The 211,794-nt window shown below is 40.5% G+C and overlaps 1 protein-coding gene across 4 annotated transcripts; it reads right to left on the reverse strand.

Moving 5' to 3' along the window:
* Positions 1-2,595: 2,595 nt before the first annotated feature.
* BMPR1B (bone morphogenetic protein receptor type 1B) lies at positions 2,596-202,375 on the reverse strand. 4 transcript variants are annotated; one of them, XM_070757998.1, is made up of 13 exons: positions 202,220-202,375; positions 126,343-126,411; positions 77,356-77,553; positions 34,799-34,958; positions 27,501-27,603; positions 25,822-25,921; positions 18,964-19,060; positions 18,014-18,161; positions 16,676-16,868; positions 15,754-16,051; positions 11,921-12,096; positions 8,166-8,296; positions 2,596-3,992 (listed from the first exon to the last, which is right to left on the reverse strand). In XM_070757998.1, exons 3-13 carry the CDS (start codon positions 77,426-77,428, stop codon positions 3,867-3,869), a joined length of 1,605 nt encoding a protein of 534 aa, XP_070614099.1. In that variant the 5' UTR covers positions 77,429-77,553; positions 126,343-126,411; positions 202,220-202,375; the 3' UTR covers positions 2,596-3,866. The 4 variants fall into 4 exon arrangements, with proteins under 4 accessions (XP_070614099.1, XP_070614097.1, XP_070614098.1 ...); XM_070757996.1 differs by lacking the exon at positions 202,220-202,375 and adding an exon at positions 192,784-193,349; XM_070757997.1 differs by lacking the exon at positions 202,220-202,375 and adding an exon at positions 192,131-192,816.
* Between the last annotated feature and the right edge of the window lie 9,419 nt (positions 202,376-211,794).

The following is a 211,794-nucleotide window of genomic DNA, read 5'->3' on the forward strand; positions in this document are numbered from 1 at the left end:
TCAGCTCTAAATAAGTAAGTTTAGTTACAAATGGATGTTTAAAAGCAGAGGAAACCACATTCAATGGGGTAGAGAAATGATCATCCACCACTACTTTTTAAAACTTTCAGAAGAATGATAAACTTTATACTTTTTCCTATCATTGTGTAGCAGCAACTCTATTGTATTTTAAACGTGGTAAGTATAAATTGTGGAACAGGATGAATAACTTTAGTGATAACTACAATTGATACAATTAGTAATCTCCAGTAATCTGTCCAGGAACAAGGAATACACTCCTACTGTAGAATTAGTCTCGTGTTTACAAATGTTTCTCCATCGTTCAATAACTTTTCAACTTGGCTCTCTTATATGGAAGGCAATATTGTTTGATGCATTATAGAGCATTGTGATACTTTCCCCAAAGCATTGTTTTTATAGTTTGCTAATTTATACTTGATGCTGATAAAAGAAACACTAGAGCATTTTGATAAGTTTTCTGACTTATAAATGGGACAATGGCAAAGTTGCAAAGAAGCTATTTGAAAATATCTTTTTTTAATGAGGTATTGAAAACATTTTATTTGGGGAATGTTAAAATGAAATACATTAGGAACAGTCACAACCCAGGCCTGTTCGCTGTTTCTGTTTGTTTTATAATTATAGTATTTACAGGTGGAATAAGGCACTAGTTCTCACAAGAACACAAATCAGTATCATTAAAAAAAGTCACATAACCAACCTTACTTGAACTGTATTAACAAACACATCATTATTCATCTCAAACTTCCTTTCTCCTCAGTGTAACTTGATAGTCATACAACTTTCTGGACTTTTTAAAAAACTTGGTATTCTTTGAAGAAAATTCAAACAATTGTGTCCAGGCATTCTCCCCTTTGGCCTGATATAAATTTGTAGTCATGAAACATATAAAATATCCATTGTGGACAGCATTTTGAATCATTCATACCTGACTCTGTGAATGTGCTTTTGGAGCAAAACAAAGAAAAATTATTGCATCTTTTCATGCCTTTTTTTGTTTTCAGATCACAGTATCACTGTGAAAATTAACTATAGTGTTTTCATAAATCAAAGTTTTATTTGCAGCTGTTATTGGCTATTATATAATACCTGACATTTAATATGCAGGGTGGATTTATTCCAATTCCCAACAGTGTGAGATACAATCACATATATATTTAAATCCACGCACCTGGACAGATGTAAATCACACAAATATTCAACTTGAGGATAATATCACTTGAAGAGCATTTCTTTCAAAAAAACCAGATTTTTAAAAAAATCAGCTTTAAGGTTAACAGTGAAATGATTTACAGATTTTGAGACTTTTAGAAACATTTTTTGAGACCAGGGCATAAAGAAAATTCAAGCATCCGATAGTTTCTTGAAAGCTCCAAGTAGTGTGGACATTTATTCCAAAATTTCTAAATAACACCTGCAAATTCTGGTCATTTGCTAATGAAAAGTAAGTGGTAAATATGCATATGGAAACTACAAAAATAATGCAACTTGACTATAAATATTGTGTAGAGGCCAATACGTTTCCTTAATACTTTTTTCTGCTTTGAAATGGAGTATTTTATACAAGTGATTAATACGTATAAGTTACAGGGAAATGTCCAAATGAAATTGAGGAATTTATACCTATGAGGAATGAAAGGTGTCTTAGAGATCTGGGGTTCAATTGCAGTTTAACCCATGTATGATGTAGTCAGAGCTTAAACTGGTTATATATATATATATTTCTTGCATGAAACCATGTAGAAGATTCTTTATAGCTTTGCATTCTTAGCTTCCATTAAGCTAATACACAATCATGGCTTGGGTAATTTATGGAAGCCAGCTGTCAAGACATCAGTCACCCAGGAGAAAGAAGAGTACAACCTATGAAGAGATTGGTCTTGTGCATGATCAACTGCGCTTTGGAACAGAAGTGTTCGTGTAAAGGCAGCTAATAGCTACAGAAGTCGAATTGCTTTTAGAATAGCATATAAATTACTCTAAATCAATGAGAATCAGCCAGGCTTAACTGAAGGTTGCAATGAGTCCATGCAGGTTTTAAAAGCATGGAGGCTCTATGCTGTATTTAATTAATGAATCTTTCTAGATGGCTTTGTGGGATCTTCTAAAGGACTGAATGCAGAAATTGCTTCCTATTACTAAAAGTGCCATTGTAAAAGGATACACTAATGAATACAATCCCTCCAAATACATCATATTCTCCTCTGAAATTTGGTGTTCCAAATAATTTTAAATTATCATTTATATTTGCTTTCATTCCGATAATTTATGCCAAGATAACTTCACTTACATCCACATATCTTACAAAGAGATGGAAAAATCAATAGTTACCTGTATTCTAACGATTCGAACAATTTCATAGACAGTGGAAGAAAACTGGATTCAAAAATGTCCTATTAACATATTGTTTTTAGAATGAGAAAGTGCATGATGCTTCTCGGTTTTCAACTTCCGTCTTGTGAAAGGCCCAGCAGAAAATCTCAAGTCCTCAAATCTGTATTTTCCCAACCTGTTCTGAAAACAACTATGGTTGTGTCATTTAAAATTACTCCTGTTTTAAAGAGTGCATCAAGATTAATATGACCATGAAAAACGTTTATTAAAATTTATAGGCTTCCACCTCACTGTCCAGAGCAGCTGACAAATATTTGGAGGGGGCATAACATACAAAGATGTATCTTTCCTATTTATCGCTCTTATTATTTCGTGATGAGCAATTCAAATTTAAGATCAAAAAGTAAAAAGTATACAACGTCTGAAACAAGATTTTAAGACAGGCTGAGAACCATGTTCAAAACTATTCCTGCAATATACTGAAACTAGAAAAATTTGTTTAAAAATGCAAAATGGAGAACATTACCTTAATTTTTCTCTTGGAACATTTCTATCAACACCGTTTATTTTAACTCAATTACCTCGAGGCAAAAGATTTTTAATGCAATTTTGGAAACAGATTCATTTACCATTGAAATGCTAGTGAGAATCCAGAAGCTCAACTTTTAACAAACGTTCTATAAGACATTTCTTTCAAAACCCCGAATGTAAAAAGGCCGAAAAAATAGTCAAAAAGACCCCAAAGGCAATAACTTGCATGTCTCATTAAATGAATAACTATATGCTGATATCATTCTCATATTTCCTTGAGCAGAGGATACACCCCGTGAGTGTGACCGAAACCCATGTTTCTACAAGTATGACAATTTAGAATTGGCCCAGAGAAATTTGTTTTGATAACATGCTCCTGCAAGTTTCATGAGTGTAAAATATTAAAAAGTTATGCACTGCATGACAATATCACCTGTATTCAAGGCACTGCTTGGTTGCAAATGCATGGGAGCCTTTTCCCCCCGCAGGTGTAACATGCATCCTGCATAACAAGTTGTACAACGGTGTGTATGTGGGGTGTTTTTTTTTCTATCAGTAGGAAATAATAAGACTTTAAATACAATTTTGTATTTTTTAGCATTAGAAAATAATTCTTTCCTTGGACTTTGCAACTGCAATGGTTCATTCCCATGAAAAATTAAAACTTCAAATATTAATAACAATATTAATAATAAAGGCTTTCACTGAAAGCAGCATTCATAGTCTAGAAACAATTACCGGTATCAATAAATTTTCTTGCATTAATCTCCAAGGAGGCGAGAAGTTGTCTTCTTCTTCTGGTCGGTCATACAGGAACCAAAAATCCCCTGGAAAGATTTCTGTCACAGTGTGCAAAATACTTTACCAAAATCTGTATTCCAGGTTCATGTTCCTGAAGGCGGGTCATTCTTCTTCTTCCTGACTTTGAAACACAGAAGGAAAGTCTTTTTTTTCCTGAGCTTGAGCTTTTGTTAGCTGAATCAAAGCTTAATGTCCTGTGTCTCTGACATTTTCCCAAGTGTTTTCTTTACTCGCAGGGCCGTGAGCCGGGAAGCAGGGTTATGAGCCCAGCATTCGTTCATTAACTTTCTCATTTGTCGAAGGCACTGTGCAAAAGAAATTGGTATACATATATTTACATCTCTATACAAGCATTCTCTCTCTCTCTCTCTCACACACACACACACACATACACACATATGAGTCTGCGGAGAGGGGAGCATACAAATCTAATAAAGAAGAGGAGGAGGAGGAGGAGGAGGAAGAAGAAGAAGAAGAAGAAGAAGAAGAAACAACATAGAAACATAGAAGACTGACGGCAGAAAAAGACCTCCTGGTCCATCTAGTCTGCCCTTATACTATTTTCTGTATTTTATCTTAGGATGGATCTATGTTTATCCCAGGCATGTTTAAATTCAGTGACTGTGGATTTATCTACCACGTCTGCTGGAAGTTTGTTCCAAGCATCTACTACTCTTTCAGTAAAATAATATTTTCTCATGTTGCTTTTGATCTTTCCCCCAACTAACTTCAGATTGTGTCCCCTTGTTTTTGTGTTCACTTTCCTATTAAAAACACCTCCCTCCTGGACCTTATTTAACCCTTTAACATATTTAAATGTTTCGATCATGTCCCCCCTTTTCCTTCTGTCCTCCAGACTATACAGATTGAGTTCATGAAGTCTTTCCTGATACGTTTTATGCTTAAGACCTTCCACCATTCTTGTAGCCCGTCTTTGGACCCGTTCAATTTTGTCAATATCTTTTTGTAGGTGAGGTCTCCAGAACTGAACACAGTATTCCAAATGGGGTCTCACCAGCACTCTATATAAGGGGATCACAATCTTCCTCTTCCTGCTTGTTATACCTCTAGCTATGCAGCCAAGCATCCTACTTGCTTTTCCTACCACCCGACCATACTGCTCACCCATTTTGAGACTGTCAGAAATCACTACCCCTAAATCCTTCTCTTCTGAAGTTTTTGCTAACACAGAACTGCCAATGCAATACTCAGACTGAGGATTCCTTTTCCCCAAGTGCATTATTTTACATTTGGAAACAGTAAACTGCAGTTTCCATTGCTTTGACCATTTATCTAGTAAAGCTAAATCATTTAAGAAGATGATTTATAGGGGTCATTCTTTTTCAAGTGGACCAGGTGTCTACTTGACTCATTTTTGCAGCCTTATTTGAAAAGAAACCATCACAAAAAACAACACATGTGATAGAAAAAAATGTGCTCTTTCTTATGAAATAAAAATGAAGATGATTGAAGGTGAGAAAACAGAGAGCTCTGTTTCCTCACCTTCAGTCATCTCCATTAGAAAGACCAGGTTTTTTCTACCACTCTCTGTTTCCTCACCTTCAATCATCTTCATTTTATTTCACTAGAAAGAGCACTTTTTCCATCATATGTTGCTTTTGTGATGGTTTCTTTTCAAATAAGGCTTCAATTTCACCTGGTCCACTTGACAAAGAATGACCCATAGGCCAATATTATCTATTTGCACTGGTGGCGGGTTGTAAAATTTTTGCAACAGGTTCACGCCACTTCTGGGCATGCGCACAAGTGTCCCAAGCAGGTGGGCGGACCCTCCCGCCACTACCAATTCTAAGAACTTGACCAAACCGGGGGAATCCACCGCTACCTATTTGGCATTATAAACAAAATACTTAAATATTACTGAGAAATCTATTCTAAGTAAAAGAACTTGTGTGAACAAGGAAACTTACATGAAAAAGTCACATTATTTTGCTCTTTGCTCTGATTCTGTAGATGTTTATTTATTATTTATTAATTGGATTTGTATGCCACCCCTCTCCAAGGAGTGTTACTAGAATTATTATTATTATTATTATTATTATTATTATTATTATTATTATTAATTACATTTGTATGCCGCCCCTCCGCAGACTCGGGGCAGCTCACAACAGTGATAAAAACAGTATACAATGACAAATCTAATATTAAAAGTCTATAATAATAAATCTAACATTAAAAGTCTAAAAAAACCCATTGTTTAAAAATCATACATACAACATACCATACATAAAACTTCATAGGCAAGGGGAGATATCTCAGTTCCCCCATGCCTGACGGCAAAGGTGGGTTTTAAGGAGCTTACGAAAGGCAAGGAGGGTGGGGGCAATCCTAATCTCAGGGAGGAGCTGGTTCCAGAGGGTTGGGGCCGCCACAGAGAAGGCTCTTCCTGTGGGTCCCGCCAGCTGACATTGTTTAGTCGAATCCTGCTCTCTTTCAAAATGAGACTAAATCAATGGGATTAATAACATCCAGACAATATATTGTTCTCTCAGCATTTGATGATTATTACTTTTTCTGCATTGGATCTCTGATGATTAGACCCAAAACTTTCTAAGACAACTGTTTTTAGAACAAATATTCTGCTCCAGTTCTCTTCCAACCTGGATTCAATTGCATTGTATCTCTTCAAATGTTGAGGATAGAAAGGTATTTCTGGGGCAGGTGATCTGCAACTTATATAACATAACTCAGTTTCATGCTATTTTGAATCTGAATTTCTGGGTTAAGTTGCTGAAGATTACCAAGAAGTCAGTAAATGTAGTAAGCAAACATCTCTGTGGAATTTCTGCAATTTACTCTTGTTTTCCCCCCACCTTTTTAAGAAGCCCACTTTGCCCGTGCCCCCATCATCAGTCACTCAAGATTGTTTACAACTCTTGCCATTTTTAAGTCTTTTTAAATCTAATTGCAGAATACTTAAGTGAAGACTGCTATTCCCAAATCACAGCTGTCTCCTGCAATAATAGCATTACACTGTACCACTTAACAAGATTAATGACCTCTGCATAGCATCACCATAACTGTCGGCAGTTCTGTCTGCAATACATCAATTACTGGTCTACTGATTCCAAAACACAATTTTGCTTCATTATAAATTCTCAGTGGAAAGTGTACAGACTACTTTCTCCCTCCTCCCCCTAAAAAAAAATATATCGGTGTATCAGCTTCAGAAAAGCAATTTCTCATATTAATTTACAAAAGTGGAAACATGGAGCAGAAAACTCCCAGCAGACCTGCAATGCTCTTTGGCCAGTTTAAAAAATAATTTATATATATATACTGTATATATCCATATTCCATAAAGTCTGCAGAGATTCTCATTCACCCAGCTCATGGTTGTCCCAAAGGTGTTTTTTTCAGGAGGCAACTGGACTGACTTCCTGTTTTTTTCTTTGAAGACGTTTCGCTTCTCATCCAAGATGGTTCATCAGCTCTGACTGGATGATGGGGAATGGAAGGAATTATATTCCTTGCAAACAGCTGGTCATTTACATCCTTTTAGAGGGTTACTGAAACACTTGGAGGTTTATCTGTGTCCTAGGGTCACCTGAATAGTGAGCTATACAATTTGGGATGAACACCCTTTGAATGGTGTGGGAGTAGGAGTGGATTTCCAGTGGAAAAAAAATTGTAGACTACAGGAACCAGGAGCACCACTCAGGTAAACCTACAAGTGCTTCAACAATCTGCTAAAAAGTTGCAAATGACCATCTGCCTGCAAGGAATATAATAATAATAATAATAATAATAATAATAATAATAATAATAATAATAATAATAATAATTTAATAATAATTTATTAGATTTGTATGCCGCCCTCTCCGAAGACTCGGGGTGGCTCAGAACAATAATAAAACAGTGTAACAAATCTAATATTTAAAAGAAAGTATCTAAAACCCCATCATTTAAAAAAACCATACAACAGAAGCATACCATACATAAAACTATATAAGCCTGGAGAGATATCTCAATTCCCCCCTGCCTGGCGATATAGGTGGGTCTTAAATAGTTTGCGAAAGACAAGGCGGGTGGGGGCAGTTCTGATCTTTGGGGGGATTCCAAAGGGACAGAGCTGCCACAGAGAAGGCTCTTCCCCTGGGGCCCGCCAAACGACATTGTTTAGTCGACGGGACCCGGAGAAGGCCAACTCTGTGGGACCTTATCGGCCGCTGGGATTCGTGCGGCAGAAGATGGTTTCGGAGGTATGCTGGTCCGATGCCATGTAGGGCTTTAAAGGTCATTACCAACACTTTGAATTGTGACCGGAAACTGATCGGCAGCCAATGCAGACTGCGGAGTGTTGGAGAGACGTAAAGTAAAGTAAAGTAAGGCTAGTGTTCCAACATTTAGGTATTCCTTTTCTTCATTTTAAGCACATGGTTCAATTAAAGACACAGAGAGAGAGAGAGAGAGATGGGATGAAACAACCTTCCTATTTTTGAAAATGGTCACCTTACCTCGTCACTGCTCCACCTATTGGGAAATGAAGGCCGTAACCTCTTGATACATACTATTTCCCTCATGTCTTCATATGAAGGGTCACTGGAAACGAGGTCATGATAAGGAAGCTGATACTCCTCAAAAATACCTAGCAAGGAAACCATTTGGCAAATATATATAAATCAAGTCCAATTGGACATTCCTGTGGGATTAAGAATTTACAGATTTAACTAAATTCCACACAGATATGGATAGAAGCAGGAAAAAGATCAAGTGTCTTTTATTCTGACCAATGTGGTGAAAGAGAATTTATTTAGAACAGGAGTGTCAATTTTGATTTCATTGAAGGCTGTATCAGGGTTGCACTTGACCTCAGCAGTCAGGGTGGTTGCAGCCTGCTTGACATCACTCATGTCTGGTGGTGGCCCAAGGGCTCTACCAGTGAGTACGGACTCCTGCAACCCTGTGCTAGCAAAAACGGAGATTGGGAGGGCCTCAAACATCTTCCCGAGCTCCATTTTCACAGGCAGAGGCACTGTGGTCCTGCTGTTTCCAGAGTGGCCCCAAAGCCCAGATCTAAGCACCCTAAGGGCTGGATACAGCCCCCCCCCGGGTCTTGATTTTGACACCCCTGCTTGGCTTCAGAAATCAAGAAAGTCACGTACTGATTCTTTGAAGCAGATTTGTTTATCAATATAGACAAAATCTTGCCACACTAAAGCAGACTACCCATACATGGAATACAGTGTTCCCTCGATTTTCGCAGGGGATGCGTTCCGAGACCGCCCGCAAAAGTCACATTTCCGTGAAGTAGAGATGCGGAAGTAAATACACTATTTTTGGCTATGAACAGTATCACAAGCCTTTCTGTTAACACTTTAAACCCCTAAGCTGCAATTTTTCATTCCCTTAGCAACCATTTAGATTATTACTCACCATGTTTATTTATTAAAGTTTATTTAAAAAAATATTTATTAAAGGCGGACAAAAGTTTGGCGATGATGTATGACGTCATCGGGCGGGAAAAACCGTGGTATAGGGAAAAAACAGCAAAGTATTTTTTAATTAATATTTTTGAAAAACCGTGGTATAGCCTTTCCGCGAAGTTCGAACCCGCGAAAATCGAGGAACCACTATATATACTCTGAGAATGTCTTCATCCCTTCAACCCTAATCAAAGCTGATGAGCCCTGGTGTTTAGAATGCAGTATTGCAGGCAAACTCCGCCAACAGTCTGGACTTCAATCCTGATGGGGCTCAAGGTTGACTCAGCCTTCCATCCTTCCGAGGTCAATAAAATGAGGATCCAGATTGTATGGGGCAATATGCTGACATTTGTAAATACCCATGACCCCGAAAATGCTATAGAGCACTGTGGGGCACTATATAAACCAACTAAAGTTGAAGCCCTTTTCCAGTAATGGATTTATAAATCTCATGATGAAAACTAGAAAGAAAATTAGAACCTGATATTTTCCAAGATTAAGCTGCCCTTTGATTTAGTAATAAAAAGTACTGCCAAAATATCCAATTTCCTTTTTTTCATGACGTCAGATTATTAGAATAGATTTCCACGCTATGCGCCTCTAAAAAGTATAGTACAGTATGCCGATTTCACATTACAAACATTTAAACATTAGTCAAAAGACAAAGAATACAATAAAGTTAATAAAAAAAAAAGGTTAGCATTCCAAATCCAGAATTAATTTTCTATCAGGATAATGTGTTCCATCCTGCACACTTGCAAGCCTTCTAAAGCCAAGAAACACCTGTATTTTCTCTCTTAAATCTAACTAATCTCCTTGTTAATCATGGTACCTCAGCAAAACCAACCTCATTGTATTTTTGCTCAAACAGCAGCTGTGCTCTTGTGCTTTAGCAGTAATTTTTATAACCCCAAGAATTCCCATAAATGAACTCCAAATTCCCACTACAATTATGAAATATTGCATCTTTAAAAGAGTCTATTAAAATAGAGAATAAATCTTTATGGGCTAAGACCTTCCAGAAAAAGGAATAATAAGTCCCAGGAGTAGAAAGGGACTTAGTTTAGTGCCACCAATTATTTTTAAAAAGCTATTATAATTGTTTTTTCTCTCTTGTTAAAAGAAATACACAAACATTTTCTGGAGAATAGCTTGGGTTAACGGGTTGCAGCAAAAATAAATTGTATGGCACCTTAAAAACCCAACTCCAGGTATTCCTGTGGTTACAAACCATTTAGTTAACAACTACTCGAAGTTACAAGGACACTGAAAAGTTAATTACGAGTGACCTTTGTACTTATGATCCCCGCAGTCATATAATCAAAATTGGGCTTCTTGGCAGCAGCTGACATGTTATTTATGATGGTTGCGGCATCCTGGGTAGAGGTGGGATTCACATAATTTACCTACCAGTTCACAAAACCATGAATGTGATGCATCCGTGCATGCGCAAAGCCTTCCGTGCATGCGTTTGGCTCACACAGACTGAAAATGCACAGCACCACTCAAAGAGTTACAGTTTTGCAATGAGCTGGGCTGTTGTTTAACTCAGCTGAGGCACAACAATCATTCTCCTGAGCTAATCAGCTGAGCTTTTAAAAAGGGGGGGGACATAGGACAGGGAACGGGCGGGAGATAAGGGCCAACCAGAGGTGGTATTTGCCAGTTCTCTGAACTGTTAAAAATGGCCGCTACCAGTTCACCCAAACCAGTCAGAACCAGCTGATCTTGGGGTCGTACAAATTGCTTTTTTGATCTTCCCAACCAACATCGAACAACTAAGTCAATGTAAGATTGATTGATTGATTGATTAGATTTGTATGCCGCCCCTCTCCGAAGACTCGGAGCGGCTCACAACAATAAAGCATAATACAAATCCAATTATTAAAACAGTTTAAACCCCTTAATGTAAAAACAATCAAACATCCCAAACATACCATGCATAAAACGGACCGACCCAGGGGAATCAATTTCCCCATGCCTGACGGCAGAGGTGGATTTTAAGAAGTTTGCTAAAGGCAAGGAGGGTGGGGGCAATCCTGATCTCCGGGGGAAGTTGATTCCAGGGGGTCGGGGCCGCCACAGAGAAGGCTCTTACCCTGGACCCCGCCAGACGACATTGTTTCGTCGACGGGACCCAGAGAAGGCCAACTCTAAGGGGAAGTAATCGGTCGCTGAGATACGTGCGGCAGAAGGCGGTCCCGGAGATATTCTAAAGTCAGGTGTGACTTGTTTAACAACCTCTTTCTTTAGCTCTGGAAATTCAGTTCCTACCTGCACTCGTAGATCCTGAACAATGCATAATACAGTGGTACCTCTACCTAAGAATGCCTCTACTTACGAACTTTTCTAGATAAGAACTAGATGTTAAATATTTTTTTGCCTCTTCTCAATAACCATTTTCCACTTACAAACCCAAGCCTCCAAAACTGTAACCAGAAAAGGCAAGGAGAAGCCTCTGTAGGGCCTGTCTAGGAATCTCCTGGGAGGAATCACGGCTGGAAAAGGCAGGGAAGAGCCTCCGTGGGGCCTCTCTAGGAATCTCCTGGGGGAAAACAGGGCCTCCACCCTCCCTGTGGTTTCCCCAATTGCACGCATTATTTGTTTTTACATTGATTCCTATGGGAAAAATTGCTTCTTACAAACTTTTCTACTTAATAACCTGGTCACGGAACGAATTAAGTTCGTAAGTAGAGGTGCCACTGTACATTCCAACATGAATTTTGTAGATACTAAAAGATGATAATATAATGTTAAAGGCATGGAGCCATGCCTAAAATATTTACCTCCAGAAACACATCTCCTTGCTATTTCCCAAAGAATGAGCCCAAAGCTGTACATGTCAGCCATAATATATGACTGGAAGTGATTTCGATTCAAACTTTCGTCCAGCACTTCTGGGGGCATGTAACGTTTTGTTCCCACTCTGGTGTTTGGTGGGATATCCACTTCATTTGTATCACTGGAAGATGGGGAGGTGAGGGGGAGGGAAAGAGACATAAAAATTAAGTAGGCAAGCACTTTCTCTTCGAAAACCAAAACTGCTATTAAAAGAGAAACACCCACTCCTTTTTTCAAATTAAAATTATGTCTATGCAAGTCAGAATTAACAGATAATCTCAGTGGAAATTATTCTTACAGAGAAAGCTTGGCAAGTGTTAACCAAATGCTCATTTTTAAACCCAATTCCTACCAGATATTACATTAAGCATTCGATTGCAAAATTCAGAATTCAGTAGAGGATGCTGGAGACTTTTCTGAGAATTTGCTAGCAATAAATTGGAATTCTGAAGCTGAGAATTATAATTATATTACTTTTGCAAGTATCTTAAGACACCTTGGATGCTAAGGTCTTCATGGAGTGTAACAAAACTCCAAAGAATTGCTATTCATGATCTTAAATGGGATATACTGTGGATATAAGATGCTTAGCTAATAAAAATGTTTAGGAAAGGAACCATTTATATTAGTGTCTCTGCATCACCATCATATTTGTTTGTTTATTTATTTGAGTTGGAAGAGACCTTGTAGGTCATCTAGTCCAAACTCCTGCTCAGGCTGGACATACACCATTTTGGACAAATAACAGTCCAGTCTTCCCTTGAAAGTCTCACAACCTCTGCAGGCAAGTTATTTAGAATCAGAATCGAGCTAGAATGGATCTTGGAGGTCTTCTAGTCTAGCCCCTACTCAGGCAGGAGGCCCTATACCAGTGATGGTGAACCTTATTTTCCTCGGGTGCCGAAAGAACGTGGACGTGCACTATCTCAGATGCCCGAGTGCCCACATTCATAATTCGATGCCTGGAGAGGGCAAAAATAAGCTTCTCCCACCCCCCAAAGGCCCTCTGGAGGGTAGAAATGGACTGTTTCCCAATCTCTGGTGCGTCCAGTAGGTTTGTGTTTCGCCCTCCCCAGGCTCCAAAGGCTTCCCTGGAGCAATGGAAGAGTAAAAATGCCCTCCCCCATCCCCTGTAGGCACTTTGGAAGCCAAATATCCCATTACCGCCACTACTGGTGCACTGCATGCGCTTCGGGTCTCTTGCATGTGAATCCATCCCAGTGTGGTTTTGCATATGCGCAGGAAGCAAAATTTTGCATGGGGACGGGCATGAGAGAGATTTCAGTGGGGGTTTTTTGCTGCCGCACATGCGCAAAAGCAAAAAAACTGCCGAAATCTCTCGTATGCACATCCCCTCACAATATTTTGCTTCCTGCGCATGCACAGAAGCAAAAACATGCTGGGACGCGCACACAAGAGACCTGAAGTCCTGTGCGCAGTGCAGCAATCGATACTGGTGTGTCATCCTTTACCGTACTGGTAGCGACCGACTACGGCTCACAAACACGACAAGCCCTCTGTAGTTAAATAAATGTTTCCTTTATTAGGAGCGCCAGCAGCCCTGGCAAAAAGTCAGTCTCTCTCACACAGCAGGCTAATAAGTCTGTTTGCAGGGAGATGAATAGTTGTTTGCCACAGCTATTATCTCCTCCACTCCCTGCCTTTTATCCCAAGAGCTAAGGTGCGGTTTTGCTAGCAGCAGTGGCTCTTCTGTGCCAAGAATCAGCCCATAGATTTCCACTGTTCTCTCCCCTCCTCTCTCCGTGCATCAGCCGTTGGACCCCGCTGTTCTTCCTGTTCCTCATCAGCCACTTCCAGACCTGAGGGCTGTTGACTCTCCATCTGATGGATGGCCCAGGCCCAGGCTCTGCTTCTCTCTCTGTCCCTGACAGCTCCATTCCCTCTTTGCTCTCAGAGCTCTTAGGTTGCTGGTCCTGACTCCCACGCCACCTCATCTAATTTGGCTGTTGGAGGGGATGGCGGCTGATAGACCACAACACTAGCTGTGCTATTCAATTCCTCAAAATTGTTCACTCCTACCATCAGGGGTGGGCAGCAGGCAGGACGGGGTGGAACACAGTTCCACTGGCGGAAATGAAGATTTGTGCACAGTTCCAGCTGATCGGTGGCTGTCATTTCCTGAATTACTGGTCTTGGCTTGGCTCTCCTTTTTTCCCTGCTGCTGCTGCTACTGCGTCTGCGCTCCTTGCTTTTTTCCTCTTTCCTCCTTCCTGGCCTCGGATGAGCTTCCCTCTCTCTTGCCCAGCTCCCTTCAGTCTCACGCAGTCACCTCCTGCCTGAGGTGCAAGCAGGAGGCGTGGGTGGAAACAGTGCTGGCAGCATTTATGCTTTGGGCAGCACCCATTTACCTACCCAGCCTGATGCATGGTGGTGACCCAGGAAGGAGAGCGCGGGAAACGTGAAGCAAATTGTTTATGTTTATGTTTGTTTATGTTTATTTAGATTTGTATGCCGCCCCTCTCCGCAGACTCGGGGCGGCTCACAACAAAGTGAAAAACAATTTACAACAAATCTAAATTTCTACTAAAAACATTTTAAAAACCCCATTTTCTAAACACACATACATACACACATACCATTTATAAATTGTATATGCCCGGGGGAGATGTCTTAGTTCCCCCATGCCTGACGACACAGGTGGGTCTTAAGGAGTTTACGAAAGGCAAGGAGAGTAGGGGCAGTTCTAATCTCCGGGGGGAGTTGGTTCCAGAGGGCCGGGGCCGCCACAGAGAAGGCTCTTCCCCTGGGGCCCGCCAACCGACATTGTTTAGTTGACGGGACCCGGAGAAGGCCGACTCTGTAGGACCTAATCGGTCGCTGGGATTCGTGCGGCAGGAGGCGGTCTCGGAGATATTCTGGTCCAGTGCCATGAAGGGCTTTAAAGGTCATAACCAACACTTTGAATTGTGACCGGAAGTTGATCGGCAACCAATGCAGACTGCGGAGTGTTGGTGAAACATGGACATACCTAGGTAGGCCCATGACTGCACTCGCAGCTGCATTCTGCACGATATGAAGTTTCCGAACACTTTTCAAAGGTAGCCCCATGTAGAGAGCATTACAGTAGTCGAACCTCGAGGTGATGAGGGCATGAGTGACTGTGAGCAGTGAGTCCCAGTCCAGATAGGGCCGCAACTGGTGCACCAGGCGAACCTGGGAAAACGCCCCCCTCGCCACAGCTGAAAGATGGTTCTCTAATGCGAGCTGTGGATCGAGGAGGATGCCCAAGTTGCGGACCCTCTCCAAGGGGGTCAATAGTTCCCCCCCCCAGGGTAATGGAAGGACAGATGGAATTGTCCTTGGGAGGCAAAACCCACAGCCACTCCGTCTTATCCGGGTTGAGTTTGAGTCTGTTGACACCCATCCAGGCCCCAACAGCCTCCAGACACCGGCACATCACTTCCACTGCTTCGTTACCCCAGTGAGTGACACTGGTAAGGTTCTAAGTCGAGGACTTAACAGTTCACTTGAACGATGATGATTGTTCATGCCACTCCCACCTGATCACATGGCCAACAAGCCACTCCTATCAAGTCACATGGCCATTAAGCCACACCTACAGTAAGCCACACTCACAGTGTGGCAGCAAAAATTTTGGCTGCCCATTACTGCTTACCATAACAGATTGGCCACTAGAGAGGACATACAGCATTTCCACCCTATGTTCATTTCAAGGATCTGTATAAGTTTCTTCTCTTTTTCCCCCCTTTAAAAATGTTTGACTCAACTTCATTAAGATATGCACGGTTTTACCCACCTAATGAATTTAACCGCCAGACCAAGATCTGCTACACAGCAAGTTCCATTTTTCTTCACCAGAATATTTTTACTTTTGAGGTCCCGGTGAGCGATTGCTGGTTTGCCTTGGGTGCTGAAGATCTCGGTATGCAAGTGGCACAATCCACTGATGGAGGAATAGGAGAGCTTCAGCATCGCTTTTGTATCCAAGGTAGTAGATTTTAGATAATCATACAGAGATCCATTTTCATGATAGTCGGTGATCAGATAAAGTTGTGTCCAAGATCCAGTACCTTTAATATCTGCAGCAATGAATCCTACAAGAGAAAATTAGTAAAAGTAAAAGTAAAGGTTTCCCTTACGCAATCATGCCTACCTCTAGGAGGCAGCGCTCATCTCAATTTCTTAATTGAGGGAGCCATCAGCGTCCACATACTCCCGCTATTGCAGCTTCCGGCCACCAGAGGAGCTACAGTCTACGCACTGTAGTGGAGACTGTAATGGCGGTGAGACAGCAGCAGACTGTCTGTTGTACTGGACGGTACAAAGCGATGGAAGGGGCCAGCAGGGGACGCCACATTATTACGGTACCGCTATGAACAGCTTTGAATGGTACCGTATGTTTTTCCACCGTACCGTATGTAAACTTGACTACGCCTTATTTTCGAGGGGTGCCTTATATTAGCAAATTCTGCAAAACTTCTGACATGCATTACTTTCGGGGTACGTCTTATTTTCGGGGAAACAGGGTAGCTCTACTATTAAATTACTAAAAATATTTATAATTATGAACCATTAGAATATCAAAAACCGAAGTAAAAAGTAGAGGAAGGCATGTTAACAATAGAGACTTTCAAAAGATCAGAAGGAATGAGGCCAACTTCACCTCAGGAGAGGCAAGATTAGACAATGCAGAGATTGCATTGAGCTGTGCCGCTCACCCAAAATATTTTCATGCCTCATCAGGACAGTCTGATAGATTTCTGTCTCTCGAAACCAGCTGGCTTCCTCGGTGGTGAAGAAAACTTTGACGGCCACTTTTTCCCCTCTCCACTTCCCCATCCAAACTTCCCCGTAGCGACCTTTGCCAATCTGTTTCACCATCTGAATCTGTTTCGCTATAGTTCTCTGTACCTGTTAAGACACATAAGATGTTGGGATTATACCTACTTCAGACTAAACACAGTTTTTTGTAATTTTTCTAAGGTTGGAACCATTTTCAAGAATTGTTATTTCTTCTTGAGCCAACAGTATCAGGTCTTTGATCTAATCTTGCACATCTGCCCTATCTAATCCACGATTCTTTTCTCCCTGTGATCAACAACTATCTTGAGTAGGTCAAAATCAGGACAAAATATACAGTAATCCTTCACTACTTCACGGTTCATTTTTTTGCGGATTCGCTACTTCACAGGTTTTCAAAGGGGGCTTAAATCCATGAAAAAAATTTAAAAATTTAAAATTCATAAAATTCTTCTACATTACTACTGTACTCTATTAAAGAAACTGGTAGGATATCACATGTAGTTCCAGCTGGGAAACATTATAGAATGACTGTTTAATGCAAAGGGTGGGTTTTAAAAGTCCAAATACTCGTTAAATACATAAAAAATATCTTTCCTCTACTTCACAGAAATTCGTTTTTCATGGGTGGTCTTGGAACGCATCCCCAGCGAAAAACGAGGGATCACTGTACTTTCAGTTATATTCACTAACAAATGATGCTCAGATATCTAGTGAACCACTATGATTAAGTAGAGATAAGCAATTGGATTTTCCTGGTCTTAGTCAATTCCTTAACCAGATATTTCTCAACTTTAGCAATCTTTAAACTGTCTGGACTTCAACTCCCAGAATTCCTAGCCTGGACGTCAACTCCCAGAATTCCTAGTCTAAAGTTGTCTACCGAAAGATGAATCTCCGGTGTTTTTATATCAAGTTCACCCGGAATATTCAATTCATTCAGTTGGAAAATGAAGACAAAGTTTACTTACAAGTTTCAAATTATTTCAACTTGTTTTGAAATGAAAATGAAGTTTTAAAATACCAAATGAAGTTTCTGTAGTTTTGAAAATGGTCATAATCTGATCAAAATAATAAAACAAAAAGCAAGAACCTACCAAACTGGGATCTTCTTATCTGTTCACCTGTAGCCTATAGATAACTCATGCTGTTATTTTCTTTAGCTGAGATACAATGCAAACAAATTGTGCAAGTGATGATAATTCTTATAGTACAGATTGACCATTATAATTATGATCTCAGTACTCTTTTCTTACCAATAGAGGGAGCCCTGAACCACTTCCTGAGCTCTGTGACTGCTCAATGAAGTCTTTCAAGGATTCTCCTGGTGGAATGTAAGTCTCATCTTCTTCAAGCCCAATAGTGTAAGGAGGAGGTCGCCGTCTCCTTTCTAGCTTTTTACACCTGCATGGATATATAAGGATAGCTACAGGTGATGCTACCAATGCTGGTTGGTCATGAAAGCAAGCTGAAAAATATGTTCCTACCATTGTTTGCTACCATTTTTCCATCGTTAAATGCTATGAGTAATTTAGCATTTTAACGCCTCGCCATATTGTTTGTCTCTGTAAATTTGTAAATCATCATTATATACATACATTATAACTATCTGATTACATCTAACGATGAGCCAAAATGTATGACCTTTGTAATGAACAGGGACAAGAATGTGGCTGTCATGTCAAACATTAACTCTGCCTCCTATTTGAGGGAAAATAGGCTAAAATTACTCGGTGTTACTAGCAGCCTGGATGAAATCACAACCATCTTTGCAATGAAATTGAAAAACATATGCTGCCATGCAGTTGGAAGAATGGTAAAATATAAGTTCTCTTAGTTTGATCTGAGCCAGAGATAATATTTAGCTGGTTCGTACCGGTTTGGGCAAACCGGTAGTAGCTACCTGCGGTATGCCATCCTATTTCTACACATTTTGCTGGGTAAATTTTTTAAATTTTCTCCAACATAAGATAAACTTCAAACATAACATCAATGCTTATAATCAAACATATACATGTTTTTTTCTTTTTTCTTATAGTTATTTAGTGGAGGCTCTTATATCTCTTTCTTCCTCTAAATAAATAAATAGTGATGACGAACCTATGGCATGGGTGCCACAGGGGGCATGCAGAGCCATATCTGTTGGCACACAAGTTGTAAAGAAACAGTCAAGGAAGAAAGTATAATTTTCTTTTTTCAGACATACCTGAGGTAACAGAATATGATGAGGCACACAAGGAGTATACTACAGACAATGATTGAAATTAACAGAGCCTTCTGGTGAATATTTCCCTTGGAAAAAGCTTAAATGAGAAAAACAAAAGCTTTTATCAATCAGAGATCATTTAAATGCAGTTCGTGTTAAAATTTGTGAGCACCAAGCAGGAAGAAATGATAAAATTAAGAAAGTGAAGACATTAAAAATTGCAGTACCCAGATGTAACTTATAACGTTTCATTCATTCATTCATTCATTCATTCATTCATTCATTCATTCATTCATTCATTCATTCATTTATTGGATTTGTATGCCACCCCTCTCCGTACACTCGGGGCGGCTAACAACAGTGGTAAAAACAACATGCGACAATCCAATACTGAAACAGCTAAAAATCCTTATTATAAAAACCAATCATACATACAAACATACCATACATAAATTGTAGAAGCCTAGTGGGAAAGAATATCTCAGTTCCTCCATGCCTGACGACAGAGGTGGGTTTTAAGGAGCTTACGAAAGGCAAGAAGGGTGGGGGCTATTCTAATCTCTGGGGGGAGTTGGTTCCAGAGGGCCGGGGCCGCCACAGAGAAGGCTTTTCCCCTGGGTCCCGCCAAACGACATTGTTTAGTTGACCCAGAGAAGGCCCACTCTGTGGGACCTAACTGGTTGCTGGGATTCGTGCGGCAGAAGGCGGTCCTGGAGATAATCTGGTCCGATGCCATGAAGATTACCCACTGCTATCCAGAACGGGCGCTGGAACAAAATTACAATGGTTCGAAGAATACGCCTGTCCTAAACTATTTGAATTCAACCAGTTTTACAATAGGCTGAATCACTTTTCAATCCAGATTTTTTGGTAATTACCCCATCCTTCTTTTTAATAGTTTGGTATTGTACAATTATGTGATGGTAGCAAATGCAGAAGTGATAGTTGGTATCCGTGTTAAAATATTTTACAACACGGGTGTCAAACTTTCAGTGTCACGTTACCGTCATGTGACGTATTGGGACATTTTTCCCCTTTGCAAAGCTGCGGTGGGCGTGGCCTGCCTGTGACGCATCCATCTGACACTCTTGCTTTACCATCATTTCCATTGATCTGCAATTGTTATCATCATAATATGGTGCAATTATCAACTAAGTATACTGTGAGATAGGCAATTTATATTTTTTTTTAAATGAAGGGGATGGAGTGGAAGTTAAAATTTATAAATATTCTATTTCTACTTTCAACCACCATTAACATTTGACTCTACATGGATTTAGTGGCACAGAAATAAATTTATTTATTTATTTATCTATTTAGTTATTTAGTTAGTTAGTTAGTTAGTTAGTTAAATTTGTATGCCACCCAAAAAGGCAGTGGTTCTCAATCTTTCTAATGCTGTGACCCCTTAATACAGTTCTTCATGTTGTGGTGAACCCTAACCATAAGTCTAGCTCCAATTCTCCCAACAGAGCTTTAAGCTGATTGGCAAGAAGGTCAAAGGGACAGCCCCACTGTAAACACCTGATTGGTCGGATTGTAAAAATATGTTCCAGGGCACCAGAATAGAAGCTTTAGTTCCTAACACCATGGGAAATTTGTCTTTTCCCATGGTCTAAGGCAACCCCTGTCATTTGACCCCCAAAGGGGGGACGCCAGGTTGACAACCACTGTGCTAAGGACTCTGGAAGCCAACTTAGAAAGAAATGTATGAAAAATATCAGCAGTGGGATTTCCATGGCTGAATATTAGCAGGTTCTGCAAATAACTTCATTACTCCAGAGATAACTAGCACTCATAGAGGACTGGTCAAAACTTAGCTTAAAAATTAGAAGTATGCTTTTATGAAAGTTAAATTTACACTACAAAAGTATCTAAGCCAGCCTCAGAACATCCACACAATAAATCATGACATTTGTAAATGATTCTAGGGCAATTGATATTAGCAACTATGCAAATTCATGCATTTTTATTAGGGAATGTTGGCATATGGGAAAGTTAGAAGAAATAATTTACTGCTCAAATGACACATTCTAGATCTGAATGAATGAATTATTCTCATTGAATACTTTGTTCTGTACAAAGTTGAATGTGCACAACTGCATGTGAAATTGATTGTCAATCAGTGTTGCTTCCTAAGTAAGCACTTTGATTTCACAGAAGTTTGATTTACTTGGAGTTATACTGTGTTGTTTTAAGTGTTCCCTTTATTCTTTTGAGCTGTGTATATTCAATTTAAAAATATACTCCATAAAGAAATGAAATACTGAAATATTTCATACTGAAATGCTGTCTAATTAATATAGCAGCAGAAAAAAAGATTTACTGTGATTTATTTATCTCTAATAGCCACTATCACAAATATGAATAAGACTTTAGAAGATTATAGCATCCATTTCAAGTATACATTTCTTTATCTGTGAATTGAAAACTGATCCAGCCAGCATCTGGCTGTTTTAGAGTAAGAGGATCTCATTTAGTGTCCTATATAGCAAGACAAGATGAAGAGAAATAACACCATAAGCTGCAAGGCCTCTATTCTTATTGATCGGTCCTGGAATACGGCTATTGTATTTCGGATCTACCACCGTGATACAAGGAGGAGGTGCCTAGGGGACTCTTAGCTTTCTTATTAAGAACGTTTACTTCCAAGCTCTGATTCCATCTTCTATTTTGGCCCCAAAACAACATTTCCTTTCTGGTTTGCCTCTGATGGGAGAGGCAGACAAGGAATCTGATCTTCAGTTTGTATCAGGTTTAATGTTTTAATTTTATAGTATCTACTACCAGCGTAGATACCAAACAAGGCGGATGATTTTGAAATTTCTTTTATGAACCCTATGAAAAATACTTATAAATGAATATGCTGCATGAAACAATTAGCCTGCAATCTAGCAGGTGTAAATATTAAGCCCTGATACCAGGATAGCTCATGTATAAAGCATAATGCTTTATTTTGTCTTGAATGTATATATGTATGTATGTATGTATGTATGTATGTATGTATGTATGTATGTATGTATGTTGTAACCCCCTTTGTTGTCACATTTTACTTTCTTCTCTCTTCTCTCTTTTCTTTCTTTCTCTGAATGATGCCTATGCATAAAACTTATGTAATTTCATGCACCCTGAAAATGTTGTATTGTTGTAGTGTTTATACCTAATCATTTTTAATGTAAATAATCAATAAAGTATTTTTTTTTAAAAAAAATACTTTAGTGACCAAAACAAAACAAAAAAGTCACAAAATTGATCACAACTCACTTAACCACTGCTTTATTTAACAAAGAAAATTCTAGTCTCAGCTGTAAATCAAGGTTGTAAGTTGAAGATTACATTCCTATATCTCCTGGAACTCAAACCCATGGAAGACTCCTTTCCTGCAGTAGACTAAAGGTCTTCAACCTTGGCAACTTTAAGACTTGTGAACTTCAACTCCCAGAATTGCTCAGCCAGCTTTGCTGTTCTGGGAATTGAAATGCACAACTCTTAGAGTTGCCAAGGTTGGAGATCTCTATGTTAGACTGTTGTTACACACTGGCCCATTTCTCGCACAATTCAAGCTGCGTGTATATGCGCATCGGCTTGTAGCTCACATGGCCCCAGTTCCAAATAGGTCATGACCCAAAAGCAGCCATTTGGAGCATTTGGAGGGCGTTTTCCCAGGTTTGCCTGGTGCACCAGTTGCGGCCCTATCTGGACCGGGACTCAATGCTCACAGTCACTCATGCCCTCATCACCTCGAGGTTCGACTACTGTAATGCTCTCTACATGGGGCTACCTTTGAAAGTGTTCGGAAACTTCAGATCGTGCAGAATGCAGCTGCGAGAGCAGTCATGGGCTTACCTAGGTATGCCCATGTTTCACCAACACTCTGCAGTCTGCATTGGTTGCCGATCAATTTCCGGTCACAATTCAAAGTGTTGGTTATGACCTTTAAAGCCCTTCATGGCATGGGACCAGAATATCTCCGAGACCGCCTTCTGCCGCACGAATCCCAGCGACCAATTAGGTCCCACAGAGTTGGCCTTCTCCGGGTCCCGTCAACTAAACAATGTCGGTTGGCGGGCCCCAGGGGAAGAGCCTTCTCTGTGGCGGCCCCAACTCTCTGGAACCAACTCCCCCCAGAGATTAGAACTGCCCCTACTCTCCTTGCCTTTCGTAAGCCCCTTAAAACCCACCTCTGTCGTCAGGCATGGGGGAACTGAGACATCTCCCCTGGGCCTATACAATTTATGCATGGTATGTTTGTATGTATGTTTGCATAGTAAATGGGGTTTTTTAAATATTTTAAACTATAATTTAGATTTGTCATGAATTGTTTTATTTTGTTGTGAGCCGCCCCGAGTCTGCGGAGAGGGGCGGCATACAAATCTAAATAAATAAATAAATAAATAAATAAATAAACAAACAAACAAACAAACAAATAAATAAATAAATAAATAAAATGTGTGGATCAACTCGTGTCCCTCTTTTTGTGGAGAGCTTACGAAGAACTAGTCTATTCCCTGGTTTGTTTAGTCTTTGCTACAGTTATCAGCTCTGCTTTCAAGGAGATGGCCTCTATTTGCCATGCCTCTCCTTGAAGTCAGTTTGAGATGCGAGATAGATTCTCTGCCACCTCCTCAAAAATGTATCTAAGGAGACCTCTCTACACTTGCAGCAATGCCAACTAATTTTCTTCATTCATAAACTAGAAGCGTTCAGGTTTACCAACGGTTGCAGACTAAGTCTGCGATGAAAGCCTATCAAACTCAATTCCGTGTCCCCTTGTTTCATCGCCAGCCTGAGAGCCAGACACAGAGGCACCAACATTTCTGTTTGCAAGACCATAAAATCAGTAAAGACATTTTTTAAAAATCTGTTCTGCCTGAAACCTGCTTTTTTCACTTCCAATATTTTTATTCTTTCCAACGTTATAATGGGAATTAACTGTTTTTCCTGCTTGTCTAATAAGCATCCTGCCTAACCATTATAGAGTCTTCTTGTTCTTACAAGAACATTTTATTTTACTGCGTAGGAAAGCTGTTTAAAATGAGGAACATTGAGTGTGGGGGGAATGTTCTGTTTTTATCTTGTTTCCAGAGTAAATTTAAGACTTTTTTTTTACTTCGTATTTGGTTAGCTTTCACTCTGACATAGCCATGTATACACATTTCTTTCACATTTAGAAAGAACATGGAAAAGCCCTTGCAAAGTGCAAGCATCTTTATTTTTCCTACCATCTCTTCTGTATCTGAGTTATTACTTTTCATGTGAAAAGTGTAAAATGGAATAGATTGTTTCCTTTTGAAGAAAAAAACTGAGTTGGAGATTTAAATTCTTGTTTTTCAAAATAATAAATTAGAGGATTTTGGACTGCTGACCATTGAGAAATCAAAACTGTTCAAAAGTTTGGTAAGATTTCCAGCTGTCATTCTAACTTGAGCCATGGTGGCACAGTGGTTAGAATGCAGTACTGCAGGCTACTTCTGCCGGCTGCCTGCAATTTGGCAGTTCGACTCTCACCAGGCTCAACATTGATTCGGCCTTCCATCCTTCCGAGGTGGGTCAAATGAGGACCCAGATGGTTGGGGGCAATTTGCTGACTCTATAAACTGCTTAGAGAGGGCTGTAAAGCACTGTGAAGCAGTATATAGATCTAAGTGCCCTTACCATTACTTGTCACACATTATAGATTTTTTGGGGGGGAAATTACCACTTCATAAAGAGCACAATGAACTAAAGAGTTGTGATATCAATTGTCTACTTCTGTGATTGTGGATAGGTAGAAACCATATAATATTTTCTTTGTTGCTACTTTCGTAGAGACATTTGAACCAAGTTTATCCTCCTTTTAATCAGCAGATATCTTGATTGCTCAGACTCGACTGAGTCGCTTCGAGAAGGGCAACATAGAAGTCTAATTAATCAATAAAATAAAATAAAAGAAATAATAACAAATAAACTCCAAAGCTGCTCAAAAATTAAGTGCCTTTTGCTACAGTGGCTAAATTTTGCACAGCAGCATGTGAGGTCAAGCTGCTTCTACATAGATATATTTTATGTTATTTCAACTATTATTAACTTTTCTGTAATTTTAGATATCATCACTCCACATAAATTTTTATCACTTTTGTAATTCTACACATTGCAAGTAGTCCTCAAGTGAGTCCTACGGGATTGGGCGGCATATACATCAAATAAATTACATTAAAGTATAACCTTTTGTTTAGTGATCATTCTAAGTTATAGTGGCACTGAAAAAAGCAATTAATGACCGTTTTCCACACTTATGACCATTGCATTTCCAGGGGATTAAAATCTGGACAGTTGGCCACTGGTTCCTATTAGTAACAGCTGCAGGGTCCTGGATTCGATCACCTTTTGCGACCTTCTGATAAGCAAAGTCAATGTGGAAGCCAGATTCACTCTAGAACCATTTTGCTCACTTAATAACTGTAGTGACTCACTTATCAACTGTGGGAGAAAGGTTGTAAAATGAACCAAAACTCACTTGCAACTTTGTCACTTACCAACAGAATTTTGAGCTCAAATCTGGTCTTAATCAATAATAATAATAATTTAATAATTCATTAGATTTGTATGCCACCCGTCTCCGAGGACTCAGAGTGGCTCACAACAAGACAATACACAATATACAAATCTAATAGTTAAAAACAATGTTAAAAACTCTTGGAGTTGAAGTCCAGATATCTTTGAGTTGCCAAGGTTGGGAAACACTGATTTAGAAGATCATCTTAGGTTGAATGAAAAAGGGCAGCATACAAAATGCTTACATTGTTGTATCACCCTTGACACACAGTCTTTTTTCAAAAGTAGATCTTTATTAGATATTAGATTAATAATCTTTGCTACCTGGATATTCCAATGGTGGCAGAGTGGGGTGAAGATCTTTATTGCAGAAATCCTGTGTGCAGCATGCAATTAATCTCCTTGGTTGAGACAATGGAGTGTCCTGTAATAATTAGAGATAACTTTTATAGGAAACAGTTCGTGACATTTTTAAACTATAAGGAGATATGTGTCCATGCAAATAGTTCACGGTGCTTATCTTTTTTTAAAAAATTAAAGAGAGCGCTTATTTCAACATGGATGCAATGTATAATTCAGGTTGTTTATCACTATCAAAATCTTTTGGATCTTTTTTATATATAGAATTTATCTTTTTTTATTTTTTTTAGCCAAGTGTGATTGGACACACAAAGAATTTATCTTGGTGCAGATGCTCTCAGCGTACATAAAAGAAAAAGATACATTTGTCAAGAATCATGTGGTGCAACACTTAATGATTGTCATAGGAGTCAAATAAGCAATGAAGAAACAATCGATATTAATAAAAATCTTAGGATACAAGCAACAAGTTACAGTCATACAGTCCTAAGTGGGAGGAAAAGGATGATAGGAATGATGAGAAAAACTAGATTCCGGCCATGCCACTACCATGACAGGATGATGGTTCTTTCATCCCTCTGCCGTGACAGGAAGCGGCAGCAGATCCTAAAAAGCCGCATGTGGCTTCGGAGCCTACTTGAGACTTTCCTGTTAAGAGTGTGTGTGTGTGTGTGTGTTGGACTAGATGACCTAAAATGGTCACCTAACATCAAAAACATCATCAAAAAAGCACAACAAAGAATGTTCTTTCTGCGCCAGCTCAGGAAGCTCAAACTGCCCAAGGAGCTGCTGATACAGTTCTACAGAGGAATCACTGAGTCTGTCATCTGCACCTCTATAACTGTCTGGTTTGGTGCTGCAACCCAACAGGACCGACACAGACTTCAGAGGAGAATCAGAACTGCAGCAAAAACAATGGCTGCCAACCTGCCTTCCATTGAGGACCTGTAGACTGCACGAGTCAAAAAGAGGGCGGGGAAAATATTTACTGACCCCTCACATCCTGGACACAAACTGTGTCAACTCCTACCCTCAAAACGTCGCTACAGAGCACTGCACACCAAGACAACTAGACACAAGAACAGTTTTTTTCCGAACGCCATCACTCTACTAAACAAATAATTCCCTCAACACTGTCAGACTTTCTACTAAATCTGCACTTCTATTCTACTAGTTTTTCTCATTATTCCTATCACCCATTTCCTCCCATGTTGACTGTATGACTGTAACTTGTTGCTTATATCCTAAGATTTTTATTAATATTGCTTCTTCGTTGCTTTTTTGACCCCTATGACAATCATTAAGTGTTGTACCACATGATTCTTGACAAATGTATATTTTATTTTATATATGCTGAGAGCATATGCACCAAGACAAATTCCTTGTGTGTCCAATCACACTTGGCCAATAAAAAATTCTATTCTATTCTATTCTATAAGCTCCTGTCAATCTGTAATCAGACTAATGTACGGTCTTTCCTTAGCATTGTAGGTCAAACACAACATAATATTTCTGCTGTTCATATTAATGGCAATAACATTTTCAATTTGTTTCTTTGACCTTGTAAAACATTAATATCTCAATTCCCGACAATATTCACATCGATTCTGAAAGTTCAAGTGGAGTTCGCAACGTTTTCTTACCCGGCACTGGAAGTCAGAGCCTTCAAAAGCCAGGCAGCCTGTGGTAAAACTCTGTCCTCCCGTCTCTTCATTTTGCACCATTGCAAAACAAAAGCCATCCGTGCTGAATACAAGAAAAAGAGAAAGATGTTTCGCTTATCTTTTAATGTTCATGATTCTCATAAGTGTTATTCATAATTCATGAAGGATCCGAATCTGGAAATAATTCAATTAACTGCAGTAAACATTTGTTTAAAAAGCAAACGGTATGATTCAGTTTGGCTAGCCATTCTTTGCAGAAAATCGTATTTTCTCCAAAAATCTGATAATTATGTTATTTGGGAGCTAATAAGAGTAAGGAAGGCCAAATGTGCGGCATTTGTTGACTTCTAATGATTATTCGCCCACGTTTCTGCAACACTCCGTGGCCTGCACTGGCTGCCGATCGGTATTCAGTCACAATTCAAAGTGTTGGTAATGACCTTTAAAGCCCTACATGGCATTGGACCAGAATATATCCGGAACCACCTGCTACCACACGAATCCCAGCGGCCAATAAGGCCCCACAGAGTTGGCCTTCTCCGGGTGCCGTCGACCAAACAATGTCGTTTGACGGGCCCCAGGGGAAGAGCCTTCTCTGTGGTGGCCCCGGACCTCTGGAATCAACTCCCCCCGGAGATTAGAACGGCCCCCACCCTCCTTGTCTTTAGCAAATTACTCACGACCCACCTTTATCACCAGGCATGGAGGAACTGAGACATCCTCCCCCAGGCTTTTATATTTTATGTTTGGTATGTATGTGTTGTATGGTTTTAAATTGTTGGGGTTTTAGATATGTTTTATTTTAATATTAGATTTGTCTCACTGTTATATTGTTTTTGTATTACTGTTGTGAGCCGCCCCGAGTCTTCGGAGAGGGGCGGCATACAAATCTAATAAATAATAATAATAATAATAATAATAATAATAATAATAATAATATTGCAATATTCAATTATGTTATTATGAGCTTTTTGTTAGTGACTTCTCCTTCCTATTGCTCTGGGGACTGCCAGGAAAACAGATCAGAAAGAGGGAGAAGCAATTCACGATTTGTGTCATGCTATGGTTTGTTCACATCACCCTTAACTTTGGCTGAGAATATTGCAAAAAACCACATCCAATTTAGCAGAGCAAGGAAAATCAGCTTTCCAATCTAGACTGTGGGTTTAATTTGCTAAGGAAGAATTGGCATATTTACAGCTAGAACTGCCCATCACAAAGCAACAGTGATAGATGGAGAGCCAAATGTTTGGGTTTCAATTAGCTGTAGAGCTATGCAAATTACACAGGGCTCTGATATTCATTTTTTAAAACATCTTTTTGGTGGAGGATTTTTTCTCACCCCAGCTTATGTTAAACCTACAGTATGTTTTAGACTACGGTGTTACAATACTATTTCCTGCTTCCAAGTGTGAAGAAGTAGCATCACTGGGTTTTTTTTGGCAAACAGTTTGATTTCTAATATGTTGTTATGACTGTCCTGGAATTCGGGACGAAAGATGCAGCATTTTCATGACATTAGAAAGAAGCTCTAACTGAGTCGATTCAGGTATTATTTATTTATCTATCTATCTATCTATCTATCTATCTATCTATCTATCTATCTATCTATCTATCTATCTATCAGATTTGTATGCCGCCCCTCTCCGGAGACTCGGGGCGGCTAACAGCAATAATAATACAATGTAAACAAATCTAATATTTAAGTTAATTTAAAAAAAACCAATTTAAGAAACCAATCATACATACTGACATACCATGCATAAATTTTATAAGCCTAGGGGGAAGGGAAAGTCTCAATTCCCCCATACCTGACGACAGAGATGGGTTTTAAGGAGCTTACGAAAGGCAAGGAGGGTGGGGGCAACTCTGATATCTGGGGGGAGTTGGTTCCAAAGGGTCGGGGCCGCCACAGAGAAGGCTCTTCCCCTGGTCCCGCCAAACGACATTGTTTAGTTGACAGGACCCGGGGAAGGCCAACTCTGTGGGACCTAACTGGTCGCTGGGATTCATGCGGCAGAAGGCGGTCCCGGAGATATTCTGGTCCGGTGCCATGAAGGGCTTTATAGGTCATAACCAACACTTTGAATTGTGACCAGTAACTGATCGGCAACCAATGCAGACTGCGGAGTGTTGGTGTAACATGGGCGTATTTAGGAAAGCCCATGATAGCTCTCGCAGCTGCATTCTGCACGATCTGAAGTTTCCGAACACATTTCAAATCAGGGATCCATGAGCTGAAAGCAAATACTCGTAAATAAATACCCACCCAGGCACTTCCTTTCCTCAGGAACCCAACTTTTCTGTTGACATTCTAATCTTATTAAAAACTAGGACACTCTACAAAGTCAAAATAAGGAAACTGAGATTTAAAAAGTTTCCGGGGAGGCTTACAACACTGTAAAATTACAAGTAACTATAATAATAAGAAGTTTTTAAAAAATTGAACTAATTTCTAGTTAAAACTTAAAAACAGTTCAACAACACACGTACTAGTCATTCATACCGATTCAAACACATGGACAAGTTCATTTACCATCCCTCCGTATCAAAAGGAGAGAGGATGTCCTCTGATAAAGAAGGGCAAGGGGTAATATCCTGTGCTAACTGAATTTTAGATTAGTTTAAATTGGGTGGGTTTTAGTTGGTTTAACTGGGGTGGGATTTTTTTTTATGATATATGGATGGGGATGAGGAATATTGTTAACTGTTTTAACTTTTATCTTATTAATTTTTTATTTGTTTTTTAACTAAATTATTGGTGGGTTTTTAAGGATGGATGATTGGGACTGGATGGAGGGTATTTATGATATGAATGAGTGTGATGTTATGAATGGGAAGGTCAGCCTACCTGGTGGCATAGACGGGAGGGTTGGGGGGACTATCTCTGGGGTGGTGGAGGGCCAAAAAATTCCGGTGCTGCTGGGGAGAGGGAGATATGGTGGGAGCCATGGGACAGGCCACTCTTCGGGAATGAGGCATCGCTGCTTGAAAGCGATCCCTTGTTCCAGCCGCATGAGCTCAACCCTGGATTTGTATGCCGCCCCGAGTCTACGGAGTCTATGGAGAGGGGCGGCATACAAATCCAATAAATAATAATAATAATAATAATAATAATAATAATAATAATAATAATACTGGTGACGAGTGTAACCTGAGCCCTGGGCTCAGGCTGCTGCTTCTCAATGCCAGGTGGGTTGTAAATAAAGCTCTCCTCATCCGGGATTTGATCCTGGAGGAGGAAGCCGACTGGTATGTGTGACTGAAACCTGGCTGGGCCCAGAGGGAGGAGTTCCTCTCTCTGAAATATGCCCAGCCTGGTTTCAGGTATGGCATCAGCCACGACCTCAGGGAAGGGGGGGAGGAGTGGCTATTATAGCCAAGAGACTTTTAGCCTATGCAGACTCACTCGATTGTGAGTCCCTCTTTGTGAATTTAGACCTAGGGGTTCAGGTGGGCTTGTGGCTCACGTACACCTGCCTCCCAGCAGAATCGGTTTGAGTAGCACAGGAAACTTTGAAACAATAAAATTACTGTCATTTCTATCTATTGAATTTTTTTTCTTTTGTTCTTGCCTTCTCTCTCTCTCTGCCAAATGTTTTTTCTCTTTCTTTTTTCATGCCCCATGCCTTTTCTCTTTTTTTCCCCTCCACCAACTGGTTTTCACTTCAAGCAAAGATTTTCAAAGCAAATTGAAACTTCATCATCCCGGAAACACGTTTTGAAAGCTGTGCAGTCTCTTTTTCATAGGAATTTTTGGAGTTGAATGAGGCAGAATCTAAAGTGGGCAGCTGTTTGCAAGCTACTGAAATTTTAGCCAAGTGCAACAGATACACTACTACAGGCTTTAAATATCATAAATTTCAATATGTACATATTCTTCAAACATACCACATAGCTCCTGGATAGGGTATGATAATTTGTAACTATAAGATGCTAAACACACTTGCTTTAATTTTCAGAAGTACATATATTCCTTCAAGCAAAAGAAGTTTAATTTGTTAGTGATTACATTTAAATGGAACTATGCCCTGCAGAAATGTTTACACCATTTATCTCAGAAGTCTGTGCGTTAAGACCAAATTTCAATTTAAAACTTGTTTTGGATTAGACACAATCCTTCTAAACTAAAAGCCCTTACAACACTACCTACATATTTATTTGGCATGAGGAATTACTCTTTTAAAGCGCAATAAATCTACTAAATCAATACACCCAAGTTAGAATAGTGAAATCTATAGTAAATGGATTTCACTGCTGAAAGGCTTTGTAGCCACTTTGAAGGCTACAAAATCCATATGAAAGAAGCCCACTGTGTCAAAAAATTCCTTGCGTATAAATTAACTTTTGTACCATTTACTAATGGGTCACAAGTCTTCTGCACAGCATAGACAAAGAAGATAAGTTCTTTATTTTGGGCATTTTGGGAACCAGAAAATGGGTTCAAGGTAGAGAAAAAGATTAAATATTTTGGGATTGCATTGATAAATTTAAACGCTAAATTGTTTCAAAATAATTTTGTAGCTGTGTGGAATATATTAAACATGAGATAACTGAATTATCCTCACTGAACTTTTTGTTTCATTCTGTTTGTTTGTTTGTTTGTTTGTTTATTAATTTAAATCAATTTGTATGCTGCCCAACTCCCTAAGGACTCTTTTCTGTTATGTTTTCCTTTTATTTTTCTTATTTATGTCTGATTTTTTAAAATATTGTGATATGGTTTTGTTATTGTGATATGGTTTTGTTCACATAAAGAGTCCCTTTATGTGAAATGGATGGCTGTATAAATTTACTAAATGTACAAAATAGTTAACAACCCCTAACCCCCAACACTTCTCCCTTAGACTCTCCACGATTGATCTCTCCAGGTTCCTTAGAGCAGTGTTTTTCAACCAATGTGCCGTGGCACACTAGTGTGCCGCGAGACATGGTCAGGTGTGCCGCGAAGCTCAGCAAGAGAGAGAGAGAGAGAAAGAAAGAGAGAGAGAGAGAGAAAGAAAGCAAGAGAGAGAGAGAAAGAGAGGGAAGGAAGGAGGGAGAGAGAAAGAGAGCAAAAAAGAGAGGAAGGAAGGAAGAGAGAAAGAGGGATGGAGAGAGAGAGGAAGGAAGAGAGAGAAAGAGGGGAGAAATGGAGCGAAAGGGAGGAAGAGAGAGAAAGAGAGAGAATTATTTTGTCCAAACTTTTTTTAGCCCCCCCCCCCCCGCTCAATGTGCCCCATGATTTTGTATATGTAAAAAATGTGCCGCAGCTCAAAAAAGGTTGAAAATCACTGCCTTAGAGGTCAGTAAGGGGCGTACATAAGTGCACTGGTGTGCCTTTTATCCCCTGTCCAATTGTCTTTCCTTTCTTTCACCTATCTTATATATTCTCTTCCTTTCATATATCCTCTCCTCTAAGTTCACTTTCACCCTCTTTTATATTATCACATGTCTATTTTCTTCCTATGTATTTATGTATTGGACAAATGAATGAATAAATAAATAAAATAACAAGAGTCCAGTTAATTAGCTCAGTATCTGAGGTATCTTTAAGTTGTTTCCAAATATAGTCAGCTCTCTAAAATGATTGTTCACTTGACTGGAATTGTTCAAAATTCATTATATGAGTGTTTTGATAACATTTTTATTACAGAAAGTTCTTCCTTAAAGGGCTAGGAAAATAAATGTGTGTTTGGAACTTCCCAGGCGCAGGACGTTTACATGATGATGGTTAGAGTTTCCAAAGGCTGGAGGTTAACATAACCTTTACAAGCCCGGGTTTAGGAAACGCTTTCAATAGCTTTCACCTCTCCCAGGAAAAGGTTCTTGTTAATCCATCGAACAGACACCTGTGCACTCAGCCATCTCTTCCTGCAGGTAGGTTGACAGTATTTACATATTCTTTGTGGTGATGCAAGGTAACCCTACACCACGGCCTTAAAAAATATTCCAGAGTCTGTGGGTTTCATTCTGAGCCAAAATTAAATGCTTTAAACAAATCTCATCCCTTTCTTGTGAAATTCTCCAAGCAGGATACAAATTGCCAGCTCTCTCTATGTGGCACTTGCACAGTGCATTATGTACTCAAGTAAATATTTGCAGTTAGATGTTTCATGTTTGCATTCTTCACCATGCAGCCCTTATCTGTGTGAAGTTGCACAAAAGGAATAACTGAAGTTACGCTTTCTATGACACAAAGGTCGGCAACTTCTTAAGAAAGCTTAAACAGCATTGTCACGTTCAACAATACAGATATCCCAATGTCTTTTGAAAGAATTGGGGGTTCACATGAATAAACATATATTTTGTAAAAGAAGAGTCAAATATTTCCTTGATTTAATTCTAACAATAGACTTTTTTTTTAAACCCCAAGAATTGGGTGATTTTTTTTTTTAAGTAACCAAAGACTGTACTGTTAAGAAAAGAAGGAAGGACAATTTGAAAGCCATTCAAACCATCAATTTAACTGAATGAAAAATATTAACTACATGCATCTAAAATATACTTGTACATGTTGCCTTCTTATTCTATCAAGTGCCATTTTCCTTAAATCAATGTAAACTCTATGTAGGACTTGAATTTCTCTGAGACTAAGACTTGTAGGAAAATGGGTTGGCACAGAACAAATATACAGTACTTAATATATTTTCATGTATTAATCAAGTATTAACTCCAAATACCAAATACTGTATAACATTAAAAAGATTAACAGAATCAATACCATATGGAAAGATATTTATCTTTCTATATGAACCTGCACAAAGGCCACCATCCAATATGTTAAGGTTTTATATATGTTTTTAATATTAGATTTGTTCCACTGTTATATTGTTTTTATTGCTGTTGTGAGCCGCCCCGAGTCTTCCGAGAGGGGCGGCATACAAATCAATCAATCAATCAATCAATCAATCAATCAATCAATAAACAACTAACTAACTAAATAAATAAATAAGTAAGTAAGTAAGTAAGTAAGTAAGTAAGTAAGTAAGTAAGTAAGTAAGTAAGTAAGTAAGTAAGTAAGTAAGTAAGTAAGCGGGAGCATAATGTAAGTTAAACAACAGTTAGACAAAATTTTCCTTATTACACGATCCCTTTCTTTAGCAACTGATATTTATTGTTCCTAAAATCTCAGTATTTATTTGGGTAGCAATATTAACCATCATTTACAAACCCATTTCTCATGATTTGGTTTAATCCTTTAAAAGCATTCAAGCCAAATGGACATGATACCAATTTAAATCATAGATGCAGGAAATTACATAAATTGCACACTGTGTGAAGATTTCCCTACCAACCTGCAAGTGTTGTTTGTTGAATTGTCAGGACAGTTGTTATGACAGTGACACCACAGCTTCTTCTGGGTAGGAGCAGTTGCTGTGCTTGCCCCATCTTCTTTCCTAGCATCGATGTTTCCTTTCCCAGAATTCCTCAAGGGCCCGCTGTCTAGGAAGTTTGCTGCACAGGAAAAGGAAACAGCAATGCAAATAAGACTAAGAATTTTGTATTTTGTATTTGTATTTATTAGATTTGTATGCCGCCCCTCTCCAAAGACTCGGAGCGGCTAACAACAATATAAAAAGACAATACAAACAAATCTAATATTAAAAATAAATTTAAAAACCCAATTTAAATAACCGCTCATACATACAAGCATACCATGTATAAATTCTATAAGCCTAGGGGGAAGGGAAAATTTCAATTCCCCCATGCCTGACGACAGAGGTGGGTTTTAAGGAGCTTGCGAAAGGCAAGGAGGGTGGGGGCAACTCTGATATCTGGGGGGAGCTGGTTCCAGAGGGTCGGGGCCACCACAGAGAAGGCTCTTCTCCTGGGTACCACCAGACGACATTGCTTAGTCGACGGAACCCGGAGAAGGCCAACTCTGTGGGACCTAACTGGTCGCTGGGATTCGTGCGGCAGAAGGCGGTCCCGGAGATATTCTGGTCCGATGCCATGAAGGGCTTTATAGGTCATAACCAACACTTTGAATTGTGACCGGAAATTGATCGGCATTGATTGGTGTAACATGGGCATACTTTGGGAAGCCCATGATTGCTCTCGCAGCTGCATTCTGCACAATCTGAAGTTTCCGAACACTTTTCAAACACAGTTGGCAATCTAGAGTTCTAGTAGATGTCAAGATTTAGGTCATGAAGGACTCATACTTACTATTGTTTACTATTCACTGTTGAAATATTATTGTAACTTTGTCTAATTCATAGCAACATGAATGTTTATTTTAAATTTTTATTTTTGTCACTATTGATGATATAAAATTTACCACCCATAATTACAACTTATCTATCTGTATTTGAAAAACATTCTTATTACAGATCCCTCTCCACAGTTGACTCTTGCATCCTTGATATTTATGATATTAAATATCAGCTTTTCCATACAGTATTGTGTACACTGTCCAAATTCTAAAAGCTGAATGCAAAGATATTTTCAGTTATGTAGAACAAAAATTCTATATGTTGCAAGAAAGTAAATTACATTTAAATAGTTCTTAAATATGACAAAGGGAACATATATTTAATACTACATATGTCTTGACCGCAGCAAGAATTGTATTTGCACAAGGTTAAAATGAGGAAACTCCTACAAATGAAAATATTTTAAAAATATTACAATTGTGCAGAAATGGATATGTTAACATTAAAATTAAAGGATAAAGAGGATACAGAATAATTTTCAACATGGGATTCGTTTTACCAATAGTTAGATAATAGAGGTAGAAATTAGAAGTTGGAAGAAGTCTACGGAGAGGGGCGGCATACAAATCTAATAATAATAATAATAATAATAATAATAATAATAATAATAATAATAATAATAATAATATACAATTAAACAGCATTATTACTATTACTATGTATAACTAAATTGAGCCAGAATACTTTGTTCTGTACAAAGTTGAATGTGCATAACAGCATGTGAAATTGATTGTCAATCAGTGTTGCTTCCCAAGTGGACAGTTTGCTTCCTAAGTGGACAGAAGTTTGATTTACTTTGAGTTATATTGTAGTGTTTAAGTGTTCCCTTTATTTTTTTGAGCAGTATATATTAACAGTTACAAATTTTGTTTTATATATTGAAAATATTGTTTTATATATTGAAAATATATTTACTTAACAAACGTATATATTGTCTTAACCAGAAAGGTAGGTGGCTTACATATTAGGGTAAATTTCTTATTAGGATAAGTAACTTCAGTTATTTTGGCTAAGAATTTTTTATATAGTACTTCTTTTAGAAAACCTCTCACACACAATAACCCACAATGAATTAATTTCTACATTAAGCCATTTTAAATTCCAACCTACAAGAAGAATTTAACATCAATAGATGTTAGCGTTTTGGGTCAGTGGAACAGAGCCTTTTAAAACTAAAGCTCAATTTTCAGCAAATAAGCACAAAACTGGGATTGTGAATAACATTGTTATTCATGGACAGAAGACTAACTTTTTTACAAATGTTCTAGGCAGACGTTTCAGACATCTGGCAAAGTGAAATTTAAAAAATATTAAAATACCAGTAATAATAATGAAGGATAAAAAAGCCAGCCATATACATGCATTTTAAAGGATGTGAGATTTTAAAGGATGTGAACATTTTCTCATTTTTCTGCTATTCATAGACTAAGCAAATTCTATCTTGTACATAGGTATATCTCACGACACAATCACTACAAACATTTAGAAATACAAACTAATCAAGGTTAGGCATTTTTTAAGTCCTAAAAGATTTAAAGCACTCTTTAGAAAGCGACTTCCCAGAGCAACAATAACTAATCTGAATATTTCCGGGACCGCCTTCTGCCGCATGAATCCCAGCGACCAGTTAGGTCCCACAGTTGGCCTTCTCCGGGTCCCGTCAACTAAACAATGTTGTTTGGCAGGACCCAGGGGAAGAGCCTTCTCTGTGGCGGCCCCGACCCTTTGGAACCAACTCCCCCAGATATCAGAGTTGCCCCCACCCTCCCTGCCTTTCGTAAGCTCCTTAAAACTCACCTCTGTCGTCAGGCATGGGGGAATTGAGACTTTCCCTCCCCCTAGGCTTATAAAATTTATGCATGGTATGTCAATATGTATGATTGGTTTCTAAATTGGGGTTTTAAATTAACTTAAATATTAGATTTGTTTACATTGTATTATTATTGCTGTTAGCCGCCCCGAGTCTGGGGAGAGGGGTGGCATACAAATCTGATTAATAAATAAATAAAATAAATAAATGAATTTAGGAAAGACAGGTCATTGCCTGTAGCAAATAATCTATAATCCACTTTTATAGATTATTTGCTACAGGCATAAATCCAAATCTTCAGATTTGACCACTAAACTAAAATAGCTCTTGCAAAACACAAAGAAATGAAGACATTAGTCACCATCTAAAGTATGTTAGACACCATCTAAAAGTCGAGAAAAAAGTAGCTACTAGAGAAACATATTCCGAGTTTACTTTCTTAAAGCAATTTCTCCAAAGAGTTCCACTGATATTCATCCATCTTTACATTCAGGAGACAGTTATAAGCTTGTATGAATAATTTTCCACATGATTAATTTAATAACAGAACCCTTATTGTGTTAACATTTTTCTGTGTGAGATGTGCTGCACCAATTACGATGGTTTGTTTTAATGCTGTCCCCAGTTTTCTGGTTTGGTTGTATTTGTGAGGATTCCTTTCACAATAGCACAACAGCTATTAATTTCAGCATAAGGAAACAGGATGTGTAATTTTATTGACAAGACAGATAAGCGGGATCAGAAGGAGAGAGCCTAAATCCACCGGCTTAATGTGGAATCTGTTATGATGGCAGAAAATGTTTCCTGCTGCAAATTTTAACGACTACAAGAAACAACAGTGAGCTTTCACCCTACATAAACTGCCAGATTCACTCTCAAATTTCTGCTTTACAGAAAATCAGAGCAGCTGTTAAGTTTGGTTACGCTTCCTAATATTGTAACAGGAATTCAGTGGAATCTCTCTGCTCGTTTGGCAGACAGAAAAGAGGTGGCTGTTAAGAAGAACACTGAAGCCATACAAAAAAATGTGCTGTGTCAACTATCTAGCTCATATTGCAGAAGAGGCGGAGTAACGACACGGACACAAGAGCTGGATTTAAAACTGGGTCATTTTTATTAATTAAATTTGCATAATTTATTCAAATAAATTAGCATAAATTAGCATAATTAACTATAACCCTAAGAAGGACCAGCAGGGTCAAACAATTGCTTCTGGGGTGGAAAATGACATCAGAGAAACTTCCGGGGCAACTTATGGGCGTAGCTCCATGCTGATCCAGGTGAGGGGCCATGCCCTCACCTGAGTCACTGCCATGCACCTGCATGTGGGAGGTCCCACCTTCTAACCCCTACAAGGGGAAGGAAATGGGCGGGACCCAAAGACAGGTTCCCCCCAATTGCTCAGGTCACTTAAACCATGAGCCTTTGGAGAGAACCTGTCAATCATCCCCAAAGATGTCCAACGGAGAACACGCAGTTGCTAAACCACCACCCAGTTTTCCGCCCCTAACCTGCCTACCCAAATGACCAAAGGTAAGCCAATTAGCCTAACAAGGGCAAAGCACCCCCTAACCGCCTATCCGTTGCCGCAGTGTGGAATAGGTGAAAAAACGGTCGCGGAAAATGCCGAGATCGCCAAAAATTCCTATTCGGCCCCCTAAGGGCGACCCTCGTTAGCACACTGAAAGATAGGGAGGGTGGGTGGGTGTTCGCTTTGGAAGTTGTCCAGGGCGAAAAGGAGGCCCTGGAGCCTGTTCAGCCCTTTTATAAGGCTGGCAGGCTCCGCCCTGGACAACGTCATCGGGTAGGCCGAAGCCACCCAAAATTTGCCGAGATCTCGCGAAATTTCACGAGATCTCGGCCTACAAAGATGGCGGCGGTGCTGAGGGCCGTGTCTCCTTGGCCCTGCTGCAAAACGGGCCGGGGATGAAGTCACCGGCCAGGTAATACTTAGCTTTAGACAGAAGGAAAAGAAACATAGGTCAGAGCTTTCCATTTGCTTTCCGATCTATAAAGCCCTGTTTGCACAGTTGTGTGTAAAAGTTTCCTTGAAGAAGGAAATCTTAGAAATTTGAATTAAAATATGAAACAAATGCTTATCTATAAAACAAAGGAATTTAACTGACGCTCTAGGTCACAAGATTCAGGCATAAAGAATCCAAGCACAAAGAAGAAGAAGTGGCTTTTGTAATTTATTCTGCACTTTTCTACACTAGAAGGAGAAAGAAAGAAAACTGGAATCAGATATCTTACGTTTATCTAAACACAGGATCTCATCAATCCTATAAAGAAATCACTGGAGCGACATCAGGTTTCCTGTGCTCTAAGTACTTGGTTTATTTTATTCCTAGAAAACCAGCAGCACTGTTTTTGGCCTGATGGAAACATCAGATTACTGTAAATTAACAATATTTTAGCTTCTTCTGGGGAACCCTGTATAGAAGAGACAAATATTGGAGGCTGATGGACAGAGTACATATAGGTCCGAACATCAGATTTTAGAAAGAATATTGACAAACTAGAACATGTTCAAAGAAGACCGACCAAAGAAATAAATGACCAGGAAAGAAAAACTTATATGAAGGTATGGCTGACTGGGGAATTCCAATAATTGAGGTCCACACATTTTGAAACTGCCAACGTTGAAAAACTCCGATCTAAAGAGCTGGTGCATACAAGGGCATAATAGTCAGACTTGTCCAAGCATTGTAAGGAATACTGCATTTAAATCAGGAGTGTCAAATTCAATTTCAACTGAGGATTAATAATTATCTATTAGTTTTCCTATGCTAACAAATTCCTATCTTGAGCAGAAGGTTGGAAAAGATCATCTAGAGCAGTGTTTCGCAACCTTGGCAACTTGAAGATATTTGGACTTCAACTCCCAGAATTCCACAGCCAGCAAATGCTGGCTGGGGAATTCTAGGAGTTGAAGTCCAGATATCTTCAAGTTGCCAAGGTTGGGAAACACTGATCTAGAGGACTTCTCCCAACTCTTACATACATGAGCAAATGAGGGCAGTTGAAGTACAGTGTTTCCTCGATTTTCACGGCAGATGCGTTCCGAGTCGAAATTCCGCGAAGTAGAGATGCGGAAATAAATACACCATTTTTGGCTATGGACAGTATCACAAGCCATCCCTTAAACCCCTAAATTACCATTTCCCATTCCCTTAACAACCATTTACTCACCATTATTACTGGTACTCACCATTGAATAAGACACTTAGTGATCCTGATATTTATAAACATAATTATTTATTAACAGTAATTATTTTTTTGTTATTTATTTGCAAAAATTATTAGTTTGGCGATGACATATGATGTCATTGGGCAGGAAAAACCGTGGTATAGAAAAACCCCCGCGAAGTATCTTTTAATTAATATTTTTTGAAAAACCGTGGTATAGGCTATTCACGAAGTTCGAACCCGCGAAAATCGAGGGAACACTGTATACCTAAAGCAATGATGGAGATCTAAAGATACTTTAGATGAATGGTAATAATCTTGTGACCGGCTTCTCTCTGTATTTGAAATACTTTAAAAAAAAAAACTGATAAGGGACTTGTACAAATTACCAGTTTGTTTGGAGATGAGTGCTCTTTGCTATACAAAAAGAGTGCTTCGTTTATTTGAATTTTCGGTATAAAGAACATTGTTTTGAATTTTCAAATGTGTGTGTGTCTGAAAGTTGTATCTGTGAATTTTCGGGAGGATTCTACCAGAGAGCTCGACAGAACATGAAGTATGCACTTTTTTTAAAGCGACCTTGCCTTAAGCAGTGTTTCTTTTACATTTAATTGTTCCATTACAGTAAGTTAGAGGTGAAGGGAGTATTCATCACATTCTGTTCTAATAAAGGCAAACAGTGAAACTCCAAAACAGGGACCGCTATTTTAAACTATCCACCTACTGTAGGAAGTTTATCCTGATTTCTTCTGCGTTGCAACCCAACAGATCAGTAGTTATGACTAGCAGAGTCTCAAAGATAATATGTTGGTTTATTTTGCTTTATTTTTTGGCTCAGGAACAATTTTACTGCAGTGTTTTGAAAGCTACCTATCTACATTTTTATAATAAATAGGAGTCATTCTATTCAAATAACTTCCCTCCTGTCATAATATCGCCATGCCTGTCTTTTAATAAAATGCTTCTGACAATCTTTCTCCTTCCTCCATAGTATATTCTGATATGAGCTGATATATCAAGAATATATAATTCTTTTTCTCTAAAACCTCTTCCTGTGTATATTTTTAAGGGAAAAAACTATAGTTTAGACCTTGCGCCTGTTTATATTCATTTTACATTGGCTTGTTACAGCCTTGCCAAATCTCCATCCCCAATGAAAATCACGTGACCAGACAGGAAAACTACTGTACTGCTGCTAAGGGGGTTTCCATTAACAAAACAGAGCACTGTATGTTGGGTTAAGCTTGCACCTGTGATCTATTCACCAGTTAAGAAATGCAGCCCAAGCTTGGGTGCTTAATCCATCTCAGCTGTTTTCTTCCCATCTCTCTTCTCTTTGATAGCACAGTTGGTGAGCAGAAAACCTGTTCAACTAGGCAAAGAGCCACATGTGTGATTTTTACGTTTATTTATTTATTTAAAATGTTGGGCCTCCCATCTTCCCTATAAGGTAAATCTGGACAGCTTACAACTTAGCACTGGGTTCTAAATTAGTTTGCTACCAGTTCGTGTGCGTGCTCACATACGCATAAGCATTGCGGGCAGACCCTCCCGCCACTGTGACCCATTCACAAAACCGGGCCGAACCGGGAGCAACCCACCACTGTTGCAACTGATAAAACTAGTAGAAAAAGAATTCTAAAATATTAAAACTACATATATTAAGATTTTAAAACTATATTGAAATCAGAAATGAGAGACGGTGGGTCAGGGATAAGGTCATCTTACCCACCTCCTCCACCATGGAAAGCTGACTAAATGACAAAAGAAAGATGAAAAAGAATATACAGTGGCAAAATATAGTGTTCAATATGCCTTTGTATATGATTATGCCAGCCACATGATTATGGAAGCTTTCTTGCACAATGCTGGTTCCCTTGGTTAAGAAACATCTCCTAGAGTTGTACATGACTGAAGAGGATTTTTGTAGCTCAAAAAATATATATGTTGTTTTCTAAACCATAGCTGGGGTAACCTTTCTAAATCTTTCATATTTCATGTATCAGTTAAGAGTTTTAAAGTTGTATTTATTTTTCTTTCCTAATGAAATGGAGAGCTTACATTTATTATGGAATCTGTGTAGAACATCTATGCATCATTTGGAAAGCTGTTATACGTTCTAATGTTCACTTACTGCTGACATATTTATAAAATAAAGTACATTGGCAACCTAATTGCAGACATCTGTAAAACAAATAAAACGCACCATGTAGTTAAGTTTAGTAGCATAAATTAAAGGAAACCTCGGAATGAAAACAAGGTTTGCCTAATAGTTGAAAAATATTGTACTTGGTGTGAAACGATTCAAAATGTACAGCAAGCTGCGGTTGGTTCCTCTTGCCACACTTTGGCAGTTCCTGGGAAAGGTATCCTGTATACATACATGCATCTTATGTTTTAGCTAATATTTCTCGAGGGGGCCTTTATTTATGTGCATCACATGTGCCGGGGTGGCGCAGCAGGTAGAGTGCTGTACTGCAGGCCACTGAAGCTGACTGTAGATCTGTAGGTCAGCGGTTCAGATATTATCACCAGCTCAAGGTTGACTCAGCCTTCCATCCTTCCGAGGTGGGTAAAATGAGGACCCGTATTGTGAGGGCAATAGACTGGCTCTATTAAAAAGTGCTATTGCTTACATGTTGTAAGCTGCCCTGAGACTAAGGAGAAGGGCGGCATAAAAATTGAATAAATAAATGAATGAATGAATGAATGAATGAATGTGTAGTTCTATTTGAAGCATTCTATCTATCTATCTATCTATCTATCTATCTATCTATCTATCTATCTATCTATCTATCTATCAGTCTTGATCTGGATATTATTATAGCTAGTCTATAAAAATTTAATGCGGACGTTACAGGCACTGTACTTTTAGAGGTCCAATATTGTTCTATGTACAATCGTTGTTTTATTGATTGCATAAAATATTCTAATTTTCTGAGAAGGTGGATTTGGGGTTTTTTATGAGGTGTACCCCTAATCATCATAATTATGACAAATCACGGCTTGAACTTTTTTGCTTTGCATGTAATGAGTCCCTCTCATATATTGTTTCTCCTTTTAAGTTACATTACTGAAATACATGAACTTTTGTACAATATTCTAATTGTTTGAGTTTCACTATATCAACTGGCTTTCTCAAGATGATCACTGCTTCATTACAACCTCAAACAAGAAATTTATTTATTCATTCGTTCATTCATTCGTTCATTCGTTCATTCATTCATTCATTCATTCATTCATTCATTCATTCATTCATTGGATTTGTATGCTGCCCTTCTCCGTAGACTCATGATTGCTGAAATTATAAGATTGCTGAAATTATATTTCTCCTATTGGTTATGTTCTCAATATCACTTTTTGTAGAAACTCTGAGAGCTGAAATTGCAGTTAATCTGGAATACACACACACACACACACAAACCCCCCAGCCTGGAAAAAGGCTGCAGTATTATCAGTTGAAATAAACCAAATTATAATTCCTATTGCTCCATCAATAAACAAAGAACCCAAAGCTTGCACAAGATCTACTTTCCCATTATAAGTGTCAGGTGTTACTTCTGGCTGGCTAGAAGTGAGAATGCCCAGGTGTGCATTATGTCACTAACTGAAAACAACTCAGGTTGTCTGGAATCTGATCCCCCTACCCACACATTCCTCTGGGCATTACACAATCCTCCCTAAAGGAATATTACACTAATGCTGCCGACGTCTTACAAACATCTTTATAAACCATCTTTCCTCCTTTCTCTAGATTGTGCAAAGCCTGGATATGTGGAGACTGTTCACCCGAAGAGTTTTTATGCTCTTTTTGGTCAGTTCTTCTGGACACACAATGTGCAATTTCTTTTTAAAATATTTCCCTATTGACTCGTTTATTATTTCAATTATCTTTCGATACAGTGTCTTGAAATACACTGGTATATAAATCACAATTGTATCTGAAGTCCTATTGTCTTCTCCCCCCCCCCCCCTATACTGCAAACACACATACAAATGTTTCCCCCAAAATTATATTTTTTTGAACCCAGAAATAAGTGCTTGGCCTTATTGCCATGCACTCCAAAGCCCAACTGGGCTTATTATCAGGGGATGTTTTATTTTGGCAGAAACAGGGTATTTGCTAAAACGACATAAGTGCAATTCTGGCTTGTGAAAGTGGAATCCCTGGCAGTAAATCTCAATTTATTGTCCTTTATGCACATATTAGCTTGTGGCGAATTAAAAAGTGCATGCTAATGCACCCAGAGGGAACTAGGTAGAAAAAAATCTCATCTACAAAATACAAAATATCTGTAAAACCAAGTCCAAAATATTTTTTTAAATGTGCAAGTCACATATCACAAGAGCATATGGGAGAGAAAATCTAAAAATCCTAACCAAGTCATTCTACCAGAGATGGATTCCTCCCAGCTCGCCCAAATCGGTAGCAAGGCGCTGGTGACATCAAAATGATGCCACAGAACCGGTCCATGAATGCCATCTCTGTTTTTTTAAAACAATATTTTATTTTATTTTTAAAAGCAGGTTCTCTCCCCCCCCCCTTCTGCACATGTGCAGAAGTCGGACTTCTGGCACTGCACATGTGTCTCCATCTTATTTTCAGCTCTTCTTTTTGTAATTTTTCTTTTATTTTTCAGCACTATGTATGCAGTGTGAAGTGCATACGCGCCCACAAGCCGCGAACTCACAGCCTTGCGGCACAGGAAAAAAGCAAACCGGCAACGAGGTAAGTTAGAACCCACCCCTGCGCTCTACATATTTTTGTCATTGCACAATCATTTCATTACATCATTTAATGTAATCCACAGATATCTTCTTTTGTGTCTGTTCCATTATTTTCCCCACTTTTAAATGCCTGAGCCATCAACATACGCATAAATCTGAGCCACCAACATACGCATAAATGTGACCCGGGGAAGAGCCTTCTCTGTGGCGGCCCCGACCCTCTGGAACCAACTCCCCCCAGATATTAGAATTGCCCCCACCCTCCTTGCCTTTCGTAAGCTCCTTAAAACCCACCTCTGTCATCGGGCATGGAGGAATTGAGATATTCCCTTCCCACTAGGCTTACAAAATTTATGCATGGTATGTTTGTATGTATGATTGGTTTCTTAAATTGGGGTTTTTAAACTACTTTTAATATTAGATTTGTTTATATTGTTTTTTTTACTGTTGTTAGCAGCCCCGAGTCTACGGAGAGGGGCGGCATACAAATCTGATAGATAGATAGATAGATAGATAGATAGATAGATAGATAGATAGATAGATAGATAGATAGATAGATAGATAGGATTAGATAGATAGATAGATAGATAGATAGATAGATAGATAGATAGATAGATAGATAAGATTAGATAGATAGATAGATAGATAGATAGATAGATAGATAGATAGATAGATAGATAGATAGATAGATAGATAGATAGATAGATAGATAGATAGATAGATAGATAAATGAATGCTGGAGGTAATTTTTTCCCTTGAGCACACAAGGATTTCCTTTTTGTAAGGTGGAAAGTCCTAGTATTGTCTTTCTATTCATGATTTACTCTTTTCTTTTTAATGAATTGAGAAGAAACACGGATTAGTATTAAGTAGCTATAACAAAGCAATGTTAGATGAATGCAGTGATTCACCTACGATGTTCACAAGTAAGATGGTAGGTGGAAAGAAGATAGCCAGATTGAGATCATGCCGTTTAACAAAACCAAGTGTGTACCCTAATAAATTAGTACGCTTAATACCTTCCAACCCATTCTCAGAAGTCCTATTTACATTAACTGTTATTCCTTTAAGCATAGGATAAATAATTGTACTTTAGTGATAATTACAGTTTAGGGATTTTCACCTTCCTTTATGTTTTCTCCTGCAGGGATAAAAATAAACCGTTTTCTTCACACAATACACCTACTTGGCATTACGGCATACCAGTAACATTTTATCTCTCTCTTTATAACTTGTCCCTTGCCATTCTTGTATTGTAGAAGAATATGGTAGCAACAGTTTACACTATTTTACACTCCACTCGAAACAGAATACCCTATGAGTAGACTTTCAATCCTGGGCCTAGAAAGCCTAGAACTAAGACACCTTAAACAAGATCTAGAAGTGGAGACCCTCTGAGAGCTGTATGCAACGAAATTTCATTTTAATGTATGCTAATTGCATACATTCAAAGTGACAATAAAGATATTCGAAGTCGGGGATGGCAAACTCAGGGTCCGCAGGCCACATCTGACCCACAGGATACGTGCAGAATGCAACTGCGAGAGCAATCATGGGCTTCCCCAACACTCCGCAGTCTGCATTGGTTGCCGATCAATTTCCGGTCACAATTCAAAGTGTTGGCTATGACCTTTAAAGCCCTTCATGGCATCGGACCAGAATATCTCCGGGACCACCTTCTGCCGCACGAATCCCAGAGACCAGTTAGGTCCCACAGAGTTGACCTTGTCGGGGTCCTGTCGACTAAACAATGTCATTTGGCGGGACCCAGGGGACGAGCCTTCTCTGTGGTGGCCCCGACCCACCTCTGTCATCAGGCATAGGGGAATTGAAATTTCTCTTCCCCCTAGGCTTATAGAATTTATACATGGTATGCTTGTATGTATGAGTGGTCTCTTAAATTGGGGGTTTTTAGATTATTTTTTAATACTGTATTAGATTTGTTACATTGTCTTCTTTATTGTTGTTAGCCGCCCCGAATCTTCGGAGAGGGGCGGCATACAAATCTAATGAATGAATGAATACTTACATACATACATACATACATACATACATACATACATACATACTTAGATATGGCCGATGGGGCCACCCTGGAAACAGTAAAGGACCAGCCTGTGGTGCCTCTGCCAAGCGCCATTTTCACTGGCAGAGGGTTGGATGCAGGAGGCCGTTGCATTCGGAAACAAAACTCGGGAGCCCGTTTTCACCGGCAGAGTGCTCAAACCACCCTAGGCACCCTCGACACGAATGATGTCAAGCTGCCCACGCCAACCCAGCCCCTGAGGTCAAATACAATCCTGATGCAGCCCTTAATGAAATCCAGTTTGATACTCCTGTGTTGTGGTTAGCTCTGGCCCAGCTCCTGCCCCAAGCAATGTGGAGGTGGATGTGGGGGAGACATCCACATGCCACAGGCCTGTTTTGCTTCCAGTAGAATCTGTCTCCTCTGACCAAGGAAGCGTGAGTGACAGGGAAGAGGGGAGTTTGGCAGACAGCCCATTAGGAGATCAATCATCTGTATCATCCCTGGATTCTGAAGAAGAATTGATGACACATCCATGCATGCGTAGAGTGATTAGATTAGATTAGATTTATTGGATTTATATGCCGCCCCTTTCCGCAAACTCGGGGCGGCTCACAACAATAATAAAAAACAGCACAGTACATAATACCAAATCCAATGCCCACCAATCTAATTACAATTTAAAATTAGTAATCTCATAAAAACAGTATATATAAAAACAGGCACACAGTCAATCAATCAACAAAACAACATGGGCAAGGGGGAGGTGTTTTAGTTCCCCCATGCCTGATGGCAGAGGTGGGTCTTAAGGAGTTTTCGAAAGGCAGGGAGGGTGGGGGCAATCCTAATCTCAGGGGGGAGCTGGTTCCAGAGGGTCGGGGCCCCACAGAGAAGGCTCTTCCACTGGGTCCCGCCAGACGACATTGTTTAGTCGACGGGACCCGGAGAAGGCCAACTCTGTGGGACCTAACCGGTCGCTGGGATTCGTGCGGCAGGAGGCGGTCCCGAAGATATTCTGGTCCGGTGCCATGAAGGGCTTTATAGGTCATAACCAACACTTTGAATTGTGACCGGAAGCTGATCGGCAACCAATGCAGACTGCGGAGTGTTGGAGTGATATGGGCATACTTGGAGAAGCCCATAATTGCTCTCGCAGCTGCATTCTGCACGATCTGAAGTTTCCGAACACTTTTCAAAGGTAGCCCCATGTACAGAGCGTTACAGTAGTCGAGCCTCGAGGTGATGAGGGCATGAGTGACTGTGAGCAATGACTCCCGGTCCAAATAGGGCCGCAACTGGCGCACCAGGCGAACCTGGGCAAACGCCCCCCTCGCCACAGCTGAAAGGTGTTTTTCTAATGTGAGCTGTGGATCGAGGAGGATGCCCAAGTTGCGAACCCTCTCTGAGGGGGTCAACGATTCTCCCCCCAGGGTAATGGACAGACAGATGGAATTGTCCTTGGGAGGCAAGACCCACAGCCACTCCGTCTTGTCTGTGATGCATAGGAGACAACAACTGAAGGATTATTACAAGAGAAAATGAGGCCACCTGTGGTTGGGTGGGGCTGCTGTAATTAGTGCAACAGATAAAAGTGCAGCCTGGTGTGTTAGCATCATGGCAGTTTATCTGATTCATTGTTTCGTCAAGATCGTGGTTTTTTGCTGTTCAGGATTGTGTGTGTGGACTCTCTGGACTTTAGAATTGGACTCAATTTCCCAGTTATTGGGTGAGCAATTGGATTGCATTTCACCTGTGCCTTGTGTGTACCAGAAAATCCCTTTGACATTTAAAAAGGGAGCCGTTTCTGTTTTTCTGTTTATAAAAACTTTTGGGTTTTCCTTTTATCGTGTGGTGTGTGTCTTCCTGGACTAATTAACCTGTAATTACGGGCGGTTGAAACACGCCGGCAGAACTCCCCTGTTTTAAATCTAATTCTAATCTGGTTGTAGGTTGTCAAAAAGCAACAGTTTTGGTGGTTTTGTTTGTTTCTTGGCTTTTTTATTGTCACTTTTGAGACAATATCTGAATACTAGGAATCCCCTAGCATTTTTGGATTCAGCTTGCTCTAAGATGCACACACCTTCCCAGTTAAAATTATGGTTGAGTTTGTCCATGGACTGTGATATTAAGAATTTTTCATCGTGTCTCCTGACTGCTAGTTGATGTTTATGAATACATGATGGTAGTCTTGCCTGTTCATCCTATCATGTAGATTATATCTCATTCAGCCAGAATGAGATATAATCTACAGTGGTCTAAGATTGTACACACAAAACCAGACTTACTTTACCTGTCCAAGCAGAGCTGGGGTAACAGTGATCCCACTATGCATATACAGTAATACCTCATCTTACAAACGCCTCGTCATACAAAATTTTCAAGATACAAACCCAGGGTTTAAGATTTTTTTGCTTCTTCTTACAAACTATTTTCACCTTACAAACCCACCGCCGCCACTGGGATGCCCCACCTCCGGACTTCCGTTGCCAGTGAAGCATCCATTTTTGCGCTGCTGGGATTCCCCTGAGGCTCCCCTCCATGGGAAACCCCCACCTCTGGACTTCTGTGTTTTTGTGATGCTGCAGGGGAATCCCAGCAGGAGAATCCCAGCACCACAAAAACGGGAGTTTCGCTGGCAACGGAAGTCTGGGGGTGGGGTTTCCCAGCGAGGGGAGCCTCAGTGAAATTGCAGCATCGCAAAAACACAGAGGTCCAGAGGTGGGGTTTCGAGGACTTCGGTGTTTTTGCGATGCTGCGATTTCACTGATGCTCCCTTCGCTGGGAAACCCACCTTCAGACTTCAGTTGCCAGTGAAGTGCGAGGTGGGGTTTCCCATGGAGGGGAGCCTCAAGGGAATCCCAGCAGCGCAAAAACGGGCGCTTCGGCTGGCAAAAGGGGTGAATTTTGGGCTTGCACGCATTAATCACTTTTCCATTGATTCCTATGGGAAACATTGTTTCGTCTTACAAACTTTTCACCTTAAGAACCTCGTCCTGGAACCAATTAAGTCTGTAAGACAAGGTATCACTGTATAACCTTCCCAATTAAGAATTAACTCTAATTTGTTCTCAACTCACAATGGATTCAAAACAGTTTGAGGGCATCTGCTACAGGAATACAGGCTCATTATCTGCATCCCACTCTTCATAAACCTACCCCAAGGTAAGCTTTAATAATACAGGGGAAATTGGGGGAAATGAATATTCTGGGGAAAAATATCAATGATTCCAACAGGAAGATCTTTTGTAAAGACTTTGCAGAATATTGGAAGGTAAAAGCAACAAAGAGAAATGCAGATTGGGAGATTTCAAAGGAAGAATAGGACGGAACATGATATTCTCAGGACTCTTTTACGAACTGGCAAAAGACACAAGGGACTTTACCACTGAGTGACTTTCTCTTTGACATCTATTTATGATCATCTAAAAATACAAATGAAAACACATATGCAATCACATGAATAAATGGTGGCTTGGAAAAATTTCAGTTCTTTTAAAATTAGTTTTAAAAAGAATTAGCACATAAGAAGTGAAGACCATGTAAGACTTTGATAGATTTTAATATTAAAGAAGAAACAGGGGGTAAAGAGATAAGTAGACCCATGTAATACTTCAGAAAATATGCTGTAGAACACATTGGCACATGAAGGTAGCAACTGTCTGTGACTCCTTAAAACCACTGCATTTGTTTCCAGTGTTGATGGATATTTTAAGTTCGTTTATTTATTTATTTATTTATTTTTGTCCAATACACAATGAGAGTTTTAGTATGTAAGTATGTATGTGTATACATACACACACACACACAGAGTAAAATACATGATGAAGGTTATAGAAAAGAAGATATAGTAATAGAACATATCAATGAAAGAATAGAAGAAGAGATATAAGAATAGAAGAAAGGTATAGGAGATATAGGAGAGCAATAGGACAGGGGACGGAAGGCACTCTAGTGCACTTGTACTCGCTCCTTACTGACCTCTTAGGAATCTGGATAAGTCAACCATAGATAATCTAAGGGTAAAGTGTTGGGGGTTTGGGGATGACACTATGGAGTCCGGTAATGAGTTCCACGCTTCGACAACTCGGTTACTGAAGTCATATTTTTTACAGTCAAGTTTGGAGCGGTTAATATTAAGTTTAAATCTGTCGTCTGCTCTTGTGTTGTTGTGGTTGAAGCTGAAGTAGTCGCCGACAGGCAGGACGTTGCAGCATATGATCTTGTGGGCAATATGTAGATCTTGTTTAAGGGTATCTAGGCCCAGGATTGAAAGTCTAGTGTCATAGGGTATTCTATTTTGAGTGGAGGAATGAAGGGCTCTTCTGGTGAAGTATCTTTGGACATTTTCAAGGGTGTTAATGTCTGAGATGCGATATGGGTTAATCTACTGCATAGTCCTAAACAATTTTTGGGGGGAATTTTATCTGGAGCATTTCACAGTCCCTGCAGCACCTAGAAACATAGAAGTCTGACGGCAGAAAAAGACCTCATGGTCCATCTAGTCTGCCCTTATACTATTTTCTGTATTTTATCTTACAATGGATATATGTTTATCACAGGCATGTTTAAATTCAGTTACTGTGGATTTATCCACATCTGCTGGAAGTTTGTTCCAAGGATCTACTACTCTTTCAGTAAAATAATATTTTCTCATGTTGCTTTTGATCTTTCCCCCAGCTAACTTCAGATTATGTCCCCTTGTTCTTGTGTTCACTTTCCTATTAAAAAACACTTCCCTCCTGGACCTTATTTAACCCTTTAATATATTTAAATGTTTCGATCATGTCCCCCCTTTTCCTTCTGTCCTCCAGACTCTACAGATTGAGTTCATGAAGTCTTTCCTGATACGTTTTATGCTTAAGACCTTCCACCATTCTTGTAGCCCGTCTTTGGACCCGTTCAATTTTGTCAATATCTTTTTGTAGGTGAGGTCTCCAGAACTGAACACAGTACTCCAAATGTGGTCTCACCAGCGCTCTATATAAGGGGATCACAATCTCCCTCTTCCTGCTTGTTATACCTCTAGCTATACAGCCAAGCATCCTACTTGCTTTCCCTACCGCCTGACTGCACACAAATAATTTCTGTCTATGAACCATACACTTTCAAGCTAATATACTCCCCACAGTAATTATGCAAAGGACTCTGAAAATGAAGTTTAATTGCCTATTAGGTTGTGTGTAGACTAAGTTCAGAAGAAAAAATAATAAGACTATTAAGACAGTTCCTGCAAGTAATATATGCTTTCAATTTTTTTAACATTTTTTTTATTCTTTTAATGAACTCAGTAGAAATGCTATCTGAATGCTAATATTCATTTGCTTCAATAAAAGCAGTGGTATATTCAAATGAACTATGCTAAAGATGAGTATCCCTTAGGTTTATATTACACTGTATTTTACCCAAATGAAAATGTCTTTTATTACAACTGATACTTTCATTTCTATTTTTCTCCTGGCAGAAAGAATGAATGCTAACATCTATACTACATGTCTTTAAAGCATTTGTTAGCAAATGGGCAAATCAGTTACACTCACTAAGATTCATTCTAATTAAGTTTGTGAAATTGAAAACATAAAGCTCCTTTTATAAAATATGTTTGTCTGAGAGTTATGGCATTTCTGGTTGCTATTTGCAATGAAATATTTTCAAGTTTTATACAAACATGCCTGAAATAAGAGTGTGACAATCAAAATAAAATGTGTGGAAAGCACAATTGATCCTTACTGATTGTGTGGAATTCTGGAATCTTTTCAAAAGGGACTGTGATAAACATCGAACTGATCTATAGTGAGAAAAAAATGGCATTTCCACTGGTGACAGGTTTAGAATCAGTATAATTATGAAACTAAGTTTCATGATCATATTTCATCAATTATCAATTATCAGTCAAAGGTGTTGTGGTTAGCTCTGGTCCTGCTCCTGCCCCAAGGACTGTGGATGTGGGGGAGACATCCACATGCTGCAGGCCTGTTTTGCCCCCAGTGGAATCTGCTGATGAAGGCTCCTCTGACCAAGAAGACATCAGTGACAGGGAGGAGGAGAGTGGGGCAGACAGATCAGAAGGAGATCAATTATCTAGCTCCTCCTTGGATTCGGAACAAGAGTTAATGATACAGCCACGCATGCGGAGAGCGATGCACAGGCAACAACTGAGAGATTATTATCAAAGAAAATGAGGCCACCTGTGGTTGGGTGGGGCTGTGGTCATTAGTGAGGCTGCTATAAATAGCAGCCTGTGAGTTTGGCCATTGTGGAGGATTATCTGATCGTTGTGTTTCGTGAATGCTTTACTGAATTTGACTTTTTGTGTGCTGATTTTTCCCCGCTTTGAAACTAAACCAGAGCAAAGTGTGTTTCACTTTGTGAAAGAAGAAGGACTGTGAATTGCCTCACAGCTGCAATCTAAGTATCTCAGAACTGATAAGGGACTTGTACAAATTACCAGTTTGTTTGGAGACGAGTGCTCTTGGCTATACCAAAAGAGGGCTTGGTTTAAGTGAATTTTCATTATAAAGAACATTGTTTTGAATTTTCAAACGTGTGTGTGTGTGAAATTTGTACCTGTGAGTTTTTGGAAGGATTCTACCAGAGAGCTCGACAGAACACAAAAGTAAACTCATTTCAGTCCATGTGCCCAATTTAGAAGAAAATAAATAGCCATAAACAGAGCAAATACAGAATTATCTGATTAGTTTTTAAGGCTATTATAACAACATGCTCCTACCATAGTAAGGTAGCATTTTGAACATACATAAATAAAAGCAAGCTAAGTAGCAACAGAAGACAAAATAATCTGGAAAGACCAAGAACCAACAGAAAACAGAATAATTTCCGATGCTGTTGCTTCCAGCTGAACAAATAAACAAAAATCTTTTATAAAAGCAAATGTATCATCCCCAAAAGAAGCAGAGGGATTGTTATTCTTATTCTTATTGTTATTAAAGCATGTTTCTTTCTTCTCAGCTTCTGGTGGGTGCCATGGTTCAATCCAGCAATCTGAAGAGAAGTAAACTACAGAAGCCCTTGCTGTAAATTTCTTTCCCTGTCTAGATTCCAAAAGCTTTCCTGCACTTTGTTTTGCTTATATTTCAAATATTTCTAACACTCCCACAGAAGAAACACTCAGGAAAGGAAGCTGAATGTTTTAAACTGAAGGGTATTTCTGTTTGATTTATACAAGAGGGAGAAAAAAAACCTCCTGAGATAAATACTATTGGGATTAGGTGTTCCCCACCTCCAAAGAACATATACAGTAAATATAACAAAGACAAAAAGCTCAAGATTTCGCTGTGCTTAAAACAATGCGAGAATAACTTTTGCAGGAATTGTGCCCATTTAAGATAACTGCCACCAAAGTAGATTGTTAATTAATAAATGTCCTTCTCTTTCTGTCCCATACCCAAATAGTTCTTCCGTAAGTGGAGTTTGTTTATTTATTTTAAATTTCTATAACCGAGCAAATGGCATTCGAGACAAAACACAGAAAATATTATACCATTGCTGGAGCATATATCTTCTGTCCGAGAAACAGACAGAGAGGGAAAAAGTCTTAATATACTGATCTTACTTTGGCAAACTAACAGGAGAGTAAATGCACGTGTTGCAGAACATAAGAATGCATTAAGGAAAAAAGAAAAGCCTCCTCCGTTTTCCAACACTTCAAAACTACAGGACATGAAATTGATTTTGACAGTACTAAATTAATTTCCAAAACAGAACACTACAGCAAAAGAATAATCATGGAAGCCATCGAGATAGAAAAACATCCCAAAAATATGAACAAGCGGGATGATACCTCCCGCCTACCAGATAACTGGAAACCAGCCCTCATTAACAATCGTATCCCAGCCATAGAAACTGAAACCAGTCTCAGAACACACATTGCAAAACAATCAAGTAGCCTGCAAGCTCCAACTACTCAGGATATCATGCCTAATCCACAATCATTAACTAATCAACGACCCCAGGTGTTACCCCACTGACTCACCAGGAAGTTTCTACACAGCAGGCAATTGCTGAGCCATCAAACCACACCCAGCCACCAGTATTTATAGAAGGAAGGCAACTCAGGTCTCACTGTGTTCGCCCTAGAACAAGGACAGAAGCACCAGCCTGAAGATGACGAGTGGGACCTCGTCGAAACGTCGCCAGAAATTTCCACATCCTACACGGGAAGAAATCCGAATATGCCAAGACCGTCATACCTGTACCCGTGAAAATCTACGAAAACACACACACACACACACACACACACACACACATATATATGTGTGTGTGTGTGTGTGTGTTTTCGTAGATTTTCAAAATATGAACAAGCGGGATGATACCTCCCGCCTACCAGACATCTGGAAACCAGCCCTCAAACATAACCCAGCCATAAAAACTGAAACTAGACTCAGAACACACATTGCAAAACAATCAAGTAGCCTGCAAGCTCCAACTACTCAGGATATCACGCCTAATCAACAACCATTAACTAATCAGCATACTTCAGCTACATCAACGCCCCCAGATGTTACCCCACTGACTCACCAGGAAGTTTCTACACAGCAGGCAATTGCTGAGCCATCAAACCACACCCAGCCACCAGTATTTATAGAAGGAAGGCAGCTCAGGTCTCGTAGTGTTCGCCTTAGAACAAGGAAAGAAACACCAGCCTGAAGATGACGAGTGGGAACTCGTCGAAAAGTCGCGAGAAATTTCCAAATCCTACACGGGAAGAAACCCGAATATACCAAGACCGTCATATATATATATATGTATGTATGTATGTATGTATGTATGTATGTATGTATGTATGTATCAAATGTTTTTAGCTATATATATATGTCACATGTTTTTTTGCTGAATTTGAAAATTAAGGGAGACTAGGATAGATCTATTTCGGCCTTATTTTGGCCTCATCAGCTAGCCATACCCACTGGGACTTGAACCTGCAACCTTTGCCTTGTAAGGCAGAGAATTATATGGGTAATGGCTAAAAATTAAAAGACAAAGATGGTCTAGAATTAAAGGATCTGGCGTTCCAAATACTATTCATGGCAGATGTGAATTAAACAATACATACTACTTATTCTTTCATCTTCACACTGCTTTTAAACTTCTAGAATTATAAAGTCAAAAAGAAGTATAAACAATTGACACATAAGAGGGAAAACATACCATAGCAACCAATATAACATTACTATTACTTACTTTAACATTAGAACAAGCACATCATCATCAAATGCTATGTCATTAACTTTACCTGCAGCTAATTGTAAAAATCAGTGCTTCAGCATTGGTAAATAATCTAAATATAGATGTATTGTACTTCTTTCCCGTCAATGTTACTATAACATTTTAATATTCATATGGATCAGGATGGGTTCTAGTTTCTCCTGCTACTGGTTTGCTCAGGGGTGTGCTTATGCATGCACAATACTTAAAAAAAGCTTCTTCACATGTGGTTCCAGCGACCCAGGCCAAGTTACTATTGGTCCCATAGAACTGGTCTGAACCAAGAGGAACCCACCTCTGTTATGGATACCTGAAACTTCTAAAAGGTTCCAGATAACCATTAGTAGTTGTTTATATACTTGAGAAACACAGTGTTATATCAGATGTTTGTGACTGTTTGGGCTGCAAATTTCAGTCTGTATCTCCTGGTGATGTCGCTGGAGATGTTGGAGGCCATTTACTTGGGTTTATTAGGGTTTTAATATGCCCACATGTTTTTTCTATCATAGAGGAAAAATATACCTTTTTGCCCACACATGTGCACAAGAACATACAAGCACAAACAGAATTGCATGCAAACAATCCTACTTTGGTTATTCTTTGTTTTTCTATGGATTTTGGTTTTTAGAAGAAATTGTTTCCCAAAACTTCTATCAAATTAAGCTTAAATTTATGTTGATAAGCTGCCTAAGTTGCACATCTACTTAGCAATAGACCTCTTTACCATTTTAATGCATTTAGATTTAGCGCACAAATTTGTAACACAATTATTAGCATGACCAAATAAGTCAACATTAATTGTGCTCCAAGCAGTACTTCAGAAGATGGATATTGTTAATTTGGCTGGCAAAGGCAGTAGATCCTCTACTATCCATATACTCATCCTGTGAGTCACAGGCAAGATAAGAACCTGTGCAATTTAATTTCATTAGAGGTCACTCAAATACATCTTACTTATCACTATCTGAGCGAACATTAGAACATTTTGTTCCTATATTCTCGCAAGAGATGAAATTTAGGTTATTAACTCCCTACTCTCTCAAGGAAGACAGCTAGAAGGCATTATCTCAAAATGCTGCTGGGCAAAATAATGCTAAATCTCTTCCTTCAGCTCAAAAAAAAAAGGTTCCTAAGGAAATAGCCTACCATAGAATTACAATAAGTCCAAGGATTTAAGATGCTGACAATATGTTTAAGCATACACCTGAACTATTCCATTATTCTCAGGACTGCAACAAAATCAACAAGATCATATGCTGCAACGTCCTGCCTGTCGGTGACTACGTCAGCTTCAACCACAACAACACAAGAGCACACAACAGATTTAAACTTAATATTAACCGCTCCAAACTTGACTGTAAAAAATATGAATTCAGTAACCGAGTTGTCGAAGCGTGGAACTCATTACCGGACTCCATAGTGTCATCCCCAAAACCCCAACACTTTACCCTTAGATTATCCATGGTTGACCTCTCCAGATTCCTAAGAGGTCAATAAGGGGCGAGTACAAGTGCACTAGAGTGCCTTCCGTCCCCTGTCCTATTGCTCTCCTATATCTCCTATGCCTTTCTTCTATTCCTATATCTCGTCTTCTATTCTTTCATTGATATGTTCTATTACTATACCTTCTTTTCTATTCTTTCTTAGATATATTTTACTATGAGTATCTCCTCTATAACCTTCATCATGTATTTTACTATGTGTATATACCCACTAAAACCCTCATTGTGTATTGGACAAAATAAATAAATAAATAAATAAATAAAATAAAATTCAGTAAATTCATTTTCTGTGTAGCAGCAAATTGCTACCTTAGTAAATTAGGAACCACTAGCATTTTCTCAGAAATATATATTTTTTAAATGTTTTTGGTTTCTTATTTATTGCATGCAGGTGATCCTGAAATTACGAATACAACTGAGCTCAAAATTTGTGTTGTTAAATGAGACATTTGCTAAGTGTGTTTTGCCCTATTTTATGACTTTTCTTCTTACAGTTGTTAAGTGAATCCCTACGCTGTAGTGGCCGCATTCTTGGTTGAGCGCGCCTCACAGTTCGCAATGCCCATACATCAGTAGTCATCTTTCGCCATTGGTCGGCAAATTCTTGTAACCTGCCCGTAATAGGAATGTGTGACTGCAAGTCACGTCTAAACAGGCAGTTGCTGACCCACGAAAGGGCTCCTAAGCTGAGGCTGACGGTTCCTGTCCCAAAAAGATGACCTGTCCTGAGATCTGTCTTGGTAGTAGGGGGCACTGATACTGATAGGGCTGAGTTGGTGCCACCAAGAGAAGGCAGAAGGTCTCCTCTCTGCCTGCGTATAAGAATGAGGCAAAACCTTCCTTTTGTCCTTCCCCTCCACTAAGATTGGGTATGATGATGATGATGATGATGATGATGTCAATACAACACAGCAAACGAGATCACTATGCTGGATTTCGTATTTCATCACAAGTCGGGCGCTTCCCAAGCACCTAGGACTGCGTGATGTAGCAGCGACTGGCCAATCAGATGAGAAGATAACCATGCTTGGACTCTCCAAGCAACGCACAGGAGAAATGAACCAGTTGCCAAGCATTTGAATTTTGATCAAGTGATCATGGGGATGCTGTAAAAGTTGTAACAGAAAAACAGTCACAAGTCACATTTTTCAATGCATTTTAACTTTGAATGGTCATTAAATGAACTATTGTAAGTCAAGCGATGCCTGTATTTTTCTTTCCTGCCAAGAAATTCAAATAGTTGTTCCAAACAGTAATCTTTTAGCTAAATAGAGAGCTGTAAATGGTTTGTCATAAGACAGTGAACTGATTTGGACCAAAGGCCTGTGTTCAAGCCCAATTTTTTTCCCATCAGATTTTAAGCTCAGATTACTCGTTCATAACTATAAAAAAGAAAACTTGCGTAAGCATTTTTTAAAGATCATTTTAATGAAAGTTTTTAATAATAATAGTATAAGAAAATAAAAATTAAGAAATAATTAAGTTTTAAAAAAGAAAAAAGATATAGAAAAAAGAAGAAAAACTTCTTCGGGACCGTCTCCTGCCTTATGTATCCCAGTGGCCGGTCAGGTCTCACAGAGTTGGCCTTCTCCAGGTCCAGTCAGCTAAGCAATGCTATATGGCGGGACCTAGGGGAACAGCCTTCTCTGTGGCAGCCCCGGCCCTTTGGAATCAACTCCCTCCAGAGAGTCATACCGCCCCCACCCTCCCAGCCTTTCGGAAGGTTTCAAGAATTCACCTAGAAATCCAATTAATTAATTATTAACTAACTAACTAACTAACTAACTAACTAACTAACTAACTAGTGCATATAGTTTACAAACAAACAAACAAACAAATAAAAAACAAACAAACAAATAAACACACACACACACACAGCTTCCAATCTGCATCACAAGTACAAACAGCCCTAATACCTTTAAGGATGGGATTAAGAGATCTATGTAATGTTATAAGTATTAATTAACTACACTTATAACATTACATAGATCTCTTAACCCCATCCTATCCTTCCCCCCAATTTTTTATTTTATCATAATAATTCAAAGTAAAGTTAAAGTGAAAAATATAAATGCATGAAATAGAAGTCATTCTAACCAACATTCTTTAACATAAGCTTTGCTTAAGATTCAGTACTAAACAGGTGAAAATCAGAGAAAACATCATATCCAAAAACCCCCGCAATATGCAGCCTGCATTCATAGAAATATAACTGAAAAGCTTGGTCCTTTTCCAAAGGTAATTTACTGTAGATCTAAATATAAAGTATGTTTCCTTGACACAGGACTGTGTAATGTCTACAAGACAAAACCCAGCGCACATTGTTAGACAGACAAGGGGATGAATAGAAACAACTATTCAGAGCTTTGTTGGCTGCCTGCCATTCTGCAAATGGTACAATTATGAAATATTTGAGATCATGACTTTTTATAAGATTAAATGCTGAGCTGTGTGTGATCAACACACAAGCTTAACAAAGCTTGGATACCAAAATCACGGCCTGAGGATGATAAATTGCACATCCCTGGTGTGCAGAAGGCAGTCGGGCTCTAGGGATAGATAATGCACAGCAATAAACTGCATCCTCTCCCAGAAAGCTGTCATGTCAGAATGAAGCTTGGGGGCTCTTGATTTAAGATAAACTATTTCACCCATGGGAAAAAAATGGATCTGCAGCAGGTGACTTGCTATATCACTCTACGCTGATAAAGAGAAACAGGACACCACAATATCATGATTAGAGTTGGCCTTCTCTGGGTCCCAAAGACGAAACAATGCCGCCTAGAGGGACCCAGGGGAAGAGCCTTCTCTGTGGCGGCCCTGACTCTCTGGAATCAACTCACCCCAGAGATTAGGATTGCCCCCATCCTCCTTGCCTTTCGTAAACTCCTTAAAACCCACCTCTGCCGTCAGACATGGGGAAATTGATTCCCCTGGGCCCTTTCCGCTTTAGGTATGGTTTGTATGAGATGTATGATGTATATGATTGTTTCTTATATTAAGGGTTTTACATTGTTTTAACCATTGGATTTGTACTGTTTTGTTGTTGTGAGTCGCTCCAAGTCTCTGGAGAGGGGTGGCATACAAATCTAATTAATAATAATAATAATAATAATAATAATAATAATAATAATAATCGATCCAAAGTTCAGACTCTGTAAAGAAACAGATGAAACAACCCATCACATACTCAGCTGCTGCAAACAGATTGCACAGACTGACTACAAGCATAGACATGATGCTGTGGCACAGATGATCCACTGGAACTTGTGCCGGAACTACCATTTACCAGTGGCAAAGAACTGGTGGGATCATCTGAGAATCATGTAATCTTTGTATGTGATCTGTCCATTAATAACAGGTCAAAATGTGATATCCATTAACCAACCATTCCCAGTAGACCAATGGAAAATATATTTCTATTTCTTTAAGAAATCAATATCAATACACAATATTTCAACAGTGTTATATTGTATATATATTAACAGTTAATGATAGCATTCATCATATGATAACTTTATTATCTAAAAACCCTATTATCTAAAACATTACAAGGCAATTCATCGTAACAGATTTATGTCTATTTATTTCCAAGATACAGGCAATGAGAAATAGGTTGATACATAGAACCAACATTAATTCTAGAAGAATAAAAAACGTTAAAATATTCCAAACTATCTTTCTCTAATCTTGTGTATTCCTGACACTAAAACCCTCAGAATTTGAGAGGGGACGGGGGTTGTTAATTACAGCAAGCTATATCCTAAAAAAATACTTAGGATACTTAGGTATGGCAAATTGCACACAATTCTAAATTTCAAGAGCATTCCAGTAGAAGAAAAGAGCAAAGCAGACGTGTAGAAAAATTGTACAGCAAATTTTAAAAAAACCTCAAAAATTGCTATTACTATTACCCTTCTCATCTTTCCTATTATCTTCTACTACCCTGTTTTCACCAAAATAAGACATCCCCTGATAATAAGCCCAACTGGTCTTTTGAATGCATGGCAATAAGGCCAAGCGTTAATTTCAGAGTTCAAAAAAATATAAGACAGGGTCTTATTTTCCGGGAAACGTGGCATTGATATCTTATGATTATATTATTTTATTGTTTGTATGTACACTTAGAGTTTATGCACCAGAGACAAATTCCTTGTGTGTCCAATCACACTTGGCCAATAAAGAATATTCTATTGTATATTCTATATACATCTCTCATAACAACAGACTTTTCCATTTCCATATATTCATTTTTTTTCCTAATGTGGGAAAGAAACAAATACTTGCACTTTTAAGCATTTCTAAAATTCTTTGAATAAATTTATTATGGTCTGTGTCAGAAAGAATTTCAGCAACAATAAACCGAACCGACACAGCTTAACAATAATTCTGCATATTTTCAAAGAGGACACTGCATTCAGGATTATTCTTTGGGAAAGACATAGATGATCTTTGACATAAACAACTCATCTCAACTTGGCACTAAGATGCTTGTTGCTGTCTTTGGAAATGTTTTCAAGAACCTTCAACTCTATTTACACCTTTTAATCTTGCATTCTCTCTTCTATCTCAAGTTGCTAACTGTAAAAATCCATGTTACAGATAATTTTAAATTATTATAAAGATATAATAAATGATGGAACAGTGAAATGAGGAGAAGAGGAAAAGAGAAAGGATGGTTACGATTTATTGTGCAGATAAGCAGGATAATTTTAATCCAGATTTCCTTAACTTTGATTTTCTTATGCTAGTGAAATAAAGGGATTTTCCACTTCTGCTGCATATCAGAGCAAGCAATTTTAATATAGTTATGGAATATGCATACACCTAAGAACTTTCAGCTCTACTAATACTCTTCATAGGAATGAAAACAGAAATAGGAAGAAGTAATCCTGAAGTCTCTTATTAAAGGGTGAATTGGAATAAGTGTACATCTTTATAGTATTAAATCCAAGAATTTGTACTGAAATAATTACAGTTATAAGCTAGGTGAAGTCTGATTAGTATAGACAATTTTATAAGTATACTTTTAAAAGATTATATTTTAAAAGATGATATTTACAATGATATTTATAAGACAGCTGGGTCTTATAAGCAATTGTACTGGAGTACTTTCCAGGTATGACCTTTTCAACACCTGTCTACAAGAAGATGATTCCTATCAAAAGTACCAGGTAAAATTGAAAAAATGAATCCTAAAATGTCATTTGTCTCGTCCCCTTCATACCTAAAGAGGTCCGAAAGTTCACACTGAATCTCTCTACAAATTGCCTTTTGATTCTTCAAAAGCAGTCATTAAATTGTAAAATGATAAAAGTCTAAAAAATTATGGAGTCACAGTAATTAGTAATGCATAATATGTCACATTTTAAAGCTACCTACCACTTTTATCCAATTTCTTAATACAGTATATAATCATTGCAATGCTTTTGATTTAATCTCTAAAACAAAGTTTTGGAGCATGTGGGATAACAGGTTTGTAATTGGAAGGCCCAGATATTATATCATCAATTTTTTTTTAATTTGGTCATCAGAAGTCCTGTAGAAATTTCAAAGACTATCCTCTAATAACAGATGTAGAAAATCAATTGCATATGATTAATTATATTAAATTTATGATAACATTTTCAATTGCAATAATATTTAACTGAATGAAATGCAATCTTTTTTTAATGTGCATCCAAGCAGTTCGTCCAAAAACCAAGTTTAAAAAAGAGACTGTGAAGACTTGATGCACATATTAAAAATTGAAACAATCCCATATAGGAGTCAACTGTTGACCAAAAGTGTAAGAAGATATCTCATGTACAATAATGAAAAAATAATTTTTTCAAGAGTTTTGCTTCCTGAAAAACTTCGGATGATAGGTCCCTTCAAACTGAACCCGAAAATAATCTCAGAATGACTGTATCCTATAGGAATCTTGAGAAATAAGGCCAAAAAATCTATAAGATACACCTCAATGTATTCAGGAAGCAAGTTGTTGACCAATTATTAAGGCAACTGCAGTGAGTATTTTGCCCTTCATTTTTTATTCCTTTATTCCTTAGCAAAACCACAGTGACTGTTTTTCAGTATGCTCACCCTTCTATCCACCATATTAGGAGTGAAAGGTAAATCTTGTCATTTTCACTAATAGCCTTGTAAAGACAAAATGTTATATAACAACTGTACCACATCTTTAATTAGCTCTTTAAAGCCCTTCACTTATTGAACATGGGATTTAAAAGCTCAACCACAAAGCCAAAGTGCATATTCATTCAAAAGCTGCAGCTAAGACATATACAGCCAAGTACAAGTTAAATCACAGAATTGCAAAGGAAATTTGCAAGCTCTAGGGGGAAGAGATTTATTTTTTAGAACGTTTGTCAATGCGCACAAGTGTATATTTCTCATAGAAAAATGGAACTAATTATACTTATGCTATTAAAAGGGATAGAATTAATATTGCAATATTAGAATTCAGCTTAAATAATATCTGATAGGCAGAAACAGACTTTAATAACAAAGAGGGAAAATGCTTCCTGGAGTTTTACAAATTAGGAAGGAAGATATACATATAAACTACCTACTTTAACATAACTATAAAATGGAAAAAGTCAAACAAACAGATTAAACAAAGTAATAAAAAGAGCAAAATAATTTTTTACATATGTATTATTCTCCTTACAAGTTATTCATAAGTTGCAAAACAATGTAGCATCCTGCTACTATTAAAATTATGGTTTACTCCCAGTAAAGACAATCTGAACATCTAAACAGCCCACAGCAAGGGTGTCAAACTCCATCCCATTGCAGATTTTGTTTGCCCTGGGGGAGCTAGGATGGGTGTGGCCTTGTTCTCATGGCCAACTTGGTGGCCATGTCCAAGGTAGGCTGGAGCCACATGGGCCAGTCTCTTGCCGTCTCTAGGATGGCCCCATGGGACAACTCCAGGCCCATCGTGGCCCTCATCCAACCTGCAGGCCACTTGTTTGACCCGTCTGCCCCTAGGATAAATGCCTCAAAACTACATTGTTATATTTCAGCTTTGCTCTGCGTTCCCCAAATTTCAGAACTGCAAAGGATGAAGATTTAAAAAAAACAACAGTATTTGATTGGATTAACAATGTTCTTGTTCTCTGCAAGGTGCATTGTTTGTTTGTTTTCAATTTAAAAGAAGTAATCATTTTGATAAGATTAGGATCAAAGACATTCTATTGTTCTAACATTCTCAAATATATTCCCCAAAGGCACTAAAATGGTATCACAGGTAGCCCTTGATTTACAAATGGTTTAAAGTTACAATGGCCCTAAAAATGCGACTGGCAACCCATTCTTAAACTTACAACCACTGCATCAACCCTGTGGTCACACAATAGTGGTTTAGGTGCTTGGCAAGTGGTGCACATTTACATCGATTGTAAATTACAAATGTCCCACTAACATCCAACCAGCAATGGGGAAAGCTGGGTTTGCTTAATGACCATGTGATATGCTTAGCAACTGTAGTGCTGGATCCATTTACTGTAGATTTACCGACCACGTCTGCTGGAAGTTTGTTCCAAGCATCTACTACTCTTTCAGTAAAATAATATTTTCTCACATTACTTCCAATCTTTCCCCCAACTAACCTCACTAACCTGTACAAATGGTTGTAAAACTGAGTCAATAACAACTTGCTGAATGATCACATCACTTAGCAATAAAAATTCCAGGCCCAAGTGGGTCATAAATCCAGGACAACCCATGTTTTCCTGAAAATATGTTTTGTCACAAAAAAAGCCACATCTTATTTGAGGGGGAACGCTGTCCACTGATCCACTTGTGCATGTTGTCCCTAGGCGCCTTTTTACCGTCAGAAGCCTTCAGGAGCTTTTGTGGCCTACAATATTATTATTATTATTGTTGTTGTTGTTGTTGTATTATTATATCTATTGTTTGCTGCAGAGGCCTTTAAGGAAAGCCTTGCTGGCTGCAGAAGAAATGGGCCGGCAAGGCAGGTGTTGCGGTGTGTACGACCTGGCTGTAACTGTCTGAAGATAAGTAATAGGGTAGCATCACTCCCCCACATCCCAAACCTAGCTTAATTTTTACACATGCACCCTGGAGTAACATAGAAACATAGAATATTGACGACAGAAAAAGACCTCACGGTCCATCTAGTTTTCCCTTATACTATTTCCTGTATTTTATCTTACAATGGATACAGTGGAACCCCGACATAAGAGCTGCTCTACTTAAGAGCAACTCGAGATAAGAGCTGGGAGGGGAGAGATATTTTTGTTCTACTTACAAGCCCAAATTCGAGATACAAGCGCCAAGGAGCTGTCTCCTGAAGCCAAATGCTAACTTCCGTGTTCGGCTTCAGGAGACAGCTGCGAAGCGGCGCGTGTTTTAAAAGGTTGCAGCCGGCCTGGGGGGCTCGGGGGGGGTGCTTGCAGCTTTCTTTCTTGCTCTTTTTCTTTCTCTCTTTTACCTTCCCTTCCTCTATTTCTTCTTTTCTTTCTCCTTCCCACCTTCTTCCCTCCCTCCCTCCCTTCACTCATTCCTCTCTTACTCTCCCCTTTCATAAGTTTCCTTGCTTCCTTCCTCTGTTCCTGTCCCTTCCCCCTTTCTTTCTTTCTTTCTTTCTTGCTCTTTTTCTTTCTCTCTTTTACCTTCCCTTCCTCTATTTCTTCTTTTCTTTCTCCTTCCCACCTTCTTCCCTCCCTCCCTCCCTCCCTTCACTCATTCCTCTCTTACTCTCCCCTTTCATAAGTTTCCTTGCTTCCTTCCTCTGTTCCTGTCCCTTCCCCCTTTCTTTCTTGCTTTCTTTCTTGCTCTTTTTCTTTCTCTCTTTTACCTTCCCTTCCTCTATTTCTTCTTTTCTTTCTCCTTCCCACCTTCTTCCCTCCCTCCCTCCCTTCACTCATTCCTCTCTTACTCTCCCCTTTCATAAGTTTCCTTGCTTCCTTCCTCTGTTCCTGTCCCTTCCCTCTTTCCTTCCTTCCTTCCCACCCTCCGTCCATTCATTCACCCATTCCTCTCTTGATCGCTTAAAGCCGGTCCCTGGTGCAAAAAGGGTTGGGGACCTCTGTCCTACAGGATTGGGTGGCAGAGAAGTTGAACATATGTAAATTTAAAAGTTTAAGAAAGTTTACAAGTTAAGTGAAAGAAACTTCATTATTCATTTATATGTACATGTACATTTCTTCATTAAAAACATGTCTTTCTGCATAATTTAGACTAACTTTGTGAGTTTTTTGAGGGCTGGAACCAATTAAAATTATTTACATTAATTCCTATGGGGAAAAGTCGTTCGAGATAAGAGCTGCTCGACTTAAGAGCCCAGGTCCGGAACGAATTAAACTCGTATCTCGAGGTACCACTGTATATGTTTATCCCAGGCATGTTTAAATTCAGTTACTGTGGATTTACCGACCACGTCTGCTGGAAGTTTGTTCCAAGCATCTACTACTCTTTCAGTAAAATAATATTTTCTCACGTTGCTTTTGATCTTTCCCCCAAATAACCTCAGATTGTGCCTCAGATTGAGTAAGTGGAGTCTTAATTAGGGTTTATTTTAGGAATAGGGTTTATACTGGCGCACGTGTGAAAATCATACATACATACATATCAGCTTTATTTGATTAGTCAATCGACCATATCAAAGCAAGGAAAAGGACCACATTGGTCGTCATAAAACTGTGACTGGTTTAAAATACAATAAAATTGGCTAAAATAGAGGGAATTTGAATAAATAAGTTAAAATGCAGTATAATATGCTAAAATTGAGTAGTAAAACATGAGGATATAACTCGTGCAAAGGATTATATTAAACAAATCTAAGGTACTGATATAAAATATTCTTAAGTGAGTTCAGTGAAAATCAAGCTAGGACTTACTTTTGGGGTGGGTCATATATTTGGGGAAATGTCTGTACAGTGTTCCCCCGATTTTCGCGGGTTCGAACTTCGCAAATAGCCTATACCACGGTTTTTCAAAAAATATTAATTAAAAAATACTTTGCGGGTTTTTTCCTATACCACGGTTTTTCCCACCCAATGACGTCATATGTCATCGCCAAACTAATAATTTTTGCAAATAAATAACAAAAAAAAATAATTATTGTTAATAAATAATTATGTTTATAAATATCAGGATCACTAAGTGTCTTATTCAATGGTGAGTACCAGTACTAATGGTGAGTAAATGGTTGTTAAGGGTATGGGAAATGGTAATTTAGGGGTTTAAAGTGTTAAGGGAAGGCTGTTGTGATACTGTCCATAGCCAAAAATGGTGTATTTACTTCCACATTTCTACTTCGCGGAAATTCGACTTTTGCGGGAGGTCTCGGAACGCATCCCCCGCGGAAATCGAGGGAACACTGTATCTGTATTCCATACTGTATTTTTTTCAGAACTAGTTAACATCACATCAAGAAATTGGCCATGAGAAACACCTTCAAGTATATGAAGGAAATAGACATTTTAACCAATGTAGAAGAGTGATTTGAGCCTGCTTGGCTGACATATACAGATGAGCAAAAAGGAAAAGGAAAAAGGATAGTACACAAGGTCCTGATTTCTTTCCTCCCCAATAATCTACTCTCTCAGGAAGCTACATATCACCAAAAAGTACAGCTTGGAGAAACAAAGTTCAGGGGAAAATAATGAATGGAGAGATATCTCAGTCTAGTTCCGCTACCTTGAATTTTGCCCTTCGAATGCTACTGGTTTTCTTCTGTTCCGCTGACCCTAGAACGCTTGGGATTATTGTCTCCATGAGTTGAGATATGCAAAACATATCACAGTTTTAACCTTCTAAATATTTTCTCTACAGGATGTGCAGTATCTGCCAAAGAAGACTGGAAGGACGGACCAAAGTGTTAGCTTCCTTGACCCCAAGAAAGTTAAGTGCTTGCGGTTTTAGGATAATTTACATTCTTTTCAAGTAATACACTAACATGACATCAATCTTACACAAAACAACATATTTATTGGAGCGTTGCGGAACACCACAACCCAGAAAGGAAGATAAGCTTTTTAGATAATATGACAGACCAGCTTCCATTTAACTCTAAATAAATCAGTTTAAATATCCACTTAATACAATCCTTTAGAAGTAATTATAAAAATATTAGTAATAAACTTTGTCAAACATTGCCAGACAGTTAAAATAAGGGAGCCTGGAATAGTAGATTATAGATTTGCATTTAGGGACCTGTTACCTTCATTTTTGTACACTACCCAGTTATGGGCAGTATGTTGTAAGTAATAAACATAATTATTATAAAATATTAATAGCTCTGACCTATTGCAAAATGTGAAAAAGCACACCCTAATTAGGAATTTGTCTTGGAATACAGTGTTTCCTCGATTTCCGTGGGGGATGCGTTCTGAGACCGCCCGCGAAAGTCGAATTTCCGCGAAGTACAGATGCAGAAGTAAATACACCATTTTTGGCTATGGATCACAAGCCATCCCTTAACACTTTAAACCACTAAATTACCATTTCCCATTCCCCTAACAACCATTTACTCACCATTATTACTGGTACTCACCATTGAATAAGACACTTAGTGATCCTGATATTTATAAACATAATTATTTATTAAAATTATTAGTTCGGCGATGACATATGACATCATCGGGTGGGAAAAACCGTGGTATAGGAAAAAAACTGTGAAGTATTTTTTAATTAATATTTTTTGAAAAACCGTGGTATAGGCTATTCGCAAAGTTCAAACCCGCAAAAATCAAGGGAACCCCGTACTACATCCTTTCACAGCAAAAAAGGAAAAGGCAATGCAAAGCATTACTAAGTTTTTGGAAATTTCTCCAAGAAATGATAGATACAGTTGGCAAAATATATCATAAGGAAATGGTGAAGGAGTTCCTGAGAATTTTATTTCACTAGTCATTTCCAACTATAGGGAATGATGTTCATCTCCGTTTTAAGGTCATTGACCCAATGCTGTCCAAAGACATTTATGCAATCATAGGGTCAGGATGATGATATAAGTATTGCCCAAAGATCATATGCTGCAACGTTCTACCTGTCAATGACTACTTCAGCTTCAATCGCAACAACACAAGAGCACGCAACAAATTCAACCTTAATATTAACCACTCCAAATTTGACTGTAAAAAATATGACTTCAGCAACCGAGTTGTCGAAGCGTGAAACTCATTACTTGACTCAGTAGTGTCAACCCCTAACCCCCAACATTTTTCCCTTAGACTATCCACGATTGACCTCTCCAGGTTCCTTAGAGGTCAGTAAGGGGCGTGCATAAGTGCACCAGTGTGCCTTCCGTCCCCTGTCCAATTGTCTCTTCTTATGTCATTTATCTTTTCTTCCTTTCAAATTTGTTCACCTATACTTTTATATCTTTTCTTCTATTCATTTCTTTAGTTATATTACTACATATCTATTCTCTTCAATGTGTATTATGTATTGGACTAACTAACTAACTAACTAACTAACTAACTAAATAAATAAATAAATATGTCACGGAACACTGTTACCTTCCCACTGAAGTGGTACCTATTTATCAACTCAATTAAATTGCATGCTTTCAAACTGCTAGGTTGGCAGGAGGTCACCCCATCATGTGGAACTCAGTTCTCCAGTCAACAAACCCAGCTTCTTAACCACTGAGCCATCACATCGCTTATGCTGAGCATTAAAACTGCTATACTGTGGTACCTCGACATACCAGTTTAATTCGTTCCAGACCCGAGCTCATAAGTCGATCAACTCGCATCTCGAACGAATGCCTTTAGACTTTGTTTTTCGCACCGAGATAACTGGAAGCAAGGAGATTCTTGCGCCACCTAGTGGAAGCTCGGCTCGTATCCCGAATTTGAGCTTGGGTGTCGAACAGAAATTTCGCTCACGTCGCGGCTCGTAACTTGGAATACTTGCATGTGGAGCAGCTTGTATCTAGAGGTACTACTGTATTTACTAAATGTATAGATGAGAATAAAACCAGAAGTGCTATGAAATAAATTTCATATTATATTTTGGGGGATTAGTTTTTAAATGAATAGAACATACCCATTATCTTTCCAAGATAATTTACCAGTTCAAAATGCCCTTTTCAGGATAACCTGTCTGACCAAAATAATGAGATTTCCACTACATTTGCAATTTGATATCTAGGATCATTTTATGCTGAAATGAAGTATTATTAAAGAATGTGCCATAAAGCAACAAATTATTAGTCTGATTTTGGCCTCTGTTTGAAACTTACAGCATCATGAGTAACTAAACTACAATGAGTAGTAAAACAAAACATTCCTCTTTAGCCTCTCCTGTTTTTTTGCTAAATGAATTTTGCCAACAATTTTTAGTTCAATTTGTATAAGGGAAGGATTTCTTGTGGATAAATAAAGGAACTCTAGGTTCATACGAGGATAATAAATCAGATTAATTAGTAAACCCAAGTGGCATATTTTTACTATCCCTTACTTACTTTTTACTACAAAGATTCTTGATTTGGATATAAAAGGGGAAATTTTAATTTAATATACCAAATACAGTACTATATTCTGAAACTCTGAAGCAGAATTTGTTTGGAATATTGTTCCAATCTGATTTTTTCCTCACGATAAACATCCAGAGTTTCAGATCACCTTCCCAAATTTAGTAGCCTTAGTAATATTTGAGTTACACCTCCCAAAATTTTCTACTAGCAGTTCCAATGAATTTGGACAATCACAATATAGAGAACTATCTTTCAAGTTATTAACTAAAAAGTATGTGTTTTTAGTTTGCGGAATTATTGTTTTACATTTCAAATAGAATTATTTAGGAATAGTAAATTTAAGGAAGGAGCAGTTGTACGACACTGGATTGTTTTAACTGATCCCCCACCCTCAAAAAAACCCAGAATAAGATTTTCATAATCCAAATCAAGGCAATTTTAATTTTCCTCTATGTCCACTGAGTTTACCAGGACAAAATTAAGAGTCAAAAATAGTTATTTAAGTAGCTGAATTAGTTTGTGTAATTGTATGCAACAGATTAGAATCAACAGATAGTATTTTAGAACCATTGTAAAAATCTAACTCTTGTTATGGAGATACTTTAAGCTTGCTCATGAACAGAGATAAGCAGTTTCCCTTGGCTTAAGGGCAATACCGAGTTTACATGGCATGATAATAGATACCTTCTAAAATTGAGTGGGTCAAGAACCCAATATGTTAGATATTTTTAAGTCCCCATAAGGAATAGAAAAAACAACTTGGTCACTTGCCAAATCCATGTTGACCCTTACCATCCCCAAATACCAACAATTTTATAATCAATTTAAGGGTATTTTTTCATACCTTACATTTTGTAGTAATTTAATTTTACCAGGTGTACAGCTTTTTCTTATGAATATATATTATATGAATATATGTATTTAACAATAATTACCATCTGTACTTTTAGTTATGTGACCTGTTTGGAAGTGATTTAAAAGATGGCTAAAATAGATATGACCCCTTTACTAACATCAAACCAAACTGTCTTTGCTTTGTAGAAAAGCATCTGGGTAAACAGGAAAAAGTGAGATAAAATACAGCAGTTGTGAACAATAAAACAAATCCAAAAAAGAGTGCTACTCATCACCCCTCCTTCAGAAGTAAGTTTGCACCTAGCTTAAAAAGTACTGAAGCAGTAACCTGTCTCTTAACACTTCTTCAACTTAAGTTCAAAGAGAGGGGGGGGAAACTGATTACATTATATGACTATGTCTTCAACAGCCCAAATGAACTAAATAGCTTATCCACAAGCTGATCATTATATTCTCAGAATCTTTCCCGAGTATTTAAAATTAATTCTGATCTCATAATCCGAAGTTTAGAGTTTTTTCATGCCTAAGGACACTAAGTTGTATTTATACATACTTTTTCTTCAGAATTTGTATTGAAAATGATAGGGAAATAAAAAAAACCAAAGCAACTTTCAAGTAAGGCAAATTCTCATGACGACATAAACTGAAACTGAGCTATCTTTGTTTTATTCCAATATCTCTTATTTTAGCTAACTGCAATATCCATTGATGGTTTCCTTATTCTTCACTTATAAATGAAGGAAGCAGAACCTTTCGAAATAAAATTCTTCATTCTACAATGATTTTCTTTTGCTAAACTACCAAGATGCTGGATATATATGAATAGATCTCCCAAACATTTTAGGTTCAGGAAGACGCTTGAAACATAACTGGATTAGAATCTATTAAACTCTTCCCTCCTCCTTTATTTTTCCAATATAATTAAAACTCAACCAAATTATTTTTTGATTTGTTATGAAAAAGTTACAACTATACGTATTTTCTCTAATGCAGTGGTTCTCAACCTTTCTAATGTCGCGACCCCTTAATACAGTTCCTCATGTTGTGGTGACCCCCAACCATAAGTCTAGTGCCAATTCTCCCAACAGAGCTTTGAACTGATTGGCAGGAAGGTCAAAGGGACATCCCCACTGTAAATGCCTGATTGGTCGGATTGTAAAAATATGTTCCAAGGTGCCAGAAATTTGTCTTTTCCCATGGTCTTAGGCGACGCCTGTAGACCCCCCCAAAGGGGTCCCGCCCCCCCAGGTTGAGAACCACTGCTCCAATGAGACCAACAGAAGATCAGAGATATCAATTTCAGTTGGGGAAATCCTGTGAAGGATAAACATCATAGTCCATCCCATTTCCACTCCGATTCCAAGGAAAACCCATATACATTTAGGTTCTTGTTTAGCTTGGCCTTGAGCAACGTGCAAACCAAGTGATTTTTAATCTTGTTTGAGATAAACAAGATCTTCCAGTCTGAGATGCAAAACAATCTCTGTTTTAGGATGAGATATACAAATAAGTACATTTTTCTGATTAAGTAACATTTCTCTGAAAATGATACAGTCTTACAAACCCCTCGTCATACAAACTTTTCGAGATACAAACTTTTCGAGATACAAACCTGGGGTTTAAGATTTTTTTGCCTCTACTTACAAACTATTTTCACCTTACAAACCCACTGCCACTGCTGGGATGCCCCACCTCTGGACTTCCATTGCCAGCAAAGCACCCGATTTTGAGCTGCTGGGATTCCCCTGAGGCTCCCCTCCATGGGAAACCCCACCTCCAGACTTCCGTGTTTTTGCGATGTTGCAGGGGAATCCCAGCAGCGCAAAAATGGGCGCTTTGCTGGCAACGGAAGTCCGGAGGTGGGGTTTCCCAGCGAGGGGAGCCTTAGTGAAATCGCAGCATCGCAAAAACACAGAGGTCCAGAGGTGAGGTTTCAAGGATTTTGGTGTTTTTGTGATGCTGCGATTTCACTGATGCTCCCCTCGCTGGAAACCCCACCTCCGGACTTCCGTTGACAGCGAACTGCTCATTTTTGCGATGCTGGGATTCCCCTGCTGAGATTCCCCTGCAGCATCGCAAAAACACAGAAGTCCGGAGGTGGGGTTTCCCATGGTGGGGAGCCTCAGAGGAATCCCAGCAGTGCAAAAACGGGCACTTTGGCTGGCAAAAGGGTGAGTTTTGGGCTTGCATGCATTAATCGCTTTTCCATTGATTCCTATGGGAAACATTGTTTCGTCTTACAAACTTTTCACCTTAAGAACCTCGTCCCGGAACCAATTAAGTCCGTAAGACGAGGTATCACTGTAATTTGGCCTTTGCAAGTGACATATTTCTATATGGCATAAAATATCATTTGACTTAACATGCTTCTATTTTTTAAAACCCAGAAATAGTTATCTCCATATAAGAAATGCAGAAATGTCTTACTCTCTGGAAAATCTGAATTATAGATATGAATTCCATAGCCTTACTTCCCTGTAAAGTACATGGATAATATTAATAATTGAAGTACAGATGAAAGTGAGATCTGTATATATGCTTTATGCACATACTCAGGAAAAGGAAAAGGAAAAGAAACCATTTTTAGTTCAGATTCTGTATTCATATTTGTTTTAGTTTTGCTCATGTTTCCCATTTTTAATATTCTAATCAAAAAACAGTATTCAGTTCCTTTGGATGGAAACACTGTCAGTATTAGTCTTTCAGCAGTTCCCTGCAGGTTTCCTGCATAAATCTATCCACACCCTTACAGATGTTCGTATCTCAGCACAGATCTATTTCCCTTGAGAATCAGCCAAACCATTAAGAAGCTGCATTTTAAGGTGGGAAGAACTGCCTGCCATCTGGGAATGGAATATAAACTATCCCAAACCTGTTTAAGTCTTTAATTCCTCAAAAGTCACCCTTGAACTTCCTCAATAACGTGGGAAAACAAGGCTATTTCAGGGGGGGCCCAAGTGAAAAGTATGTAATGGGAGGGCATAGCAAGTGCCATTGGGACCACCAAACATTAAAATGTATTATACTGTACTGCAAATACCATCTTGTTGAAACCAGAAAAAAGCACTTACTGTCCCAAGGCTCACGTTACTCAAGTAATACATTATATTAAGTGTGTAAAAATGCTTATCTTTTTCACCGGAATGGGACCTACACATGGAAGGGAGAGAATTCAGGAGAAAAAAGAAGGTAAGAAGGGGGCCACAGGTAAAAAAAATATGGAGAAACACTGGGGTATATAGGACCAAGAATGGACCAAAATAACTAATTATGAAAACTGGATTTATCTTCCATAAGCAATTCCTTGGATTGTTTTATCTATGTGTGTATACAAAATTCTTTCTGTGTGTAAGATACTTGCAGCCAGATAATGCTACAAGTAAATATAAGAACTGTCACCATATTTCAGGTTTGTGTATAAATAAAGGCAATGTATCCTCAAAGAGCATATAAGGTAAGCCTTTATGAACCCAAGTGGTATATTTAAGATACTGGTTTGTTACCAGGCAACTGTCAGAGCTGGATATGTTCAAATTAATTGATTTCAATTGTTCAAAAAATGTATGCCACTATAAGTTACTTAAAGTTTCAAAAATTAATTTCTCAACTAACAGTTAAGTTTAGTTGAACAATATTATTCAAATTAATAGAAAGAGTTCTATTTTTGATCAGAGTAGTTCCACAGCTGTGCATACAACTGACTTCATGGAAATGTACTAATTGCTAATATAATTTATTTAAATCAGTCTGCTTTCTTCTGTTATATATCTGTTTCTAGATTTTTTTTGAAGCACATCAAACATTTGATCCCAGAAGAGGCCATTAAATTTTCTTTCTTCCTTTTCAGTCATTTTCCAGTGGGGAAAAAAGAGGGGGAAAGTTTGCTGCTCTTCAAGTGTCATTTGCATTAATTAGCTACTGTACCTTAAAGAGCCCAAATTTCTTAATCCTTGCCTTTTTAATTCTTTCCAACAGTTTTTTTTTTTAATGGCAACATTAAGCAGCACTTGCTACTGATTTTGAAAGGGCTCGCTGGAGCCCCCATCATTCCATTTGAAATATTATTCAAAGAACCACGCAGCAGTGTTTTTAAAAGGCAGAAAAACAAAGGAGAGGCCTGGCAAGTTATAACATCCATCTATTTCTAAATTAAGCCTTTCCAGGCGCAACACTATAAACCATTTACCTTGTGGAACCTTGGACACAAATCTTCTTTAAAAAAATAATAATAATAATAGCCCAAGAAGCTCAGAGATAGAAACATAGAAACATAGAAGTCTGACGGCAGAAAAAGACCTCATGGTCCATCTAGTCTGCCCTTATACTATTTCCTGTATTTTATCTTACAATGGATATATGTTTATCCCAGGCATGTTTCAATTCATTTATCTACCACGTCTGCTGGAAGTTTGTTCCAAGGATCTACTACTCTTTCAGTAAAATAATATTTTCTCATGTTGCTTTTGATCTTTCCCCCAACTAACTTCAGATTGTGTCCCCTTGTCCTTGTGTTCACTTTCCTATTAAAAACACTTCCCTCCTGGACCTTATTTAACCCTTTAATATATTTAAATGTTTCGATCATATCCCCCCCCTTTTCCTTCTGTCCTCCAGACTCTACAGATTGAGTTCATGAAGTCTTTCCTGATACGTTTTATACTTAAGACCTTCCACCATTCTTGTAGCCCGTCTTTGGACCCCTTCAATCTTGTCAATATCTTTTTGTAGGTGAGGTCTCCAGAACTGAACACAGTATTCCAAATGTGGTCTTTTTAAGTTGCAAAATATTTTTAGTGCAAGATGTCCCACGCCCTTATCAGAGATACATTGCACAGCATTTTATCTTCTTACCCTTCGTGTGAATGGAGAGCAGCACAAGGAAGGAAATGTGAAGTTGCCAACTCGGTTCATCTAGCCAGTTCATTGCAGCAGGAGCAATAGCAGCAGCAGTTCGGGCAGTTCTCTTCTTTTTCCTTTGCTTAGTTTCTCAGAGAGCTTCCGCGCGCACTCCCGCCTCTCAGCAAGTCAGATGAGTTGTGCCAGCAGAGCCTAAAGAAGAGAAGTTGAAAGACAAGCCTGTTACAAACTGGTTCTGTCACCACATAGTCCTCAACTGATTACTCTTGCAGGAAGGACAACAAAAGGGCAGCAGGACTCCCAAGCAAGGACTGGATTCCTGAGACAGGAGCATGGACTGATTTGCTGCCCACACGGGGAATTCATGTAAACTTAGAAGTTGCAGCAAATCAGGAGACAGAAGACAGAGAGAGAGAGAGAGAATGAGAAACTCAGGCGGAATTGAGAAAGAATCTCAGCTCCCTTGTCAATTTCACACTCACGTTCACAAAACAAAGCCACGCTGCTTCAGAAAACTAACGGGTAGTTTCTAACAAGGTATATTTAATTCTGCCAGGGATTATCCAGAAACAAAAATTTTAATCTATTTTATTCACCTCCACAAATGTAACTGTAATTACACTGGCAATTGCCCTTTCCTAACAGCGCCCCCCAAAAGAAACGTTTATGTTTATGTTTATTAGATGTGTATGCCGCCCCTCTCTGCAGACTCGGAGATGATAAATAGATCAAATCTTATTTACATAGAAACATAGAAGTCTGACGGCAGAAAAAGACCTCATGGTCCATCTCGTCTGCCCTTATACTATTTCCTGTATTTTATCTTAGGATGGATATATGTTTATCCCAGGCATGTTTAAATTCAGTTACTGTGGATTTTATTTATTATTTATTTATTTATTTATTATTTAGATTTGTATGCCGCCCCTCTCCGCAGACTCGTGGTTTATCAACCACATCTGCTGGAAATTTGTTCCAAGGATCTACTACTCTTTCAGTGAAATAATATTTTCTCACGTTGCTTTTGATCTTTCCCCCAACTAACTTCAGATTGTCTCCCCTTGTTCTTGTGCTCACCCTCCTATTAAAAACACTTCCCTCCTGCACCTTATTTAACCCTTTAACATATTTAAATGTTTCTATCATGTCCCCCCTTTTCCTTCTGTCCTCCAGACTATACAGATTGAGTTCATGAAGTCTTTCCTGATGCGTTTTATGCTTAAGACCTTCCACCATTCTTGTAGACCGTCTTTGGACCCGTTCAATTTTATCAATATCTTTGTGTAGGTGAGGTCTCCAGAACTGAACACAGTATTCCAAATGGGGTCTCACCAGTGTTCTATATAAGGGGATCACAATCTCCCTCTTCCTGCTTGCTATACCTCTAGCTATGCAACCAAGCATCCTACTTGCTTTTCCTACTGCCCGACCACACTGCTCACCCATTTTGAGACTGTCAGAAATCACTATCCCTAAATCCTTCTCTTTTGAAGTTTTTGCTAACAGAGAACTGCCAATACAATACTCATTATTCTTTATAAGTTTCTAGGGCAGCTAGAAGCCCCCTGAGGTCAACAGGCTGCTCTCTCCTATGTAAGTAACCCAGTCTCATCACAAAACCCTATATACATGTTTACTTAGAAGCAAATTCCATTCTATCAGTGGGAGTTTATCCTTTGGGAGAGGATCCGTAGTTAAAGTATTGGGATAGGATGGAAAGACCCAGATTCAAATCCCCCCTTATCATCCATGGATACTCAGAGTTCAGTCCCCCTCTCTTGATTAGCCCAACAAAGCCTATATTTATTTATTTTATTTATTCATTTGTCCAATACACAAATACATAGGAAGAAAAATAGACATGTAGTAATATATATAAGGGTAAAAGTGAACTTAGAGGAGAGGATATATAAAAGGAAGAAAATATATATGATAGGTGAAAGAAAGGAAAGACAATTGGACAGAGGACGAAAGGCACACCAGTGCACTTATGTACGCCCCTTACTGGCCTCTTAGGAACCTGGATAGGTCAATCGTGGAGAGTGTAAGGGAGAAATGTTGGGGGTTAGGGGTTGACACTATTGAGTCTGGTAATGAGTTCCACGCTTCGATAACTTGATTGTTGAAATCATATTCTTAACAGTCAAGTTTGCAGCGGTTCGTATTAAGTTTGAATCTGTTGCGTGCTCTTGTGTTGTTGCGGTGGAAGCTGAAGTAGTCATTGACCGGCAGGACATTGCAGCATATGCATAAGTATCTACACCATTTCCCTCCAAGTGAGAAGTACGTGCTATAATACGCTACCTGTATTCTAAGGGCATGAACGCTGCTGTGACGGGCACCCAAGGCGCTTACTGTAGCACACAAATCAACAGAGTCAATGCCGCCCGAGAATTTCTTGACCGTTTCATAATTGAAGGCAAGGCTTTTCTCTTCTGTAGAGACAGGAGGTGAAACTATCACCATACTCCAAAGAGTCCATCAATGCATTGGCGCCATCCCTATTCTCCTTCGGCCAAAAAATTGGAAACTCAGCGAGAAAAATTGGCGAGAAAAATCCATTTGTGCACCCATTGCGCACAAATCTTCACAGCAGCGTCCATGCCCTTAGCATTCAGGGAGTGTATTAACAGTGAGCACTTCACACTTGGAGGGAAATGGAAGGAGGACGCTCATCTCTAACCTTCACCACAATGCCAGTTGATGATCTACTGACCACTGACACTGCTCATTCTCTTCCACTGCCTTCCTACTACATGGAAGTAGTAAGTTCGCCTGGTGCACCAGTTGCGGCCCTATTTGGACCGGGAGTCACTGCTCACAGTCACTCATGCCCTCATCACCTCGAGGTTCAACTACTGTAACGCTCTCTACATGGGGCTACCTTTGAAAAGTGTTCGGAAACTTCAGATCATGCAGAATGCAGCTGCGAGAGCAGTCATGGGCTTTCCCAAATATGCCCATGTCACACCAACACTCCGTAGTCTGTATTGGTTGCCGATCAGTTTCCGGTCACAATTCAAAATGTTGGTCATCACCTATAAAGTCCTTCATGGCACCGGACCAGGGTATCTACGAGACCGCCTTCTGCCGCACGAATCCCAGCGGCTGGTTAGGTCCCACAGAGTTGGTCTCCTCTGGGTCCCGTCGACTAAACAATGTCGTCTGGTGGCCTTCTCTGTGGCGGCTCCGACCCTCTGGAATCAGCTCCCTCCAGAGATTAGAACTGCCCCTACCCTCCTTGCCTTTTGTAAACTCTGTAAAACCCACCTCTGTCGTCAAGCGTGGGGGAACTGAGACATCTCCCCCTGCCTATGTAGTTTTTATGCATGATATGACTGTATGTATGTTTTTTATATTGGGGTTCCTTGCTTTTTAGATTTTTTAAATGTACTATTTTAGATTCTAATTATTAGATTTTATTTATTTATTTATTATTTAGATTTGTATGCCGCCCCTCTCCGCGGACTCGTAATATGTATTGTTTTTGTCACTGTTGTGAGCCGCTTCGAGTCTGGGGAGAGGGGCGGCATACAAATCTAAATAATAATAATAATAATAATAATAATAATAATAATAATAATAATAATAATAATAATTCCAACTTCCCCGCGAACATTCTCCATGAGTTACATGCTTTGTAGCCTTACTTTCCGTATTCTATTCTATTCCATTCTATTCTATTACATTCCATTCCTATGCCAATCATAAACTACTGAATACTATATGATTTTAAGGAAAACCAGGAACAAAATTCTGCAAACATTAATACATATGTTCATTCATTCAAGGGTCAGTTCATATGATCAGGATTCACGTACTCTAAATATGCTAATGAAAATTCACACAACCGACTTTTTTGGAAAGGTTGCATATACTTGATTCTATAAAGTCATGCAAATATTAAATTAAAAACTCTCCTTGTCTTTCGCAAATTACTCAAGACCCACCTATATCGCCAGGCATGGGGGAACTGAGACACCTCCCCCAGGCTTTTATATTTTATGTTTGGTATGTATGTGCTGTATGGTTTTAATTGTTGGGCTTTTATATATATTTTCTTTTAATATTAGATTTGTTTACTGTTATATTGTTTTTATTATGGTTGTGAGCCCCCCCCCCCCGAGTCTTCAGAGAGGGGCGGCATACCAATCTAATAAATTGAATTGAATTGAACTAGAAAAAGTTATACATTGCATACTGTTCCTCATGTTGATCTTTTTTGTTTTTGAAGAGGTGTCATTTTATCTGGAGATATTAGAAAACTGTTTCCCAATCACCTTCCACAAATCTGTGTCCTATCTTACAACATTTTTCATGTCACAAAAGTGATTCTATTACTGTTCTTAATGTATCTTGAACGTGTGTCTGCTTTGTTTCAAAACCACTTCGGGTTTTTTTTTTTTCATAAATACTCGCCATTGTAGAAAGTTTGCAAAAAGGTGGTTTTTATCAACCACTGACATACTTTAAAAGAAAAAAATAGGAAAAGGGCAAGACATCCATATAAATAAAAGCATATGATGCATTTATTTCTACATTTCACCTTACTTAAGTAACTTCCTCTGATAAACTTCAGTTTATACATGGTATGTTTGTGTGTATGCTTGCTTTTAATAATGGGGTTTTTACGGTTTTTTAAATTATTAGATTTGTTCTTACATTGTCTTTGTTATTGTTGTGAGCCACCCCGAGTCTACGGAGAGGGGCAGCATACAAATCTAATAAATAATAATAATAATAATAATGATCTAAAGTTTAAGGCACAACATTGGAAGGAAATCTGATTTAAGGAGGCAACATCTCATGGTTTTAAGCTTCATATTTAACAATTTGCAAAATGACAGCAACGCTACTGAAGAAGATGACTCTAATAAAAATTATTCTAATGTTACATATGACTCCACCATTTATCCAAAATAATATATACAGATGGTTCTGATACAATACCAACAAAATACCTTGCCTCCTTGGCAGGTAAACAAGTCAGCTGAACTGTAAGAAGCTTGAAGAATTCTATTGGGAGGATCCAATTTAATTCAATTTATTTTTTGTTTTCATAGCCCTGAGATAATTAGGAAGTCAGACTTCATCTAAATAACCACTTTAGGCCAGAAGTGAAATCCAGCAGGTTCTGACAGGTTCTGGAAAACCGGTAGCAGAAATTTTGAGTAGTTCAGAGGACTAGCAAACACCACCTCTGGCTGGTCCCAGAGTGGGTAGTAATGGATATTTGGCAATATCCTTCCCCCAGGAGTGGATAGGGAATGGGGATTTTGCAGGATCCTCCCTCTGTCATGCCCACCAAGCCATGCCCATAGAACCGCCAGGGGGGAAACTTGAATTTCCCCCCTGCTTTAGGCCCCTCTATAATCATTGGCAACCTTCAGTCTTGAAAGACTATGGTATCATGTTTATTTATTTATTGTTAGAGTTGAAAGGGACCATGCAGGTCATCAAGTCCAACCCCCTGCCTGAGCAGGAATCCTAAAGCACCCCAGCCAAATGGCAGTCCAATCTCCTCTTGAAAGTGTCCAGAGTTGGGGAGTTCACAACCTCTGCAGGCAGGTTGTTCCACTGGTTGATCGCTCTGACCGTCAGGAAGTTCTTCCTTACTTCTAGGTTGAATCTCTCCTTGGTCAGCTTCCAGCCATTGTTCCTCGTCCAGCCCTCTGGTGCTCTGGAGAATAGAGTGGCCCCCTCCTCTCTGTGGCAACCCCTCATATACCTATATACAGCTATCATGTCCGCTCTGGCCCTCCTTTTCTCTAGGCTATCCATGCCCAGTTCCCGCAATCTCTCTTCGTAAGTCTTGGTTTCAAGTCCCCTAATCAGTTTGGTTGCTCTTTTCTGCACCTTCTCCAGAGTTTCAATGTCTCTTTTGAGGTGTGGTGACCAGAACTGGATGCAGTACTCCAGATGTGGTCTGACCAGGGCGTAGTAGAGTGGTATTAATACTTCCCTGGTCTTGGAGTGTATCCCCCTGTTGATGCAGCTTAGGATTGTGTTGGCTTTTTTGGCCGCTGCTGTACATTGCTGGGTCATGTTTAGTTGATTATCCACCAAGACTCCAAGATCTCTTTCGCAGTCACTACTGCTAAGCGGGGTTTCTCCCAGGCTGTATGTGTGTCTAGGTTTTTTTTTACCAAGGCGAAGGACTTTGCTCTTGTCGATGTTGAACATCATGTTGTTATTGTGGACCCATAGTGTTAATCTGTCTAGATATTTCTGTATTTTGAGCCTGTCCTCTAGGGTGTTGGCTACCCCTGCCAGTTTGGTGTCGCCTGCAAATTTGATTAGTTCCCCTTCTACTTCCTCGTCCAGGTCATTGATGAAAATATTGAAGAGTACAGGGCCCAGGAGTTCCTAGAACAGCATCTACCTTGGCTAAAAAGGCCAATCCAAGAGTGGCAATCCCTTCCACACTGAGCGCAGATCCATTCTGTCCCCTGCCTGGTCCCCGGATTTTGCTGGTTCCGGGACTGCCTCTTTGCCTCAGCCTGCCAAACAAGTGTCTCCTCGAAATGGAGATGGCCATGCTGCATCTTTAGCCTCCAAGCTGACGATTGGAGGTCAAGGTTTCCCAGCTGTGAATGTCCATTACAGATATCTTTATATCGCAGCTGTGGTCTCCCTCTGCGGTGCTTTCCTTGCACTGGTTCACCATATAGGAGATCTTTCGGAATTCGCCCATCATCCATTCTCACAACATGGCCAAGCCAGCGAAGATGTTGCTGTTTCAATAGTGTATACATGCTAGAAATTTCAGCACGTTTCAGGACTGTGCTATTTGGAACTTTGTCATGCCAGGTGATGCCAAGGATACTTCGGAAACAGTACATATGGAAGGTATTCAATTTTCTCTCTTGCAGTGAATAAATGGTCCAAAACTCACTGCAATACAACAGATTGGGTGGGTGGGTGGGTGGGTGGGTGGATGGGGATGGATGGATGGATGGATGGATGGATGGATGGATGGATGGATAGATAGATAGATAGATAGATAGATAGATAGATAGATAGATAGATAGATAGATGCTAGATAGATTATAGATAGGTAGGTAGGTAGGTAGGTAGGTAGGTTAGGTTGGTTGGTTGGTTGGTTGGTTGGTTGGTTGGTTGGTTGGTTGGTCGGTCGGTCGGTCGGTCGGACGGACGGACGGACGGACGGACGGACGGACAGACAGACAGATAGATGAGATAGGTAGGTAGGTAGGTAGGTTAGGTTGGTTAGGTTGGTTGGTTGGTTGGTTGGGTGGGTGGGTGGGTGGGTGGATGGATAGATGAGATAGATAGATAGATAGATAGATAGATAGATAGATAGATAGATAGATAGATAGATAGATAGATAGATAGACAGACAGACAGATAGATAGGACAGACAGGCAGGCAGACAGACAGACAGACAGACAGATAGATAGATTTCCTGTCCTCATCCATGCCTGGTGTTGCTTTAAAATCAGGCAGAGGTGTGATGGAAATAATTCCCCCCTCCCCCTGCAAGATTCATTATGTAGGATCACATAACATCAATATTGAAAAGCTTAGCAAACTGTTGAATTATTAACCAAAACAACAATAAAAACCCACTCAAGATTGGGTTTTTTTCAATGATTCAAAAAGAAAATCCAGTAAGCCCTACTTCAAATGGGGAAAATAATTTTCCCCACTCCGATCCCACTTTTCAGTATTCCATGTCGCTAGCCAGGAACAACCCAAAACCGAAAAACGTTCCTTGAACCTCCCAGTGAAAAGACAAATTCTTCGTTACCAAAAAAAGAAAAAAAGAAAGAAAAAGAAACCCCCCTCCCGTCCCCCCAGATCTGCCTTGAATGAGCAGTATTACATTCCAAGCATGTATTCGCTTTCTTTTCAGACAGAAGTTGGGTCATTCCCTTTCCACCCAGTCTCCCAAGATGGAAGGAGAAAGGGGGGGGTTGGGGGAACCCCCTCACAACCTTTCCAAAGTCTGCAAAAGGATGATTTGTGTTCTCACTTATGGGGTATGACTGTCACTCTTGATCTGCTTTCAGCCCTAGATTACATGGATAAGGGCTGACCTTATTTGAGTATTCACACATTATGCACTCATGAAGAACAAGCAGGGAAACAAAAGTCCTTCAGATGTTTTCTACATCAATCAAGCTCACAGCAGGACAACTGCCAAAGCCTTCTTCCATTTAACTTCGGGAGAGGAAAGAAGAGTCCAAGACAGACTTAATAAAGTTTAAAGCTGTGTCCACGGTAGACTTAGGTCCAATTGTCTAACAATCCCCCCCCTCCCCACCAAAAAAGTGTGTTTTTTCAACAAATTCTCACCATTGCTACTGGCAACAAATGTCTTAAGACAGCTAAGAAAAAGTCAAAGAACAGAATGGCTAAAGACGCTTTAGTACCGTTCTCATGGACTTTCAGGAATATAAGCATCAGTCGGTTTACTTATTTATTTATTTTGTCAAGTACATATTGGTGGTATACAAAGATATAAAAATATTACACGGGGCAAAACCCGAACTCAGAACAATCTACAGATATAAAAATGTTTATATGCATAATATTGGTATTAATAATAGAGAAACATTAGGACAGGGGACGGAAGGCACGCTGGTGCATTTATGCACGCCACTTACTGACCTCTTAGGAATCGGGTGAGGTCAACAGTGGATAGTCTAAGAGTAAAATTTTGAGAGTTTTTTTCCCTTAAAGAAAAAGGTTCTTAAAGTTTTTTTTCTTAAAGTTTTTTTTTTCTTAAAAAATCAAGATAGTTATATCTTGATATAACACAAGAGCACGCAACAGATTCAAACTTAATACGAACCGCTCCAAACTTGACTGTAAAAAATATGATTTCAACAATCGAGTTATCGAAGCGTGGAACTCATTACCGGACTCAATTGTGCCAACCCCTAACCCCCAACATTTCTCCCTTAGACTCTCCACGATAGACCTCTCCAGGTTCCTAAGAGGCCAGTAAGGGGCGTACATAAGTGCACTGGTGTGCCTTTCGTCCCCTGTCCAAATTGTCTTTCCTCTCTTTTACCTATCATATATATTCTCTTCCTTTCATATATCCTCTCCTCTAAGTTCACTTTTACCCTTATATATATTACCACATGTCTATTTTTCTCCCTATGTATTTGTGTATTGGACAAATGAATAAATAAAATAAATAAATATATCTAACTGGGTTGGGGAGAGAGAATTAACACCACTAAGTATTCCACCACTCGAATGCTTTTAAATTTCAGACAAACCAGAGAGTCCTATCCATTCCATTGAGCAACAACAGTAGATCTTTAAAACAGTAAAGCAGGATTTCTGCAATCTGATATCCTCCAGATGTTGTGGGGGCAACACTGAGGGGTGTTTTTTTTTTAAGGCAATCCCACACAAAGCTGGGGAGAAAAAGCCAATTCAGCAATACCCATTCTAGGAATCGAACAACAACTATTTGCATGACTGCAGAAATCTTTTTTTTTTTTAAAATTCCGTAATCCAGATCAAAGGCCACAGCCTTTGCCTCTGTGAGGATTAGCACCCACAATAAGCCATCTAGAGAATCCAAAACTGAACCCAATTATCCGCTGCGTTAATATTCTGAGACAGGGGTTTAGAGAGAGAGAGGAAGGATGAAGGGACCCACTGAGAGAAGCAGGGACATTTAAGGATCTTAGGATACACTAACTAAGAAGATGAAATTTTTCCAATCCAAGGGCTAGTTCTTTGTAAACATATGCATACACAGCAAATAGGCATAGCCAAAGTAAAGTATGGGTGGGTATCTGGACTTTTTCACACATATATCCCCCTCCACACATCTCTTGGGGTTGGAAGTTTCATATTTAAGGGATTTTAACCATTTGCAAAATGATAGCAATGCTACTCTGTTAAAATTATCCCAACGTTACATGTGACTCTACACTTTATCCAGAATAATATATACAGATGGTTCTGACATGGAAGGGGATCGTGGAGGTCTTCTAGTCTAACCCCCTGCTCAATCAGGAGACCCTATATCAGTGATGTCACACTTTTGTTACCTGGGGTGCCGAAAGAGCGTGGGTGCATGCTATCGCATATGCGCGAATGCCCACACCCATAATTCAATGCCTGGGGAGGGCAAAAATAGCTCCCCCCCCCACCCAGAGGTTGAAAATGGCCTGTTTCCCAACTTCTGGTGGCCCAGTAGGCTCACGTTTCGCCCTCCCCAGGCACCAAAGGCTTCCCTGGAGCTGGGAGAAGGTAAAAACATGCTCCCCCATCTCTCCGGAGGCTCTCTGGAAGCCAAAAATGCCCTCCCAGAGCCTCTGTGTGAGCCAATAATAATTATTATTATAACAATAATAATTAATAATAATTTATTAGATTTGTATGCCGCCCCTCTCCAAAGACTCGGGGCGGCTCACAACAATAATAAAAACAATATAACAGTGACATAAGCTGGCTGGCGCACAGATGCACATTGGAGCTGAGCTGTCAAAGGCCCGCGTGCCAGCTGGTATGGTTCCGCGTGCCACCTGTAGCACTCGTGCCATTGGTTCGCCATCACTGCCCTATGCCATTTCAATTATGTGACTGTCCCATTTTTTCTTTAAAACCTCCTGTGATGAAGCACCTACAATTTCTGAATTTCTGCTCCACTGCTTGATTGTCCTCACTGTTAGGAAGTTGTTTCTCTTCTTGATTGGTTTATCTCCACCGTTTCTTATCTTGCCTTCTGGCGCTTTAGAAAATATGTTGACTTCCTCTTCTTTGGGTCAGCCTATCAAATACTATAATATTGATATCATGTCCTTATTTTGCAGTATTTACAGTGTACAGTGATCCCTCGAGTTTCGCGATCTCGAGTTTCGCGAAACGCTATATCGCGAGTTTTCTACCCGGAAGTAACACCACCATCTGCACGCATGCGTAGATGGTGGAGTTTGCATTACCGCCGGGCAGATCAGCTGCTAGGCGGCCAAAGGAACCTTCCCTGGGTCTTCCCGCCGGCATGGGGGGCTTCCTAGCACCCCCCGAACCCCCAACCCGGGTTTGGGGGGGTGCTAGGAAGCCCCCCATGCCGGGGGAGACCTTTTAAAACACCCGTGCCGCTTCCCAGCTGAGTCCTGAAGCCAAGCGCAGAAGTTCGCCTTTGGCGCTTGGCTTCAGGACTCAGCTGGGAAGGGCGCGGCTGTTTGAAAAGGTGGCAGTCGGCCTGGGGGGCTTCCCAGTACCCCCCCCCAACCCTGTCTCCTGCCGCCGGTTTAGCCAGGAGAGGAGCGGCAAAGTGACTTGGAGGAATGGGAAACTCAAACCGCCCAGTTTCAGCTTTCCATTCCTCCACGTCACTTCGCCGCTCCTTCTGGCTGGTGGGGGGGGGGGAGTTAGGAAGGTTCTACTTCTCCCCCCCAGCCAAAAACTCAAAGCCTGTCTCCTGCCACACAGTTTAGCCAGGAGAGCAGCGGCGAAGTGACTTGAAGGAATGGGAAACTCAAACCGCCCGGTTTCAGCTTTCCATTCCTCCACGTCACTTTGCCGGGGGAATCTGGGAGGGAAGATGACGCGCCGGCAGCACAGGGGCGAGGGGTGGGAGGCAAAGCTCTGCGGGTACAGCCCCTTTCGGCCAAGCCTCCCCCCCCCCGCCAAGCAGCCAGGGAAGCCGAGCCGGGCGTGGAACATCGGCGCGGGAGGCAGGAGACGATCGGGCGACCGGAGCAGCAGCGCCGCCGCCGCCACGCCCGGCTCGGCTTCCCTGGCTGCGTGGCCGGGGAGGCTTGGCTGAAAGTGGCTGGAGCCGCAGAGCTTTGCCTCCCCCCCCCCTGTGCCGCCCGCGCGTCATCTTCCCTCCCAGACAAAAAGGCCACCCTTCGGCTCTGCAGTTTCAGTGGGGTTTCCCCGTTGCCCAGGGATTCCTGAACACACCACAGCCACCTCCGTTCGGGCGAAGGAATCCCTGGGCAACGGGGAAACCCCACTGAAACCGGGCGGGTTAAGCCTCCTTCGGCGACTGCGGAACTGCTTGCTGTCAACTTTGCACTGGGCAAAGAACTCTTCACCTCCCGCCAGGCACGGACGAAAGGCGTGGAAGTCTATTGTAGCAGCTGCTACAGCGGAGACATTTTGGGGGGGAGGCAGGAGGCAGGAGATCTGGCCCTTCACTTGCCCTCCCAGCAAAAGGCAAAGCCGCGCAGCTCCCCAGCCGCCAAAGGAGGCTTAACCCCACCCCTCTGTCCCACCCATCGCCCGTGGCCGGCAGAAAAGCGGGGATAGGCAGGAGGAGGTTATGCCGACCACGGGCGATGAGTGGGACAGAGGGGTGGGGTAAAGCCTCCTTTGGCGGCTGGGGAGCTGCGCGGCTTTGCCTTTTGCTGGGAGGGCAAGTGAAGGGCCAGATCTCCTGCCTCCTGCCTCCCCCCCCCCAATGTCTCCGCTGTAGCAGCTGCTACAATAGACTTCCACGCCTTTCGTCCGTGCCTGGCGGGAGGTGAAGAGTTCTTTGCCCAGTGCAAAGTTGACAGCAAGCAGTTCCGCAGTCGCCGAAGGAGGCTTAACCCGCCCGGTTTCAGTGGGGTTTCCCCGTTGCCCAGGGATTCCTGAACACACCACAGCCACCTCCGTTCGGGCGAAGGAATCCCTGGGCAACGGGGAAACCCCACTGAAACCGGGCGGGTTAAGCCTCCTTCGGCGACTGCGGAACTGCTTGCTGTCAACTTTGCACTGGGCAAAGAACTCTTCACCTCCCGCCAGGCACGGACGAAAGGCGTGGAAGTCTATTGTAGCAGCTGCTACAGCGGAGACATTTTGGGGGGGAGGCAGGAGGCAGGAGATCTGGCCCTTCACTTGCCCTCCCAGCAAAAGGCAAAGCCGCGCAGCTCCCCAGCCGCCAAAGGAGGCTTAACCCCACCCCTCTGTCCCACCCATCGCCCGTGGCCGGCAGAAAAGCGGGGATAGGCAGGAGGAGGTTATGCCGACCACGGGCGATGAGTGGGACAGAGGGGTGGGGTAAAGCCTCCTTTGGCGGCTGGGGAGCTGCGCGGCTTTGCCTTTTGCTGGGAGGGCAAGTGAAGGGCCAGATCTCCTGCCTCCTGCCTCCCCCCCCCAATGTCTCCGCTGTAGCAGCTGCTACAATAGACTTCCACGCCTTTCGTCCGTGCCTGGCGGGAGGTGAAGAGTTCTTTGCCCAGTGCAAAGTTGACAGCAAGCAGTTCCGCAGTCGCCGAAGGAGGCTTAACCCGCCCGGTTTCAGTGGGGTTTCCCCGTTGCCCAGGGATTCCTGAACACACCACAGCCACCTCCGTTCGGGCGAAAGAATCCCTGGGCAACGGGGAAACCCCACTGAAACCGGGCGGGTTAAGCCTCCTTCGGCGACTGCGGAACTGCTTGCTGTCAACTTTGCACTGGGCAAAGAACTCTTCACCTCCCGCCAGGCACGGACGAAAGGCGTGGAAGTCTATTGTAGCAGCTGCTACAGCGGAGACATTTTGGGGGGGAGGCAGGAGGCAGGAGATCTGGCCCTTCACTTGCCCTCCCAGCAAAAGGCAAAGCCGCGCAGCTCCCCAGCCGCCAAAGGAGGCTTAACCCCACCCCTCTGTCCCACCCATCGCCCGTGGCCGGCAGAAAAGCGGGGATAGGCAGGAGGAGGTTATGCCGACCACGGGCGATGAGTGGGACAGAGGGGTGGGGTTAAGCCTCCTTTGGCGGCTGGGGAGCTGCGCGGCTTTGCCTTTTGCTGGGAGGGCAAGTGAAGGGCCGGATCTCCTGCCTCCTGCCTCCCCCCCCCCCCCCCAAATGTCTCCGCTGTAGCAGCTGCTACAATAGACTTCCACGCCTTTCGTCCGTGCCTGGCGGGAGGTGAAGAGTTCTTTGCCCAGTGCAAAGTTGACAGCAAGCAGTTCCGCAGTCGCCGAAGGAGGCTTAACCCGCCCGGTTTCAGTGGGGTTTCCCCGTTGCCCAGGGATTCCTGAACACACCACAGCCACCTCCGTTCGGGCGAAGGAATCCCTGGGCAACGGGGAAACCCCACTGAAACCGGGCGGTTTGGACTTTCCATTCCTCCAAGTCACTTCGCCGCTCGTGTCCTGGGTAAACCGGGCGGCAGGATACAGGCTTTGAGTTTTTGGCTGCAGGGGGAGGGAGTTAGGAAAATCCTACTTCTCCCCCCGCAGCCAAAAACTCGCAAGGTAAGGTTCGGGGCGGGGCGGGCGGGGCCCTTTTGTGCCAGTCGGGGAGGCGGCGGCGGCTGCAGCAGAGGCGGGCGGGGGAGGCCGGCCCGCCGGAGGGGCGATGCTGGCGGCGGAGACAGGCGAAGTCCCGCCCGCCCCCCGCCCGCTTGGCCCCGGGGGGCTGAAGGGAGCCAGGCGGGGGAGGGCGGGGGCTACTCGGTTCTTCCTCAGCCGGGGGTAGCCGGAGCGCCGGCCAGGCGGGGGGCGGGCGAGGCGAGGGCTGCGGGGCGTGCCGGGCTCCAAGTTGCCGCGCTGCCTTTGTAAACCTGCCCGAGGGAGGCGAGGGAGCCCCTTTGTTGGCCGGCGGCCTGGCCGGCCCTTGGCGCGCGGTGCCCGCGGGGACTGCTGCGGCGGGGACTGCCCACTGCCTTCGCCCAGACCAGAGGCATCGCTCGGCTGGGTTTGCAGATCCGCGGAGGCATCGCCGAGGGCGGGCTGAGCGGCGCTGTGTTGGGAGCCCGTGCCGTGGGAGCGGGCGGCTTGGCCTCGCTGCGGCGGCGGCGGCTTTGCGGGTCCTCGCTGGCGGCCTCGCCGGGCGGAGGAGGCTGCGGGGCTTTCTAAAGGGAGGAAGAACTTGCTATCGAGCCTGCTAATGAAATCCAACCGGCGGAGGGTCTGAAATTCCACCCGAGGGGAAATGGGGGAAAAAAGCCCAGCCGGGAGCGCGGCGCCAGGCATTGTTCTCCGGACCCCTCCCGCAGCCTGGAGAGGGAAAGGGCCGCTGCGGGTTGGATTTCATTAGCAGGCTCGATAGCAAGTTCGATAGCGGCGGGCGAACGAGGCGAGCGGCGGGCGAACGAGGGGAGTGGGGGGGCGAACGAGGGGAGCGGCGGGCGAACGAGGGGAATGGGGGGAGAACGAGGGGAGCGGCGGGCGAACGGGGCGAGCGGCGGGCGAACGGGGCGAGCGGCGGGCGAACGGGATGTGCGGCCGCCGAACGGGGCGAGCGGCAAACGGCGGGCGGGCATCAGCGAGGATCCGAGGCGGCGGGGAAGACCCAGGGAACGTTCCTTCGGCCGCCCAACAGCTGATCTGCTCGGTAGCGCGGCAGCAGCGAGGAGCCGAAGATGAGGTTTCCCCGTTGCCCAGGCAAAGGGGAAACCCCATCTTCGGCTCCTCGCTGCTGCCGCGCTACCGAGCAGATCAGCTGTTGGGCGGCTGAAGTAACCTTCCCTTGGTCTTCCCCACCGCCCACACGCAAACTTCACCATCTGCGCATGTGCGGCCATGAAAAAATGGCCGCACATGCGCAGATGGTGTTTTTACTTCCGCACCGCTATATCGCGAAAAATCGAGTTTCGCGAGGGGTCTTGGAACGGAACCCTCGCGAAACTCGAGGGATCACTGTAATTACAATTGATTACATTACTAGGCACTGAATGGAATTCTATTTAAGATGGCAATTGTAATCAAATGTAATCTTGAGAAGATACACCCTCATCTCCTCCAAGGTATGACGCATAAATCCTTTATCCTAAGGGTCATTAGTCATGGCTTGCTTTCAAGGATCACAGTTCACTGTGTCCCAGAAGTTTATCTTGTAACAAGCTGGTTGTCCTTCAGATGTTGTAGGTTTCTTAACTGATATTGCTTTTTAAAAACCTAACAAAGCTACAGTATTATTTTCTTAATCAAAAATAGCTTCCCTAGTATTTAAGTGAAATGTTCTTCTAGGATTCCATTAACATGGAATAGGAAATTCAATATAAGAGTTACAAATTTGAGCTTATTCGTTTAGGAAGATGCCTATTTATTTTCTCCACTCCTAATTTAAGGTTGAGACAAGGGCAACCTTAATTGTATAAGTACAATAGCTGAATTTTCCAAAGTTGCTCTTCTCTTTTTTGTGAATGCCACTCAGTAGATTTAATTTTGATCAGATTGTACAATTATACAAAATAGGAAAATCTACATCTTAAATGTACAAAATATCTAAAAATTGGTATTGAATCAAAGAAATCTTTATCAGAGTTACTGAAATGTAAAACCTTTAGAAAAATTGAAAAAATAAGAACTGAAATAGTTCTTAGTTCTGAAGTAGTAGAATGGCATATTTGCAGCTGTATCAAATCTGATGTAAATCTGTAATAAAACATTCTATTTGCAGTTTTCTGTTGCTATAATCATGGAATTAAAAATTCTAAACAAGACTTAGAACTATACGGAAAATTATGATTATCAACTTCTTATTATAAACATTTTGAATATGTTTTGCAAAAAAAATGTGAACTCCATCAAAAGACACATGGCACCAATTCCTAAAGGATTTATTAAGATGGGGAAAATTACAGTTGTCATTGTTGAGAAGAATTTGTGCAGTACAAATGAATGAGTTATTTACAATAATTTTATTTCAGACAATAAGTGCTTTGACAATTGATTGCACTACTTAAATAGTGGCAGCATAACCAGATTTATACAGCAGCAGGGGGGGGGGAGAACCCCAAGGGTTAAAAATAACATTCTCCCAGTTTTAAAGAGAAGAAAAATACTGAACCTACCTGATTTTTAAATTATATTTTGGGTGCTGTTAGGTTGGGATGAAGGAATGGATGTTCTTAGGAGAATTTTAGATTTAGTCAATCATGGTCTGAGATCTGATTAATGATTAAATTAATGATAACCAACAAGGCAATGTTGATATCCTTGCTTGCAAAATTAGATAGATTTGCCACTCAGGACTGCTAAAATATCTAGATAAAATGTGTCACAAAGAGCCTCAGTACTGGTAGTCCTCAACTTACAATGGTTCATTTAGTGACTGTTCAAAGTTACAATGGCACTGAAAAATGTAACTTACAACTGTTTTTCACTGTTGCGACCTTTACAGCATCCCCCTGATTATGTGATCCTAAATCAGATGCTTGGCAACTGACTCATATTTGCAGTGTCCCACGATGTGATCCTCTTTTATGACCTTCTGACAAGCAAGGTCAATGGGCAACCAAGATTGAGTTAACAACCAAGTTATTAACTTATCAACTGCAGTGGTTCAGTTAACCACTGAGCCAAGAAAAGTCACAAAATGGGGCAAAACTCAATTAATATATGTCTCACTTAACAACAGTGTGGACTCAATTGTAGCTGTAAATTGAGGACTATATGTACGGAAAGTATCTGACCTAAAGAAAAGAGGGCAAGCATTAAGATTCCTCATCCCATATTGTCTCCTAAAACCTGCATGAGACACAGTGGTACCTCTATCTACGAATGCTTCTACTTACAAACTTTTCTAGATAAGAACCGGGTGTTCAAGATTTTTTTGCCTCTTCTCAACAACCACTTTCCACTTACAAACCCGAGTCTCCGAAACTGTAACCGGAAAAGGCAGGAAGAAGCCTCCATGGGGCCTCTCTAGGAATCTCATGGGAGGAATCAGGGCCGGAAAAGGCGTGGAGAAGCCTCCATGGGGCCTCTCTAGGAATCTCCTGGGAGGAAACAGGGCCGGAAAAGGCAGGGAGAAGCCTCCGTGGGGCCTCTCTAGGAATTTCCTGGGAGGAAACAGAGCCGGAAAAGGTGGGGAGAAGCCTCCATGGCACCTCTCTAGGAATCTCCTGGGAGGAAACAGGTCCTCCACCCTCCCTGTGGTTTCCCCAATCGCACACATTATTCGCTTTTACATTGATTCCTATGGGAAAAATTGCTTCTTCTTACAAACTTTTCTACTTAAGAACCTGGTCACGGAACGAATTAAGTTCGTAAGTAGAGGTACCACTGTATATGAATCATTTCAACCTTTAAAGAAAACTTTTTACTTTTCCCATCTCCACTCAGAAAACTTAAATAAACAGAAGCCACCAGTAAGAATGGACAACTTTGTAACCAACTATTTATATTCTTGAACTTAAATTTAAGAATTCTGGATCTGCCCACTTTTCTCTTGCTTTCCACCAAACCCAGTATAAGATGACTACTCAAAGAAGCTTTGTTATTTTTTTAAGTATCTATTGATGTTTTTACAAACTTTGAACCCATCTCATCATATTCGGCTTGACTGTTGGTCAAAGCCTCATGTTGGCTACAATGCCATCAGCTGCACTCATCCATTTGAACTCGTTAATAAAGAGACCAAATACAAATCTATTAGCTGGACTTATAAGTCACCTCAAATCAATCATAAAATGTGCTTAAAATTCTATTTGAATCCAATTCTGTAAGCTATTTGGTTTAATTAACATTCTAACATATGCTTACTACTCAAAATCTTTCTGGATAAAAAATAGATTTTTTTGCCTAACACAAAAGAGGTGCAAGAGCTAGAATGTTGTAATCATAGGTTCTTAGGCACTGAACAGTGGGATAGAATATTGCTGAAGGGTGATGTTTTAGCCTTATGGGTACTGTATAAACCTTATTCTTCCTCTATGGAAAGGCAGCAAAGTGGCGTTCGCGGATTGGTTATTCTGTACCACATGTCAGGAAAAGTGAAATACAATAAAAGGAGCGATCTTGATTCAATCGAGGCCGTCTCACAGAGAAAACTTTCTCCGTTGCTTCATTTTGATGTGGCAATTATGGCATCCTGTGCCTTCCTAGAGGTCGGCCCACTGGGGAAGGGCAGTTTCCCTTCACTAGAATCCACAGGACCACATATAGCACATTAAAAAAAGATTATCACCTTTTCATCTACTTTAACTAATTATTGTATCCTAATTATGGAAACCTAACATCTCTAACTTGCTGCCAATCAAGCTAAGTTGGAGTACACCTCCATGTTTCTCAGTCAACTCTGCAAAGAATGTCCACATAGATTTTATAAGCTTTACACATATAATTACCTTGGCTACATAAACAAAAGTGCGCTGGAGCTGAAAACTACTTCACATACATTGCTTTCATTCTTAGACAGAAAGATTTAAAACAATTTTGACATGCATACACTGCCAAGCAGCAATCACAGCCACACTATATAGCACCAAAGTATTACTGTCCCTATTTTTCTAATAAGTGGATTAAGAGAGTGGCACATGAATTCATGTCTGATACGAAACCTGAATTGCAAGCTCCAAGCTCATACCATTAAGGTTAAATTTTGTCCAGTTGTCAAGCCTAAATACTATCACTGCTACACTCCAGGCAATGCACAACCATTAGTTCAGGTTCAAGGGGGCACATGACAAGCCATCAATAACCAGTTTTATTGATATTTTACAACAATGTCATGATTTACACAGCAACGTACAGTACATAGGGCAATTAACAATAAGAGATCATAAAGATTATAAAGCAAGGCTTATTTAAAAAGAAGTTCCCCAATAAAACCCAAAAAATCTATTTGACTTTTTTCAGTTTTTCAGATATGCAATTAGAAAATACTATTGTCCATTTTGGAAATACTGCAAAAAATACAGCTGTTCTATTTAATAAAAATAACAATCTTTCAGTTCATTCAAAAATTGATATAAAATAAACTATAAGAACTGCAGATATTACAGCAATAAATTAAGTTTCATTTTAATGACCTGATATAAAATAATACAGTTCTAATTACAATGGTGTCATTCCAATACTGCTAACCAATATACAGTGGTACCTCTAGATACGAGCTGCTCCACATGCGAGTATTCCAAGTTACGAGCAGCGACACGAGGGGAATTTCTGTTTGACACCCGAGCTCAAATTCGGGATACGAGCTGAGCTTCCACTAGATGGAGCAAGAATCTCCTTGCTCCCAGTTATCTCGGCGCGAAAAACAAAGTCTAAAGGCATTCGTTCCAGATACGACTTGATCGACTTACGAGCTCGGGTCTGGAATGAATTAAACTCGTATGTCAAGGAACCACTGTATGTGATAAAATAAAAACTATAAATGATAAAAATGTGAAATAATTTAAAAAATAAGAAAAATATATCTTAATATCAATCAAATACCCAGTATTAATTTAACTATAATTTATAACATACAAAAGTTACATATTGCTATCTAATGAATTGCTTTCCTTTTTTGGTCATTTTCTGATCAGCTTTTTCTATGTTGTAACACAGAAAGAACTTTGCCTGTTAAAAGGGATTGTAATATCCACAGCATTTGCAAATCTGCAAAATCAGCATGTTCTAGTAGTCTTGACAGCATCAAGGAGATAAAATATGTATGTTTCCATACATCTGGCAATGAAAAAATACCTTCTCCACATTCCTACCTTGATACAAGGCCATCAACATTCCATGTATGGAATCTTACATGTTCTACCACAACAATGTGCAGGGACATATAAAAACCATCTCTACTTGCATATTTCTAATTTTAGCTTTTCAAGAATTAATATTCAACTTCTGTGTTAATATTAATTTTATAAGGGCCCTCATGAGTCTTCCTTTTGGAGGAAATAGATGCATCATTTGTAGCAGTCTTTTTTTCATCTTAGAAAGCTATAAAAACAGATTACTGTTGATTAAATTATTTAAATAACAGTTGAATAGCAGGGGAAAAAATAGAATTACTTTGCTTCCTTTCAAGAACTAGCAGAACACTTGTGAAATGTCTTTCTAGATTACATCTAACTTTTAATAATGTGTAATCCAATGTATAAAAGCAATGGTCAACTGCAGAAAGGTTTTATTGCAGATTGTTTGATCAACAGAATGAAATTCTTATCCCAAATCAATACATGCTGCATTCAGTGAGCTCAGGGGTGATAGAAAATGTTTCTCTATTAATTGCTATGAAACAAATCTTGATCTACACATGTGATGGCGAACCTATGGCACCTGTGACCCCCCCCCACTGGTCAGCTGATTTTCGAGTACCTATATGTGGAGAGTGGGGCGCATGTGGGAGACACACATGCATACTGGAGACATACTGGTGGGGCATGCAGGGCAGGGTGGATATGTAGAGCAGGGTGGGGCATGCAGGGTGTGTGGGGGGGGGTTGCGGCAGCCCCCGGCCCATTTTTTGTACCAGCAGGCTACAGGGGGCCTGCTAGGCCCAAAAAGGGGCATTGGGGGATGTGCCGCCGTCCCCCACCATTCTTTGTCCCAGCAGGTTGCTGGGGGCCTGCTAGGCCCAAAAAGGGGCATTGGGGGATGTGTCCCCCATTCTTGGTCCCAGGAGGCTGCAGGGGGCCTGCTAGGCCCAAAAAGGAGCATTGGGGGATGTGGCGCCCCCTCCCCACCATTCTTGGTCCCAGGAGGCTGCACGAGGCCTGCTAGGCCCAAAAAGGGGCAATGGGGGATGTGGCGCCCCCCCGCCGCCGCCGCCATTCTTGGTCCCAGGAGGCTGCTAGGCCCAAAAAGGGGCATTGGAGGATGTGGCCCCCCTCCCCACCATTCTTGGTCCCAGGAGGCTGCAGGGGGCCTGCTAGGCCCAAAAAGGGGTATTGAGGGATGTGGCGCCCCCCCTGCCATTTTTGCTGCAGGGAGTCCTGCTAGGCCCAAAACGGGGCAGGGAGGTCGCATGCACATGCATGGGGGAACACAGGGGGTCTCGTGCATCCTTTGGAAGTGGGACATGTAGTTGGGTGTCATGCACACATTGTATCAATCAAAACACATAAGGAATCAGGAAAGAATCAACATTAATAAAAATCTTTAGGATACAAGCAACAATTTACAGTCATACAGTCATAATGAGTTTTCAAATAAATTGGATTCTAAATTAAATGTACCCAGCTGTCTGGATTTAGGTAACCTAATTCCATTTTCTTTTAAATAAAACTGGCCTCACGATTTGTACATTTTACAAGATCCATTTCCAAATTATGAACACATGACTAATAAACAAAACACACTCTTCCATTTAAAATTCGCTAGGGATTACACTGTCATCTGTGTATAAATTTCCAGCTTTTCCTACCCACCACACCTGGAACTGGCTCCTCAAATTACATCTTCCCACACCATTTTTTATTTATTTTAATCTCATACCAAGAGGTCACACTGAACTATTTTCTTGATAAGTCCCAGAAGTTCAAGCAATCTCCAAGGACATCTCTGAACGAACATCTTGCTCCTCTTTAAATCATGGGAAAAAACCCTCAGTGAAATAAAAATAGACAGTGAACAGTTAACTATCTCGTTCTTCAGAATGAGATCATAAGTAAATGCAGATACAATATTCCAGGATTAGAAGACAGTTTTATTGTCATATCTTATATACAAGGGAGGACAAGAATATCTGTAATTGTCGCATATCAAATTAGAACACTAATTCGCTTTAAAAAAGACTCAAAACCACTCTCCGGGATTTATTCCTAGCTTTATTTTCACAGCCAAAGCTTTCAATGCAAAACCCTGTATTTGTCCTCCCTATTTATCTCAGTTAATGAAATAAGCCAAATCAAGTGAGATATCGTTGCTTAGGCACTTTGATGCCAGAAATTTATTATTCATTTAGAACAACAATTCACCTTAAATGCATTGGAAATATATTTTTTCTTGTACTTTGCGGGGGAAGAGAAAAAGTAGCAATATTTTTCCGGCTGGATTATAGAGCTCTTGCAATGCATGACGAGACTGATTACATCAAGCAATATATAAATTGATATAGACCAGTGTGGTCTAATGCTTAAGGCACCAGGTAGAAAATGGAAGGCTCTGGGTTCAAGTTATACCTTAGTCATGAAAGGCAGCTGGGTGACTTTGGATCAGTCACTGTCTCTTAACCTACCTAACCCACCTCACAGGATTGCGAGGAAAGGAGGAGCATTACATACAGAGGTGAAATACTACCAGTTCGGACCACTTTGCTTGAACCAGTAGTAAAAAATGCTACTGGATCAGGTAAACCAGTATATCCGATGATCAGCTGTGCCGCACCATCTAAATTAGCTAGAAAGCAGGATTTAATAATAATAATAATAATAATAATAATAATAATAATAATAATAATAATTTATTAGACTTGTATGCCGCCCCTCGCCGAAGACTCGGGACGGCTCACAACAATAATAAAACAATATAGCAGTAAAACAAATCCAATATTAAAAAACATATATAAAACCCCAGCAATTAAAACCATACAGCACATACATATCAAACATAAAATATAAAAGCCTGGGGGAGGATGTCTTAGTTCCCCCATGCCTGGCGATATAGGATATACTTAAGACCCAGATATACTGGGTCTTAAGTAATTTGCGAAAGACAAGGAGGGTGGGGGCTGTTCTAATCTCTGGGGGGAGTTGATTCCAGAGGTCCGGGGCCGCCACAGAGAAGGCTCTTCCCCTGGGACCCGCCAAACGACATTGTTTGGTCGACACGACCCGGAGAAGGCCAACTCTGTGGGACCTTATCGGCCGCTGGGATTTCCTGCTTTCTAGCTAATCTAAACCGTGCGGCACAGCTGATTTGCCCCCTCGCTGTTCTACTTACCTTTGCAGACACTGATGGCTTCAAAATGCTTCTTTATTGAGTTTAAATATTTTTATAAAGATGGAGGGGGAAAGAGGCATTACATAGTAATAAAACAGGTCCTAAGCTATACAGAAAGTAATCAGTATAGTATAGCATCACTATATTATGACCACAATTACAGTACGTAGCAAAAAACATAAAGTACATGTACATAATATGAAATAGAATAGTGAATATATAAAATAGAAAAAGAAATAGAAGATAAGAGGGAAATAGAGGAAGAAAAAGAGAGAAAAAGAAGAAGAAGAAAGGGGATGGCATATTAATGGAGGGAGACTGGGTATAGGGAGAAGGATGGGAGGAATCTGCCAGTAGCAGACGTTTTCAGCATATGCGACATAGGGGTTTGATGAGAAGTATGATATGTTGAAAAGTAAAGTGATCAAGTGTAAAGTTGAGTCCATAGGTCATATTTATCGTGTGAGATTGTAGATCGATTGGTGCTTCAAAATAATTAAAGAATAGATTTTAAAAAATATGTTGCAAGAGTCTGTCTTCAAAATCAAGTTAATTGTACTCAGTATTTGGTCGTGTTCCGCTAGTGATTTGTAATTTCATTTAGAACGGTAGAAGAGGGGAAAATGCTTCTTTTTCAGTGCTACTTCAAAGTATTCCCCCCTGACTATATATGTTAGCTGCCTTGAGTTATTTTTTTTTTAAAAAAACTTAGATAAAAATAAATACATAAATAAATATTGTTTGTCCAGCTGACTGTAATTTCCATGGCTTCCCATACTTCAATCAAATCTCAAAAAAAAATTCAGTTTAGGAAGGAAAAGCAGTCCTAGGGGCTATTGTGCGATTAATCAATCTATTTATCAATTTGTATGCCTAGGTGACTCTAGGATGGTTACCCAACAGGACTGAAACATCAGTAACAATAACAAAGCAGAAATTTAGCTCTACAATAGTTAGCATACCTCAGTGAAGCTAACCAAACATTTCCAGCCAACCACCAGCCTATTTCAAAGAGTCCTACTAGAGTTCTAATCTAAGACTGTGAGGGAGGGGATGGCTGTATACAATCTAGAGTCATGATGGCAAAGGAAGAGGCATGGCCAAAGAATTTGCAACTCAGTGCCTGGACAATCAAATGAGGAGATAACCCATGCTTGGACTCTCCATAGCAGCACACAGGAGAATATGTCCTTCTAAGGTCAGGATCCTTTCATTTAATACAATCCATTATTTTATCCATGTTAGAGCTGTGGCTTGACTACCAATTGGGGAGGGCAAAGGCCTCTTTTTCTTCACTGTCCTGCAGCAATTTTAATTTAATCCTCTGCTTTTCCCCCTGCTAGGTATATTTTGTTACTAATTTAGTTACATTTTCAAAGAAGATTTTTTTCCTAATTTTATTGGCACTACTTGAAATAGAAATAATATTCTTGGTAAATATTCATCTTGACGAATGATAGTTGAATATTTTTCCATCTGTCTAAATCTTTTTTTATTTGTTGTATTATTTAATAATAATAATAATAATAATAATAATAATAATAATAATAATAATAATAATATAGTAATAACAAACATTTTGCCGACAATAGACATTGTAAAATTCAAAGCAGCAGTGCAGAAAACTTTGCATCATGTTTATATTTCCAAGGAAAATGACAAACTGATTGCAAATTTAGTGGTAGGTTCTGCTGTACTTCTATGTCATGTTTGAAATATTAAGCTTCCTTTCATTCAGTTGCTATTTATTTAAATCATACCAATTACAATACCACTTTCAAGCTTTTCCACCTTTGTATTATCTACGTATAGACAGTGTACATTCAAATACTAGATGAACCGTTGTACATACCTGAACGGTCTTCTCGATGCACTGGAAGGAGAGTCCAACATGGGTAATTCACCAATCTTATTGGTAGAGACTGAGTTAATTTAAATATTTAAATATGAGGTAGTCACCGCCCCTTAGCAGCCCCCAATACCTCAGTTTTAAAAACGAAGCCAGTTTAAGGATAACCTGTTTATTGAACAACAACCATATAACCTCATAACAGTGTATTGAATCCCAAACTCCAGCGACTTGGCGAAACAACCATGCCGGGTGGGTTTGGACTCTCCTTCCAGTGCATCGAGAAGACCGTTCAGGTATGTACAACGGTTCTTCTCCACTGCATCTGGAAGGAGAGTCCAACATGGGATATGCCAAAGATTACTACCCATGGGAGGGAAAAGGCTGAGCTACGGTCGCAGGAGTTGAACACACTTGCTGCAAAACCCGTCTCCCAAACGAAGCTTCCGCCGAAGCTACTGAGTCCAGTTTGTAATGGCGTATGAAGGTATTAGGAGACGCCCACGTAGCCGCCCTGCAAATGTCCTCAATGGACGCCTGAGTCCTCCAAGCCACTGAAGTGGCTGCACTTCTAGTGGAATGCGCTGTTACCCCGGTTGGTGGTACCTGAGACCGGGCTTTGTAAGCCTCCTCAATACAGTCTTTCAGCCAGCGACTGATGGATCTAGCCGACACTGCCAGACCCATTGATCGCTGACCAAAGGACACAAACAGCCGCTCCGATTTCCTGAAATGTCCAGTCCGTCTGATGTAGATTTTCAAGGCCCTCCGAACATCTACCTTGTGCCATCTCAGCTCGAGAGGGTGCTGTCCATGTGTGCAAAAGTCTGGCAAGACTAACTCTTGAGCCCTATGAAACCCAGAGTTAATTTTGGGGATAAATGTAGGGTCCAACCTTAAAACTACCCGATCAGGGTGGAATATACATAAATCTGCACGCGTAGACAGGGCCGACAGCTCCGACACTCTGCGTGCCGACGTAATTGCCACTAAAAAGGCAGTCTTTAAGGAGAGCAATCGTACTGGAATCGTCCTCATTGGCTCGAAAGGAGGGGCTGTCAACGCCTTGAGTACTAGGGAAAGGTCCCACGTCGGGAACCTATGCACTGGAGGTGCATGAGTGTTAATCGCGCCCTTAATAAAATCCCTAATCCAAGGATCCTGTGCCAGGGAGCGAGCGTGGGGTACCCGGATGATGGTTGCCAGAGCCGCTAAATGCCTTTTCAAGGTATTTGGGGCTAACCCTTTCTCCACCCCTGACTGTAGGAATCGTAAGATTGACACAACCGAAGCCTCCCCCGGGTTAAGCTGGTGATCCGAACAAAACTTACAGAAGGCCGCCCAAGTGGACTGGTAGAGTCTTACCGTAGATGGGCGACGTGCTGCCTGTATGGTGGATATAACCTCGTCTGGTAAGGCCTGCTGTCTCAGACCCGCCCTTTCAAGTGCCAGGCGGTCAGTTTGAACCACTGAGGGTCCGGATGGCAAACTGACCCCTGAACCAACACTACCTCGGAATCTGGAATCCTCCACGGGGAAGACACCGACAGGGCTACTAGGTCTGCAAACCAAGGCCGTCTCGGCCAATAGGGAGCCACCAAGATCATTTCCACCCCCTCCCGAATTGTCTTGTCTAATATCCGTTGAATAAGACACGTGGGGGGAAAGGCATACAGTAACCCCTGGGGCCATGGTGACCATAGGGCGTTGACCCCCTCCGCCCCTGGAGTCGGAAACCGGGAGAAAAACCTCTGCAATTGGGTGTTTGCTGGGGTTGCGAAGAGGTCCACCAATGGAAGACCAAATCGTAGCACTATCTGCTTGAAGAGTGCAGGGTCCAGCTGCCACTCCGAAGGATCCAGAGTGGACCTGCTCAGCCAGTCCGCCTGCACATTGCTGGTCCCGGCAATATGCTCCGCCGTCAGAGAGGCCAGATGAGATTCGGCCCAATCGAAGAGGTCCGTGGCTTGAGTCATGAGGCGATGAGATCTGGTACCTCCTTGATGGTTCAGGTGGGCTTTTGTGGCCACGTTGTCCGTCAGAACCAGGACATGCCTGTCTTGAACCCAGGGAGCGAAGGCCTGAAGGGCTAAGAAAACCGCTCTGAGTTCGAGAACGTTGATATTGACCTGGGTTAAGTCCTCCTGACACCACAGGCCCTGAGCTATATGAGGCCCCATATGAGCGCCCCAGCCCGACAAGCTCGCGTCTGTTGTGATGATCACACGCTCGTGGCTGCGAAGAGGAGAACCCTGGATCAAAGCTGGGGACAACCACCATGCCAGCGACTGCTTGACCGAAGCTGGGAGTCGCACCTTTCGGTGGGAGTGACTCATCTTGTCCCTCTGGGCCGGGAGGAGAAACCATTGGAGGCCCCTCATATGATGGCGAGCCCAAGGCACAATCCCTATGGCTGAGACCATAGTCCCTAGTACCTTGGACAATGTCGCCAACGGTATTTGCCTTTGTCGACGAAGGCTGGTTACCAATCTCCGTATATTGAGGACCCTCTCTGGTGTTAGCGAGACCGTGTCCTCTGCGGTGTCTATGATGGAGCCGAGGTGTTGGATTGATGTGGTGGGATGAAGATGGCTCTTCTCCACGTTGACCGTGTAGCCGTGCCTCTCCAGAGTTTCCCGTGTGAGCGCCAGATGGTGTTGCGCTTGGACCATAGACTTGGACATAACGATTATGTCGTCCAAGTATGCCATAACTCTTATGGACTGGGCCCTTAGATGTGCTGTCAGAATGTCCATCAGCTTCGTAAATGTACGGGGAGCCGAAGATAGGCCGAACGGCATGGCACGGTACTGGTAGTGGACCCCGTTGAGACAAAACCTGAGATACCGACGATGAGCTGGCCAAACCGGAACATGCAGGTAAGCCTCTTTGAGGTCGATAGATGTGAGAAAATCGTTGTGCCGAACAGAGGCCAAAATTGACTGCAGGGAGTGCATGCGAAATCTGCGATACCGAATGAAGGTATTCAGGAGCTTTAGGTTTAATATCATCCTGAACCCCCCCGAAGACTTCGGCACTAGGAACACAACGGAATAAAATCCCGTGCCCTTGGCATGTTCGGGCACCTTCTCTATTGCTTGTATGTTGAGAAGGTGTGTTATCTCCAGTTGAAGATGACGTCTTTTGAGTGGGTCTCGCGTTAGTGGACAGGTGACAAACCGGTTTGGCGGGGGCTGCAAGAATTCCAGGCGCAGTCCTCTTGATATTGTGGCCCTTGCCCACTTGTCGGTGGAGGTAATTCTCCAGGAGGCACTGAAGCGTTGAAGTTTGCCTCCTATGGGCTGTAATGGAGCCAAGTCATTTTGTGCGCCTGAAGCCACGTTGGTTCCCTCTAAAAGGACGCCGAGACTGCTGGTATCCTCTGGGCCTATCCTGAAAGGCCGCTCGGTCCCCTCTAAAGGTGGGCTGGCCATACTGATTTTGGGTGTATGGCCTATTACCTTGACTCGCCGAGGAAGAGGAATCCCAACGAAAGGGCTGACGGCGAGCGTAAGGATTGGGTCTACGCTCCTGGCGCCGGTATGCTCTAGGGAGGGTCTTACGTTTGTCCTTATCCTCGATGAGGACAGGGTCCAAGGCTTCTCCAAAGAGCTTCTCCCCTTGGTATGGAGATGATGCCAGGTTCCACTTGGACTTCAGGTCCGCTGGCCAACTCCTCAGCCACAGGAGGCGTCTGGATGCAAGTGACGCCGCCATCCCTCTAGCCGAAAACTTTGCGGCATGGAGAGTTGCATCCGCAGAAAACTCCGCAGCAGCCAATAATTTACTGAGGTCCTGACGTAAGCGACCTTCTTCCGGACCTAGGCGGGCCTGTACCTCCTGTAACCACATTATGGAGGCCCTATTGAAAAATGAAGCCGCGGTCGCTGCCCGAAACGCCCAGCTAGCCATATGATGGGATTTCCTCAATAAAATTTCCGCCTTTCTATCCTCCGGCTTCAAGCTGTCACCAGTCTCAGATGGTACTAAGGCCTTAGAGATCAAGGTCATTACTGGCTGATCGATGGGCGGAAATTCTAGCAGCTTTTCCATGTCATCATCCAAGGTATAAAATTTCCTTTCGATGACTGAAGGACCTTGAGCTGCTGCAGGCTGTTGCCATGGGCATTTGATGCTTTGCCTAAATATATCGGAGGATGGCACATGTTCAGTCTCAGGTTGGGGCTCCTTGAATAGCACTGCTGAAGGCTTAGGGTCCTCTGAGGCCTCGGAGGCCTTGGTTGGACCTGGTAAATCTGCCACCTGCTTAGCTTTGTGTAGCAGAATTTTAAAAAGGGGAGCCTTAAAAAGTCCAGCTTGCACAGGAGGATCTGGAGCTGATTCATCATCTGAAAAATCGTATTCTTTTTCCATGTCCTCCAGGGGAGACGGCTCCTCCATCCAGGACCCCATACCCGAGGGGGGCGGTGCAGCCCACAGGTTCTTGGGCTGTGCAGAGCGGGGGTGTTGGGCAGTTTGTTGCACCCCCACAGCCATCCCTTGTGAGTATACATCAGAGATGAGGCCTTGCAAGGCAGGGGACATCTGCTGCCAGGTATCAGGTGCCACACGCAACCCAGCCGCAGTGGGTGTAAAGGTGGCAGATGGGGCACTCCGTAATGAGTGGCTGGCAGACCCTGGTCTCTGTTGCTGAGGCCCAGCAGGAGGAACCACTTGAGGCATGAAGTGCTGCCTCTCTGGAGACCATTCCCTCTCTGATAATGTCTCTGATGGTCTCAAATTACATTGGGCTGGTGGATCCCTGGCCTGCAATAAGGGAGAGGTGGTTCTAGGAGTTAAGAGGGCTGCCTCCAGTCTCTGCTCCAACGCTTTAATGCGCCTCTCTGCCTCCTTCATTGATGAAGATGCTTGGGCCTTAGATTTGTCCTTGGACTTCCCCTTGCCTTTATCCTGAGGCAATACACTGGGGGAAGATGACTTCTCAAGGGTCTTTTCCTCCATACTCACAGTTCACAGTTGTTTTTAAACAGCGAGCTCAAAAGACACTTGACAGACACGACTGTCAATGGCCAAATATCAGCGAAAAATGGCGTCTAGGCAATTTAGAGCATAATGCTGCCCAGTGACAGTTGGTCGCGCCCAGTGATTGGGCGGAGAGCAACATTACCCGCCCAATCATGGCGGGCGCGGGATTCCTTGCATTCAAAAATGGCGTTCCCGCTTTTTCTGCCGCTGACAGGCTCTGGGAGGCTCGCCGGTAAGGGCCCTGCCCCCCCCACGCTCGAAACTGACAGCCGTTTCAAATAGCCGATCCGCGCGGCTTTTCCGGCTCAGCGAGCGGCTTGCGGCGGCGGCGGCGGCGGCTGTCAAAGTAGCCGCCGAACAGCTGAGAGGCGCTGGCTGGGCGCCAAACCCAAGCGCCTTCGTTCCCGGCGAAATTCTCGCCGTCCAAGCTTTCCAGTGAGGGGGGCTGACCCCCTCACCTTCAGCTGGCAGCCGGGTATGGCCACTGAGGCCGGGGACCCAAGGCTGAGTTGCTCCTCGCTGAGCATAGTACCCACTGAGGGAAGGGAAGCTCGAGGAGATTCACGGTGGGGGTGATTCTGCCCGCGGAGGGCAGAGACCCCTTGAAATCCCTTTCCTGATTCACAGCACCTGCAAAAAGAAAGGGGAAAAAAAACCAGAAAAATTAATAATTTATTATTACTATCATTATTAGTATTATTACTATTATTATTATTACTATTATTACTATTATTATTAATGCTTCATCAGAGAAGCCAACTCAACAGTCTCTACACTAAGACTGAGTTTTTAAAACTGAGGTATTGGGGGCTGCTAAGGGGCGGTGACTACCTCATATTTAAATATTTAAATTAACTCAGTCTCTACCAATAAGATTGGTGAATTACCCATGTTGGACTCTCCTTCCAGATGCAGTGGAGAATTGTATTTTCAGAGAAGAAATCTATCACAGAAAAAAAGAGGTCAGATGACAAAATTTAAATTCACTCACAACTCCTCGGAGACCTGTATCTTTTGCCAGTATCAATTCGAAGGGCATCCTCAAGTAGTGCATTTGAGACAGGAAGGTGACTAAAAGGTTATTTGTCCTTTTGATTCTCCAGAAAGGATTTGCCAGTTAAATAGCTTTCAAGGATTTGTAGAGTAAGTTATTGTACCTGGAAACACTGCTAGATTCTGCATCGCCTTAAATATTTATGCTTTTTGCCATTTTCTGTTTTGCTTCTAGTTATGGGCTGATATCAATTCTTATTTGCAATCCAAAAAAGGAAGCAAAAGAAAGAATATTCAAAAGATAGGCCAGGTACATGGAGAATAAAATGATCCATTATCATGGAGAATTCTACATATACTGCTTTATTAAAAAAATAAAGGGAACACTCAAATAACACATCCTAGAGCTGAATGAATGAAATATCGACTACTTCATTCTGTACAAAGTTGAATGTGCACAACAGCATGTGAAATTGATTGTCAATCAGTGTTGCTTCCTAAGTGGACAGTTTGATTTCACAGAAGTTTGATTTACTTGGAGTTATATTGGGTTGTTTAAGTGTTCCCTTTGGAGACCTCACCTACAAAAAGATATTGACAGAATTGAACAGGTCCAAAGACGGGCTACAAGAATGGTGGAAGGTCTTAAGCATAAAACGTATCAGGAAAGACTTCATTAACTCAATCTGTATAGTCTGGAGGACAGAAGGAAAAGGGGGGACATGATCGAAACATTTAAATATATTAAAGGGTTAAATAAGGTCCAGGAGGGAAGTGTTTTTAATAGGACAAGGGGACACAATCTGAAGTTAGTTGGGGGAAAGATCAAAAGCAACGTGAGAAAATATTATTTCACTGAAAGAGTAGTAGATCCTTGGAACAAACTTCCAGTAGACATGGTTGGTAAATCCACAGTAACTGAATTTAAACATGCCTTGGATAAACATATACAGTATCCATTGTAAGATAAAATACAGGAAATAGTATAAGGGCAGACTAGATGGACCATGAGGTCTTTTTCTGCCGTCAGTCTTCTAAGTTTCTATGTTTCTTTATTGAGCAGTGTATATTTCTTCCAACCCAAATTATCTGTAGGAGACTAGCTATTTCAGTTATACACTGTGGGGAGAGAATACTGGTGAATCTTCAGCATCCATCAGTGTAATATATGAAATTAAGGTGTCTTTTGTTTTATATTTTTATATTAAGGTGTTTTTTGTTTTATATTTGTATAAGTTGGGAATGCATGCCAGCTTTTCAAATTTCTTTCTAATTTGCTCAATGACAGGAAGTACATGTCTATTTGCCTACCAAGATTCAGACACCTTTTCTTACTAGAAATAGTCCTTGACTTACAACTGTTCATTTATTGACCATTCAAAATAACTGCACTGAAACAAGAGACATGACTACTAATGAACACTGTAGCATCCCCATGTTCACATAACCAAAATTCGGCAACTAGGCGTTGATTGCTTACCTGAACGCCTCTTCTCGTACGGTGAGCGGGTACAGCAGTCACATGGGTTGCTCATGTCCAATCCGGTGGAACTGAGCCTAGTATTAAAAAAGCTTGCCGGATCCGCCCCTTCCCCAGAATTCGCGAATCCATAGACTAGGCTCAGTTGTGAAGCTCTGTAGTGTTCAACTCTTATTGTTAGAAGAAAAAGGATTATAGAAATGTGAAAAAGACACATACAAGGGCGGGAAGTGACTGCTGTACCCGCTCACCGTACGAGAAGAGGCGTTCAGGTAAGCAATCAACGCCTATTCTCCGTACTGAAGGAGCGGGTCCAGCAGTCACATGGGACATACCCAATAGATGGTCCCTAGGGTGGGATTAGATTGCTATCGTGTGAGATAACGGATTGGAGTACCCTTCTGCCGAAGGCAGCGTCCGCTGAAGCGTAAGAATCAATCTTGTAGTGCCTGATGAAGGAATTTGGCGAGGCCCAAGTGGCTGCTTTGCAGACCTCCTCCAACGGGGCTTGAGTCGCCCAAGCGGCCGAGGTGGCTGCGCTCCTGGTGGAATGCGCTGTGATGTTCCTTGGAACTGAGAGGGAGGCCGACTCATAGGCCTTAGATATAGTCCCTCTGATCCAACGACCTATTACTGTTGAAGACACTTTGGCCCCCATGACTCTGGGATGATAGGCTATGAAAAGTGCTTCTGACCTCCGAAAGGGTCCTGTGCGTTGGATATAGATTCTCAGCGCTCTGATGAGATCCAGGGTGTGCCATCTAATTGCCAAGGGATGGTCTCGTTGGAGGCAGAAGGAAGGTAGGACAATATCCTGAGATCTGTGGAACATGGAACTGACCTTGGGTAAGAAGGTGGGGTCCAGTCGCAAGACTACCTTGTCCTGATGGAATTGACAAAGGTCCTGCCTGATTGAGAGGGCAGCCAGCTCCGAAATGCGTCGGGCAGAGGTAATAGCCACCAGGAATGCTACCTTAAAGGATAGGTACCTGAGGGACGCCGATTTTAGGGGTTCGTATGGTGCCTGCGTGAGGGAATGGAGAACCCGTGGCAAATCCCAGGATGGATACCTGTGGACCTTGGAAGGTCTGAGGTTGGCTATGCCCTTGAGGAATTCCTGAACTTCAGGGAAGGATCGGAGAGGCTGTCTGCGGGGACCCCCTAGGACAGATGAAATGGCTGCCAGATGACGCCGGAGGGTGCTGGTGGAAAGTCCTTTATGGAAGCCTTGCATAAGGAAGGAAATAATTCTGTGTATGGGGATGCACAGAGGGGAGAGACCTTCCTGTAGACACCACTGGTGAAACTTGGACCACGTGTGGTCGTAGATTCGATTGGTCGAACCCCTTCTGGCCTTTAAGATGACCTCCACTGAATCGGGGTCATGGCCACGCAGTTCTAAGTCTCTCCTGATAACAGCCAGGCGGTGAGGTGGAACCACTCCGGGTCTGGGTGGAATGAGGCCCCCTGCCGCAGCATATCCCCCGAAACGGGGAGACGCCAAGGGTCCTGGACGGACAGCTGTTGGAGATCCGCGAACCAGGGCCGGCGGGGCCAATGAGGGGCGATTAAGATTACTCGGGCCCTCTCGGTGAGAACCTTGTGAATCACGTCCGGGAGGATTGGAATTGGAGGAAATGCGTAGAGTAGGCCTGGAGGCCATGGACTCCGGAGGGCATTGATTGCTTCCGCTCCCGGGGATGGAAATCTGGAAAAGAAGCGAGGGAGTTGGGCGTTCGCATTGGTCGCGAAGAGATCCAGGACTGGTAGGCCGAATCTGAGGCTGATTTGATGGAACAGATCCTGATGGAGGTTCCACTCTCCTGGGTCTATCGTTGCTCGAGATAGCCAGTCCGCCTGGACGTTGAGGCTCCCCGAGATGTGGTCGGCTAGGAGCGACCGAAGATGTTTTTCCGCCCAAAGGCCTAACTTGAGGGCCTCCCTCATGAGAGCTTTGGATCTCGTGCCCCCCTGTCTGCAGATATGGCTTTTTGTGGCAATGTTGTCGGTGAGAATGAGAACGTGCCGGTTGGGGATGCGAGGAGAGAAATGCTTCAGAGCCAGGGAAACGGCTCTTAACTCTAGCCAATTGATTGGCCTGGAAGCTTCCTCCGGGGACCACGTGCCTTGGGCTATCATCCCCTGGGCGTGGGCGCCCCATCCCGATAGACTGGCATCTGTAGTGATGACAAATTGATCCGGGCATCTGAACGGGGATCCTTTGTTCATGGCCGGAGACTTCCACCACCTGAAGGATCTGCGAACACTTGGTGGGATGACAATGCGCCGATTTGAGTTGCTGTGCCCCGATCTCTGAAAGGGTAATAAGAGCCACTGGAGTTCCCTAGCATGAAGGCGGGCCCAGGGAATGATGCCTATGCATGACACCATTTTCCCCAAAAGGGAAGACAGAGTTACTATAGATACTGAAGAACTAGATAAAATGTTAGAAATTAACTCCCCTATACTGAGTTTTCTCTCGGGAGAGAGAAAAACCTGGGAAGATTCTGAATTGATAATGGAACCCAGGTGAGAAATGGATGTGGAAGGTTGGAGGTGACTTTTTTCAAAGTTGATGGAAAAACCATGGTCCTGAAGGACTGACATGGTGACAGAAAGGTCTGTTTTCACTTTCTCTAGGGAGTTCCCATGAATCAAAATATCATCAAGATAACATAAAATGTGAATGGGAGACGCCCGGATATAGGCCGCCAGGGACCCCAAGAGCTTTGTAAAGACCCGAGGGGCCGAGGAAAGGCCAAATGGCATCGCCCTATACTGGAAATGCCTGCCTTGAAAGGAAAAACGTAAAAATTTTCTGTGGCATTTGGCTATAGGAATGTGAAGGTAGGCCTCAGTGAGGTCTAAGGAGACCATGAAATCTCCGGAGTGAATGGCGGCCAAAATAGACGATAAGGAGTGCATTTTAAACTTCCTATATTTGATGAATAGGTTTAGCTTCTTTAAATCCAAAATAGCTCTCCAACCTCCGGAGGATTTTGGAACCATAAATAAAATGGAGTAAAAACCTAGGCCCTTCTGACCGGAAGGGACCGGTTGAATGGCTCTGATGGACAATAGATGAGAAATGGCCTCCTCCATACGGTTACAATCTGAGGAGGACCTGGGAGAAGGGCAGGAAATAAAACGTTTGGGGGGAGGAGAAATAAATTCTAACAGAAGGCCAGTTTGAACAGTGTCAATGACCCAGGGGTCTTTGGAGGTGAGACGCCAATTTGAGGCGAAATGAGCTAGGCGACCCCCTATGGGAATAGAGGCAAGATTACCATCTAGGTTTTTTTGAGGCCCTGTTAGAAGAAGCTCCCCTTTGGAAGCGAAAACCTCTACCCCTGGAGTTCCTACTTTGGGAACGAAAGCGGGGGGAATACTGACCTGGAGATCTCTGATAGGAAGCCGCTTGATCTTGCTGGCGCCCCGGGCGACGAAAGGACTGCGTTTTGGTGGCCTTTTTTGTGGTTGGACCCAAAACTTTCTTCTTATCCGTGGTTTCCGTGAGGAGTGGATCCAGAAGATCACCGAAAAGAAGGTCGCGCTTTAAGGGTCCCTGGGATAACTGCCACTTCTGGCGTACTCCCGCTTGCCAAGGGCGAATCCATAGGAGTCTCCTTGCCGTTGTAGAAGCTGCAATAGACTTAGCAGAAAATCTGGTAGATTGCAAGGTGGCATCAGCCACGTACTGGGCAGCTGCAAAGACCTTGTTGAAGTCTTGTTGACCTCTCAAGTCATCGGGAGGAATATGCTGTTGAAGTTGGCGAAGCCACAGCAGCATGGCTCTGGAGAAAAAGGAGGCTGCTGCAGAACTTTTAATGGCCCAGGAATCTGCCGTGAATCCTCTTTTGAGCATTTGTTCAATGCGCTTGTCCTCTGGGCGGAGGACTTCCTCCGCCTCTCCCGGCACAGCCGCTGCCGAATGAAGGATCTTGACAGGTTCATCCGGTTTGGGAAAGGATAGAAGCTCTTCATAGGAAGAGGAAAGTTTGTACAACTTCCTGTCCTTAGTGGAGGGATTAAGACTAGAGGCTGGGAAATCCCACTGTTTGAGTAAGGCATCTTTAAACAATTTAGGCATAGGAATTACCTCGTTATCCTCCTGTTCCTCAGTGAAATAAGGTAAATTCTCCTCCGGGGGATCAGTGGAAGTGGAGGCTTGTTTCTCCTGGGCCGCTAATCCCGTAGAAATCCTAGCTTTGAGGAGGAGAGATTTGAATAATTGAGAAGGAAAAATGGTAATTGGAGAAGGAACCTTTATATGGGATTCCTCATCATCTGATAGCCCTTGGAAAGGGTCCTCATCATCCTCCATATCCTCATATTCGTCCTGAGAGGAATCTGAATCATCCTGAATAGGAGCCCTAACCGCTGGGGAAGAACCCAAGGGGCGGGAGGGACGAGAAGGAGGAGGAGGTAAAGGAAGCTCATTGATGGAAGAGAGTTTGGCATCAATGGCCTTAGACAACACAGCAAAAATAGATTGGAACTCAGGAGGTAAATTAGAAATATCAGCAGGAATGGCAGAAGAATCCCTAAAGGCCTGGGAGGATCCTGGCTGGAGGGAATCTTCAATAATATCTGGTTCCTCTGGCCCTATGCCCCATAGGTTAGGTTGGGGTCTGTCTAGGTTAGGCTCATCCAGAGATAACACAGGGACCCCAGAAGGAGGTAGACTAGAAGCCTCTGGGGGGTCTTGACTACTGAGTACTTGGGCCTGCACTTTTAAACGTTTTGCTGATTTGTCATGGATTCTTTGTAGGGCTAGGTCCCTTCTCTTCTCGGCCCTGGTGACCTTAGTCGAGGGGCGGGCCCCAGGAGAAGAGGAGGAAGAGGCCTGGGGGATACTAGTAATCTCATCGCCTGTAGGCCTGGCCTCTCTGGGACCTTTAGTTGTGCCTCTCTTGGGAAAGGAAGCCATAGTCTGAATAATTAACAGAAGACAAGGCTGAGCCAATAACTGAATAAAAAAGGAGAAGAATTTTAAGGACTTCCCAAGAGGAATGGATCCTGCTTCGAGGCCTCGAAGCTGCTGAGACGTGAGGACAATCTGGGCAAACCCAGAGTTCGTGCCCCCAAATCCAGCGGGGCCAGCCTCCCTAAACTTTTCAATTAAGTAAACCAAGGCACTCTGGTTGGAGGCTTAGCCGGTGGAGAATTTAGCCTGGGACCCCCAAGGCCCGCTCCTGGATCCACGCGGTGGACTGAGGCCTACGCGGCTGGCAGGAGGCCAACACGAGAGGCCTAGATTTAAAAAGGGCGCGAAGGCCTTCGCGCCAAAAAAATCGCTCCGAATATGCCTTAAAGGGAAAGCGATCGACTAAGTCCAGGAGACTAGAAAGCCGTCTCACTCCGCAGGAGGTATTTTTTTAAGCCCTTTAATATATATGCAATAATTTAGAATCAATAAGGCAATCAATTAATACTTGCACTAGAACCTCCAGGCCAAAGGATTAAAAGAATCCACAAGCGGCCGCGGGGATCGTACACGGCAAAACCGCCGGGGGAAAACGAAACCGCAACTTCTCCAAGGAAAAAAGCCGAGCCGCAAACGGCTGGCGCTATTAGTGCAAGTAAAACAAATAAAGATAAACAGTCTTACTATTTTTGAAGGAAAAGATCGAAGGGAAGGTGTTAGAATGTTGAACGAAAGTTGAACGAGCTATCACAATACAACCGCAGGATATGCGAACTGAGCGAATTCTGGGGAAGGGGCGGATCCGGCAAGCTTTTTTAATACTAGGCTCAGTTCCACCGGATTGGACATGAGCAACCCATGTGACTGCTGGACCCGCTCCTTCAGTACGGAGAATGGCATTTATTACAATTGCATTGTCCCGGAGTCGTGTGATCACAACTGGTAATTTTCCCTGTTGGGTTTCCAAAAAGCAAATGGGAAGTCAGATTCACTTAATGAACACATGGTTCACTTCACATTTTCAGTGATTTGCTTAAGAGCTATGGCTCAAAAAAAAAGATGTAAAATAGAAAAGTCCTGCCTTGCTTAGGACTGTTTGAGACTTACCTGTATCAAACTTACTCACTACCACCAAAACTTTATTTTAGAAGCTCTTTTCAGTAGCTTGAGCTACACTAGTGATGGTGAGCCGATGGCATGTGTGCCACAGATGGCATCTGGAGCCATATCTGCTGGCACATGAGCTGTTGCCCTAGCTCAGCTATAGTGCGCATGTGCATATAGGGGTCATTGAATTATGAGTGTGGGCACTTGTGCATGCACAATAGTGCATGCCCGCATGTTTTCGACACCAAAGGGAAAAAAGGTTCGCCATCATTGAGCTACACTTATAGGTGCTATACGTAATGCTACGGAGACAATTAGATTTTTAAATGCACTTTTCCTTTTCCGAAAAATTATGGGATGGAAGCTGGTAACAATGACTGCTGGCAACATGAGGGAGAAGGCAAGCAGTCATTTTATATAGAAGAAAGTTATACAGGGGCTGTTTTGTTTATTATATACTGTTTTATTGTTGTTGTTGTTGTGAGCCGCCCCGAGTCTATGGAGAGGCGTGGCATACAAATCTAATAAATAAATAAATAAATATGAAGACATTGCAGTATCCTAGGATCGCATGATCACCTTTTGCGGCCTTTGGACGAACAAGGTTAATGGAGAAGCCAGATTCATTTAATAACTGTCTTACTAACTTAACACATATGGCAAGAAAGGTAATAAAAGTGAGCAAAACTCACTTAATGTCTCACTTAGCAAGAGAAATTTTGGGCTCAATTGTGTTCATAGGTTGAGGACTACCTGTACAAAAGCTCTACTTCGGAAGCTACTAAAACAAGAGAGGCAATAAAAAAACTCAACATAGAAAAGGAATAGAAACATAGAAACCTAGAAGTCTGACGGCAGAAAAAGACCTGATGGTCCATCTAGTCTGCCCTTATACTATTTCCTGTATTTTCTCTTAGGATGGATCTGTGTTTATCCCAGGCATGTTTAAATTCAGTTACTGTGGATTTACCAACCATGTCTGCTTGAAGTTTGTTCCAAGAATCTACTACTCTTTCAGTAAAATAATATTTTCTCATGTTGCTTTTGATCTTTCCCCCAACTAACTTCAGATTGTGTCCCCTTGTTCTTGTGTTCACTTTCCTATTAAAAACACTTCCCTCATGGATCTTATTTAACCCTTTAACATATTTAAATGTTTCGATCATGTCCCCCCTTTTCCTTCTGTCCTCCAGACTATACAGATTTAGTTCATTCAGTCTTTCCTGATACGTTTCATGCTTAAGACCTTCCACCATTCTTGTAGCCTGTCTTTGGACCCGTTCAATTTTGTCAATATCTTTTTGTAGGTGAGGTCTCCAGAACTGAACACAGTATTCCAACATACTACATTCAGTTTTGATCGCCATTCAGTTTTGATCGCCACGATGCAAGAAAGATGTTGAGACTCTGGAAAAAGTGTAGAGGAGAGCAACAGGGATGGTTGGAGGACTGGAGTCTAAAACATATGAAGAATGGTTGCAGGAACTGGGCATGGCTAGTTTAATGAAAAGAAGGACCAGGGGAAACATGATAACAGTCTTCCAATATCTCAGGGGTTGCCACAAAGAAGGAGTCAACCTATTCTCCAAAGCACCTGAGGGTAAACAAGAAGCAATGGGTGGAAACTAAACAAAGAGACAAGTAACTTAGAATTAACGAGAAATTTCCTGACAGTTAGAACAATTAATCCATGGAACATATTGCCTTCAGAAGTTGTGAATGCTCCAACACTGAAAGTTTTTAAGCAGATGTTGTGTGAAGTAGTGTAGGGTTTCCTACCTAAGCAGGGGTTTGGACTAAAAGACCTCCAAGGTCCCTTCCAACTCTGTTGTTGTTGTTGTTGTTGTTGTTGTTGTTGTTGTTGTTGTTGTTATTATATGTGTATTAGTGTAGTTTTCATAGAAGTTAAGGTTACCCAATGAATTTCCATTGTTTCTATGCCTTCCACACTTTTATTTATTTTTTAATCATGTCCCGATAAGAAAGATTCCCTTTTAAGACCAAAGTAAAAACCACACTCCTCATCTAAATTATGCATATTAGGGAGATGAGTATTTTCGTATAGATTTTAGCGAACAAAGAACGGTAGTGTGTCCCCACTCACTGTGACAATTCCATAATGGGGCTTTAACCTGGGAACTAAACCAACAGTAATAACCTATGGAGGTTTGTGAGCCCACATTTGTTTTAATTAAACAAAGAGATTATACAGATGCTGCTAACAAGGATTATCAAAACAGAATGGCAGCACCTGCCCTCTGCAACCTCACTAATTGGTACTGAATCTGAGGTACCAATTAACAGAAAAAGCAGGGAGGGGTCAGCAAACAGTTCAAGGCCAACCACTTCATGCTGAGCACAAAAGCATTTGCTGCCATTATTTCAGGAGTGGGGCTCCGAACAAAAGTTCCAGGGTTTCAGAGTTTTGAAAGTATCTTTTGTGGCGTGACATATTTCCATTGTCAGTTTTGCCTCCCTTGCTTGCATTCCAGGCAGGACAAAAAAAGAAACTTCTGTGTGGTTTGGGTCAAAAGAAAAGACATTTTCTATAGGCTTCTCAGCTAAAGAAAGGCAGAGAAAATGATCTGCATTGTGCATTTCAACCGGAAGGCAACACTTTCTTCCAGCCTTCGAGTGGCACGATTGAAATTAAGACTGCAAGCACTGGGCAAGAGGAGAATGGAAACTAATTTGTAATGAAAGGTAATTTAAATTTAATTAACAGCATTCACCCAAGGCTATTAACTTCCTCTGCATTTAATAATTTCACCTTCTCCCTTTCTCTTTCTTTTAAGCTACAGGTAGTCCTCAATTTACAAACATGCAGTTAGTGATTGTTCAAGGGAAAACGGACAGTGAAGTATGTCTATTTTTCATACGACTATTTCCTAGGCAAGATCTGTTTAATTTGTAAATATTTTAATCTGGTATTTTATATTTTAAATTGTATGTCCTACAGCAGACCTTATTTTCATTTGTGATGCATCTGGCATTAATAAACAAACCTCCTCCTTCTCCTTCTTCCTCTTCCTCTTCTTCTTCGTCTTCTTCTTTCTTCTTCTTCTTCTTCTTCTTCTTCTTCTTCTTCTTCTTCTTTCTTCTTCTTCTTCGTCTTTCTTCTTCGTCTTCTTCTTCTTCTTCATCTTTCTTCTTCTTCTTCGTCTTCTTCTTCTTCTTCGTCTTTCTTCTTCTTCTTCATCTTCTTCGTTCTTCTTCGTTCTTCTTCTTCTTCTTTCTTCTTTCTTCTGACTGGAATTTAAGCCTTTCCTACCTAGTGTATTAACACTGTGTGTGATTACGTGATAAGCAGATCATATTTGGAAGTGACATGGGATTTTAGAACATTTTCAAATGTATATTGAGATTTGTTGGCATAGATCAGTGATGGCAAACCTATGGCACGGGTGCCACAGGTGGAACATAGACCATATTTTCTGGCACCCGAGCCGTTACTATAGCTCAGCTCCAATGTGCATGTGTGTGCCGGCCACCTAGAGGCTCTAGGAGGGCATTTTCGGCTTTAAGGTGGGAAGGGGGGGGGGCATTTTTGCGTCTGGAGCCTAGAGAAGGCAAAAACGGTCCTACTGGGCCCACCAGGAAACGGGCTATTACAGGCCTCCAGAGGGCCTCTGGGGGAGGCAGGGAGGACATTTTTTGCTGTCCCTGGGCATTGAATTATGGGTGTGGGCACTCGCACACATTCACAATAGCACACACACATGCTTTCGGCACCCAAGGAAAAAAAGGTTCGCCTTCACTGGCATAGACAATATATGCGCAAGTCTTCAGAGAAAAGCGGCATACAAATCTAATTAATATTAATAATAATAATAATAATAATAATAATAATGTGCTAAAGTTACAAAGGATATACAGAGGAACACGTGGAGGTAGCAGCTATCCAGATATCCAACCCAGAGATATGAGTAGTATTATATATAACAAGACCAGATAAGCTTGAGTACATAAATATTATTTACATTTATCAAATATTGTAGTCAGTAACAATCCTAGCCATTCACAAATATATCAACCAGCCTTCTCAATGCATATGGATATACAAACCAACATGAGAACACATAGTTCTTACTACACACAGTAGTTCTTACAATTCTCCCCCAAGAGAGATGCTGCTAGCGCCCTCTTATGGATTACTGCATCACCAGCTCTTAAAGCAACAATGTACTAAATTCTGTAAACATACATTGCTGATTTGCTTTACATATTGTAACACCCAACCAGTTGTGCACATAGCATTAACAGTCCCAACCAGTTGTGCACATAACATTAACACTTAGTACTCACTGAGTGCCTACTAGAAAGATCTTGTCAGTCTGATTGGATAGATCAGACAAGGAACATTATCAGATGAGTTAATTCTTAATTTATTGTAAGGACACATTAACAGATTCTTGCATGTCAGAAATTAAATTCACCTTGAAATTCAATTCACCCTGAGAAATTGGGGAGGATGTTCTCTGAGGCTCTTGCCTCTCCCAGTATCTACCTGTGGACCATGCTGTCTCCCTAGGCAACATCTCTTGGAAGAAAGCATCTTCCAAGGTCATTCCTACATATTATTACATATTCTCCAAACTGCCTACTGATGAGTTCTACCTAATATACACCTGGAAACTTTCTGATGTGTTTGGATTGCATTTCTTAGAATTAGTATTTTTTTAAATCAACCAGTTTGGTTTAAAAGTTAAAGATGCTATACAGTGTTCCCTCGATTTTCGCGGGTTCGAACTTCGCGAATAGCCTATACCACGGTTTTTCAAAAAATATTAATTAAAAATTACTTTGCGGTTTTTTTCCTATACCACGGTTTTTCCCAGCTGATGACGTCATATGTCATCGCCAAATTAATAATTTTTGCAAATAAATAACAAAAAAAATATTTATTGTTAATAAATAATTATGTTTATAAATATCAGGATCACTAAGTGTCATATTCAATGGTGAGTACCAGTAATAATGGTGAGTAAATGGTTGTTAAGGGAATGGGAAATGGTAATTTAGGGGTTTAAAGTGTTAAGGGAAGGCCTGTGATACTGTCCATAGCCAAAAATGGTGTATTTACTTCTGCATCTCTACTTCACGGAAATTCGACTTTCGCAGGCGGTCTCGGAACGCATCCCCCGCGGAAATCGAGGGAACATTGTGCGGTCTCGGCCTGTCTTAGAGACGGAAACCAACTCAATGATTTCGGGCCAATTTAATTTTAGCCCTAGGAAGCCACTTTCCAAATATTTGCCAAGATTTGTCCATGTAGCTATAGTTAGTTTTCTGTATTTAATTAACACAAACTCCAGAAAGAATGACACCAACTCCACCTAAATACCTTCTTTCAATTCTCCACATGCTTGTACCGTACTTCCATTTTTCTTCCTTGCCCCTACCTGTCTTGGGGATTTAGTAACTAAATATTACAGCTACCATATTTCTTAAGTTGGCACCAAGAAAGAGTTTATAAACCACAATTCCTCAAAGGCTCCCTATTAATAATTAGCCAGATTTTTTTTCCATTATAATGAATCTCATTACAAAGTGAAGGAGCCTTCAAAAGCTTCCAACAGAATTCAGGTCACTTTGCTTCTCCAACTTATTTGACTTTGCCAACGTATTTGACTTGCCAAACTCGATTTACTAGCAGAAGAGAAACGTGGAAATCGCATTTCAAAAGATTAGCAAACATCAATGGGCTGGCAAATGATGGAATATGGTCACTTTCTTGCATACAATCATCTTTGCTCATTTGTTACAGTTTGCTAATTAACAAGGTAGTGAAAAGCCAAAAAACCTATGATGGAAAACGAAGAAAGTGATTATACATTGTCACCGGGAACTATGGCATCGTCAGCTAACCAGTACAGAAACTGATATGTAATTTTCCACGTCAAGGCACAGGGACAATGTGCTTGTTAATTAAAAGTCATACTTTATACTTTACACTTCTGGAAGCAGGGAGATATGTAATAAATAACCGCCACTCACTGGTTTATTTCAGTCCTCAACAAAAGCAGGTCCTGCTTCGATGCTTTGGCACTAAGTAAAGGATATGCTGACCTTCAAGGTGGGGAAGAAATTGTTAAACATAAGGGTGTATGGTAACTTGATCTGGACCATAAAGAATATAGAAACATAACTGGATCGCTACTAAATGAAATGGTTATTCTCAAGGGGCGATTTATCTTCACAAATCAAAGTGCCTGTCTCAAAAGGGTATTTGCAGCATCAATTTTTTTTCATCCTCATTTTGGTATGGGTTGGATGTCTCATAAACAGGATAATTTATCCTGCTTTTGCCATATTGAAAGCCCAGTGCAACAATATCGCCAAAAAATCTTCTGGAGTTGTTAACCTGATCCTACGCAGCTTCTGCTCAGGCAATTTCACACCAGTCACAAGAGCGTACAAAACTTTTGCCAGACCCACCCTAGACTACTGCTCATCTGTCTGGAACCCATACTACATCTCAGACATCAACACCCTTGAAAATGTCCAAAGATATTTCACCAGAAGAGCCCTTCACTCCTCCACTCGAAACAGAATACCCTACGAAAATAGACTAACAATCCTGGGCCTAGAAAGCCTAGAACTACGGCGCCTAAAACACGATTTGAGTATTGCCCACAAGATCATATGCTGCAACGTCCTACTGGTCAATGACTACTTCAGCTTCAACCGCAACAACACAAGAGCACGCAACAGATTCAAACTTAATAAGAACCGCTCCAAACTTGATTGTAAAAAATATGATTCCAACAATCGAGTTATCGAAGCGTGGAACTCATTACCGGACTCAATTGTGTCAACCCCTAACCTCCAACATTTCTCCCTTAGACTCTCCACGAATGACCTCTCCAGGTTCCTAAGAGGCCAGTAAGGGGCGTATATAATTGCACTGGTGTGCCTTTCGTCCCCTGTCCAATTGTCTTTCCTTTCTCTCACTTATCATATATATTTTTCTTTCTTTCATATATCCTCTCCTCTAAGTTCACTTTACCCTTATATATATTACTACATGTCTATTTTTCTTCCTATGTATTTGTGTATTGGACAAATGAATAAATAAATAAACAAACAAACAAACAAACAAATAAATAATTAAATAATTAGATAGATAGATAGATAGATAGATAGATAGATAGATAGATAGATAGATAGATAGATAGATAGATAGATAGATAGATAGATAGATAGAAGTTTGGAAATGTTTAAAAATTAAACCTCAAATTAAAGTCCACACACACACACCCTTTTAAATATGCTTCTAAAACCCTACAAATGTCTCAATTTGGAGCTACTAGTCCTCTCTGTTGCTCAACACAAAGGTTGGCTGTACTTAAATCCTTGAGTCTACACAAAATCTCTCTGGTGGGTTCTAATGCTAACAAATTTATTTCAAGATAATTTCTTCCTTCGTACCTTTAGTAAAGTATTTTATTTTATAATGCCGGTGCTGTTCTTTCTTCCAATGGAAGGGAAAATTGATCTTAAAATGAATAAATTGTAATGTTGCTCCCATTTTTTTCAGCTGCTACTGTTTTCTATAAATTGACAGCTCTTACAAAAGAACCCAACCTGCCCCCAAGCATGCAGTATTGAACAAGAAGGATTTAACACCATTAATAGCTGTGACAGAACATTTTAACATGTCATGAATGACAATTTTTCAATCATCAAGGATTGTAACATTTGTATTGTAGTTTTCTGAAATCTCACTTTCTATCGCAGTGATGGCGAACCTGTGGCACGTCAAGACATATCTGCTGGCACACAAGCTGTTGTCCTAGCTCAGCTCTAATGTGCATGTGTGTGCTGACCAGCTGATTTTTGGCTCGCAGAAACTCTGGGAGGCTGTTTTTGGCTTTCAGAAAGCCTGCAGGGGGATGGGGGAGAGAAGCCTTTGGAGCCTGGGGAGGGCAAAACACGAGCCTTCTGAGCCCACCAGAAGTTGGGAAATGGGGCCGTTTTCGGCCTCCAGAGAGCCTCCGGGGGGCAGGTGAAGCTGTATTCACCCTTCCCAGGCATTGAATTTTGGCACCCAAGGAAAAAATGGTTCGCCATCACTGTTCTACAGGATACAAATTTCAACTGCAATTAAAGTTTTAAATCCTGTTCATATTCCAGATATTTTCTTGTCAAGGTGTCATGGAACTTGGTGACGAAATTGCTTGCCATCTCATGACAATAGTAGAGATAGTCTTCTACTGCAAGAGTTCATTCAGTGACCATTCAAAGTTGGTCAAAGTTTTTCAAAGGCACTGAAAAAAGTGACTTATGACCTTTTTTCATAGTTTAGGATCATTGCAGCCTCCCTATGGTCAAATGATCAAAATTCAGATGCTTGGTAACTGGTTCATACTTATGACTGTTGCTGCATCCCAAAGTCATATAACTACCTTGTTACAACCTTCTGACAAGCAAAAGTCAATGGGAAAGTTGCATTCACTTAACAACCCTGCTACTAATGTATCAACTGCAGTGATTCACTCAACAATTTGGCAAGAAAGGTCGCAAAGTTGGGGAAAAGTCACCTAACAAATACTTCACTTAACAGAATTATGATCAACTATGGTCGTAAGTCAAGGACTACCTGTAACTAACAATAATTCACAATGACAGGCTATCCAAATAGATAGGCTAAACATTTGCACAATTAAGAGTTTTTAAATGGCTTTTCTCCCATTGTGAAATGTATACATTGATTTTATTAGCCTTATCTTTTGATATTAGCCTTCCTATAGAATATATATTCCTTGAAACATTCTATAAAATGAAGCCAGGTCCTTTTTTTTCCCTTCCAAAATTACTATAGCTGGACTATTCTTCCAATGCTTTAGGATCAATTTATATTAGCATTATTGACAACACCAGACACAGAAATTATCCAAGACATGCAGACACATTTGTTTAAATTCAATTTAATCTTAATCAAATATAAAGCACGCCAGTTGAGTCAAACAAAAGAAAAATAAGTGCAAGAGAATAATATAGCGCTTCAGTCTTTTCAAGATTTTTTCATTTTGCCTGTCAAGTTCACTGGAATTTAGATGGGGAAAAAATACATCTTGAAAGGAAATAAAGTAGTGGCATTTTGGACATTATCCCCAGCTAATAACATCTGTTGGTTGTTTTTTTTAAAAAACCCTAATATTTGAAAAGAGATTTGGTTACCAGCAAAGAAATTGATATGTGGTTAACTCGCTACAGCACAACTCCCCACAGAACAAGGGTTACACTAATATCAAAGAAATGATGGAACAGAATCATTAAGAAAGGATGCAAAAGGGGGGACAAAATTAAACGTCAATGCCAGAAATGTAAATAATTTCGTAATTATTTTAAATAATTTAAATTGTTGAATTGTGCCCACGTGTGTTGTCTCATATTGAGTTGGCCACAGCAAGTTGCCCCGCAACAAGTTGACTGTGACATACTGTCCCCATTCAAGGGATGTAAAATTCAAGACCCGTGGGCTGAATCCAGCCTGCGGTGTGGTTGTATCTGGTCCGCAGGGTCACCCCGGAAAACAGCAAAGGACTGCCAGTGAAAATGGAGCTCTGGAGGGCCACGTGTTTTTAGCCATGACAGCCTCCTGCAGCCCTCGGCCAGCAAAAACAGAGCTCAGGGCCCCCGTTTTCAGCTGCATCAGCATCCTGCAGCCCTCTGCACAGATACACACACACACAACTCCATTTTCCCTAACAGAAGATTGCAGGAGGCTGGCAAAGCCAAAAAAGTGATATTGAGCTGACCACACCCACCCTAGACACACAGAGACACACATACACAACAAGGTCAAGCAGAATCCTAATGTGGCCTTCAATGAAACCAAGTTTGTCATCCCTGTCCCATTCCATCCTGATGCACCCATGCATATGGAAAAATAATGACAACTGGTTCTTGAAAGCAGAAGCTACAAAACTGTAAGTGTAGGAAAACAGTTTTCAACCAACAGGGTTTTCATACAGTAAAATCCCGTGAATGGAAACAACTGCAGTACACCACAAACCTACAAAGGCAGCTTTGCTCACTCTAAACACTGGCGTGCAATCGCTCCTCGTTGTAGATGAAGAACTGAAAACGAAGAATGCAATAAAAAGCTGTTACATACCTTCACAATCTTTCTTTTAGCCAAGTTCCACTGTGTTGCTAGAAGACTGTTCTCCTTAACCCTTTAAACCTAATAGATGAAAAGAACGCAGGTTTAAGTATAATTAACAGAAGTACAAAGCACTGCTCCAAACCCAAGTTAAAATTAAGTCCCTTGTTGCTGTTGATTCCATTTCTTCACATATGTGTGCGTTTCTCTTCCTTTCCAGTACTGCTACCTATTGGTCTATAATTATTTGCAGGCACTTGTTCATTCCTTCATTTGCACATGAGACTGGTTTGTGTTACTGTATACCTCGGAATGACTCGGTGGCCAAGTCTCTCAGCTGCTCAGACAAAGGCATGAATTGGCTTTCTACCTGTCACTTTCCGCCAGGCTGGAAAATACCTTTTTGCTGCCAGTTTTACAGAGCCTGTAGGCCTTTTCACGAAGACTCAGGTCAAGCATGGAAGACTAATTATAAGACTTCTCTGAAGAAAGAAAATGCTATGAGGGAACAGGGGAGAGGGGGAAAAACAAGAAAGCAGCGGAGGTGGAGGAATCTAGCTGTTCTCCAATTCTCTTCACTATGTCACCTATATGAATACAGTGATCCCTCGTTTTTCGCGGGGGATGCATTCCAAGACCACCCGTGAAAAACAAATTTCCGTGAATGTTCTGCCGGGCTCTCTGATAGGAGCCTCCCGAAAATTCAAGGATACAAATTTCAGACACATACACGTTTGAAAATTCAAAACAATGTTCTTTATCACAAAAGGCAAAATAAACAAAGCGCTCTTTTTGTATGGCAAAGAGCACTCGTCCCAAAACAACCGGGTAGTCTGTACAATTTCCCTTAAGCAGTCATTAAGTACTTAGCTAGCAGCTGTGAAGAAACTTCACACCCATTCTTCTTCCAACGAAGTGTGGTACACACACACACCTTGCTCTGCTTTGTTTTCCAAGGCGTGAAAAAGCAACCAAGTCCAGAAGACACAGGATTCCTGACGAACTCTGATCAGATATTCTTCCACAACCCACATGCTGCTATTTATAGCAGCAGCCCTAATTACTGGAGCCCCACCCAAACACAGGTGGCCTCCCTTATTTCATGTAATATGTTCTTACTTGGTCTCTTCTACACATAATTCTGCGCTTGCGTGGGTCCAAAATGTCATCATCTGAATCAATGGAAGATAAGGGAGGTTGACTGCCTGGGCTGTGTGCCAAGCCCCCCTCTTCCGAGTCACTCCCTCCTTCTTCTTCGTCCGAGGAAACTAAACTCTGAACTGACTCTGTCGGCAATAACACAGGCCTGTGCCATGTTGAAGTTTCCCCTGCATCCACCTCCCCATTCCCTGGGGCAGGAGCTGGGCCAGAGCCAACCACAACAGTGAAGTAGAGGAAAGATACTTTTTTATGTATTTAATGAGTATTTGGACTTTTAAAATCCACCCTTTGCATTAAGCAGTCATTCTACAATGTTTCTCAGCTGGAACTACATGTGATATCCTACCAGTTTCTTTAATGGAGTACAGTAGTACTGTAGAAGAATTTTATGGATTTTTAATGGATTTAAAATTTTCAATGGATTTAAGCCCCCTTTGAAAACCCGTGAAATAGTGAATCTGCGAAAGATGAATTGTGAAGTAGCGAGGGATTACTGTATTATTAATTAGGCTCAAAAATGTATATTGTTAATTAGGCTCATTCTTGACAAATGTATCTTTTTTCTTTTATGTACACTGAGAGCATATGCACCAAGACCAGTTCCTTGTGTGTCCAATCACACTTGGCCAATAAAGAATTCTATATTCTATTCTATTCTCTATATAAAATTGAATGTAGATATAACGCCACTGTTACGGGGCAGGGTGCTACTACTGCTGCGCTGCGTGTGCAGCTTCAGTTGCCTTGTGTGCGCATGAGCTGGAAGCAAAAACATGTTGAAATCTCATGAGGGAACGCACGCACGTGTGATATTTCAGCAAAAATTTTTGCTTCTGCGCATGCACAATTATGATAGATCGCAAAATGGGGCAACACTCACTTAACAACTGTCTCACCTAGTGTTCTGTCGGGCTCTCTGGTAGACTCCTCCCACAAATTCACAGGTACAAATTTCAGACACACACACGTTTGAAAATTCAAAACAATGTTCTTTATAATGAATATTCACTTAACCCAAGCCCTCTTTTGGTATAGCAAAGAGCCCTCGTCTCCAAACAAACTGGTAATTTGTACAAGTCCCTTATCAGTTCTGTGATACTTAGCTTGCAGCTGTGAGGCAATTCACAGTCCTTCTTCTTTCACAAAGTGAAACACACTTTGCTCTGGTTTAGTTTCAAAGCGGGGGAAAATCAGCACACAAAAGGTCAAAGTCAGTAAAGCAGTCACGAAACACAATGATCAGATAATCCTCCACAATGGCCAAACCCACAGGCTGCTCTTTATAGCAGCCTCACTAATGACCACAGCCCCACCCAACCACAGGTGGCCTCATTTTCTTTTATAATAATCTCTCAGTTGTTGCTGCCTATGCATCGCTCTCCGCGTGCATGGCTGTATCATTAACTCTTGTTCTGAATCCAAGGAGGAGCTAGATAATTGATCTTCTTCTGAGCTGTCTGCCCCACTCTCCTCCTCCCTGCCACTCATGTCTTCTTGGTCAGAGGAGCTTTCATCAGCAGATTCCACCGGGGGGGGGGCAAAACAGGCCTGCAGCATGTGGATGTCTCCCCCACATCCACAGTCCTTGGGGCAGGAGCTGGGCCAGAGCTAACCACAACACCTAGCAACAAAAACGGTGGCTGTAAGTAGAGGGCTGCCTATATAAGGGAAGAAAGTTGAAAATTTTATGAATTGTAACTGCTGGAAGAAAAATATTTGTTATGATGTGACAACAGTTGTTAAAAGAACTGAAATGGCATTGTGTAAGAGCAGTCAATTGCACATGTTATAATGTGGAAGGGCGCATTGTGTACATGGGAGGAAATAGTTGAATTCAGCAGGAATGCAGAAGCGCATGTAGTAGAATGAAAAGGGAGAGCGATTCTGCTTGGGAGTGAATGGACGCTGAATCAATGTTGATTGAATAGCAAAGTGAGTCATTACAAAAGCAGCATGTTAAGTGGTCTAGTCATTTAGAGTGAACTGAAGAAAACGGAATTGCAAAACAAGAATATTCAGCTGATGGTTTGAAAAGAAGAGGAAAAACTGGAAAAAGTTGTAGCAGAATGGCGGTACCTCCTGCAAAAAGAGACCGTTGAACAAAAGAACAAAAAGCAATGCATAAACTGTTTATACAGGCATGTGGACGGCAAGGATGTTTTACAAGGACAGAAAGGTGTTTATAACAGCTGAAGCGGGAACCATGGCAACTCACCTCAAGCAGAAACATAAGAGTGAATAAAGTTCCATACAGTAAAAGAAGGATCAACAATTCGCTGGCTCGAAGGAGAGAAGGAGAAAAACAATCTTAAGATTTAAATCCTTGATCTATGTAAAATCTATAGGCCAGTGGTCTCTAACCAGAATACCTTCGGGACCGCCTTCTGCTGCACGAATCCCAGCGACCGGTTAGGTCCCACAGAGTGGGTCTCCTCTGGGTCCCGTCAACTAAACAATGTCGATTGGCGGGACCCAGGGGAAGAGCCTTCTCTGTGGCGGCTCCGACCCTCTGGAATCAGCTCCCTCCAGAGATTAGAACTGCCCCCACCCTCCTTGCCTTTCGTAAACTCCTTAAAACCCACCTCTGCCATCAAGCGTGGGGGGACTGAAACATCTCCCCCTGCCTATGTAGTTTTTTGTGTATGAAAAACAGCCTTCCCCGAGACCAAAAATCAGCTGGCTAGCACACGCATGCACGCTGGAGCTGACGTAGGACAATGCCTCATGTGCCCTCCAATATGGCTTTGCATGCCACTTGGGACATGCGTGCCATAGGTTTGCCATTACAGCCCTATGCCATTTCAGACAAATGCCATCCAATGTCTTCTTAAAAATCCCCAATGATGGAAAATCAGTTTAAAATAATATAAGAATTGTTGAAATTTAAAAACAGAGCCAAATGATGTAATAGTTAAAGACACTGGGTTAGAAAGTAAGAGGCCATAAATTATTATTATTAATAATAATAATAATAATAATAATAATAATAATAATTTATGAGATTTGTATGCCGCCCCTCTCCGAAGACTCGGGGCGGCTCACAACAACGATAACATTATTATAATAATAATGTTGTTGTTGTTGTTATTATTATTATTATTATTATTATTATAACATTATAATAAAATAATATTATAATGGCACAAATCTAATATTAAAAAACTAAAAACCCTATCATAATTAAAACCAAACAGCACATACATACCAAACAAAAATTATAATAAGCCTGGGGTAAACATGTCTGAAATCCCCCATGCCTGGCGGTATAGGTGGGTCTTAAGTAGTTTACAGAAGACAAGGAGGGCGGGAGCAGTTCTAATCTCCGGGGGCAGTTGATTCCAGAGGGCTGGGGCCACCACAGAGAAGGCTCTTCCCCTGGGGCCCGCCAGACATCTAGTCCTGAAAATCAATTGGGTGATCTTTGGCCAGTCTTAACCCTAAGAAGAAGGAAGTATTCCTGTTGTCATCATGTTGGACTTGATGGACCATTACACAAAAGAATAAACGAAAAGGTTTTGGAACATCTCTGATACAATACCACTTGTTGCATTTAATTTCAAAAACAGTTGAAATCCCCACGCAAAATACGTTTTAATATGTCAGATGAACCTGCAGTTCATTAACCTGTAATGCATTGAAGAGATACTCATAATAATATCCTTTTAGAAAATCACAGAACCTGTTCAGTTATTCTGACTCATCATTTTGCCTAGTTAAAAGCCAGGCTTCTATGATCTCAGTGTCAGAAAAGCTGCCACATTCTGTAATATAAAACATCTAACAAGTACATCGCAGCTGTTCATACTTGCTAGAAAAGTATGTTATAGCAATGATGTCATGGAAAAAAATCTGGAATTGATTAAAATGTATCAGACAGTCAAGCTATTCAATCTCTTGAACAATACGTGTTCACATATTCCACCATCTGCATTAAAGCTCAGGGCAATGAAGAATAGTTCCCTTTAAAAAGATTACCATTGGAGAGAAGGCAATTGCCATGCTTTAGTAGTTTCATTTAATAAAACTGCTTGTAACCAGATAGTAATAAATATGCAAAGCTAGAAGTCTCATAACTATTAAACAAGTGGCTTGACATTCATAATCCAATCAAGGGGAGGGACCAACCTTTTAACTTTTAACAACATATGCAATGGTCAAAGCAATGGAAACTGCAGTTTAATGTTTCCAAATGTAAAATAATGCACTTGGGGAAAAGGAATCCTTAATCTGAGTATTGTATTGACAGTTCTGTGTTAGCAAAAACTTCAGAAGAGAAGGATTTAGGGGTAGTGATTTCTGACAGTCTCAAAATGGGTGAGCAGTGTGGTCGGGTGGTAGGAAAAGCAAGTAGGATGCTTGGCTGCATAGCTAGAGGTATAACAAGCAGGAAGAGGGAGATTGTGATCCCCTTATATAGAGCGCTGGTGAGACCACATTTGGAGTACTGTGTTCAGTTCTGGAGACCTCACCTACAAAAAGATATTGACAAAAATTGAACGGGTCCAAAGACGGGCTACAAGAATGGTGGAAGGTCTTAAGCATAAAACGTATCAGGAAAGACTTCATGAACTCAATCTGTATAGTCTGGAGGACAGAAGGAAAAGGGGGGACATGATCGAAACATTTAAATATGTCAAAGGGTTAAATAAGGTTTAGGAGGGAAGTGTTTTTAATAGGAAAGTGAACCCAAGAACAAGGGGACACAATCTGAAGTTAGCTGGGGGAAAGATCAAAAGCAACGTGAGAAAATATTATTTCACTGAAAGAGTAGTAGATCCTTGGAACAAACTTCCAGCAGACGTGGTTGGTAAATCCACAGTAACTGAATTTAAACATGCCTGGAATAAACATATATCCATTGTAAGATAAAATACAGGAAATAGTATAAGGGCAGACTAGATGGACCATGAGGTCTTTTTCTGCCGTCAGTCTTCTATGTTTCTATGTTTCTATGTACTATATGTTTATAGCAATGCATGAAGCTTCTAAGGTTTTAAGTTGAATTATCCATCTCTGTTCCAAAGAAAGCTGGTTAAAAACTGGGAATAAATATGTTTACAATGAGACAGAATTAATTGACTTGCCCAGTTTGAAAATTCTAACCTTTGAATTACTAATCCTGTTTATTTATTATTTAAAAAGTATTGTTTCAATTTATTGCTTTTAAAATACATTTTATTGTTTTAAAATTTTATATACATCTTTATGCATTTGCAAAAGTATTGAAGGCTCTTCACCTTTCCAGTCCCATTTCAGTCTACAGATGTTAAACAAATAAAGAAAATAATGACAAACAAACACATCTGGTGAGCATTAAGGGGGGGAGAGAAATTATTTAAGCATAGGAACTCTGCAAGACTTAAGACTAGATCTGGCTATAAAGAAATTAACCAATTAATAAATTCCCCTGAGCACATTGCAAGAAATCAAGATAGAATTCAACTGCAACTGTATTGATTCCATAAAAGTAATTCTACAAAATCTGTTTTGAGGTGTAATTTAATTCTTTTCTCAAAGTCAGCAAAACTCCTTCCTCTTAATCCATGAGGAAAATCTGTATCAATTATCACATTACAGCTGAGGTTAATATCCAGCAGAGAAGCTATATTTCCCTTAGAGCTTCTTTCAACCATCATACATCAGCCTTAAAGAGACTGGAAATGATAAGTAGATGTAAATAGGATTCCTACTAGAGAATACTCAACTGGGAGTAAATTACCATTAGCAAGATCATTGAAATGATATGACATGCTAAAGAGTAGGAAATCTCTCCAGACTCTTCTTAGGTTAAGAATATTTCTAGTTTCTTTACCATATGTGAGCAAAAGCAATCAATTAGGAAACTGGTTGGTTGGTGTTGTGGTCAAGTAATGTGGAGGTGGATGTGGGGGAGACATCCACATGTCGCAGGCCTGTTTTGCTTCCAGTAGAATCTGTCTCCTCTGACCAAGGAAGCGTGAGTGACAGGGGAGTTTGGCAGACAGCCCAGGAGGAGATCAATCATCTGTATCATCCCTGGATTCTGAACAAGAATTAATTACACATCCACGCATGCGTAGAGTGATGCATAGGAGACAACAACTGAAGGATTATTACAAGAGAAAATGAGGCCGCCTGTGGTTGGGTGGGGATGCTGTAATTAGTACTACAGATAAAAGTGCAGCCTGATGTTTTAGCCTCATGGCAATTTATCTGATTCATTGTTTCGTCAAGATCGTGGTTTTTTGCTGTGTGTGTGGACTCTCTGGACTTTAGAATTGGACTCAATTTCCCAGTTATTGGGTGAGCAATTGGATTGCATTTCACCTGTGCCTTGTGTGTACCAGAAAATCTCTTTGACATTTAAAAAGGGAGCTGTTTCTGTTTTTCTGTTTATAAAAACCTTTGGGTTTTCCTTTTATTGTGTGCCGTGTGTCTTCCTGGACTAATTACCCTGTAATTACCGGCGGTTGAAACACGCCAGCAGAACAGTTAGAGGAAAGAAAGGCGAGCAGATCTAGGAAGTTCAAAAGAGCAACTAATCATTCACTGATTCCTTCCAAGAGGGTGTTTTAAAGTGTGTAATGGTTATAACTCCCAGGATTCCAAATAAATTGCAATTCTAACACATCTAGTGGGTGTCATGAACGGAAAGGATGTTCTGTACGAAATTCATATGACATAGCTATCAGAGTAGACATTTTTGTAAATATGTAATTGTAGTGTGGTACAAAGACAGCCTTGAAAAATAAAATTTTTAAATAATTAATATCTTTACTGCACATAGCAGCACATGCAGGCCATTATATACTGTATATAGTTTACAAGAAAGGCAGATTTTTTTTCTGGATGACGAAAAATGATAAAATCTCATGAGATTGACAGTGACACAGAAGCATGTGTCCATTTTAGCCAATAAAGTAACATTTTTTTTCAGAATTACAAGAAATGTTATGCTCACTCAAACACCACAAGCATTTTCTACAAATTATTTGCAACTGATTATTCGCAAATCTTTAGAAAAACTTCAGAAGAGAAGGATTTAGGGGTAGTGATTTCTGACAGTCTCAAAATGGATGAGCAGTGTGGTCGGGCAGTAGGAAAAGCAAGCAGGATGCTTGGCTGCATAGCTAGAGGTATAACAAGCAGGAAGAGGGAGATTGTGATCCCGCTATAAAGAGCACTGGTGAGACCACATTTGGAATACTGTGTTCAGTTCTGGAGACCTCACCTACAAAAAGATATTGACAAAATTGAATGGGTCCAAAGACGGGTTACGAGAATGGTGGAAAGTCTTAAGCATAAAACGTATCAGAAAAGTCTTAATGAACTCAATCTGTATAGTCTGGAGGACAGAAGGAAAAGGGGGACATGATCGAAACAGTTAAATAAAGTTCAGGAGGTAAGTGTTTTAATAGGAAAGTGAACACAAGAACAAGGGGACACAATCTGAAGTTAGTTGGAGGAAAGATCAAAAGCAACATGAGAAAATATTATTTTACTGAAAGAGCAGTAGATCCTTGGAACAAACAGCAGACGTGGTTGGTAAATCCACAGTAACTGAATTTAAACATGCCTGGTATAAACATATATCCATTGTAAGATAAAATACAGGAAATAGTATAAGGGCAGACTAGATGGACCATGAGGTCTTTTTCTGCCATCAGTCTTCTATGTTTCTAAATAATTTCTCTATAGCAAAATGTTCCTCTGCATTGATTGGCATTTGAGTAATGCAATCTACTAAGCAGGCCCAATTTCCCATACTCTCAAGAATTTACAGGCAATGACCTCTATTTCACAAACTCATTCAGGTTTCTGATGCAATGTTGTCTTATGAAGATATTTATTTTCCAAATGGGAAATTTCAACATTAAAAGCTTAAAATCAATTACCAAAGGATTCCACAGAAATCCTCCATTGCTCTGAGAAATAAGATAGGAAGACACCTGTCTCTTTTGCTGGAAAAGGTTTCAGGAAATTGGAAGTCAAGTTTAAGCACACCGTGAATCAAAGCAGGCTGCAGGATCTTGATTAAGACAGGTGCAGCCAAAGGCTTACAAATGTTTTTGTATCATTATCCTACTTAGACAAAGATCTTGAATGCTTCTATTCTTCACCGAGAGAAAAGCACAGACAACTGTATTACGAAGAATATAGGGAATCAGTGAAACAACCCACATGCAATAAAATCCAACTGCTAGAATTTTGACATGGATTTATAGTAAGTTATGCCATAATCAGCATTACTATACAAGCCATTCAGAAGATCAAACCTGCCTTCATTTATCAGATTAAACTTTTTTTCTTTAAACTAGGTAGAATTCATGCAAATCATTTTTTTTAAAACTGGCGCCTTCCAACACTGACTACACTATTCATGATTCCCAGCTAATATTATCACCAGAGCTTTTACAGCCAAATAGCAATCTGTTCAATTTACACAGCTCCCAATTAAACCCTAATTAAAATCCAATTTAATGCAATAAGTCAAAACAAGCAACTAAATCTACGTCCCTTTAGATCAACTGAGTTGAAAAACTTGAGCTCGTCCGAAGGAAGAGGCGTGGCCAAAGTATTTGCAACTCAGTCCCTGGCCAATCAGCCGAATTGATAACCCATGCTTGGACTCTCCAAGCAACACACAGGAGAATTCATCCTGTCTTCAATAGTATGTTCTAGCTAAATGTCAAAACCATGATATAAAAGAAACGTACGGTTTTCTTTTCTTGGCACCCATAGCATTGCAATTATTAATTTTTAAAAATTAAACACTTGATTTTGGCACTGAAGATCAGTTCTACATCAAAACCGATAGCTTAAACCTTTGCTCAATTACTCTTTTATCCAAAGCATATAAACCTACAAAATTACACTTTCTCTTATGCCAGCTGATTAATGAGGTATGGAACATTATTAAGTACTAAAGCAAGCTCATTCTTTAAAATGTTCGAAATATGGTCTTTATAAACCAAAATGTGCATAAATCACATGAGGTTTCACATTTCAATTTCCATGCCTTAAATAGTAACCGAGCTAGACTTCTTCTATCTGATATAGTTCTAGTAGTTTAGAGGTATAGTATCTCAGAAATCAACATATCATGTTCAGGCCAAGTTAATCAATGTAGTTTGCCATTTTACTTAATTTTTTTTATACTAGTGTTCCAATTTTAACACAGTCTGTTAATTTTACACTAAACTGATTCTCAAGATTTGGAATGATTATATCTTTAGTGCAATTTCAGTGGCCTATATTTTTGCTGCTTATTCTTTCCAGTTGGTGGGACCTGCCCTGAACTGAGAAAATTAATTTTTAAGAAAAAGAGGAATGAGGCTTAAAACATTATTTTAGTAGTCTCTCTATGATTAAGACTTTCAAAAAGATTGTCACTACCAGAAGGAAAATAATTCTTCATTATGATCAATATGTGTGCATCAGATTGAATTTCAAATCACTTTGAATTATGCTTTGTAAATGAGTAACTTGTAGCGAGACTCAAACTATTTGAAAAACATTATCATATATACCCATTTCATTTGCTATGAGCTGAAAAAAACTCTTCTCCAATATGAAAAGTATGGGTTCATTTAGAGTTTGGAGATCATAGACATTTCTTGATTATGACAATTTGTTCATTATACTTACACAAAAATAGTGAGGTTCTTGACCACAACATGCTTATAATGCAATAGCACCATTCACAGCATGTTTGAATCAACAGAAAACCATATATAAAAGAAGCCTTTAAAAACCTTCAACTAAAATTTCTATAAAAAACATTCATCACAAAACCTTTATGCCAAAAATATATATTTGATTAATTTAATGCTAGCAGACTACATCCATGATCACCAACTAGCAGAAGACTGATTAAGAATCCTTAATCTTACAAAACATGATCAGATTTAGCCATAGATTCAACTAGAGTAGACCAAGAATTAGACCAAGCCAAGTATAAAAATGTATAAAATTCCTGGAAGCCTGATACTCAAGACAAGTCGATCAACAGGCACATAGAAATAAACATCTATGTGTTTATTTATTATTCAATAAATCTACATACCATTTAAAAAAGAATATCAAAATTTATTTATTTATTCATTCATTCATTTATTAGATTTGTATGCCGCCCCTCTCCACAGACTCAGGGCGGCTCACAACAAATAATAAATAAGTAAATATATTAGAAATCGTCCTGAATTCCTTAATTTTGTTAAGGTAGAAATATAAAGTATGAATAACCTAGCAAACAAGAAAATTAACCAAGCTGCATGCATATATCATATTGTTCTTTCCATAAAGAAAAGACTGAAGATTACTCAACTTTACAGACCCAATGTAAAGGAACAAATGTCTGCCCTTGTCACAACATTTTTTGCAGCAAGAGCCCTCTTCATATGCTAACAAAAAAATCCTTTGATAGCCAGAGTCCCTGAACCCCAAAGTTGATGCTTTCCATCTTGAATGTCAAATGCTTCAATGAGCAACATTAATATAAGTACCCAAGAAAAGATTTAGGGACATTATAAGCCTTTGTGTAACCAGCGACACAGCATTACAAGGAAGTCAGTCACTTAAAGGTCAAAACTTTCATTTCTTGACAAAGTAATATTTTTAAAAAATGATTTTTTTTAGGTTAAAATCTGGTAACTAAAATGCACAAAATGTACCTGACCAAATTGCTTTTAAAATTACTTTTCAAATTGCTTTAAAATTACTTTGGTTTAACAAACATAACATTCCTTCTGATGTCATAAACTGTAGCAAAGAACTATATATTTCTCTTAGGTTCTAACTTAAACACCTTAATCATGAAAATTTTGAAGGGGTGATATTTATTTTCTTAATTAACAAACAAGAAATTGTCTGGGGAGCGAGGAAGTACTGAACTGCCCCATAGCCCATTCTTCAAAATACCATATCATGAAACAATGGTGGGCTGAAAAGTTTGCTGTTCTTTGTGCGCTGTTATGAGCTAATGGGATAATAAATATGTGCCAATATGATGAAGTCAGTTGTATGGCACTAACCTGATTTTCTTAGCCACCTTTGTTTGTTTGTCTTGTACTGTTTTTTGTTTTCAAAATTATTTATGCTGAAACAGAGGCAATATTACATTATGTATTTAATGAAACTGCTAATTTTGTTCAGAATTAAAGCTTCAAATTAAAACTTTTTTGAGTATTTGTTATCATGGCTTCTGAATTATTAATATTAATCTTACATTTGTTATGAAACATAACAAAGAAACAAATTTCAAATGCATCTATTATTTCTGTAATTGCCTCTATTGATATCCACCCAACTTGGGACCAGACCTAAAATTAGAGCAACACTAGAAAATTCTTCCTAATTTCCCTAACAGGAAAATTGGAAGTCTAATTAAATCAATTTACAAGGGGTCTTAAGATCAAATTTAAAAGGATCTAAAAACAGAACTCATAGCTACAATGTCAGATTACAACTTGTTCTAAACATTTGTCACTTTGCCCTCATGTCTTGCATTTTATACAACTTTGCGGAGTTGTATCCAACTTTACAGAAAACTAGAAAATGTGAAATCTTGCAACAGAGTTTGGTTTCCGCCAATAAATGTTTTTCTCAGTTTTCGTTTTCTTGTCATCAAACATTGCTACATTTGTTTTATATGCAGAATAGTATACAGTAGTACCTCTAGATACGAGCTGCTCCACATGCGAGTATTAAGTTACGAGCCGCGACGCGAGCGAAATTTCTGTTCAACACCCGAGCTCAAATTCAGGATACGAGCCGAGCTTCCACTAGGTGGTGCAAGAATCTCCTTGCTTCCAGTTATCTCGGCGCAAAAAACAAAGTCTAAAGGCATTCGTTCGAGATGCGAGTTGATCGACTTACGAGCTCGGGTCTGGAACAAATTAGACTCGTATGTCGAGGTACCACTGTATCCCTGAATCGGTTGAGAAGGCATAGAAGTCTAATTAATAAATTTTTTATTTATTTTTATTTATTTATTTTCTACTTTCCCAAGACCTAAATATACTTTTCCGTCATGGCCTCTTCTTCTCTGAAACAAACCAACCTTCCATCACATCAGTTACTATATAGTTTAAGTATAGAAAGGACCATGGTAAAGAAAGTTCTTTTCTGATATTCTAATATTCCCCATGTCAGGAACTACATCTTAAACATCTGATGCCAGACATCTAAGAAAATCTCAGGTCTAAACATGTTGCTAAAGAAAAATTGTGTTTTGCAGAAATATGCAGGTGGCCTTTTTTTTCAATTAAGACTCCGGTCTACAATGGATAAGCTCAGTTCAGTTCAAAAGGAAATATATATATTTTCTACTACTAATCAATCATGCATAGATGACTTTTAGCGTTCACTGGTAAATTTCTAAATCTGTACAAAATGTGTCTGGAATTCTCATCAGTAAGCAGTAAAGTTTAACTCATTCTTTGTTTCCAGCTTCTACCAAATATCCAGGATTTCCTTTAAGTTCTTATCATCTTAAATATAAGCCTATATGTATTTCATTTACACTGTACAGGAACCTTCACCTGATTTCAGTGGTGGCCCTAAACCAGGGGTCCCCAACCACCGGGCCGCGGACCAGTACCGGGCTGCGGGGCATGTTGCACCGGTCCGTGGAGTCAGCAGCTGCCGGCCCTCATGCCTCCACCCCCTCCCTCCAGCGCTTCGCCTCCCGCCGGGCAAGAGGCCTCGGGAGGCAGGTTCTGCCGGCCACAGGACGATGGATGGGACAGAGGGGCGGGAAGGACCGAGAGGCTCAAGCCTCTTTTGGCTTCTGCCGCGGGGCGCTTTTGCGTTTTTGGCTGGGGGGAGGCAGGAGGGCCAGCCTGACCCCCTCTCTCCAGCGCTTAGCTCCCGCTGGGCAAGAGGGCTTGGCAGGCAGGTTCTGCCGGCCACAGGACGATGGCGGGAAAGAGGGGCGGGGAGGACCAGCACCCCCATGCTTAATCCTGCCCCCAACCACGCCCCTTTCCGCCCCACTGGGCCATAGAAAAATTGTCTTGCTGAAACTGGTCCCTGGTGGAAAAAACGTTGGGGACCACTGCCCTAAACCACTGATGGCCAATCTTTTTTTTTCTCGGGTGCCGAAAGAGCCTGGGTGAGCACTATCGCACATAATTCAATGCCTGGGGAGGGTGAAAACAGCTATCCCTGCCTCCTGGAGACCCTCTGGAGGCCGGAAATGTCCTCTTTCCCAACTTCTGGTAGGCCCAATAGGCTTATGTTTCATCCTCCCCAGGCTCCAAATGATTCTCTGGAGACGGGGAAGGGTAAAAATGCCCTCCTGCTCCCCCTAGAGGCTCTCTGGAAGCCAAAACCGCCCTCCCAGAGCCTCTGTGCGAGCCAACAATCAGCTGATAAGCACACCCATGCATACTGGAGCTGACCTAGGGCAACAGCTCACATGTTATTTCATTTGGGAAAAGGAAAAAGAAAGTGATGTCCCAAAATCACAATTTTCTCAGTAAATCTACTGGAAGGGGAATGGGTGGGATATCACAAAAAATGGGTTAGAAATTCAACAATGTATAATTTGTAACTAAAATGTATTTGATCAACCAGTGAAATGTTCATTATTGTGATACAATATAATAAAATACAATGTATATTCTCAAAGATTTTGTGTGGATATAACACCCAGCAACTTTTCTGTAAATCACAAAATGTCCTATGGAACAACAGAACAAAACAAGAACAAAATGAAAGCTCTAGGGAAGGGGAAAATAATATTCATAAAGTATCTTAAAATATATAAAATAGAGGAAAAAATTTTTTTATCTATTTTATATATTGTAAGGTACATTATAAATGTGCATTCCATATTATTCTGGGTTCAGAGATTCAGTGTTATATTTTAAATATTCATTCAGAAATACATAGTTAACTACTTAATAATATATATCTGTATCCTTAAAGCTAACAATCTAACATCAGACTCCTGTGTGACACTCAAGAAAATAAATCTCTGCAAAATTTTCTTCTTCTGGGCAGTTGGAGGAATCAAACCACTTCATTCTGGACAATAATAAAAGGTCTTTATTGTTCTCCTTTTGTCCCATTTCAGATGTGATAAACTAAGGTAAAGGGACAAAGAATACATCCTAAAATCTAGTGTGAGATCTTGAATGAATATGTAAACAAACATATGCCGAAGCATCAAAGCATGAATGCCGCTACCATATGGTGTTCATTTGGAGCACCAAATGGGAAGTAATTACTGTTTGTTGTCCAAGCACTTATATACCTCAGTCTGATTTTGAAAAATTGCCTTCCATCCCAATTTCTGATATTTCTCATCTTGAGGTAACAAAATTATTGTTCACCCATTCATCAGCTAATTGCAAAGGCAGCTTTACTTGGAACAGCCTGCTACGATAACTTTAACACCATCACACAACATCATCTACCTAACCCAGAGAAGATCCAAATAGCTGGATAAAAATGCCAAAGGCAGTCTAAACATCTGGCCAACTGACCATGTCACAAATGTTACTATCCATCTCAATGCAGCCAGTTCCCCTTCTAGCAACAACTGGTTTACTGTGCATAAATATTTATACAAGCAGCCAATACTGCTACCCAGAAACTCAATTGTTAAACAAAGTGTTCACTAAGTCAAACTGTGACTGTCTTTATGATATTACTTCAACTTTCCTTTGGTTTAGTTAAAAATTGTAAATGCAAGGATAGGTTGAATTGGCTGTAATGGAGAACAATTGCTGTATGAGACAATGACTAAAGGAGTAATATCTGGTTTAAATTTCATTTCATTGCAAAATTCTATTCTTTTTCATTTACACATCTATATACAGTACAGTAATACCTCGTCTTACGAACTTAATTGGTTCCCGGAGGAGGCTTCTAAGGCGAAAAGTTCGTAAGACGAAACAACGTAAAATGAATTAATGCGTGTAAGAAAAAACCCCCGCAAAAACGCCGCCGCCTGGCTGTCACGTTTTGAAACAGTCAGGCGCTTCTCAGCGTTCTCCCGAATGCCAAACCTGGAAGTTTAGCAAAAATTTGGGTTTGGAAGGACGCCGAGAAGCCCCCCGGCTGTTTCAAAAGGCGACGGGCGGCAGGGCTTCTCGGCGCCAACCCGAACCCGAACTTTTGCTGAACTTCCGGGTTCGGCGTTCGGGCAGCAGGTTCATAAGGCAGAAAAAGTTCGTAAGAAGAGGCAAAATTTTTCCGAACCCCGGGTTCAAATGTTCGTATAGCAAGGGGTTCGTATCACGAGGTACTACTGTATTTATATTTAAAATTACACTTTTCTCTTACTATATTAATTCCAGCGGTTTTTCGGAAGCAACAGGAAACTGCTTTCATCTTACCTTAGAGATAACAGAATGAAAGCAGTGTTGGATCGTTCCCCAGTCTTTTAAGAAATTTCATCTCATAAACTAAGATACCATTATTATGATGCTTCTATGTATAGCTGACATTTAAACCATGTTGGCTGGGGTTGCACATTGCATTGAGCCGAAATATGTTTTTCACAGTTTTGGTTTAAAGGGCCTGCTTTTAAACCATGGTTTATAATTTAAAGTATTACATAAACACAGCCAATAGGATTTGTTCAATAATTCAAGGTTACACGGGTTTTAGAATAATGCCTGAACCAAGACAGGATGATTTTTGCTCTGGAAAAAAAAAAGTCCAGGTTATAATCTCTTAATCTTTGATCTGCAGCAATCCATCCATTTCATTCAAAGTCACATGCCCAGAGGTGAAATGATACTGGTTCAGATGAACTGGTATATTTATTTATTTTATTTATTCATTTGTCCAATACACAAATACTTAGGAAGAAAAATAGACATGTAGTAATATATATAAGGGTAAAGTGAACTTAGAGGAGAGGATATATGAAAGAAAGAAAATATATATAAGTGAGAGAAAGGAAAGACAATTGGACAGGGGACAAAAGGCACACCAGTGCACTTATGTATGCCCCTTACTGGCCGTTTAGGAACCTGGAGAGGTCAATCGTGGAGAGTCTAAGGGAGAAATGTTGGGGGTTACGGGTTGACACAATTGAGTCCGGTAATGAGTTCCATGCTTCGATAACTCGAGTGTTGAAATCATATTTTTTAAAGTCACGTTTGGAGCGGTTCGTATTAAGTTTGAATCTGTTGCGTGCTCCTGTGTTGTTGCGGTTGAAGCTGAAGTAGTCATTGACCGGTAGGACGTTGCAGCATATCCAACTATAAACTATGCAACAATCAGCTGTGCCGCGTGATCTAGATTAGCTAGAAAGCAGGATTTCCTGCTTTCTAGCTAATGTAAATTGTGTGGCACAGCTGATTCCCGTCTCACTGTTCTATTACCTTTTAAGACTGATGGCTTCAAAATGTTCCTTTTTCAGCACTGCACCGTACTGTCTGCAGCCCGCATGCACGTACAATGATGAATTGTTGGGTGGGTGGATGGGTAGTAGGTAGGTAGGTAGGTAGGTAGATGGATGATAGACAGACAGAGTTGGATGACAACTAGGTAAATGGTAGATCACTGATAGATGATCAGAGGGGGGCAGGTCTGTCTAACTGACACTGGTTCACTAATTGGCAGATTAGATAGTAAAAAAGTAGACAGATCTGAGAAAAGTTAATGTGCAGTCAAGGGTTTAAGAAGTGTCTGGATGGCATCACAACTCTTAAAACAAGAAAGGGAGTTCACAGGATTATGAGTCAGCTATAAAGTAATCTGTGAAGAACACCAATATATACATAATGAACACAGAACCTATTGTGTACTCCGTTGCACAACTGCCAGCCAAGCCATAGATCTTTATTTAAATAAACATTAAAGCCAGGTTTTTTTATTCCTTCTTTTTAAAAAAGCAGGTAATCCTTATGGAAGGTAACTAGGGATTTTAAACAGACCAATAAGCATAATATGGGCTTTTATTGAAATTCAATTTAAGAAAAGATAAGGGGTGTAAACAAATCCTTCTTCGCTCAGCCTTTTCTAATAGAGCTATAATACTTGGAATTTCAAAGCACCTGATTAACGGTTATTGGATTAGGACAGAGTGCTCCAAATAAGAAATTGAAGAGATTTCTGATGTGTTAAAGTAAGACCCCACATAAAAGACCTGTGAGATAAAACAATCCTGAACCAGTAGTTGGCCTTCTCCGGGTCCCGTCAACTAAACAATGTCGTTTGGCGGGTCCCAGGGGAAGAGCCTTCTCTGTGGCAGCCCCAACCGTCTGGAACCAGCTCCCCCCTGAGATTAGAACTGCCCCCACCCTCCTTGCCTTTCGTAAACTCCTTAAAACCCACCTCTGCCGTCAGGCATGGGAGAACTGAGATAACTTCCCCAGGCCTATATTGTTTATGTATGGTATGCTGTGTGCATGTTTTTTTAAATTATGGGTTTTTAGTTTTAATTATTACATTTGTATTGTACATTGTTTTTCTATTACTGTTGTGAGCCGCCCCGCGTCTACGGAGAGGGGCGGCATACAAATTAAATAAACAAACAAACAAACAAACAAAACCTATATGAAAAGAGCCGGGGTGGCGCATCAGGTAGAGTGCTGTACTGCAGGCCACTGAGGCTGACTGTAAATCTGTAAGTCAATGGTTCAAATCTCATCACTGGCTCAAGGTTGACTCAGCCTTCCACCCTTCCGAGGTGGGTAAAATAAGGACCCAAATTCTTAGGATAAACATATATCCATCCTAAGCTAAAATACAGGAAATAGTATAAGGGCAGACTAGATGGATCATGAGGTTTTTTTCTGCCATCAATCTTCTACGTTTCTATGTTTCTAAATGCAGGAACCTTTCATGCACTGCGCTCTTTAAGAGACTTCTTTTGAAACTATTTTCTCTGTTGAAGGAACTTCTACTTCTCTAATAGAACAAAGAGGCAGGAGGATTAGTAGCATCACTAACAGAAAAAGTGCAAGTGCTTGAGCTTTCAAGTTGTAACACCAGGAGCAAATTACTTCATTAACCACCTAGGTAGCCTAAATTCCTCCAAATTTCCCTGCAGTCAAATATTAGAGAAGCTCAGGTAAAATCAAACATTCGTAACACCAAAACAATGATTATCAAAGCCTCTTTATTAATCCTGTTCAAAAGCACAGAAGGCAGACAGATAGGTCTTGCAGGGAGTTCTCAGTGAACTTTGGTGTTATTAGAGATCTGCTCCTCACCAAACAACATTTGAAAAGAAAATGCCAGCCTTTAAAACTTAATCCGCTGTGAATAATCCCGCAGAAGCGAAATCAAGGCAACCTAATAAAGCAAATTGGACTTTATCCTGCTACGCCAATTACATGCCCCACCAGACAAATTCGGATAAAGAGGAACACATTGGAATAATTATGGAGGTAGCATTAAGGTAATTAAGGAAATTACTTAAAATCGATAGACTTCAAAAAAAACCATTTGAAATGATAAGAATCTATCATTAAACTTCTGAGAGTGCAGCAAATTACAAGAAAAGTGTTACAAGATGAAGACGGTTCTCCAGGTAGTTTATGAAATGTTTCCCATTACACATCAAAATGAGTAAGAATGTTTGTATCAAAAAGAAGTGCGTGCTATAATACACAGGACACTTGGACAGGGTGTGTGAGTGTGTGTGTGTAGAAGAAAGAAAAGGCACAATGCATGTCTGAAAAACAATGCATTGTTTTTCTTTTCTTTTGTCTAAAAATCAATTTTAAAAAATAAATAAAAGAAGTAAAAATATATCGTTGACAGCAAAAAGTGCCTCCTATAATACTACCTATATTTCTAATGACTATTCTGAGCACAAAGTAGAAAATAATTAGTTACACCCTCTCAACTTTACTGTAATGAGAGAAATATTTAATATTTTTACTAAAATCCCCACATCTATTTTACTAAAATTCCCACATCTTTTGTCTGCTTGAATTCTAAATTCCAGAGCACTTTGGTTTCTTCATTTTTTATCACAGTGTTACTTTGGTACTCATCATTAATTGGTTCCAAGAGTCACAAATGAGTACAAAAAAAGGTAAGTACCAAACTTTTTTTTCCTATAAGGAATAATGTAGCAAGTCCCAAGGCAACCTTTGAAAAGACAAATGTATGTTGAGTACCAAACAAACAATGAGTATTGGAACAAATTTTTCAAGTCTTCGGAGAGGGGCGGCATACATAGCAATATAGAAACATAGAAGACTGACGGCAGAAAAAGACCTCATGGTCCATCTAGTCTGCCCTTATTCTATTTCCTGTATTTTATCTTACAATGGATATATGTTTATCCCAGGCATGTTTAAATTCGGTTACTGTGGATTTACCATACAAATCTAATAAATAATAATAATAATAATTATAATAATAATAATAATAATTATTATTATTATGTCAAAATGCATTGAATACTAAATTTGATGAGTTTCAAAGCAGTTAAGTATTAAGATATCAGTGTAATTGTTCTATTTTGTGGACTAGAGCCAATCGGCAAAGCTAAACCATTTTGCTCATACAGAATTTAGGCATCATTTTAACTATGCCTTCCAGATGGTTTATACCCTGGTAAATACTGGATTGTTTCTACAAAGGCTAGATAAAATGTCATACGATCACATACACAACATGAAGATTTGCAAAAAAATCTCTATTGCATCAAGATTTTGTTCATGAAATAGCAAAAAGGCAAACTACTGGAGAATATTCCCCTGGTCTGCTATTTTTATATAGGGATTCACAAATATTTGAACTGGTTTAAATTAAAAATTATTATCAAGTAGATTTAATTTTAATTATGCTTTCCTTGTCTGACAAATATCAAACTGCAACTTTCTGGTAGTGAAAATCAAACAAAAACACAGTTAGGAATGTAATTAGGAATGGCTGGATTATTTTGGATGTATATTAATAGCTAACTAGTGTTGAATGTTTATGGTGTATTGCTTCAGGTAATAAATTCTATAGTGCTTATATTAAAATGGTTCTGTTGAATGTAACCAATTTACAAAAATCAGAAACTTTGGGGGCACCGTCTGAGTTCTGAACCTCTTCTGGTGTTCCAAAATAAGACATAAATTGTAAATTAAGAAAAAAATTAATGTTTATATTCCTTGTTTACAAAGAGCACAATAACAAAAAATTCAGAGAAAGTAATTCATCCACCAGGCTGGTCATCCATAATGAGAGTTTTTATATTTGTTTTTTATAATATTACTTTTTAATATGCATTTTAAATATTTTTATATCTGTTCTTTTTTATATCTGTGATTTATTTAATTATTGTACACCATTCGGAGATACTTTTGGTGAGCTTGAAAGATATACAAATTTGAAAAGAAATAAAATCCATGCTTCAGTTACAATACCAAGACAGCCATTGATGGAATGATGACAAAAACAGCGCATAAAAACTGAATCTAGCCAAAATGGAGGTTCCATCAGGAAGTATCTCCAAATCTCTAAGTCAGAAGGAGAACCAGACTGAGTTCCTTGATACAGGGTGGTGTCAATAACTAAAAACACAATGAATATATTACCTTTTATAACCAAAGTTAATTCTCCCTTTCATCACATGGCCTTAGACTTTCAGGTATATTTGGATCATATGGATTATCTGAAATTATTTCTATCTTTCAACAAGGATGTGAAATTAAGATGGCATTAGTCACCTTAATTTCACCGGGGTGGATGAGTCTATCACTAGAATCTGTCTGCCAGAAGTACAGTTCCTCTTATGAATCTTGGATGTTTTACCAAGTTTTTATACCATCAACCTTGATAATTTGCTCTACAGAAATGCAGTGGTTCAAATTGTCACATTCGTGAAGTGTTGCCAGTAGCCAAGCTAAATTTCTCGACTTTGACCAATAGTAAGATTTCGGACTTCAACTCCCAGAATTCCCCAGCCAGCAATTCCATCAGTTGAAATCCAGAGATCTGAAAGTTAGAAATGTTGAGAAACTCTGGTCTATAAGTACAACATTATAGAACTATTTGATTTTGATCTTGTTCCTACGGGTTTTGAAGCATTAGAAAAAAGGAAAGAATTAACAAAATGCAATTCCTAAATGAAGTATTCATCTTGCAATGGAAACATAGAAACATAGAAGACTGACGGCAGAAAAAGACCTCATGATCCATCTAGCCTGCTATTATACTATTTTCTGTATTTTATCTTAGGATTGATATATGTTTATCCCAGGCATGTTTAAATTCAGTTACTGTGGATTTATCTACCACGTCTGCTGGAAGTTTGTTCCAAGGATCTACTACTCTTTCAGTAAAATAATATTTTCTCATGTTGCTTTTGATCTTTCCCCCAACTAACTTCAGATGGTGTCCCCTTGTTCTTGTGTTCACTTTCCTATTAAAAACCCTTCCCTCTTGGACCTTATTTAACCCTTTAACATATTTAAATGCTTCGATCATGTCCCCCCTTTTCCTTCTGTCCTCCAGACTATACAGATTGAGTTCATGAAGTCTTTCCTGATACGTTTTATGCTTAAGACCTTCCACCATTCTTGTAGCCCGTCTCTGGACCCGTTCAATTTTGTCAATATCTTTTCGTAGGTGAGGTCTCCAGAACTGAACACAGTATTCCAAATATGGTCTCACCAGCACTCTATATAGCAGGATCATAATATCCCTCTTCCTGCTTGTTATACCTCTAGCTATGGTTTTTTTCCCCAATTCAGCAAATGTAGCAGAATTACCTTATCTCCACTGTCCAAGCATTTTAATAGTAAAGATAAAAGCATAAGTGGTCTGATAATTGCTTACAATATCCACAGTTTAAGATGAGAAAATGCACCTCACTCCTTCATTGTGTTCTTTTAAAAAAAACAATGTATTGTTTTTAAACAAATGTAAAACATGAATTGGCTCTTATGCAAATATTGGCCAAGCCTAATCAATCAGACATCATTGTAGCAATACTAGATAATAAGTCTGCTTCTAGGTTTTTTAAAAAAGTGCAAATATAGATAAGACACTGATTGTTAACACGGCCATATTTCAAAATCTTGTCTCACACGTAACAGTAAGCTAACGAAAACTTTGAGACACTGATTTTGGTAAGGTGTGTTGAAATTAAACAAAGCAGAATGATCTCAATTACACTATTCACAACTACAAGAGATTGAGAAGCACATGATACTTCTATGCTCAGTTTGTATCTGGGGGGCCTTGACTTTGATACCCCTGACCTACAGCAACCACTCCAAATACCCGAACCTACTTACTACATGTGCTTCAAAGTTAATCATTACCGAGTTAATTTTGCTGCCTTCAAAATTTGTTCTGTCTGCTTCGCATAATGTTTTGGAAATGATGCCCAATGGACCGCAGACCACAGGCTTGCCAATTTATTTTCATTTAAAGATGGGGGGGAAAGTTAATTTAATATACTATTTAACAATTGAAGTGTTACAGTTCACTGCAACTAATTTCACCCCATCTTCCTCTTTTAAGAATACTGAAAGATCCTAATGTTATACAGCAGTTGATGTTGTCAAAATGTTACACACCACTTTTCTAAATTCTGTAGCAATCAGAACACACGTAAGGCATCATCATCACAAGAGCCTACAAAACTTTTGCCAGACCCATCCTGGACTACTGCTCATCTGTCTGGAACCCATACCACATCTCAGACATCAACACCCTTGAAAATGTTCACTCCTCCACTCGAAACAGAATATCCTACGAAAATAGACTAACTATCCTGGGTCTTGAAAGCTTAGAACTGCAGCGCCTAAAACACGACTTGAGTATTGCCCACAAGATCATATGCTGCAACGTCCTACCAGTCAATGACTACTTCTGCTTCAACAGCAACAACACAAGAGCACGCAACAGATTCAAACTTAATACGAACCGCTCCAAACTTGACTGTAAAAAATATGATTTCAACAATCGAGTTATCAAAGCGTGGAACTCATTACCGGACTCAATTGTGTCAACCCCTAACCCCCAACATTTCTCCCTTAGACTATCCACGATTGACCTCTCCAGGTTCCTAAGAGGCCAGTAAGGGGCGTGCATAAGTGCACTGGAGTGCCTATCGTCCCCTGTCCAATTGTCTTTCCTTTATCTCACCTATCATATATATTCTCTTCCTGTCATATATCCTCTCCTCTAAGTTCACTTTCACCCTTATATATATATTACTGCATGTCTATTTTTCTTCCTATGTATTTATGTATTGGACAAATGAATAAATAAAAATAAATAAAAAATAAATAAAATTATCAAAGAAAAATAAATTAATCTTAGATTAACAGAGTTGGAAGGAACCTTGCAGGTCTCCTAGTCCAACCCACAGGAATACCCTTTCTATACCACTTTAGACAAATGATTATCCAATCTCTTCTTAAAAACCTCCAGTGTTGGAGCCTTTACAACTTCTGGAGGCAAGTTGTTCCACTGATTAATTGTTCTAACTGTCAGGAAATTTCTCCTTAGTTCTAAATTGCTTTTCTCTTGATCAGTTTCCATCCATTGCTTCTTGCCTTACCCTCAGGTGCTTTGGAGAATTTTGTCTGTTTTGGTACAATGTCCCAAGCAGGCAATGCCAATGAACATTAAGCAAATACCAAAATAGAACCATTGTTTAGGATCATGCAAATATAATATAAAATTAACAACATGACAACTCTTTGTTTCTATGGACAGCATCCCTCCATGTCAAAAATCAATGCTTTTTTTGCTTTTAATCTCCTACTATCAGTATTTTTTCTAAAGTGATTAGGATAAGTTTTCATTTATCCCGGGGATATTTGCTGTACAAGTTGCCAAAGTATATATATATTTAGACTAGCATAATTTCATGTTGTTCTTTCAACTAATCTCCAGGCTACTCAAGATTTAGTCCTCGACTTATGACTACAACTGATACCCAAAATTTCTTTGTTAATCACAATATTTGTTAAGAGAGTTTTCTCCCATTTTAGGACATTTCTTGCCAGTTGTTAAGTGAATTACTGCAGTTGATAAATTAGCACCATGGTTGTTAAGTCAATCTGGCTTCCCCACTGATTTTGCTCATCAAAAGATGATCTTGGGATGCAGCAATGGTCATAAGTATGAATCAGTTGCTAAACATCTGAATTTTGATCACGTGATTATGGGATGATACAAAGGTTGTAATTGGGAAACATGGTCATAGGTCATTATTTTCAGTGCTGTTTTAACTTTTCAAAGTAAGTAAATGAACTGTTATACATTGAGGATTATCTGTACAATGAAATTTAATTTTCCATTTTCATTATGAGCACGTATTTACAATATTTACATCTAAGTAGTAAATGAAATCTAAGTGGGTGTAAATGTCTGTGGAGATTATCAATTATCCAAATCATGTTTGTTTCAAAGTGCTTTTCAAAAGGGTTTTCTTGGGGGGGGGGGGTTCCCCAAGGCACAAGGCAGTAATTCTTTACAACAATTCTATTAATAATCAGCTTTTTCATTTTGATTATTTTTGCATTCCCTACTCATTTAGCAGGTAATACCAAGTTTAAGGTTTAACTTGATAGGTTTAAACAGCTTGCAATTATAAATTAACCTGGTGCAGCCAACAGGCAACAAAACATCATGTAACTTTGTAATTTCCTACCTGTAGGACTGCAGTTCAGAGGTTGTTATTTTTTTTTTTTAAAGGAGATTAATTTATGATGAAGGGATCAGCATTAAATAAAACTATTTAGCAAATTCCTTTTTACCAGTTAAAAACATACTGTAATTTAAAACCAGTTAAATTACCTCTTTTTTTATTATAGATCCATAACAGCAGATATGGAAAGTCATAAATCATACTGATTTACTACTTACACAGATTATTTTCCATGGGACAGTAAAGATGAGCATATTGCTCTATTTATTACTGCATTATTATATCAGAGTTCTCCCAATATTTAATTTTAATTTATGGGCACATTTAGAATTTTGACTGCATGTTTTAGTACAATCACAAAGACATGGATGGTGAGGGATCCAATAAATCACAAAATAGTTAACCAGAGTGGGTAGGGTGAAGCATATATACTTATCGACAGTGCTAAAATGTGAATTGCTAAGGATCCTCTCTTGTAACCTTTTTTGCCCTACCCAGTATTAGTTCTTGGTCTCTGTTGAATTCCAAACCAGACATCCACCAGGCTTTACCTAAGCCAGGAGTGTCAAACTCAAGGCCTGGAAACAGCGAAGGACTGGTCTGTGGTGCCTCTGCTAGTACAGTATTTACTTAATTTATTTATTTATTTTGTCCAATACACAATGAGGGTTTTAGTGGTAATATATATATATACACACAAAGTAAAATACATGATGAAGGTTATAGAAGAGATATTCATAGTAAAATATATCTAAGAAAAAAGAGAAGATATAGGAATAAAACATATCAATGAAAGAATAGAAGAAGACATATAGGAATAGAAGAAAGGTATAGGAGATATAGGAGAGCAATAGGACAGGGGGCGGAAGGCACTCTAGTACACTTGTACTCGCCCCTTACTGACCTCTTAGGAATCTGGATAGGTCAACCGTGGATAATCTAAGGGTAAAGTGTTGGGGGTTTGGGGATGACACTATGGAGTCCGGTAATGAGTTCCACGCTTTGACAACTCGGTTACTGAAGTCATATTTTTTACAGTCAAGTTTGGAGCAGTTAATATTAAGTTTGAATATGTTGTGTGCTCTTGTGCTGTTGTGGTTGAAGCTGAAGTAGTCGCCGACAGGCAGGACGTTGCAGCATGTGATGTTGTGGGCAATACTTAGATCTTGTTTAAGGCGTCTTAGTTCTAAGCTTTCTAGGCCCAGGATTGAAAGTCTAGTCTCGTAGGGTATTCTGTTTCGAGTGGAGGAGTGAAGGGCTCTTCTGGTGAAGTATCTTTGGACATTTTCAAGGGTGTTAATGTAAAAACAGAACTCAGGAGTGCCATGTGTTTTCGCTGGCAGAGGATTGCAGGACCCCATTACAGCTGAAAACAGAGCTCAGGAGGCCACAGGCAGCCCTCCCAAGCTCCATTTTTGCTGGCAGAGGGCTGCAGGAGACTATTGCAATCGAAAATAGAGCTTAGGAGCCAGTTTTCTCTGGCAAAGCCCTCAGGCGACCCTAGGTGCACCTGACACAAGTGACATTGAGATGACCACACCCACCCTAGCCATGCCCACTCCGCCTCCCGAGATAAAATACAACCCTGGTGCAGCCTTCAATGAAATTCAAGTTTGGTACCCCTGACCTAAGCTATCTATTTAATACATTTATATTTGCCCATTTTTCTATACAACGCAACTCTTACAATGCATAAAGATAAAAACATCAAAATTAACAAGAATTAAGAATCAAGAATACAAGTAATCTTTTCCAAAAGTAAAGCACCTTAAGCCAACCAGCAGAGCCAACTTTTAAGATGGCCAACAGTGTAGGGGTGGATCTTACTCCTAGTGGCAAGATGTTCCAAAGGAGAAGGGCCACAGCAGAAAAGGCTTCCTTGACCAGGTGGGTCCTCAAAAGGCCCCTCCATTTCTGTTCAAATAAGTTGGGAGAGTCAATCTCATTAAGCTGAGATGGTTCTAGCAACAATCCTTTTCATTTTTACGAGAATACCTACTAGGTCCATGTTAGGATCAGAGGAAATTTTGGAAATAAAAATCATACAGATTTTGGGGGGAGAGTGGAGAACAATATGCTAGCTTCCCATTTTATTTTTTAAAGTAAAACAGCTTTTAAAAAAAACCAACTTACATCAGTTGATATGGGAAACATAATGAGCATTAAAGGGGTGATACCACTAGTACCATACTGAATTCTTCCCTTGTTGCTGTTGCTCTTCGGTTGCTTTTCTCAGTACAACAGCTTAATATTTTTTAACACCCCTGAGAAGGAAAATGTCATCATTCTCTAAATGAAATGTATCATATGTCAATACTGGCCATGGCTTAAAAAGTGCTTTTTAGCAGGTCGACCTACACGACACATGGGATAATAAATACACAAATTAACCAATGAACATTATTATTTCAATGAGGAGGGTTAAAATGAAGTTTTTACAGGAACTTCCATTAAACAAAATACAATTAACAGTTAAGATAGAGAGCAGAGTCCATAAATTAGGCTTGTTGGTTTCTTCCCATTAATGTTTTGACGTACAATCAATAGTAAAGTCAATAGATGTCATTTATCTCTCTTGTTAACACTAGCCCAGGCACAGTCTATAATTTTTTTTCAATGTACAAACTAGTTGGGAGTGAAGGAATGACAAAATACAAAAGCTGTTAAGAGATGTGCACATGTGAATAGTACATCCCATGTTCAGCCTGAGGATCAAGGACCAATTTGGCCTGGTTCGGGTTTACCGGTAGCAGCGGCCACCGGTGGTCCAGAGAACCAGTAGAGGTGCAGCGCGAGGCTCCGCCCACCTGCTACCATTTTCTTTTTTTTAATTCTCTGCGTATGCGCAAAGGGTGAAAAGGTTTGCACGCTTCCGAACCGACAAGAAAGGCAAGTAGATGTCACTGCTGCTGAGGATGTTATGCAATTCTCTAGCATCCTATTTGCAATTCCATTGTATCCCAAAATGCACCGTTAACATGTAGAAGCAAACTTCATTTTTAAAGAAATGCTCCCATTATGTGGAATATGCATGATTCAGAGATGAGGTGGGGCTCCACTCACTTGGTCTTCCGTAAAGGAATAATAATAATAATAATAATAATAATAATAATAATAATAATAATAATTATTATTATTATTATTATTATTATTATTATTATTATTATTATTATTTATTAGATTTGTATGCCGTCCCCCTTCCTCCCCCCCACATATTTTTTTTATTTTATAAAATAAAATCAATTTTATTTCATATTTTATTCACACACGCACACACACACACACACACACACACACACAAAAGAATTGGCCTGGTCTGGTAATAACTGTTTGAAGTCCAGTGGGAGAAAGAGAGTCCTCACTTCAATTAACAAATAAGCCCACTTTTTCACCTCACCTCTCTCTACTACCCTGTTTCCCCGATAGTAAGACACCCCCGATTGTAAGACGTATCGGGGGTTTCAGGGGGGTCGGCTAATATAAGCCGTACCCCGAATGTAAGACATATGTATTGCCGGGGGGGAGCCCGATGACGTCGCTTCCAAGCTCCCCGCGCGCCCCTCGCCTTCGCCTCGCCGCGGCGCCACCGCCTCTTCCCCTGCCAAGGCTCGGCTGCAAGCGGCCAGCGAGGCCGACCGGCTCCGAGGCGAGCGGCCGGAGCTGCGCCCTCCTTCGCCCGCCTCCTTTCCGGCAGCTCCCCGTGCGCCCTTCGCCTCGCCGCGGCACCACCACCTCTTCCCCGGCTTGGCAAAGCGAAGGACGGCGCTGGTCCGAAGCGAGCCGAGCGGGCGGCGGCTTGCAGCGAAGGCACTCGTCCCAGCAACCGAGTCCTGCCGAGGCTTGGCTGCAAGCGGCCTGCGAGGCCGACCGGCTCCGAGGTGAGCGGCCGGAGCTGCGCCCTCCTTCGCCCGCCTCCTTTCCGGCAGGCAGGTGGGGCTGCCCAACTGCGCAGAGCGGCTCCTCCCCTCCAGACACACGCTTCCCCGACACGCATCTGCGGCTCCACGCGTGCCCTTCTGGACTCTGGGGAGATGCCTTCGGGAACGCGACCCTTTCAATTTTTTTCCAATGTAAGACATACCCCGGAAGTAAGACGTAGTGGGGCTTTTGGGGGTAAAAAGAAAGTAAGACACTGTCTTACTTTCGGGGAAACACGGTAATACTTAAATCTTTGTAAAGAAAACCCTCCTTGATCTTTACATCATATTACAGTGATCCCCCGATTATCGCGAGGGTTCCGTTCCAAGACCCCTCGCGATAATCGATTTTTCGGGATGTAGTGGTGCGGAAATAAAAACACCATCTGCGCATGCGCGCCCCTTTTTCCATGGCCGCGCATGCGCAGATGGTGTTTTTACTTCCGCACCTGGGAAGACCCAGCAGCTGAGGAGCCGCCTGCCCGCCCGCTTGTCCGCCGCTTTTCAGCTTGTCCGCCGCTTGTCCGCTTGTCCGGCCGCCGCTTTTCCGCCCGCCGCTTGTCCGCCGCTTGTCCGCCGCTTGTCCGCTTGTCCGCCGCTTCTCCGCTTGTCCGGCCGCTGCTTGTCCGCCGCTTTTCTGCTTGTCCGGCTGCCGCTTTTCTTGTCCGGCCGCCGCTTGTCCACCGCTTGTCCGCTTGTCCTTTTCCGCTTGTCCGGCCGCCGCTTTTCTTGTCCGCCCGCCGCTTGTCCGCCGCTTGTCCGGCCGCCGCTTGTCCGCCGCTCTGGGAGTTGAAGACCCAGGGAAGGTTCCTTCGGCCGCCCAGCAGCTGATCTGCTCGGCAGCGCAGTAGCAGCGAGGAGCCGAAGATGGGGTTTACCCGTTGCCCACGCAAAGGGGAAACCCCATCTTCGGCTCCTCGCTGCTACTGCGCTGCCGAGCAGATCAGCTGCTGGGCGGCCGAAGGAACCTTCCCTGGGTGCCGCTCGCCGCTCGAGAGCAAGAGGGGGAGAGATAGAGAAAGAGAGAGAAGGAAAGAAAGAGATGAGAGAGGGAGGAAGAGAGTGTGAGAGAGGAAGAAGCAAGATAGAGAAAGAGAGAGAGAAAGAAAGATGAGAAAGGAAGGGAGTGACGTCATCGGGTGGAAAAATCGCGATATAGCGTTTCGCAAAGATCGAGATCGCGAAACTCGGGGGATCACTGAATTATCAAAATGATTTATTTACTGAAGAAGGAACCAAGCAAGGTATTTTCTGATTTTACAGTGTCCTGTTCAAAATACTGAAGAACACTACTGGGCATGGTGATGTTAAACACATGTAAATAAATAACTATAAGTTCAGGGACAAAACCAAATGTACTTGTATCGACCCATTAACTTCCTTTTAGTTCTTTTTATTGTTGTTTTAGTGTACTTTCTTTGCCAAGGCAAGGCTTTAAGACACCTCATCTTTTTCCTATTTGTTTTTGGAATCCGTATAAGAGTAAGAAGAAAGGAAAGGCCAAGTCAACGACAGCTTGATAACTGAACAGGGATTGGAAGCTTGAATATTGTTCCATATCTTATCCTCTATCCCCTGAGCTATAAAATAGGCGTTGATTGCTTACCTGAACGCCTCTTCTCGTACGGTGAGCGGGTACAGCAGTCACATGGGTTGCTCATGTCCAATCCGGTGGAACTGAGCCTAGTATTAAAAAAGCTTGCCGGATCCGCCCCTTCCCCAGAATTCGCGAATCCATAGACTAGGCTCAGTTGTGAAGCTCTGTAGTGTTCAACTCTTATTGTTAGAGGAAAAAGAATTATAGAAAGGTAAAAAAGACACATACAAGGGCGGGAAGTGACTGCTGTACCCGCTCACCGTACGAGAAGAGGCGTTCAGGTAAGCAATCAACGCCTATTCTCCGTACTGAAGGAGCGGGTCCAGCAGTCACATGGGACATACCCAATAGATGGTCCCTAGGGTGGGATTAGATTGCTATCGTGTGAGATAACGGATTGGAGTACCCTTCTGCCGAAGGCAGCGTCCGCTGAAGCGTAAGAATCAATCTTGTAGTGCCTGATGAAGGAATTTGGCGAGGCCCAAGTGGCTGCTTTGCAGACCTCCTCCAACGGGGCTTGAGTCGCCCAAGCGGCCGAGGTGGCTGCGCTCCTGGTGGAATGCGCTGTGATGTTCCTTGGAACTGAGAGGGAGGCCGACTCATAGGCCTTAGATATAGTCCCTCTGATCCAACGGCCTATTACTGTTGAAGACACTTTGGCCCCCATGACTCTGGGATGATAGGCTATGAAAAGTGCTTCTGACCTCCGAAAGGGTCCTGTGCGTTGGATATAGATTCTCAGCGCTCTGATGAGATCCAGGGTGTGCCATCTAATTGCCAAGGGATGGTCTCGTTGGAGGCAGAAGGAAGGTAGGACAATATCCTGAGATCTGTGGAACATGGAACTGACCTTGGGTAAGAAGGTGGGGTCCAGTCGCAAGACTACCTTGTCCTGATGGAATTGACAAAGGTCCTGCCTGATTGAGAGGGCAGCCAGCTCCGAAATGCGTCGGGCAGAGGTAATAGCCACCAGGAAAGCTACCTTAAAGGATAGGTACCTGAGGGACGCCGATTTTAGGGGTTCGTATGGTGCCTGCGTGAGGGAATGGAGAACCCGTGGCAAATCCCAGGATGGATACCTGTGGACCTTGGAAGGTCTGAGGTTGGCTATGCCCTTGAGGAATTCCTGAACTTCAGGGAGGGATCGGAGAGGCTGTCTGCGGGGACCCCCTAGGACAGATGAAATGGCTGCCAGATGACGCCGGAGGGTGCTAGTGGAAAGTCCTTTATGGAAGCCTTGCATAAGGAAGGAGATAATTCTGTGTATGGGGATGCACAGAGGGGAGAGACCTTCCTGTAGACACCACTGGTGAAACTTGGACCACGTGTGGTCGTAGATTCGATTGGTCGAACCCCTTCTGGCCTTTAAAATGACCTCCACTGAATCGGGGTCATGACCACGCAGTTCTAAGTCTCTCCTGATAACAGCCAGGCGGTGAGGTGGAACCACTCCGGGTCTGGATGGAATGAGGCCCCCTGCCGCAGCATATCCCCCGAAACGGGGAGTCGCCAAGGGTCCTGGACGGACAGCTGTTGGAGATCCGCGAACCAGGGCCGGCGGGGCCAATGAGGGGCGATTAAGATTACTCGGGCCCTCTCGGTGAGAACCTTGTGAATCACGTCCGGGAGAATTGGAATTGGAGGAAATGCGTAGAGTAGGCCTGGAGGCCATGGACTCCGGAGGGCATTGATTGCTTCCGCTCCCGGGGATGGAAATCTGGAAAAGAAGCGAGGGAGTTGGGCGTTCGCATTGGTCGCGAAGAGATCCAGGACTGGTAGGCCGAATCTGAGGCTGATTTGATGGAACAGGTCCTGATGGAGGTTCCACTCTCCTGGGTCTATCGTTGCTCGAGATAGCCAGTCCGCCTGGACGTTGAGGCTCCCCGAGATGTGGTCGGCTAGGAGCGACCGAAGATGTTTTTCCGCCCAAAGGCCTAACTTGAGGGCCTCCCTCATGAGAGCTTTGGATCTCGTGCCCCCCTGTCTGCAGATATGGCTTTTTGTGGCAATGTTGTCGGTGAGAATGAGAACGTGCCGGTTGGGAATGCGAGGAGAGAAATGCTTCAGAGCCAGGGAAACGGCTCTTAACTCTAGCCAATTGATTGGCCTGGAAGCTTCCTCCGGGGACCACGTGCCCTGGGCTATCATCCCCTGGGCGTGGGCGCCCCATCCCGATAGACTGGCATCTGTGGTGATGACAAATTGATCCGGGCATCTGAACGGGGATCCTTTGTCCATGGCCGGAGACTTCCACCACTTGAAGGATCTGCGAACACTTGGCGGGATGACAATGCGCCGATTTGAGTTGCTGTGCCCCGATCTCTGAAAGGGTAATAGGAGCCACTGGAGTTCCCTAGCATGAAGGCGAGCCCAGGGAATGATGCCTATGCATGACACCATCTTCCCCAAAAGGGAAGACAGAGTTACTATGGATACTGAAGAATTAGATAAAATGTTAGAAATTAACTCCCCTATACTGAGTTTTCTCTCGGGAGAGAGAAAAACCTGGGAAGATTCTGCATTGATAATGGAACCCAGGTGAGAAATGGATGTGGAAGGTTGGAGGTGACTTTTTTCAAAGTTGATGGAAAAACCATGGTCCTGAAGGACTGACATGGTGACAGAAAGGTCTGTTTTCACTTTCTCTAGGGAGTTCCCATGAATCAAGATATCATCAAGATAACATAAAATGTGAATGGGAGACGCCCGGATATAGGCCGCCAGGGACCCCAAGAGCTTTGTAAAGACCCGAGGGGCCGAGGAAAGGCCAAATGGCATCGCCCTATACTGGAAATGCCTGCCTTGAAAGGAAAAACGTAAAAACTTCCTGTGGCATTTGGCTATAGGAATGTGAAGGTAGGCCTCAGTGAGGTCTAAGGAGACCATGAAATCTCCGGAGTGAATGGCGGCCAAAATAGAAGATAAGGAGTGCATTTTAAACTTCCTATATTTGATGAATAGGTTTAGTTTCTTTAAATCCAAAATAGCTCTCCAACCTCCAGAGGATTTTGGAACCATAAATAAAATGGAGTAAAAACCTAGGCCCTTCTGACCGGAAGGAACCGGTTGAATGGCTCTGATGGACAATAGATGAGAAATGGCCTCCTCCATACGGTTACAATCTGAGGAGGACCTGGGAGAAGGGCAGGAAATAAAACGTTTGGGGGGAGGAGAAATAAATTCTAAAAGAAGGCCAGTTTGAACAGTGTCAATGACCCAGGGGTCCTTGGAGGTGAGACGCCAATTTGAGGCGAAATGAGCTAGGCGACCCCCTATGGGAATAGAGGAAAGGTTACCATCTAGGTTTTTTTGAGGCCCTGTTAGAAGAAGCTCCCCTTTGGAAGCGAAAACCTCTACCCCTGGAGTTCCTACTTTGGGAACGAAAGCGGGGGGAATACTGACCTGGAGATCTCTGATAGGAAGCAGCTTGATCTTGCTGGCGCCCCGGGCGACGAAAGGACTGCGTTTTGGTAGTCTTTTTTGTGGTTGGACCCAAAACTTTCTTCTTATCCGTGGTTTCCGTGAGGAGTGGATCCAGAAGATCACCGAAAAGAAGGTCGCGCTTTAAGGGTCCCTGGGATAACTGCCACTTCTGGCGTACTCCCGCTTGCCAAGGGCGAATCCATAGGAGTCTCCTTGCCGTTGTAGAAGCTGCAATAGACTTAGCAGAAAATCTGGTAGATTGCAAGGTGGCATCAGCCACGTACTGGGCAGCTGCAAAGACCTTGTTGAAGTCTTGTTGACCTCTCAAGTCATCGGGAGGAATATGCTGTTGAAGTTGGCGAAGCCACAGCAGCATGGCTCTGGAGAAAAAGGAGGCTGCTGCAGAACTTTTAATGGCCCAGGAATCTGCCGTGAATCCTCTTTTGAGCATTTGTTCAATGCGCTTGTCCTCTGGGCGGAGGACTTCCTCCGCCTCTCCCGGCACAGCCGCTGCCGAATGAAGGATCTTGACAGGTTCATCCGGTTTGGGAAAGGATAGAAGCTCTTCATAGGAAGAGGAAAGTTTGTACAACTTCCTGTCTTTAGTGGAGGGATTAAGACTAGAGGCTGGGAAATCCCACTGTTTGAGTAAGGCATCTTTAAACAATTTAGGCATAGGAATTACCTCGTTATCCTCCTGTTCCTCAGTGAAATAAGGTAAATTCTCCTCCGGGGGATCAGTGGAAGTGGAGGCTTGTTTCTCCTGGGCCGCTAATCCCGTAGAAATCCTAGCTTTGAGGAGGAGAGATTTGAATAATTGAGAAGGGAAAATGGTAATTGGAGAAGGAACCTTTATTTGGGATTCCTCATCATCTGATAGCCCTTGGAAAGGGTCCTCATCATCCTCCATATCCTCATATTCGTCCTGAGAGGAATCTGAATCATCCTGAATAGGAGCCCTAACCGCTGGGGAAGAACCCAAGGGGCGGGAGGGACGAGAAGGAGGAGGAGGTAAGGGAAGCTCATTGATGGAAGAGAGTTTGGCATCAATGGCCTTAGACAACACAGCAAAAATAGATTGGAACTCAGGAGGTAAATTAGAAATATCAGCAGGAATGGCAGAAGAATCCCTGAAGGCCTGGGAGGATCCTGGCTGGGAGGAATCTTCAATAATATCTGGTTCCTCTGGCCCTATGCCCCATAGGTTAGGTTGGGGTCTGTCTAGGTTAGGCTCATCCAGAGATAACACAGGGACCCCAGAAGGAGGTAGATTAGAAGCCTCTGGGGGGTCTTGACTACTGAGTACTTGGGCCTGCACTTTTAAACGTTTTGCTGATTTGTCATGGATTCTTTGTAGGGCTAGGTCCCTTCTCTTCTCGGCCCTGGTGACCTTAGTCGAGGGGCGGGCCCCAGGAGAAGAGGAGGAAGAGGCCTGGGGGATACTAGTAATCTCATCGCCTGTAGGCCTGGCCTCTCTGGGACCTTTAGTTGTGCCTCTCTTGGGAAAGGAAGCCATAGTCTGAAAATTAACAGAAGACAAGGCTGAGCCAATAACTGAATAGAAAAGGAGAAGAATTTGAAGGACTTCCCAAGAGGAATGGATCCTGCTTCGAGGCCTCGAAGCTGCTGAGACGTGAGGACAATCTGGGCAAACCCAGAGTTCGTGCCCCCAAATCCAGCGGGGCCAGCCTCCCTAAACTTTTTCAATTAAGTAAACCAAGGCACTCTGGTTGGAGGCTTAGCCGGTGGAGAATTTAGCCTGGGACCCCCAAGGCCCGCTCCGGGATCCACGCGGTGGACTGAGGCCTACGCGGCTGGCAGGAGGCCAACACGAGAGGCCTAGATTTAAAAAGGGCGCGAAGGCCTTCGCGCCGAAAAATCGCTCCGAATATGCCTTAAAGGGGAAGCGATCGACTAAGTCCAGGAGACTAGAAAGCCGTCTCACTCCGCAGGAGGTATTTTTTTAAGCCCTTTAATATATGCAATAAAGAATCAATAAGGCAATCAATTAATACTTGCACTAGAACCTCCAGGCCAAAGGATTAAAAGAATCCACAAGCGGCCGCGGGGATCGTACACGGCAAAACCGCCGGGGGAAAACGAAACCGCAACTTCTCCAAGGGAAAAAAGCCGAGCCGCAAACGGCTGGCGCTATTAGTGCAAGTAAAACAAATAAGGATAAACAGTCTTACTATTTTTGAAGGAAAAGATCGAAGGGAAGGTGTTAGAATGTTGAACGAATGTTGAACGAGCTATCACAATACAACCGCAGGATATGCGAACTGAGCGAATTCTGGGGAAGGGGCGGATCCGGCAAGCTTTTTTAATACTAGGCTCAGTTCCACCGGATTGGACATGAGCAACCCATGTGACTGCTGGACCCGCTCCTTCAGTACGGAGAACTCTATTTTCTAAGATGGCAATTTTATCCTTTCCTGATCAAGGAAATGATATCTACCCAAAAACTTTGGAAAAGTTTAAACACTAGCTTTTCAGCAACATGCTAAGATTGCATTCCAAAATAAGGTCATGGTCAACACAAACTGAGTTAACTGCTTAGTGTAAATGCAGCACTGGTCTATAAATGGTGATATATAGCTTAGAATGGTGTACTGTGATATATACATATATATATATATATAGTTTATTATATACTGCTCAAAAAATAAAGGGAACACTTATAATGCCACAATATAACTCCAAGTAAATCAAACTTCTGTAAAATCAAACTGTCCACTTAGGAAGCAACACTGATTGACAATCAATATCACATGCTGTTGTGCACATTCAACTTTGTACAGAACAAAGTATTCAATGAGAATATTTCATATTCATATCCTTGACCTCTGCAGAAAAAGAATGCCTTACAAACGGCTCTCTATCAACCAGTAGAAGAGGCACAAAATACTGTACATGTGGTTCTTACTTAGCCACTGTCTTGTAACAGCAACTACAGCAGTTACAACAGTGATGAAAGTAACTTTATAACCAATCTTCACAAATATTGACCTTCACAGTTCTGTAAACAAAGGACAAAGTATTATCCTAAAGACAGTCAACTTAGTAACTGCTTCATCTAAATAACCAAGTTGCCATCTTACTTTAAGGCTGCTACACCTGTAAGCCTTGCTCATCTTTGCATGAAAGTTAAACTTCTATAGATTATCAAGCAGAGGAAAGCACTCCTTTCAAATCGGGTCAGTGGCCAAGGCACTGATCTGTGACTGTTTCCAGTGATCCAAAAAGGGAAGGCAGCCAGAAGTCAAAAGTACATTTCAAACCTTAACTATGAGCAAACACAATAGAATAATTCTGTAGAATAATGCCGTGTCAAACTGACTTCCCCGCTGCTCTTATAAAGGAGAAATTATGAAGAACGTCCAAGCCCTTATTCATCCCACCTGGAGCTTTCTGCAACAGGACAAACCTCTACCCATTCTAAATCCTCATATATTGTCACTTAAATGATTTAGGGCATCTACTTTTTCTGCCAATGCTAAGGATTCATACTTGCGAATTTCTTCTAATGAAACTCTGCTCTTGGTACCTTGCCCTCGCCTATCTTCAATTTAGCCATTAATTCTGCTTTTTGCCTTTGACCTTTAAGGCTGCCTGAACAGGTCATCTCAGATACTTTGCATATTGACCTTTGCTAACTTTTGTGCACGAACTGACCTTTCCACTTTCTTTCAGAATGCTCTATATTCTGCAAGCTTCATCTTCTCGCTTGCTTTGACTTGTTCCTGGTCTCCAAATCTCAATGTTTCTCCTGTGTCCTGACAGGACGTGCTAACCACCTTCTTCTAGTTGGACAAATCCAATACAGTCTAGTTGGGCAAGTCCAATGCAGAATTAAGTGATTTCATCACTAACACTAATCTGCAAAGCAAAAAATGACTCCCCTTCACGCTTAACAATTGAATATAAAGTATGCTTTGTATTGTACCTTGTGAGCCACCCCCAGTTTTTGGAGAAGGGTGGTATACACATCTAATTATTATTAATAATAATAATAATAATAATAACAACAACAACAACAACAACAACAGTTGGCGGAACAAAGCATTGCATGGACAGTTCTTGGAGAAGATTGAAGGCAAAGTGGATAAAGAAAAGACCTGGTCATGGTTTACAAGTGAAGCACTCAAAAAGGAGACAGAAGGACTAATACTGGCGGCACAAGAACAGGCCATTAGAACAAATGCTGTCAAAGCCAGAATTGAAAAATCAACAGACGATCCAAAGTGCAGACTCTGTAAAGAAACAAATGAAACAATCGATCACGTACTCAGCTGCTGCAAAAAGATCGCACAGACTGACTACAAGCATAGACATGATGCTGTGGCACAGATGATCCACTGGAACTTGTGCCGGAACTACCATTTACCAGTGGCAAAGAACTGGTGGGATCACAAGCCCAAAAAAGTGGTCGAAAATGAGCAAACAAAACTACTTTGGGACGTCCGACTTCAGACTGACCGAATTCTGAAGCATAACACACCAGACATTGTGATCGTGGAGAAAAAGAAAGTATGGATCATTGACATCGCAATCCCAGGAGACAGCAGAATTGAGGAGAAGCAGCTAGAGAAATTAGTGAGATATGAAGATCTAAAAATCGAGCTGCAACGACTCTGGCATAAGCCAGTGAAAGTGGTCCCAGTGGTACTTGGCACGCTGGGCGCAGTATCAAAGGATCTCAGCGGACATTTGAAAACCATCGGAATTGACAAAATCTCCATCTGTCAATTGCAAAAGGCCGCTTTACTGGGATCGGTAAACATAATTCGCCGCTACATCACGCAGTCCTAGGTGCTTGGGAAGCGCCCGACTGGTGATGAAATACGAAATCCAGCATAGTGATCTCGTTCACTGTGTTGTACTGACTAATAATAATAATAATAATAATAATAATAATAATAATAATAATAATAATAATAATGATGGAGAGGAAAATAGGTGATCATTAGTGTACGTATTTTATTTTCTGGAACAGCCACTTGGGTGGTCCAATGAACAGCTTATATATAGGATTACCTCTATCTCAGCCACACTTAGAAACAGATGTGCTCCCAGGTCTGGGAAATTAAAAGGGTATAGTCACAGCTGCCAGAAAAATCACAATATAATATCTCATTGTAAAGAGAATGATTGCCTGCTGGAGCATACAGAACAGTATTCAGAGCTGAAGCACTGTGGATTATACTTGTGAATGCCTCCAGCGAGAGTTCCGTTCTTCACATAAAAGTCTACCCAAGGATCAAAAATGTTTCTTGCTCAATAAGCAAAGGTCAAAGTAAAAACATCTCTTTTAAGGGATGACAGATTTGATTATATCACACTAAACAGCCGTTGATTATTCTCGCACACTGAACAGTCATGCCTGTAATTTGAGGGCAAAGTAGACAAGTCTTAATATGGACTTCTAGGATTCTTCAGCCAGCAATTCTGCTTAAGAAATCAAGCTTTGTACAATCTGCTTCTTTAGTCATGTACAAAAATCAAAAATGGGATAGTCTTTTTTAAAAAAAAAAAATCCATGAACATGTAGCCTGACAGTTGCCATGAAAAAAAAGCATTCATTCTGAAAATGATTGAAAACAAATGACCTAATTTTTGAACTTTGTAACTTCTTGTAATTTCTTCCTCAAACTATATTTCTTAATATGTTGTGTGTGAAGGACTCTAGAGTCAACCCTTATACTCTTTTGTGTCTTCCTAATTTTGGTAATTACCTAATTAGGAATTGAAGCAGCAAAGCAGTCTCCGGGCACAATTCAAGGTGTTGGTTATTACCTATAAAGCCCTACATGGCTCAGAGCCAGACTATCTCCACATACCTCCCAGAGACCAATAAGAGCACACAGAGTTGGCCTCCTCCAGGTCCTGTCGACTAAGCAATGCAGGTTGACAGGAACGCGGGGGAAGGCCTTCTCTGTTGCCACCCCGGCTTTATGGAATCAATTCCCCCCAATGTCCGTACTGCTCCCACTCTACGGGCCTTCCGTAAGGCCACGAAGACCTGGCTTTGCTGGAAGGCCCGGGGCCATGAATTAACAATTATCATGACCAAATCGCATGAATGGTATGCATGCATGTTGTCTTAATTGTTTAATTATGGGTTTTTAATTAATCAGGGTTTTATAGTTTTAGATTGTATATTTGACTTTTTATTGTTTTTGTATTTATATTGTTATTGTAAGCCGCCCTGAGTCCTTCGGGATGGATGGATGGATGGATGGATGGATGAATAGACAGACAGACAGACAGACAAATAGATAGATAGGTAGATAGGTAGGTAGGTAGGTAGATAGATAGGTAGATAGATAGATAGATAGATAGATAGATAGATAGATAGATAGATAGATAGATAGATATCCTATTGAGCCGAGCAAGGAACATAGGTAAATTACAATTCCAAGCCCTGTACTTATCTCAAGCATGTGGATCTTGGATAACCATATGGATAAAGTTCTCCAGGATCATCTTCTCCTTGAATTCAATACTGTATCTATAATTACTGTAATTGAATCTATCTACCCACTTTATTGCTACTTGTCTTTTCTTTCTTTCTTTCTTTCTTTCTTTCCTTCTTTTTCCAGTATTATAGACTTCCTAAGAAAGCTGTGTGTTTGCCTTAATATGTCCAAAACACATTAGTTACAACCTGTTCATTTGTACCTTGAATGACAACACTTCTTGTTTGATGTTCCATTAGTGTGTTGACTGCCCATGGCATTTTCAACATTCTTCAACACTCAAGTTGAAAAGCATCTATCCTGGGTTTTTTTTTAATAACAATTTTCATGTCCCATTGTCACAAAGAAAATAACTGCCTATATAGTTCTGAACTTTATTAGATACAGATGTATCACGGCACCTGAATTTCTTTTCATTGCTACCTTACCAAGAGATTGTCTGTGACTTATTTCTTGGCTGCTGCTTTCTTTATTGTCAATGTTAGTCCTAAAAGGCAGAAGCTATCCACAACTTCATTGTCAATTGTAAGGATTGCTGAAACTGTTGTCATTAATTTGGTCTTTATATGCAATTGTAGTTTCATTTTCTTACGGTGCTCAACTTTTATCATTGGAGCTTGCAGCTCATGTATATTGTCAGTTATCAGAGTAGCTTCAACTGATCAAAGAATAGAAGCTCACCATGCAATTTGTGATGCCTAGCCCTTCCAGTTTTTCGGACTACAGTGGGGCAGCAGTAAGGAGGAAGGAATGGTTTTACACAAGTGCCCATCACTTGTTGCAAATGGAGTTTCACATGCTCTTGTGCTCATCCAACATTTTTGCAGCCCGCTTGACAGAATAAATGATTCATGCTCTAGATAATTAATTACAATGTCAAAGTGATCATAGTGATCGAAACATTTAAATATGTCAAAGGGTTAAATAAGGTTCAGGAGGGAAGTGTTTTTAATAGGAAAGAACAAGGGGACACAATCTGAAGTTAGTTGGGGGAAAGATCAAAGGCAACATGAGAAAATATTATTTTACTGAAAGAGTAGTAGATCCTTGGAACAAACTTCCAGCAGACGTGGTAAATCCACAGTAACTGAATTTAAACATGCCTGGGATAAACATAGATCCATCCTAAGATAAAATACAGAAAATAGGATAAGGGCAGACTAGATGGATCATAAGGTCTTTTTCTGCCGTCAGTCTTCTATGTTTCTATAATGATTTGTTTTCAAATAATACCCTATTGCATCTAGCATCTTACAATTCCATTATTCCATATCCTGATGAGAAATATTGACCTTCTTCTATAGGATATCCTCTTAGATATTTGGAGTACAATCCGTACCTCCCCTTTCTAGCATCTACATTATCCTTATTGTCTTTTCCTGTCTCTAGGACTCTTTAATCTGTTGCAATTTCCAGAAACTGTTCCAATGTCTTAGAATTCTTCTTAAAGCGTGACTTTTATGGATACAGCCTGAAATTTCATTTGCTTTTTTTGTAGTCATATAACAAACCACATGCATTCTTTATCACAAACAGATGAAACTTAACAATAATGGGACTTCATCAGTGGAAGCTCAGAAGAAGTGGTTAAATATAACTAGAGCAATGTTGTATCACTTTTCAAAACTACAAAACTACAGTTTTTTATTCTAAAAAAACTTTCAATTTACATTGAAAAGCAATACAAAAGTTTGAAAACAGCCATTTGTCAGTTCCAATGAACACTCTACAATATTGTAATTTCTTGAAAATGTGCATTTATGATCAACTGACTCCTTTCATTGATCATTAGTCCACTGAGAACAGAGGGAGACAGGGAAGAAATATTAAATGCCCATCCCTTTATTTATTAAGTCTGGATTTCACTTCAATCCTTTCTTTGTGAATTTTGGAAACAGTAAAAATAATAACCAACTGTGTTTTACAATATTCCTAGCATATGTGAGGTAAATGTATAACGATGCCAGAAGAAAACGTGATTATAAACAGCCACAATATTAAGCAAGACCTTTTTTCTCCTGTAGAGAATGGCACCAATTGCCATTCTCAATGGCATGGATTGTTCTTTAGTCAAAATCTACAAATTTGAAACACAAGGCTGTATGTTTATAGTTATATGTTATTGCAAGCAGATCTTTGTAATTTTTCGCCTTTAACTTCTGGATATAATATTTCTTTTTAAAATCTGATATACAGAAGTTGCAATGAAATGATGCATTATAATATTGAAATTTAGCTTTCAATGAATTGAAATTCAGTGTGCCAAGAAAATGATTTCACTTATAATGTAAATGTTATCAATTTTAATATCAGAAAAGTTTAATTTAATATATAGCTAGCAATTCAGATGTGCTGAGGGTTTTTCCTACAGTATAGTACAACTTGATATATCTGATATAACAGATTTTCTACTGGTAAATCAGGTATGCTGTGTCATATTTCTAAGTAGCAATGAAAGCATTAATTGCACCTTTAACATCTTAGCAACTCAAAAACTGCTCTAGAATTGATGATGAAATTCTTTAAAGAATGGTTAAGTCATGTTGCTCTCCTATATCTCCTAAACCTTTCTTCTATTCCTATATCTCTTCTTCTATTCTTTCATTGATATGTTCTATTACTATATCTTATTTTCTATTATTTCTTAGATGTATTTTACTATGAGTATCTCCTCTATAACCTTCATCATGTATTTTACTATGTGTATATAGATATACAGTATACCCACTAAAACCCTCATTGTGTATTGGACAAAATAAATAAATAAATAAAATAAATAAATAAATGTTAACAATTCAGCACCACTGCATATTTCCAAATTAGTTTTATCTCTGAGCTTCCTGTAAGCATAAAAATGTGGGAGAACACAATGGCAATGTTCTTCTGTTCAGAGGAAATTTAAAATGTCACTACACCACCTATAATTAGAAACTAATGGCTTGTTTTATAGCAGTGTATCATTGCAAAACTTGTTTACCTGAAACCAAGGTTATAGTTTATCTGGCTTTGTTTTTCTTTTGTTCTTTATTTGCTGACAAAGGGGAGCTGAATTAGGAAAAACATTCCAAATCCTGGATCAGTTCTACAAGGCAATAATATCAACCTTGCAAAGCCTATTTCCTTAAAACCAATCTGTTTTGGAAGACCCATTGCCACAACGAACCAATCACAAGGCAGATAAGGACGACTACAACGAACCAATCACAAGGCACTGTGGATAGATCATGGTTCAAACAAAATGATAAACCCTCCTTCTCAAAAATGGATTTAATTTATTTATTTTTATTTATTTATTTATTTTGTCCAATACATAATACACATTGAAGAGAAACATTTGTAATAATATAAGTAAAGAAAAGAATAGAAGAAAAGATATAAAAGTATAGGTGAACATATTTGAAAGGAAGAAAAGATAAATGAGATAAGGAGAGACAATTGGACAGGGGACGGAAGGCACACTGGTGCACTTATGCACGCCCCTTACTGACCTCTAAGGAACCTGGAGAGGTCAATCGTGGATAGTCTAAGGGGAAAATGTTGGGTGTTAGGGGTTGACACTACTGAGTCAGGTAATGAGTTCCACACTTCAACAACTTGGTTGCTGAAGTCATATTTTTTACAGTCAAGTTTGGAGCAGTTAATATTAAGTTTGAATCTGTTGCGTGCACTTGTGTTGTTGCGATTGAAGCTGAAGTAGTCATTGACAGGCAGAACATTGCAGCATATGATCTTGTGGGCAATACTTAGATTGTGTTTTAGGCGACGTAGTTCTAAGCTTTCTAGACCTAGGATTGATAGTCTGCTTTCGTAGGGTATTCTGTTTCAAGTGGAGGAGTGAAGGGCTCTTCTGGTGAACTATTTTTTTGCAGATTTCATTTTGGTTAATTAACTGCATGAAAACAGGGCATGAGGGCTTGTCATTAGAACGAGTAATCCTAATTTCTCTCTCGCTTTTCTCACAAGCAGTTGCTTGTTCATTTTTTTAAAAATCCAGTCTTTAAGAAATGAAAGAAATTAAAACCAGATATAGGGGAGGATAACATGTACAGTGTATAATGTTATCACCTAATATATTTCTCAGTAACATGGAAGCAAAATTCTGAGTCCTAATGCAACTAAAAGAGCAATGGTGTCTTGCCAACTCCAGTTCCAGAGATGCATTCCTAAGGAACTGACATTCTCCCCAGATCTAAAGTATTTCATAAATATTTTCATCTTTGCCTTTCTATTCCTTATCTGTACTTAAAAACATCAGTCTGAAGACACTGGGATCAAACATCTCTTAAGAATGTCAAATAAAACAATTTTGTATACTGTTTAAAAATATGCACTTACAGAAACTAACTTTCAAATAGGTTGGTGTGTTGATCTTTTTTTAAAAAAAATACAAGAATAAGAGCAACAAAGGGATACAAACTATACTTTGAGACTGAAGTACAAGGGCAACATGTTAAATAAATCAAACTTCTGTTGAACATGCAGAAGGCTGCCTGACAAGAAGCATATTTTACTTCCTTTAAAGTTTTCCATTGAAATTTCAATTCTCTGATGCTTAAGTTAAAAAAAAAAACATCTTATTCGGTGTCTTTGTTCCCAGAAATATTAAATCTATAAGAGCAAAAAATCCTGTTTCCTCAAATATATTATGCCGTTGGGAATATGTATTCCAATAAATATTTCCGATACAATTTGCAAATGCACTGACAAAACATTAACTAACAGAATACAAAATGACTTTCATAGTAGGCTTAATCCACAATTCCCTTTAAAGCTAGTTAAGACTCACCCCCAAGTACAGAAAATTTAGCAAGGTAGAAAAATAACTAAATTGAGATGATGCTTGATGGCTTTCAAGGAACACTCCTTCATTACAATTAAAAATTTCAACCTGCCAACGGATTTTAGGTTGAGTTTAATGATAACAGACCTCTATTTCACATAGCAAACCACTTCTAGAGCTCAGGAAAAATTTCAGAAGGAACCTATCATCATGACATATTTTTACACTATAATGTTGACAATCATATGTGTCCCAAGATAATGGTGCAGAATCCAATCTGGGTTGGTCACCAAGACAAAGGCTTTGTCTTCCGAAGTTTCAGGCTCATGATGGAGCACATCTTGAAGACAAAACCTATGGTCCCAATGACCGACTCAGACTGGATCTTGCAATATTGACAATCTCAAAGAATAAGTACAAATACATGAATGCTTTTAGAAGCAGCGCCGAATCTTGGCCCTTGAACGTTTCACAGGGGTCACAATGATTGTTAACAATCGCAACATCAACATAGGATTTAGAAGGAATCTTTACATTTAGGAATGTTACATTACATTTAGTCCTAGCACGAAGCCAAAAACACCAGCCTAAAGATGACAAGAGGGACCTCGTCAAAATGTTGCTAAGATACCATCAATCTTTATTTTGTTTCTTTGTTTTTTTGTCTAGTAAATAATGTAGGTATGTGAAGATATAATACAGAGAGGGGCGGCATTTAAGTCCAATGAATGAATGAATGAATGAATGAATGAATGAATGAATGAATGAATGAATAAATAAAATTAATATACATGAATAAAAAGATTAGAAAAACATTAGAAATAATAATATTCATATACATGATGCTACTAAAACATAATGAGACATTACAACGGGGGACAGAAGGTACTCTGGTGCACTTATGCACTTATAAGGGAAAAGACCCAAGATCTACTAACATACATACATACATACATACATACATACATACATACATACATACAGGGTCTTGCCTAATCCATGAGACACAATATTTGATTATAAAGATCATTTTAAAATCAACAACGTAAAAGGTGAGCTTATACAAGGAAAGGAGGCATGAGTCAAGGAAAGGAAAAGTACATTTTTTGTCTTCTCTAAGAAACTTCAGCCAAACACAACAGCTGTTCAAATTTATACATCTGTCTCCTTTTACATATTGTTTTAGTAATTTTTAAATTGTTTAAATAGATATTAAGAGCCTTTCATGAGCAAAAGTAGCTGGTAGGCATTAGATATATGGTTATATGCTTCCACCATATATCACAAGCCCACTGTTGCAAAGAATTATTTTAGAAATATCTTGTCCTTTATTTGAATGAAATTACTGCAATGAAATAGATTTTTCTTGTTCATATTAAGAAATAAGAAGAATATTATACACTGGGATTACAACATCTGATTTTCCTACTTGGGATATCAGAATTTCAGCAAAGATTTTCATTATAAATATTGCCAACCAGATTCTTAAATCAAAAAGGTCAACTTCCAAATACATATAACTATAAACATACAAATCTATTAAATAAATAAAAAGGTGACACTTCAGAAATCATAAAGCTTTTGTCCCATTTAAGGGGGGGGGGGGAAGGCTACATATAAAAGAAGCAGTTCTACTGATTTGTCAAGATACAGAAGACCTGAAGGTCTCTAATCCTCAATTTAAATAGAATTCGTTTATTTCATATTGATGGGATTTTAAAACATGGAATGAAAATCAAGAAGCAAGGTTGCATCTCTTGGGAAGAGACAAAGAATAGCATTTTGCTGCAAAATGAGGATTGTACCATTGACTCATCACAGATGAGACATGACCTTCGTAGCATTCAGTGTCTGTTGCTTCTCCTGGTTTCCAAAGATGTCAGCCCACGTAACACTAACGTACACACAGAGAGAGGCCAATTAATTTGGATGATGCTGAAAACCACATAAGAAGCCATCTATCCTGGAAAAGGATGCTAGCCTTACTAATAAATCAGCATCCTGGCTGGCAGTACCTTTCCTTCTGTCAACAACACAGGCCACCAGCTGCCTTGGTCACATTCCTTGTATACCACCTTTTGCACTGACATGCAAATTTGACCAAAAAAAGTTAAATATGCCAAAAGCAAGTGGTGAAATAAAATGTAAATAGTAATGTCTAACAGTTAAGACACCAAGACAAGAGACATGAGATGTAACAAAGGGTTGAAACCAAAGGTATCCTACAGAGCATAGTTTATGTTCCACTAGCTGTTTTAACATTAATAGTAAAAAGAACATCATGCTATTGAAGGAAGTTTTTCATAAATAATGGTCCAAGCTTTTCTTTTTCAGCAGAAACCACCTTGCTCAGTACTTCATCCACTTCCAAAATAACTGTTCTAATTTAAATCACTTTACATTTTCTATGTCTCCTAATAATAACTTTTACTCTATTAGATTACATATCATTGCATGTTTTTCATTATGTATCCATTTTAGTATATCTTTTGTTCAGAATTTTTGAAGCTATAATTCGATTTCATGCATTTTTTTCACCCACGGTCTCTTTCACTTTATCATTTCTTTTTCATATTTTGAATTGATGTATTTCCACAATCTTCTGTGGCATTCTGGATTATTGTCACTCTATTCTAAGCATCTTTTGTATTCTCTTACCTAGTGTCCATTGGCATTCATATATTCTAATCCATTTTTTATAAAGGATTCATACTTTGTCTTCCTGGATTTTTTGTAAGGGTTTTTTTTTTCCACTTCTCTTCTTCTTCCATATCCATTTTCCCAAGATTGAAACTTCAGAACTTCCTCCTGACTCTTATATCCTTGACAATTCTTTCATCTTATATTAACCTTAATTTGTTACGTGTGCAAATAAATACATAAATCAGGCATTTAAAACTTTTTAAAATTAAATTATTTCCTAAGCGAGCCTTCCTTTATATTCTTGAATCTACAAATGGTTGATCACTTTTTAAATATTATTCCTATCCATCAATCCATTGAAAAAAACCAGAATAACGAAATAACCTATTGAACACATTCAAGTTGCACATTTTTCCCAACATTTATTTTGGGTTCTTCCGTCATCAGAATTTACTGGAGTTGACATGCATAGGTCATCAACCTATAGATTCCTACAGCAACCTAGATTATACCAATTCATATTTCCTAACAAACATTATTCCCTTTTAATTCATAAATAAGCCTACACCTCTATTTCCCTGCATGCATTTATCAGTGGTTGGAAGAAACTTCTTCACTTTTATTATATCATTCCTATGGACAAACTACTTACCCTACGTTTTTCCTGTCGTTCCATTTACTATTTCTTTCATTCAACTTGAAAGATTCCATTTGTTATAATCCTCTGCAAATGAGCCCAAAGGTATTGACTTCCATAGCTAATCTCAGCATTGGACAAAAGAGGCATTTATATGGCTTTTTAATACTACATAAAAGGCTAAACTAGGTTACCAGCCTTAGTCATACCCAGACTCTTGCACTATTTCCTGCTAATGGAATAAATCAAACAGAATTCATTATTGATTCAATGGAAGAAAAAGCATATGCTTAATTTATATGTATTAAAACAATGGGATTTCAATTCCGCTGGATTTGGTCCAGCATCTCTTCATACAAAGTTATTAAGATTTTTTAATGAATGATAAAATACACAAATTAAAAGAGAGAGAAAACCCAAAAAAATAAGGTTTGGCTCATTAAGTTAGGTAGTTGTGGAAAAATACAACACAAATAAAAATAACCCACTAGAATAATAAATTACTTACAATCTTCTGTAATGGATCAAACAAGCTTTTAAAATAAACTCTTAGAATAGCAACATGAATTTGACACACCTTCACTTAAGGAAGTCTCAAACATAATACTTTTTTTAGAAAAAATCCCGAAAGAGAAGATCTGATAGTTAATTGAAAAATGTCACAGTATAAAAGAAGAAAGGAAAAGTATTAACTTTAAAGTTGTATTTGAAGACCTGTTTGATGCTGATATTGCCATGGAATCCAATCTCTTCTAAAAATAACAACTTACAAAAACTGTAATTTTTTTTGTAAAGATTATTTCTTCTCAGAATTGTAGATATATGCATCAACATTATCCATAAAAATACAGCTGGTTGGTTTAATGTGGGTACTGTATTTACCGCAGATTGTATTCACACAAAGCCATAAACTATTTACTTAATAAAACATAGTTATTTATGGATTACTCAAAGTCAAATCTAAACAAATCATAATGTAGCTTATCATATGTGGCGTCAGCCTCAATTTCTAAAACTTGGCATCAAATGAAAGAAAAATGCTCAAATATTGTCTTGCTACATCAAAATTTTCTAGCTAAATATCAAGATAACTTCATAATTTAAGTTTTAGTTCCATGCTGTCTTTATATGTGTGCATTAGTTTGTAAACAAGCTTTATTTTGTAAAAGGGGTTTCTATTGGAAATCGGTAGGGTTTGTTAAATACATTATCAATCAAGATAATTTTCACTGTGTGACCTATGAATGTTTAATTTGTTGGAATGAGAGAGAAAAAGGACTTAAATTACAGAATAACCTTCCAAAATGAAGCTATGAGTCTACCATGTCTAATTCATGTAAGTATCAGATCATTTACCAGCAAATATTTTATTTTATTTTAGTTTAGTTTAGTTTCTCTTATTTACTATTATATATTTTCCCTCATTACAACGTATCGTCAGAGGTGGGTTCCTCCCAGGTCGCACCGGTTCACCCAAACTAGTAGCAAACCACTGATGATGTCATGGAGCCTGCTCAGTCAGTTCCAATCCGTGGATTTTATTTGTTTGTTTGTTTGTTTGATTAATTGTTTGTTTGATTGATTGATTTTTATGCCACCCTTCTCCTTAGACTCAGGGCGGCTTACAACATGTTAGCAATAGCACTTTTTTTAACAGAGCCAGCCTATTGCCCCCACAATCCGGGTCCTCATTTTACCCAGCTCGGAAGGATGGAAGGCTGAGTCAACCTTGAGCCGGTGATAAGATTTGAACCGCTGACCTTCAGATCTACAGTCAGCTTCAGTGGCCTGCAGTGCAGCACTCTACCTGCTACGCCACCCCGGCTCTATTTATTTATTTTTTTAAAAAGATTTGGGGGGAATTGTTGAGTTTTTTCCTCCTGCGTATGCGCAGAAGCCCAATCCCAGCACTGTGCGCCACCATCTTGTTTTTGGCTTTAGGGAGGGGCATTTTTTGAGAATTTTCGGCACTTCACATGTGCATACACTCACATAACTATGGCGACAGGGCGCACAATGTGAGAGGAAGTGAAGTGAACTGGTGACGAGGTAAGTTAGAACCTACCCCTGTATGTGATGGTATTTGAGTTTTCATACTGGAAGATAGCTTATGAACTTTGGTTAATTATACTTTTCTGCTTTCCAAATTCTGGCGTTCCGAACCATAAATATGACCAAATCCTCCCCCCCATAAATTAGAAGATATACATAGTATTGAAAATATGAGATATACTTAAAGTCAATGTAATTTTCAGATAATATACCCATGAACTAGATGAGTGCGTGTAAACTTCACACATAAAACATTTTGAAGACCTTTAATTCAGGAGTTTATGCAAAGCAATTGTTCCCAGTGTGCAGCTAATATCTTACATGAGTCAGCCAGAGCAAAAAAGAGATGTTAACAGCCTCTCCCAATTGCATAAATGTAATACAAATAAAACGCCTTTGCCATCACAAGATCCTGCCTCTACATCTATAGTAGGCCCCGTCTGTCAATTCAAAATCTAATCCTTCTTTCACAAAAGATTCCGTGGAGAATAAACTTCTTTAAACTGTGAAAATGCATCAAGAAGTCATCGTATGAAGTCATCCTCATTTCACCTTTTGAGTATAAAGTCAAAGATCAAGACATGTCTTATGGGAGTATTTCCTTTAAGAAAACAGCAAATAAAGATTCTGAGGTATTGAACTGCTTGAGACAAAGCTTGTGAGGAAAAATTTCCTTGTCTGTGAGAGATATTGACAATCACTGTAATGATTGCACTAGTCTCATTTTACCGTATTTTTCAGAGTATAAGACGCACAGGACTATGAGATGCACATTAGTTTAGAGGAGGAAAACAAGAAAAAAAATAGTTATTTGCTTCCTCGCATCCCATTTTTGCCCTCCCCGGACTCTAGAAGCACTCTCCAGACAGCGCATAGGGCAAAAACGGGATGTGTGGAGGGTTTAGGAATCAAAATCTGGATCATTTTTGGCCTACAGAATGCTTTTAGACACCAGGGAAGGCAAAAACGGGACACACGGAGGCTTTGGGAGGCCAAAAATGGGCCCATATTCATGGTGTAAGACACACACACATTTTCACGCACTTTGGGGGTGCGTCTTATTCTCCCAAAAATACAGTACAGTGGTACCTCTACCTACGAACGCCTCTACTTACGAAAGTTTCTAGGAAAGAACCGGGTGTTCAAGATTTTTTTTGCCTCTTCTCAAGAACCATTTTCCACTTACAAACCTGAGCCTCCGAAACTGTAACCAGAAAAGTCAGGGAGAAGACTCTGTGGAGCCTCTCTAGGAATCTCCTGGGAGGAAACAGTGCCGGAAAAAGCAGGGAGAAGCCTCTGTAGGGCCTCTCTAAGAATCTCCTGGGAGGAAATAGAGCTAAAAAAGGTGGGGAGAAGCCTCTTTGGGGCCTCTCTAGGAATCTCCTGGGAGGAAACAGGACTGGAAAAGGCAGGGAGAAGCCTCTGTAGGGCCTCTCTAAGAATCTCCTGGGAGGAAATAGAGCTGAAAAAGGCAGGGAGAAGACTCTTTGGGGCCTCTCTAGGAATCTCCTGGGAAGAAACAGGACCAGAAAAGGCAGGGAGACACCTCCGTGAGGCCTCTCTAGGAATCTCCTGGGAGGAAACAGGGCCTCCACCCTCCCTGTGGTTTCCCCAATCGTATGCATTATTTGCTTTTACATTTATTCCTATGGGAAAACTTGCTTCTTCTTACAAACTTTTCTACTTAAGAACCTGGTCACAGAACAAATTAAGTTCGTAAGTAGAGGTACCACTGTATATGGATTTTCCATGCAATGTTACCAAATTCTCTGAGGCCTTGCTCCCATATTATTTTTCCAAGATCTTCATTATCTGAACTTCATTCTGTGTTCCCTCTAAAAAAATTTTTTGGGGGGGGGGCGAAAAGTATAGTGTCTGAGCGGCAGTCCCTTCGGGACTGGCCGGCACAGAAATAATAAATAAACAAACAAACAAATAAATAATAGAATAGAATAGAATTTTTATTGGCCAAGTGTGATTGGACACACAAGGAATTTGTCTTGGTGCATATGCTCTCAACGTACATAAAATAAAATATACATTTGTCAAGAATCATGTGATACAACACTTAATGATTGTCATAGGGGTCAAATAAGCAATGAAGAAGCAATATTAATAAAAATCTTAGGATATACACAACAAGTTACAGTCATACAGTCAACATGGGAGGAAATGGGTGATAGGAATGATGAGAAAAACTAGTAGAATAGAAGTGCAGATTTAGTAGAAAGTCTGAGTGTTGAGGGAATTATTTGTTTAGTAGAGTGATGGCGTTCGGGAAAAAACTGTTCTTGTGTCTAGTTGTCTTGGTGTGCAGTACTCCGTAGCGACGTTTTGACGGTAGGAGTTGAAACAATTTGTGTCCAGGATGTGAGGGGGTCAGTAAATATTTTACCCGCCCTCTTTTTGACTCGTGCAGTATACAGGTCCTCAATGGAAGGCAGATTGGCAGCAATTGTTTTTTCTGCAATTCTGATTATCCTCTGAAGTCTGTGTCGGTCCTGTTGGGTTGCAGCACCAAACCAGACAGTTATAGAGGTGCAGATGACAGACTCAATGATTCCTCTGTAGAACTGAATCAGCAGCTCCTTGGGCAGTTTGAGCTTCCTGAGCTGGCGCAGAAAGAACATTCTTTGTTGTGCTTTTTTGATGATGTTTTTGATATTAGGTGACCATTTTAGGTCTTGAGATATGATAGAACCTAGAAATTTGAAGGTCTCTACTGTTGATACTGTGTTGTCTAGTATTGTGAGAGGTGGAAGGGTTTCTCTTAAAGTCTACCACCATTTCTACGGTTTTGAGTGTGTTCAGTTCTAGATTGTTCTGGTCACACCACAAGGATAGTTGTTCAACTTCCCGTCTGTATGCGGATTCATCATTGTCTCGAATGAGTCCGATCACTGTCGTATCATCTGCAAACTTCAGTAGTTTAACAGATGGATCGTATGAGATGCAGTCATTAGTGTATAGAGAGAAGTGGTGAGAGTACACAGCCTTGGGGGGCACCTGTTCTAATTGTACATATATCTGATGTGATTTTTCCTAGCTTCACCTGCTGCTTCCTGTCTGTTAGGAAGCTTGTGATCCACTTACAAGTGTGTTCAGGTACCGCTAGCTGATTTAGTTTGGTTAAGAGAATGTCCGGTACGATGGTATTGAATGCTGAACTGAAGTCCACAAAGAGGACCCTGGCGTAGGTCATTGGAGATTCAAGATGTTGAAGGATGTAGTGTAGAGCCATATTAACAGCATCATCTGTTGATCTATTTGCTCGGTATGCAAATTGCAGGGGGTCTAACAGTGGATAAATAAATAAATAAAAAACCCACCCTGTTTTGCCTCAGAGGATTTCAAAATAAAATACTGTGCTGTGTGTGTATAACAGTGAGCTCATAATAGGGCAACTCTATCAATATCAAAATGCCACTTAAATATTTGAGCTAGTTTCAAACTAGATTTTGATTTTCTTTCTCTCTTCCTTACTCCCATTCTTTTTCTTTCTCTTTTCCTTCCTCTCTTTTTTCTATCTGTTTCTCTCTCTTCCTCTCTTCCTCTCTCTCTCCTTCCCTCTCACTCTTTCCCTCTCGGCTTCTGGGCAGGTTTGGAAAACTCTGAGTTGATGATGATTTTTAAGTGAGCGATTGCTCACTGCTCAGCTTAGAGGGAACTATGACTTCATTATCCTTGATTTTCATTATCCATTTGTCAATTTAGGCTTTGAATGTTAATAGTTTTTGTCATTTATCATTAAATGCTGACCAGGGTGCCTCAGGATGTCTTACACATAAAAATGGCACAATAATAGTTAAAGATACAAGTTATTCTAATCAACACAGTCTAAAGGGCTGAGCTTTGGTCTCCTTGCTTGATAGCACAACACACCTAGAAAAGCTTTAGTTTAGGTTTGTTTGAAAACAAAAAATACACCGTCTGACAACTGTTATGGCTAGTAGTCATAGAAAGAAGGAATAACGTTTGAACTTTACGTATTGATAGTTCATATTTTATAGACCTAGTTGTATTTGCCAAATTTATGCTGGTGTTTCTCATATATGTCCAAACATTTATTACTCGCATTTAATAGTCAGTGCCAGCAATTGTTTCTAGATCATTCTAAGTCTCCCTAAGTGAGGGCAGGTCCATATTTTCCTAAAACACACAATGTATGACTCTTGTAGCCCACACATTTTGATCTCTTTGAAATTTTTAAACAAAAGTCACATTCAAGTCTAATTGCACTATCCAAAAGGTTTTAAGTACGTTCCCACAAATGGATCCAAATATAAGAAGCAAAGTACAAAGCTTGCTTTTAAAAAGTCTCTTTCCTTAGCAATGTACACTCTAAACGTGTATATTTGACCTGGATTATTGAGAAGGAGGATGATGTAATTGTGAAAACCATAGTTGAGGCTATTACAACATTCCAACAAATATTTCCAACAAATATTCCTCCATGAACTCACCCAGACAGTGACTCAATTATTCAAACGGTCTCCTTAGTCATGAAGTAAGCCTAAAATTTTAGGCCTTCACTGTTTATAATTCATAGCATCAGCAATATAATTAAAAACAGAGCAGCTTATTAACCTACCTCAAAAACAATTTGCATGATTCTTCCCCATTAAAACAGCTTGTTGAGCAGCTAAACTAAACAGGAATACTAGAAAGAATCTTGGAAAAACCCCTATATTTTTATTTTTTTCTGAAATTATTATCATGCTAGGTTTTAAGGCACTTTAGTGGGTGCTCCCATTATACTTTCTCTTATTTGTTTATTATTTATTTATTTATTTATTTATTTATTTAATTTGTATGCCGCCTGTCTCCGAGAACTCGGGGAGGCTTATAAGTTACAATTAAATAGCATCTCCAACCTGATACTGACATATCTCATAATGATATTATAGTTAAGGACATGGATGACTTACAATAATGCCAAATAGCTGAGCGATTACAGAAAAGTCTATTAGAAAATGGAAACTCACCAAGAAAAGCACAAATGATGAGAATACACAAAAGCATTTGCATAATTCAATTATTTCCACAACAATGTCAAACCCATGAGCTGTTTGAAGTGTGCCATTTGAGTAGTGCATTACTTTTCTTCTTTCTCCTTCAAAGAGCTACTATCTCTTTTGTATAATAAACAGATTGCTATTTCATTTAGAAATCAATTTGAAGTTTACCAACTCATTAATAGAACAATGAGCTGGGGTGGCGCAGCAGGTAGAGTGCTGTACTGCAGGCCACCGAAGCTGACTGTAGATCTGTAGGTCAGCGGTTCAAATCTCACCCCCGGCTCAAGGCTGACTCAGCCTTCCATCCTTCGAGGTGGGTAAAATGAGGACCCAGATTGTGGGGGCAATATGCTGGCTCTGTTCAACAGTGCTATTGCTAACATGTTGTAAGCCGCCCTGAGTCTAAGGAGAAGGGTGGCATAAAAATAGAATTAATAATAATAATAATAATAATAATGATGATGATGATTATAATAATAATAATAATAATAATAATAATAATAATAATAAATTCAAACCACTGTAAATACAAACTGTTCCTAAATTCTGTCTTACCGACATCAGGACTACAAAGAATTTATTTGAAAATTATCAGGTTCATACATACAGCTATGACATGATTTATTTCACTACTGCCTGGGTTCATACATGCCCTAATCATGAAGTATGGTTTACAGATAACAAAAGCTTAGTTCATAGAAAATAAGTCAAAACAAAACAAGCCACAATATGGAATAGCACAAAAGATAAACCAGTGACATTCCAGATGTGAATCAACTTGCCAAATATCTAGGAAGCATGACCTGTAGTGAAGCATGAGTTGTAGTTCAATATCTTGAATACTACAGTTGGCATAATATGGAATAATCTTTCATATGTCTTAAAGTCAGCTGGAAAATGTTTTGCATGTCACAATGGGACAACTCACCACGCCCAACTTGCCATGGGATAATTCATCAGGGAACAATTCAACAATCCAATTGAATTAATTTAAAATAATTTTATATTATAATTCGTTGCAAAATCAAAACCAGAAGCAAACACAGATGACTGATTCAGCTGGACTGATAAACTTCTTTATAAACATAGTAACTGATGAATTTACAATACCATTAGCAGAGTTCTTCTTCAAGCAGTTACAGACAGCAGAGAACAGTTTCATTTCAACAGTGTTCAGAGCGGAAGAGTAGTGTGTGGATCTGGAGCTACCCTCAGCCTTAAGCTTAAATTCAGTTTTGATTCTCTGCAGAGACTCAGAAGTGGTTATTGGCTGACTTAGTTGCTATGCCTATTTATTGGCTGACCTTGTTAACACTGGTTCTCCCAGTCATGAATATTCTAACATTTAAAAATAATTTTCATTTTTTTTAACACTGCACCATAAATCAATGAAACATAAAACCCCTAAAAACAAATTTGTACCTTCCTCAGAAATACCCAAAATGAATACAAATATAGTATGCAGAACTAAAGAAAATAAACACACAATTCCACATACTAGACATAAATACCTAATATCAGGTCGCTTGATAGCAATAGTCAACAATATGGTTGACAAACTAGGTCTTTACTATTGAAACTGAACTTTTTATATGCTCTAAGCTGATTTGTCTGTTTATTTTTTCTCATTTCTTTCTTTTTTTCTTTGCATGGTTGGTTTATTTTGACTATTTTTATATGTAGAATTTTAATAAAGATTTTTTTTAAAAAAATCATTTTTGACATTCACATTTCACTTTATGCATCCTTTTGCATAGTTTTCTATTTTCCAGCCTATAGGAGATTCCACAGTCGGTGGGTTGACCTCCATCCGTCAAAAAATCAGGACTGAGCCAATACTATAAAAGCTCAAGTTCTGTCAATCAATCCACTTTTTTGCGAAGTTCGAAGCTTGGGTTCAGTGTGGTCAACGTGCATAATGATTGACAGACAATAGACAGTTAAACAATAGCAAAATAATACAAGCACAGAAAAGGGTAAACCTCCTAGGTAAGAGGAGGAATGAGAAGGAAATAGATAACTATATTCTCAAGAAGAGAAGGGAGGGCCCAACTGTGGAATCTTCTATATGAGAGAATCACAGTTCAGACAGAAGGTAAGTTCAACGGTTGATTCTACCATTTCTTCCATATTGATGTAACTCCTGTTCCGCAGAGAGTTGGCTGCAGGGATTTGCCTGCAACAAAATGTCCTAGACCAGTGATGGTAGATCTTTTTTTTGGTTGGGTTCCAAAATGGTGTGTGTATAATAGCATGTGTGCACATGCTTCCACCTGTAATGCAATGGCCACTCCCATGCATGTGCGCACAACCCCCCCCCCACACACACACAGTCCACTGCGCATGTGCACAGGCCTCCGAACTCCTAGTAGCCCCATTATGCCTGTTTTTCACCATCCACAGGCTCCGGAGGCTTTCCTGAAGCCTGGGGTGGGAAAAAACAGCCTATCCCCTTCCACCAGAAGGCTGAAAATTAGCTGGCCAGCTGGAGCTAATTTAGGGCAATGCCTCGTGTGCCCTCAAATATGGCTTTGAGTGCCACCTGTCGCACGTGCCATAGGTTTGCCATCATAGTCCTAGACAAGTGATGGCGAACCTTTTTTTCTCAGGTGCCGAAAGAGGGTGCACAGCACGCTATCGTGTATGCGCAAGTGCCCACACCTATAATTCAATGCCTGGGGAGGACGAAAACAACCTCCCCCACCCCCTGGAGGCCAGAAACGGCCTGTTTCCCAAATTCTGGCGGGCCCAGTAGGCTCGTTTTTCACTCTCCCTAGGGTCCAAAAGCCTCCCTGGAGCTGGGGGAGAGTAAAAACACCCTCCCCCACCCCCTGGAGGCTCTCTGGAAGCCAAAAATGCCCTCCCAGAGCCTCTGTGTGAGCCAAAAATCAGCTGGCAGCCACACACATGCACGTTGGAGCTGAGCTAGGGTTAGGTTCACCATCACTGTCCTAGACCCTTCCATGCTCCCCACCCAATTCTTAAAACCATGATTCAGACATTTCGTTTAAGTAGAGAATCTGTTAAGATGATCATTGATGACAAATGTTCTTCTTATGGCTTGAATTCAAAGGTCCCTCAGATGGAGGATTCCTTTGGAAAGCCTTCTAGAGAACAACCTTTATAAAATAGGATATATAGGTAGTTTCTCAGGGGCTACAAGTTGAACCCAAAAGGAAAACAGATGAATGACAGAAGATACATTGTGTTGGTTAATCCCTTTTAGAAAAGGATTGGAAATTGGAGAAGTCAGGAAAACAGCTGATCACTTAATGCTCATAGAAATAGGGCTTGTGCTACTTGACCCCATAGATTATACTGAAATACATCTGCATTTCCTGTATTAAGAAATACGTGCAAGTTTTCCTTGTTAGGAAGAGATTGTTCCATTTTCTGCTTTTAATTATGCACTGAAAAATGAAAATGAACCAAGCTGTAAGGAAGGAAATAATTCAGAAACAACTGAATTAGTCCCAAAGGCCCATGGAGTCAAAACTACTACAGAGATTTATTTTGCTTATTCAGTTTGCGTCTCGTTTCTTTTCTAATGGTGATTCTAAGGAACAAAATAATAAAATTACAGATGATCTGGACATTCTCAAAGTATTTGGATTTGTGTACAACTGAACATAGTTGTTTCGTGATGTCTTTAATCTATATATAGAGATAGATTAATTTAGAACTAGGTGGCATTAAATTCTGAATAAATAAATCTGGTACTAAACTGTTACAACAAACTGCTATTTGTAGCTGCATCATCTCTTAGTAAAACCCTGTATAATATCAAAATCTTAGGCTGAAGTTAACAAAGCCACTATAATTTGTAAAAACCGAGATTCCAGCTCAACTTTTACCCAGGTATAAATGCACAAAAATCCATTTGTTCTTGTTAAATGGATCAAATATTCATCTGGTAAGATCTAGGATGTTTTCTCCCGTGTTATATAATGTGTTGTAACAAGAACAAATCTACACATACAGTCTTCCCTCGATTTCCACAGGGGATGCGTTCCGAGACCACCCGCGAAAGTCGAATTTCCGCGAAGTAGAGATGCGGAAGTAAATACACCATTTTTTGCTATGGACAGTATCACAAGCCATCCCTTAAGACTTTAAACCCCTAAATTACCATTTCCCATTCCCTTAACAACCATTTACTCACCATTACTGGTACTCACCATTGAATAAGACACTTAGTGATCCTGATATTTATAAACATAATTATTTATTAACAATAATTATTTTGCAAAAATTATTAGTTTGGCAATAACATATGACGTCATCGGGCGGGGGGGAAATGTGGTATAGAAAAAAATCCACGAAGTATTTTTTAATTAATATTTTTTGAAAAAAACGTGGTATAGGCTATTCGCAAAGTTCGGACCCGCGAAAATCGAGGGAACACTGTACTTCCAATATTTTGATTTCAATGTGCATGCTGATTATACACTGTATTATCTCTTGCTGTCTGAAACTGCCAATTTATTTATTTATTTTATTAGATTTGTATGCCGCCCCTCTCCGAAGACTCGAGGCGGCTCACAACAATAAAACAGTACAAATCCAATTGATTAAAACAGTTTAAAAACCCTTACTATAAAAAGCAATCATACATCTCAACACCAGCAGATGACATGTCTCCTCAGATCACTATGAAAACGTCACACTGGACTTCAAGCATCTTGCAGTGTGTACCTCTCCATTCTTGCTCCTACTCTGGGTCCTTGGTTTCCAAATGAGATGCAAGTGGTGTATTCACATAGCCTCCCAATGCAACATAAGCATTCATCTCAGTTAAGGGTGTCAAACTCGATTTCATTGAGGGCTGCATCAGGTTTGTGTTTGACCTTGGGGGGGGATGGGGTGGACATGTCATCGCTTGTCCAGCTGATGTCACTCATCTTGGGGGTGCTGCCTGAGCGCTCTGCCAATGAAAACGGGCTCCCGAGCTTCATTTCTGGCTGCAACGGCCCCCCCTGCAAACTTCTGCCAGCAAAAACATGTGCATGTCCCCCTGGGCTCAGTTTTCAGCTGCAACGGCTTCCTGCAGCCATCTGCCAGCAAAAATTAAGTTCAGGAGGACCAGCTGCAGCCCCAAGCTCCATTTTCACTGGCAGAAGCACCACAGTCCAGTCCTTCGCTGTTTCCAGTCTGGCTCAGATCTAAGCCCCTGAGTTTGACATCCCTGATCTACTTGGATTCCATTTCAGAATTACTCTGGGCCACATTTATAGTTATTTAGAGTTATAGCACTAGCAGTAGAACTATCATTTAGACTTATGCACAGTCCCTAGTGCATTAAACCACTCTATGGCTGGTTTACAAGATCAGCATATTTCCCCCAACTATCTGGGTCTTCATTTTTCTTAACTTGGAAGGATAGGAGGCTGAGTCAACCATCAGGCTGTGGGCAGAGTTAGCCTGGAACACTGCATTCTAACCACGGCCCAACTAGGGCTTAGTGGTATTATATTATATCTATATTTCTCTGAATCTGTGCATCAGAAGTTCAAGTAAATCAATGAGAAACTAGAAATTGGTGAAGCGTAAGATGTCACCAGGTAGGGCATATCCGTGATGGTGAATCTATGGCTCCCGTGCCACAAGTGGCATACAAAGCCATATCCGAGGACACACAAGGTGTTGCCCTATGTCAGCTCCAGCACACCTATGCACGTGCCCAGCTGATTTGTGGCCTGTTGGAGGGTGGGAGGATCCATTTTCACCCTCCCCGAGCTTCAGGAAAGGTTCTGGAGCCTGTGGGTGAAAAATGGACCCAATGTTCAGCCCGTTTTTTACCATCCACAGGCTCTGGAGAATTTCCTGAAGGCTGGAGAGGGCAAAAAAAGGTCCCATGGGCCTACCAAAAGTCTAGAGGCTTCAGTGAAGCCTGACTGCATGCGCAGAGGGTAGCATGGAGATGGGGGTTGTACACGCATGTGTGGTAGGAGGGCATTGCATTATGGGTGGGCACAGGTGAGCACACTTTTGGTACCCAAGCAAAAAAAAGGTTCAACATCACTGGCTTATATGGTGCAATCTTGTGTCATACATAAAAAGGTAATGGCCAATCAAGATTATATCATCTGCCTTTTGTAAGTTCATTTTTCTCCAACTAAAAGAATCAGTAGAATGAAAATATGGCATATTGCATTGGTTGGGCCCAAGATTCATGCATATATTCTGGGTTCTCTACTTATGAGTTCCCAAACAACAGATATGAACAACTTTTTAGAGTGAAAATTATACTGGCTCCTATAGAATCCTTAGACAACCATGCATGCATGCATGCATACATGCATTCATTCATTCATTCTTTCTTTCTTTCTTTCTTTCTTTCTTTCTTTCTTTCTTTCTTTCTTTCTTTCTTTCTTTCTTTCTTTCATTTAGTCCAATACACAATGAGGGTTTTAATGGGTATATATCTATATACACATAGTAAAAAACGTGATAAAGGTTATAGAGAAGATACATATATCTAAGAAAGAATAGAAAAGATAATGGATAATACACAGCAATAATGCATAATGGGATAATACACGGCAACCATTAATACATACTCTCATTCTCCTGTTCCACCAGTCAAACCATTCTTACCATTAGTAAGAAATGTTATTTGCTTCCCCAAAAATCTTCCCTTCCACAATGAACAGCAACACAAAAATAACAATCTTGAGAAGATCAAACTTCAACAAGATTTCTATGTTTATTGCAACATAAACTCTTCAGAAATCAAGCAACGTTTTGTACTTTATACAGAGAAAACATCAAACCATGCATGCTAATCTAATATATATGTTCTAATAGTATGTTAGCTAGACACTTTCTATCAACCTATTAGGTCAACAATGAAAAATAACTTTTCCAGCAATTTCCACAAAAACTGCCACCTTGATACTTTTTCTATGTGTTAGAAAGTGTTCTGGAAAACACATGTGGAATTTAAACAAACAGTAGGACTTTTAAAACATTTAAAAGTAACACTTTTCCCCTTATAAACAAAGAACACCCTTAAAGCACTTTAGAGACCAGATAAATTGGACATGGTGGAGCCATGTTTCACACCACTGTTCTTTAGTGGTGGGTTTTTTCCAGATCCAAATCACATTTTTGCCCTTTTGTTCAGAAACTTTGACAAAGTTGAAATTTCTGTAATTTTGCCAGTGAATCACAGCTCCTCTTTTAAACATCAATAAGCAAACAGATCTACTCCAGGCACACTTCTATCCAAAAATCCTACCACCAGTTTATTTGTAACTATTTATGACAATTTTAAGATCATCTTACAGATTGATTGCTGGGAAATTATGAATATGAAGTCATTCACTCCCTTGTACTCAAAACAATCTTCATTCAAGAACAGCTTAGCTCTCCCAACTGGTGTTTCACCCTAGAAAGAGCAGCCATTGATGTTCCCCTAAAGGCAAAAATGCTTAAAAGGTATCAATTTAAATTTTGTTCTACTGCTTGGACGGGGAAATTAAACAAGGGAAGCACAACGCCTTGGATTTTACAGGTTGGAAAAGTTGTTTTACCAGATGCTGAAAATAACAGAAGGATGAAGGAGAACTCCTGTATCAGCAGATGCAACTACAGTAATATAAAATCTGGATGAAGAATGATCAGTAAAGCATTCCCGACGGTCTATTTCATCTTTCCTAATAAGCTGTGACCAATTTCCTCCCTTCACTTTGCAAAACTTGTGGGTTTCGTGTCATTCCACATACCTGCAAGAGAGCAGCTGTAGTCCGAGTACAGTGTTCCCTCGATTTTCGCAGGGGATGCGTTCCGAGACAGCCCGCGAAAGTCGAATTTCCGCGAAGTAGAGAAGCGGAAGTAAATACACTATTTTTGGCTATGAACAGTGTCACAAGCATTCCCTTAACCCTTTAAACCCCTAAATTGCAATTTCCCATTCCCTTAGCAACCATTTAGATTATTACTCACCATGTTTATTTATTAAAATTTATTTTTTTAAAAATTATTAAAGGCGGACAAAAGTTTGGCGATGACATATGACGTCATCGGGCAGGAAAAACCATGGTATAGGGGGGGAAAACCTTTAATTTATATTTTTTTTAAAACCGTGTCTGAAGTTCGAACCCGCGAAAATCGAGGGAACACTGTACTCTAACCACAAACTTTGAAATGTGGCACCCCTGATTTAACTGCTGTCAAATTGCAAACAGAAAATACTGTGTATTTTCTTTTGTTTTTCTTCTCCTTGCACAAAGCTACACCTACTATGCACAACACAACCTATTACTATCACAGGTCCAACCTACAGGATGCAGGCTTGCTTCTCCTACAACTGCTGAAGCTTAAAAGCATCATAGTTGCCCACTCCCCACGGGCTCCGTGCCTTACCAATCTCAATTCCAAAACAATAAAAGCCATTTTAAGAAATGCACAGACAGCCCATCTCTCAAATCCATGTGACACCCATGCATGCCACGTGAAAGGAGGTAATATTGTTCGTCCGTCCACTGCCAGGGAACAAGAAAAGCAACTTTCTCTGTAAAATATGATTACAAGAAGCTCCAATTTAAACTGCAGAATGGAGAATTATTGTCACTTATTTTTATTTTATTTATTTATTTATCAAACAGGTATAGGAGAGTAGTAGTTTGTATAAAAATAAGTAAAAAGGATAAAGAGGACACCAGGACAAGGGTGTTAGGCACAGTGCTGCGCTTATGCACGCCCCTTACAGACCTCTTAAAAACAGGGAGAGGTCAACTATATACAATCTAAGGTTAACGTTTCTCAGGTTTGGGGAAGAAACCACAGTCAGGTAATGCCTTCCAGGCATTGATCACTCTGTTGCTGAAGTCATACTTTCTGCAGTTGAGTTTGGAGCAGTTTATTGTCCAGGTTTAGCATGGTTTTTCTTCTCTCTCTCTCTTTCTCTGCATGTGATTGGCCACTGAAGTAAAACAACCGCAAAATGTACACTGCTCAAAAAAAATAAAGGAAACACTTAAACACTATATAACTCCAAGTAAATCAAACTTCTGTGTAATCAGATTGTCCACTTAGGAAGCAATACTGATGGACAATCAATTTCACATGCTGTTATGCACATTCAACAAAGCATTCAATGAGAATATTTCATTCATTCATTCAGATCTAGGATGTGTTCTTTATTTTTTTGAGCAGTATATTTTTATCCCAGTACTCTTATTCCAGGTTGGGGGTTTTTTGGAGGGAGGGTTTTCCTGCTATCCAAAGATGCATTTCAATACCAAAGTCCAAAAGTGACACGATTCCTTTCCACCGGTTAAAAAAAGCCCCCCCCCCCCCGCCTTTCTCCAAATTTAAGGCGCTCCATTCGCAAAAGAATAAACCCCGCTCTTTTATTCCAACTAGATATTTCACCTCCGTCTCCACGTGATTCGGGGAACACGTAACTCGCTCCTTAGCAACGTCCACCAAACTTTCCGCGCCGTCTCCCCACCCCTCTTCCTTGCCCCCCTCCCCTTAGTAAGTCCCGTCCTAAGTAGGGCTTTCCACCGCTTCTCGCGCTTTACTCACCGGCCTAAAAACTCTTGCGGTTCTCGACCCCGCGGAGATTCCGGGTCGGCGCAGAAAGGCAGGAGGAGGCTCCTCTCTCTCTCTCTCACCCCCCCCCCCAAAAAAAAACGCTGGAGGGCTGCCTTTCCCCCACAAACCCCAAACTCAAGAGTTTCTGCTCCTCCTCCTCTTCTTCTTCCCCACAACGTGCACTGAGGGAACCCGGGCCTCCCACCCTTTCCCTCAGCTGCCTATTCCAACGCACCCCCTAATGAGATAATTGGGGGGGAGAGCAGCCATTCACACACAAACGCACGAAGGGAACGGGCGCTGGGGCGAGTTTCGTTCCGGCCGGCCACCCTCACCAAAACGCCGAAATTCACTTACAAGTCTGAGGCGCTGATAAAAAGCTTCCCCGCAAACTCCTCACAAACCCCAAACTCAACAGTTTCTTCTCCTCTTCTTCCCCACAACGTGCACTGAGGGAACCCGGGCCTCCCACCCTTTCCCTCAGCTGCCCATGCCAACGTACCCCCTAATGAGATAATTGAGGGCGGGGGAGCAGCCATTCACACACACAAACCCGCGAAGGCGCCGCGAACCGCGCGAAAGGAACGGGCGCTGAGGCGAGTTTCGTCCCGGCCGCCCGCCCTCACCAAAACGCCGAAACTCACTTGCAAGCCTGAGGCGCTGATAAAAAGTTTCCCGGCAGAGCCGAGACGCCGGGTTTGGGGAGGTGGGGTTCCAGCAGAAGAGCGACGGCGGTGGCTTTTTCTTCTTCGTTTTTTCCCGCCCCTTCTCCCAAGCCCTCGAGCACGTCTTTCTCTGCGCCGCTTCTGGGCTTCTCTTTTCCCTCTCACCCGCCCGGCTCTCGCAGCTGCTCACGGGCTCCTCTGGGGCAGAGAGAGAGAGAGAAAGAGGGAGCGCTGCTGGGTTCGGTTTGCAGCTCCCACTAGTGAAGGTCGGGAGCCGAGCGCTTCCCCCCCCCCTTCGAAGGGGAAAAAAATGTCTTAAGGCCGAGCTCGGCTTCTTCTCCCTCCTCCTTCCCCCGCCCCCCTTGAGAACAGGCGGCGGCCTTGATTTAAGGGCCGGTGCACGTGTTGGGGGAATCCGCCGGCCTCCGTGAGAAGCGTCGCTTGAGAGCCCCTCGCCGGGTGGCGCGCTTTGGAGATACGCTTGGTTCTTCTTCTATGGCTTGTGGGCTACTACGGGCTTTTGACCAATGATGGGCTGTTGTCCCAAGGGGGGGGAATGCAGTGAATTTATGCACGATTTATTGAATACTTAATGTTCTGCCGCTGTGTCTCAACCGCCCGTAATTACAGGGTAATTAGTCCAGAGAGACACACACCACAGGATAGAAGGGAAACCAAAAGTCTTTATCAACAGAAAAGCAGGGGGGAAAAGCACAGGTATATACAAGGCACAGATTAAATGCAATCCAATTTCTCATCCAATAACTGGGAAATTGAGTCCAAAGTCCAGAAAGTCCACACACAGTCTTGAACAGCAAAACCGCGATCTTGATCAACTATGAATCAGATAAACTTCCAGAAAGCTAAGCACTAACTACAGCAGCCCCACCCAACCACAGGTGGCCTCACTTATCTCCTGTAATAATCCTTCAGTTGCTCTCTCCTATGCATCACTCTACGCATGCGTGCATCTGTCATACGTTCTTGTTCAGAATCCATGGATGATAAGGATGATTGATCTCCTCCTGGGCTGTCTGCCCTTCCCTGCTACCCACGTTACCTTCATCAGAGGAGACTTCGTCAGGAGATTCTATCGTGAGCAAAACAGACCTGTGGCATGTGGATGTTTCCCCCACATCCACCTCCACATTCCTTGGGGTAGGAGCTGGGCCAGAGTCAACCACAACACTTAATAGTTTTTTTTTAAATTGTCCTTCCTTCTCTACTACCTTAAAAGAATTGCAGAAAAAACAATTGCAGCCAACCTGCCTTCCATTGATGCACCAAGACAAATTCCTTGTGTGTCCAATCACACTTGGCTAATAAATAATTCTATTCTATCTATTCTATTCTAATATCCTTAATTACTTTTAATGATTATCTAGAACTGAACTTTTATAGCAATTAAAGAAAATTGAGCTACATGCCTAATCTGTTATCATACTGAACCTTGTGGGTTCGGTACAAAACCTTAAAATGTGACTTGCTGTCTATCATTTGTCCTTTTTATGGCTGTTCATATAATGTGACTTAATCAACTGAAAAAGAGTCCAAGCACCCATCACTGCTTTTGACACAGGCAGCTTACTAATTATTTTAGTAAACGTTGGATATTAACACACTTTTAACACAGCCAGAAACAGTAACACTCCCATTTCAATTCTTGATGAAAATCTAATTGGGATGCAAAAATACTACAATTTGGAAAAGCAAACTTAAATAAGCTATTTGGAAGAATATCCCAGATAACTAGAGGGCCTAAGAGTAATAACAAGTTTTTTTCAGAAATTACCAAGAGTCAGTTATTACTTTTCACTACACAGGTTTGAATAACAAAGAGGTACAATTTAGGAACAGCTAGGAAACTACAAGTTTCCACTCTCAATTTTAACTGAAATAGCATAAGAGTGATGAACTTTCCACACCTCCTGTCTGGTTGTTTTTAATTTGAAATTAATTACAGCAGAATGCAGCTTTCTGTCCAGATAGAAATGCAACTACGCAGAGTCATGATTAACCCAGTTCTCTGCTGATTTTTCTTTTTCATCCTTTTTTTTTTAAAGGATTCTTTAATGCTAGATCCCCAGCATTCTTAATATGGTACCCACCACAATCAATTTTGGCCACCCCATTTTGTGCTGTGCTGAAGAATTCCTAGATGCTGAACTTTATCCAGGAAATATTTTATTTCCCTCCCTGATCCTCTGGGAGAGATGGGAACTCTTTTTCTAGCTTTCTTTTTAAGCTTGTGAGTATATAATATTTATTTATTTTATTTATTTGTCAATCAAGTATAGGATAGTACCTTATATAAACATAACATAGAAAGTAATGATAAAAGAAGACAATAGCAGAACAGGGACAGTAGGCCCAATAGTGCGTTTATGAAGAGAAGAGAAGATAATTTTTATTGGCCAAGTGTGATTGGACACACAAGAAACAACAGAGTCAGGTAGTGAATTCCAGGCACTATTGCTGAAGTCATATTTTCTACAGCCTAGTTTGGGGCAGTTTAAATTTAGTTTGAATCTATTAAGTTGTTGAGGTTAAAGATGAAGTAGTCATTAACAGGAAGGACATTTTGGTATATTATTTTGTGAACTATGGCTAGATCAGTTCGGAGGCGATGTAGATGTAAGTTGTCTAATTTCAGTATTTCAAGTCTGCTGTCTGTTTGGAGCGAACCGGTCCAAACAGACAACAACCCACCACTGTTGAGTGGAGAAAATATTTCATAGATAACTTATGGCAAAATAACCTTCCAGTTCTGCATTCGTAAGTCTATTCATGGGGGTGATGCTCACTATACATGAAAATTTCTCTTCGTGAGTGCCTGCAGGGCCAGCGCGATTTTGCTTCTGTACCTGTGGAGGTGGCAAAATAGCTCACGGAGCCGCAGGTGCACCAGTGTTTCGCCAAGTTTTTTTGCTTCCATGCATGCCAAACACAGGCGCACCTGCGGCTCCATGCGCAATTTTGCCACCTCCAAAGGTGCAGAAGCAAAATCACACTGGCAAGCACTTATGAGCCGCCGCAGCGAGCACAAATGCACGACTGGCAGCTTAAACCGCCAGCCGAAATTGCTCCAGGAGCAGGGCAACGCTGTAGGCGGCTCCGTTGAGCGAAACAGGAAGTTTGGCTTTTGGCAGCGCGCCAAGCAGGTGCGCTGCTTGCTGGGCCAGGGGGAGGTCCTAGATCGCCCTATTTAAGGGCGATCCAAACTGGACCTCCTCCTTGCTCTGGGAAACTCCGAAGCGAACACCCGCCCGCCCTCCGCTATCAACAGTTTGTCTGAAAGAGGTCGTTTTGGGGCCAAATAGGAATTTTTTGCGGCCTCCCCTTTAGCGGTGGCCGTTTTTTCGCCTATTCCACACTGACGGTAAGGATGGAATGGTTAGGGGGTGCGGCGCACATAGATTTTAGATTTAGGCTTTCCTTTGGTCACTGGGGTTGGCAGGTTAGGGGCGGAAATGGGCAGTAGAAGCGACCGCGCATGCTCCTTTGGGCATCTTTTTAAAAGGTGATGGACCGCCTCTCTCCAGGAACTATAGGTTATCACAACGTAGGGGATTGGAGAGAGGATGTCCATGGGGCTCACCGGATCCAATTTCCCTTGGGCGATTGGAGGGTGAGCTCCTCCCACACGCCAAGGGGCGTGGCTCGGATCCAGGTGAAGGTGGCTACCTTCACCTGGTTCAGCAAGGAGTTATGCCCAATGTTGCCAAGGAAGTTTCTGGCAGGAATTTCCGCCCCGTTAGTTTTTGGCCTCTGCAGGTCCTTTGTTATAGTTGAATTTAAATATTTAAATTTACGTATTTAAAGTTACGTTATTTAAATTTATGTTAATTTAATAAAGTGACCCTATATTTAATCCATACAATGTCTCAGCGTCTTTACTCCGCTTCGGGGGCAATTTAGTGTTCCGGCTAGTAGCCCACCTCTGCATGGGCCATACATTTCCATTTGTGCTTTTCCTTAGTGTCTCAATTAATTCTCAGTGTAAACGCTACCTGGAAAGGATTTTTTTTCTCTCTCAAAAGATTGGCAATTGAAGACTGATTTGAGATTTCATATTCCAACCTAGCTAGCCTTAGACCATTATTGATACGAGTTCGGGTCACGTGATTTTTTTTCTTTCTTTCTTTCTCTGGGATGAAGGAAATTTGAGAAGGAAACAAAGATTTTAGGATACTGAAACAGAGCAAGGAGCGTGCAAACCAGTTCAAAAGCAAACACCGAGAAACAAAAAGTACCTCTACCTGACCTGTCACCCACTTTGAGGACTAAGCCTTTGATTAAGTCCTTGACATGTTCGGTGAAATCTTGTTTGCCTTCTCCTTTCATACACCTTTGAGCTTGTAGGCCTTACCTGTTGGGATCCAAGCCAGGACTGTTCAAAGCGAGCAAAGAAAGTTTAACATCGACTGAGCCTAGAAGCGGAAATACTGGAAGTATGACAAGAAGGGTTGCTGTTGCTTGATTTGTGAGTCTTGTGTTGGCAAAATCGGAGTTCCCACGTTTACCCTCATGCGTTTAGAAGCTCTGGCATCTCCAAGCAGGTGTTCAGCGCCTAGCCTGGATCAATATTAATTCCTGCTACTTAGTGTGACTTTTCATCTCTCTTGTGGAAATGTGTCTTCCAATGGTAATTGCTTGTGTACCTTTGTTAACACAAGAAAATCTTCTTAGAATACTACACCCAGACAAAGATAGTTGTGGCTAGGGAGATAAATTGCCCTGCTTTCTTTCACACTCAGAAAGAAAGTTGATGAATGAAAACATGATTTAGAAATGCCCAAAACAAAAAGAATGTTGAATAAGTTCTAACAAGTAGAATGTGATGTGATGTGTGTGTGTGTGTGAAAATAAAGGTCCCTTTTATCTTTACCATCCTGGGGAAATATATATTCTGCAGCCTCCCTTATTTTCTATATAAAAAATACCATCATATGTCTTTCAACAGAGATGCTTCTGTCTCATTAAAAAATGGGAATGTCTATAGAGATTCTCAGTCTTCCAGGTTATGGTTTGTCCCAAAAATACTTTTTCAAAAGGCAACTAGACTCCCCCCCCCCTTGAAGATCGATCAGAATACAGCTGGAAGGGGCCTTAGAGGTCATTGTAGTCCAACCTCCTTCTCAATCAAGAGTTCCTATACAATTTGAGACAAGTGACTGTCTTAATCCAGGGGTCTGCAACCTTAAACACTCAAAGATCCATTTGGACCTGTTTCCCACAGAAAAGAAAACACCAGGAGCCACAAAACCTGAATGGGCGTGACTAAACAATGCTGTTTGGCGGCCTTTTCTGTGGCGGCCCCGGCCCTCTGGAATCAACTCCCCCCGGAGATTCGAATTGCCCCTACTCTTCCCGCCTTCCGCAAGATGTTGAAGACCTATCTATGTCGCCAGGCATGGGGGGAATAACTGTCTTGTCCCCCCAGCACCTCCTTTTTCTGACTGTAATATATGAGAATGGTGCGATTGTGTAGTAACGATCGTTTTTTAATATTTAATATTTAAATTGTTTTTAAGTTATCTTGGATTTGTACTTTGTATATGGTATTGCTGTTGTTGTGAGTTTTCGGAGAGGAGCGGCATACAAATCTAATAAAACTTATAAACTTATAAATCAACGTCAGTCACTCCTAGCCAATAACATGACCCCCCTCCTAACCACACCTACCCAGCTGGTCATTAGGGCAGAGAACCCATTGAAAAAAATATACAGAATCACAAAATACTTTTGACCGACCTCCATCTCTCTCCTCTCTCTCCTCCATCTCCCACTCTTCGTATCTCTCTCTCTCTCCCTTTCTGCCCCCTCTCTCTGTGTGTCTCTGTCTCTCCTCCCTTCTATCTCCCCCTTCTCTCTGTATCTCTCTGTCTCTCTCTCTGTGTGTCTCTCGATGTCTCTCTCTGGTCGGCTGTGATTGTGAGAGGAGAAGGAGGGGGAGAAGGAGGGTTGCTCGAAAGGAAGCCTCCACCATGGCTTGTTCCTCAGCCAGCCCAGATTTCCCAAAAGTTGCCAAGAAAGAAACGGAGTAGCGAAGAGCCCGAAGGAGAGCTTGCCAGGTTGGCCCACCCTTGCCTTTGTGAGAGAGATACAAAGAGAGACACAGAGAGAGACAGAGAGAGAGAGAGAGACAGACAGACAGACAGGCAGAGACAGAGAGAGACAGAGAGAGAGAGACCGACAGAGAGAGAGAGACAGACAGATAGACAGAGAGACAGAGAGACAGAGAGAGAGAGAGAAGAGAAAGACAGAAAAACTGAGCTTCTGCACATGCTCAGAAACAAAAAACAAGATGGCGGCATCCATGGACTGCCATAGATAGAAGCAACTCTGTGACATCACCACCAGTTTACTAACTAAAGAACCGGTTAGAACCGGTAGCAACCCACTTCTGGTTATGCCAAACCAGAGCAGAAAATAAGAAAAGGCGTTTTGTCCTTGCCTCTCTCCTCATAATAGATTTTATGCTGTTGTTTACTTGCTTCTCCATATACAACTTTCACAGAGCAGTGTGTGTTTTTAAAAGGAACAGCAGAAGTCTCAAGAGATTGTAGTTAAATCTGCAACGAAATGCCTGGGGAGAGTAATAGGTCTTAAATGCCCTGCAAAAAGCAAGCCTGGAAAGAGGTTCACAAATCTAGATGCCATCACATTAGAGCCTAAGAATAGCCCTGTTTTGATCAGGGGAAAGCAGCTTAATCCAGCATTTGGTTTCTCAGTGACCAACCAGATGCTTCCGGAATGCTCCTATACAAATTTGGAGACTTCTCCCAGTGTTTTTTTCTCTGAAAATTGTATTTAGAGAGCTGAGATGGTATTTAGAGTGCAGCATTGCAAGCTACTTCAGCTGATTGCTTGCTGCAGTTTGGCAGTTCAAATCTCACCGGCTCAAGGTTGACTCAGCCTTTCATCCTTCCAAGGTGGGTAAAATGAGGACCTGGATTGTTAGGGGCAAATGGTGACTCTGTAAAGCAGTATGAAGTGGTATATAAGTCTAAGTGCAGGGGTGAAGTTTGGCAGGTTCAAACAGGTTGTGGAAACTGATAGCGAAAATTTTGAGTAGTTCAGAGAACTAAAAAAAAATCACCTCTAGATGGTAAATGGTGTGGTGGGAATGGAGATTTTGCAATATTCTTCCCCTGCCATGCCGAACAAACCACACCTACAGAACCGGTAGGGAAAAAAATTGAATTTCACCTCTATCTAAGTGCTATTGCTATTTAAACTCATGATTCCAGCAAGCCAGAAGTACCTGTTAGTCTTTGAAGCCTTGGTAGATCTGTCATCCAATCCTGCTTTAAAGCTATCCAAGTTAGCTACCATGAACATATCTTCCAGTTATAAATTATGTGAAGCTGTGTTTTCTATAAAATTTGCATTGGATGATTCTTGAACTAGGGCTCTCAGAGATGGAGGAAAGCTAAAACAGAAAGAATCTAGCCTTGTAATGAAACTTTTGGAAATCAACCCCCAAGCTCGGAGAATGAACCATCGCCCTCATACTCTGAGTTTCCACATCGCACACAAAAGAGTTGGACATTTTCTCCAAAATAGGCTGACTCATCTTGATCCACTCCATGATTCTCTAAGGTTGCTAAGGACATAGAACTGGATCTGTGCACAAGCTAACCTAGAATACCACCTTCCAGCAATTTTATACTGGGTTTCTTTAATGTACTGTAGTTTATGCAGTTCTGAACTTTGGAATTATTTATATCTGTATACATCCATCACAATAAAAATCTGGATGATGGAAGAGTGAACACCATATCATGCCATTTCTAAATCATCTCAACCCAGGAAGCCAGAACACAATCTATTTTCCTTCACTAAGCTGGTGCTATAGATCTTCAATGTCACAGTCTCTAACTCGAAAAGATGAAGTGAAAACTTTTGGATTCTTCACTGCAGAAGCCTTCTTCCAGGTTCAAAATAATATTGCATCCATGACAATAAACCTGCACACAAACAAAATGCCTCGGGATAAAAATAGTGTCCTAATGGTCTCAATCTCTCATTAGGCAAACAAATATCCAACCAGTAGGGCCAAAGATGTAGAGTTACACATAGATTTGCTACAGACCAACACATCTGTGCCTAGTAACATTCTCATGAATAAGTTGCTAACAGTCCATAAAGAATTCAATTTTTTAAAATTCTGAGGCTATGTCTTATTTCTCCTTTCTGCCCCATCAATTATTTGGGGCATGCTGTAGGGCAGTGTTTCCCAACCTTGGCAACCAGCTCCCCCCAGATATCAGAGTTGCCCCCACCCTCCTTGCCTTTCGCAAGCTCCTTAAAACCCACCTCTGTCGTCAGGCATGGGGGAATTGAAATTTCCCTTTCCCCTAGGCTTATAGAATTTATACATGGTATGCTTGTATGTATGAGTGGTTCTTTAAATTGGGGTTTTTTAGATTATTTTTAATATTAGATTTGTTTTCATTGTCTTTTCATTGTTGTTAGCCGCCCCGAGTCTTTGGAGAGGGGCGGCATACAAATCAAATCAAATCAAATCAAATCAAATCAAATCAATAAACAAACTTGAAGATATTTGGACTTCAACTCCCAGAATTCCCCAGCCAGCGAAAGTCCGGAGGTGGGGTTTCCCAGCGAGGGAAGCCTCAGCGAAATCGCACCATCGCAAAAACACGGAGGTCCGGAGGTAGGGTTTTGAGGACTTCCATGTTTTTGCGATGGTGCGATTTCGCTGAGGCTTCCCTTGCTGGACTTCCATTGCCAGCGGACCACCCGTTTTTGTGATCCTGGGATTCCCCTCCTGGGATTTTCCTACAGCATCACAAAAACGCGGAAGTCCGGAGGTGGGGTTTCCCATGGAGGGGAGCCTCAGGGGAATCCCAGGATCGCAAAAACGGGCGCTCCGCTGACAACGGATTTGTGTGGCAGAAGGCGGTCTCGTAGGTAATCTGGTCCGATGCCATGTAGGGCTTCCATATCCTAAATATGAATCAGTTGCCAAGTGTTCAAATTTTTATCATGTGACCACCGGGGTGCCTCAATGGTTATAAGTATGAAAAGGACCATAAATCATTTTTTTGTAGTAGTGTTGAAATTTTAAACGGTTACTGAATGAATTGTCAGTTGAGGACTTGGTATGTTATACAGCTCGTCATACAGTCAGAACCATTTTACATCATTGAGTACCATCTATTTTAATCTAATTAAGCTCAAAAGTATTTCTCTTGTTGAGAAAACAAGTAATAAATCAGACTGTCCATTCAGAACGATTATGTCTAGGCTCAAGGAAAGGTTTATGGTATGCAACCCATTTTTCTCTTCTGGACAAAGGGAAACAAAGTCATTTGGGAATCTCTACTGGGAAGAAAAATCCATTAGTCATAGAATGGCATACCGAAATAGGGATTACATAAAAACTCACCTTCGCTGTAGTCTGCATATTTCACATCATTCAAGTAAATGCATGAATTTTATGGCAGATTAGTTGTGCTCTCAGCATCACGAATTCGAAACCGTTTGGATATGGTGTCTCTTTGGAATTTTGTTTCAGGATTAAACCAATAAATATGTGGCTATTCTGCAGAGAGAAAAAAACCCAAATGCCTTTAAAATGAGGAAACAATGGTTTCCAACTTTTGTTACCAAAACAGATAAACAAATTATTATTATTATTATTATTATTATTATTATTATTATTATTATTAATTGGATTTGTATGCCGCCCCTCTCTGCAGACTCGGGGCGGCTAACAACAATGATAAAAAACAACATGTAACAATCCAATTTAAAAACCCTTATTATAAAAACCAAACATATACACAAACATACCATACATAACTTGTAATGGCCTGGGGGAAGGAATATTTATGCATGGTATGTTTGTGTGTGTGTTTGTTAGTAAATGGGGTTCTTTTTAAACTTTTTAAAATATTTTAAATTTATTTAGATTTGTTGTTTCTTGCTGTGAGCCGCCCCGAGTCTGCGGAGAGGAGCGGCATACAAATCTAAATAATAAAATAAATAAAATAAATAAATAAATAGCCTAACTCCTCCATGCTTGGCAACAAAGGTGGGTCTTGAGTAATTTGCGAAAGACAAGGAGGGTGGGGGCCGTTCTAATCTCTGGGGGTAGTTGATTCCAGAGGGCGGGGGCCGCCACAGAGAAGGCTCTTTCCCTGGGGCCCGCCAAATGACATTGTTTGGTCGACGGGACCCAGAGAAGGCCAACTCTGTGGGACCTTATCGGCCGCTGGGATTCATGCGGTTCCGGATGCATTTTGGCCCAATGCCATGTAGGGCTTTAAAGGTCATTACCAATTACAAGAAAGGCAGCTCCATATTACATTTAGATAGTTTTTCTATGAGTCTCACAATGAATGACCTGAAACTGATGAGAAAGATGGTGTGACTCTATATATATTTGCACGTCACACAACATGCATATACTATGTTTATGCTGATGAAGTTTAAATAAAGCCATATTAGTTGTATAGTACTCATAGAACTGCAGAAGAAACTATTACTGCCAACCTGCCTTCCATTGAGGACCTGTATACTGCACAGGTATACAGGTCAAAAAGAGGGCGGGCAAAATATTTACTGACCCTTCGCATCCTGGACACAAACTGTTTCAACTCCTACCCTCAAAACGTCGCTACAGAGCACCACACACAAAGACAACTAGACACAAGAACATTTTTTCCTGAATGCCATCACTCTACTAAACAAATAATTCCCTCAAGACTGTCAATCTTTTTATTAAATCTGCACTTCTATTCTACTAGTTTTTCTCATCATTCCTATCATCCTTTTCCTCCCACTTAGGACTGTATGACTGTAACTTGTTGCTTGTATGATTTTTATTAATATTGATTGTTTCTCCATTGCTTATTTGACCCCATGACAATCATTAATGTTGTACCACATGATTCTTGACAAATGTATCTTTTTCTTTTATGTACACTGAGAGCATCTGCACCAAGACAAATTCCTTGTGTGTCCAATCACATTTGGCCAATAAAATTCTATTCTATTCTATTCTAATTAAAGCTTCACAGAGGATATGAGAGGGCAAACTTATATATTTCAGGATATTTCAGGATAAAACCTGGAATCAATTACGATTGATTCTTTGACCCACCATGTGGCTACTATTATGAAAAGGGGAAAAAAATTGATGTGTCAGCTTCATTAAAAAAGACCATTAAGAATCCAAATCACCAAATTATACTGATCTGTGGCGCATACACATTTACCATAGAAGGCTCTTGTATATTTGTTGAACGTTGACACTTATTACGATTCATCGCACAGTCAGCTAGAGGTTCAGATTGGATTTTGCATTTTCATCCAGCTATCCAGGCCTTCCCCAGAACCTGGGATAAGCTAATATTGATGTTTTGTGTTGTTAGGGATTTTGTTACAGGACATAAGTTGTTCTGAATAAATCTGCCTTTTGCAGTGGACTGATTTGTCAGTGCTGATGTAGTGCATTAGTTCTTTTAGGATTGCACCCAGGGTGCCTGTGATTCCTGGTACTACCTTTGCTTTCTTTTTCCACAGTTGCTATACTTCAGGGGTGTCGAACTCAAGGCCTGGTGGCCAGATGTGGCTCGCAGGCTGCTTAGATCTGGCCCAAGGGGCTGCCCGGGTAACAGCAAAGAACCATCCCGTGGTGCCTCTGCCAGTGAAAACGGATGTCGAGATGGCCACACACAGCCCTCCCAAGCTCCATTTTCACTGGCAGAGGATTGCAGGAGGCTGTCACAGCTGAAAACAGAGTTTGGGAACCAGTTTTTGCTGGCAGAGTGCTCAGGCCGCCCACAGGCACCACGGCACGAGCGATGTCGAGCTGACCACACCCACCCTGACCACACCCACCCTGCCTCTTGAGATCAAACACAACCCTAATGTGGCCCTCAATGAAACTGAGTTTAACACACCTGTTGTATTTCTATTTGGAGGTCTTGGTATTTTGTTATCTTTTCCAGTTCAATTTTAGATACTTTCTTTTAATATTAGATTAAATTGTATACATTGTTATTATTACTGTTGTGAGCCGCCCCGAGTCTGCGGAGAGGGGCAGCATACAAATCTAATAAATTATTATTATTATTATTATTATTATTATTATTATTATTATTATTTCATTTCTATTCTGCTGTCCCTAGGTACCTCAACCTCCACTCTCCAGACTATTATTATAATCATCGTTATTAAAGAACAAATGATCCATTTGCAGAGAACTCTGCCACAGAGTTGAATATACCTCCCTTAAGAAACCAGAGAACATACAGAACATGAAAATATTAGAAGGTAGATATATTAACTTACTCATCTATGGGAGTGGCCCTTCCTTCACCAATGAGTAATCACAATCAACATAGCATCTAAGAGAGGATATAGTGATCTCCAACAAGCTTCAGGCATGATTTGTTCAGGTTAGAGATTAAACCATTAGAAACAGCTCATGATATCATGTATTATGACAACCTTTTAAATCCCTCAAAGCTCTACCTGACAGGTGAACAGGGGGAAAAGAATATATCTTTTTTTTAAGATTAAAGAACAGAGCATTCATTTTCTGCTGACTAAGTCTTAAGGAAAATAAACAATTGCTATTGCTTACATTTAGGCCTAGGTAGATGTCTCTCTTGAGAAAGACTTGGCATAGAACTTTAATCAAATTTTAAATGATAGCTCATGTACGTGTTGACAGCTATTTTCAAGGCCAGCCCAACAGTCATCCCAGTGCGGACAGAAATGTTTAAAACATTTGTTTTAAAAAGAAACATCTATATAAATAAAGGAATGCATTAGCCATTGGGTAGAATGATACCAGGAAAGGAGGAGAGAGTGGTTGGTGTGCTGAAAAAAAAATGTTATTGCTAGCTCAATCTATAATAATGTTTTTTCAAATTTGGCAACATTAAGACTTGAGGATTTCATAATAAAAATATCAATAGAATTTAGACCAGAGCTCTTCCTCTTGGGAATCTTGAAAAATGAATATAAGAAAAGTACCAAATATTTAATATTACACATCACCACCGCATCTAGAATAGTATTTGCACAATTTTGGAAAAATCCCTGCAGAAAATATAATAATAAAATATACAAATGTGCCGAAATGAACAGGTTTATGATAGAATTAAGGAGCCAAAAAGATTCAGTTTATTATGAAACTTGGGAACAATGGTATCAATGGATTGAATATAGAAAAAAAGAAAAGCAAAAATAAGAATTGTAATATGTAAATATGTAAATGTATAGTGATCTCTCGATTATCGCGGGGGTTACGTTCCAAGACTTCCCGCGATAATCGATTTTCCGCAGTATAGTGGTGCGGAAGTAAAAACACCATCTGCGCATGCGCGCCTTTTTCCATGGCCGCGCATGCGCAGATGGTGGAGCCGGGGAGCGATGAAAGTGCGGAAGCCGACAAAGATTGCTTTGAATGTCGGCTGCCCCCGCCCCCCCCAGCGCGTCCGGCGCCCTCGCCACTACCAGGCGAGCGGCCGGAGCTGCGCCCTCCTTCCCCGCCGCCCACGCAAAGGGGAAACCCCGATCTTCGGCTCCTTGCTGCTGCCGCGCTGCCGAGCAGATCAGCTGCTGGGCGGCCAAAGAAACCTTCCCTGGGTCTTCCCCGCCGCCCATGCAAAGGGGAAACCCTGATCTTCGGCTCCTCACTGCTGCCGCGCTGCCGAGCAGATCAGCTGCTGGGCGGCCAAAGAAACCTTCCCTGGGTCTTCCCCGCCGCCCACGCAAAGGGGAAACCCCGATCTTCGGCTCCTCGCTGCTGCCCGCCGGCCGGCCGCCGGCCGCCGCTCGAGAGCAAGAGGGGGAGAGATAGAGAAAGAGAGAGAAGGAAAGAAAGAGATGAGAGAGTGAGAGAGGAAGAAGCAAGATAGAGAAAGAGAGAGAGAAAGAAAGATGAGAAAGGAAGGAAGAGAGTGACATCATCGGGTGGGAAAAACCGCGGTATAGCAAAAAAACCGTGGAGTATTTTTTAATTAATATTTTTTGAAAAACCGTGGTATAGCGTTTCGCGATAATCGAGACCGCGAAAATCGAGGGATCACTGTAATATGTAAATATAAATGTATAAAAAATATCGATAAAGGAATAAGATCAAGTGCAATGCAAACAAGTTTAGATAAAAATGGAATTATGTAACAATGTAAAATTACTCTGCTTGAGTAACAACTTATTTTTTAAAAGAAAAGTTTGAAAACCAATAAAGTTTACTTTAAAAATTATTTGGGGATTTCAACTCCGCTGATGGTTTGGGAATTCTGGGATTTAAAGTTCACACATCTTAAGGTTGACAAATTTGAAAAACACTGATCTGCGGCATGGTAATTGGTACTCCCCTTTTGTGTGTGTATGTGTGTATATAATTTATACATGGTATGCTAGTATGTATGAGTGGTTCTTTAAATTGGGGTTTTTTAGATTGTTTTAATATTAGATTTGTTTACATTGTCTTTTTATATTGTTGTTAGCCGCCCCGAGTCTTTGGAGAGGGGCGGCATACAAATCTAATAAACACAATACAAATACAAATATGTATATTTTTTAAAAAAATACAATACTAGTATATTATTTTCCTCATCCTCACTGACATAAACCTCTCCGCATTCTAGGAAGGATATAAGTATGTTTTTAAGAAAGTTCTATTATGTGTTGTAATCTGTCTAGTTAACATTATTGAGTGCTTTTACATCCAGGCATAGGGTGGGAAAATGACCAAAAAAGGAATATCTTTCCTTGCAAGTTTTTAAAAGCTTTATTTTTTAATCACAATTCTGCCAAAATTTATGACTGTAAATCATAGGAACTTTTAAAGGGATTCTTTCAAAAAGTGATGACACATCATTTAGATGTGAGGTTTTGTATCCAACAGAGTTTGTGGTGGAAAGAATTCCCTGAAATTCAAATTATAGTGAGTGGGGGGGGGGGATCTTTACTTTGTACTGTATTCTGATTTCTCTCCCTTAAATTCTGATCATTTAAGTAAATTCTCAGGAGATCTTTAAGCCCAAATAATCAACTTTATAATTGTCCTTTGATTACAAACTTTCTCATTCTTCTTCAATAAGGTAATATGTGGTTGATATTTTTCTTCACATTTAAGTCCAACTGTTATTTTCCAAAAATGGGATTTTTTTTCCATGACTATTTAACTCCAGCCACATTAACATAATTCTTTTCGAAGTCTGGGAAATCAATCTTCTTTCATGATGGAAAAGCAATTGTTTTGGACACATTCTTTCTCTAAGAATGATACATCTTCAGGAATTGTCTCCAGATTTCTGATCTCTTATGAAACACTCAGCAATTCTATTTAGAAGTTTTCAATAAAATCTGTGTGCATAGAATGATTACAAAAAGCAGCGTATTGGCATTTAGGGGGGGGGGGGAATGTGTTAGTGTGGTGTTCAGAAATTTAAAATCGTAGAACTGCATTAAAAAATAATGTCGGAACATTTGAGATGAATTGAAGCTAGGAAAACTAAGAAAACCCATAATTTATTTATTTATTTATTGGATTTGTATGCCGCCCCTCTCCGTGGACTCGGGGCGGCTAACAGCAGTGATAAAAACAGAATGTGAAAATCCAATACTAAAATAGCTAAAAACCCTTGTTATAAAACCAATCATACATAGAAACATCCCATGCATAAATTGTAGAAGCCATGGGGAAAAGAATATCTTAGTTCCCCCATGCCTGACGGTAGAGGTGGGTTTTGAGGAGCTTACGAAAGGCAAGGAGGGTGGGGGCTATTCTAATCTCTGGGGGGAGTTGGTTCCAGAGGGCCGGGGCCACCGCAGAGAAGGCTCTTCCCCTGGGCCCCGCCAAACGACATTGTTTAGTTGACGGGAGCCGGAGAAGGCCCACTCTGTGGGACCTAACTGGTTGCTGGGATTTGTGCGGCAGAAGGCAGTCCCTGAGATAATCTGGTCCGGTGCCATGAAGGGCTTTATAAGTCATAACCAACACTTTGAATTGTGACCGGAAACTGATCGGCAACCAATGCAGACTGTGGAGTGTTGGTGTAACATGGGCATATTTAGGGAAGCCCATGATTGCTCTCGCAGCTGCATTCCGCACGATCTGAAGTTTCCGAACACTTTTCAAAGGTAGCCCCTTGATAAAGAAATGGTTGTACAAAAAATAATAATGGCACCTCGACTTATATACAGCTTTACAGTGCTTTACAGCCCTCTATAAGTGGTTTACAGAGACAGCATACCCCAACAATCTGTGTCTTTTATTTTTTTCCGACCTCGGAAGGAGGGAAGGCTGAGTCAACCCTGAGCCAGTCAGGATTGAACTTTTATTGTATTTTATTTATTTATTTATTTTGTCCAATACACAATGCATATTGAAGAGAATAGACATGTAGTAATATATATCAAGAAAAGGATAGAAGAAAAGCTATAAAAATAGAGTAGAAGATATATGAAAGGAAGAAAATATATATGATATATGAAATAAAGGAGCGACAAATGGACAGGAGACGAAAGGCACACTAGTGCACTTATGTACGCTCCTTACTGACCTCTTAGGAATCTGAAGAGGTCAATCATGGAGAGTCTAAGGGAGAAATGTTGGGGGTTAGGGGTTGACACTATTGAGTCCGGTAGTGAGTTCCACGCTTCGACAACTTGATTGCTAAAGTCATATTTTTTACAGTCATGTTTGGAGCAGTTAATATTAAGTTTGAATCTGTTGCGTGCTCTTGTGTTGTTGCGGTTGAAGCTGAAGTACAGGCAGGACGTTGCAGCATATGATCTTGTGGGCAATACTTAGATTGTGTTTTAGGCGTCGTAGTTCTAAGCTTTCTAGACCAGGATTGTTAGTCTATTTTCGTAGGGTCTTCTGTTTTGAGTGGAGGAGTGAAGGGCTCTTCTGGTGAAGTATCTTTGGACATTTTCAAGGGTGTTGATGTCCGAGATGTGGTATGGGTTCCAGACAGATGAGCTGTATTCAACTTCTGACAGTTGGCAGAATTAGTCTGCAATACTGCATTCTAATGATTGTATCACCACAGTTCTTACAGAAAAGGGAAGAGTTCTGGCCACTAAAAATAAATTAATGCAAGACCACCATAGTGCAAATGAAAATTATCTTTTATAAAATTACACACAGGCTGGTAGAAAAATGCAAGAGAATGTTTCTTTTTTTATTTATTTATGCAGGCTTCCATCAGTAAAAGAGAATGAAATAGTTTATCCTCCTTCCATTTCCTTGATGATAATACTGAAATATTATGTAATCCTCTGAAATAAATTTGGAGAAGTATAATGCTTCTCAAAAGATCTCATGACCTTCTGAAAGCCTCCACATAATCAATGAATCTGGCAGAAATAGAAACAGCCTAGAAAGAATTTATAGGCACATTGAACATTATTTATAGGTTGGTTTATTGAATAAGCTATAACTGAGTGAGCTTGTACAACATATAAAACCATGTCTTTGTAAGTGTTTGGGGCTAAAAGTGAGGTTGATATCATCCTAATCTTCACAGACTTAACCCTGTTCTATTTTCTAACTGTGTTAGATCATGATGGGCTGTTGTAAGTGAAATCAATTTAACCGTGAATTGTGGAAGGGACTCTATGCCTCTCAATTTCCTCCCCTTTTGGCTCTTAGTTCTGTTTTGCCATCTGTGCTCTAGAAACCTTAGTTATAAGGTTAATAATATAAGTTAATAAATGTGCACCTCAAGATTTTACAGCTTCTCCGGCATAGAGCAGAAGGGTTAAATCAGAGTTATATCAGAGATTCTGCTTCTCAAAACGCAGATTAACGATGAATACCTTAAAGCACAGATGATTAATTTCTGACCTTTTCCGATAAATTCCAGGACATTTTTCATATGGAACTACCCTGGATAAGAAAACGTACTTACTCAAAATAACATAATGTACTAATATACTTCTGGCAACAATACACAGTCCCCAAGTCCAGATTTGGAAAGCTTGAAAAATCTGCAACTATCTTCTCAGTGAAAAATGTTTTACTACCACACTGTGGGTGTGGCTTATTTTGTGGGTGTGGCTTTCTACCCAAGTGACCAGGTGGGAGTGGCTTGACAATCATGTGACCGGGGTGGCTTAAAGGTCATGTGACTGGCTTAAAGGTGGGCAACTTGATGTCACTCAAGGGTTTGGGTTAGCGATAGGGTGCCTGGCCTCTCCTTGCCTCAAAGAGATACAATTTCCCTATCTATTTACTATTACTGAACATCCAAAATATACTATTTAATTCTATGTATATATCCCATATGTGTACATATGTATTACACACAGGCACACAAAGATATACATTATCTACTATATAAACTGTATGTGTATGTTTACACACGCACAGCCCTTCTAAATTTATACACATTCAGCCTCATTTACTACAATAGGAAAAACATACCCAGAGCCCATCATTGTAACTTCTGCTTTATCATTGTTTGCTGTTACTGTTGCATGAACAATAACAATGATAACAATAAGTAGCGTGAAATGAGAACTCAGAGGAAAGCTCATGTTAGCAATGTATAGGATTACCACAGGATAGGATAGGATAGGATAGGATTGGATTGGATTGAGTGATTGGACACACAAGGAATTTGTCTTTGGTGCATATGCTCTCTGTGTACATAAAAGAAAAGATACATTTATCATGAATCACGAGATACAACACCTAACGATTGTCATAGGGTACAAATAAGCAATCAAGAAACAATATTAATATAAATCGTGTTGTGCCAACATGTTTCAACCGCCCGTAATTACAGGGTAATTACTCCAGGAAGACACACACTACACAATAAGAGGAAAACCCAACAGTTTTTATAAACAGAAAAACAGAAACAGCTCCCTTTTTAAATGTCAAAGGGATTTTCTGGTACACACAAGGCACAGGTTAAATGCAATCCAATTGCTCACCCAATAACCTGGGGAATTGAGTCCAATTCTAAAGTCCAGAGTGTCCAC

The sequence above is a fragment of the Erythrolamprus reginae genome, chromosome 7 (assembly GCF_031021105.1).
Source record: "Erythrolamprus reginae isolate rEryReg1 chromosome 7, rEryReg1.hap1, whole genome shotgun sequence".
NCBI classification, from domain to species: domain Eukaryota; kingdom Metazoa; phylum Chordata; class Lepidosauria; order Squamata; family Dipsadidae; genus Erythrolamprus; species Erythrolamprus reginae.

What these genes read in the sequence shown, in the direction of transcription:
- BMPR1B (XM_070757998.1), bottom strand. Translation starts at nt 77,428, where the DNA reads ATGAACTGGCTAGATGAACCGAGTTGGCAACTTCACATTTCCTTCCTT. An exon ending in GCTCTGACTTCCAGTGCCGG is followed by an intron (nt 25,922 to 27,500) that starts GTAAGAAAACGT and finishes TAATTATTACAG; the next exon opens with GACACTCCATTGTCTCAACC. An exon ending in GCCACCATTGGAATATCCAG is followed by an intron (nt 19,061 to 25,821) that starts GTAGCAAAGATT and finishes TTCTCATTTAAG; the next exon opens with CTTTTTCCAAGGGAAATATT.